At 43.6% G+C, this 288,358-nt stretch overlaps 2 protein-coding genes and 1 pseudogene across 4 annotated transcripts in view; 2 read left to right on the top strand and 1 right to left on the bottom strand.

Moving 5' to 3' along the window:
• ACMSD (aminocarboxymuconate semialdehyde decarboxylase) overlaps nucleotides 1–61,714 on the bottom strand; it is a 66,286-nt gene extending 4,572 nt beyond the window's left edge. The window contains exons 1-9 of one of the 3 annotated variants that reach the window (XM_056533238.1): nucleotides 61,689–61,714; nucleotides 28,043–28,087; nucleotides 9,644–9,740; nucleotides 6,845–6,894; nucleotides 4,003–4,239; nucleotides 2,459–2,552; nucleotides 1,666–1,761; nucleotides 228–400; nucleotides 1–66 (exon numbers count right to left, since the gene is read on the bottom strand). The exon at nucleotides 1–66 is cut by the window's left edge and continues 33 nt beyond it. In XM_056533238.1, coding sequence (XP_056389213.1) covers nucleotides 1–66; nucleotides 228–400; nucleotides 1,666–1,761; nucleotides 2,459–2,552; nucleotides 4,003–4,239; nucleotides 6,845–6,894; nucleotides 9,644–9,740; nucleotides 28,043–28,060 — 831 coding nt within the window. In that variant the 5' untranslated portion in view covers nucleotides 28,061–28,087; nucleotides 61,689–61,714. Of the gene's footprint in view, nucleotides 67–227; nucleotides 401–1,665; nucleotides 1,762–2,458; nucleotides 2,553–4,002; nucleotides 4,240–6,844; nucleotides 6,895–9,643; nucleotides 9,741–28,042; nucleotides 28,088–37,413; nucleotides 37,519–61,587 lie in introns of those variants that run through there. The other 2 variants (XM_056533237.1, XM_056533236.1) reach the window with 2 other exon arrangements.
• Nucleotides 61,715–86,521: 24,807 nt separating this feature from the next.
• Nucleotides 86,522–261,518, top strand: TMEM163 (transmembrane protein 163). Its single transcript, XM_056533239.1, has 8 exons — nucleotides 86,522–87,037; nucleotides 116,843–116,962; nucleotides 175,468–175,511; nucleotides 178,070–178,161; nucleotides 219,507–219,603; nucleotides 253,944–254,055; nucleotides 258,612–258,753; nucleotides 260,372–261,518. Exons 1-8 carry the CDS (start codon nucleotides 86,851–86,853, stop codon nucleotides 260,430–260,432), a joined length of 855 nt encoding a protein of 284 aa, XP_056389214.1. The 5' UTR covers nucleotides 86,522–86,850; the 3' UTR covers nucleotides 260,433–261,518.
• LOC130290069 (U2 spliceosomal RNA) lies at nucleotides 191,979–192,149 on the top strand (annotated as a pseudogene).
• Nucleotides 261,519–288,358: the final 26,840 nt, after the last annotated feature.

Genomic DNA, 288,358 nt, shown 5'->3' with positions numbered 1-288,358 from the left:
AATCAGAAGTCCGGGTTTGTGTTCTCCCAGGGGGAAAGGATAGTCCGAACCCAGCAGCACCTTATCCTGAAAGAGGGAAGTAATAGAAATACATAGGAGATAGGATAGGGATCGGGTATAAGATGTCTAGTACCCCTTTAAGTGGAAACCTAGGGTGAGTTCCCACACTTTTTATCCCCGGACTTGACCCCTGGCTGAAGATGACCTCCGGTTCCCAAGCAGTTTACCTCTCCTATTACGTCTACAAGGAGTTCTAAGGCCCGAGGATCATGTACCAAAGAGTCTGTGTAGAAACCCCCAAGGTACTTCCGAGGAGGCACTTTATTGTGGATGGCGCAGAGATCAGGGCGCACATTGAAGCCGTGGTCAATGCGACCAACTGTGAACGGGAAGGCGCCACCTGCAAAACACAAAGATGAGTTAAAGGGGTCCTCCAGTGCAATACGAATTATTTCAAATCAACTGGTGCCAGAAAATTATACAAATTTGTACATGATTTCTGTTTAAAAATCTTAATCCTTCCAGTACTTATCAGCTGCTGTATACTCCAGAGGATCAAAGTATATTAATTTAATTTTCTCCTTAAAGGGGTAGAAAGGGGGTGGAAAAACATTTTTTTTTTTTTAATCAACTGGTGCACAAAAGTTAAATAGATTTGTAAATTACTTCTATTTAAAAATCTCAATACTTTTAGTATTTTTCAGCTGCTGTATGTTCCGCAGGAAGTTATTTTCTTTTTGAATTTCTTTACTGCCTGACCACAGTGCTCTCTGCTGACACCTCTGTCCATGTCAGGAACTGTCCAGAGCAGGAGCAAATCCTCATAGCAAACCTATCCTGCTCTGGACAGTTCCTAAAATGGACAGAGGTGTCATCAGAGAGCACTGTGGTCAGACTGGAAAGAACTACACAACTTTGTGTGGAGCATACAGCCGCTGATAAGTACTGGAAGGGTTATATAGAAGTAATTTACAAAACTGCATAACTTTCTGCCACCAGTTGATTTTTTCACCCCTTAAAGCCTTTGTCTATCTGCGGGCACACACTTCCTTCCTATGAAATCTGACAAAACTACTGGTGGTGGCGGCTCTGATGGAAGTGTGAATAGAGCCTTACCTGCATGGTGTTTCACTGCCAGCCTCTTAAAGGGGTACTCCGGTGGAAAACTTGTGCCAGAAAGTTAAACAGATTTGTAAATAAATCCTATAAAAAAATCTTAATCCTTCCAGTACTTATTACCTGCTGAATACTACAGAGGAAATTCTTTTTGGAAAACAGTGCTCTCTGCTGACATCATGACCACAGTGCTCTCTGCTGACACCTCTGTCCATTTTAAGAACTGTCCAGAGTAGGAGAAAATCCCCATAGAAAACATATGCTGCTCTGGAAAGTCCCTAAAATGCACAGAGATGTCAGCAGAGAGCACTGTGCTCGTGATGTCAGCAGAGAGCACTGTGTTCCAAAAAGAAAACCATTTCCTCTGTAGTATTCAGCAGCTAATAAGTACTGGAAGGATTAAGATTTTTTAATAGAAGGAATATACAAATCTGTTTAACTTTCTGGTACCAGTTGATAAAAAAAAAAAAAAGTTTTCCACCGGAGTACCCCTTTAATATATTGTTAGACTAATATAGAGAAAACATTTCGTATAACCATGTGACTTACCACCATGAGCAAAGCAGACTTTAAGTTTTGGAAACCTCTCGAATATCCCGCCCATAATCATACGGCAGACGGCGGTCGTGGTCTCCGCTGGCATTCCTAGCACAAATCAGCACAGAGCTCAGTTATTATATTAAAGGGGTATTCCAGGAGAATTTTTATATATATATATATATATATATATATATATATATATATATATATCAACTGGCTCCAGAAAGTTAAACAGATTTGTAAATTACTTCTATTAAAAAATCTTAATCCTTTCAGTACTTATGAGCTTCTGAAGTTAAGGTTGTTCTTTTCTGTCTAAGTGCTCTCTGAGGACGCGTGTCTCGGGAACCGCCCAGTTTAGAAGAGGTTTACTATGGGGATTTGCTTCTGAACTGGGCGGTTCCTGGGACAGGTGTCATCAGAGAGCACTTAGACAGAAAAGAACAACCTTAACTTCAGAAGCTCATAAGTATTGAAAGGATTAAGATTTTTTAATAGAAATCATTTACAAATCTGTTTAACTTTCTGGAGCCAGTTGATATATATATATAAAAAAAAAGTTTTCCCCTGGATAACCCCTTTAAGGGGCTTGTCCAGGATTAACAAAATAATGCAGTTTTCTTCTATAAACAGCGCCACCTCTGTCCACAGGTTGTATGCGGTTATACAGCCGAGCACTATATTCACTTCAATACATCCAAGCTGCAATTCCAAATGCTAACCATGGACAGGTGCTGTTTCCGATAGATGTAAAACAATTATGAACAACCCCTTTTAACCCCCAGTAGCTACAAATACTAACCCACCAGCCATGGAAGCCAGTATTGCGACATCCTCCCATCCATCTGCATGTCCCACGGGTGAACAAAAAGTGAACAATTTAACACTTCTGCGGCCTGAAACAGAACAAATGAGAAATATTTGTCGGAATGATCACCATTAGTCATTGCTGGTAATCTTGGTAATTGTAAGTAGCATTTTTTTTTAGCCACTAGATGTCACTGTTGCTATGTGGAGAAAGATACAGTCTTTGCAGAAAATCTTTAGCAAGTGTGACACCTGGAGGTAGAATGGAGGTACTGCAATGGGGTAGACAGAGTTACAGGATAAAAATTGATCAATCAGATTTTCTTAGGATCAGCTTTATGTGGTTCTTTATGTGCATAGGGGAAACAGCAGTGTAGGACCATTGCTGTAATCCGTACTATAGTAGTAAAAACCCAAACTGTTACTGTACTAGGGCAGTGTTTTCCAATCTGTGGTTCTCCAGGTGTTGCAAAAACTACAACTCCCAGCATGCCCTGACAGCCTGCGGCTGTCAGGGCATGCTGGGAGCTGTAGTTTTGCAGTAGGTTGGGAAACGCTGATCTAGGTATATTAACAATTTAATCCGCAAAGAGGAATTTTCTATGAGAATTTAATAAGCATCTGACTTATTAAGACCACTGGGGCCAAAGGTCATTTTTTTTCTCTTTAAAGGAGTAGTCCAGTGGTGAAAAACTTATCCCCTATCCTAAGGATAGGGGATAAGTTTGAGATTGCGGGGGGTCCGACCGATGGGGCCCCCTGCGATCTCCTGTACGGAGCCCCGACAGCTCGCAGGAAGGGGGTGTGTCGACCTCCGCACGAAGCGGCAGCCGACACGCCCCCTCAATACAACTCTATGGCAGAGCCGAAGCGCTGCCTTCGGCAATCTCCGGCTCTGCCATAGAGATGTATTGAGGGGGCGTGTTGGCCGCAGCTTTGTGCGGAGGTCGACACTCGCTATCTGGACGGAGAGCCTGGCCCCCGTACAGAGAGATCGCAGGGGGCCCCAGCGGTCGGACCCCCCCCCGCGATCTCAAACTTATCCCCTATCCTTAGGATAGGGGATACATTTTTCCCCACTGGACTACCCCTTTAAGGGTCTATTCACACGTACAGTATTCTGCGCAGATTTGATGTGCAGGATTTCAAGCTGTGTTCAGTCATTCAGTTTACATTGAAATCTGCAGCAGAAAATCCTGCGCAGAATACTGTACGTGTGAATAGACCCCGGAGTAGACACCAGAGTAATATTCCCAGAATGCAAAGCAACAGGAAGAATAGCATCAGTGGAGGTCAACTACATTACTATGGGTGTGTCTGTCCACAAAACTGTTGACTGATCACAGCTGATCACTGAGGGTCCGGCAGCTGTGTACCCCACTCTTAGCAAAGCTGCTTACTGTTTCTAATAGGAACCAACAGCTGATCACTGAGGGTCCGGCAGCTGTGTACCCCACTCTTAGCAAAGCTATTTACTGTTTCTAATAGGAACCAACAAAAGTCTCATACTCATGACTCCTAGGTATGAGGCCCACTTACTGCATATACTGGGTACAGTTCTGTTGAGTCAAGTTCCCACTGATTTATATGGGAGCCGATCTGAATCCCTGGGAACCCCAGTTCTTTCACACATCGGTGCATTTCTTGCACTGCCAGCTCCGGACTCTGCATCGGTAACGTTCCGAGCCCGACAAATCTCTTCGGATGTTTCTTGACCACAGCTGCCAAATCATCATTGAGGAAACGGGACAGGTCTAAGGTGTCTTGTGGTTTGGCCTGAAAAAGAGAGATCTTAAAGGGGTACTCTGGTGGAAAACAAATGTTTTCAAATCAACTGGCTGCAGTAAGTTATACAGATGGGTCCTTCCAGTACTTATCAGCTGCTGTATGCTCCAGAGGAAATTGTGTAGTTCTTTCTAAGGCTCTATTAACACTTCCATCAGAGCCACCACCAGTAGTTTTGTCAGATTTCATAGGAAATAAATGTGTGCCCGCAGCTAGACATAGGCTCTAAAGGGGTATTCTGGTGGCAGAAAGTTATATAAATTACTTCTATATAAAAATCTTAATCTTTCCAGTACTCTGCTGTATGCTCCAGGGGAAGTTCTTTTCTTTTTGAATTTCTTTTCTGTCTGACCACAGTGCTCTCTGCTGACACCTCTGTCCTTGTCAGGAACTGTCCAGAGTAGGAGCAAATCCCCATAGCAAACCTCTCCTGCTCTGGACAGTTCCTGACATGGACAGAAGTGCCAGCAGAGAGCACTGTGGTCAGACTGGAAAGAACTACACAACTTCCTGTGGAGCATGCAGCAGCTGATAAGTACTGGAAGGATTAAGATTTTTATATAGAAGTAATTTACAAATCTGCATAACTTTCTGGCACCAGTTGATTTGAAAACATTTGTTTTCCATCAAGTACCCCTTTAACCGGTTGCCGACTAAGGACGAGCCGGCTTGTCCTGAGATGGCAAGCGGAGTATGACGCGGGCTCCCATCATCCCGGCCGGTCCCCAGCTGATTCCTGTAAGTGGGGGCCGGCGTTAATAGCCGACATGCGGCGATTGCCGCGGGCGGCTATTAACCCTTTAGATCACCGCTGTCAAAGTTGACAACGGTGTCTAAAGGGACATTTAAACCATACCTGTTGGTCCAGTGGGGTGGATCGCCCCCCGCAGCACAATCCTTTGTGGAGGTAGCTGGAGGGCTTACCTCTCCTTCTGTACTGCCTGCTGGGCTGTGAATGATAAAGCCTGGCAGGACCAGGCTTTATCAATCGAGCGCAGAGCACACAGATCAATGTGGTTCTATGGAACCACATCGATCTGTATGAGGAATCTAATGATTCCTCCTAAAAGTCCCCTAAGGGGACTAAAAGTGTAAAAAAAAAAAGTTGAAAAAAAGTTTCCCCTCCCTTATTAAAAGTTTAAATCACCCCCCTTTTCCCAAATTCCATATAAAAAATATGTAACCATAATAAAAATAAACATATGTGGTATCGCCGCGTGTGTAAATGTCCGAATTATAAAAATATAATGTTAATTAAACTGCACGGTCATTGGCGTACACGTAAAAAAAAATTCTAAAGTCCAAAATTGCATATTTTTGGTCACTTTGTATACCCTAAAAATTTTTATAAAAAGCGATCAAAAAGTCCCATCAAAACAAAAATGGTACCAATAAAAACTTTAGATCACGGCGCAAAAACTGAGCCCTCATAACACCCCGTATGCCAAAAAATAAAAAAGTCATAGGGGTCAGAATTTTACACATACTAATTTTGGTGCATGGAGTTATAATTTTTTTAAAGTAGTAAAATAAAATAAAACCTATATAAATTAGGTATCCATGTAACCATATGGACCTACAGAATAAAGATAAGGTGTCATTGTTACCAAAAAGTGCACTGCATAGAATCGGAAGCCCCCAAAATTTACAAAATGGTGTTTTTTTTTTTTTTTTCAATTTTGCCCCACAAATATTTTTTTCTGGTTTTGCCGTCAATTTCGTGGTGAAATGATTGATGTCATTATAAAGTACAATTGGTGGTGCAAAAAAAAAAAAGCCCTCATATGGGTCTGTAGGTCCAAAATTGAAAGCGTTATGATTTTTTGAAGGTGATGAGGAAAAAACGAAAATGCAAAAACGGAAAAACCCTGTGTCCTTAAAGGGGTATTCCAGGCCAAAACATTTTTTTTTAGATATATCAACTGGCTCCGGAAAGTTAAACAGATTTGTAAATTACTTCGATTAAAAAATCTTAATCCTTCCAATAGTTATTAGCTTCTGAAGTTGAGTTGTTGTTTTCTGTCTAACTGCTCTCTGATGACTCACGTCCCGGGAGCTGTGCAGTTCCTATGGGGATATTTTCCCATCATGCACAGCTCCCGGGACGTGACATCATCAATGAGCAGTTAGACAGAAAACTTCAGAAGCTAATAACTATCGGAAGGATTAAGATTTTTTAATAGAAGTAATTTACAAATCTGTTTAACTTTCCGGAGCCAGTTGATATATATATATATATAAAAAAAAGTTTTTGCCTGGAATACCCCTTTAAGGGGTTTAATAGTGTCCTCAACTCTCTATTAGCTGCTGTGGAAGCTGCTTTGACACAAAGGTCTCTCTAGCTGTGGTCTCCAAAACTGCGGACCTCCAGATGTGGCAAAACTACAACTCCCAGCATGCCCGGACAGCCAACGGCTGTCCGGGCATGCTGGGAGTTGTAGTTTTGGCACATCTGGAGGGCTGCAGTTTGAAGTCCACTGCTTAAGGCCATGAATGAGCTTTATTTTTTGAATCTGATCTTATACAGTTACTTTACTGACGGGCGCTAACCATGGTCCTGTAGTATTTTACTGTGAAGAGCACTGGACAGACTTACCCAATAGCTGAACATTACGGGGACAGTGGACAGGGCTTGTACAGTCACCCCTGTGCGAGAAAAAGAAAATATGTTTATCCCCAATATATGAATAAAGCTTCAAGAGAGGTGTATTGCTACTATATATCCTGATCCCATAGAGATAGCAGCAGTACACAGATAGAGCTGGAGGGGAGGTGTATAACTTTCTATATATCCTGATTCCATAGAGATAACAGCAGCAGTATACAGATAGAGCTGGAGGCGAGGTGTATAACTACTATTTAACCTGATCTCATAAAGATAGAAGCAGCAGTATACAGATGGAAATGGAGGGGAGGGGTATAACTACTATGTATCGTGATTCCATAGAGATAACAGCAGCAGTATACAGATAGAGCTTGAGGGGAGGTGTATAACTACTATATAACCTGATCTCATAGAGATAGAAGCAGCAGTATACAGATAGAGCTGGAGGGGAGGTGTATAACTTTCTATATATCCTGATTCCATAGAGATAACAGCAGCAGTATACAGATAGAGCTGGAGGGGAGGTGTATAACTACTATGTATCGTGATTTCATAGAGATAACAGCAGCAGCAGCAGCAGCAGCAGTGTACAGGTAGAGCTTGATGGAGAAGCGTATGACTACTATTTATGTATCCATATCCTATAGAGATAGCAGCAGCAGTATACAGATAGAGCTGGAGGGGAGGTGTATAACTTTCTATATATCCTGATTCCATAGAGATAACAGCAGCAGTATACAGAAAGAGCTGGAGGTGAGGTGTATAACTACTATATAACCTGATCTCATAAAGATAGAAGCAGCAGTATACAGATAGAAATGGAGGGGAGGTGTATAACTACTATGTATCGTGATTCCATAGAGATAACAGCAGCAGTATACAGATAGAGCTTGAGGCGAGGTGTATAACTACTATATAACCTGATCTCATAGAGATAGAAGCAGCAGTATACAGATAGAGCTGGAGGGGAGGTGTATAACTTTCTATATATCCTGATTCCATAGAGATAACAGCAGCAGTATACAGATAGAGCTGGAGGGGAGGTGTATAACTACTATGTATCATGATTTCATAGAGATGACAGCAGCAGCAGCAGTGTACAGGTAGAGCTTGGTGGAGAAGCGTATGACTACTATTTATATATCCATATCCTATAGAGATAGCAGCAGCAGTATACAGATAGAGCTGGAGGGGAGGTGTATAACTTTCTATATATCCTGATTCCATAGAGATAACAGCAGAAGTATACAGAAAGAGCTGGAGGCGAGGTGTATAACTACTATATAACCTGATCTCATAAAGATAGAAGCAGCAGTATACAGATAGAAATGGAGGGGAGGTGTATAACTACTATGTATCGTGATTCCATAGAGATAACAGCAGCAGTATACAGATAGAGCTTGAGGGGAGGTGTATAACTACTATATCTTGATCTCATAGAGATAGAAGCAGCAGTATGCAGATAGAGCTGGAGGGGAGGTGTATAACTTTCTATATATCCTGATTCCATAGAGATAACAGCAGCAGTATACAGATAGAGCTGGAGGGGAGGTGTATAACTACTATGTATCGTGATTTCATAGAGATAACAGCAGCAGCAGCAGCAGTGTACAGGTAGAGCTTGGTGGAGAAGCGTATAACTACTATTTATATATCCATATCCTATAGAGATAGCAGCAGCAGTATACAGGTAGAGCTTGGTGGAGAAGCGTATACTGTAACTACTATATATCCTTATCCTATAGAGATAGCTGAGCAGTATACAGATAGAGCTGGGAGGGGAGGTGTATGCCATATATCCTGATTCCATAGAGATAGCAGTAGCAGTATACAGACATAAATGGAGAGGAGGTATATGACATCTATATATCCTTATCCTATAGAGATAGCAGCAGCAGTATACAGATAAAGCTGGGAGGGGAGGTGTATACTATATATCCTGATCCCATAGAGATAGCAGCAGCAGCAGCAGTACACAGATAGAGCTAAAGGGGGAGGTGTACTCTTTCTGATCACTGTAAGAGCAATATTATTAATTATATAGAAAATTTACTTCTATAAGGCCTAACTTTTAATAATTCGCTTGTCTGTATTTGAATTGGCAATATGGAAACAATTGTGTGACTATTCATATAAAAATGATATCTTGATATTTCCAGCTTTCATTATGGCCACTAGAGGGCGCAAAGTAGTCTCCCATTTACTGTCTCCTTCAGCTTTGCTGTGTTCACTGGTGTTTGTTCAGCAGAGTCATCTCCTAATCATTAACAGGTAGGTCGTGATGTCACACCACACCCCCTCAATGCAAGTCTATGGGAGGGGGCATGGCGTGACATTACAGGGGGCCATGGCTGTGACATCACAACCCTCGCAGCTCGCACCCAGCGTTCGGAACAAAATATTCCAAACACTTGGGCAGCAGAATACCCCTTTAAAGGGGTATTCCGGTGAAAACATTTTTTTTTTCATATCAACTGGCTCCAGAAAGTTAAACAGATTTGTAAATTACTTCTATGAAAAAAAATCTTAATCCTACCAGTACTTATTAGCTGCTGAAGTTGTGTAGTTCTTCTCTGTCTGACAACAGTGCTCTCTGCTGACACCTCTCCTACACCGAAAAGTTCCTGAGACAGACAGGTGTCAGCAGAGAGCACTGTTGTCAGACAGAAAAGAACAACTCAACTTCAGCAGCTGATAAGTACTGGCAGTAATTTACAAATCGGTTTAACTTTCTGGAACCCCTTTAACCTCCATTTAGGATACAGGAGAATACAGGAGGCGTTCGCTCACCGGACTGATCCATCTCTCTTATCCGCACCTCTGGGTCCCAACAGTTGGACTGAACCACCCTGAAAAGTTTTCCATCTTTCATCATTTTTGCTTCATCCTGGAAAAAGAAGTAAAGAAAATTTATGGGGGAAAGTGAAATTTTTGTTATATAGAATTGTGGCGAGCCACAGGGGTGCGATGTGAGGTGTATGGGGCAGATGTTATTAACCCTAAATGTTCGTGACACCAGGGCGTGGTTTACCTATGTGACCACCCGAAGGTAGCTCAACTCCGTTCTAGATAGGCAGGGCAAATAAGAGTCCAAGGCCAGGTTAGGGTTAACGGTAGCTTTACTGAGGTAGACAGGTGGTACAGTCTTTACAGTTCGGCCAGGATCCCAGAGAGGTGACCAGTAACACAGGGGACCTCGCAGCTTGCTGGGACTTGCAGTGACTTTGACAGACTTTAGGACAGTCACGCTGACTATAATAGACTTGACTTGACTGTAGGTAGTGACAGCAGACAGAGATGACTTACTGACTTGTGGCTGTAATTTAGGCCTGAGGCCTCCAGATGTGCTGGACACTGGCTCTGAGACGTCTGGACTGGACTTCACCTCAGGATCTAAGAGAGGTGCAAGAGCAAAAGGGGCAGATTGCAGCTCCTCCCTTCCTTATAAAGGGGGGCTGTGCAAGGAGCCCATAGGTCAAGCTACAGGTCACCTGGTTAGCTGGTGCTCTCTGGGTAACAAAGCATGTGACAACAGTATCATGTGATTAACTCAAAGGTCCTTTATACATAATACATATAACACTATGTGGGAGACGCTGCAGGAGAGCCCCTAGGACACAGAGGGACTTAACCTGACAGGGCCTAAGTACTGTACGGGACTATATCCCATACTGGGACATCACAGACTATAACACAGAATATTGATGCTAAATTGTACATCAAAAAGTTGAGTCATGTTGTGAATACACAGAGGACCTATCTTGTACTGATCCGGAGTCTAAAAGAAGAAAACGCTTCCGCTCGCCATATGCCGTATGTAGGTAGAACTGCAGAACGGCGCAAAGAAGAAAATCACATTGGCAGAAGCTAAACAGATTTCAACCCAAAAAAAACTTGTAGTTCCAGCTCTTGTGATGGTAAATATACATAAAACTACTGATTTTTATTTTACATTATTAAAAAAATAACCCATAAAAATGCAGATCTTTTGGGGAACTAGCCAACAGGTTTTATGCCTCATATAGTGAAGAGTAAGGACCCGTATGTGAGGCATGAAACATGTCGTCTAGAACCCCAGAGATCTGCCTAGGTATGCCTTATTTATTAAGTACTAGCTGAGTACCCGGCGTTGCCTGATTTTTCCTTCCTCATCCTTGTTGGGGAGGAAAATCAACAAAGGAGGAAGCTTTTGACTTCAAATCCCATCCTCATATATTGTTGTCATATCCCGTCCCCATATCCCGACCTCCTATCCCGTCCTCCTATCTCGACCTCCTATCCCGTCCTCCTATCTCCACTTCCTCTGCCGACCTCCTATCCCGACCTCCTATCCCGTCCTCCTATCTCAACCCCCTATCCCGTCCTCCTATCTCCACTTCCTATGCTGATCTCCTATCCCGACCTCCTATCCCGTCCGCCTATCTCCACTTCCTATGCCGACCTCCTATCCCATCCTCCTATCTCAACCCCCTATCCCGTCCTCCTATCTCCACTTCCTATGCCGACCTCCTATCTCGACCTCCTATCCCGTCCTCCTATCTCCACTTCCTATGCCGACCTCCTATCCCATCCTCCTATCTCAACCCCCTATCCCGTCCTCCTATCTCCACTTCTTATGCCGACCTCCTATCCCGACCTCCTATCCCGTCCTCCTATCTCAACCCCCTATCCCGTCCTCCTATCTCCACTTCCTATGCCGACCTCCTATCTCGACCTCCTATCCCGTCCTCCTATCTCCACTTCCTATGCCGACCTCCTATCCCATCCTCCTATCTCAACCCCCTATCCCGTCCTCCTATCTCCACTTCTTATGCCGACCTCCTATCCCGACCTCCTATCCCGTCCTCCTATCTCAACCCCCTATCCCGTCCTCCTATCTCCACTTCCTATGCCGACCTCCTATCTCGACCTCCTATCCCGTCCTCCTATCTCCACTTCCTATGCCGACCTCCTATCCCGTCCTCCTATCTCAACCCCCTATCCCGTCCTCCTATCTCCACTTCCTATGCCGACCTCCTATCCCGACCTCCTATCCCGTCCGCCTATCTCAACCCCCTATCCTGTCCTCCTATCTCCACTTCCTATGCCGACATTTTTTTTTAATCAACTGGTTAAACAGATTTGTAAATCACTTCTATTTAAGAATCTTAATCCTTCTAGTACTTATCAGCTACTGTATGCTCCACAGGAAGTTCTTTTCTTTTTTAATTTCCATCCTACCTGACCACAGTGGAGATATTTCAATAATACTTGGTCACATGTTACTTATATGTCCACTTAAAATAGAGGATTGGTAATTTAACCCTTAAAGGGGTACTCCAGTGCTTAGACATCTTATCCCCTATCCAAAGGATAGGGGATAAGATGCCTGATCGCGGGAGTCCTGCCGCTGGGGACCCCTTAGGATCTTGCACGCGGCACCCCATTTGTAATCAGTTCCCAGAGCGTGTTTGCTTCGGGGACTGATTACAAATGGGGTGCCGCGTGCATGATCACGGGGGTCCCCAGCAGCAGGACTCCCACAATCAGGCATCTTATCCCCTATCCTTTGGATAGGGGATAAGATGTCTAAGCACCGGAGAACCCCTTTAACTACCCCCTGTCACGATGCCGGCTGGCAGGTAGTGGACCCTCTGTGCCAGAGAGGGATTGGCGTGGACCGTGCTAGTGGACCGGTTCTAAGCCACTACTGGTTTTCACCAGAGCCCGCCGCAAAGCGGGATGGTCTTGCTGCGGCGGTAGTGACCAGGTCGTATCCACTAGCAACGGCTCACCTCTCTGGCTGCTGAAGATAGGCGCGGTACAAGGGAGTAGGCAGAAGCAAGGTCGGACGTAGCAGAAGGTCGGGGCAGGCAGCAAGGATCGTAGTCAGGGGCAACGGCAGAAGGTCTGGAAACACAGGCAAGGAACACACAAGGAACGCTTTCACTGGCACTAAGGCAACAAGATCCGGCAAGGGAGTGCAAGGGAAGTGAGGTAATATAGGGAAGTGCACAGGTGAAAACCCTAATTGGAACCACTGCGCCAATCAGCGGCGCAGTGGCCCTTTAAATCGCAGAGACCCGGCGCGCGCGCGCCCTAGGGAGCGGGGCCGCGCGCGCCGGGACAGAACAGACGGGGAGCGAGTCAGGTAGGGGAGCCGGGGTGCGCATCGCGAGCGGGCGCTACCCGCATCGCGAATCGCATCCCGGCTGGCAGCAGGATCGCAGCGCCCCGGGTCAGAGGACGTGACCGGAGCGCTGCAGCGGAGGGAGTGAAGCGAGCGCTCCGGGGAGGAGCGGGGACCCGGAGCGCTCGGCGTAACAGTACCCCCCCCCTTGGGTCTCCCCCTCTTCTTGGAGCCTGAGAACCTGAGGAGCAGACTTTTGTCAAGGATGTTGTCCTCAGGTTCCCAGGATCTCTCTTCAGGACCACAACCCTCCCAGTCTACTAAAAAAAAATTTTTCCCTCTGACCTTTTTGGCAGCCAAAATTTCCTTGACCGAGAAGACGTCCGAGGAGCCGGAAACAGGAGTGGGAGGAACAGATTTGGGAGAAAAACGGTTGAGGATGAGTGGTTTGAGAAGAGAGACGTGAAAGGCATTAGGGATACGAAGAGAAGGAGGAAGAAGAAGTTTATAAGAGACAGGATTAATTTGACACAAAATTTTGAAAGGACCAAGATAGCGTGGTCCCAACTTGTAGCTAGGGACACGGAAGCGGACATATTTAGCGGAGAGCCATACCTTGTCTCCAGGGGAAAAAACGGGGGGAGCTCTTCTTTTCTTATCCGCGAACCTCTTCATGCGTGAAGAAGCCTGTAAGAGAGAATTTTGGGTCTCTCTCCATATAATGGAAAGGTCACGAGAAATTTCATCCACAGCGGGCAGACCAGAGGGCAAGGGGGTAGGGAGGGGGGGAAGAGGGTGACGGCCGTACACCACGAAAAATGGGGATTTGGAGGAAGATTCAGAGACCCTGAAGTTATACGAAAATTCGGCCCATGGAAGGAGATCTGCCCAGTCATCCTGGCGGGAGGAAACAAAATGTCGCAAATAATCACCCAGGATCTGGTTAATTCTTTCTACTTGTCCATTGGACTGGGGATGATATGCAGAGGAAAAATTTAATTTAATCTTGAGTTGTTTACAGAGAGCCCTCCAGAATTTAGACACGAATTGGACCCCTCTATCCGAGACAATCTGCGTAGGCAACCCGTGAAGACGAAAAATGTGTACAAAAAATTGTTTAGCCAACTGAGGCGCAGAAGGAAGACCAGGAAGAGGGATGAAATGTGCCATTTTGGAGAATCGATCAACGACCACCCAAATAACGGTGTTGCCACGGGAAGGGGGTAAATCAGTAATAAAATCCATACCAATCAGAGACCAAGGCTGTTCGGGGACAGGCAGAGGATGAAGAAAACCAGCGGGCTTCTGGCGAGGAGTCTTATCCCGGGCACAGATAGTGCAGGCTCGCACAAAGTCCCCAACATCCGTCTCCAAAGTCGGCCACCAATAGAAGCGGGAGATGAGTTGCACAGATTTCTTGATGCCCGCATGACCTGCGAGATGGGAGGAGTGACCCCATTTGAGGATTCCGAGGCGTTGGCGTGGAGAAACAAAGGTCTTTCCTGGAGGAGTCTGCCTGATGGAGGCAGGAGAAGTGGAGATCAGGCAGTCAGGTGGAATGATGTGTTGCGGAGGGAGATCAACTTCTGAGGCATCCGAGGAACGAGAGAGAGCATCGGCCCTAATGTTCTTATCGGCAGGACGAAAGTGAATCTCAAAATTAAATCGGGCAAAGAACAGAGACCACCGGGCCTGGCGAGGATTCAGCCGTTGGGCCGACTGGAGGTAGGAGAGGTTCTTGTGGTCGGTGTAGATAATAACAGGAAATCTTGATCCCTCCAGCAGATGCCTCCATTCCTCAAGTGCTAATTTAATGGCTAGAAGCTCTCGATCCCCGATGGAGTAGTTCCTCTCCGCTGGAGAGAAGGTCCTAGAGAAAAAACCACAAGTGACAGCATGCCCGGAAGGATTTTTTTGTAGAAGAACAGCTCCAGCTCCTACTGAGGAGGCATCAACCTCCAATAGGAAGGGTTTGGAAGGGTCAGGTCTGGAGAGCACGGGAGCCGAAGAAAAGGCAGACTTGAGTCGTTTAAAGGAGTCTTCTGCTTGAGGAGGCCAGGACTTGGGATCAGCATTTTTCTTGGTTAAAGCCACGATAGGAGCCACAATGGTAGAAAAATGTGGAATAAATTGCCTGTAATAATTGGCGAACCCCAAAAAGCGTTGGATAGCACGGAGTCCGGAGGGGCGTGGCCAATTTAAGACGGCAGAGAGTTTGTCTGGATCCATCTGTAGTCCCTGGCCAGAGACCAAATATCCTAGAAAAGGAAGAGATTGGCATTCAAACAGACATTTCTCAATTTTGGCATAGAGTTGGTTGTCACGAAGTCTCTGAAGAACCATACGGACATGCTGGCGGTGTTCTTCTAGATTGGCAGAAAAAATTAGGATATCGTCCAGATATACCACAACACAAGAGTATAACAGATCACGAAAAATTTCATTGACAAAGTCTTGGAAGACGGCAGGGGCATTGCACAGTCCAAAGGGCATGACCAGATACTCAAAGTGTCCATCTCTGGTGTTAAATGCCGTTTTCCACTCGTCCCCCTCTCTGATGCGGATGAGGTTATAGGCGCCTCTTAAGTCCAATTTAGTGAAGATGTGGGCACCTTGGAGGCGATCAAAGAGTTCAGAGATGAGGGGTAAGGGGTAGCGGTTCTTAACCGTGATTTTATTAAGACCGCGGTAGTCAATGCAAGGACGTAGGGAGCCATCTTTTTTGGACACAAAGAAAAATCCGGCTCCGGCAGGAGAGGAGGATTTACGGATAAAGCCCTTTTTTAGATTCTCCTGGACGTATTCGGACATGGCAAGAGTCTCTGGGGCAGAGAGAGGATAAATTCTGCCCCGGGGTGGAGTAGTACCCGGGAGGAGGTCGATAGGGCAATCATAAGGCCTGTGAGGAGGTAGAGTCTCAGCTTGTTTTTTGCAGAAAACATCCGCGAAGTCCATATAGGCCTTAGGGAGACCGGTTACTGGAGGAACCACAGAGTTACGGGAAGGGTTACTGGGAACCGGTTTTAGACAGTTCTTGGAACAAGAGGACCCCCAACTCTTGATCTCCCCAGTGGACCAATCCAGGGTTGGGGAATGAAGTTGAAGCCAGGGAAGTCCAAGGAGAATCTCCGAGGTGCAATTGGGGAGGACCAAAAGTTCAATCCTCTCATGATGAGACCCGATGCTCATAAGAAGGGGCTCCGTGCGGAAACGTATGGTACAGTCCAATCTTTCATTATTTACACAATTGATGTAGAGGGGTCTGGCGAGACTGGTCACTGGGATGTTGAACCTGTTGACGAGAGAGGCCAAAATAAAATTTCCTGCAGATCCAGAGTCCAAGAAGGCCACTGTAGAGAAGGAGAAGGCAGAGGCAGACATCCGCACAGGCACAGTAAGACGTGGAGAAGCAGAGTAGACATCAAGGACTGTCTCACCTTTGTGCGGAGTCAGCGTACGTCTTTCCAGGCGGGGAGGACGGATAGGACAATCCCTCAGGAAGTGTTCGGTACTAGCACAGTACAGGCAGAGGTTCTCCATACGGCGTCGTGTCCTCTCTTGAGGTGTCAGGCGAGACCGGTCGACCTGCATAGCCTCCACGGCGGGAGGCACAGGAACAGATTGCAGGGGACCAGAGGAGAGAGGAGCCGAGGAGACGAAACGCCTCGTGCGAACAGAGTCCATATCTTGGCGGAGTTCCTGACGCCTTTCAGAAAAACGCATGTCAATGCGAGTGGCTAGGTGAATAAGTTCATGTAGATTAGCAGGAATTTCTCGTGCGGCCAGAACATCTTTAATGTTGCTGGATAGGCCTTTTTTGAAGGTCGCGCAGAGGGCCTCATTATTCCAGGACAATTCTGAAGCAAGTGTACGGAATTGTACGGCATACTCGCCAACGGAAGAATTACCCTGGACCAGGTTCAACAGGGCAGTCTCAGCAGAAGAGGCTCGGGCAGGTTCCTCAAAGACACTTCGGATTTCCGAGAAGAAGGAGTGTACAGAGGCAGTGACGGGGTCATTGCGGTCCCAGAGCGGTGTGGCCCATGACAGGGCTTTTCCGGACAGAAGACTGACTACGAAAGCCACCTTAGACCTTTCAGTGGGAAACAGGTCCGACATCATCTCCAGATGCAGGGAACATTGGGAAAGAAAGCCACGGCAAAACTTAGAGTCCCCATCAAATTTATCCGGCAAGGATAAGCGTAACCCAGGAGCGGCCACTCGCTGCGGAGGAGGTGCAGGAGCTGGCGGAGGAGATGACTGCTGAAGCTGTGGTAGCAACTGTTGTAGCATAACGGTCAGTTGAGACAGCTGTTGGCCTTGTTGCGCTATCTGTTGTGACTGCTGGGCGACCACCGTGGTGAGGTCAGCGACAACTGGCAGAGGAACTTCAGCGGGATCCATGGCCGGATCTACTGTCACGATGCCGGCTGGCAGGTAGTGGACCCTCTGTGCCAGAGAGGGATTGGCGTGGACCGTGCTAGTGGACCGGTTCTAAGCCACTACTGGTTTTCACCAGAGCCCGCCGCAAAGCGGGATGGTCTTGCTGCGGCGGTAGTGACCAGGTCGTATCCACTAGCAACGGCTCACCTCTCTGGCTGCTGAAGATAGGCGCGGTACAAGGGAGTAGGCAGAAGCAAGGTCGGACGTAGCAGAAGGTCGGGGCAGGCAGCAAGGATCGTAGTCAGGGGCAACGGCAGAAGGTCTGGAAACACAGGCAAGGAACACACAAGGAACGCTTTCACTGGCACTAAGGCAACAAGATCCGGCAAGGGAGTGCAAGGGAAGTGAGGTAATATAGGGAAGTGCACAGGTGAAAACCCTAATTGGAACCACTGCGCCAATCAGCGGCGCAGTGGCCCTTTAAATCGCAGAGACCCGGCGCGCGCGCGCCCTAGGGAGCGGGGCCGCGCGCGCCGGGACAGAACAGACGGGGAGCGAGTCAGGTAGGGGAGCCGGGGTGCGCATCGCGAGCGGGCGCTACCCGCATCGCGAATCGCATCCCGGCTGGCAGCAGGATCGCAGCGCCCCGGGTCAGAGGACGTGACCGGAGCGCTGCAGCGGAGGGAGTGAAGCGAGCGCTCCGGGGAGGAGCGGGGACCCGGAGCGCTCGGCGTAACACCCCCATTTGTGAGGGTCGGGGTTTTTGTGGAAATGTATGTTCCCACATAACTTCCGTAGGGCTGGAGATATTTCAATAATACCTGGTACACATATTACTTTTATGTCAAATAAAAATATATGATAGTTAAATTAACCCTTACATACACCTTATATAAAAGATGGATTTTTGTTTCATGTCTCATGCAAGTATATGGGACTTCCAGTACCTTACTCCACAAGCTCCGCTCTGCATCTCCTGGTGAATGTGTCAATCCGGCTTGCAAGCCACACCCCATCTCACAAAGACATGCCCACATTTCAAGCCCCACCCCTTTTATTATCTACCCTTTTTGTGCATCGGTCTGGCCTGCAAATCATGCCCAGTCCCACAAAGCCATGTCCCCTTCTATTTTAAGCTTACAATATCTTCATCACAGATCAGTCCCACCTGAGGACAGGAAACAAGGATGGGACATAAGGACAGGATATTAGGACGGGATACGAGGACGGGATACGAGGTCAGGATATGAGGACTGGATATGAGGTCGGGATATGAGGACGGGAAATGAGGTTGAGATAGGAGGTCGGGATATGAGGTTGGGATATGAGGACGGGAAATGAGGTTGAGATAGGAGGTCGGGATAGGAGGTCGGGATAGGAGGTCGGGATAGGAGGTCGGGATAGAAGGTCGGGATAGGAGGTCGGGATAGGAGGTCGGGATAGGAGGTCGAGATAGGAGGTCGGGATAGGAGGATGGGATAGGAGGACGGGATATGAGGTCGGAATATGAGGACGGGATAGAAGGTCGGGATAGAAGGTCAGGATAGGAGGCCAGGATAGGAGGTCGGGATAGGAGGATGGGATATGAGGTTGGAATATGAGGACGGAATATGAGGACGGGATAGAAGGTCGGGATAGGAGGCCAGGATAGCAGGACGGGATATGAGGTCAGAATATGAGGACGGAATATGAGGACGGGATAGAAGGTCGGGATAGGAGGCCAGGATAGGAGGTCGGGATAGGAGGACGGGATATGAGGTCAGAATATGAGGACGGGATAGAAGGTCGGGATAGGAGGCAAGGATAGGAGGTCGGGATAGGTGGTCAGGATAGGAGGATGGGATATGAGGTCGAGATATGAGGACGGTATATGCGGTTGGGATATGACAACACTAAATGAGGACGGGATATGAAGTCAAAAGCTTCCTCCTTTGTTGATTTTCCTCCCCAAAAAGGATTAGGAAGGAAAAACCGGGTATTCAGCTAGTATATATATATATATATAGTGTATGTACAAGGCAAATGTTTCTAGTTATGTAGAGTTATTGGATTGGGAGATATTTTATAACATAGCCCCGATACAGATTTTGAATAAAGAGCTTCCTGCTCCTCTGTGGGGGTCTCGGTGTTTCTTCAGCAGTAATTCTGCCCCTAAGATGAGACTCATTCTTCTTTACCTTCACTCGCACACTGGGTCCTATAATATGATTTATAAGGAGCTGACAAAGCTGCAGGTATAATACAATATTCCGTTCTCCACCGACTAAATGTCCATCGCTGATGTTTTTATAATGCTGACTGATGACAGTCCTCGGCTGCAAAATCTCAAACCTTAAAGGAGAACTCCAGATTTTAATAGTATGACGCTTCATTTTCTATACCAGTGGTCTCCAAACGGTGGCCCTCCAGCTGTTGCCAAACTACAACTCCCAGCATGCCCGGACAGCCAACGGCTGTCCGGGCATGCTGGGAGTTGTAGTTTCGCAACAGCTGGAGGCCGGCAACTTGGAAACCACTGTTCTAAACAGACCAAAAGCTACATTTTAAATTCTACTGGTGGTGAATTGTGTGTATTCACCGTTGCAAAAAATCTCAGCTTAAAGGGGTACTCTGGAATAAAAAATATGTTTTTAAATGAACTGGTGCCAGAAAGTTATACAGATTTGTAAGTTACGTCTATTTAAGAATCTTAATCCTTCCAGTACCTATCAGCTGCTGCATGCTCCAGAGGAAGTTGTGTAGTTCCTTCCAGTCTGACAACAGTGCTCCCTGCTGACACCTCTGTCCGTGTCAGGAACTGTCCAGAGCAGAAGCAAACCTCTCCTGCTCTGGACAGTTCCTGACATGAACAGAGGTGGCAGCAAGAGAGCACTGTGGTCAGACTGGGAAGAACTACACAACTTCCTCTGGAGCATACAGCAGCTGATAAGTACTGGAAGGATTAAGATTTTTAAATAGAAATAGTTTACAAATCTGTATCATTTTCTGCCACTAGTTGATTTGAAAATATATTTTTTACTCCGGAGTATCCCTTAAAGTCACAAGAATTTATTTCTTTTTAATTAAAGAAAGGATTTATAGAGTTACACAAAAAGATGTGTTGTACATTATAACAGGGAAAGGTTGTTCTAGAGTCGTTTTTCATCCTTTTCCATAAGATTTCATCATGTTAAGAGTCTTTTGGTTGCGTTTCGAGACGTTTTCATTAGGTCAAGAGGCTGAATTTCTGGAAACAAGGCCGGAGTGCTGGTATTTGAGAGGAACACAATCAAAGCGAAATCAAAGGCCTATTTTTAGCGCACCCTCTGACCTACTTTTACTGCAATCCACACTTAAGGACGAGAAGACCATGATACACGTCTATGAGAGATGAAAATATATCAAATGCAATTGTTTTATAAAGCTCGGCCCTCACTTTAATACTCGGAAGGAAAAAGTTTATTTTTCACTTTTAGTTATATCAAGTGAAGTTGGTTGAGATGTATATGAAGTCTGTGCGAGCAGAGAACAAGAGATAAAAGGAAGAAGCCGCCATAGGAAAGAGCGATTTATACGACTATTGTTATTATCATCAATAAACCACAACATTTTCATAAATCAATCATTAAAAAAGAAATGCGGTGTGATCCCTAAATTAATATATCACTCAAATAATAACTCAGGATATGACACATATATATTGTCATGGGAAGAACTTTCACTGCCGGGTTATTGTCATTCAGAACACGTTCAGCAAATTATCCACAATACTGTCCCCTATATACAAGAATATACTGTAACTACTATATTACTGCCCCTATATACAAGAATATAACTACTATAATACTGCTCCTATATGCAAGAATATAACTACTATAATACTGCTCCTATATACAAGAATATAACTACTATAATACTGCTCCTATATACAAGAATATAACTACTATAATACTGCCTCCTATATACAAGAATATAACTACTATAATACTGCTCCTATATACAAGAATATAACTACTATAACACTGCTCCTATATACAAGAATATAACTGCTATAATACTGCCTCCTATATACAAGAATATAACTACTATAATACTGCTCCTATATACAAGAATATAACTACTATAATACTGCCTCCTATACACAAGAATATAACTACTATAATACTGCTCCTATATACAAGAATATAACTACTATAATACTGCTCTATATACAAGAATATAACTACTATAATACTGCTCCTATAAACAAGAATATAACTACTATAATACTGCCTCCTATATACAAGAATAGAACTACTATAATACTGCTCATATGTACAAGAATATAACTACTATAATACTGCTCCTATATACAAGAATATAACTACTATAATACTGCCTCCTATATAAAAGAATATAACTACTATAATACTGCTCCTATATACAAGACTATCACTACTATAATATTGCTCCTATGTACAAGAATATAACTACTATAATACTGCCTCCTATATACAAGAATATAACTACTATAATACTGCCTCCTATGTACAAGAATATAACTACTATAATACTGCCTCCTATATACAAGAATATAACTACTATAATACTACCTCCTATATACAAGAATATAACTACTATAATACTGCTCCTATATACAAGAAAATAACTACTATAATTATGTCTTCTATGTACAACAATATAACTACAATAATACTGTCTCCAATATACAAGAATATAACTACTATAATACTGCCTCCTATGTACAAGAATATAACTACTATAATACTGCCTCCTATATACAAGGAAATAACTACTATAATACTGCCTCCTATATACAAGAATATAACTACTATTATACTGTCTCCTATAAACAAGAATATATCTACTATAATACTGCTCCTATATACAAGAATATAACTACTATAACACTGCTCCCATATACAAGAATATAACTATTATAATACTGCTTGTCAGGATTCGGCAGGCTGGATGTGGATCCTCTGTGTCAGAGAGGGATTGGCGTGGACCGCGTCGGTGGACCGGTTCTAAGTTGCTACTGGTATTCACCAGCGGTAATGCGGGATGGTCTTGCTGCGGCGGTAGCAACCAGGTCGTATCCACCGGTAACGGATCAACCTCTCTGACTGCTGAGATAGGCGCGGTACAAAAGGACAAGGCAAGAGCAAGGTCGGACGTAGCAGAAGGTCAGGGCAGGCAGCAAGGGTCGTAGTCAGGGGCAACAGCAGAAGGTCTGGAACACAGGCTTGGGACATACACAAAACGCTTTCTCTGGCACAAGGCAACAAGATCCGGCAAAGCAGTGAAGGGGAAGTGAGGTTATATAGGCGTGGAGCAGGTGGGAGCTAATTACAGATTGATTGGGCCAGGCACCAATCATTGGTGCACTGGCCCTTTAAATCTTAGAGAGCTGGCGCGCGCACGCCCTAGAGAGCGGAGCTGTGCGCGCCAGAACGTGACAGCCGGGGACCGGGACAGGCAAATAGCTTGGGATGCAATTCGCGAGCGGGCGCGTCCCGCTATGCGAATCGCATCCCCGTCGGCAGTGTCAGTGCAGCGATCCCGGTCAGCGGGTCTGACCGGGGCCCTGCAGAGAGGAGAACGCCGCGAGCGCTCCGGGGAGGAGCAGGGACCCGGAGCGCTCGGCGTAACACTGCTCCTATATACAAGAATATAACTACTATAATACTGCTCCTGTATACAAGAATATAACTACTATAATACTGCTCTTATATACAAGAATATAACTACTATAATACTGCTCCTATATACAAAAATATAACTACTATAATACTGCTCCTATATACAAGAATATAACTACTATAATACTGCTCCTATATACAAGAATATAACTACTATAATACTGCTCCTATATACAAGAATATAACTACTATAATACTGCTCCTATATACAAGAATATAACTACTATAATACTGCTCCTATATACAAGAATATAACTACTATAATACTGCTCCTATATACAAGAATATAACTACTATAATACTGCTCCTATATACAAGAATATAACTACTATATTACTGCCTCCTATATACAATATTATAACTACTATAATACTGCCTCCTATATACAAGAATATAACTACTATAATACTGCTCCTATATACAAGAATATAACTACTATAATACTGCCTCCTATATACAAGAATATAACTACTATAATACTGCCTCCTATATACAAGAATATAACTACTATATTACTGCCTCCTATATACAATATTATAACTACTATAATACTGCCTCCTATATACAAGAATATAACTACTATAATACTGCTCCTATATACAAGAATATAACTACTGTAATACTGCTCCTATATACAAGAATATAACTACTATAATACTGCTCCTATATACAAGAATATAACTACTATAATACTGCCCCCTATATACAAGAATATATCTACTATCTACAAGAATATAACTTCTATAATACTGCTCCTATAACACCAGTATTAGGCAGGTACACCCTTATTACCGGCTCCTATTAATACCGCTACACTGTGTAAGGGTGTGAGGTCTCATCAGTGTCTTAGCAGTTATATAATGTGTAAGTATTGACTGGTGAGAGAAGTGTCCTCCTTAGGATATGTATATATACAGGAAAACATGACATGGTTACCATGACAACCCTGCCCTTTAATATCTCATCATGGGATCCTGATTGATGTGGCCCCTTGTAGTACGGCCCCTATACATCAGCTCCAGATATATGGAAATCCCCACAATGTCATCTTGGCACGATAACCCTTCTGCATTGGAACGTAGGAGTTTGCAATAACACTTGGTGAATAATAAACGGGTGCTGCTTCCCTCCCCCCAAAATATATGAATATAAAGCCTATAATGTTACAGTCGTGGGTATACGATGACTTGTGTCTTGTGATTCTCCATAGAAAAGCTACGCGGACATTTTCTGAGGTCCTGTATTTTTAACACATCATATTAAAGTTAATTTGACAAACAACTTTTTTATTCTAGGGAAGCAAAGAATTGCTCAACTTTTTGTGTCTAAGAAAAGAGCACCCACTACGACAGACTTTGCTAAAAGTGGGTTGATGCCAGTATGGCGGGTGGGGTAGGGGTTCGGTGGCCTTGTTTGGTGGTATCTTCATTTGGCAGCTGCTACAAGGAGGATCTCTGTCTCTGGATGGCCCAGCCCATCCCTTAAAGGGGTACTCCACTGGAAAACATTTTAAATCAACTGGTACCAGAAAGTTAAACAGATTTATAAATTTCTTCTATTAAAAAAAAATCTTAGTCCTTCCAGAACTTATCAGCAGCTGTATACTACAGAGAAAGTTCTTTTCTTTTTGAATTTCTTCTCTGTCTGACCACAGTGCTCTCCGCTGACACCTCTGTCCATGTCAGGAACTGTCCAGAGTAAGAGAGGTTTGCTATGGTGACTTGCAACAGTTCCTGACATGGACAGAGGTGTTAGCAGAGAGCACTGTGAAGTAATTTACAAATCTGTTTAACTATCTGGCACCAGTTGATTTAAAAAAAAAAAAAAATGTTTTCCACTGGAGTACCCCTTTAATGGACAAAAAAACTGTCAATAGACTAACATAGTAAACAGGAAGTATACAGCCTCCTCCCCCAGAGACCAAGGAGCGACAGAGGAGCTGCATACATCTACCTGCCTTTAAGGTGGGCCTCCAGCGGTACAACAGAGCCATCATCCTTCAATCACTACCTGCTAATGATTAGGAGATGACTCTGCTGAACCAACACCAGTGAACACAGCAAAGCTGAAGACCGGAAAAGGGAGACTACTTTAAAGGGGTACTCCACTGCCCCAGCGCTCGAAACATTTTGTTCTAAGCGCTGGGTGCGGGCTTCGGGGGTCGTTATGTCACGGCCATGCCCCACGCCCACTCCCATAGACTTTCATTGAGGGGGGCGTGGCATGACATCACAACCCCCAAAGCCCGCACCCAGCGTTCGGAACAAAATGTTCCGTACACTGGGGCAGTGGAGTACCCCTTTAACAGCTGAGTGAGTTTAATGAACTCTATGTAATGCCTTTATTCTCCTCTGGTGGCACTGTAGGGAAATTAAACCAGACAACCTAGTAGCCAAAATGGCACATAAGAATGAATCCAGCGCCCACATATCCCATTTTAGATCTACTCTCAAGAGGGATCATTCAATTCACCATTCAGCATGCCTTCAGCATGCCTTTATACAAGGGTCCGTTGTGCATTGTGGCCATCTTATCGCTGCCCTGCGGACCTCCCTAGACACTTCCTCAGATGATTCCTTCCATCACATAATAATCTGAACAATCGTACAATTGTATGATACATGAGGAATAATCACCCAGACACTTATTACTCATTTTATTTACATGCTGAGAATGTGTATAGTACTGTAGAATATACTGCATATGTGTACGTCATCATCTACTACCCAGAATCCTCTCTACTTCAATATGTAGTATTATCTACTCTGACCCGTCCATATGCAAAGAATGAAAGAATTCACATGGAGATTCAACAAGTCCCTTCTCTCAGTTTCTTTGTGTCTCTCTGATATAAAAATCTTTCTCCCTTCCTCAGTAGGATATGAGGAAGGGATAGGAGGACGGGATATGAGGTCAATTGTCAGAACCCATTAGGTTAATCTGTACTGAGAGTCTTTTGTTTGTCTGGTTGCTGTGGCTATGCCTGGCTTTTTGAGCTGGTCAGCTGACCCTGTTGAGTTTACCTGTGTAGCTGACTATATAAACCTGCAGTATGCTCTCAGACCTCGCCTGTGAAAGAGGTTTTCTCCAGTAGCTAGCATTTATACCCTGTTATTCCTGATTTCCTGGAATTCGTGACTTTTGGCTTGGCTTCTGTCAGATCCTATGGGGTTAAAAGGTTCTGACAGCTTCTTTGTTGTTTCTTGTTGCAGGGTTACACTCGGCCGTCTGGGCTGATCAGCTGACTTTGATTGGAGCACCTGTTCTGGCTCCATATAAGCTGGCAGTCTACTCCTAATCCTTTCCTGCTATAGAGCTCTGTGTACTCCTGGCTAGCATTTATATTGTATCTGTTATATCTGGCATTTTGGCCCTTTGGCTCCGCTCTCTCACTCTTCTCCTGGCTTTGTGAATTGGCTTATCTGTCACCTCTTGGTATCGACTCGGACTGTGGACAGCAATTTATTGTGTGTATGTTTAGTTATTTTTCTGTTAGTCTGAGTGATTCCATTCAGTGTCCTGACCTCCGTCTGCATTATAGTTTATTATTTTGACTGGACTGCCCTCACTTATTGTAAGTAGGGACAGTCACCTATGTTACGGACCCGCTACCTAGGGTGGGTATGTAAGAAGGCAGGGATAGGGGGAGTGAGCTAGAATAGTGTGCTCTCCTTCCCTGCCCAGATGTGACAGCTTCCTGACTCTTCTCTTGTATTAGTGAATTTGTACCTTCCTGTTACTGACTTGACTAGTGGACTCTGACTTATTGTGTTTGTTTAGTATAATTTCTGTTAGTTTGTGTGCCTCCTGACTGTTTCCTGACCTGAGTCTGTTTTTATAGTTCATTTTGTTGACAGTGACTCCCACCATTTAGGAAAGGATCGGCACCGTGGTTCTTGATCCGCTGTTTAGAGCGGATAGGCAAGGAGGCAGGGTCAGAGGGAGTGGGTGAGATCAGTGCTGCACTCCTTCCCTGCCCAGACATGACATCGAGATACGAGGACAGGGTGGAAGGACAGGATATGAGGATGAGATATGAAGACAGGATTTGAGGACGGGATATGAGGACAGGATGTGAAGAAGAGATATGAGGACAGGATGGAAGGATGGGATATGAGGAGGGGATATGACGATGGGATGTGAAGAAGAAATATGAAGACGAGATATGAGGCAGGATATGAGGATGGGATATAAGGTCAGGATATGAGGATGGGCGAGTCATTGTTGCTTTTCCTCTCCCACAGATTTTAGGTAGGAAGACCAGGCAACGGCGGGTACTCTGGTAGTAATAGTGTATTGTGGAAAGAGGGAATATATCTTGAGGACCTAGTACATCTGATAGACCCAATAGTTTTTCCCCTTTTGCATCAAAACTTTTGCATTTTTTAAAAATCTTTTATACTTAGAAGTACATCTACCCTTGGACTTAACCAGCATATACAAGCTTAAATTCATGCTTCCTGAATAACACCCCCTCAGTCTTATATTCTCACCCCTTGATTCATGCCTCATATTCACACCCCACACCTTTTTCACCTCCCCCCCCCCCCAGCTCCATATTCCATCCCCTGAGCATTATCCATGCCCCTTTTTGAAATGAAGCTCCAGCCCACATGACTGTTTAGGGAAAAGTGCAGATAGTCAACCAAATAGTGATATGTCTAAAGTCCAAAAACAGGGGGGGGAGGGGAGGGAACGGGGGCTACTGTTCGTTCACACACTGTATTTTGAGCTATAAACATCTTTAAAAAAAAAAGACTAGATGCAAAGAAGGCTAAAAAAAAACCTCAAAACTCAATCTTTTAATTCCTAAATGCAGAATGGCCTGTTTAAATGTTATTTTCATGCTATATGCAATAGCATCATTGAGATTTATTGTCCATGACTATGGCCTGCTACGGCAGACACTTTCTACATACCCTTTGTGCCTTCTTTTTAAAAAAGTAAGAATAAAAGAACAAAAAGAAAAATAAGAATAATAATAAAACAATGATTTAAAAATAAAGAACACCAAACCTTGCATGAATGTTCCATCTGGACCCATCCTCCATAGCCGTATTTCTGGAGGAAGAAGAAATAAACCACTGATAAGTTTTAGTGGAATTTTTTTTAATGTACTTTATATGACTTCAAATAATAAAAATTGCTTAAAGGGGTACTCCACCCCTAGACATCTTATCCCTTGATCGCGGGGGTACTGCTGCTGGGGACCACCTGCGATCTCCCTGCTGCACCCGGCATTCGTTTAGAGCGTCAGGTGCAGTAGCGGAGGCTCGTGACGTCACGGCCACGCCTACTCAATGTAAGTTTATGGGAGTGGTCATGACATCACGGCTATGCCCCCTCAATGTAAGTCTATGGGAGGGAGTGTGACATCACGGCCACGCCCCCTCAATGTAAGTCTATGGGAGGGAGTGTGACATCACGGCCATGCCCCCTCAATGTAAGTCTATGGGAGGGGGCGTGACATCACGGCCATGCCCCCTCAATGTAAGTTTATGGGAGGGGTCATGACATCACGGCCATGCCCCCTCAATGTAAGTCTATGGGAGGGGGCGTGACATCACGGCCATGCCCCCTCAATGCAAGTCTATGGGAGGGGGCGTGACATCACGGCCATGCCCCCTCAATGCAAGTCTATGGGAGGGGGCGTGACATCACGGCCATGCCCCCTTCAATGTAAGTCTATGGGAGGGGGCATGACATCACGGCCATGCCCCCTCAATGCAAGTCTATGGGAGGGGGCGTGACATCACGGCCATGCCCCCTCAATGCAAGTCTATGGGAGGGGGCGTGACGGCCGTCACGCCCCCTCCCATAGACTTGCATTGAGGACGCAAGGCTGTGATGTCACGAGCGGGCGCAACCACTACGTCACGAGCCTCCGCCCCGCATCGCCAGTCATTCGGCACGGAGTGAAGACTGCTCCATACACCGGATGTCTGGGGATCCCCGCAATCAGACATCTTATCCCCTATCCTTTGAATAGGGGATAAGATGTCTAGGGGCGGAGTACCCCTTTAAGTATGATGGTTACTAATGCAGCCAATTCCAATAAACCAGAATGTGTTTGTTTGCCTAAATTGCATTAAGATCTATAGTTTTCTGGGAGGGCTTTACCTATATATTTCATTCTATGTAATTCTTCATGTATAAGCCATTTACGCTTCTTACTTTTTTTTGGTGACACTTTATCAGCTGTGGCAATAACAATAAGTCACAGAGTCACTCAGGCTTCACAGAAATGCATAGCCCCTGTATGGCAGTATGATATGGGAACTGTATGGCAGTATTAGTTTGATGTTGCCTATATTTTAGGGACTATATTATTACTATATTATATTACTATATTTCAGGAAAAAACTTTTCATTTTTTTTTTTTTTTTATATATATACATACTGGCTCCAGAAAGTTAAAAAGATTTGTAAATTACTTCTATTAAAAAATCTTAATCCTATCAATAATTATCAGCTGCTGAAGTTGAATTGTTTTCTGACTGACAACAGTGCTCTCTGCTGACATCTCTACTTGTCTCGGGAACTGCACAGAGTAGTAGAGGTTTGCTATGGGAATTTGCTTCTAAACTGGGCGGTTCCCGAGACACGTGTCATCAGAGAGCACTTAGACAGAAAAGAACAACTCAACTTCAGCAGCTCATAAGTACTGAAAGGATTGAGATTTTTTAATAGAAGTAATTTACAAATCTGTTTAATTTTCTGGAGCCAGTTGATATATATATATAAAAAGTTTTTTTCCTGGATAACCCCTTTAAGTGACCTGCATGTAGAATGTTCTGTGGGTTCACCCCATAACAATCTCAGTTATGAACGGGGCTCATATTATAGGCACGGTAGATCGTTATGGCGCCATGTACGCAAATCGTTCTCTAAGTGTCACTTTGTCAATAACTAAACGTCCATATTGATTACCCATATGCGCTGCTGCTTATAATTCACGGATCTAAATTGGCCATTGATCCGGGCGACTAATTCAATTGTATCATGAGGCATCTCTCATAAATCAAGTTTACGGGAGTTTAATTTTTACCAAAATATATCAAATTTTATGACAAATATCACAGAAGTATTTGTACTATACCCCAAACCAAGTTCCTTGTTTTATATAAAATCATTTTTTGGGGTTAAAAAAAATATTTCCAGGTGCATAAAGAAAGACTAAAATGACATTTTCCCCCCATTTTGACCACTTAAAAAATAGAAAACATTTTTTTTTTGCATCATTTCATGTGATTTTTTATGTGTTTTATTAATTTTTTTGGGATTACTCATGCATTTTACTTTTTGTTTTAATAAAACACATCACAATGTGTGGCCACAATAGCATGAATTCATCAGAACATTAGAGTTTTGCTAAAGGGGTACTCCGATGGAAAACTATTTTTTTGAATCAACTGGTGGCAGAAAGTTAAACAGATTTGTAAATTACTTCTATTTAAAAGTCTTAATCCTTCCAGTACTTATAAGCTGCTTTTGCCTATTGTGGCTCGTTTTGTTATCTTATAGGACTTAATGTCCTGCTTTGATTCCCATTCCTCTTTTCCAGTCGTGACAGCCATCTACAGCCACCGACAAAGGGATGTTTTACAAGGAGAGTCAGCGCCAAACATATCATTCGCCTTTTTTTCCCCATAAAGATGCTGTAAAATGCATTCATCCGAAGTGGCCATCTGGTTAATGATTCCTATAGGTGAGCGTTTTTCCAAACAGGGTGTCTCCAGCTGTTGCAAAACTACAACTCCCAGCATACCCGGACAGACATTCCTATAGGTTAGTGTTTTCCAACCAGGGTGTCTCAAGCTGTTGCAAAACTACAACTCCCAGCATGCCCGGATAACCATTCCTATAGGTTAGTGTTTTCCAACCATGGTGTCTCCAGCTGTTGCAAAACTACAACTCCCAGCATGTCCGGACATCCATTCCTATAGGTTAGTGTTTTCCAACCAGGGTGTCTCCAGCTGTTACAAAACTACAACTCCCAGCATGCCCGAACAGCCATTCCTATAGATTATTGTTTTCCAACCAGGGTGTCTCTAGCTATTGCAAAACTACAACTCCCAGCATGCCCGGACAGCCATTCCTATAGGTTAGTGTTTTCCAACCAGGGTGAATCCAGCTGTTGCAAAACTACAACTCCCAGCATGCCCGGATAGCCATTCCTATAAGTTAGTGTTTTCCAACCAGGGTGTCTCCAGCTGTTGCAAAACTACAACTCCCAGCATGCCCGAACAGCCATTCCTATAGGCAGTGGCGTACCAAGGGGGGGGGGGGGGCAGTCTCAAGGGGGGTGCCAGGGGCGGACTGACCCGCCGCCGCCGCTGCTGAGGTCCGGGACACCCGTCCCAGATCCCCAGCTGACAGCGGTGCCTTCTCCTGTATGCGCGACACACGCACATACAGGAGAAGGTGTCCCCCCTGTGTGAGCCGCATCTGCAGCTACACAGAGGAGACGTGACCTCCGCCCCCACGCAGCACGCAGTACAGGCGCCGGTGACGTCACTCATCGGCGCCTGTACTGTGGAGGGGAGAAGATGCCGGCCCTGCAGCTGAGGAGATCGCTGCGTGGGACGTCAGGTGAGCATCCTTTTTTTTTCTTTGCATAAACCTACAGGGAAGGGAGGGGGGGGGGGTGCTCTGCATTTACCTATAGGGAAGGGGGGGGGGGGAGAGGGGGGGGTGCTCTGCATTTACCTATAGGGAAGGGGGGAGAGGGGGGGGGGGCTCTGCATTTACCTATAGGGAAGGGGGGAGAGGGGGGGTGCTCTGTATTTACCTATAGGGAAGGGGGGGAGAGGGGGGGTGCTCTGCATTTACCTATAGGGAAGGGGGGGGGGAGGGGGGTGCTCTGCATTTACCTATAGGGGAGGGGGGTGCTCTGCATTTACCTATAGGGGAGGGGGGGTGCTCTGCATTTACGTAAAGGGAAGGGGGGGAGAGGGGGGGGTGCTCTCCATTTACCTAGAGGGACGGGGGGGGGATGCTCTGCATTTACCTATAGGGAAGGGGGGGTGCTCTGCATATACCTATAGGGAGGGGGGTGCTCTGCATTTACCTATAGGGAAGGGGGGGAGAGGGGGGGGGTGCTCTGCATTTACCTAAAGGGAAGGGGGGGAGAGGGGGGTGCTCTCCATTTACCTATAGGGGAGAGGGGGGGGTGCTGTGCATTTACCTATATGGAAGGGGGGAGGGGGTGCTCTGCATATACCTATAGGGAAGGGGGGAGAGGGGGGGGTGCTCTGCATTTACCTATAGGGAAGGGGGGTGCTCTGCATATACCTATAGGGAAGGGGGGAGAGGGGGGTGCTCTGCATATACCTAGGGCTGGGCGGTATGACCATATATGTGTATCACAGTATTTTTTTTTAACTTACGGCGGTTCCACGGTATATAACGGTATTCCCCCCCCCAAAAAAATCATGTGACCCGCCAGCGCTATTCTGCTCCCCCCAATTAATGATCAGCCCAGCGGGGTACTACTCACATATGTCAAGCACTGCCCTCCTCCTCTTTGTTGGGGGCCTCCGGCGATGGAACTCACTGTACGCCAGTGGTCTCCAACCTGCGGACCTCCAGTTGTTGCAAAACTACAACTCCCAGCATGGCTGTCCGGGCATGCTGGGAGTTGTAGTTTTTCAACAGCTGGAGGTCCGCAGGTTTGAGACCACTGCTGTACGCTGTATACCTATGCCCGGGCTGCAAAAGATACAGAAAATAAATTTAACTCACCCACGTCGGCCGCACGCTGGGGATGGGAACGCCGGACAGCCGTCAGCCTATCACCGGCCAGAGCGATGCCCCGACCCTGCCAGTGATAGGCTGAGCCCACTGTCATGTAAGAAGCCGGCTTCATACATGACAGTGGGCTCAGCCTATCGCTGGCCAAGGCGTGGCATCGCTCTGGCCGGTGATAGGCTGACGGCTGTCCGGCGTTCCCATCCCCAGCGTGCGGCCGACGTGGGTGAGTTAAGTTTATTTTCTGTATCTTTTGCAGCCCGGGCATAGGTATACAGCGTACAGCAGTGGTCTCAAACCTGCGGACCTCCAGCTGTTGCAAAACTACAACTCCCAGCATGCCCGGACAGCCGTTGGCTGTCCGGGCATGCTGGGAGTTGTAGTTTTGCAACAACTGGAGGTCCGCAGGTTGGAGACCACTGGCGTACAGAGAGTTCCATCGCCGGCTGTCCGGGAATGCTGGGAGTTGTAGTTTTACAACATCTGGAGGTCTGCAGGTTGGAGACCACTGGCGTACAGTATAGAGTTCCGGCGCCCGGCGGCCCCCAACAAAGAGGAGGAGGGCAGTGCTTGACATATGTGAGTAGTACCCCGCTGGGCTGATCATTAATTGGGGGGAGCAGAACAGTGCTGGCGGGTAACATAGGATTAGTTCCCCGATGTGGGGACAGCGCTGTGCTAGGCTGATAATACATTCCCGAGGGGGAGGGGCCCAACCGGTATTGCGGTATGGGGGAAAATCCATATCGTGCAGCCCAAAAAATTTGGTATTCGGTATGAACCGGTATACCTCCCAGCCCTAAATATACCTATGGGAAAGGGGGGGGGGGGTGTAGCTCTGCATATACCTATGGGAAAGAGGGGGGGTGTAGCTCTGCATATACCTATGGGAAAGAGGGGGGTGTAACTCTGCATATACCTATGGGAAAGAGGGGGGGGGGTGTAACTCTGCATATACCTATGGGAAAGAGGGGGTTACCTGGCTACCTACCTACCTGCCCTTTTACTGTGCAGGACACCAAGGAGGGCATTATTACAGTTTGTGGGCCTATAGATGGGAAGATTGTGTAGAGGAGGGCACTGAATATATGCAGAGTCTGACATGTTTTTCCTGCAGATGTTAAGAGATCCACATGGCGGTCTTATCCGGACAGAGAAGAAAAGGTAAGAGGACGCCGCTGATCAGAAAAGATGTAATTGTGAGTCCCAAAATGTAACTGTAATCACTTATATGGTATACACATCCTGTGTACAGCTGATATCTACCGCCATATGGTCCTGTATATAATCACTTATATTGTATACAGATTCTTTATAGTATACTGGTCTGTGTATAGTGGTTTTATTCAGTACAGTATGGCGGTATTATCCAGTTATTGTGTGGTGGTATATATTTGCTCCTTGTATACCAGTATTATTGGTCATGGAAATTTACCTACGTTAAAGTGTTTCTTATATATATAAATTTTAGTTTATTGTGTGTGGGATTTGGGTGGAATAGGAGCGTGGCAGAAGATTGACGAGCTGCAGAGCCTAGCAGGGGCCCTTGCCTTTTTTTGGTCCGGGGGCCCCGAGTGTTGTCAGTCCGCTCCTGGGGGGAGGGGAGGGGAGGGGGTGTAATTAAGGGGGGGGGGGGGTGCGTGTGTGTCCGCCCCGGGTGCCAAATGCTCTAGGTACGCCCCTGCCTATAGGTTAGTGTTTTCCAACCAGGGTGTCTCCAGCTGTTGCAAAACTACAACTCCTAGCTTGCCCAGATAGCCATTCCTATAGGTTAGTGTTTTCCAACCAGGGTGTCTCCAGCTGTTGCAAAACTACAACTTCCAGCATGCCCGGATAGCTCTTCCTATAGGTTAGTGTTTTCCAACCAGGGTGTCTCCAGCTGTTGCAAAACTAAAACTCCCAGCATGCCCGAACAGCCATTCCTATAGGTTAGTGTTTTCCAACCAGGGTGTCTCCAGCTGATGCAAAACTACAACTCCCAGCATGCCCGGACAGCCAACGGCTGTCCGGGAATGCTGGGAGTTGTAGTTTTGCAACAGCTGCAGGCCCCCTGATTGGGAAACACTCACTTATGGTAATATAGGCAACAAAGACATTACAAATATATACAAATTAGAGTGATTGGGGGTTGTAGTTTTGCAACAGCTGGAGGCACCTAGGTTGGGAAATACTGCTGTAGGTGATAGTGTAGGGATCCTGCTGTTGCCAGTGCCTGTCTCTGCGGCACTGAAGGTCACCTTCTCCTCTTCATTAATATTTGAAGAGCAAAGAAAGTCAGAGGCGGTGTACGTCTCACTGCAGATGACCGGCCCCCAGTGCAATGTATTGATTTGTTAACAAGGCGCACTGATCCGTTAGCCCCCCAGGGGGATGGAAACATGACTTACGATAACCCCATTACCTTTATTGACTGATAATCGGAATAAAGGCGACTAAAACTGATGTGTCAGTACTACAGCTTTGTATCATTGTACAGGGTGTGTATACTTTTGCATTTGGTTTGCTACGTTGTTCCTGCTGATTTTGGTGGGACTGGTCGACCGGCTAATGCAGTGTTTCCCAACCAGGGTGCCTCCAGCTGTTGCAAAACTACCGTGCCCGGGCATGCTTGGAGTTGTAGTTTTGCAACAGCTGGAGGCACCCTGGTTGAAACAGCACTGGACTAATGCAATGTTTACAAACCAAAGGCTGTCCAGGCATGCTGGGAGTTGTAGTTTTGCAACAGCTGGAGGCACCCTGGTTGGGAAAACACTCCACTAATGCAATATTTACCAACCATAGGCTGTCCAGGCATGCTGGGTGTTGTAGTTGTGCAACAGCTGGAGGCACCCTGGTTGAAACAACACTGGACTAATGCAACGTATTCCAACCAAAGGCTGTCCGAGCATGCTGGGATTTGTAGTTTTGCAACAGCTGGAGGCACCCTGGTTGAAACAGCACTGGACTAATGCAATGTTTACCAACCAAAGGCTGTCCGGGCATGCTTGGATTTGTAGTTTTGCAACAGCTGGAGGCACCCTGGTTGGGTAACACTGGACTAATGCAATGTTTTCCAACCAGTGTGCCTCCAGCTGTTGCAAAGCTACAACTCCCAGCATGCCAGGACAGCCAACGGTGCCCTCTAATGATATGAGCTCTGCCACTGTGCAGCACATCATCCAGGTGATAAGGTTTTAACAGCACTTCCAGTCAATGACAACAAGCAGAGATCTAGAATAAAGTCTTAGTAAAACCTTTTGTTATTATAGAATTGCGATTTTAGAGGGGATAACCCCTTCATGCCCAATAATGTGCCCAATAATGACCAGTTCTGCGCACGGTTTGTTGGTGCGTTCTGTGTTTGCTTGAACTTTGCTGAGTCATTGATATAATTCACAAGTGAAAGTTTTCCTGATTTCCTAGTGAAACATTAACCATCTCTGGGGAAAACATAAAGCTTCTGTACAGATTAGGTAAGGCCCGAAAATGCCCATGTTTGCTTATTCACCAATCTAAATAATAGTTGCCCAATTTGGGCTTTAAAGTGTACCTGTCATTTCAGGCGACTATTCAGGATAAGCGGTTCTGTATGTGTACATGAGGAGCAGCACTATTTCTGCTCATTATATAATTTGTATATGATGTTTCTCAGCAGATTTCTGCTCTGCAGGCTTCATCTATAATTTGCAGTTCTCCCAGAGCTGCTGGGCGAAGTGGCTATAGCCTAGCAGCTATGATGTCTGCCATACACTGCACATATAGAAGAGAGGATTGTGCTTCCCTACCATTCTGTAGCATACCCTGAAAAGTAGCAGCATGAAAGACATAATATGGCAGTAGTGAGCAGTGTAAACAGTGGATCAAGCACTGTGAAAAGATATAACACTCGCTGCAAGCTGCTGTAGCCACTCTTTGCTTCTGTCTCTCTAAAAAGCAGCAGCATGGAGGACATTATAGAGCAGTTGTAAGCAGTGTAAGCTGTTGCCTTTGGCACTGGGGTAGGATCTGATACTCACTATAACTTCTTTACAGAGTAGATAGTGAGTCTGGGAGGGAGTAGGTGTCCCAGGTAAGAAGCCTGATGAGGAAAGAAAGAGAGTCTTTCAGCAGCACTGGGGACATTATAAAGCAGTACTAAGAAGAGTAAGATGTGAATCCAGCACTAGAGGTGAAATATAACACCACAACCTGCTGGATCCTCTCTATTTTACTTTCTCCTTCCAGCCACTCCTCCTTTATCTTTCCTCCCTCCCTACACCATAGCCTTCTATGGACAGCAAGTAACTGATCCCTCAGTGATTTGCTAGCGCTTCCCCTTTCTCAATAAGGTTTTGAAAAGTTTTTTTTTTTAGAGTAAATATTTAGCTGTGTGTGTGTTTGGGGTCTGCAAAGGAGCCCAATAAGAAGAGAAAGGGGCTTTTTTCTCTTATAAGATACATTACAAAGTGTCCTATTTGCTTGTGTTACAGATTTATGCTAAATTTGTTGCAACGACAAGAAAATGAGCCACATTACAGAGTCAGCTCTTCTACATCTATGGGTCTAAATTACAATTAAATGCTCCTGGTTAGACTTTTTGTATAGGAATGAATAGGCGATGGTTTGTTACATACCTTAGGGTTACTATATGTACGGTACGTTGTCTTTATTGCATTTACCTGTTTGAGGTCAGGCCATTCCTTGGGCAGGATATGACTGTGAATATCTATCTTCATTGTGTGATGATTGCAGATCCTGTATCCAGTATATGATGTGATGTGAGGATTTACTGTACTCTGATACTTTGTAGCGAAATCTCCTCCACTCCCCCCCGGCCTAGAACCAATCAGGACGCGAGGCCGAGGAAGTGCAAAGTGCAGAATGTTACTGACTCCAGGGCTACAATCCACTTGTCATATAGAGCAATACCGCCTGCCCTGTAAGGCTGCTCTCACACTATATAATCTCTCCGTTTTAAAGGGGTACTCCACTGGAAAACATTTAAATTTTTTTAAATCAACTGGTGCCAGAAAGTTAAACAAATTTGTAAATTACTTCTATTAAAAAATCTTAAAAAATTAAGAAATCTTCCAGTACTTATCAGCTGCTGTTATGATCCACAGGAAGTTCTTTTCTTTTTGAGTTTACTTTATGTCTGACCACAGTGCTCTCTGCTGACACCTCTGTCCATTTTAGGTACTGTCCAAAACAGGAGAGGTTTTCTATGGGGATTTGCTCCTACTCTGGACAGTTCCAAAAATGGACAGAGGTGTCAGCAGAGAGCACTGTGGTCAGGCAGAAAGGAAATTAAAAAAGAAAAGAACTTCCTGTGGATCATAACAGCAGCTGATAAGTACTGAAAGGATTAAGATTTTTTTTTTTTTAATAGAAGTCATTTACAAATCTTTTTAACTTTCCGGCACCAGTTGAATAAATAAAAAATAAAAAATGTTTTCCAGTGGAGTAACCCTTTAAAGACCCGTTATAATGTTCTGTTAAGGAAACCCTTAAAACAGTCCGTTACAAAATCCCAGCCAAGTCTATGTGACTTTGTGATTAGCCGTTATGACCCGTTAATGCCATTATGAACAACGGACGTTATTTTGTGACGGTAAAAAACCGGTACATGCACAAATTTTCTCCCGTCACAAAATAACGTCCGTTATTCATAATGGCATTAACGGGTCATAACGGCTAATCACAAAGTCCCATCGACTTGACTTTGTTTTTCTACTTGAGGATTGGGGGGGGGGGGGCTGTCCTCAGTGTAGAGATCCCCCCCCCCTTGTCCTCAGTGTACAGAGCCCCGCTTGTCCTCAGTGTAGAGATCCCCCCCCTTGTCCTCAGTGTACAGATCCCCGCTTGTCCTCAGTGTACAGAGCCCCGCTTGTCCTCAGTGTACATAGCCCCGCTTGTCCTCAGTGTACAGAGCCCTGTTTGTCCTCGTGTGTACAGAGCCCCGCTTGTCCTCAGTGTACAGAGCCCCGCTTGTCCTCGGTGTACAGAGCCCTGCTTGTCCTCAGTGTACAGATCCCCGCTTGTCCTCAGTGCACAGAGCCCCGCTTGTCCTCAGTGTACAGAGCCCTGCTTGTCCTCAGTATACAGAGCCCTGCTTGTCCTCAGTGTACAGAGCCCTGCTTGTCCTCAGTGACTGCACCTAATTTGGGGAACTATACTGCAGCTAATGTGGGGGAACTGTAAAGCACCTAATGTGGGGGGGAACTGTACTGCACCTAATGTGGGGGGGAACTGTACTGCACCTAATGTGGGGGGGAACTGTACTGCACCTAATGTGGGGGGGAACTGTACTGCACCTAATGTGGGGGGGAACTGTACTGCAACTAATGTGGGGGGAACTATACTGCACCTAATGTGGGGGCGAACTGTACTGCACCTAATGTGGGGGGAACTATACTGCACCTAATGTGGGGGGGAACTATACTGCACCTAATGTGGGGGGAACTGTACTGAACCTAAAGTGGGGGAAACCATACTGCACCTAATGTGGGGGGAACTATACTGCAGCTAATGTGGGGGAACTATACTGCACCTAATGTGGGGGAACTGTACTGCACCTAATGTGGGGGGAACTATACTGCACCTAATGTGGGGGAACTATAATGCACCTAATGTGGGGGGAACTATACTGCCAACCTAATGTGGGGGGAACTATACTGCCAACCGAATGTGGGGGGAACTCTACTGCACCTAATGTGGGGGGAACTATACTGTACCTAATGTGGGGGACTATACTGCACCTAATGTGGGGGAAACTAATATGCTTTATAATGCATGATTTAACCTTTTATGAACAAGAAAATGACGACGTGCTGGTATAATGACGCAACACTGGGGCTGATATGTAATTTTTTCCAGGGCTGCTTTTCACACCCAGTCCGGCCCTGGATAAGATGCCTGATCGCGGGGGTCCCACCACTGGGGACCCCGTGATCTTGCACGCTGCACCCCATTAAAATCAGTCCCCCAGAGCGTGTTTGCTCCGGGTCTGATTGCTGTCGATCATGGGGCCGGAGCAATGTGACGTCACGGGGCCGGAGCAATGTGACGTCACGGCTCCACCCCCGTGTGACGTCACACTCCGCCCCCCCTCAAAGAAAACCTATGGGAGGGGGCGTGGCAGCTGTCATGCCCCCTCCCATAGACTTGCATTGAGGGGCGGGCGTGACGTCACACGGGGGTGGAGTAATGACGTCACGGCCTCACGTCACCATGGTTGGGAGCCGAAGCCTCCAGCGTTTCCGGAAGCCGCAACAGGTGGGTCCTGCAGCCGAGATCCCAGGGGGCCCCAGCGGCGGGACCCCCGCGATCTGACATCTTATCCCCTATCCTTTGGATAGGGGATAAGATGTCTAGGGGCGGAGTTCCCCTTTAAGGGTTTCCTTAACGGAACATTATGACGGGTGTTTAAAACTGAGAAATTATATAGTGTGAAAGCAGCCTTACATACCACGTGCTGCTGCAAAACTACAACTACCAGCATGCCCGGACAGCCATCGGGTGTAAACCTCTCCCTGAGCTCCTTGGCGATGGTCTTGTAGCCCATTGCAGCCTTGTGTAGGTCTACAATCCTATCCCTGACATTCTTGGACGGCTCTTTGGTCTTGGCCATGGTGGAGAATTTGGAATCTGATTCTATGGACAGGAGCCTTTTATACAGGTAACAAACAGAGATTAGGAGTGTACCCTTTAAAGGAGTACTCTGCTGGTCAGCGTTCAGGAAAAAATGTTCCAAAATCCAGAAAAATACATTTCATATAAGTTATAAATTGATTTACATTTTACTAAGTGATATATATATTTGATCCCCTATCAGTCAGCAAGATTAGGAGCACTCTCTTAAAGGGGTACTCCGCTGCTCAAAGTTCAGAACAAAATGTTCCAAACGCTTAGAGCTGGCGCCAGGGAATTGTGACGTCCCGCCCGGCCCCCTCAATGAAAGTCTGTGGGAGGGACATGACTGCATCACGCCCCCTCCCATAGACTTGCATTGAGGGGGTGGGGTTATGATGTCACAATTCGCCAGCTCTAAGCGTTTGGAACATTTTGTTCTGAACTTTGAGCAGCGGAGTACCCCTTTAAGAGAGTGCTCCTAATCTCAGCTCGTCACTTGTATTAAAAGTCACCTGGGAGACAGAAATCTTGCTGATTGATAAGGGATCAAATACTTATATCACTTAGTAAAATGTAAATCAATTTATAACTTATATGAAATGTATTTTTCTGGATTTTGTTGTTGTTCTGTCTCTCACTGTTCAAATAAACCGATCATTTAAATTATAAAATACATTATTTTTTTCCCTTTATGCACGGCTTATATAGCGTCTTATTCCTTTAGAAGGTTTGGGGAAAATAACTTCATAGAAAACTCATGAAAGTGGAAACAAAGCCGTAAGAATGAGAAATGCGCGGGATTGTTGTAAACTAATCATAAGGAAACGAGTTTGGGTGAAAATGCGATTTTCTTCTGACTTTTACAACTCCACAGAAGCTGAAGATCTCATATACTCACAGGAAATAGAATCCTCCAAATCCCCAGTAGTGTTGCTCGCGAATATTTGCAATTCGAATTTTAATAGCAAATATTGCATATTTGCGAATTCGCGGATATTGCGAATATAGCACTATATATTCGCAATTCCGAATATTCGCATTTTTTTTTTGTTCACAGTACACATGACAGTGATCACTGCATCCCTCTCTGCTCTTCGCATATGCTGGAAGGATTAAGATTTACAAATCTACAGAAAAAGAAGCGTGGAGAGGCTCTAAAGTGCTCTGGACAGCGATTAAGACCTGGGCTACCCAACAGACACCTATACCTCAGGTGTCACAAAATATCTAGACAATAAAATATAAAAAATGGGGCTCAAGGTCATGGATATATGGAGCAATGATTATTGAATAGAATAAATGGTATAAAATTTGTCAAATAATAATTGATGCCTGACTACCCATATCTGCAAGGGCCCTGTGGGTAGTCAGGCATCAATTATTATTTGAATTTTATTCCATTTATTCTAGTAAATAATCATTACTCCATATATCCATGACCTTGAGCCCCATTTTTTATATTTTATTGTCTGATTTACAAATCTGTTTAAAAATAAATAAATAAATAAAAAAGAATTTCCACAAGAGTATCCCTTTAAGGACTGGCCAGAATACAGTATAAGAGGGGGTCTCTGTCTTGTTACACCGGCGGTGCTGGCATGACTGTATCTATCTTGCATCCAGATTTGTAAATTACTTCTATTTAATTATCTTAATCCTTCCAGTACTTATCAGCTGCTGTATGCTCCACAGGAAGTTGTGTAGTTCTTTCCAGTCTGACCACAGTGCTCTCTGCTGACACCTCTGTCCGTGTCAGGAACTGTCCACAGTAGAAGCAAATCCCCATAGCAATCCTATCCTGCTCTGGACAGTTCCTGACACGGACAGAGGTGGCAACAGAGAGCACTGTGGTCAGGCTGAAAAGAACTACACAACTTCCTCTGTGAAAGAAACAACCGGTGTATGGTGTCAAAAAGTATAATATAGCAACTTACTAATATAATGTTATTAGCCATTGTACACAGATCTTCCATACACATCACAGGCTCTGTAGAGAGCTCCCGTCCTTCCCCCCCCTCCCCTCCGGTCTGCTCAGGATGAGACCAGTGATTTGAAGAAGGGAGCTCATATTACTGCTCATTAGGTTGATGACTCATTAGATAAGGCAGCAGGAAGCCTTCCACAGTCACAGTAGTATGTCACAGCGTACAAGTCAAACAGCACAGCGGATATAGATATATCTTTGCACTGTGGCTAATAACATATATTAGTAAATTGCTTTATTACTTTTTGACACCACATACAAGTTGTTTCTTTTGCTGGACAACCCCTTTAAAGTGTTTCTGTTGTTTCATGTGATGTTTTAGGATAAGCTGTCTTGCGTGTGTAATTGAGGAGTAGCATTATTTCTGGCCATTATATAACTTGTATATGACATTTTTCACCAGTTTTCCCCTCTGCAGGTTCCATCTTTAATTTTCAGTTGTTCCTTAGCCAGTGAGTATAGATTAGTTACCATGATAACTCCCATTCGCTGCACATACAGAAGATGGGATCCTACTCCATTATACTTCTATAGCACACTCTCAGCAGCCACATGGAGGACGTTATAGAGCAGTACTGAGCAGTATAGTGAGATATAACACTTACTGCAAGCTGCTGCAGCCACTCTCTGCTTCTGTCTCTCTCCAGCTACACTCGCTCCCCACTCCACAGGCTTCTGTGCGCATGTTACCTAATACCTCAATGAACATATCCACCTTAAAGGGGTACTCCAGTGGAAAACATTTTTTTTAAATCAACTGGTGCCAGAAGTTAAACAGATTTGTAAATGACTTCTATTAAAAAATGTTAATCCTTCCAGTATTTATCAGCTGCTGTATGCTACAGAGGAAGTTCTTTTCTTTTGAATTTCCTTTCTATCTGACCACAAGTGCTCTCTGCTGACACCTCTGTCCATGTCAGGTACTGTCCAGAGCAAGAGAGGTTTGCTGTGGGGAATTGCTTCTACTCTGGACAGTTCCTGATGTGGTAGTGGGGTGTGATGAGGGCAGATGTTGTTACCCTAGGGGCAGATGGCATTAAAGGGGTACTCCCGTGGAAAACTTTTCTTTTTAAATCAACTGGTGCCAGAAAGTTAAACAGATCTGTATTTTACTTATATTAAAAAATCTTAATCCTTCCAGTACTTATTAGCTGCTGAATACTACAGAGGAAATGGTTTTCATTTTGGAACACAGAGCTCTCTGCTGACATCCTGACCACAGTGCTCTCTGCTGACATCTCTGTCCGTTTTAAGAACTACCCAGAGTAGGAGAAAATCCCCCTAGAAAACATATGCTGGACAGTTCCTGAAATGGACAGAGATGTCAGCAGAGAGCACTGTGGTCATGATGTCAGCAGAGAGTACTGTATTCCAAAAAGTAAAAAAATTTCCTCTGTAGTATTCAGCAGCTAATAAGTACTGGAAGGATTAAGATTTTTTTTTTATAGAAGTAATTTACAAATCTGTTTAACTTTCTGGCACCAGTTGATTAGAAAAATAAATAAAAAAGTTTTCCATGGGAGTACCCCTTTAACCCCTTATATTCGTGACGCCAGGGGGTGGTTTAGCCTATAACCACCTGAAGGTATACCGCTGGATCCTGGCATAGGCACGGGGGCAATAATGACTCCGAGGCCAAGTTAGGGACAACGGTAGCTTTACTGAGGTTAGACAGATAGTAAAGTCTATACAGTTCAGCCAGGGCCCACGGAGGTGATCAGTGACGCAGAGACCTTAAGGGCTTGCTGGGACTTGTAGTAGGACTGGACAATTGAATGCAGACCACGCTGACTTGACAGATGACATGGACTGACTTGACTTGACTCATAAAGCTGTGACTTTATCTTACTTGACTTGATGGCGGCTGCAGGACTGGACTTTGAGGTCTCCATCACTCTGGACACACAGACTAGACAAGACTGCACTGGACCTCAGCAGAAGAGAGAGAAGCTCCACCCAGGGCTTATATGGGGGAGACTAGCAGGGAGCCCATAGGTCACCCCTGGGATCACTCTTAAAGATACAACACATTGTATAATACAATACACTGCAGAACATATGTACAGGGGGGGGGGGGGGACAGGTACAAGGGACCCTGGGGACACTGAAGGAAGCTGCCTGACAGGACAACATCTCCCGTACTGGGCCACCACACTGACATGGACAGAAAGAGAGCACTGTGGTCAGGCAGAAAGGAAATTCAAAAAGAAAATAACTTCCTCTGTAGTATACAGCAGCTGATAAGCACTGGAAGGATTAAGATTCTTAATAGAAGTAATTTACAAATTTGTTTAACTTTCTAGCACCAGTTGATTTAAAAAAAACTTTTTTCCAGTGGAGTACCCCTTTAAGACAGACTTGTGCTGTTTTGAAGAGTGAATGATGAGATTGTGGGCTGGGAGGCTTCCCAACCAGAGTGCTTCCAGCTGTTGAAAAACTACAACTCCCAGCATGCCCGGACAGCCAAAGGCTGTCCGGGCATGCTGGAAGTTGTAGTTTTTCAACAGCTGGAGGCACCCTGTTTGAGAAACACTGATATAGAGAGTTAACATGCAGTTCACCTAGCAGGCACCGACTCTGCATTCTTTATAAGCATTAGAAGCGAAGTATGAAAAAGAAAAATGCAATACAAATAAAAGTGACTTTTCTGCCGCCTGCGATGCAGCGTCTTATATCAATGGCAGACGGAGCTCCGACAGAGACTCTAGATGACTGTGCTGAGGTTTATGGGCTTCATACTAAGGTTCTGCGGTAATTATATCTATAAATCCTCCCACAGACGAGTGTTTAGTGCTCGCGATTTATACAGAAATATATTAAACTGCGTTACAGTGTACAAGCTGCGGCAAGGATGAACTGAGGACACACGAGTACATAAAAGAGAGACGGTGTCTGCCAGCCCTGCAGGAATATGACGGTCCATATAAACATTATCTATATATCTATCTCATATCTATCTATCTCATATCTAACTTATATCTAACTCATATCTATGTATCTCATATCAATCCCAGAGTTGCCCAAGGCTTTCTATCTCCTGTTATTCTCTACTTTACTAATGGGGTCCGTGGGCTCGCTTGACTCTTCTCCCCACTGCAGATTTGCTTCTGACTTGTTGGATGACCTGATGGCGGGATCCTGTGAAGGGTGCTGTAGCTCTGGAACAATTTAGATCAGTCCTGTCCTCATGTGGTGAGGTACAGGTCCACAGCAGAGGTCTAGAGGTGACCTCTCCTTCTCATCACACGATTAACTACCTCTTCTCAGTCTATCAGACTTAAAGGGGTTATCCGGGAAAAAACTTTTTTTTATATATATATATCAACTGGCTGCAGAAAGTTAAACAGATTTGTAAATTACGTCTATTAAAAAAATCTTAATCCTTTCAGTACTTATGAGCTGCTGAAGTTGAGTTGTTCTTTTCTGTCTAAGTGCTCTCTGATGACACCTGTCTTGGGAGCTGTCCAGAGTAGAAGCAAATCCCCATAGCAAACCGATTCTGCTCTTTAAGAAAATTCTAGAATCTTTAAGAAAATTCTAGAATCTGAGCAGTAGACTAAACAAACACTTTGTAAACATTTTAGACCGATCAGCAAATTAAAAAAAATAATAATAATCTACGAGAACTTTCGGCGACTCTGCAGAGCTGCACTGATGGTCTCCTCCCGGAGTAAATGGCAAATATCTTCCTGCATTATTTAATAAGTCTCCAGTTTAATCAGAAATCGGAATCCACAAAGGTCAGTACATTAGTTTAATTCTACATCAAGCCTTTTTTCCAGGGAGAAACCATTTAGGTCCGGGGGAGGTAAAAAGTAAAAAAAAAAAAAAAAAATATTTAAAATAAAATTGCCCCTAGAAATTTAATTAACCTTTTCAGAGGTTTAATGAGGCTCTGGGTAGTGGAGAAATCCTCAGCTCCTCCGACTTTGCATCCGAAAAATGATTAATTAAACATCGGCGGCGGCGGCGCTCCGATCCCACGACTCGCTGTTTCTTAATTAAATGAAAATGAACTTTAGAATGGAACTAAAAGTTTTATCTCAGCAGAGATCATGTTTAAATATCTTTCAAATCTGTGTTCATTTTATTAGACAAATCAACATCCCATAGAAGAAGTCTAGATGTGGGAGGGGCTTATTTTATGGAGGTGGGGCAGTAATGATGCAGTGTCCCACTGCGTGAGTTTCCAGTGCTATACTAATTGGTTATGAGACAGATCTATGTCTATGTATGTACTTTGCCGCCACCTAGTGGCCATTCAAAGGGGTAGAAAGGTGGCCGGTCCCTGCTTAGTCAACCATTCCCTTCATGTGAAGCTGGGAATTAGTCATGTGGGAGGGGCTTATTTTATGGAGGTGGGGCAGTAATGATGCAGTGTCCCACTGCGTGAGTTTCCAGTGCTATACTAATTGGTTATGAGACAGATCTATGTCTATGTATGTACTTTGCCGCCACCTAGTGGCCATTCAAATGGGTAGAAAGGTGGCCGGTCCCTGCTTAGTCAACCATTCCCTTCATGTGAAGCTGGGAATTAGTCATGTGGGAGGGGCTTATTTTATGGAGGTGGGGCAGTAATGACGCAGTGTCCCACTGCGTGAGTTTCCAGTACTATAGTAATTGGTTATGAGACAGATCTATGTCTATGTATGTACTTTGCCGCCACCTAGTGGCCATTCAAATGGGTAGAAAGGTGGCAGGTCCCTGCTTAGTCAACCATTCCCTTCATGTGAAGCTGGGAATTAGTCAGTCTAAAGCTGTGTTTCCCAACCTGTGTGCCTCCAGCTGTTGCAAAACTACAACTTCCAGCATGCCTTTGGCTGTCCGGGAATGCTGGGAGCGACCTGATACAATGGAGTCTGCAGAACGTAGTGATCCTGGGGTTTCAGATAAAATGTAAAGACCACAAGACCCCATGCCAGATATATTAGGGGGGTCGGATACAATGCAGAATTAGATCTGATTCCGATTATCGATACAAAACAATGCAGAATTAGATCTGATTTTGATTATTGATACAATGTTGCGATCACACATCCTGTACAGTATGTAACTATATTATGGGTTGTATAGTAGACAGCAGGTCATAGAGCAGTGTTTCCCAACCAGGGTGCCTCCAGCTGTTGCAAAACTACAACTCCCAGCATGCCCGGACAGCCAACGGCTGTCCGGGCATGCTGGGAGTTGTAGTTTTGCAACAGCTGGAGGCACCCTGGTTGCAAAACACTGCTCTAGAGTGTAATGTCAGAATTAGGGTATGTTCACACGACAGATAATGAACGGAATCTCCGCTCGCAGAATTCCGCGAGCGGAGGTTCCATTCTGGTAGGACCCCGCCATTGACTACTATGCAGTGTTCGCGGACTTCCGTGCAAAGAATGAACATGTTCTTTCTTTGCGCCGAACAATTTCAGCGGCGGAATTGTCCGCCGCGGAAATTCCGCAGTGTGAACGGGTCCCGCGGAAACCCATTCACACTGATGTTTATGCTCACAGCACGTAATTCCGTTTGCGGCATTCCGCTCACGGAATTCCGCCGGAATTACGTAGTGTGAACATACCCTTAGTGTAGAGTTCAGTTTGTGTACCAGAGCTCACCCTGGCGAATACTGCTAGTAACCTAGCGGTACTGTTCAGTCCTAAGGGGTATACATACAGAAAGTGTGCAGGTGATCAAGAGGACCGTATAATTATGCAGAGTCAGCAAGGAGTAATGGAACATTGTTCCTTTCTGCATTCCAGGACCTGTCGGGCTTTAGGCCGGGTCTGGTCAACAAGGTGGCTTAAAGGGGTACTTAGGTGAAAAAAATTTTTTTTGTTGTTGTTCAAATCAATTGGCTCCTGAAAGTTAAACAGATTTGTAAATCGTAATCCTTCCAGTACTTATCAGCTGCTGTATGCTCCAGTTGTGTAGTTCTTTTTAGTTTGACCACAGTGCTCTCTGCTGACACCTCTGTCCATGTCAGGAACTGTCCGGAGCAGGAGCAAATCCCCATAGCATACCTCTCCTGCTCTGGACAGTTCCTGACACCGACAGAGGTGTCAGCAGAGAGCACTGTGGTCAGACAGAAAAGAACAACTCAACTTCCTCTGTAGTATACAGCAGCTGATAAGTACTGGAAGTGTTAAGATTTTTTATATAAAAATAATTAAAAAAATCTTTTTAATTTTCTGGCATCAGTTGATTTAAAAACAAAATTGTTTTTCCAACGGAATACCCCTTTAATTATTAAAGTCGCCTTATGTTGGAGAACCCCCTTTAACCCCTTTAGGACCAGGCCATTTTACACCTTAGGACCAGAGCGTTTTTTTTGCACATCTGACCACTGTCACTTTAAACATTAATAACTCTGGAATGCTTTTAGTTATCATTCTGATTCCGAGATTGTTTTTTCGTGACATATTCTACTTTAACACAGTGGTAACATTTTGTGGTAACTTGCATCCTTTCTTGGTGAAAAATCCCAAAATTTGATGAAAAATTAGAAAATTTAGCATTTTTCTAACTTTGAAGCTTTCTGCTTGTATCCATTTGTAAAAAATGGATATTCAAAATATATTTTTTTTATTCACATTTCCAATATGTCCACTTTATGTTTGCATCATAAAATTGACGTGTTTTTACTTTTGGAAGACACCAGAGGGCTTCAAAGTTCAGCAGCACTTTTCCAATTTTTCACAAAATTTTGAATCAAGCTTTTTTTCAGAGACCAGTTCAGGTTTGAAGTGGATTTGAAGGGTCTTCCCATTAGAAATACCCCACAAATGACCCCATTATAAAAACTACACCCCCCAAAGTATTCAAAATGACTATCAGTAAGTGTTTTAACCCTTTAGGTGTTTCACAGGAATAGCAGCAAAGTGAAGGAGAAAATTCACAATCTTTATTTTTTACACTTGCATGTTCTTGTAAACCCAATTTTTTAATTTTTACAAGGAGTAAAAGGAGAAAATGTATACTTCTATTTGTAGCCCAATTTCTTTCGAGTAAGCACATACCTCATATGTCTATGTAAAGTGGTCGGCGGGCGCAGTAGAGGGCTCAGAGGCGAAGGAGCAACAAGGGGATTTTGGAGAGTACGTTTTTCAGAAATGGTTTTTGGGGGGCATGTTGCATTTAGGAAGCCCCTATGGTGCCAGAACAGCAAAAATAACCCACATGGCATACCATTTTGGAAACTAGACCCCTTGGGGAACGTAACAAGGAATAAAGTGAGCCTTAATACCCCACAGGTGTTTCACGACTTTTGCATATGTAAAAAAAAAATTCTTTTTTTCACTAAAATGTGTGTTTCCCCCCCAAAATTTCACATTTTTTCAAGGGTTAATAGCAGAAAATACCCCCCAAAATTTTTAACCCCATCTCTTCTAAGTATGGCGGTACCCCATAAGTTGGCATGAAGTGCATTACGGGCGAACTACAATGCTCAGAAGAGAAGGAGTGATATTTGACTTTTTGAGAGCAAATTTTGCTCGGGGGGCATGTCGCATTTAGGAAGCCCCTATGGTGCCAGAACAGCAAAAAAAAAAAAAAAAACACATGGCATACCATTTTGGAAACTAGACCCCTTGAGGAACGTAACAAGGAATAAAGTGAGCCTTAATATCCCACACGGGTTTCATGACTTTTGCATATCTAAAAAAATATTTATATTTTTTTCACTAAAATGTGTGTTTCCCCCCAAATTTCACATTTTTGCAAGGGTTAATAGCAGAAAATACCCCCCAAAATTTGTAACCCCATCTCTTCTGAGTATGGAGGTACCCCATAAGTGGACCTGAAGTGCACTACGGGCGAACTACAATGCTCAGAAGAGGAGGAGCACCATTGAGCTTTTGGAAAGAGAATTCGTTTGGAATGGTAGTCAGGGGCCATGTGCATTTACAAAGCCCCCCGTAGTGCCAGAACAGTGGACCCCCCCCCCCACATGTGACCCCATTTTGGAAACTACACCCCTCACAGAATATAATAAGGGGTACAGTGAGCATTTACACCCCACTGGCGTTTGACAGATCTTTGGAACAGTGGGCTGTGCAAATGGAAAATTAAATTTTTCATTTTCACTGATCACTGTGCCAAAAATCTGTCAGACACCTGTGGGGCGTAAATGCTCACTGTACCCCTTATTACATTACATGAGGGGTGTAGTTTCCAAAATGGGGTCACATGTGGGTATATATTTTTTGTGGTTTATGTCAGAACCGCTGTAAAATCAGCCACCCCTGTGCAAATCACCAATTTAGGCCTCAAATGTACATGGTGCGCTCTCACTCCTGAGCCTTGTTGTGCGTCCGCAGAGCATTTTACGCCCACATATGGGGCATTTCCGTACTCAGGAGAAATTGGGTTACAATTTTTGGGGTCATTTTTTCCTTTTACCTCCTGTGAAAATAAAAAGTAAAGGACAACACCAGCATGTTAATGTAAAAAAAAATTTTTTTTACACTAACAGGCTGGTGTAGACCCCAACTTTTCTTTTTCATAAGGGGTAAAAGGAAAAAAAGCCCCCAAAATTAGTAGTGCAATTTCTCCCGAGTACGGAGATACCCCATATGTGGCACTAAACTGTTTCCTTGAAATCCGACAGGGCTCTGAAGTGAGAGAGCGCCATGCGCATTTGAGGACTAAATTAGGTATTGCACAGGGGTGGACATAGGGGTATTCTACGCCAGTGATTCCCAAACAGGGTGCCTCCAGCTGTTGCTAAACTCCCAGCATGCCTGGACAGTTAGTGGCTGTCCGGAAATGCTGGGAGTTGTTGTTTTGCAACAGCTGGAGGCTCTATTTTGGAAACACTGCCGTACAATACGTTTTTTATTTTTATTGGGGGGACAGTGTAAGGGGGTGTATATGTTGTGTTTTACTCTTTATTATGTGTAGTGTAGTGTTTTTAGGGTACGTTCACACTGGCGGGTTTACAGTGAATTTACCGCTAGGAGTTTGCGCTGCGGTGAAAAATTTGCCGCAGCTCATACTTGAAGCACAAAACTTACTGTAAGCTTGCCAGTGTGAATGTACCCTGTACGTTCACATGGGGGTGCAAACCTCCAGCTGTTTCAAAACTACAACTCCCAGCATGTACTGACAGACCGTGCATGCTGGGAGTTGTACTTTTGCAACAGCTGGAGGCACACTGGTTGGAAAACCTTCAGTTAGGTTCTGTTACCTAACTCAGTATTTTCCAACCAGTGTGCCTCCAGCTGTTGCAAAACTTCAACTCCCAGCATGTACTGATCGCCGAAAGGCATGCTGGGAGATGTAGTTATGCAACAGCTGGAGGTACGCAACTACAACTCCCAGCATGCAGAGACAGCTGTTTGCTGTTTAGGCATGCTGGGAGTTGCAGTTTTGCAACATCTGGAGAGCTATAGTTTAGAGACCACTGCACAGTGGTCTCCAAACTGTGGACCTCCAGATGTTGCAAAACTACAACTCCCAGCATGCCCAGACAGCAAACTGCTGTCTGGGCATGCTGGGAGTTGTAGTTTTGCAAGATCTGGAGGTGCACAGTATAGAGATCACTTTGCAGTGGTCTCAAACTGTAGACCTCCAGCTGTTGCAAAACTGCAACTCCCAGCAAGCCTAATCAGCTCTCTGGGCATGCTGGGAGTTGTAGTTTTACAACATCTGGAGGGTTACAGATTAGAGACCACTATAGTGGTCTCAGACTGTAGCCCTCCAGATGTTGCTAAGTAACTCACCAGCTTCCGTTGGATCCAGGAAGCTGCGTTCCTCTTCTTACGCCGATCGTCGCCCGCTGCCGTCGCCGATGGGTAAGTGGATCTTCGGTTTCCCCGTCCTGCCCCGAAAGTAAACCCCTCCGCCCCCGATCTGCTATTGGTGGTCGCGTCCAGACCACCAATAGCAGAGATAGGAGGGGTGGCAACTCTGCCACCTCACTCCTATCGCTACAGGGGGATCGTGGGTGTCTAGGACACCCGCGATCCCCCTTCTATTCCGGGTCAACGGGTCACCATAGACCCGTAATGACCTGGAATCGGTGCAAATCGCAAGTGTGAATTCACTTGCGATTTGCGCCGATCGCCGACATGGGGGGGTCTAATGACCCCCCAGGGCATTTGCGCGGGGTGCCTGCTGATCGATATCAGCAGTCACCCTGGCCCGATCCCCGCCCGGCGCGCGGCGGGGACCGAAATTCCCACGGGCGTACAGGTACGCCCTTGGTCCTTAAGTACCAGGGAGCAAAGGCGTACCTGTACGCCCTGGGTCCTTAAGGGTTTAACCCCTTAAGGACTCAGCCCATTTTGGCCTTAAGGACTCAGACAATTTAATTTTTACGTTTTCATTTTTTCCTCCTCGCCTTCTAAAAATCATAACTCTTTTATATTTTCATCCACAGACTAGTATGAGGGCTTGTTTTTTGCGCGATCAGTTGTCCTTTGTAATGACATAACTCATTATATCATAAAATGTATGGCGCAACCAAAAAACACTATTTTTGTGGGGAAATTAAAACGAAAAACGCAATTTTGCTAATTTTGGAAGGTTTTGTTTTCACGCCGTACAATTTATGGTAAAAGTGACGTGTGTTCTTTATTCTGAGGGTCAATACAATTAAAATGATACCCATTATTATATACTTTTATATTATTGTTGCGCTTAAAAAAAATCACAAACTTTTTAACCAAATTAGTACGTTTATAATCCCTTTGATGACCTCTAACTTTTTTATTTTTCCGTATAAGCGGCGGTATGGGGGCTCATTTTTTGCGCCATGATCTGTACTTTTTTTTGGTACCACATTTGCATATAAAAAACTTTTAATACATTTTTTATAATTTTTTTAAAAATAAAATGTATTAAAAAAGTAGGAATTTTGGACTTTTTTTTATTTTTTTTCGTTCACGCCGTTCACCGTACGGGATCATTAACATTTTATTTTAATAGTTCGGACATTTACGCACGCGGCGATACCAAATATGTCTATAAAAAATGTTTTTTACGCTTTTTGGGGGTAAAATAGGAAAAAACGGACGTTTTACTTTTTTATTGGGGGAGGGTATTTTTCACTTTTTTTTTACTTTTACTTTTACATTTTTTTACATTTTTTTTTACACTTGAATAGTCCCCATAGGGGACTATTCATAGCAATACCATGATTGCTAATACTGATCTGTTCTATGTATAGGACATAGAACAGATCAGTATTATCGGTCATCTTCTGCTCTGGTCTGCTCGATCACAGACCAGAGCAGGAGACACCGGGAGCCGCACGGAGGAAGGTGAGGGGACCTCCGTGCGGCGTTAGGAATGATCGGATCCCCGCAGCAGCGCTGCGGGCGATCCGATCGTTCATTTAAATCGCGAACCGCCGCAGATGCCGGGATCTGTATTGATCCCGGCACCTGAGGGGTTAATGGCGGATGCCCGCGACATCGCGGGCGTCGGCCATTGCCGGCGGGTCCCTGGCTGCGATCAGCAGCCGGGATCAGCCACGCATGACACGGGCATCGCTCCGATGCCCGCGGTTATGCTTAGGACGTAAATGTACGTCCTGGTGCGTTAAGTACCACCTCACCAGGACGTACATTTACGTCCTGCGTCCTTAACCCCTTAAGGACTCAGGGTTTTTCCGTTTTTGCACTTTCGTTTTTTCCTCCTTACCTTTAAAAAATCATAACCCTTTCAATTTTCCACCTAAAAATCCATATTATGGCTTATTTTTTGCGTCGCCAATTCTACTTTGCAGTGACATTAGTCATTTTACCCAAAAAGGCACGGCGAAACGGAAAAAAAAATCATTGTGCAACAAAATCGAAAAAAAACGCCATTTTGTAACTTTTGGGGGCTTCCGTTTCTACGCAGTGCATATTTCGGTAAAAATTACACCTTATCATTATTCTGTAGGTCCATACGGTTAAAATGATACCCTACTTATATAGGTTTGATTTTGTCGCACTTCTGGAAAAAATCATAACTACATGCAGGAAAATTTATACGTTTAATAATGTCATCTTCTGACCCCTATAACTTTTTTATTTTTCCACGTATGGGGCAGTATAAGGACTCATTTTTTGCGCCGTGATCTGAAGTTTTTATTGGTATGATTTTTGTTTTGATCTGACTTTTTGATCACTTTTTATTCATTTTTTAATGTTATAAAAAGTTACCAAAATACGCTCTTTTGGACTTTGGAATTTTTTTGCGCGTACGCCATTGACCGTACGGCTTAATTAATGATATATTTTTATAGTTCGGACATTTACGCACGCGGCGATACCACATATGTTTATTTTTATTTTTTTTTACACTGTTTTATTTTTCTTATGGGAAAAGGGGGGTGATTCAAACTTTTATTAGGGAAGGGGTTAAATGACCTTTATTAACACTTTTTTTTTACTTTTTTTTTGCAGTGTTATAGGTCCCATAGGGACCTATAACACTGCACACACTGATCTTTCATCCTGATCACAGGCGTGTATTAACACGCCTGTGATCAGCATTATCGACGCTTGACTGCTCCTGCCTGGATCTCAGGCACGGAGCAGTCATTCGTCGATCGGACACCGAGGAGGCAGGTAAGAGCCCTCCCGGTGTCCGATCAGCTGTTCGGGATGCCGCGATTTCACCGCGGCGGTCCCGAACAGCCCGACTGAGCAGCCGGGATACTTTCAGTTTCACTTTAGAAGCGGCGGTCAGCTTTGACCGCCGCTTCTAAAGGGTTAATACCGCACATCGCCGCGATCGGCGATGTGTGGTATTAGCCTCGGGTCCCGGCCGTTGATTAGCGCCGGGACCCACGCGATATGATGCGGGATCGCGGCGCGATCCCGCTTCATATCGCGGGAGCCGGCGCAGGACATAAATATACGTCCTGCGTCGTTAAGGGGTTAAGGGGTTAAAGGAGCACTCCGGTGAAAAACTTTTTTTTTTTTTTTTTAAATCAACTGGTGCCAGAAAGTTAAACCGATTTGTAAATTACTTCTATTAAAAAATCTTAATCCTTCCTGTACTTATTAGCTGCTGAATACTACAGCGGGAATTCTTTTCTTTTTGAAACACAGAATCCATTTTATGAACTGTCCAGAGCAGCATATGTTTTCTATGGGGATTTTCTCCTAGTACTGGACAGTACCTAAAATGGACAGAGATGTCAGCAGAGAGCACTGTGCTCATGATATCAGCAGACAGTTCTGTGTTTAAAGAAGAAAATAATTCCCGCTGTAGTATTCAGCAGCTAATAAGTACAGGAAGGATTAAGATTTTTTAATAGAAGTAATTTACAAATCTGTTTAACTTTCTAACACCAGTTGATTAAAAAAAATAAAAAAATAAAAAAGTACCCCTTTAAGGAGATAAACATTGATCTTGTGTAACCCTCTAACCACCTTGTTGACTTCCATTCTCTTCTATTCTAAGGGACAGGTAAGGTCACGGAAATGTCAGTTGACCGCGGAGTAATCTCCCTGACATTTTCTCTGCGATCCCGATGGCGTTCAGGGCCTTTCGTGACAGTTGCAGAATGTATTTTCGCTTGCGACCTCACTCTTCAGATTATGTCCCTTGACCCTGTGTTTTCAAATCACATGGCGACAGAAAGTTATACAGGTTTGTAAATTATTTCTATATAAAAATCTTAATCCTCCCAGTACTTATCAGCTGCTGTATTCTCCAGAGGAAGTTGTCTAGTTTTTTTTTCCAGTCTGACCATATTGCTCTCTGCTGACACCTCTGTCCATGTCAGTAATTGTCCAGTGCAAGAGAGGTTTGCTATGGGGATTTGCTCCTGCTCTGGACAGTTCCTGACATGGACAGAGGTGGCAACAGAGAGCACTGTGGTCAGACTGGAAAGAACTACACAACTTCCACTGGAGCATACAGCAGCTGTATACAGTAATAGAAAAGCTTGTAAACATGGGTATCGTTTTAATAGTATTGACCCACAGAATAAAGTAAACATGTCATTTTTACTGTAAAGTGCACTGCGTAAAAAAAAAAAAAAAAAAAAAAAAATTTGCAAAATTGATGTTTATATTTCCAATAATATTGTTTGGTTGCTCCATATGTTTTATGGTAAAATGAAATTTGTCATTACAAATAACAATTGTTTGCGCAAAAAAAAAAAAAAAAAATAAACAAGATCTCAGATGGGTCTGTGGATGGAAAAATAAGAGTTATGGCTCTTTAAAGGTGAGGAGGAAAAAAACGAAAAGGGAAAAAATAAAATTGACGGTGTCCTCAACGGGTTAAGCATTTCAATCCCGGCTGGCTGTGTTCTCTGTGCAAAACTATAACTCCCAGCATGCCCGGACAGCCAACGGCTGTCCGAGCATGCTGGGAGTTGTAGTTTTGCAACATCTGTCTGAGCATGCTGGGAGTTGTAGTTTTGCAACATCTGTCTGAGCATGCTGGGAGTTATAGTTTTGCAACATCTGTCCGGGCATGCTGGGAGTTGTAGTTTTGCAACATCTGTCTGAGCATGCTGGGAGTTGTAGTTTTGCAACATCTGTCTGAGCATGCTGGGAGTTGTAGTTTTGCAACATCTGTCTGAGCATGCTGGGAGTTATAGTTTTGCAACATCTGTCCGGGCATGCTGGGAGTTGTAGTTTTGCAACATCTGTCTGAGCATGCTGGGAGTTGTAGTTTTGCAACATCTGTCCGGGCATGCTGGGAGTTGTAGTTTTGCAACATCTGTCTGGGCATGCTGGGAGTTATAGTTTTGCAACATCTGTCCGGGCATGCTGGGAGTTGTAGTTTTGCAACATCTGTCTGAGCATGCTGGGAGTTATAGTTTTGTAACATCTCTCCGGGCATGCTGGGAGTTGTAGTTTTGCAACATCTGTCTGGGAGTTATAGTTTTGCAACATCTGTCCAGGCATGCTGGGAGTTATAGTTTTGTAACATCTGTCCGGGCATGCTGGGAGTTATAGTTTTGTAATATCTGTCCGGGCATGCTGGGGGTTATAGTTTTGTAATATCTGTCCGGGCATGCTGGGAGTTATAGTTTTGTAATATCTGTCCGGGCATGCTGGGGGTTATAGTTTTGTAATATCTGTCTGAGCATGCTGGGAGTTATAGTTTTGTAACATCTGTCTGAGCATGCTGGGAGTTATAGTTTTGTAATATCTGTCCGGGCATGCTGGGAGTTATAGTTTTGTAATATCTGTCTGAGCATGCTGGGAGTTATAGTTTTGTAATATCTGTCTGAGCATGCTGGGAGTTATAGTTTTGTAATATCTGTCTGAGCATGCTGGGAGTTATAGTTTTGTAACATCTGTCTGAGCATGCTGGGAGTTATAGTTTTGTAATATCTGTCCGGGCATGCTGGGAGTTATAGTTTTGTAATATCTGTCCGGGCATGCTGGGGGTTATAGTTTTGTCATATCTGTCCGGGCATGCTGGGGGTTATAGTTTTGTAACATCTGTCCGGGCATGCTGGGGGTTATAGTTTTGTAACATCTGTCTGGGCATGCTGGGAGTTGTAGTTTTGCAACATCTGAAGGCACCCTGTACTAGACAATTTCTATTGTGTTGACTTTAGAAAGTGGCGAGTGGCTTCCGGATGGTTGATTTGATTTGTCACTTTAGACCGGGCTTGTCTGACTCTCAAAGATATCTTGGTTACGTGCCCCCGCTCCTGAGACCCCTGACCAAGCTTTGCTGTTAGCTGTAACAATGACTCCGGGCCTGGAATCATATGCTGCTACTCAGAAGATGCAGCCTAATTAGATGTCCAGCTGGAGTAATCAAACACCTAACCTTTTTCAATGCCTGCCACATCAGGAAAAAGAGGCAAGCACAGGGCCTACACGTGAACCTCTACATAATTCTCTAATAGCAGCCTATGCTGCACTATATAAGGAAAAATAAAATAAAAAAAATTCCTGAAGAGAGCTGCTTTTTTTTTTATTTATTTATTTATTTTTAATATTTTTTGGGTACACTTCATCTTTAAAAGAAAATCCATTCTCTACAATTTCAGATGATTCCTTGCAATCCTTTCTTGAAGTTCCTGAATGTGCAGTAAGGATAGAATTGTAATAGGGGTAACAGGGGCTCATCTTCACCTTTAGGCTAGGTATACACTAGAGATGAGCGAACTTACAATAAATTCGATTCGTCACGAACTTCTCGGCTCGGCAGTTGATGACTTTTCCGGCATAAATTAGTTCAGCTTTCAGGTGCTCCGGTGGGCTGGAAAAGGTGGATACAGTCCTAGAAGACTCTTTCCTAGGAATGTACCCACCTTTTCCAGCCCACCGGAGCACCTGAAAGCTGAACTCATTTATGCAGGATAAGTCATCAACTGCCGAGCCGAGAAGTTCGTGACGAATCGAATTTACTGTAAGTTCGCTCATCTCTAAATAGATCCTTATTCAGTATCCTGCCATGATACTTCTTATCTTGCTTTGAGCCATAGGATCCTGTACCGGCTGTTTACTGCAGCGTAAGCAAATTCTTTTAATAGGGGAAAGGTGTTTCGGAGCTGGGAGAAGTGAGATCCATAGAACGTTTTCATCTCCTCATTATGCATCGTGGGCAGCTGTGAACCAGGAAAATAATGTGCATTGTAATTAATCTGACAGCTCCAGCGCCATACAAAGCCTGAACCACATAGTTACTGCCCCCATATCAGTGCACTTGTTAAAGGGGTACTACAGTGGAAAAAAAAATGTATTTATTTATTTTTTTTTTTTTAAATCAACTGGTGCCAGAAAGTTAAACAGATTTGTAAATTACTTCTATTAAAAAATCTTAATCCTTCCAGTACTTATCAGCTGCTGAATACTACAGAGGAAGTTCTTTTCTTTTTTTAATCTCCTTTCTGTCTGACCACAGTGCTCTCTGCTGACACCTCTGTCCATGTCAGGAACTGTCCAGAACAGGAGAGGTTTGCTATGGGCATTTACTCCTACTCTGGACAGTTGCTGACATGGACAGAGGTGTCAGTAGAGAGCACTGTGGTCAGACTGAAAATAACAACTTAAAGGGGTACTCTAGTGGATAATTTTTTTTTTTTTCAAATCTACTTGTGCCAGAACGTTAAACAGATTTGTAAATTACTTCTATTAAAAAATCTTAATCCTTCCAGTACTTATCAGCTGCTGAATACTACAGAGGAAGTTCTTTTCTTTTTTAATCTCCTTTCAGTCTGACCACAGTGCTCTCTGCTGCCACCTCTGTCCATGTCAGGAACTGTCCAGAACAGGAGAGGTTTGCTATGGGGATTTTCTCCTACTCTGGACAGTTCCTGACATGGACAGAGGTGTCAGTAGAGAGCACTGTGGTCAGACTGAAAACAACAACTTAAAGGGGTACTATAGTGGATAATTATTTTTTTTTTTCAAATCTACTTGTGCCAGAACGTTAAACAGATTTGTAAATGACTTCTATTGAAAAATCTTAATCCTTCCAGTACTTATCAGCTGCTGTATGCTCCAGAGGAAGTTGTTTTATTTTATTTTATTTCTTTTCTGTCTGACCACAGTGCTCTCTGCTGACACCTCTGTCCATGTCAGGAACTATGCAGAGCAGGAGAGGTTTGCTATGGGGATTTGCTCTTGCTCTGGACAGATCCTAAAATGGACAGAGATGTCAGCAGAGAGCACTGTGGTCAGACAGAAAGGAAATTCAAAAAGAAAAGAACTTCCTGTGGATCATACCGGCACATTATGGAAGAACTTAGATCTGCATTTCTATTCCTGGATAACCCCTTTAAAAAAAGTAACTCCATCCATGGAGGGACACAGCATATGCTTGGTTGTCGGGTGTCTAAAACAACACGTGCCCCGCGGCGGGAGTTCAGTGCAAGAGCGGATTTCTAATTAATAGGAATAATTATTTGTGAATTTCTTTTCTGTCTGACCACAGTGCTCTCTGCTGACACCTCTGTCCGTGTCAGGAAGTGTCCAGAGCAGGAGAGGTTTGCTATGGGAATTTGCTCCTGCTCTGGACAGTTCCTGACACGGACAGAGGTGTCAGCAGAGAGCACTGTGCTCAGACTGGAAAGAACTACACAACTTCCTCTGGAGCATACAGCAGCTGTACACAGTAATAGAAAAGAGTGTAACCATGGGTATCGTTTTAATCGCATTGACCCACATAATAAAGAAAACATGTCATTTTTACCGTCAAGTGCACTACGTAAAAAAAGTAACCCCCCAAAAAATGGTACAAAAATTGCTGTTAATCTTTAAAATAATATTGTTTGGTTGCTCCATATGTTTTATGGTAAAATTAAAGGTGTCATTACAAATAACAATTGGTTACGCAAAAAAAAAACAAAAAAAAACAAGCCCTTATATGGGTCTATGGATGGAAAAATAAGAGTTATGGTTCTTTAAAAGTAAGGAGGAAAAAAACGAAAACGGAAAAAAGAAATTGACGGTGTCCTCAAGGGGTTAAGCACTTCACTCCCCGGCTTGCTGTGTTCTCTGTGCAAAACTACAACTCCCAGCATGCCCGGACAGCCAACGGCTGTCCGGGCATGCTGGGAGTTGTAGTTTTGCAACATCTGTCCGGGCACGCTGGGAGTTGTACTTTTGTAATATCTGTCCGGGCACACTGGGAGTTGTACTTTTGTAATATCTGTCCGGGCACGCTGGGAGTTGTACTTTTGTAATATCTGTCCGGGCACGCTGGGAGTTATACTTTTGTAATATTTGTCCGGGCACGCTGGGAGTTGTACTTTTGTAATATCTGTCTGGGCACGCTGGGAGTTATACTTTTGTAATATCTGTCCGGGCATGCTGGGAGTTGTAGTTTTGCAACATCTGTCCGGGCACGCTGGGAGTTGTACTTTTGTAATATCTGTCCGGGCACACTGGGAGTTGTACTTTTGTAATATCTGTCCGGGCACGCTGGGAGTTGTACTTTTGTAATATCTGTCCGGGCACGCTGGGAGTTATACTTTTGTAATATTTGTCCGGGCACGCTGGGAGTTGTACTTTTGTAATATCTGTCTGGGCACGCTGGGAGTTATACTTTTGTAATATCTGTCCGGGCATGCTGGGAGTTGTACTTTTGTAATATCTGTCCGGGCATGCTGGGAGTTGTACTTTTGTAATATCTGTCCGGGCATGCTGGGAGTTGTACTTTTGTAATATCTGTCCGGGCATGCTGGGAGTTGTAGTTTTGCAACATCTGGAGGCAACCTGTACTAGAGAATTTGCATCAGTGCATGGAGTGTTCAGGTTCTGGCACCGTACGGCGTGCGGCTGAAATGCTGTTCGCACTTTGCTGAGAGAAGGTGTCATGGCTGACTAAGTGACTCACACTTATGCGGCAGCTCCGTAATTTCTCTTTCACCATGATGTTAAATCACAAGACCTGGATCGGTGTGACCCCCGTGACTCCACAGTCACTGACCTTATTACCGTCAGGCCTGGTAGAGTCCAAGTCCGTCTGTCACACAGTTAGTCACAATGTAGGAGATTTATCAAAACATGTGCCCATAGCAACCAATCAGATTGCTTCTTTCCTTTTTCAAAGGGTTGGTTGCTATGGGCAACTGCACCCCTCTTCCCCTTCACAGGCTTTGATAAATCTCACCCTATATTCCCATTTACCAACATAATCTTCCAAGAGAGTGATCTGCAATGCTAAGGCCGGGTTCACACCACGTTTTTGCAATACGGTTCCCGTATCAGGTTTTTGATTCCTCAAAACCTGACTAAACTGTATCAAAATGTGTGTACAAATTTTAACCCGTATACAGTTAAAAACTGTATACGGTTTGAAAAGTGATGTCCGGTTGCATCCGTTTTTAAGAAAAAAACGTATACATTTTTAACTTTTCACTCCATTATGAATAAAGTTTCACTTGTTTGATTGAAATTCCAAGAAAAAAAAACTGTGCAAAGTCAAAAACCGTATGGTGAAAACCGTATGGAACCGTGCGCACATACAGTTCTGTACAATTACCATGTTGAAAAAAAACCATATATGATTTAATACAGTTTTTCACCTGGACCAAAAAACGTGGTAGACTACGGATTTGGATACGGGGAAAAAAAACGGACAAAACTGTGCAGGATGCAAAACGGATGCATCTTTTGGCATATGGATTTCAATGGAGAGTCAGTGCATACGGTTTTCAATACGGTTCCATACGGTTTTTACATTGAAAACGTAGAGGGGAACTGTATTGCACAAACGTGGTGTGAATGCAGCCTAAGACGTGATAAGAAGTGTATCTAAGCCTATTATGTGTGATACTCTCGGATAAGTCAGTGCATCTAAGCCTATCATCTGTTAGGATGGGTTCCCATTACGTTTTCCCCCCATACAGGAGCGCATACGGCAGGGGGGGAGCTAAAAACTTGCGCTCCTGTATGTAATTCATTTCAATGAGCCGACCGCAGTGAAACGTTCGGCTCATTTTTGCCCCGTATGGTTGACCACGGTTTTAGGTCTGGTTGTAAAAGCGCATACGGGGGAAAAAAGGAGCCGACCGGACCGAACGCTTCACTGCGGTCGAAATGAATTACATACGGGAGCGCATACGGGAGCGCAAGGTTTCAGCTCCCCCCTGCCATATGCGCTCCCGTATGGGGGGGGAACGTAATGGGAACCCAGCCTTAACTGCCTATCAAGCTGTTGTAAAGCGTTACTGTTAGTCATGCAAACAAGTTAAAAGTTCAGATCAGTCAGGGTCTCAGTGCTGACCCCCACCGATCGCACAGCACTGTGTCTACCCCCCGACCCCCATCTTTGGTGATGACGGGCTCCAAAGACTATAACGGAGACCATCTCCTGCAATGAACACCAGGTGAGTGAAGCGTAGTGCCGAGTGCTTCCCCCAGCTATTTCTAGTGATTGGTTGGGGTCTCAGCACTGAGACCCTGGATGATCGACATTTTTTACATGTATGCATGACATATGATACACTTCCCAACCATGTGTGTCTATTAAACTAACGTTTATCATGGGTGATGCTATGAGCCAGTGTACCGAAGCCTATTTGGTTAGATACCCTCTTCTGATCTTGTGTATCTAAGACTTTCATGTATAACACTGTGTCTGCTGATATCGAGGTCTGATCCAATGTATCTAAGTTTATCATGTGTAATGCTGGACTGGTATATCTAAGCCTACCCTGTGTAATAGAGGCTTCTAAACTAACATGTACTGTATGATACTGCAAAGCCAGTGTATCTAGTATCTAAATCTATCATGTGATACCTTCTACTGATCCAGTGTATCTAGTATCTAAATCTATCATGTGATATCTTCTACTGATCCAGTGTATCTAGTATCTAAATCTATCATATGATACCTTCTACTGATCCAATGTATCTAGTATCTAAATCTATCATGTGATACCTTCTACTGATCCAGTGTATCTAGTATCTAAATCTATCACGTGATACCTTCTACTGATCCAATGTATCTAGTATCTAAATCTATCATATGATACCTTCTACTGATCCAATGTATCTAGTATCTAAATCTATCACGTGATACCTTCTACTGATCCAATGTATCTAGTATCTAAATCTATCATATGATACCTTCTACTGATCCAATGTATCTAGTATCTAAATCTATCACGTGATACCTTCTACTGATCCAATGTATCTAGTATCTAAATCTATCATGTGATACCTTCTACTGATCCAGTGTATCTGGTATCTAAATCTATCATGTGATGACGTCTGCTGTGTCAGTGTCATTTAAACCTTTCATGCGTGATACCTTCTACTGATCCAGTGTATCTAAGCCTATCATGTATGACACTGTCTGCTGATCCAAAAGTATCCAAATCTACAATGTGTGACACTGTCTGCTGAGCCACTGTATCTAAGCATATCAAGAGTGATACCATCTTCTGATCTTGTAGATCTAAGCCTTTCATGTATAATACCTTCTGCTGATTTGAGTTTGGCAACAGCTGGAGGCACATTGGTTGGGAAACAGTATGGGGGGGGGGGGGGGGGGGTGTTGATATAGCCGATAACTTATACCAGAATATCGGTATAAGTTATCGGCTATCGGCCTGAAAGGTGACAGATTATCGGTATCGGCCCTAAAAAATCGATATCGGTCGATCCCTAGTATATATATATATATATATATATATATATATGCAAATGTAGCTGTAACTGGCACGGGAGGGGTTTTCAGGAGCTTAGTGGCACTGTGACGTCTTCGCCGTCCGCAGCGCCGCCCGCTTATGAATATTCATCCCCCCTTCGGCTCTCCCTCTCCCCGGCGATCCTCACTGGTCTTCAATGCTCATGTAGCACTTCCTGACAGTGAAAACCAGTTAGGATCGGCGGGGGGATGAATATTCATAAGTGGGCTGCGCTGACGTCACAGTGCCACTAGGCTCCTGAAAACCCCGCCCGTGCCAGTTACAGCCACATTTGCCTATACAGAAAAACTAAGATTGCGGGCGAACGGCAGGACGGATCCGGGCAAGGTAGGGATCATATGAATCAGCGTCCCCCGCACTATCCATCAGTACCTGTGCTTAGGGCTGGCATGAACATGTGACAGTTCTCCTTTAATCCCTTGTTAACCCCTATGGCAGTGTTTCCTCAACCAGGGTGCCTCCAGCTGTTTCAAAACTACAACTCCCAGCATACCTGGACAGCTGAAGGCACCCTGGTTGGGAAACACTGCCCTATGGGGTCATAAAGTGTCAAAGTTTTTTTTCGAAATGTGAATAAGCCCTCTTTAGAACAGTTTGTTCCAAACGCTGAGCAGCGGAGTACCCCTTTAAGTTGGTGAGCGACATATTAACTATATTACAAGTGAATACCCCATTTTGTGATAGATTGCTCCAGGCTATAATCCGTCAATGAAATGGCTTTATTACCGTTTTTGCACTAACTTAGACCTTTTTGACAGCATTTTCCAGCAATTTTCCTCTAATTTAGACCTTTTGCCATCATTTTCCTTATTATATCATAAGATCTGTACTATTACAGGACTATTTTGGGACATATTATTTACATTATATTACAGTTTTATTTTTTTTATCTTTTTTTTTTATTATTGTATTATTAGGGCCCTGTGACTGTTTTATGTGACCTACTTTTAATGTATTAATAAATTTCAATATTTACTAAAAATCCATTGTACATCCATTTTTGGTTGAGGTATTTGAGGACTGGGAATCTAGTTTTTTTATTCTGTTTTCTCGCACCTGAGGGTACAGGTGCACCCAGTTATTTATTCCCTTTAACTCTTGTCAGTTGTAGTGAGGCGGCCGGAGCATTCGCCACTGTCTCATACACACTCCACTTTCACAGACAGCAGAGAAAAGGTGCCTGCAATGCAGAGGACACACTCCGTCCTGGCGCCGCGCGCACTCTCACCGCCGTGCGAACAAACTCTGTTTACTAATGATTTTGACGGGGAGGAACGAAATTCTTGATCTCGTAAACTGAGTGAGAAGCTGCATCCAGGAATAATAAAAACCTAAAGAGTCCCAAAGTCAACTCTCATCATCCACAGAAAAACAGCAAAAAAGAATAAAAAATATAATAATAAATATCATCAAAACTACAACTCCCAGCAAGCCTGGACAGCCAAAGACCCCGAACCTGAAAAGGTTGGGGACAACACTGAAGAAATGCCCCTCTGCTCCAATGTAAAGTAGTGAGTGCACGGCCTGTATAACAGTGTTTAAAGGGGTTATCCAGGAAAAAACTTTTTTTTTATATATATCAACTGGCTCCAGAAAGTTAAACAGATTTGTAAATTACTTCTATTAAAAAATCTTAATTTCAGTACTTATGAGCTTCTGAAGTTAAGGTTGTTCTTTTCTGTCTAAATCCTCTCTGATGACACGTGTCTCAGGAAACGCCCAGTTTAGAAGGTTTGCTATGGGGATTTGCTTCTAAACTGGGCGATTCCCGAGACAGGTGTCATCAGAGAGCACTTAGACAGAAAAGAACAACTCAACTTCAGAAGCTCATAAGTACTGAAAGGATTAAGATTTTTTAATAGAAGTAATTTACAAATCTGTTTAACTTTCTGGAGCCAGTTGATATATTAAAAAAAAAAAAGTTTTTTCCTGGAATACCCCTTTAATGTTGTGTCCCCTCAAAATAACCCAACACACAGACATTAAAGAGTCACCAAATGAAACTTTTAATATAGTGTTTCCTTGTGTAATTAGCAGACACTTTCCCATTCACTTGCTTTTAAAATTATCAACATGAATATGTTTAAAATGTAATACAAAAAACGGCCACTAGGTGGCTCTGTTCTGTTCCCTGCCATAATTACTACAGTGAGTTTGGTCTCCACCCGGACCGGCAGGAGACCAAACTCAGGAAGTGCTTCTCTCCACGGAGCTTGATTGACAGCTGCACAGAGCCTCACTGAAAGCTGCAAAGAGCCTCACTAAAAGATGCACAGAGCTTGAGGTCCTCTATTGATCACAGCACTGCAACGATGTGAGGGAAGAAGTGGTCCCCCAGCAGGCTTCAGTGATGTCATGCCTGCTGGGAAATGGCCACTTTCTCATGCTGGGAGATTGCACTATGTGAGCAAGAATAAAGGTAAAATACACAGCTTTTTAAAGCATTAACTTCAATTTATTTTATAAATATAAAATAGACGGGAGCGCATAAAAAGAATGGCTTAACCCCTTAAGGACTCATGGTTTTTCAGTTTTTGCACTTTCGTTTTTTCCTCCTTACCTTTTAAAAATCATAACCCTTTCAATTTTCCACCTAAAAATCCATATTATCGCTTATTTTTTGCATCGCCAATTCTACTTTGCCGGGACATTATTCATTTTACCCAAAAATGCACGGCGAAACGGAAAAAAAAAATCATTGTGCGACAAAATCGAAGAAAAAACGCCATTTTGTAACTTTTGGGGGCTTCCGTTTCTACGCAGTGCATATTTCGGTAAAAATTACACCTTATCATTATTCTGTAGGTCCATACGGTTAAAATGATCCCCTACTTATATAGGTTTGATTTTGTCGCACTTCTGGAAAAAATCATAACTACATGCAGGAAAATTTATACGTTTAAAAATGTCATCTTCTGACCCCTATAACTTTTTTATTTTTCCACGTACAGGGCGGTATGAGAACTCATTTTGTGCGCCGTGATCTGAAGTTTTTATCGGTATGATTTTTGTTTTGATCGGACTTTTTGATCACTTTTTATTCTTTTTTTAATGGTTTAAAAAGTGACCAAAATACGTTTTTTTGGACTTTGGAATTTTTTTGCGCGTACGCCATTGACCGTGCGGTTTAATTAATGATATATTTTTATAATTAGGACATTTACGCACGCGGCGATACCACATATGTTTATTTTATTTTATTTTATTTTTTTACACTGTTTTATTTTTTTTCGGGAAAAGGGGGGTGATTCAAACTTTTATTAGGGAAGGGGTTAAATGACCTTTATTAACACTTTTTTTTTACATTTTTTTTTGCAATGTTATAGGTCCCATAGGGGCCTATAACACTGCACACACTGATCTCTTATACTGATCATTATTATCCCATAGGGACCTATAACACTGCACACACTGATCTCTTATACTGATCATTGTTATCCCATAGGGACCTATAACACTGCACACACTGATCTCTCATCCTGATCACAGGCGTGTATTAACACGCCTGTGATCAGTGTTATCGGCGCTTGACTGCTCCTGCCTGGATCTCAGGCACGGAGCAGTCATTCGCCGATCGGACACCGAGGAGGCAGGTAAGGGCCCTCCCGGTGTCCGGTCAGCTGTTTGGGACGCCGCGATTTCACCGCGGCGGTCCCGAACAGCCCGACTGATCAGCCGGGTCACTTTCACTTTCGCTTTAGAAGCGGCGGCTTCTAAAGGGTTAATACCGCACATTGCCGCGATCGGCGATGTGTGGTATTAGCCGCGGGTCCCGGCCGTTGATGAGCGCCGGGACCGACGCGATATGATGCTGGATCGCGGCGCGATCCCGCTTCATATCGCGCGAGCCGGCGCAGGACGTAAATATACGTCCTGCGTCGTTAAGGGGTTAAAGGGATACTCCGGTGAAACTCTTTTTTTTTTTTTTATGAACTGGTGCCAGAAAGTTAAACAGATTTGTAAATTACTTCTATAAAAAAAAAATCTTAATCCTTCCAGTACTTATTAGCAGCTATATGCTACCAAGGAAATTCTGTTCTTTTTGAATTTCTTTTTAATCTCGTCCACAGTGCTCTCTACTGACACCTCTGTACGTGTCAGGAACTGCCCAGAGCAGCATAGGTTTGCTATGGGGATTTTCTCCTGCTCTGGACAGTTCCTGATATGGACATCAGGTGTCAGCAGAGAGCACTGTGGACAAGACAAAAAGGAAATTCAAAAAGAACAGAATTTCCTCCGTAGCATACAGCTGCTAAAAAGTAAAGATTTTTTAATAGAAGTAATTTACAAATCTGTTTAACTTATTGGCACCAGTTCATTTAAAAAAATAAAAAAATAAAAAGTTTTTCACCGGAGTACCCCTTTAAGCCATTTTTTTGACGCGCTCCCGTCTATTTTATTTTTATAAAATAAATTGAAGTTAATGCATTTTGCTTCAGAGAAGAGAAGAGAAAAATCGAATAAAAAAGGCAACCTTCTCCACCGGAGATAGCAGGTACCTGCTGAGTTATGAGGTTGCTATGGAAACCCATTTTATTTCTGTCTCACTTTAGACCGGGGCCCAGGCAGCGGGGGGTCCCCTGGGCCCGACTGACCAACTAAAGAGTAAGAGTTTAGCATGACGGATTCTTTCAGAGCCGTCCCTCGGGAATCATAGCTGAGTCATCTCTACGGAGGGTAAGACTGGAGCCGAAAGTATGAAACTTTTAGGTTAATTAAAAGAAAAGATAACGAAAAGTTACTCTAATCCAGTGTCTCACCCAGGGTGCCTCTAGCTGTTGCAAAACTACAAATCCCAGCATGCCCGGACAGCCAAAGGCTGTCCGGGCATGCTGGGATTTGTAGTTTTGCGACAGCTGGAGGCACCCTGGTTGTGAAATACTGCCTTTGGCTGTCTGGACATGCTGGGAGTTGTAGTTTTACAACAGATGGAGGCAAACTGGTTAAGAAACGCTGCCTTTGGCTGTTTGGGCATGCTGGGAGTTGTAGTTTTGCAACAGCTGAAGGCACCCTAGATGGGAAACACAGCCTTTGGCTGTCTGGGCATGCTGAGAGTTGTAGTTTTGCGACAGCTGGAGGGACCCTGGTTGCAAAATACTGTCTTTGGCTGCTGGACATGCTGGGAGTTGTAGTTTTACAACAGCTGGAGGCAAACTGGTTAAGAAACTCTACCTTTGGCTGTTTGGGCATGCTGGGAGTTGTAGTTTTGCATCAGCTGAAAGCACCCTAGAAGGGAAACACAGCCTTTGGCTGTCTGGGCATGCTGGGGGATGTAGTTTTGCAACAGCTGAAGGCACCTTAGTTGGGATACACAGCCGTTGGCTGTCTGGGCATGCTAAGAGTTGTAGTTTTGCGACAGCTGGAGGCACCCTGGTTGCGAAATACTGCCTTTGGTTGTCCGGACATGCTGGGAGTTGTAGTCTTACAACAGCTGGAGGCAAACTGGTTAGGAAACTCTGCCTTTGGCTGTTTGGGCATGCTGTTTTGCAACAGCTGAAGGCACCTTAGTTGGGAAACACAGCCTTTGGCTGTCTGGGCATGCTGGAAGTTGTAGCTTTGCAACAGCTGGAGGAACAATGGCTGGGAAACACTGGAATAGGGGATACATTGTGGAGTACCCCTTTAAAGAGACTTTCCCACTTTAATGTAAATAAAAGTTAAATTTTTTTATAATCTAAAGTTTTACAACTTTCTAAAATACCTTGGGGCAGGGGCGTAGCTATAAGCGGTGCAGAGGTAGTAGTCGCACCGAGGCCCTGGTGCCTAAGAGGGCCCCAAAACACATCTGCCCCATAAGAAACCAGTATTATATTTGGCACACGGGGCCCTGTTGCAGATTTTGCATTTGGGCCCAGAAGCTACAAACTACACCTCTGCCTTGGGGGGGGGGGGGTTAATTTATCAAGATATTTTGTACGAGCGGTGAATGCCTTGTAGGACCGCAGTCGAACAACCTATGGCTGTCCGGGCATGCTGGGAGTTGTAGTTTTGCAAAAGCTGGAGGGCCACAGTTTGGAGACCACTGATGTAATAGATATATCTTTAATACAAATAATGGTACATGTGGCAGAGTGGGGTGAGGTCCGGTATTGCTGTGCGCCCCTACTATTTCATGCCTTGCGCTGTATGTATTATCCTTGTCTGGATATGAATGATGACTATCCATCTCACAGCTCTGATGTTATAGGGATCTGACTGGGATCAGGACATGATCCCGCATCTGCTCCCAGACCGCCTGCAGATCATTTCACAGAGCGAACAGAAGAAATTCTGCTGTAACCCGTGGAGACGACTAAAATATCAATGGAAGAAACAAACATGGCTGTAAATCCAGGGGATATGGCTGCTCAGGTCCTGGTACAATGGTCATTACTGTGAGCGATGGCCGAGACATTTATTCTATGGTTTGTGATGAACGTCTCGGTGGTGGCCCAGTACAAAAGTGACCCTTCTGTACAATCTATGGACCTTTTCTGGTGGGTTCAGTCCTAGTCCCCTGGCCCCACACTCCTCAGGACTCTGGTTATGTGATTGTTCCTACAAATGGTTAATGTATTTTATCTAGATGTATATGCCTTTAAGTACTATTAAGATATGTAACCAAGGAAGGTGCCAGTGACCAGGTGACTTGGAGGTGACCTATAGGAGGACTTTTGGAGGGGTCCTACATAAACCCAGGGAGGAGCTTGCTCTCATGAGTTCCAGTCTTTGCGGAGTACAGAACAGTCCTGAGAGTGTCCGGTGTCCTGAAGAGACCCAAGGCCTAACCACGCAGCCACTCTTCCACCAACCAAGTGCCCCACAGGTGAAAGTCAAAGCCTGGTAAGCTACCACAGGGGTGAAGTCAGTCATAGTCCAGTCAGTCAAATCTGCTAGTCAGTGTGGGTCTGCCTAATCTAGTCCAAGTCCACTGCAAGTCCCAGCGAGCCCTCAAGTCTCTGAAGTCACTGGTCATCTCCTTGGGCCTAACTGAGCTGTAAAGACTATAACACCTGTCTACCTTAGTAAAGCTGCCATTGTTCCGTAACTTGGCATCGCAGTCATTATTTGCCCCGCGCCTGGCCCAGGATCCAGCAGCCATACCTCGGGTGGTGCAGAAGTTAACCCCGCCCTGTCATCACGAATACAAGGGGTTAATGCCATCTGCCCCTAGGGTAATAACATCTGCCCTTATCACATCCTCACCACAACTTTTGGCGTCACGAACGGGATACGGGTGTGCACCTTATGCGAAAAGTGCAACAAAAATTGTGCCAGAAATTGTACGGGACTTTGTCAATGAAATCTGCTTATTGCAATTTGCCGGTGAAATAGATAAAAAATTTTCGACTTGTTATTGTGAACAGTAAAATGGTGCCTGCCATGTGTAAAATATGGACTGAAGTCATGCTGCGTAACCAAATGCTGGCTTTACCTGAAAGAGTTAAAGATGTGCCGGAGAAACGCATGAAAAAGTCCCACGCTGGTCAGCGTCCCGCCCCTGAGTATGGAATTCATGTTGCCGTTCTGAGTCCTAGGTGGAACCAGAAAAAGCTGCCCCTTGTTGCTGGGGGAGCGGAAGTCAGCGATGCACTGCTGATGTACTTCTGGCCGGCGGCCATATTGCCGAAGCCTACTATAAAGGAAACAGCACTGCTGGACCTTTTCAGTTTGCCGGAAGTCAGTGGAGAGAGTAATGTGGCGGAATCACAGCAGAGCACCAGATGCGAGAGTCCTAAGATGGCGCCCAGCGCCGGAAAAGCTGCAGCGACCGCGGCTCAAGTTTTCCAAGAATTGGTGGATCGGCTGCAGAGGATATCAATTGGGGCCAAAGATGCCTGCCTGAAAGTCCCGCTGCCAGACAAGGACAGGGAGCGGCCAGCGACCCCGGCGGGTGGAACGCCCACATGTCCCGAGAAGTGTTGCCGGTGAGGTTGTCTCCACACGACCGGGACTGGGGACACTGAGGAGTTGGATGTGAGTACCCCAGCTGAGGCTGCTTTTTCTACCCCCCCCCCCCCCCCCCATCCACTCCTAGCCCAGAATCTACACCCCAGGCCCAGAAGGCCACAGCACGCCCCCGGTCACCACTGCTGCCCCGGTGGATGTTTGGCGATGTGCCGCAACTCATCCAGTACATGAGGCAGTATCTCCTACCCCTGCCAGGGAAGACCCATCCCCCAGTTCCGACAGCACAGTCCGAGAGGGTTAAGCAAAGAGGCCCAGATGGCTGCCATAGTGGAGGAGAGAGTATGGCTCTAAGCAATTGCTGTATGAAGTGCGCCAAGCGCAACAAAGAGACACTAAAAGCCTTGAAACCCTGTACATCAGGATGTTGGAACACCGCAGAGAGGGAGAGCCACCCCTAGAGCGGCAGAGAGCCATTGTCATTAAATTTGATAAGGTACGTGGGTATGGCACCCTAATGGACTGCCGCCACAGAGGTACCATTCTTGTGAATCAGAGAGACTATCTCCCACCGCCACTACATTCTCTGGAGAAAGTAGAGATAGTGGAATATACTCCGGTCCGCAGTGTGAGAGGAGAGTGGGTGCCAGTGGTAACCCATCCAAAGAGCTCGACACAACTTCCTTTCGCCTATTTCCCGTCAGAAGGTTGGAATTCGGACACCTTTGGCTTGATGTCTCCTAAGGCTAAAAGTACCTATCAAGAAGAAGAGTTCCTGCTGAGGCGCCCGTCATGGCTCCCGTATACCAAGCTGGAACAAGTAAGAAGTCTGCAGACATGCCCAGGCCTATTCCTGGCGTGGAGGAGGTTTGGCCTGCTCCTCGGGCACCAACTAATGTGCCTCGGCCTACTGCTGCTGAGGAGGAGGTTTGGCCGCCCTAACAGGCACCAACACTTTGTCCCCAAGTTGCGCAAGCTGCTGCAATACTGATGGTAGTCATTGATGGTAGTCATTGTAACTCTACCTTGTCAGTCCTTTGGAGGGGGCACAGTCACGTGGTCCCCCTATATGTTCCAACCTCGAAATCAATCCGACAGGCGAGGCTGGGATGGTCAATTCCCAGGATAAAGCTCACCTGTGACCTGTGATAATGTTGTTTCTTTCTGCCATTAAGTCGTGAGACTGATTGTTGTTTGTGGAAGTACCACTGTTGTTTTACAGGTTCTACGTAACATTGAAGAAATGTGCCTGGTGGATAAGCTTATGTGCCCGGCTTACAGCTGTGATCCTTTACTGCAGACTCTTACGTACCAGAACTGTAGAGTGGTACTATACCTTACTTAAAAAAAGAGTACAGTGGTCCCTCAACAAACGATGGTAATTCGTTCCAAACAAGCCATCGTTTGTTGAATCCATCATATGTTGAGGGATTCGTGCAATGTAAAGTATAGGAAGCTGTACTCACCTGTCCCCGCCACTCGAGATGGTGTCCCCGCCGCTCCCGATGGTGACCCTGGGCCTCCGCTGGGCTCTCCTGGTCTTCTCCGGTCCTCCGCTGTCTTCTCCGGTCCTCTGCTGTCTTCTCCGGTCCTCTGCTGTCTTCACCGATCCTCCGCTGTCTTCTCCGGTCCTCCGCTGTCTTCTCCGGTCCTCCGCTGTCTTCACCGATCCTCCGCTGTCTTCTCCGGTCCTCCGCTGTCTTCTCTGGTCCTCCGCTGTCTTCTCCGGTCCTCTTCTGTCTTCTCCGGTCCTCCGCTGTCTTCTCTGGTCCTCCGCTGTCTTCTCCGGTCCTCTTCTGTCTTCTCCGGTCCTCCGCTGTCTTCTCCGGTCCTCTGCTGTCTTCTCCGGTCCTCTGCTGTCTTCTCCGGTCCTCTGCTGTCTTCCGCAAGGCCTCACCACACGGGGAACATTACGCTGCTATCCGGCAGCAGCTTAAGCATTTTGCGCTGCCAGATAGCACTTAATGCGATGTCCCCGACATAAAAAAGCATTGTATGTCGATGCTGACATCGACATGCGATGGCCTCTGAGAGGCCATCGCATGTTGAAATTATCGTATGTCGGGGCCATCATAGGTCGGGGGGGTCACTGTATTGTTTATTGTTTTGCACAAATATATTCAACCAAAAGTGCTGTTGTAAAAATCTATTATGTGGGACATCTTGTAATAAAGTGTATATAAAAATGTTTGCACAAAAATGTCTATAATGTCTAAATGTTCTTTTTATCCATGGCATTTGTACAGGAGGTATCCTGGGCCTGTCAGGAGAAGCGTATCCACTTACCTCATTGCCATGTAATAGTGTACAGATAACATGGCATACATAACGTATGTATATAGAAGTCAGTAGTCAGAAATATACTATTGTCTAGTCATTATAGAGTATCTAGTTCTTGTATAATTTCATGTACAAAAGTCAGTATAAATATACATTAGTCAGTAATGTACATAGTATATTTTGTGTACCTAAGCTAGTCACATGTTAAGACTGTAGCCTTAAAAGTCAATGTATAGTCAGTCCATATCAGTCATCAAATGTCTAATGTCTATTGTTTCCTGTCCACTGTGCACAGGGTTCTCTTGTGGCCAGAGAGATCTCCTGAAAGTCTTAAGAAGCACATATAAGAGTGGCAGAGCTATTGTGTATATATGTACTATTGTCATGTGTTGTAAAAAGGTAAAAACTGCTAATCAAATATTATGGGGAAAAGTAGCTTAAGCCAAAGGGCCCCATTAGCACAGGCATCAGGGTAGAGAGCCTCAGGCAGGCCGATCCGGGGAAAAAAAAAATCGCCAACAACCAAGCAGTTACAAGGTCAAAGAACACAAAGAATGTTCTTTATTGTATCCCAGTTTCAATACCCCATTGTTGAGCATGTATGGAAGTTGTGCAAAATGCCACATGGACCCTTCCCCAGTTCACCAGCCCTTTGCCGGACATTCTCTATAAATGCCCCAGGAACTGTCTACCATTGTTTGGGCCAGCGACCTAGTCTTTTACCCTCCATCAAGGACATGTTGCCAAGGGCGGCATTATTTAAGAGGGGGAGTTTGTGGCTGCCCAGTCCAGAACTGACCCTTCTGTACAATCTATGGTCCTTTTCAGGTGGACTCAGTCCTAGTCCCCTGGCCCCACACTCCTCAGGCCTCGGCTTCCGGTGCAATGCGCTGTTCAGTGTGTCTATGCACATGCCATATGTACACATGCGCATGGACATACTGAACGGTGTATGCTGCGCCCCTCTTCTAATTGATTTTTAACATGGGTTACCTTTTTATGGGATAATCTCCCAGCACTTGCACTTTATGTATATACATTATCGGAGATGATATCTTCTTTGCACTTTATGATGTATTTTGCACTAATTATGTTAATCACTTGACCAAATGTACACTTCCTGTATAACCTGTCAGTATCACTTGTTGCTAAGCTTGAAAAAGGCTGCAAGTGCGCAGCCGAAACGTCGCTTTGATGTCAGGTCAATAAAATTTCACTCCCGTTCCACCTATATTGGAGTGCTGCGGAATCTTTTTAGTTGGTGTGGATATCTGCTTGTGACACGTAACCTGGGACATTTATCTGCTGGCACCCGCTGATATCTCACTTGTGTGGTAGTGCTGCTCTACTCTACTCCTTTATCTATCTGTGGTGGTCTAGTACAGGCGTTGTACCCCTGTACCCTTGCTGCCCTGTTAGGCAGCCTCTCTTTAGTGTCCCCTGGGCCCCCCTTGCATGTACATACGTTTATTATGTAGTATTCTGTACAATGTGTAAGGAAAGCGTTGTCACTTTAATACTGTTAACATGTGAGTTGTCATGTGATTGTTACCCAGGAGATATCAGTGACCAGGTGACTTAAGGGTGACCAATGGGATCTCTCAGAGTCTCCCCCATAAAAGCCCTGGGTGGAGCCTCTGCTCTGTCTCTTGCTTCCTGATGAGGTCCAGTCAAGTCGAGCCACAAGCTACAAACCTGCAAGTAATCACAGTCACAGTCACAGTCTCCTCAGTCACAAGTCAGTCACAAGTCAGTCAAGTCAAAGTCATCTGTCTGGTCAACGTGGCCTGCACTAATGCCATCTGTCCCTAGGGTAATTCCATCTGGCCTTTGCATCACACCCCATACCACATATCTATCTATCTCATATCTATCTCATATCTTTCTATCTATCTATCTATCTATCAACAGGAGAATACAGCAGCACACTGCTAGCACAAAGATATAGATGAAACATGAGTATATAGATAGAACATGAAAAGCTATACAGCTGTAATGCAATAAATGAAGATATGAAACTTTGAAATTATGAGGTACTTAGCTTGCAAATTTGGCGCCAAATAGCGTGGACCGTCAAATTTGGCACCAAATTTGCAAGCTAAGTACCTCATAATTTCATAGTTTCATATCTTCATTTATTGCATTACAGCTGTATAGCTTTTCATGTTCTATCTATATACTCATTTTTTATCTATATACTCATGTTTCATCTATCTTTGTGCTAGCAGTGTGCTGCTGTATTCTCCTGTTGCTGTATATTTAGCCCAGCAGCCTGCACCTGCAAGCCAGGTTTTTACAATAGTTTGGATCAATAGTGCTGGCCAATTTATTCTTTGGTTGTATCTGTCTATCTATCTCTCTCATATCTATCTATCTCATATCCATCTCATCTATCTCATATCTATCTATCTATCTATCTATCTATCTCATATCTATCTATTATTTCTATCTAACTATTTATCTATCTATTTATCTATCTATCAATCTATCTATCTATCTCATATAGATAGATAGTCATGCAAGGGATCGGTTCTGTCAAACTAACCTGATCAGCTTTTATGAGGAGGTGAGCTCCAGACTGGACCAGGGGCAATCGCTGGATGTCGTATATCTGGATTTTTCCAAAGCATTTGATACGGTGCCTCAAAAGGTTGGTGCATAAAATGAGAAGGATCGGGCTGGGGGAGAATGTGTGTAAATGGGTAAATAACTGGCTCAGTGATAGGAAACAGAGGGTGGTTATTAATGTTACTTATTCTGATTGGGTGACTGTTACTAGTGGGGACCACAGGGGTCAGTCTTGGGTCCTGTTCTATTTAATATATTCATCAATGACCTTGTAGAGGGGTTGAATAGTAAAGTAGCAATCTTTGCAGATGATACTAAACTCTGTAAAGCGGTAAACACGATAGAGGACAGTGCACTCTGTATAGTAGATAACACTATAGAGGACAGTGCACTATTACAAATGGATCTAGATAGGTTGGAGGTTTGGGCTGAGAAGTGGCAGATGAAGTTCAACACTGATAAATGTAAGGTAATGCACATGGGGAAGAAAAATCCGGGCTGGGATTATATATTAAATGGGAGAACACTTGGCACGACTGACATGGAAAAGGACTTAGGAGTCTTAGTTAACAGTAAATTTAGCTGTTGTGACCAGTGTCAGGCAGCTGCTGCCAAGGCTAATAAAATCATGGGGTGCATCACTAGGGGCATAGATGCCCACGACAAGGAAATAATTCTACCGCTGTACAAATCACTAGTAATACCACACATAGAATACTGTGTACAGTACTGGTCAGACCACACATGGAATACTGTGTACAGTACTGGTCAGACCACACATAGAATACTGTGTACAGTACTGGTCAGACCACACATGGAATACTGTGTACAGTACTGGTCAGACCACACATGGAATACTGTGTACAGTACTGGTCAGACCACACATGGAATACTGTGTACAGTACTGGTCGGACCACACATGGAATACTGTGTACAGTACTGGTCAGACCACACATGGAATACTGTGTACAGTACTGGTCAGACCACACATGGAATACTGTGTACAGTACTGGGCACCAGAGTACAAGAAAGATATGGTGGAGCTGGAGAGGGTTCAAAGACGGGCAACCAGAGTAAAACAGGGAATGGGAGGACTACAGTGCATACACGTCATGTGTCCGCTCCCGATCTATAACGCGGGGCCTCTAACAACGTCCGGGACCCGTGGCTAATAGCGCGCGGCATTGATCGTGGTGCCGCGTGCTATTAACCCTTTAGACGCGGCGTTGAAAGTTGAACGCCGCGTCTAAAGTGAAAGTTAAAGTATGCCGGTTAGCTCAGTGGGCTGTTCAGGATAGCCGCGGCGAAATCGCGCCATCCCGAACAGCTCCCATGATCTATTTATACCCAGAACTGTATCTATAACAAGGGGGCACCCTCTACATCTAGAGGAAAGAAGGTTTCTACACCAGCACAGACGGGGGTTCTTTACTGTAAGAGCAGTGAGACTGTGGAATTCTCTCCCGGAGGAGGTGGTCATGGTGAACTCTGTAAAAGAGTTCAAAAGGGGTCTGGATGCATTTTTGGAGAAAAGTAACATCGCTGGTTATGTATATTAGATTTATAGGGACAGAACGTTGATCCAGGGATTTATTCTGAAGACATATTTGGAGTCGGGAAGGAATTTTTACCTCTACTATGAGGGTTTTTTGCCTCCTCTGGATCAACTCAGTAGGGACTCATTAGGGATATAGGTTGAACTTGGACTCTGGTCTTTCCCTACCTTATGAACTATGTTATATCTATCTCATATCTTTCTATCTATCTCATATCTATCTATCTCATATCTATCTCATATCTGTCTATCTATCTCATATCTATCTATCTCATATCTATCTATTATCTATCTAATATCTCTCATAACTATCTATCTCATATCTATCTATCTTTCTATCTATATATCTATCTCTAACTATCTATATCAAAACTATCTATCTATCTAGACAAAGACTGCTGCTGCATTCTTTTGTTGCTGTATATCTATCTATCTATCTATCTATCTATCTATCTATCTCATAGCTATCTATCTATCTATCTATCTATCTATCTATCTCTCGCTCTCATATCTATCTATCTCATATCTATCTATCTCATATCTATCTCATATCTATCTCATATCTATCTATATCTATCTATCTATCTATCTATCCTTATATTTGGAGTACAGTCCATGGGTCAGAGTGTAAGGAGTTAATCACTAGTTACTACTGCTGTCTGTACAGTACACAACGAGCATAGTGTATAGTGTATTGCTGTGTACTGCATAGAAGATGAATTTCTGTAATTTTTATGATGGGAGTCCCTGCTCTATATGTGGTTACCTGCTTAAATGCAGAAGATGCGACAGATTTTAAAAAGAGCTAATTTAAGAAGATATATGATCGCGGTGAACTGTTTGGCTGTGAACAAAGCAGGCTGGCAGCTCTGAGTGTTTAGGACTCCAGCATGAGTCAGAAATGCTTGCTGACAGGACTGATCAGGATAAATACAATAGAAAGAAGCGTATTTCTCATTAACATGCTATTGGAAAGTTATTCAACATTCATTAATCTAAAATATATCAAAAGTTTATTTGATGAGAGGTACCCTTTAACTCCTTAAGGACACATGACGTACTGGAACGTCATGTGTCCGCTCCCGATCTATAACGCGGGGCCTCTAACAACGTCCGGGACCCGTGGCTAATAGCGCGCGGCATTGATCGTGGTGCCGCGCGCTATTAACCCTTTAGACGCGGCGTTGAAAGTTGAACGCCGCGTCTAAAGTGAAAGTTAAAGTATGCCGGTTAGCTCAGTGGGCTGTTCAGGATAGCCGCGGCGAAATCGCGCCATCCCGAACAGCTTACAGGACAGCGGGAGGGTCCCTACCTGCCTCCTCGCTGTCCGATCGCCGAATGACTGCTCAGTGCCTTAGATCCAGGCATGAGCAGTCAAGCGGCAGAATCATCGATCAATGGTTTCCTATGAGAAACCAGTGATCAATGTGAAAGATCAGTGTGTGCAGTGTTATAGGTCCCTATGGGATAACAATGATCAGTATAAGAGATCAGTGTGTGCAGTGGTATAGGTCCCTACGGGCATGCTGGGAGTTGTAGTTTTGAAACAGCTGGGGCACCCTGCTTGGGAAACACTGGTCTATGTAGAGGACAGGAGCTTCTTCGGGGTCCTGTAAAGTATACAGTGTCCTAAAAAAGTAACATGGAGTCGCCCTCAGCTGGTGTCCATAGGAGCAGATAACCCTGGTACAGGTAAAGTATACAGAACATGTAATACCTCCCTGTACTGTAGGGGGTGGTACCAGACATCAGTCAGTGCATACGGTTCAGTAATACAGGTAAAGAGTACAGAACATGTAATACCTCCCTGTACTTTAGGGGGCGCTACCAGACACCAGTCAGTGCATACACTTCAGTAATACAGGTAAAGAGTAGTACAGAACATGTAATACCTCCCTGTACTGTAGGGGGCATTACCAGACACCAGTCAGTGCATACACTTCAGTAATACAGGTAAAGAGTAGTACAGAACATGTAATACCTCCCTGTACTGTAGGGGGCGCTACCAGACACCAGTCAGTGCATACGGTTCAGTAATACAGGGGTTTTACCAGTGAAATGTCCATTCTGATTGGTCAGTTCTTCCAGCTATTGACACATTTCACAGATCTGGGCTGTCTGTAGCAATGTATGTTGAGTCTGGTTTCAAGTTACAATGGTCTTTTCTGGACCATTGTATGTTGAAACTATTGTATGTTGCTGCCATTGTAAGTTGAGGGATCACTGTATATATATATATATATATATATATATATATATATATATATATATATATATAAAAAAATTGTATTTCTATTGTATGCATTTTGCATGTACTCTATATTGTATATAGATGGCTTTTCCGAATAATTTAGATCTTTGTGTACACAAAACACCATATAATCCAAGCCAGCAGTTTATTATTCCTGTTTGTCTGTCGGCTGCTTTGTATTTCTATAGATTTTGCTCCCTTTTGGTAATGTAGGTGAAATTGTCTTGGTTCCGGTGCGGACGTGTGTTGTGTTGCAGCACATAGTGATCCCGAGCGCAGCCGGACGGACGGACAGTGAGTTTATTCATCCGACTGCTCTTCCGGGAACATAAATCCTGCAGCCTGTTGTCTTGGTTCAAACACAATATTAGGACATAGTGCTGTATGTCTTGGGGATTATGTACAGGCTTAAGCCCTAACCCAGTTGTTGCTCTTTAGATTTAGGCCACAATGCCGACAGCTTAAAAATGTCAGATTTTTCTTTTTATTCTTAAGGACAATCTATTCCCTGATATTTCTGATACCTAGGAATGAAACCACCATCCAAGGGTCAAATAATACCGCCACATCGGGACTAGGGATCGACCGATTATCGGTTTGGCTGATATTATCGGCCGATATTCACGATTTTGGACGTTATCGGTATTGGAAATTACCTTGCAGATAATCCGATAATGTCCCGCACCACACCGCACCCCCCCACGCACCGCACCCCCCACCGCACCGCCCCGGTCAGAGACCGCCGCTGCAGTGTCCTGTGTTACGCTGTGTGCTGCCCAATGACAAGTGACGTCCTCAACGCGACGTCACCGTCAGTGCGCACAGTGACAGCTCAGGACGCCGCCGGAGCCAGAAGTAGCGCGGACCCCGGGAACAGGTAATTATAAAACCGAGAATGGGGGAGGCAATGGGGCAGCGGCGGTGGTTGGACTCAGGACCGGCAGGTGGTGAAGCGGGCGGCGGCGGTCTCTGGACAGAGGATAGGTGGGGGGGGGGGGGGGGGGGTGGTGTCAGCGGCGGTGGTAGGACTCAAAAGGACCCCAGGACAGGCAGGGGGAGAGAGGCGGGTGGCGGTGGTGATCTCTGGCACCGCAAAATCCGCTGCAGTTCATTGATTTAAAACGCCCACTGGGGGGGGGGGGGGACACTGGTTGGATAAATGCTGGTATCTACTGCTTTATGGTCACTAAATGAGACAATATTAGTCTGTATTAGGGATGTCAAATATTGGATCCACCCTGAGTGCCAAATAGCTACACCCCCGCGCCTGTGTATTCTTCTTCCCTTTTCCGTCTGAAATGTAGGGTATGGAGGATACAATGTTTTCCCAAGGGCCTTCATAGACCTCGACCCAGCCGTGGTCCTATTCCTCCAGGAGGTATATGTTTAGTAGCCATGACCAACTCTCTGAGGATACACAGTGTCCCGTCCTGTAAATGTCTCTCAGCAAAGTGTCTGAGATGACACAGTAAGAGCGGGGTTAGTGCCGGCCACATTTGGAGATACCATTAATCTGCTATGCTAAGTGGGAGCTAATATTGGTATTGGCAGGAGCCCCACAGAACAGTAAATATCAAGATGCTTTAGAAGGGGTCACTTCCAGGCCGGATTGTTTGCTCTTTCTTCAGGTTACATCATTTCTTGACATGCTCCATTTATGGAAGTTTTTTCTTCTTCTAGGACTTATAGGTAAAAAAACAAAAAGATCCCATTATTGCTCTAACTATAGGTGTACAGAAGAGTTATTCATGTCTAGGTCCTGATCTTTGGTGGTTTATAGGCTCCAAATACTGCATAAAAGACCAGTTACACAACCGCTATCTATCTATCTATCTATCTATATAAAAAAGAACTTCAATGCAGCACTTCCATATGGTGAAAAAAGGTGAAAAAATCTAAAACATCATAATGTTATCTATCTATCGATCTATCTCATATCTATCTATCTATCTATCTCATATCTATCTATCTATCTCATATCTATCTATCTATCTATCTATCTCATATCTATCTATCTATCTCATATCTATCTCATATCTATCTATCTATCTCATATCTATCTATCTATCTCATATCTATCTATCTATCTCATATCTATCTCATATCTGTCTATCTATCTATCTCATATCTATCTATCTATCTCATATCTATCTATCTATCTCATATCTATCTATCTATCTCATATCTATTTATCTCATATCTATCTATCTCATATCTATCTATCTTATATCTATCTATCTATCTCATATCTATCTCATATCTGTCTATCTCATATCTGTCTATCTCATATCTATCTATCTCATATCTATCTCATATCTATCTCATATCTATGTATATCTATCTCATATCTATCTATCTATCTATCTATCTATCTATCTCATATCTATCTATCTATCTTATATCTATCTATCTCATATCTATCTATCTATCTTATATCTATCTATCTCATATCTATCTATCTCATATCTATCTATCTATCTATCTATCTCATATCTATCTATCTATCTCATATCTATCTATCTCATATTCAGGGCTGGCCCTAAAATGGGTCCAGTTAGGTCCATTGGACCCTGGCGGCACTCTGAGAAGATTTTTAACCTCTTAAGGACCAAGGTCATACCTGCACGCCCTTGTCCCGCTTCCGAACTGTGAAGCGAGCTCAGCGGCATCATAGCCGGTTGGTCCTGACTGCTATCAGGCCAATGCCCGGCATTAACCCTTAAAGGAGATGTCTGGTGTGGACTTTTCCTATTCCATTCTGCCCGGGCTGCAAAAAAAGAGAAAACAAACTTTCACTTACCTTCCTACATTCCCCCGGAGCTTCGTAACAGCTGATCGGTCAGCCGGGCTGTCTGCTTCCTACTTCCCTTAGCCCGGAATGTCACATGGTGCTTCAGCCTATCACCAGCCGCAGCGATGTCCCGCCTCAGCCGATAATAGGCTGAAGCACCATGTGACGTACCAGGCTAAGGGAAGTAGGAAGCAGACAGCCCGGCTGACCGATCAGCTGTTATGAAGCTCTGGAGGAACGTAGGAAGGTAAGTGAAAGTTTATTTTCTCAATTTTTGCAGCCTGGGCAGAATGGAATAGGAAAAGTCCACAGCGGACATCTCCTTTAAGACACTTCGCTCCCATGGCAGCTTTACAGGAGCTATGCTCTCATACTGCCCCTGCACTGCCGCCTCTTTATAGAAGCAATAGGACATCCTCCTGTCTTTTATTCTGCTAGAACCCTTCATTCTTGGTCCTGACTGTACCCCTTATTTATGGATGGGGCATATACAGCTGAGCATTTATGGACTGTACATAGGGATGGCATTATCGGCAGACCCTAATCCTGAATTCTGTTTGTGCATATAATAATCCCCTAAACTGGATATTTTGGGGATCCCACCTCCCATTGCAGCATCTAGAACAGCAGTCTTCATACTGTGGACCTCCAGATTTTACAGAACTACAACTCCCAGAATGCCTGGAAGCCAACCCCATAAACTGGACATTTTGGGGGTCCCGCCATTAACTGCAGCATCTGAAGCAATGTTCTCCAAACTGTGGACCTCCAGATGTTGCCAAACTAAAATCCCAGAACACACTGAGAGTCAATCTCATATGCTGGATATTTTGGGGGTCCCACCTTCCATTGCAGCAACTGGAACAGTGGTCTCCAAACTGTGGACCTCCAGATGTTGCCAAACTAAAATCCCAGAACACACTGAGAGTCAATCTCATATGCTGGATATTTTGGGGGTCCCACCTTCCATTGCAGCAACTGGAACAGTGGTCTCCAAACTGTGGACCTCCAGATGTTGTAAAACTACAACTCCCAGCATGCCTAAACAGCCAGTTCTGTGTGTCCCACCATTAACTGCAGCATGTGGAGCACTGGCCTTCAAACTGTGGACCTCCAGATGTTGCTAAACTACAACTCCCACCATGCTCGGACAGCCAATCCCATTTGCTGGATATTTTGGGGGGTCCCACCTTCAATTGCGACATCTGGAGCAGTAGTCTTCAAACTGTGGACCTCCAGATGTTGCAAAACTACAACTCCCAGCATGCCTAAACACCCAGTTCTGTGTGTCCCACCATTAACTGCAGCATCTGGAGCCCTGGCCTTCAAACTGTGGACCTCCAGATGTTGCAAAACTACAACTCCCAGCATGCCCGGCAGGGCATGCTGGGAGTTGTAGTTTTGCAACATCTGGAGGTCCACAGTTTGGGAAACTGCTAATCTAGATGCTGCAACTGAAGGCGGGACTCACAAAATATCCATTTTAAGGGATTGACTGTCCAGGCATGCTGGGAGTTGTAGTTTTGCCACAGCTGGAGGTCCACAGTTTGGGAAACCGCTAATCTAGATGCTGCAACTGATCCAGTTTAAGGGATTGACTGTCCAGGCATGCTGTGAGTTGTAGTTTTGCAACATCTGGAGGCCCACAGTTTGTAAAACCGCTAATCTAGATGCTGCAACTGAAGGCGGGACACACAAAATCTCCAGTTTAAGGGATTGACTGTCCGGGCATGCTGGGAGTTGTAGTTTTGCCACAGCTGGAGGTCCACAGTTTGAGAAACCGCTAATCTAGATGCTGCAACTGATCCAGCTTAAAGGACAACTGCAGCAGCATTACACTTATCCCCTATCCACAGGATAGGGGATAAGTGTTAGATCACGGGGGTCCGACCGCTGGGACCCCCTGCGATCTCCCTATTGGGGCGCCGCCATAAGTGCTCATGGTGAGCGCTAAGGCGCGTAGCGTCGACCTAGAGGTCGACGGTAACGCCCCGTCTCCTCCCCGTCCCCATACAGTTCTATGGGGGAGGCACGAACGCTGCCTCCCCGCCTCTCCCATAGAGATGTATGGAGGAGGCGTGCCAGCCACAACGTCATGCTGCGGCTGGCACGCCCCCTGCACGGGAGACCCGCGGCCCCGTACAGGAGATTGCCGGGGGCCCCAGCGGTCGGACCCCCCGCGATCAAACACTTATCCCCTATCTTGAGGATAGGGGATAAGTGTTTGTAACGCTGCAGATGTCCTTTAAGGGATTGACTGTCCGGGCATGCTGGGAGTTGTAGTTTCGCAACATCTGGAGGTCCACAGTTTGGGAAACCGCTAATCTAGATGCTGCAACTGATCCAGCTTAAGGGACTGACTGCCCGGGCATGCTGGGAGTTGTAGTTTTGCCACAGCTGGAGGTCCACAGTTTGGGAAACCACTGATCTAGATGCTGCAACTGAAGGCGGGACTCACAAAATATCCAGCTTAAGGGACTGACTGCCCGGGCATGCTGGGAGTTGTAGTTTTGCCACAGCTGGAGGTCCACAGTTTGGGAAACCGCTGATCTAGATGCTTCCTCTCCTAAGCACATTGCTCTCTGTCAATAAGAGGCTTTGCAATATTTATGAAGGTTTGCTGCTCTGTCTGCAAAGCCCCTTCTATAGGATCTCACCACCTTAGGTATCTCAGGGTCCCAGATGTCATGCAGCATCTGTGACCCCTCCCTGCCTGAGCTATGGATGGGGTTTTATACATTGATAGGATTCAACCCTACTCCATCCCAAACTGGATATTAGAGAATCTCAGCCCCCTATAGTGCCCTTTGCATTTAGTCACTGGATACCATGCAATGTGCACAGGGCTGGTATTGGAAGCAGGACCCCCCATTCCAGCTGTGGCCCCCCTATGAGTGTGTGGGACAGTCACCTGCCTGTCTCCCCCCCTGCAGAGCTGAGTGATGCTGCAGCCTGAGCTCAGACTATAGGAGGCAGGATTCAGTGCTGTCCTCCTCTGCCAGGCTGCAGCCCTCTCCCTTACACTAGTAGTGATCCAGCAGCCTCCAGTGCACACACAGCACCCACCCTCTCCTCACACCTGGGTGCCACATTCCTCCTCTCCAGCCATCATGGACCCCTTTGACACAGAGCTCTGCTATCCCCCGGACCCCAGCGTTGTGCAGCCCAATTGTAACGGGCAACCACGTCCAGAGCAGCCCCCCAGCAAGACCCTGGAGGTCCCAGTCCAGATGGATAGAGATCAGCAGATGAAGATGAGTGAGAGCGGCCAGTTCAGTGACCTGGTGGAGAACAGAGGTGGGTGAGTCCCTGCAACTTGTCCCGGCCACATACAGGTGCAGGGGAGTATTTTTTTTGGGGGGGTCCCAACTTAAGCAACTTTAGTGCTGTCCAGTCCCAGCAGCTGCACAGGGGTTAATCAGGGTCAGAACTAGTGGACAGTCCAGGACTGGGACCCTCTATGACAGTGTTTTCCAACCAGGGTGCCTCCAGCTGTTGCAAAACTACAACTCCCAGCATGCCCGGACAGCCAACGGCTGTCCGGGCATGCTGGGAGTTGTAGTTTTGCAACAGCTGGAGGCACCCTGGTTGGGAAACACTGCTCTATGACCTGCTGTCTACTACACAACCCATGCAATGGTGACATACTGTACAGGGTGTGTGATTGCAACATTGTATCAATAATCGAAAATCAATTTGCATTGTATTGTATCGATAATCGGAATCAGATCTAATTCTGCATTGTATCCGACCCCCCTAATATATCTGGCATGGGGTCTTGTGGTCTTTACATTTTATCTGAAACCCCAGGATCACTACGTTCTGCAGACTCCATTGTATCAGGTCGCTCTGTCCGCCGATGGTTACATTGTATCAGGTCGCTCTGTCCGCCGATGGTTACATTGTATCAGGTCGCTGTGTCCGCCGATGGTTACATTGTATCAGGTCGCTGTGTCCGCCGATGGTTACATTGTATCAGGTCGCTCTGTCCGCCGATATAGTTGTTAGACAGTCTGTATACGACCTTGTGGGATTTTGGTACTACCGAGGCATAGGTATCACCAGATTATCTATCTATCTATCTATCTATCTCATATCTATCTATCTATCTATCTATCTATCTATCTCATATCTATCTATCTATCTCATATCTATCTATTTATCTATCTATTTATCTATCTCCTATCTATCTATCTATCTATCTATCTATTTATCTATCTCATATCTATCTATCTATCTCATATCTATCTATCTATCTCATATCTATCTATCTCATATCTATCTATTTATCTATCTCATATCTATCTAATTTCTATCTATCTCCTATCTATCTATCTATCTATCTCCTATCTATCTATCTCCTATCTATCTATCTATCTATCTATCTATCTCCTATCTATCTATCTATCTATCTATCTATCTATCTCCTATCTATCTATCTATCTATCTCATATCTATCTATCTATCTATCTATCAATCTCATATCTATCTATCTATCTATCTATCTATCTATCTCATATCTATCTAATTTCTATCTATCTATCTATCTCCTATCTATCTATCTATCTATCTATCTCCTATCTATCTCCTCTCTATCTATCTATCTATCTCATATCTATCTATTTATCTATCTCATATCTATCTAATTTCTATCTATCTATCTCATATCTATCTATCTATCTATCTCCTATCTATCTATCTATCTATCTATCTATCTATATATCTATCTATCTCCTATCTATCTATCTATCTCATATCTATATATCAATCTATCTATCTATCTCATATCTATCTATTTATCTATCTCATATCTATCTATCTTTCTATCTATGTATCTGTTTACTCTATCTTATGTATCTATCTCATATCCATCCATCCACCTTCTGTCCATGATCAGTGATCTCTACATTGTATCAGCTCCCTGATAAATGACATTTGAACCCTACATTGTTACATATATATGATACATATACACTGCTCAAAAAAATAAAGGGAACATCTAAACAACACAATGTAACTCCAAGTCAATGACACTTCTGTGAAATCACACTGTCCACTCAGGAAGAACACTGATTGACAATCAATTTCACATGCTGTTGTGCAAATGGAACAGACAACAGGTGGAAAATATAGGCAATTAGCAAGATACCCCCAATAAAGGAGTGGTTCTGCAGGTGGTGACCACAGACCACTTCTCAGTTCCTATGCTTCCTGGCTGATGTTTTGGTCACTTTTGAATGCTGTCGGTGCTTTCACACTAGTGGTACCATGAGACGGAGTCTACAACCCACACAAGTGGCTCAGGTAGTGCAGCTCATCCAGGATGGCACATCAATGCGAGCTGTGGCAAGAAGGTTTGCTGTGTCTGTCAGCGTAGTGTCCAGAGCATGGAGACGCTACCAGGAGACAGGACAGTACATCAGGAGACGTGGAAGAGGCCGTAGGAGGGAAACAACCCAGCAGCAGGACCGCTACCTCTGCCTTTGTGCAAGGAGGAGCAGGAAGAGCACTGCCAGAGCCCTGCAAAATGACCTCCAGCAGGCCACAAATGTGCATGTGTCCACTCAAATGGTCAGAAACAGACTCCATGAGGGTGGTATGAGGGCCTGATGTCTACAAGTGGGGGTTGTACTCACAGCCCAACATTGTGCATCTTGGCATTTGCCAGAGAACACCAAGATTGGCAAATTTGCCACTGGCACCCTCTGCTCTTCACAGATGAAAGCAGGTTCACACTGAGTACATGTGACTGGAGACGCCGTGGAGAACGTTCTGCTGCCTGCAACATCTTCCAGCATGACTAGTTTGGCAGTGGGTCAGAAATGGTGTGGGGTGGCATTTCTTTGGGCGGCCACACAGTCCTCCATGTGCCTGACAGAGGTAGCCTGATTGCCATTAGGTACCAAGATGAGATCCTCAGACCCCTTGTGGGACCATATGCTGGTGCGGTTGGCCCTGGGTTCCTCCTGATGCAAGACAATGCTAGACCTCATGTGGCTGGAGTGTGTCAGCAGTTCTTACAAGAGGAAGGCATTGATGCTATGGACTGGCCGACCGTTCCCCAGACCTGAATCCGATTGAGCACATCTGGGACATCATGTCTCGCTCCATCCACCACAGACTGTCCAGGAGTTGGCGGATGCTTTAGTCCAGGTCTGGGAGGACATCCCTCAGGAGACCATCCTCCACCTCATCAGGATCATGCCCAGGCGTTGTAGGGAGGTCATACGAGCACGTGGAGACCACACACATTACTGAGCCTCATTGTGACTTGTATTAAGGACATTACATAAAGTGGGATCAGCCTGTAGTGGGGTTTTCCACTGTGGTTTTGAGTGTGACTCCATATCCAGACCTCCATGGGTTGATACATTTGATTTCCATTGATAATTTTTGTGTGATTTTGTTGTCAGCGAATTCAACTATGTAAAAACGAAAGTATTTCATACGATTAGTTCATTCAGATCTAGGATGTGTTATCTTAGTGTTCCCTTCATTTTTTTTTGTTTTGAGCAGTGTATATGACATGGTACTTAGATTGAATCTGTACTATATAACATGTGATTCCTCCATTATATCCCATCCCTGCCCCTATATATCTGATCCTTCCATTATATCACATCCCTGCCCCTATATATCTGATCCCTCCGTTATATCCCATCCCTGCCCCTATATATCTGATCCCTCCGTTATATCCCATCCCTGCCCCTATATATCCGATCCCTCCATTATATCACATCCCTGCCCCTATATATCTGATCCCTCCATTATATCACATCCCTGCCCCTATATATCTGATCCCTCCATTATATCACATCCCTGCCCCTATATATCTGATCCTTCCATTATATCACATCCCTGCCCCAATATATCTGATCCCTCCGTTATATCCCATCCCTGCCCCTATATATCTGATCCCTCTATTCTATCACATCCCTGCCCCTATGTATCTGATCCCTCCATTATATCACACTCCTGCCCCTATATATCTGATCCTTCCATTATATCCCATCCCTGCCCCTATATATCTGATCCCTCCATTATATCACATCCCTGCCCCATTATATCTGATCCCTCCATTATATCACATCCCTGCCCCTATATATCTGATCCCTCCATTATATCACACCCCTGCCCCTATATATCTGATCCCTTCATTATATCACATCCCTGTCCCTATATATCTGATCCCTCCATTATATCACATCCCTGCGCCTATATATCTGATCCCTCCATTATATCCCATCCCCGCCCCTATATATCTGATCTCTACATTATATCCCATCCCTGCCCCATATATCTGATCCTTCCATTATATCACATCCCTGCCCCTATATATCTGATCCCTCCATTATATCACACCCCTGCCCCTATATATCTGATCCCTCCATTATATCACATCCCTGCCCTATATATCTGATCCCTCCATTATATCCCATCCCTGCCCCTATATATCTGATCCCTCCATTATATCACATCCCTGCCCCTATATATCTGATCCCTCCATTATATCTCATCCTTGCCCCTATATATCTGATCCCTCCATTATATCCCATCCCTGCCCCTATATATCTGATCCCTCCATTATATCACATCCCTGCCCCTATATATCTGATCCCTCCATTATATCCCATTCCTGCCCCTATATATCTGATCCCTCCATTATATCCCATCCCTGCCCCTATATATCTGATCCCTCCATTATATCACATCCCTGCCCCTATATATCTGATCCTTCCATTATATCCCATCCCTGCCCCTATATATCTGATCCCTCCGTTATATCCCATCCCTTCCCCTATATATCTGATCCCTCCATTATATCCCATCCCTGCCCCTATATATCTGATCCCTCTATTATATCACATCCCTGTCCCTATATATCTGATCCTTCCATTATATCACATCCCTGCCCCTATATATCTGATCCCTCCATTATATCACATCCCTACCTCTATATATCTGATCCCTCCATTATATCACATCCCTGCCCCTATATATCTGATCCCTCCATTATATCCCATCCCTGCCCCTATATATCTGATCCCTCCATTATATCACATCCCTGCCCCTATATATCTGATCCCTCCATTATATCCCATTCCTGCCCCTATATATCTGATCCCTCCATTATATCCCATTCCTGCCCCTATATATCTGATCCCTCCATTATATCACATCCCTGCCCCTATATATCTGATCCCTCCATTATATCCCATCCCTGCCCCTATATATCTGATCCCTCCATTATATCACACCTCTGCCCCTATATATCTGATCCCTCCATTATATCACATCCCTGCCCCTATATATCTGATCCCTCCATTATATCCCATCCCTGCCCCTATATATCTGATTCCTCCATTATATCACACCCTGCCCCTATATATCTAATCCTTCCATTATATCACATCCCTGCCCCTATATATCTGATCCCTCCATTATATCACATCCCTGCCCCTCTATATCTGATCCCTCCAATATATAACATCCCTGCCCCTATATATCTGATCCCTCCATTATATCACATCCCTGCCCCTATATATCTGATCCCTCCATTATATCCCATCCCTGCCCCTATATATCTGATCCCTCCATTATATCCCATCCCTGCCCCTATATATCTGATCCCTCTATTATATCCCATCCCTGTCCCTATATATCTGATCCCTCCATTATATCCCATCCCTGTCCCTATATATCTGATCCCTCCATTATATCCCATCCCTGCCCTATATATCTGATCCCTCCATTATATCACATCCCTGCCCCTATATATCTGATCCCTCCATTATATCACACCCCTGCCCCTATATATCTGATCCCTCCATTATATCCCATCCCTGCCCTATATATCTGATCCCTCCATTATATCACATCCCTGCCCCTATATATCTGATCCCTCCATTATATCACATCCCTGCCCCTATACATCTGATCCCTTCATTATATCCCATCCCTGCCCCTATATATCTGATCCCTCCATTATATCACATCCCTGCCCTATATATCTGATCCCTCCATTATATCACATCCCTGCCCCTATATATCTGATCCCTCCATTATATCACATCCCTGCCCCTATACATCTGATCCCTTCATTATATCCCATCCCTGTCCCTATATATCTGATCCCTCCATTATATCACATCCCTGCCCCTATATATCTGATCCCTCCATTATATCCCATCCCTGCCCCTATATATCTGATCCCTCTATTATATCCCATCCCTGTCCCTATATATCTGATCCCTCCATTATATCACATCCCTGCCCCTATATATCTGATCCCTCCATTATATCCCATCCCTGCCCCTATATATCTGATCCCTCCATTATATCCCATCCCTGCCCCTATATATCTGATCCCTCCATTATATCCCATCCCTGCCCCTATATATCTGATCCCTCCATTATATCCCATCCCTGCCCCTATATATCTGATCCCTCCATTATATCCCATTCCTGACCCTATATATCTGATCCCTCCATTATATCCCATCCCTGCCCCTATATATCTGATCCCTCCATTATATCACATCCCTGTCCCTATATATCTGATCCCTCTATTATATCCCATCCCTGCCCCTATATATCTGATCCCTCCATTATATCACATCCCTGCCCCTATATATCTGATCCCTCCATTATATCCCATTCCTGCCCCTTTATATCTGATCCCTCCATTATATCCCATTCCTGCCCCTATATATCTGATCCTTCCATTATATCCCATCCCTGCCCCTATATATCTTATCCCTCTATTATATCACACCCCTGCCCCTATATATCTGATCCCTCCATTATATCACATCCCTGCCCCTATATATCTGATCCCTCCATTATATCACATCCCTGCCCCTATATATCTGATCCCTCCATTATATCACATCCCTGCCCCTATATATCTGATCCCTCCATTATATCCCATCCCTGCCCCTATATATCTGATCCCTCCATTATATCACATCCCTGCCCCTATATATCTGATCCCTCCATTATATCCCATCCCTGCCCCTATATATCTGATCCCTCTATTATATCCCATCCCTGTCCCTATATATCTGATCCCTCCATTATACCACATCCCTGTCCCTATATATCTGATCCCTCCATTATATCACATCCCTGCCCCTATATATCTGATCCCTCCATTATATCCCATCCCTGCCCCTATATATCTGATTCCTCCATTATATCACACCCTGCCCCTATATATCTAATCCTTCCATTATATCACATCCCTGCCCCTATATATCTGATCCCTCCATTATATCACATCCCTGCCCCTCTATATCTGATCCCTCCAATATATAACATCCCTGCCCCTATATATCTGATCCCTCCATTATATCACATCCCTGCCCCTATATATCTGATCCCTCCATTTTATCCCATCCCTGCCCCTATATATCTGATCCCTCCATTATATCCCATCCCTGCCCCTATATATCTGATCCCTCTATTATATCCCATCCCTGTCCCTATATATCTGATCCCTCCATTATATCCCATCCCTGTCCCTATATATCTGATCCCTCCATTATATCCCATCCCTGCCCTATATATCTGATCCCTCCATTATATCACATCCCTGCCCCTATATATCTGATCCCTCCATTATATCACACCCCTGCCCCTATATATCTGATCCCTCCATTATATCCCATCCCTGCCCTATATATCTGATCCCTCCATTATATCACATCCCTGCCCCTATATATCTGATCCCTCCATTATATCACATCCCTGCCCCTATACATCTGATCCCTTCATTATATCCCATCCCTGCCCCTATATATCTGATCCCTCCATTATATCACATCCCTGCCCTATATATCTGATCCCTCCATTATATCACATCCCTGCCCCTATATATCTGATCCCTCCATTATATCACATCCCTGCCCCTATACATCTGATCCCTTCATTATATCCCATCCCTGTCCCTATATATCTGATCCCTCCATTATATCACATCCCTGCCCCTATATATCTGATCCCTCCATTATATCCCATCCCTGCCCCTATATATCTGATCCCTCTATTATATCCCATCCCTGTCCCTATATATCTGATCCCTCCATTATATCACATCCCTGCCCCTATATATCTGATCCCTCCATTATATCCCATCCCTGCCCCTATATATCTGATCCCTCCATTATATCCCATCCCTGCCCCTATATATCTGATCCCTCCATTATATCCCATCCCTGCCCCTATATATCTGATCCCTCCATTATATCCCATCCCTGCCCCTATATATCTGATCCCTCCATTATATCCCATTCCTGACCCTATATATCTGATCCCTCCATTATATCCCATCCCTGCCCCTATATATCTGATCCCTCCATTATATCACATCCCTGTCCCTATATATCTGATCCCTCTATTATATCCCATCCCTGCCCCTATATATCTGATCCCTCCATTATATCACATCCCTGCCCCTATATATCTGATCCCTCCATTATATCCCATTCCTGCCCCTTTATATCTGATCCCTCCATTATATCCCATTCCTGCCCCTATATATCTGATCCTTCCATTATATCCCATCCCTGCCCCTATATATCTGATCCCTCTATTATATCACACCCCTGCCCCTATATATCTGATCCCTCCATTATATCACATCCCTGCCCCTATATATCTGATCCCTCCATTATATCACATCCCTGCCCCTATATATCTGATCCCTCCATTATATCACATCCCTGCCCCTATATATCTGATCCCTCCATTATATCCCATCCCTGCCCCTATATATCTGATCCCTCCATTATATCACATCCCTGCCCCTATATATCTGATCCCTCCATTATATCCCATCCCTGCCCCTATATATCTGATCCCTCTATTATATCCCATCCCTGTCCCTATATATCTGATCCCTCCATTATACCACATCCCTGTCCCTATATATCTGATCCCTCCATTATATCACATCCCTGCCCCTATATATCTGATCCCTCTATTATATCCCATCCCTGTCCCTATATATCTGATCCCTCCATTATATCCCATCCCTGCCCCTATATATCTGATCCCTCCATTATATCCCATCCCTGACCCTATATATCTGATCCCTCCATTATATCCCATCCCTGCCCCTATATATCTGATCCCTCCATTATATCACATCCCTGCCCCTATATATCTGATCCCTCCATTATATCCCATCCCTGCCCCTATATATCTGATCCATCCATTATATCACATCCCTGCCCCTATATATCTGATCCCTCCATTATATCCCATTCCTGCCCCTATATATCTGATCCCTCCATTATATCCCATTCCTGCCCCTATATATCTGATCCTTCCATTATATCACATCCCTGCCCCTATATATCTGATCCCTCCATTATATCACACCTCTGCCCCTATATATCTGATCCCTCCATTATATCACATCCCTGCCCCTATATATCTGATCCTTCCATTATATCACATCCCTGCCCCTATATATCTGATCCCTCCATTATATCACATCCCTGCCCCTATATATCTGATCCCTCCAATATATAACATCCCTGCCCCTATATATCTGATCCCTCCATTATATCACATCCCTGCCCCTATATATCTGATCCCTCCATTATATCCCATCCCTGCCCCTATATATCTGATCCCTCCATTATATCCCATCCCTGCCCCTATATATCTGATCCCTCTATTATATCCCATCCCTGTCCCTATATATCTGATCCCTCCATTATATCCCATCCCTGTCCCTATATATCTGATCCCTCCATTATATCCCATTCCTGCCCCTTTATATCTGATCCCTCCATTATATCCCATTCCTGCCCCTATATATCTGATCCTTCCATTATATCCCATCCCTGCCCCTATATATCTGATCCCTCTATTATATCACACCCCTGCCCCTATATATCTGATCCCTCCATTATATCACATCCCTGCCCCTATATATCTGATCCCTCCATTATATCACATCCCTGCCCCTATATATCTGATCCCTCCATTATATCCCATTCCTGCCCCTATATATCTGATCCCTCCATTATATCACACCCTGCCCCTATATATCTGATCCTTCCATTATATCACATCCCTGCCCCTATATATCTGATCCCTCCATTATATCCCATCCCTGCCCCTATATATCTGATCCCTCTATTATATCCCATCCCTGTCCCTATATATCTGATCCCTCCATTATATCACATCCCTGCCCCTATATATCTGATCCCTCCATTATATCCCATCCCTGCCCCTATATATCTGATCCCTCTATTATATCACATCCCTGCCCCTATATATCTGATCCCGCCATTATATCCCATCCTGACCCTATATATCTGATCCCTCCATTATATCACATCCCTGCCCCTATATATCTGATCCCTCCATTATATCCCATCCCTGCCCCTATATATCTGATCCCTCTATTATATCACATCCCTGTCCCTATATATCTGATCCCTCCATTATATCCCATCCCTGCCCCTATATATCTGATCCCTCTATTATATCACATCCCTGCCCCTATATATCTGATCCCTCCATTATATCCCATCCCTGACCCTATATATCTGATCCCTCCATTATATCCCATCCCTGCCCCTATATATCTGATCCCTCCATTATATCCCATCCCTGCCCCTATATATCTGATCCCTCTATTATATCACATCCCTGCCCCTATATATCTGATCCCTCCATTATATCCCATCCCTGCCCTATATATCTGATCCCTCCATTATATCACATCTCTGCCCCTATATATCTGATCCCTCCATTATATCCCATCCCTGCCCCTATATATCTGATCCCTCCATTATATCACATCCCTGCCCCAATATATCTGATCCCTCCATTATATCACATCTCTGCCCCTATATATCTGATCCCTCCATTATATCACACCCCTGCCCCTATATATCTGATCCCTCTATTATATCACATCCCTGCCCCTATATATCTGACCCCTCCATTACATCCCATCCCTGCCCCTATATATCTGATCCCTCTATTATATCACATCCCTGCCCCTATATATCTGATCCCTACATTATATCACATCCCTGCCCTATATATCTGATCCCTCCATTATATCACATCCCTGCCCCTATATATCTGATCCCTCCATTATATCACATCCCTGCCCCTATATATCTGATCAATCCATTATATCACATCCCTGCCCCTATATATCTGATCCCTCCATTATATCACATCCCTGCCCTATATATCTGATCCCTCCATTATATCACATCCCTGCCCCTATATATCTGATCCCTCCATTATATCACATCCCTGCCCCTATATATCTGATCAATCCATTATATCACATCCCTGCCCCTATATATCTGATCCCTCCATTATATCACATCCCTGCCCCTATATATCTGATCCCTCCATTATATCACATCCCTGCCCTATATATCTGATCCCTCCATTATATCACATCCCTGCCCCTATATATCTGATCAATCCATTATATCACATCCCTGCCCCTATATATCTGATCCCTCCATTATATCACATCCCTGCCCTATATATCTGATCCCTCCATTATATCACATCCCTGCCCCTATATATCTGATCCCTCCATTATATCCCATCCCTGCCCCTATATATCTGATCCCTCCATTATATCACATCCCTGCCCCTATATACCTGATCCCTCCATTATATCACATCCCTGCCCCTATATATCTGATCCCTCCATTATATCACATCCCTGCCCCTATATATCTGATCCCTCCATTATATCCCATCCCTGCCCCTATATATCTGATCCCTCCATTATATCACATCCCTGCCCCTATATACCTGATCCCTCCATTATATCACATCCCTGCCCCTATATACCTGATCCCTCCATTATATCACATCCCTGCCCCTATATATCTGATCTCTACATTAGATCTGGATCATTGTCCTGTTTCCTTTCCACTGTAGGGATCACTATAGGACGTCCATTGGATTTAGCTAATCCTTATTTAATATATAATATTAATCTTTTGGTTAACCCTTAGTGATGTCAGATGTACAGTATTTCTGGATGTTATGGAGCAGTGAGGGGGCTGAAGACAGTGGGCAGGGAAGACCGTGCCCTATGTGCCCACGTTTGTAAGGGTAACTTCACATGTGACTGATTTGTTGCAGAAAATTTGGGGACATCTGAATGGATTGTGTCTGCAGGGACCACATGGATTTCTGCATCACCCAGTCAGATGAATGAAACAGTCTCATTCATTTCTGCAACAAATGTTGGTCATGGTAAACTACTCTGATGCTAGTTATTATGTGGCATTACTTTAAGAGCAGTGTTTCCCAACCAGTGTGCCTCCAGCTGTTGCTAAACTACAATTCCCAGCATGCCCGGACAGCCAACGGCTGTCCGGGCATGCTGGGAGTTGTAGTTTTGCAACAGCTGGAGGCACACTGGTTTGGAAGCACTGCTTTTAGGGGACCTTTGTGTTATTTAATAAATATCCTGGGGGGGGAATCTTCCTGGGGGGTGACATACCATGTGGGGGTGTGAGGTGCAGCGTACACAAGTCATATACATGGTCAGGAATAGTATTACAAGTGATTGTTCAAGTGCCTGGTCTGTGATATGTTACTGGCACCAGAGCATGGCATGTGGCAATCTCCAGTTATGGTAGCGGTACTAAATCTGTGTATGTTTGTACAGTATTTGTTGTGTTATTTATTTATTTACTTGGCCTGTGTGTGGTTGTATTTGTTGTGTTTGTGTTGTGTTATTCATTTGTTTATTTATTTATTTGGCCTGTGTGTGGTTGTATTTGTTGTGTTTGTGTTGTGTTATTCATTTATTTATTTGGCCTGTGTGTGTTTGTATTTGTTGTGTTTGTGTTATTTATTTATTTGGCCTGTGTGTGTTTGTAGTTGCTGTGTTTGTGTTGTGTTATCCAATTATTTATTTACCGTATTTGGCCTGTGTGTGTTTTGTATTTGTTGTGTTTGTGTTGTGTTATTTATTTATTTGGCCTGTGTGTGTTTGTAGTTGCTGTGTTTGTGTTGTGTTATTCAATTATTTATTTATTTGGCCTGTGTGTATGTTTGTATTTGTTGTGTTTATGTTGTGTTATTCATTTGTTTATTTATTTATTTATTTATTTATTTATTTGGCCTGTGTGTGTTTGTATTTGTTGTGTTTGTGTTGTGTTATTTATTTGGCCTGTGTGTGTTTGTAGTTGCTGTGTTTGTGTTGTGTTATTCAATTGTTTATTTATTTGGCCTGTGTGTATGTTTGTATTTGTTGTGTTTATGTTGTGTTATTCATTTGTTTATTTATTTATTTGGCCTGTGTGTGTGTTTGTATTTGTTGTGTTTGTGTTGTGTTATTCATGTATTTATTTACTTGGCCTGTATGTGTGTTTGTATTTGTTGTGCTTGTGCTCTTCTATTTATTTTATTTTTTTATTTATTTGGCCTGTGTGTGTTTGTATTTGTTGTGTTTGTGTTGTGTTATTCATTTATTTGGCCTGTGTGTGATTGTATTTGTTGTGTTTGTGTTGTACTGTGTCATTCATTTATTTATTTGGCCTGTGTGTGTTTGTATTTGTTGTGTTTGTGTTGTGTTATTCATTTATTTGGCCTGTGTGTGATTGTATTTGTTGTGTTTGTGTTGTACTGTGTCATTCATTTATTTATTTGGCCTGTGTGTGTTTGTATTTGTTGTGTTTGTGTTGTGTTATTCATGTATTTATTTATTTACTTGGCCTGTGTGTGTGTTTGTATTTGTTGTGTTTGTGTTGTGTTATTTATTTATTTGGCCGGAGTGTGTTTGTATTTGCTGTGTTTGTGTTGTGTTATTTATTTATTTGGCCTGTGTGTGTTTTGTATTTGTTGTGTTTGTGTTGTGTTATTTATTTATTTGGCTGGTGTGTGTTTGTATGTGCTGTGTTTGTGTTGTGTTATTTATTTATTTGGCCTGTGTGTGTTTGTATTTGTTGTGTTTGTGTTGTGTTATTCATTTATTTATTTATTTGGCCTGTGTGTGTTTGTATTTGTGGTGTTTATGTTGTGTTATTCATTTGGCCTGTGTGTGTTTTGTATTTGTTGTGTTTGTGTTGTGTTATTCATTTATTTATTTATTTGGCCTGTGTGTGTTTGATTAAATAGCTTGTGATGGTTATATGGCACATATGAAGTGTGTGTATATGATGTGTTTATCTTTTTTTTTTATTGTAAATGTGTGTTGTTTTAATGTGGCATCTTTTGTTTGCATGTATTTGTGTGAATGGCTTGAGATGTGTATATGGCATATGTGAAGTGTATGCGTCAGTTGTGCACATTGCATACAACGCCAATGCACATATGCACTTTTTTTTTGTAATGTAAATCTGTGTTGTTTTTATGTGGCATATATTGTTTGTGTGTATTTGTACATCTGATGTTGTGTGTATGGCATGTGGGTTATTTAATTTACTGTATATGTATGCATGTTGTATGTTTGTGTGTCTATGGTATTTGTCACGATCCCGGCTGGTAGGAGGTGGATTCTCTGTGCCAGAGAGGGATTGGCGAGGACCGTGCTAGTGGACCGGTTCTAAGTCACTACTGGTTTTCACCAGAGCCCGCCGCAAAGCGGGATGGTCTTGCTGCGGCGGTAGTGACCAGGTCGTATCCACTAGCAACGGCTCAACCTCTCTGGCTGCTGAAGATAGGCGCGGTACAAGGGAGTAGACAAAGGCAAGGTCGGACGTAGCAGAAGGTCGGGGCAGGCAGCAAGGATCGTAGTCAGGGGCAACGGCAGGAGGTCTGGAACACAGGCTAGGAACAAACAAGGGAACGCTTTCACTAGGCACAAGGGCAACAAGATCCGGCAAGGAAGTGCATGGGAGGAGGTCAGATAAAGGCAGGGAGCAGATGGAAGCCAATCAAGGTAATTGGGAAGATTGGACCAGGCACCATCATTGGTGCACTGGCCCTTTAAATCGCAGAGACCCGGCGCGCGCGCGCCCTAGGGAGCGGGGCCGCGCGCGCCGGGACAGGACCGACGGAGAGCGAGTCAGGTACGGGAGCCGGGGTGCGCATCGCGAGCGGGCGCCACCCGCATCGCGAATCGCATCCCGGCTGGAGGCGGTACCGCAGCGCACCCGGTCAGTGGATCTGACCGGGGCGCTGCAGCAACGAGGATGAGGCGAGCGCTCCGGGGAGGAACGGGGACCCGGAGCGCTCGGCGTAACAGTACCCCCCCCCTTGGGTCTCCCCCTCTTCTTGGGGCCAAAGAACCTGAGGACCAAAAACTCAATTTTTCCGTGATGAGGTCCGAGGCACATTAGGAGGGGTTCCGTGCGGTAACGCACGGCACAGTCCAATCTTTCATTGTTAACACAATTGATGTAGAGGGGTCTGGCGAGACTGGTCACAGGGACGTTGAACCTGTTGATAAGAGAGGCCAAAAAAAAATTTCCTGCAGATCCGGAATCCAAGAAGGCCATAGTAGAGAAGGAGAAGGTAGAGGCAGATATCCGCACAGGCACAGTAAGGCGTGGAGAAGCAGAGTTGACATCAAGAACTGTGTCACCTTTGTGCGGAGTCAGCGTACGTCTTTCCAGGCGGGGAGGACGGATAGGACAATCCTTCAGGAAGTGTTCGGTACCGGCATAGTACAGGCAAATATTCTCCATGCGGCGTCGTGTCCTCTCTTGAGGTGTCAAGCGAGACCGGTCAACTTGCATAGCCTCCACGGCGGGAGGCACAGGAACGGATTGCAGAGGACCAGAGGAGAGAGGAGCCGGGGAGAAAAAACGCCTCGTGCGAACAAAGTCCATATCCAGGCGGAGCTCCAGACGCCATCCGGAAAAACGCATGTCAATGCGAGTGGCAAGATGAATGAGTTCATGTAGGTTAGCAGGAGTTTCTCGTGCGGCCAGAACATCTTTAATGTTGCTGGATAGGCCTTTTTTAAAGGACGCGCAGAGAGCCTCACTATTCCAGGACAACTCGGAAGCAAGAGCACGGAACTGAATGGCGTATTCGCCAACGGAAGAAACACCCTGGGCCAGGTTCAGCAGGGCAGTCTCGGCAGAAGAAGCTCGGGCAGGCTCCTCGAAGACACCACGGACCTCAGCGAAGAAGGACTGGACTGTGGCTGTGGCAGGATCATTGCGGTCCCAGAGTGGTGTGGCCCCAGACAAGGCCTTTCCAGAAAGGAGACCACGGCAGAGTCTAGAGTCCTCATCAAATTTGTCCGGCAGGGACAAGCAGGGGTTAGGAGCGGCCGGTTGCTGCGGAGGAGTTGCAGGAGCCGGCGGAGGAGATGGTTGTTGCAGCTGCTGTGTCTGTGACTGAAGTTGCTGTATCTGCGGCAGCAGCTGCTGTATCTGTGACTGAAGTTGCAGTGTCACGGTGGTCAAGTATGCCAGCTGGTGATTTCGTTGGGCAATCTGTCGGGCTTGCTGGGCGACCAGTGTGGGGAGGTCGGCGACAAGTGGCAGAGGAACTTCAGCGGAATCCATGGCCGGATCTACTGTCACGATCCCGGCTGGTAGGAGGTGGATTCTCTGTGCCAGAGAGGGATTGGCGAGGACCGTGCTAGTGGACCGGTTCTAAGTCACTACTGGTTTTCACCAGAGCCCGCCGCAAAGCGGGATGGTCTTGCTGCGGCGGTAGTGACCAGGTCGTATCCACTAGCAACGGCTCAACCTCTCTGGCTGCTGAAGATAGGCGCGGTACAAGGGAGTAGACAAAGGCAAGGTCGGACGTAGCAGAAGGTCGGGGCAGGCAGCAAGGATCGTAGTCAGGGGCAACGGCAGGAGGTCTGGAACACAGGCTAGGAACAAACAAGGGAACGCTTTCACTAGGCACAAGGGCAACAAGATCCGGCAAGGAAGTGCATGGGAGGAGGTCAGATAAAGGCAGGGAGCAGATGGAAGCCAATCAAGGTAATTGGGAAGATTGGACCAGGCACCATCATTGGTGCACTGGCCCTTTAAATCGCAGAGACCCGGCGCGCACACGCCCTAGGGAGCGGGGCCGCGCGCGCCGGGACAGGACCGACGGAGAGCGAGTCAGGTACGGGAGCCGGGGTGCGCATCGCGAGCGGGCGCCACCCGCATCGCGAATCGCATCCCGGCTGGAGGCGGTACCGCAGCGCACCCGGTCAGTGGATCTGACCGGGGCGCTGCAGCAACGAGGATGAGGCGAGCGCTCCGGGGAGGAACGGGGACCCGGAGCGCTCGGCGTAACAGTATTGTTGATGTTCTGGTGTTGTGGGTTTGGCACATTGTTAGCTGTGTATGAAAACTCTGTGTAATTGTGTGTGTGTGTGTGGCATAGGTTTAATGTCTATACTAAATGTTGTTAATGTATTTGTTGTATAGGTGTGTGTATGGGTTATTTGATTTACTGTATATGTATGCATGTATGTGTGTCTATGGTATTGTTGATATTATTGTATTGGTGATGTTATAGTGTTGTGGGTTTGGCACATTGTCGGCTTTGTACGAAAACTGTGTGTAATTGTGTGTGTGTGTGTGGCATACATTTTTTGTGTATACTAAATGTGTTTAATGTATTAGTTGCATAGGTGTGTGTATGGGTTATTTGATTTACTGTATATGTATGCATGTATGTGTGTCTATGGTATTGTCGATATTAGTGAATTGTTGATGTTATGATGTTGTTGATATCATTGTATTGTTGATGTTATGATGTTGTTGATATTATTGTATTGTTGATGTTATAGTGTTGTTGATATTATTGTATTGTTGATGTTATGTTGTTGTTTATATTATGGTATTGTTGATATTATGATATTGTTGATATTATGGTATTGTTGTTGTTGATATTATGGTATTGTATTATTGATATTATTGTATTGTTGATGTTATGGTGTTGTGGGTTTGGCACATTTTTGGCTGTGTATGAGAACTGTGTGTAATTGTGTGTATGTGGCGCATGCGTTTTTTGTGTATATTAAATGGCCCTCATTTACTTAGAAAATCGGGTTCTAAGTCTATCTTTCTTTCTTACCCGACTTCTTTTTTCCCTTGGTATTTATTATTATGTCGCATCCTGTTTGTCGCACTGGGTTTTGTTGGTTTTGGTTTCCAACTCCTCTGAGTTGTCGGGAAAAAATCCACAACAATTCAACAAATTCAGGTTGGAAACCTTTATAAATACGTGGGAAAGCTCAGAAATGTCGGGTTACGCCCCTTTTTCGGGTTTGGGAGAATCCACATCGGGTCTGTCGGGAAAAAATGTTGCATCGTGTCGCTGACTGGCGCACGATGTCTGCGACATGTCACAGACAAAGATGCGACAAAAAACCCGACAAAACAAGTCGGGTTTAGAATAGTAAATGAGGGCCATGTGTTTTAGTCGTGTATTAGTTGTATAGGTGTGTGTGTATGGGTTATTTGATTTACTGTATATGTATGCATGTATGTGTGTCTATGGTATTGTTGATGTTATGTTGTTATTATTGTATTGTTGTTTATATTATGATATTGTTGATGTTATGTTGTTGTTGATATTATTGTGTTGTTGATATTATTGTATTGTTGATATTATTGTATTGTTGATGTTATGTTGTTGTTGATATTATTGTATTGTTGATATTATTGTATTGTTGTTTATATTATGATATTGTTGATGTTATGTTGTTGTTGATATTATTGTATTTTTGATATTATTGTATTGTTGTTTATATTATGATATTGTTGATGTTATGTTGTTGTTGATATTATTGTATTGTTGATATTATTGTATTGTTGATATTATTGTATTGTTGATGTTATGTTGTTGTTGATATTATGGTGTTGTTGATATTATTGTATTGTTGATATTATTGTATTGTTGATGTTATGGTGTTGTGGGTTTGGCACATTATTGGATGTATACAAGGACTGTGTGTGATTGTGTGATTCTTTTGCTCATCACAGGTCCTTTCATCTATACAGGTATTTCTGTATATGTTGTACCTGTGTAGGATGTATTGTGTGTCTTTGTATATGGCACTTGTGTGTCTTTGGATGGCGTGTGTTGTTGTGGTATATGTGTGTGTCATGTGCTCATTGTCGGTGCTCTCAGCTATTCAGATGCTTCAAGGATACAATGAATAATTTAAAACCGAGTCAGATGAGGAAAGCGTAAAATCAAAGCAGAGGCAGAAAACCATTGACATGAGGAGTTAACTGAGGAGGCGACAAATCACTGAGAGGCACAGATAGATAAAGAGATAGTGGGTGGATAGATAAATAGTATAAATATATATATAAAAGATAGAACATAGATAAATATGTAATTATGAGATAGAAACATATATAATTAACTAGGAATTAAATAGTATAATTTATGGATAGATTGATAGATATGAGATAGATGGGAGATAAATAGTTTATAGATAGATAAAAAGTATATAGCTAGATAGACGTAAGATAATTACATTTACAAATATGGAACAGAATTTTTTTTTTGACAGATAGATAAATAAATAGATCAGTGTTTCCCAACCAGGGTCCCTCCAGCTGTTGCAAAACTACAACTCCCAGAATGCCTGGACAGCCAAAGGCTGTCCAGGCATTCTGGGAGTTGTAGTTTTGCAACATCTGGAGGCACCCTGGTTGGGAAACACTGAAATTGATAGAGGAGATAAATAAACATAACAAAGCTAGAAAAATAGATAAATAGATTTATGAGAAAAATATGAGAAAGATATACAGATAGCTATGAGATAGATATGAGATAGATAGATTAGATTTGAGATAGATAGATATGAGATAGATATGAGATAGATAGATATGAGATAGATAGATATGAGAGAGATAGATATGAGAGAGATAGATATGAGATAGATATGAGATAGATATGAGATAGATATGAAATAGATAGAGATGAGATAAATAGATATGAGATAGAGATGAGATAGATAGATATGAGATAGATAGATATGAGATAGATAGATAGATATGAGATAGATAGATAGATAGATAGATAGATAGATAGATATGAGATAGATAGAGATGAGATAGATAGATATGAGATAGATAGATAGATAGGAGATAGATAGATATGAGATAGATAGATAGGAGATAGATAGATATGAGATAGATATTAGATAGATAGATATGAGATAGATAGATATGAGATAGATAGATATGAGATAGATAGATATGAGATAGATATTAGATAGATAGATAGATATGAGATAGATAGATATGGGATAGATAGATAGATATGAGATAGATAGATAAATAGATATGAGATAGATAGATTTGAGATAGATAGATATGAGATAGATAGATAAATATGAGATAGATAGATTGATAGATATGAGATAGATTTATAGATATGAGATAGATAGATATGAGATAGATAAATAGATTTGAGATAGATAGATATGAGAGAGATAGATATGATATAAATAGATAGATGAGAGAGATAGATATGAGATAGATAGATAGATAGATAGATATGAGATAGATAGATATGGGATAGATATGAGATAGATATGAGATAGATAGATATAAGATAGATATGAGATAGATAGATATAAGATAGATAGATAGATATGAGATAGATAGATATGAGATAGATATGAGATAGATAGATATAAGATAGATAGATAGATATGAGATAGATAGATATGAGATAGATAGATATGGGATAGATAAGAGATAGATAGATATGAGATAGATAGATATGAGATAGATATGAGATAGATATGAGATAGATAGATATGGGGTAGATATGAGATAGATAGATATGAGATAGATAGATATGAGATAGATAGATTGATAGATATTAGATAGATAGATATGAGATAGATAGATATTAGATAGATAGATATGAGATAGATATGAAATAGATATGAGATAGATAGATAGATATGAGATAGATAGATAGATAGATATGAGATAGATAGATAGATAGAGAGATATGAGATAGATATGATATAAATAGATAGATATGAGATAGATAAATAAACAAATACAGATGTATTACCAATATAACACTTGAGTCTATACAGTTGTCCATCTCTTCCATCTCATATCTGTAATATACAGTAAGCAGGATTGTTACAGTATAGAGATTACCGAAGATAAACCTTCACCCTTTCACCGCCAACTACATGGGGGTCCCAACAACATTTCCTGTGATTTTTTCCCCGCCATCGGATGACATGAAGGGTTAATGTCGTCACCAGCCCCTCCACTAAATATAGTTATTGATTGTCAGCGGATGATTCCAGCCGCACAAGGATTTATCAAATGCTTTACAAGGGATTAAAAAGGGAGAACAAAGGCGACTGACGACCATATGGCAGGACCCCGGCTCAGGGAACAGCTGGAGAATAGAGGGAAAGGAACTGGCACCACCTGTACAGTCCCTATGGGGACCAGCATGGGGAGGGGGGAGGGGAAGATTTTTGATATGCAGAGTTGAGATAGAAATAGGAAAGTGCAGGCACAGTAATAGAAAGCGACAGACATAGATACAGATGGGATGTGGAGGAGGAAGCAATCGCGGGCTATTTCGGGATTCATACTCTGCTCTATGCCTGATGGTGGAGTCGGATGCTTCTCCCTCTCTATAAGGAAAACGTCATCGCCAGGAAATCATTCGATCTGCTCAAGGTTTTATTTTCCAGAAACTAATTTTAGATTCCTAGAAATATATTTCCAGGTGTATACAGTGGTCCCTCAAGTTACAATATTAATTGTTTCCAGGACGACCATTGTATGTTGAGACCATTGTATGTTGAGACCATTACTCTATGGAAACCTGGTAATTGGTTCTGAAGCCAACAAAATGTCATCCAAAAATAGGAAAAAGTGAGGATTAAAGAAAAATAAGTAGATAACTAATATAGATAAAGCAAATCCTTACATATAAAAGTAAGAAAGGTCTGCTGGGAGCTGTAATCACTGTCTATGTCAGTGTTTCCCAACCAGGGTGCCTCCAGCTGTTGCAAAACTACAACTCCCAGCATGCCCGGACAGCCGTTGGCTGTCCGGGCATGCTGGGAGTTGTAGCTTTGCAACAGCTGGAGGCACCCTGTTGGGGGAACAATGGTTTTGGTAGAGAACAAGAGCTTCTTCAGGGTTCTATACATTACACACAATGTCCCAAATGGAGCCGCCCTTACTTGGTGTCCAAAGGAGCAGCTAACCCTGGCACAGGTAAGGAGTAGTACGAAACTTTTAGTTCCTCCCTGTATGGTAGGGGGCGCTACTAAACACCAGTCAGTGCATACACTTCAGTAATACAGGTAAAGAGTAGTACAGAACATGTAATACCTCCCTGTACTGTAGGGGGCGCTACCAGACACCAGTCAGTGCATGCACTTCAGTAATAGAGGTAAAGAGTACAGAACATGTAATACCTCCCTGTACTGTAGGGGGCGTTACCAGACAGCCAGTCAGTGCATACACTTCAGTAATACAGGTAAAGGGTACAGAACATGTAATACCACCCTGTACTCTAGGGGGCGCTACCAGACACCAGTCAGTGCATACACTTCAGTAATACAGGTAAAGAGTTATACAGGACATGTAATACCTCCCTGTACTGTAGGGGGCGCTACCAGACACCAGTCAGTGCATGCACTTCAGTAATACAGGTAAAGAGTACAGAACATGTAATACCTCCCTGTACTGTAGGGTGCGCTACCAGACACCAGTCAGTGCATGCACTTCAGTAATACAGGTAAAGAGTGCAGAACATGTAATACCTCCCTGTACAGTAGGGGGCGCTACCAGACAAACAGTCAGTGCATGCACTTCAGTAATACAGGTGATTTACCAGTAAAATGCCCATTCTGATTGGTCGGTTCTTCATGTTTCACAGATCTGGACCGTCTGTAGCATTGTATGTTGAGTCTGATTTAAAGTCACAATGGTCCAGAAAAAAACATTGTATGTTGAAACTATTGTATGTTGAGGCCATTGTAAGTTGAGCGATCACTGTAATGCCAGCTGTATACCAGCAATGAAACCCACTTTAGACTCTGCAGCCAATGATAATCCTGCTATGATGCTGTGTCAGGAACTGGGGGGACAATATTCAGTGTCGGACCAGAAGACAGTTTTACACTGCCCTAGGCCTGACTAAAATCATGCACCCTGTTATCTAAATTCATCTGCCCCTTTTTATCAAGACCACACCTTTTCTGTTCAAGACCCACCCCTTCCTCTGTAAACCCCACCCCTTCATCATTTGGCCCCACCTTTCCTCTTTATGCTCCTCCCTTTCCTCTTTAGGCTTCACCTTTTCCTCTTTGTGCGTTAAACATGGATACGGATTACCTGTTTGTATTTTATTTAATTTTTTTGTCTCATTTTAAATATTTTATCTATTATTTTAAGGGATAATGATATTTAAATAAAATAATAAAAAGTGAAAATCCAACCATTTTTGGCGAAGATCAGTCAAACATTTTGGGGTTAGTGATGAGATGGAGTCGGGTTGAATCTCCTCATTGACTCACTGCCTGGTTCCCAACCTTTTCCCCAACAGGGGCGGCCGATGGAGACAGAATTATCATTATTTATGGGTGGATTTATCAAACCTTGTGCAAAAGGAACAGTGGTGCAGTTGCCGTTAGCAACCAATCAGATTCCAGCTTTCATTTTTTTTTAAAGACCTCTGAAAAATAATGGCTAGAATCTAATTGGTTGCCATGGGCAACTGCTCCATTGTTCTCCTGCACACGGTTTGATGCTGCGCATCTTACAAATCATTCCTATGTGTGAAGGCCACATTCCTATTTCTCTATTCCTTCTCTATTTAACCCTTTCAGGGACATGGGCCATAAATGTACGGTGCTGTAGTGAGTAACGTTACACACAACACAGTACATTTATGGCGCAACTCTAAAGCCGATGATGGTGGCCTCAGTGATTACGCTGTTGTCCGCCATTAACTCTATAGATGCCGTGATCACTGCTGATCACGGCATCTATAGTGCAAATCGAGGTTCCGGTGGGTTTAGGTGGGCTCATTGGACCCCCCCATAATGCAGTCGCATAAGTTCGATGAATGCAATTGGCTGCTGTAGGTCTCTTACCTTCCTCCCGCTTACAGGAAGGTTTACCTTCTTCTGTGGCGTGCAGAGCCAGGCTGCACAAGAACAGTATATGGCAATCTAATAATTGCTATTAAAAGTCCCCTAAGTGTAAATTCCCCTTTTCCCATTAAAGATAAATACCTAAAAAAGGTAAAAAAAAAAAAAAAAAAAAGGTAAATAAAAATAAACCCCACTATATATTTGGTATTGCCACATGCATTAATGTCCGAACAATTAAAATATAATGTTTATTATGCCGCACAGTGTAAAAAAACAAATTCCAAACAACTAAATTGCTGATTTTCAGAGAAAAAAATTATAAAAAGTGATCAAAAAGTTTCATCAAAACAAATAATGGCACTGATGAAAACTACCAGATCATGGCGCAAAAAATTAGTCCTCTTACAGCCTCCTATTCGAGAGAAAAAAGAAAAGTTAGGGGCAAAAATAGGACAATTTTTTACATATTTATGTTGTCTGTTTTTAAAAGCAGTTCAGTAGGAGAAAAGCATGTAAACATTGGGATCCTTTTTGACCCACAGAAATAAGATAACATGTCAGTGTGACCGTGAAGTGCGCAGCAGAAAGTTGAAGGCCCCAAAAAGTTTCAAAATTGTTTTTTTTTTTTTTTCAATTTCCCTCTGACTAGAGCCTAGTGACAGTTCCTGGGGCAGTTCCAAAATGTCCTTCACAGGTCTGGTTATAGAACAAGGTGGAAACGAGTCGATGTAGCACTGTAAATGTCCATACATGCTCTTTGGTTTGGTAAACATGTGGGATTAATGAGCTTTGTAACTGCTCTAGGAACACATTTTAGACCATAGTACACACAAGTTTGCAGCTTGGGCTGCCGGAGGCTATCTACCCAATGCTTTGGCTGCTGGGGCCCCTTCGGGTCTTAATACTTATCCCCAGAACTCAACAAGTAGTGTGATACTATATACCGTATTTTTCGTCCTATAGGACGCACCGGCGTATAAGACGCACCCAATTTTTAGGGGCAAAATCTAAAAAAATAAAGATTTTGAACCCAATAGTGGTCTTCAACCTGCGGACCTCCAGATGTTGCAAAACTACAACTCCCAGCAACATCTGGAGGTCCGCAGGTTGAAGACCACTGCATAGGAGGTAATACTCACGTGTCCCCGCCGCTCCGGACCCGTCACCGCTGCCCTGGATGTCGCTCTATCGCTGTCGCCGTGTCCCCGTCGCTCCGGAACGTCTCTGCTGCCGGCCGGGTATCCTCGCTCTCCGTCGCCTCCATCACGACGACGCGACGACGTGATGATGAGGAAGGAGAGCGCCGGCCATACAGGGGATCCCTGAACGGAGAAGACACCGAGGAGGCAGGTAAGGTCCCCCCCGGTGTCCTGTAAGCACTAAACCGGCTATTCAGTCGGGCTGTTCGGGACCGCCACGGTGAAATCACGGCGGTCCCGAACAGCCCGACTGAACAGCCGGGTTAGTGTTACTTTCCCTTCAGACGCGGCGGTCAGCTTTGATCGCCGCGTCTGAAGGGTTAATACAGGGCATCACCGCGATCGGTGATGTCCTGTATTAGCCGCGGGTCCCGGCCGTTGATGGCCGCAGGGACCGCCGCGATAGGGGTGTATTCGCCGTATAAGACGCACCAACTTTTTCCCCCCAGTTTTGCATATACATTGGACATTTGTGGGCTGGGACAGTTACAGTCCTAACTTAAGTGTTTACATATGAACTGACTATGTGTGGTACATAACCTTGTACACTATATTGTGAGCTAATCTTTGTACCTTGCAGGAATTTGTTCTTGTTGAGGTAGTGGCTATGCTTTCCCTGACCGGGTCAGGATACCTCCTGTACATCTTGAAATTTTGTACAAACACATTGGCCCTCATTTACTATTGCAAAACCAACATGTTTTGTCGTGTTGTGCACCAGATTCTGGCGCATTGCGCCAGAAATTCTGTCTGCGCCAGACGTGGTCCCCGAAAAGGGGCGTGGTCCCGACATTTTCACAAAAAATTTACATATTTACTAAGGTTTCCACATAAAATGTGGTGGATTTCAGCTGAAGAAAACCCGACAGATCAGAACATGTGTAAAAAAAGCAAAATGTAGGGAAAGTGGAAAATGTAGGGAAACCTTAGTAAATACCGTGGAAAATAAATTGTAGGGAATTAAAACCCACAAAGAAACCTACACAACACTCTTAGTAAATAAGGGCCATTATATACATTCTATTACAATACTCAATAACCATTATAGTACACCAACATAAATATTTACTTGTGCAAAGAGAATAAGCAAAAATATATTACTCTAACGTTATATACATCTTTTCATTGTACCTCTCCACAGTTCTGGTACACTTTGGAAGTTCTTAGTAAGGAATCATGGCTAAAAGCCGGGCACATACACTTACTCAAATGGTTACAAAATAAACTTTGTGACAAGTTTGTCACGCACTTCTTCTTAAATGTTGCATAACCTGTGGAGAACAAAAGTACTTCACAAGGAATGTTAGTGATATACAGTAAAATTATCACAGGTAGACTCCTTTAACTTAGGAACTTGCCATCCCAGCCTCGCCGGTCGGACTGTTTCCGAGGCTGGGACATGTAACGGAGAAAGGTGGAGTCAATGTAGTCAGGCATCAGGCACTAGAGATACAGGCGGCCTCTAGTGCCCAGAGCCTTGCTGCGTTGTCACACTTTTTAAGTTGACCAAAGAAAAAAGTCTCATACAGATAAGATTTGACTTGTTTCAAGCTGTACATCTTAGGCTGGGTCCACACTACGTTTTGTTAAATACGGTTCCCGTATACGGCTGGGAGGAGGGGGCGGGGCTTAATCGCGGCGCCCGCACTCAGCCGTATTCGGGAACCGTATTTAATGTATGTCTATGAGCCGACCGGAGTGAACCGCAGCCTCCGGTCGGCTTCGTTTTCGGCCGTATGCGGTTTCCCTACCGCAGGCAAAAACGTGGTCGACCGCGTTTTTGCCTACAGTTGGGAAACCGCATACGGCCGAAAACGAAGCCGACCGGAGGCTGCGGTTCACTCCGGTCGGCTCATAGACATACATTAAATACGGTTCCCGAATACGGCTGAGTGTGGGCGCCACGATTAAGCCCCGCCCCCCTCCTCCCAGCCGTATACGGGAACCGTATTTAACAAAACGTGGTGTGAACCCAGCCTTAGTTATAAAACTTTTTGATGTTGGGACTGTGGTTAAAACCATGGACTGCCATCAGAAATTTTGGAGACCAATACAGCTGTAGGATGTAAATGTATGTCCTGGTGCGCTAAGATTTCTAAATTACTTCTATTAAAAAATCTTAATCCTACCAATACTTATCAGCTGCTGAAGTTGAGTTCTTCTTTTCTGTCTGACCACAGTGCTCTCTGCTGACACCTCTGTCTGTCTCAGGAACTGTACAGAGCAGGAGAGGTTTGCTATCGGGATTTGCTTCTGCTCTGGAAAGTTCCTAAGACAGACAGAGGTGTTCTATTTTTTTTTATAGAACAATTTACAAATCTGTTTAACTGTCTGGAGCCAGTTGATATGAAAAAAAATATTTTACCTTAATATTCCTTTAGGTGGTTAAAAGACAAGGGCAAAATAAAAAAATAAAAAATAGAAACACTGCAATTTTGCAACTTTATTTCTATGCAGTTCACTTTTCGGTAAAAAATTTCATGTTGTGGTTATTCTGTAGGTCCATACAATTACAATGATACCCAATTTATATAGGTTTTTGTTTTATTTGACTACTTTTAAAAAATAACCATGTAAGAAAATAACTATGCTTAAAGGGGTACTCCGGTGAAAACCTTTTTTCTTTTAAATTAACTGGTGGCAGAAAGTTAAACATATTTGTAAATTACTTCTATTAAAAAATCTTAATCCTTCCTGTACTTATTAGCTGCTGAATACTACAGAGGAAATTCTTTTCTTTTTGGAATGCTCTCTGATGACATCACGAGCACAGTTCTCTCTGCTGACGTTATAATAATAATAATAATAATAACGCTTTATTTATTGCTGTCCTTAGTGGGATTTGAACCCAAGTCCCCAGCACTGCAAGGCAGCAGTGCTAACCACTAAGCCACCATGCTTCCCTTAGCATATGTCTGCTATGCATGGTTGCTAAAATGGACAGAGATGTCAGCAGAGAGCACTGTGCTTGTGATGTCATCAGTGTTCCAAAAAGAAAGGAATTTCCTCTGTAGCATTCAGCAGCTAATAAGTACTGGAAGGATTAAGATTTTTTAATAGAAGTAATTTACAAATATGTTTAACTTTCTGCCACAAGTTGATTTAAAAGAAAAAAGGTTTTCCCCGAAGTACCCCTTTAACCCCTTCCGAATATAGGACGTATGCCTACATCCCATCTTGCGACAGGTTCAAGCAATAGTATGCATACGTCCAATTGATTGCCTGCTCTGTGCAGGAGATCGGCGGTGGGAACCCGGGATCCCATCGCAGCTGCCAAGACCAAGATCGCGCTTCTCTTGGCAGCATTAACCACATAGATGCCGTGTTCAGTACTTATCATATCGTAAAAATTGTACCAATAAAGAGTACAGCTTATCCTGCCAAAAAATAAGCCGTCACACAATTGCGTTGGACAAAAAATAAAAAAGTTATGACTGTCAGAACATGACAACACTAAAAAGAGGAAAATAAGTATTTTGTTGTGAAAAAAAAAAAAAAGCTATATAAATTGTGTATTGGCATTGTCCTACCGACCCAAAGAATAAAGTTAACATCATTCTTACTGCACAGTGAACGCCATAAAAAATTATGGAAAAAAAAAACACCAGAAATGTTCAATTTTTTTATAACATTTTTGAGTTTTTCGCAAAAAAAAAATGCTGCATTTATCAACAAAAATGTAAAATTTATATAAAGTACAATATGTCACGAACAAACATTCACAGAATCACTTCAGCAAAAGCTATTCAAAGTTATTATAATTTAAAGGGGTACTACTGTGCTGACAACTTATCCCCTATCTAAAGGATAGGGGATAAGTTGCCTGATCGCACGGGGTCCCCAGAGGCCTCTGGGGACCCCCGCAATCTCGCACGCAGCACCCCGCTCTCATCAGGCCCCGGAGAGAACCTCGCTCCGGGTCTGATGACTGCCGATCACTGGGCCGGAGTATCGTGACGTCACGGCTCCGCCCCCATGTGACATCACGCTCCGCCCCCTCAATGTAAGTCTCTGCCATAGACTTGCATTGAGGGGGCGGAGTGTGATGTCACACGGGGGCGGAGCTGTGGCGTCCCTATACTCCGGCCCCGTCATCAGACCCGGAGCGGATGTTGGCTCCGGGGCCTGATGAGAGCGGGGTGCTGCGTGCGAGATCAGGCAATGATCAGGCAACTTATCCCCTATCCTTTAGATAGGGGATAAGTTGTCAGCACGGTAGTACCCCTTTAAAGAGACACACACCAGATTTGTAAAATTGGGCTCGGTCGTTTAGCCGTCACGCCCCCTCTCATAGACTTACATTGAGGGGGCGGGGCATGACATCATGAGGGGGCGGGGCTATGACGTCACAAGCTCCCAGTGCCAGCTCCAGCGTTAGGAACAGTTTGCTCCAAACGCTGAGCAGCGGAGTACCACTTTAAAGGAGATATCTCATGTGGAAAAAAAATTTACGTAGAGACGGCTGACATCACTGGCAGTCACGTCTATCCCCTCCCATCATGCACTTTTTCTTAAAGTGGCGGATACCCAGTGTAATGAAGAAAACATTAGCCACATGTGTTTTCTTCATTACAATGGCGGGAGATTGTGTCTGCTGCAGTTCCTACGCCCATGGATACAATGTATAGCTATTGGGGGAGATTTATCAAAACTTGTGCAGATGAAAAGTTGCCCAGTTGCCCATAGCAACCAATCAGATCGCTTCTTTCATTTCTGAAAAGGTCTCTGGAAAATGAAAGTAGCTATCTGATTGGTTGCTATGGGCAACCGGTCAATTTTTCATCTGCACAAGCTTTGATAAATCCCCCGCAATGATTATGTATGTTACGGCTGTTCATATCATAACATTTGTACATCTGTTTTTCTTTTATTCAGGTTTATTAGAGAGCAGCACAAAACTTAAGCCACAGGAAGCCCAAAACTACAGGAAAAAAGCCTTATGGGTATCGTGGACGTCCATTGTTGTCACGTTGGTGTTGGCGATCGCGGCTTTTAGTGAGTATCTATGAGATTTTATCGTACGTTACCAAACATCAGGACCCGTTTCCGTCCACTAAAATGATTCCCTCATTGTTTCCCAGTGAAAAAGTAAATGCCCCCCCCTACCTAGCAAAGCAAACTACCTAACTTGTCTGCCATTGACTAACGCCCCTCATACTTCTACATCCCACCTCTTTTAGTTTTTTATCGGATATGTGGCTTTAAAAAAAAAAACTCAGATACCCAGATTCTCTGTTTAAAAAAATTAGACAGTCCCAAAAAAAGAGTGTTGTATTGTAAAACCTCACATAGGGGTGGATCGACCAGCTAGACCAGAGGTCCCCAACCCAGTCCTCAAGACCCTCCAACAATCCAGGATTTGAATTGTAAATGAAACTGGAAAAAGACCAGAATGTTGGTGGGCCTTAAAGGGATACTCCAGTGGAAAACTTTTTTCAAATCAACTGGTTCCAGAAAGTTAAACTGGTGCCAAAAAGTTATACAGATTTGTAAATTACCTCTATTAAAAAAAAATCTTACGGTAACCCTTCCAGTACTTATCATCTGCTGTATGATACAGAGGAAGTTCTTTTCTTTTCAATTTCTTTTCAGTCTGACCACAGTGGCTCTCTGCTGACACCTCTGTCCATGTCAGGAACTGTCCAGAGTAGGAGCAAATCCTCATAGCAAACCTATTCTGCTCTGGACAGTTCCTAAAATGGACAGAGGTGTCAGCAGAGAGCACTGTGGTCAGATTGGAAAGAATTACACAACTTTCTCTGGAGCATACAGCAGCAGATAACTACTGGAAGGATTAAGAGTTTTAAATAGAAGTCATTTACAAATCTGTTTAACTTTCTGGCACCAGGATTACCCCTTTAAGGACTGGGTTGGGGACCACTGCCTAGAGTATGAGGGGATTCTTTGGTGAACCCACAGGAATTGGCCCCAAATGTCTGCAACACAGCCCGGTGGAAGCCCAGATGGAACAAGTGAGGACTACCTAGGGGGAATGCTGAAGGTACTAGTCCTCTGTGGTCAAAGTCTGGGTCACAGTGACCATGGTGGTTGGAGTGCTTCCATAGAAACTCCTACACTCTTCCATTTTGGTAGGGTGGTATCAGTATGCTCATAGGGCACTCTCAGGGGGACTATCCTGCTTTGGGTGCCCATTGTGGTACTGTGCAGTAAGAGCCGGACACAACAGCAATGACTTACAGTTCTCCTTCCTGAAGATCAGCAGTAACATGTCCAAGATGGAGGTACGTCACTCTAATACAGACTCAGGCAGGCTTGGCTTTGACATCATAACCACGCCCCTCGTGACATCACACCCCCTCCATTCATGTCTATGGGCGAGGGTGTGATCTCACGAGGGGCGTGGTCATGGCATCACGATCACGGGCTCCGGCCTTGCCCCCTCCCACAGACATGATTGGAGGGGTGTGGTCGTGTCATCACAAGGGGCGTGGTCATGACATCACGATCACGGCCTCCGGCTCCGAGCGTTCTGAACAAAATGTTCAGAGCACTGGAGCACCCCTTTAAAGGGGTACTCCGCTGCTCAGCGTTTGGAACAAACTGTTCCGAACACTGGAGCCGCCACCGGGAGCATGTTGTGTCATAGCCCCGCCCCCTCATGACGTCGCACCCCGCCCCTCAATGCAAGTCTATGGGAGGGGGCGTGAAAGCCGTGACGCCCCCTCCCATAGACTTGCATTGAGGGGCGGGGTGTGACGTCATGAGGGGGCGGGGCTATGATGTCATGAGCTCCCGGTGCGGGCTCCAGTGTTCGGAACAGTTTGTTCCAAATGCTGAACAGCGGAGTACCCCTTTAAGAATGTAAAAGCCCATCTTGATCTGCTGTCCTGCCATATAGTAGCTGTGCTGCCGATAGTAATACGCGGTCATGTGATTGCGGCCTGAGATATGCGCTTCCCATGTCTCACATGACTGTACTATGCACTTATCTCATTGACGACATCAATTAGATTATGACTCCATTTACACAGTAACACAAGTAGCAGAATAGTTTATTGTTAGTTCCGTCCTCTGAGATCGGAGAAGCCGGGTAATGTTAAAATAGCAGCATAGCGATATTCCCAAAATACATTTCTACTGCTGAATAAATGAATCAGACGACTTTTAACCCTTTGATTTTCATTTTTGTATTTTTCTTTTTTCCTCCCTGTTCTTTATTAGCCTTAAAGAGTTACTCCGGTGGGAACAAATTTTTCTAATCAACTGGCTCCAGAAAGTTAAACAGATTTGTAAATTACTTCTATAAAAAAAAATCTTAGTTCTTGCAGTACTTATCAGCTGCTGTTTGCTCCACAGGAAGTTGTGTAGTTCTTTCCAGTCTGACCACAGTGCTCTCTGCTGACACCTCTGTTTGTGTCAGGAACTGAGCATGTTGGATACATTGTTTTTGCGGGATTACTTTTGCTGCCACAGAAGTCTGTACAAGAACTTTTCTGTCATACACTGATCTTAATGTGGGCCAAACGGTCCGGCCAGTGCCAGCCTGTCCTCCAGGTCATGGGGGGGGGGGGGACTTCCCATGATGCCCCTCACTGAATGTTGAATCATAGATTCCCACCAAGAGGGGGAGTAAAAGGGAGTCCTATATTGCACTTTGCATCTCCCCAACCCATCAATACACGAGTCCCACTAGTTTAAAGGGGCACTCTGTTGCCCCAGTGTTTGGAACATTTTGCTTCGAACGGGTGACGGGGGTCGTAACATCATGACCACACCCCTCGTGAAGTCACGCCATGCCCCCTCAATGCAGGTCTATGGGAGAGGGTTTGGCGGCCACCAAGCCCCCTCCCATAGACTTGCATTGAAGGGGCATGGTGTGATGTCATGAGGGGCGTGGTGTGATTTCATGTGATGTGCGTGGTGTGATGTCATGAGGGGCGTGGTCGTGACATCATGACCCCCGCTGACCACACTCAGTTTAAAAAAAAAACGCTGGGTGATGCACAGAGATTGCAGGGTTTGCAGTAGGGACCCCTGCGATCAGACATCTTATCCCCTATCTTTTGGATAGGGCAATAGATGTCTAGAGGCAGAGTACCCCTTTAAGTAATTTGCACTTGAGAACTTGAGAGCAAGAGAACCCTAACATCTGAACATACATTGGCAGTAGACATTTTCGTGTAGACACGCTAAGAGCACTCCGAATCTCAACTCAACTTCTATAAAAGCACTATTTCAAGGGACAGTGACCAAATCTACATTCTATCGACTCCTAAGTTGTATTATCTGAAGCTGTTTGGAAGAAACTTTCTTTTCACTGGAAATTGCAAAAGGTGGGCGGAGTCAGCTTGTGACTCCAGTCTAGTCATTTTTGGACCTTATCTGTCCAAAAATAAGCCGGCTGAGGTCATAAGCTGACTCAGTCTGGATGAATAGGGTTAGGCACGGGTCTGACAGGAATTCTCCCGTTGAGTCCGGTTGCCATACCCCGTAATTGTGATGTAAATGCAGCCTAAGATATAGTACCACCCCTACTTGTTTTCTAGTCTCTAGGGGGCCAGGTTAGCTTTTTATGGCCTTCTTACTGCCATTGCACTGTATTCACTTATGATGCCCTTATATTAAGGGACATTGATTTCCATTGATTTAAACCGGGAGTCTCCAAACTGTGGTCCTTCACTACAACTCTCGGAATGGAGGATAAAGCGTGTAAGTTTTTTGTCTCCGAGTCATCTTAGTCAGAGGGGATAAGGCTGAACAAGGGCCTCGCTTCATACACTAATATCTTTGTTGGCCTCTGGTTGGAATTAGTGCTTCTTGGCTGCCCAAAGGTTTATGCGTTAAAGGGGTACTCCATCCCTAGACATCTTATCCTCTATCCAAAGGATAGGGGATAAGATGTCTGATTGTGGGGGGACCCCTGCAATATAGCACGCAGTACCCACCTGTCACTGCTCCGGAAGCGCTGGAGGGTCTGGCTCCCGACCACAGGACGGAAGATTGTGACGTCACGACTCCGCCCCCGTGTGATGTCACGCCCTGCCCCCTCAATGGAAGTCTATGGGAGGGGGCGTGACAGCTGCGTGCTTTATTGCGGGGGTCCCCAGCAGCGGGACCCCCGCGATCAGACATCTTATCCCCTATCCTTTGGATAGGGGAAAAGATGTCTAGGGGTGGAGTACCCCTTTAAAGCCTATGTCCCCAATAAGTTGGCTGTTCAGGCATGGCGTGCCGGGATGACACTTTCCTTTTACTAATAAGTCGATACGTCTCCAGTCTGTCTCAACAGTGCGAAATATAAATTCACCAGCGCTCAATGTGCGACCTGAGGAGGTTGTGTCAGCCCCGAGAGGGATTATTGGACTTACCTACTCCCTCTCTGCAGAACTTAGCATATATTAAAGGAGGCAATTTATACGGAAAGAATGGCGGAGGCGCCGCGCAGGAACACATTACCATATAGCATAGAATGAGGCCGGGGAGCCGAGCTTACGCCACGTACTGGAGTGTGAATAGAGTTCTCCATCTCTCCGTGTTGAGAGTCAGAAGCGTTATCTCACGGCTGGTGAACATTCACTCCATTAAAATATGGAAATAAGACGCGGCAACTTACGCCAGTGAATAAAACAAGAGGGGAAACTTTAAGAAAGCGAAACGTCAATTGGAGATGCAATTATCCAAATATTTTAATGTGAATATTCAAGTGTAATATGGATAAGGTGCAGTAATGTCTGACAGTAATTCTAAGTACAGCGCCATTCATTGAGGATGCCCTCGGAGTTTGGAATGGAGATGAATCGGTCATACACCAGCACTACACTGCTCAAAAAAATAAAGGGAGCACTTAAACACCACAATGTAACTCCAAGTCAATGACACTTCTGTGAAATCCCACTGTCCACTCAGGAAGAACACTGATTGACAATCAATTTCACATTCTGTTGTGCAAATGGAACAGACAACAGGTGGAAAATAAAGGAGTGGTTCTGCAGGTGGTGACCACAGACCACTTTACAATTCCTATGCTTCCTGGCTGATGTTTTGGTCACTTTTGAATGCTGGCGGTGCTTTCACTCTAGTGGTAGCATGAGACGGAGTCTACAACCCACACAAGTGGCTCAGGTAGCACAGCTCATCCAGGATGGCACATCAATGCGAGCTGTGGTAAGAAGGTTTGCTGTGTCTGTCAGCGTAGTGTCCAGAGCATGGAGGCGCTACCAGGAGACAGGCCAGTACATCAGAAGACATGGAGGAGGCCGTAGGAGGGCAACAACCCAGCAGCAGGACCGCCACCTCCGCCTTTGTGCAAGGAGGAGCAGGAAGAGCACTGCCAGAGCCCTGCAAAATGACCTCCAGCAGGCCACAAATGTGCATGTGTCCACTCAAACGGTCAGAAACAGACTCCATGAGGGTGGTATGAAGGCCCAACATCTACAGGTGGGGGTTGTGCTTACAGCCGAACACCATGCAGGACGTTTGGCATCTGCCAGAGAACATCAAGATTGGCAAATTCACCACTGGTGCCCTGTGCTCTTCACAGATGAAAGCAGGTTCACACTGAGCACGTATGACAGACGTGACAGTTTGGAGACACCTGGAGAACGTTCTGCTGCCTGCAACATCCTTCAGCATGACCGGTTTGGCGGTGGGTCAGTAATGGTGTGGGGTGGCATTTCTTTGGGGGGCCACACAGCCCTCCATGTGCTTTCCAGAGGCAGCCTGACTGCCATTAGGTACCGAGATGAGATCCTCAGACCCCTTGTGAGACCATATGCTGGTGCGGTTGGCCCTGGGTTACTCCTAATGCAAGACAATGCTAGACCTCATGTGGTGGAGTGTGTCAGCAGTTCCTGCAAGAGGAAGGCATTGATGCTATGGACTGGCCGCCCATTCCCCAGACCTGAATCTGATTGAGCACATCTGGGACGTCTCGCTCCATCCACCACAGACTATCCAGGAGTTGGCGGATGCTTTAGTCCAGGTCTGGGAGGACATCCCTCAGGAGACCATCCACCACCTCATCAGGATCATGCCCAGGCGTTGTAGGGAGGTCATACGGGCACGTGGAGGCCACACACACTACTGAGCCTCATTGTGACTTGTATTAAGGACATTACATAAAGTTGGATCAGCCTGTTATATACTTGTATATAGGAGCAGTATTATAGTAGTTATATTCTTGTATATAGGAGCAGTATTATAGTAGTTATATTCTTGTATATAGGAGCAGTATTATAGTAGTCATATTCTTGTATATAGGAGCAGTATTATTGTAGTTATATTCTTGTATATAGGAGCAGTGTTATAGTAGTTATATTCTTGTATATAGGAGCAGTATTATAGTAGTTATATTCTTGTATATAGGAGCAGTATTATAGTAGTTATATTCTTGTATATAGGAGCAGTATTATAGTAGTTGTATTCTTGTATATAGGATGCAGTATTATAGTAGTTATATTCTTGTATATAGGAGCAGAATTATAGTAGTTATATTCTTGTATATAGGAAAAGTATTATAGTAGTTATATTCTTGTACATAGGAGCAGTATTATAGTAGTTATATTCTTGTATATAGGAGCAGTATTATAGTAGTTATATTCTTGTATATAGGAGCAGTATTATACTAGCTATATTCTTGTATATAGGAGCAGTATTATAGTAGTTATATTCTTGTACATAGGAGCAGTATTATAGTAGTTATATTCTTGTATATAGGAGCAGTATTATAGTAGTTATATTCTTGTATATAGGAGCAGTATTATAGTAGTTATATTCTTGTATATAGGAGCAGTATTATAGTAATTATATTCTTGTATATAGGAGCAGTATTATAATTGTTATATTCTTGTATATAGGAGGAAGTATTATAATAGTCCTCTACATAGGGAATTATTGTAACTTTATTCCTTTATATCATACAACATACCGTACTTCAGGGTTTCAAGTATCACACTCTATTAACCATGTGTAAGTGGTCTGTTCGGTTTGTCATAGATATATTGCAGCATTTTGGAGCTTGACTTACAGACTTGCCTGAGATCTGTCTTTGCTTCCAAGGATCAATATTATATTCTGGACATTTTTGCCTGGGAGAGACGTTTTTTTTACCGTAATCTGCAGTTACTTTATATTCTGTGGTGTTTCCCCCTCTAAATAATTTATAAGACCGCTGGATTTATTATATATTGGTTGAAAAAGACAAAAAATGGCTGCGGATCTCTTGATAATATGTGAATATTGTTCATTAAAATACGATATGTATCTGTGGTGGGTTATATAAAATCAATCTGATTATTATGACAGAACACGAGGTGTTAATGGATGTACAGTACAGGCCTAGATTTATTATGGATCTGTAATTTGTGATCGAAAAGTCAATATTCACCATTTTATCATCATATTTTGTTTTGGGGGGGGAATATCATTTTGATAAAAATTTGCGCCAGATTTGTTGAAAAAGTGGCGCAGCACACATTTAAAAATACAAAATGGTCAAAAAGGGGACGGGGCTTAACTTGCTCCATATTTGAAAAAAAAAAGAAAACCCAAACAAACAGTCTTTAACTAATACACCTCAGAGGGGATAAAAGTATTGCGCAATCTTAGACTATCTAGTCTTAGGCTAGGTTCACATTGCCGTTCGCATCCAATCGGACCCTAAAATGGGTCAGATGAAAACGGCTAGTGTCGCGTCCCAACGGACCCCATTCACTTGCATGGGGTTTGTTGGTGATCAGGTAATATTACAGGAATTAAGCGGAGAAAAAAATAGTGCTTGCACAATTTTTTTTTTTCTCCGCTAAACTCCCATCCTTCTGGCCGGATTGCCAACGGAACTCCAAATAGTGGAGTCTGATGGTCTTGCTTTAGTAAAACTAAAGTTTTTGAATATATATCCTATTGTGTTGTTTTTTAGTTTAAGGAATAAACAGTATGCAGTAAACTCTTGGGCTCCCTCTAGTGATGACAACAGGCAGACATAGTTTTATCATTTCACTCTCCTGAATATGCAGAGAATTTAGAGCTCTGTATCAAAAAGACCAAAACTCCGGCCACTATAAAGATATATTAGGAAATTCATTGGTGCGGAATTCGGAACCTTTTTAGATGAAGGGGTGATATGTGCCTTAACACCTCAAGGACACAGGTCATACATTTACTGAAAGTGCTAAAATACAGTTGTGGTTGGTTCAGGCTCACTGATTGGAACCTCGGCTGGATAATTGCGGGCTCCAGATCAGCTGAGAGGATGGCCGGTGGTCCCATGCCGTCCAATCAGTGCTCTGCTAATCTGGTCTGCTTCTGCTTGTTGGACAAGCGGAGCACCATTAACACTGATCTATGGCAGAGTATTTTACAATGTGTGCAATAAAATGATTACATGTAATAGTCCCCTATGGGAATAAACAATAGTGAATAAAATTATAGAAAAAAGTAATAAAAATAAATAAATGTAATAAAAAATAAAGTAATTAAATAAAGTAATTAAAAAAATGTAAATAAACCCCATCCCTAATAAAAAGTTTTAATTACCCCCTTTTCCTATTTTTTTTAAAGAAATGATTTAAACAAAAATAAACATATTTTGGTATTTCCGCGTGCGGAATTGTCCGAACTGTCAAGATATAATGTTAGAAAAAACGGATGGTGAACAGCGTTACAGAAAACAATTCCAAATGTCAGAATTGCTGATTTTTGGTCGCTTCCTATATCAGAAAAAAAAAAGTTCATAAAAAGTGATGAAAAAGTACCATCAAAATACTACTAATAAAAGCTACCAATCACAGCGCAAAAAATGAGCCCTATATACCCCGTGTATGGAAAAATAAAAGTGTTATAGGGTCAGAAGAGAACAATTTTAAGCACACTCATTTTCTTACAATAAGTTGCACATTTAAAATAAAATAAAACAAAATGTATAAAAATCAGGTATTATAATCATATGGACCTAATGAATAAAGAGAACGTAAAGTACACTGAGTAGAAACGGATTATTTTTTTGTTTGCCAATTTTGTGCGAATAATTAATTACAAGTAATTAATTAATTAATTGATAATTTAATTTTTTTTCGTGGTAAAATGAATGATGCCATTACAAAGTACAATTGATCGCACACAAAAAAAAAACAAGCCCTCGTAAGGTCTTTAGATGCCAAATTAAAAGAGGTGAGGAGAAAAAAAATAAGTGAAAAAATAAAAAATCTACATCCTTAAAAGGGTACTCCGGTGGAAAACGTATATTATTATTTATTTATTTTTTATCAACTGGTGCCAGAAAGTTAAACAGATTTGTAAATTACTTCTATTAAAAAATCTTAATCCTTCCAGTACTTATTAGCTGCTGAATACTTGAATACTACAGAGGATATCCTTTTTGGAACACAGAGCTCTCTGCTGACATCATGACCACAGTGCTCTCTGCTGACATCTCTGTCCATTTTAAGAACTGTCCAGAGTAGGAGAAAATCCCCATAGCAAACATATGCTGCTCTGGGCAGTTCCTAAAATGGTTAGAGATGTCAGCAGAGAGCACTGTGCTCGTGATGTCAGCAGAGAGCACTGTGTTTCAAAAAGAATTTCCTCTGTAGTATTCAGCCACTAATAAGTACTGGAAGGATTAAGATTTTTTAATAGAAGTAATTTACAAAACTGTTTAACTTTCTGGCACCAGTTCATTTAAAAAAAAAGTTTTCCACCGGAGTACCCCTTTAAGAGGTTAAGGTCACGGTTAATTTCTTTAATGAGTCCTAGTAATTAATTAGTCTTTGGGTATATGCGTTTGCTTAAGCAGTGGTCTCCAAACTGCAGCCCTCCAGATGTTGCAAAACTACAACTCTCAGAATAAAGTGTGCAAGTTCTTTGTCTCCAAGATGGAGTTATTCATCCTTGTCAGAGAGGATAAGGCTGGACAAGGGCCTCTGTTTAATTCACTAATCTCTTTCCTGGCCTGCGGTCGGAGTTAGTGCTGCTTGGCTGCCCAAAGGTTTATGCATTAAAGCCAAAATGTGGACCCCAAACTGTTGCAAAACTACAACTCCCAGCATGCTCGGACAGCCGTTGGCTGTCCGGGCATGCTGGGAGTTGTAGTTTTGCAACAACTGGAAGTCCAAAGTTTGGACACGACTGCTTTACAGTGTTTACTAGTTATACAATATGCATTGAGCATCGCTGCAGTTATTTTTCCAATAGGATCGGAATTGCGGTCTCTTCTAGCTATTACAGGATGGACAATACAATGTATTTTACAGTCTCCTGATATTTCTTTGAAGGCTAATAGAAGCAGGAGGGGTTTTATTTAATTTTTTTTATTATTTTTTTTATTTATTTTTTCCATTACTCAGTGTGTTTTTTGCTGAATAGGCTTCCAGGAAGATACAGTCTGGGACACTTGCCGTCTCTTAAGAAGCTTCTAAGATTGATCATGTTGTCCACTTCGCCTGTTTATGTAGCTGCTGTAATATCATAAGAGAACGCGGCTTCGTTAGGAATACAAGACAACGCGGCTTCACGTGGAGGAATGTAAAAAGCCAGGATAACAAGACCGCTGCTCGAGCTTCTATAGAGGAATCAGTCTTGTCTTGTCCCAATAGACTGATGACTGCAGTGTAGAGATAGGGGGCAGTATTATAGTAGTTATATTCTTGTATATAGGAGGCAGTATTATAGTAGTTATATTCTTGTATATAGGAGGCAGTATTATAGTAGATATATTCTTGTATATAGGGGGTAGTATTATAGTAGTTATATTCTTGTATATAGGGGCAGTATTATAGTAGTTATATTCTTGTATATAGGAGGCAGTATTATAGTAGTTATATTCTTGTATATAGGAGCAGTATTATAGTAGTTATATTCTTGTATATAGGAGGCAGTATTATAGTAGTTATATTCTTGTATATAGGAGCAGTATTATAGTAATTATATTCTTGTATATAGGGGGCAGTATTATAGTAGTTACATTCCTGTATATAGGAGCAGTATTATAGTAGTTATATTCTTGTATATAGGAGCAGTAATATAGTAGTTATATTCTTGTATATAGGGGGCAGTATTATAGTAGCTATATTCTCGTATATAGGAGCAGTATTATAGTAGTTATATTCTTGTATATAGGGGCAGTATTATAGTAGTTATATTCTTGTATATAGGAGGCAGTATTATAGTAGTTATATTCTTGTATATAGGGGCAGTATTATAGTAGTTATATTCTTGTATATAGGGGGCAGTATTATAGTAGTTATATTCTTGTATATAGGAGCAGTATTATAGTAGTTATATTCTTGTATATAGGGGCAGTATTATGGTAGTTATATTCTTGTATATAGGGGGCAGTATTATAGTAGTTATATTCTTGTATATAGGAGCAGTATTATAGTAGTTATATTCTTGTATATAGGAGGCAGTATTATAGTAGTTATATTTTTGTACGTAGGAGCAGTATTATAGTAGTTATATTCTTGTATATAAGAGGCAGTATTATAGTAGTTATATTCTTGTATATAGGAGCAGTATTATAGTAGTCATATTCTTGTACATAGGAGGCAGTATTCTAGTAGTTATATTTTTGTATATAGGAGCAGTATTATAGTAGTTATATTCTTGTATATAGGAGGCAGTATTATAATAGTTATATTCCTGTATATAGAGCAGTATTATAGTAGTTATATTCTTGTAAATAGGAGCAGTATTATAGTAGTTATATTCTTGTATATAGGAGCAGTATTATAGTAGTTATATTCTTGTATATAAGAGCAGTATTATAGTAGTTATATTCTTGTATATAGGAGAAGTATTATAATAGTTATATTCTTGTATATAGGAGCAGTATTATAGTAGTTATATTCTTGCATATAGGAGCAGTATTATAGTAGTTATATCCTTGTATATAGGAGCAGTATTATAGTAGTTATATCCTTGTATATAGGAGCAGTATTATAGTAGTTATATTCTTGTATATAGGAGGCAGTATTATAGTAGTTATATTCTTGTACATAGGGGGCAGTATTATAGTAGTTATATTCTTGTACATAGGGGGCAGTATTATAGTAGTTATACCTTTTAGCAGATATTTATGACTTTTATATGTAAGGTCTGTCTTTATCTGTATTACTCAGCCTTTATTTTTTTAATGTTATTTTTTTTGCCCCCCCCCCCCCCCCAAAATAAAAAAAAATTTAACATTTTGGTAAGTATGTATTGGTCTTGTGACACAATCTCCAATACTGGAACCAATTAGTATTGTAACCTGAGAGACCACAGTATATAACTCAGTGCCAAGGGCTGACTGGGCATGCTGGGAGTTGTAGTTTTGCAACAGCTGGAGGCACCCTGGTTAGGAAAACATTGGGTGTAAAGTGTGTACTTTCTTATTATGCAAACAAGTAAAAATAACCAGAGGACATATTGATTTCCTGGAGAACGCTCCCCCTCACCTTCCACAGAAATCAATGTTTCTTTCTGCTCCCGATCGGTGAGCGCCGCGTTCTTGTCTTATTTGTGACCAGATCAGCGATCGCAGTCATTAGGGCCATTGGAAGCTGCTTTATCATCCTTTATACTGTCCACTTTTCTGGTCATTCACACTCACGTGTTTTGCGAATCTCTGTGATTTATCTGCTTAACGTATATCATCCCATTATTTATTTACGGCTGTTCAATCAATGTTAATATTCATGGGGGGGGGGGGGGGGGTAACATTAACATGAGAGTCGCGGCTTTACACTGTATTGATCATTGTTGCATCTCCTTCATTATACGTAAGGGCTCGAGCCTCAATGTGAAGTGATGTTAATTTCTTCTTTATTTATTCTAGTATTAGGGATTATTACCTGGGCCTTGTGCACAACTACAGGGGGGCAAAAAAGTATTTAGTCAGCCACCAATTGTGCAAGTTCTCCCACTTATAAAGATGAGAGGCTGTAATATTCATCATAGGTTATAACCTCAACTATGAGAGACAGAATGAGAAAAAAAATCCATAAAATCACATTGTCTCATTTTTAAAGAATTTATTTGCAAATGATGGTGGAAAATAAGTATTTGGTAAAAAAATTGAATCTCAATACTTTGTTATTTCCCCTTTGTTGGCAATGACAGAGGTCAAACGTTTTCTGTAAGTCTTCACAAGGTTTTCTCACACTGTTGCTGGTATATTGGCCCATTCCTCCATGTAGATCTCCTCTAGAGCAGTGATGTTTTGGGGCTGTCGCTGGGCAACAAGGACTTTCAACTCCCTTCAAAGGTTTTCTATGAGGTTGAGATCTGGAGACTGGCTAGACCACTCCAGGACCTTGAAATGCTTCTTACGAAGCGGTGTGTTTGGGATTGGTGAGATTGGGATCATTGTCATGCTGAAAGACCTTGCCACGTTTCATCTTCAATGCCCTCGCTGATGGAAGGAGGTTTTAACTCAAAATCTCATGATACATGGCCCCATTCATTCTATCCTTTACACAGATCAGTTGTCCTGGTCAATTTGCAGAAAAACAGCCCCAAAGCATGATGTTTCCACCCCCATGCTTCACAGTAGGTATGGTGTCCTTTGGATGAAACTCTGAATTCTTTCTCCTCCAAACACGACGAGTTGAGTTTTTACCAAAAAGTTCTACTTTGGTTTCATCTGACCATATGACATTCTCCCAACACTCTTCTGGATCATCCAAATGATCTCTAGAAAACTTCAGACAGGCTCAGACATGTACTGGCTTAAGCAGAGGGTAATGTCTGGCACTGCATGATGTGTGTCCCTGGCAGCGTAGTGTGTTACTGATGGTAGCCTTTGTTACTTTGGCCCCAGCTCTCTGCAGGTCATTCACTAGGTCCCCCTGTGTGGTTCTGGGATTTTTGCTCACCGTTCATGTGATCATTTTGACACCTTGTGTGGAGCCCAAGATCGAGAGAGATTATCAGTGGTCTTGTATGTCTTCCATTTTCTAATAATTGCTCCCACAGTTGATTTCTTCACACCAAGCTGCTTGCCTATTGCAGATTCAGTCTTCCCAGCCTGGTGCAGGTCTATAATATTATTTCTGGTGTCCTTTGACAGCTCTTTGGTCTTGGCCATAGGAGTTTGGAGTGTGACTGTTTGAGGTTGTGGACAGGTGTGTTTTATACTGATAACAAGTTAAAACAGGAGCCATTAATACAGGTAACGAGTGGAGGACAGAGGAGACTCTTAAAGAAGTAGTTACAGGTCTGTGAGAGCCAGAAATCTTGCTTGTTTGTAGGTGACCAAATACTTATTTTCCACCATAATTTGCAAATAAATTCTTTAAAAATCAGACAATGTGTTTTTATGGATTTTTTTCTCATTATGTCTCTCATAGTTGAGGTTATAACCTATGATGAATATTACAGCCTCTCATCTTTATAAGTGGGAGAACTTGCACTATTGGTGGCTGACTAAATACTTTTCTGCCCCACTGTATATGTCTCTGAGATATACAATGGAGGAAAAAAGTATTTGATCCCCTGCTGTGCTGATTTTGTACTTTTGCCCACTGACAAAGAAATGATAAGTCTATAATTTTAATTGCAGGTTTATTTAAATAGTGAGAGACAGAATAACAACAAATAACTATATGACCCCTCCTCCTCCTCCTGTGTCACTACTGGTCATTACTGTCCCCTTATCTCCCCCTGTGTCACAGTCATTAGTGTAGCCTGATCTCCTCCTGTGTTACAGTCATTACTGTCCCCTCATCTCTTTCTGTGTCACAGTCATTACTGTCCCCTCATCGCCTCCTGTGTTACAGCCATCATTGTCCCCTCACTTCCTCCTTTGATACAGTCATTACTGTGCCCTCATCTCATCCTGTGTTACAGTCATTACTGTCCCCTCATCTCCTCCTGTGTCACAGTAAATACTGTCTCCTCATCTCCTCCTGTGTCACAGTAAATACTGTCTCCTCATCTTTCTATGTAACAGTCATTACTGTCCCCTTATTTCCCCCTGTGTCACAGTCATTACTGTCCCCTCATCTCTCTATGTTAGTCATTACTGTCCCCTTTCTCCCCCTGTGTTACAGTCATTACTGTCCCCTCATCTCCCCCTGTGTGTCACAGTCATTAGTGTAGCCTGATCTCCTCCTGGGTGCCACAGACATAAGTGTCCCCCCATCTTCTCCTGTGTGTCACAGTAATTAGTGTCCCCTCATCTTCCTGTTTTACAGTCATTAGTGTCCCCTCATCTCCACTCTGTGTGTCACAGTCATTAGTCTTCTCTTCTCCCCCTGTGTATCAATAATTACTGTCCCCTTACTGTCCCCTTTTTTAGGAAGAAGAGAAATTCCAGCATGGCAATTTTCCATAAAAACATAAATTTTATCCCAAAAACAACACACAATACAATATGACATGGCAGAGCAGGAAGTGACGCATTTCAGGTTCAACTAAACATTAGTCATACTTGGTACAACGAAGGGTGAGTTAGACCCAAAACGCATCACTTCCTGGTATGGGCTGGTGTAGATTTGTAACAAATTGAGGCCTTTGTTACAAATTGTACGACAGTTTAGAAAAATAAAAAAAAAGCATCTAAAATAATGTAACAATTACGTTTCAGAAGACATGAACACCAGTGGATATGGATCCACTGGACCTGTGTGGCAGATGACTCGGACCGTACCAGGGATTTGGATATGCTAATTTTGTCGTGATTTCACGGCCCGCCCCTTTCAATACAAGTCTATGGGAGGGGGCGTGGTGGTCGTCACGCCCTCTCCCATAGACTTGCATTAAGGGGACGGGCCGTGATGTCACGAGGGGCGGCGCCATGACGTCACGCTGCTCATGCCATGACGTCCCCCGTATTGCCCGTCATTACGCTCAGAGCGAACTCGCTCTGTGCTGTAATGATAGCGCGGTGCCGCAGCGGGGATCCCGGGGGTCCCCAGCAGCGGGACCGCGGCGATCTGACATCTTATCCCCTATCCTTTGGATAGGAGATAAGATGTCTAGGGGCGGAATACCCCTTTAAGTCAATGTTGCTGTATACCAGGCAAGATGGCCGACTCCATAATCATTAGAGGAAAATAGAATAAAAATTACACATAAAATAAGCACGGTCAGGGGCGTAGCTATAGAGGTAGCAGTCGCACTGGGGCCCTGGTGCCTAAAGTGGCCCTTAAGCACATCTGCCCCATAAGAGACCAGTATTACTATCTGCATTTGGGGCCCTGTTGCCAATCTTGCATTGAGTCTTGGGTTCAAATCCCACCAAGGACAACATCTGCAAAGAGTTTGTACGTTCTCTTCATGTTTGTGTGGGTGTTCTCTGGTTTCCTCTCACACTTCAAAACATACTGATATGGTTAGGCTGCATTAACAATATGGCCCTCATTTACTATTCTAAACCCGACTTGTTTTGTCGTTTTTTTTTGGGCGCATCTTTGTCTGCAACATGTCGCAGACATCGTGCGCCAGTCTGCGACACGATGCGAAATTTTTTCCCGACGGACCCGATGTGGATTCTCCCAAACCCAAAAAAGGGGCGTAACCCGACATTTCTGAGCTTTCCCACGTATTTATAAAGGTTTCCAACCCGAATTTGTGGAATTGTTGTGGATTTTTTCCCGACAACTCAGAGGAGTTGGAAACCAAAACCAACAAAACCCACGTGCGACAAACAGGATGCAACATAATAATAAATACCAGGGGAAAAAAGCAGTCGGGTAAGAAAGCAAGATAGACTTACAACCCGATTTTCTAAGTAAATGAGGGCCAATGTTTGCAGCCTACAGCTGCCGAGTCCGGCTGGGGAGGGGAAAACCGGGCACAGATGGACCGGCGCCAAAATCCATTCACTTTAATGAGCCGACTGGAGTCCAACAGTGACTCCGTTTGGCTCATTTTTGCCCCGTATCGTGGTATGCTGCGGTATTAGGTCCGGTGGGAAAACCAGATAAGGGGCAAAAATGTGCCAAATGGAATCCCCCTTTGACTCGGGTCGCCTCATTGAAATGAATTGGATACAGGCCCGGCTGGGATACGGGAGCGCCCGGTTTTTGCTCCGTATACAGTTCCCGTATAATTAAATCATAGTGTGATCCCACCCTTAGATTGTGAGCTCCAATGGGGACAGAGACCAATTTGAGTGTTCAGCGCTGCAGAATCTGTGTGAGCTATATAAATAAAAAGTTATTATCAAGAAGCCGGTGATATATCTGTGGTAGTGGGGTGTGATGAGGGCAGATGTTGTTACCCTAGGGGCAGATGGCATTATCCTCTTGTATTTGTGACGCCAGGGCGTGGTCTATCCTCGATACCACCCGAAGGTACACCGATGGATCCTGGGCTAGGCACGGGGGCAATAATGACTCCGACGCCAAGTTACGGACAACGGTAAAGTCTATACAGTTCAGCCAGGGCCCAAGGAGGTGACCAGTGACGCAGAGATCTTAAGGGATTGCTGGGACTTGTAGTAAGACTGAACAATTGAATGCAGACCACACTGACTTGACTTGACTCATAAAGCTGTGACTTTATCTTACATGACTTGATGGCGGCTGCAGGACTGGACTTTGAGGTCTCCAACACTCTGGACACACACACTAGGCGACTGCACTGGACCTCAGCCGAAAGAGAGAAGCTCCACCCAGGGCTTATATGGGGGAGACTAGCAGGGATCCCATAGGTCACTCTTGGGGTCACCTGGTCACTGGTACCTCCTGGGTAACAATCACATGACATATCACATGGTATAACTCTTAAAGCAACAAGACATTTTATAATACAATACACTGCAGAACATATGTACAGGGGGGAAACAAGTACAAGGGGCCCTGGGGACACTGAAGGGAGGCGGCTGGACAGGACAGCAAGGGTACGGGGCAACATCTCCCATACTGGGCCACCACGTATTTAACTTTCATTCCATATTTGTCTCTCTCATACGACATGCTGTAGTCTATAGATTCGCACACATTTTGCCCCCATGGGAGTCATGTGACTTAATGACATTTTGTACAATTATCGCCTGGTTTAATTCCTGCTCTTTCCTGGGTATTTCTGCTGATGAGGCCTCAGCAGATATTGTGTAATATATGAAATCATCACCAATGGGGATTTGTAGGAAAACGCAATTTTTATGTGCCTAGTGCAGTGTTTCCCAACCACTGTGCCTCCAGCTGTTGCATAACTACAACTCCCAGCATTGTCTGTGTCAGAAACTGTCCAGAACAGGAGCAAATCCCCATAGCAAACCTCTCCTGCTCTGGACAGTTCCTGACACGGACAGAGGTGTCAGCAGAGAGCACTGTGGTCAGACTGGAAAGCAGCTGATAAGTACTGGAAGGATTATGATTTTTAAATAGAAGTAATTTACAAATCTGTCTAACTTTCTGGAGCCAGTTTGATTTCTGGAGCCAGTACTGCTTAAAGTTATGCCTCTGGCTTCAATCCAAAATTATCCAAACCAGGTAAATGCCGGATTATAGAATCCCCTTGGCCCATTCACACTATGTATTTTCTAAACTGAATTGTTTTCACTTAGATTCTCAGAGACGCGTAGGATCTTTGAAGGCGAAACCAGTACATAGATCAGTGTTTTCCAACCAGGGTGCCTTCAGCATTTGCAAAACTACAACTCCCAGCATGCCCGGACAGCCAAAGGTTGTCCGGGCATGCTAGGAGTTGTAGTTTTGCAACAGCTGGAGGCACCCTGGTTGAGAAACACTAACACAATAATATAGCTTGTATAAAAATATATTTTTTGGGGTGAGTGCCGTGAAAATTCTTTCTTCCTATTTCATACAGTACTAGACAAACCAAAGTCACTTCTAATAGGAAGAGCCTCCCATCTGTAGACTGCTGTGTTGGGATTCTTGGGCTTTCTCAGTATAGTCAAAGGTCCTTGTTGGCTAGTGAGATGCCTTAAAGGGGTTATCCAGGAAAAAAACTTTTTGTATATATCAACTGGCTCCAGAAAGTTAAACAGATTTGTAAAATACTTCTATTAAAAAATCTTAATCCTTTCAGTACTTATGAGCTTCTGAAGTTAAGGTTGTTCTTTTCTGACTAAGTTCTCTCTGATGACACGTGTCTCGGGAACCGCCCGGTTTAGAAGCAAATCCCCATAGCAAACCTCTTCTAAACTGGGCGGTTCCCGAGAGACATGTCATAAGGGAGCACTTACACAGAAAAGAACAACTCAACTTCAGAAGCTCATAAGTACTGAAAGGATTAAGATTTTTTAATAGAAGTAATTTACAAATATGTTTAACTTTCTGGAGTCAGTTGATGTCAGTTTTGATCTCAAGAGCATGTGACAGCAAGACAAAATAACTATAGAAGTCTATAGGATTGTCGCAGTCATCAGCGCTTCTCTCCCTTCTCTTTCTAGCAATCGTTCTAGCGATCAGAACTTTTGACATGCTGCTCGTTGTAGTTTTGAAACAGCTGGAGGCACACTGGTTGGGAAACACTGCCGTAAAGTGTTAAAGGGGTATTCCATTGGAAAACATTTTTTTTAAATCAACTGGTGCCAGAAAGTTAAACATATTTGTAAATTACTTCTATTTAAAAATCTTAATCCTTCCAGTACTTATCGGCTGCTGTATACTACAGAAGAAGTTCTTTTCTTTTTTAATTTCCTTTCTGTCTGACCACAGTGCTCTCTGCTGACATCTCTGTCCATTTTAGGTACTGTCCAGGGAAGGAGCAAATCCCCATAGCAAACCTATCCTGCTCTGAACAGTTCCTAAAATGGACAAAGGTGGCAGCAGAGAGCACTGTGGTCAGACAAAAAGGAAATTAAAAAAGAAAAGAACTTCCTGTGTAGCATTCAGAAGCTGATAAAGGGTTAAGATTTTTAAATAGAAGTCATATTCAAATCTGTTTAACTTTCTGGCACCAGTTGATTAAAAAAAATTTTTTCCAGTGGAGTTCCCCTTTAGTTTATTTTAAGTTATTATGCAGAGTTTCCCTTTGGTGGAGTCAAAGGGTGATTCCGGTTGGCACATTTTTGTCCCGTATCTGGTTTTCCCACTGGACCTAAAACCGCAGCATACCACGATACGGGGCAAAAAAAAATTCTTTGGGGGAATTTTTTTTTTTAATCAACTGGTGCCAACAAGTTAGACAAATTTGTAAATTACTTCTATATAATAATCTTAATCCTTCAATTACTTATCAGCTGCTGTATGCTCCAGAGGAAGTTGTGTAGTTCTCTCCAGTCTGACTACAGTGCTCTCTGCTGCCACCTCTGTCTGTGTCAGGAACTGTCCGGAGCAGGACAGGTTTGGTCCTACTCTGGACAGTTCCTTACATGGACAGAGGTGTCAGCAGAGAGCACTGTGGTCAGTTTGGAAAGAACTACACAACTTCCTCTGGAGCATACAGCAGCTGATAGGTACAGGAAGGATTACGATTTTTAAATAGAAGTAATTTACAAATCTAAAGATAAAGAAGTATGGAAACACAATCGGCACTTACCGGTTTTCTCCAACAAGGTAAATCCTTAATGCAAAATACTCACATAGACAATAGACAATGGGGGAGAGGTGCAGGGTGGGGGTGGGGGGTGGGGGGTAAAAACCTCCGTCTGTCTCAGGAACTGTCCAGAGCAGGAGAGGTTTGCTATGGGGATTTGCTCCTGCTTTGTACAGTTCCTGAGACAGACAGATGTGTCAGCAGAGAGCACTGTGGTCAGACAGAAAAGAAATTAAAAAAGAAAATAAATTCCCGTGGAGCATACAGCAGCTGATAAGTACTGGAAGGGTTAAGATTTTTAAATAGAAGTAATTTACAAATCTATTTAACTTTCTGGCACCAGTTGATTAAAAAATAGATATTTTTTACCAGAGTACCCCTTTAAAGAAAAGGATGATGGAGAAAAAAAAATCATTGGTGGAGACAGTGCATGATGGTTGTATAAGTAAGTAGTCAGGGGCAGAATAGAGGGATAAACCAGTCTTAGGGAACATGATGGAAAGAATAAGCCATGGGTAGAGAGGATAATGGGGGATAAGTCACCGACAAGTGGGGGTGGAGGCCTAAGTCATAGATCTAGTGCAAGATGAAGGGAAAGGACTGGTGGAGTGGATGATACTGAGTCACTGGAGAAGTGGATGACGGGGAATAAGCAATCGATTAGGTGGAGAATAAAGGGATAAATCATTAATTCGGTTCAGAATGAAAGGAATTCGTCACTGGCAGAAAAGAAGGTCAAGGGCTTAGTCATTAGAAGTGTAGACAAGAAACATCACTGCTGGTTGAAAAAAGTCAACAGTAAGTGATTGGTGGGGGAAATAATGATACTATGCATAGGGCTGTGATATCCAACCTGTGGCTTACTACCTGTCGCATGCCCTGCCAGCTGCTGGAACTATTAGTCTCTCGAAAGCTGAAGAGTTGCAAGTTGAGGTTCACTGCATTATGGGCTGCTGCCCCCCAGTAGACATGGCTACTTCTTGGCTCAGGTCAGGGCTGCATTAGGCATCATGGGATGTAAAGCTCAGTCAGCACCACCAGATTACCACCGAATTGTAGCCCCTCCTCGACCCTCCTTAACCCCTTAAGGACCCAGCCCAAATATACCTTAAGGACCCGGCCATTTTTTGAACATCTGACCACTGTCACTTTAAGCATTAATAACTCTGGGATGCTTTTACCTTTCATTCTGATTCCGAGAAAGTTTTTTCGTGACATATTCTACTTTATGTTAGTGGTAAAATTTTGTCAATACTTGCATAATTTCTTGGTGAAAAATTCCAAAATTTGATGAAAAAATGTAAAATTTAAAAATTTTTTTTACTTTGAAGCTCTCTGCGTATAAGGAAAATAGACATTCCAAATAAATTATACATTGATCCACATACACAATATGTCTACTTCATGTTTGCATCATAAAATTGCTGAGTTTTTACTTTTGGAAGACACCAGAGAGCTTCAAAGTTCAGCAGCAATTTTTCAATTTTTCACAAAATTTTAAAAATTGGAATTTTTCAGGGACCAGATCAGTTTTGAAGTGGATTTAAAGGGCCTTCATATTAGAAATACCCCACAAATGACCCAATTATAAAAACTGCACTCCTCAAAGTATCCAAAATGACATTCAGTAAGCGTGTTAACCCTTTAGGTGTTTCACAGGAATAGCAGCAAAGTGAAGGAGAAAATTCAAAATCTTCATTTTTTACATTCGCATGTTCTTGGAAAGTCAGTCTTTGAATTTTTACAAGGGGTAAAAGGAGAGAAATCTTCCTAAAATGTGTAACCCAATTTCTCTCGAGTAAGGAAATACCTCATATGTGTATGTCAAGTGTTCGGCGGGCGCAGTAGAGGGCTCAGAAAGGAAGGAGCGACAATGGGATTTTGAAGAGTGAGTTTTTCTGAAATGGTTTTTGGGGGGCATGTCACATTTAAGAAGCCCCTATGGTGCCAGAACAGCAAAAAAAAAAAAAAAAAAAAAAAAAACACATGGCATACTATTTTGGAAACTACGCCCCTCAAGGAACGTAACAAGGGGTACAGTGAGCCTTCACACCCCACAGGTGTTTCACGGCTTTATGTCAAATTTGGATGTGTTATTAAATTATAATTTTTTCACTAAAATGCTAGTTTTCCCCCAAATTTAAAATTTTTACAAGGAGTAATAGGAGAAAATGCCCCCCAAAATGTGTAACCCCATCTCTTCTGAGTATGGTAATACCCCATGTGTGGACGTCAAGTGCACTGCGGGCGCACTACAATGCTCAGAAGAGAAGGAGTCACATTTGGTTTTTGGAAAGCACATTTTGCTGAAATGGTTTTTCTAGGGCATGTCGCATTTAGGAAGCCCCTATGGTGCCAGAACAGTTAAAAATAAACCACATGGCATACTATTTTGGAAACTACACCCCTCAAGGAACGTAACAAGGAGTACAGTGAGCCTTAACACCCCACAGGTGTTTGACGACTTTTCGTTAAAATTGGATGTGTAAATGAAAAAAAAAAATTTTTTCACTAAAATGCTAGTTTTCCCCCAAATTTTACATTTTTACAAGGGGTAATAGGAGAAAATGCCCCCCAAAATTTGTAACCCCATCTCTTCTGAATATGGTAATACCCCATGTGTGGACCTCAAGTGCACTGCGGGTGCACTACAATGCTCAGAAGAGAAGGAGTCACATTTGGCTTTTGGAAAGCACATTTTGCAGAAATGGTTTTTGGGGGGCATGTCGCATTTAGGAAGCCCCTATGGTGCCAGAACAGCAAAAAAGAAAAACACATGGCATACTATTTTGGAAACTACACCCCTCAAGGAACGTAACAAGGGGTCCAATGAGCCTTACCACCCCACAGGTGTTTGACTACTTTGGATGTGTAAATTATTATTATTATTATTTTTTTTTTTACTAAAATGCAGTTTTTTCCCCAAATTTTTGATTTTTAGAAGGGGTAATAGGAGAAACTGCCCCCCAAAATCTGTAACCCCATCTCTTTTGAGTATGTTCATACCCCATGTGTGGACGTCAAGTGCACTGCGGGCGCACTACAATGCTCAGAAGAGAAGGAGTCACATTTGCAAATTTTTCTGAAATGGGGGGGCATGTCGCATTTAGTGCCAGAACAGCAAAAAAATTTTTTTATTTGTAAATACATTTCTTTGGAATAAGGACATACCTCATATCTGAAGCTGAGATCGCGCTGTTGCAGAAAAGGTTCAAGGATACTGGTAGAAGTCTTAATTTCTTTTATTCTATTCACACAACGCGTTTCTGGATATTAATAATCCTTTCTTCAGGCGTGATACAAGACACAGAATGCAGGAGATATATATAAGGGAAGTGACGTATTGCACCTGTCACAGCTGGACTGGATCTTTTCTTTCATATACTGAGTCAGTGTACTGTGTCTTGTATCACGCCTGAAGAAAGGATTATTAATATCCAGAAACGCGTTGTGTGAATAGAATAAAAGAAATTAAGACTTCTACCAGTATCCTTGAACCTTTTCTGCAACAGCGCGATCTCAGCTTCCGATTTCCTCCTCCTTCACTGTCTCTCACACGCCGGTGGATCCAGCGTGGGAAGCCGCAGCAGTTGTTACATTAAGCCCACATCAACGTTATGCCTGGTATATGCACAACCCGACCAGGTGAGTGCGTTCCTCACTCACCCACATAATCCTACTTGGTCTGGAAGATCGCACACAGAAGCGCTCTGTTGTCTTTTGTCTTATACCTCATATCTGGACCAGTCACAGAAGAACAGGAGTGCAGTCAGGGGCCTTGAGCTTCGAAATCGCTGCCTGTGGAGCCAGAGCAATGGGCCACTGGGCCACTTTCATGGGGGGTGCGTGGCCTCGCCTGGCGGCATCTCCGCCGCTGTGCAGGGGGCTCATCATCACTGCTAGATGATGAGGAGGATGATGAAGAACACAGGAATGTTGGATCTTCATCGTCCTCACTGACCGATTCGGAGGCAAGAAAAGAAAAACAGAGAGGAGGGGGTTACAGAGCTGCCTGCACTCCACTGCTGTTCTGAAAGTACCTGGTCCCCTACTTGTTCTGTGTCTCAATGCCCTCTCAGCCAATCATTGGTCACAATGGTGACCAACCTCAGACCTACAGACAACCCCATTATGATAAAAACTATTTTTATCACTTCCATTTTTTGTCAGCCATAGTTGTACATTTTAAGTACTATTATCAACTAAACTGTACCTGTCATATCACAGTAAAAAAAATTGGCATTACATGTCTTTTATGTGCATCTAGCTTCTGTATTTAGCTCACAAATCTCTCTGTTCTGCTTTTCACTCATTCTGACATCCACTGCTCAGGAAGGGGCGTGTCCGAGGAAAACACTGAACCCACCCTCACTCACCATGCAATCATGTCCTCCCTCCCTGAATCTACTGTGCCGTGCTGTGTCTCTTCATCCAATCACTGCAGGCTGCTCTGTAACCCCTTCCTCTCTGTTTTCATGCTGCAGTCTGATAGGACAGGAGTGAGCACAGATGACAGCTAGTCCCGCCCTCACTTCCTGGACTTTGTCTCAGCCTGCGCTTCAGCCTGGACAAAGATGATGCTGCCGCCGGACAGGATTATGTTCGGGATGATATGGGGACCCCTAGTGGTCATTTTTTAGTAAAGCAATGGTTTCAATAAAAAGGAGATAACATTTTCTTATGAAGTATATTGGAAAGGTAAATTTTTTGCCAAGATGGAAAACTATAAAAAGTTTTTGATTATGACAGTGCCCATTTAAGCTAAGTTCAGCCTCTAGACCGGCGATATGTCAGTCAAAATGCAATATTGACGTATAGCCTATGAGCCCAAGGAGACCTAGACCAAAGTTTCCCTACAAGTGCGCCTCCAGCTGTTGCAAAACTACAACTCCCAGCATGCCCAGACAGCCGTTGGCTGTCCGGGCGTAATGGGAGTTGTTGTTTTGCAACAGCTGGAGGCACATTGGTTAGGAAACACTGACCTAGACATCATGAGACATAAAGAGGAAATAAGAATAGAGCTATGGCTACAATGTCTGGCTTCTTCTTGGAGTGGAAAGAATTCAATTCTCCATGTACAATATGTCTGACCTAGAACGCTGTAACCAATGGGCTGCACAGTCATCTTGTCGTCAGAGCAAACAAGCAAGACCTATAAAAGTCCCCAAGTTCATGCATGATCCTGGTGATCAGTGACCATATGTATAACCGTCCAGGAAAAAGGGTCTCAAAGACGCCTCTTATAAGGCGAGTGATTGAATAAAGTTCAGCGTGATGCTGTTGCCGACACTTATCTAAGCGCATGTGAATCTTGTTAGAGACTCGGCCATGGATGGTGATTCTCAGCTGATTTTGTGCAAAATTAGATCTGCCATCACAGCTCGCAGTTCGCGGTTAGATACGGCGCCACGTCACATCGACGCGTATTCACAGCTCCTTCTAGCTTCACCATCGTTCTTCCTGTGGAGCCCATCCAATTTACACCTTGTTTAATCAACACAACAGTCTCCAAATATATTTGCAAACTCAGAGGCATCAGATTGGAAAACTTTCAGCTGTTTATGCATCGTTATACAAGAATATAACTACTATAATACTGTCTCCTGTATACAAGAATATAACTACTATAATACTGCCTCCTGTATACAAGAATATAACTACTATAATACTGCTCCTATATACAAGAATATAACTACTATAATACTGCTCCTATATACAAGAATATAACTACTATAATACTGCCTCCTGTATACCAGAATATAACTACTATAATACTGCTCCCTATATACAAGAATATAACTACTATAATACTGCTCCTATATACAAGAATATAACTACTATAATACTGCCTCCTATATACAAGAATATAACTACTATAATACTGCCTCCTATATACAAGAATATAACTACTATAATACTGCCTCCTATATACAAGAATATAACTACTATAATACTGCTCCTATATACAAGAATATAACTACTATAATACTGCTCCTATATACAAGAATATAACTACTATAATACTGCCTCCTGTATACCAGAATATAACTACTATAATACTGCTCCCTATATACAAGAATATAACTACTATAATACTGCTCCTATATACAAGAATATAACTACTATAATACTGCTCCTATATACAAGAATATAACTACTATAATACTGCCCCTATATACAAGAATATAACTACTATAATACTGCCTCCTGTATACAAGAATATAACTACTATAATACTGCTCCTATATACAAGAATATAACTACTATAATAATGCCTCCTGTATACAAGAATATAACTACTATAATACTGCTCGTATATACAAGAATATAACTACAGTAATACTGCTCCTATACACAAGAATATAACTACTATAATACTGCCTCCTGTATACAAGAATATAACTACTATAATACTGCTCCTATATACAAGAATATAACTACAGTAATACTGCTCCTATATACAAGAATATAACTACTATAATACTGCCTCCTGTATACAAGAATATAACTACTATAATACTGCTCCTATATACAAGAATATAACTACTATAATACTGCTCCTATATACAAGAATATAACTACTATAATACTGCCTCCTGTATACAAGAATATAACTAGTATAATACTGCTCCTATATACAAGAATATAACTACTATAATACTGCTCCTATATACAAGAATATAACTAGTATAATACTGCTCCTATATACAAGAATATAACTACTATAATACTGCTCCTATATACAAGAATATAACTACTATAATACTGCCTCCCATATACAAGAATATAACTAATATAATATTGCCTCCTATGTACAAGAATATAACTACTATAATATTGCCTCCTATGTACAAGAATATAACTACTATAATACTGCTCCTATATACAAGAATATAACTACTATAATACTGCTCCTATACTATAATACTGCCCCTATATACAAGAATATAACTACTATAATACTGCTCCTATATACAAGAATATAACTACTATAATACTGCCTCTATATACAAGAATATAACTACTATAATACTGCTCCTATATACAAGAATATAACTACTATAATACTGCTCCTATATACAAGAATATAACTACTATAATACTGCTCCTATATACAAGAATATAACTACTATAATACTGCTCCTATATACAAGAATATAACTACTATAATACTGCTCCTATATACAAGAATATAACTACTATAATACTGCCTCTATATACAAGAATATAACTACTATAATACTGCCCCTATATACAAGAATATAACTACTATAATACTGCTCCTATATACAAGAATATAACTACTATAATACTGCCTCCTATATACAAGAATATAACTACTATAATACTGCCCCTATATACAAGAATATAACTAATATAATACTGCTCCTATGTATATTTTTTAATTACATTTTTTCTACCCCGATATCATGTGATGATACGTAAAATCATAACATTTACCATAATCCTGGATGAGTCGGTTTTGTTTCTTCCTCGATGATCTCTCCCATGTTCTAGTATTAAATACAGTTTATTCTTTTATAGAGAGATTCTATCATGTTATATTTACAATTCATAGAGGACGTGCTCCGTATATTAAGTATGTTCCCCTTATTCGGTGACAGAGGGACGTGATGCCTTTCTGCTTACTGGAGATTTATCACTCTGTACGGTATATATTGCTGTCTGTGCCAGGGGCTATAATAAGTAATATAGTGAGGCTGGACTGTGTGCTGTGTATGGGTTGCAGAAAGTGGCGCTATACTTTAGAGCGGGTGTTGGGGGGGGGCGATCAGTGCAGCTATTTATATCTATATATAATGTATTTGTGTGTATATATAAACTTGCGTTAAAAAACAACTGTAACAAACTAATTGGGTTAAAGGGGTTATCCAGGAAAAAACTTTTTTTTATATATAAACTGGCTCCAGAAAGTTAAACAGATTTGTAAATTGCTTCTATTAAAAAATCTTAATCCTTTCAGTACTTATGAGCTTCTGAAGTTGAGTTGTTCTTTTCTGTCTAAGTGCTCTCTGATGACACGTGTCTCGGGAACCGCCCAGTTTAGAAGAGGTTTACTATGGGGATTTGCTTCTAAACTGGGCGGTTCCCGAGACACGTGTCATCAGAGAGCACTTAGACAGAAAAAATCAACCTTCACTTCAGAAGCTCATAAGTACTGAAAGGATTAAGATGTTTTAATAGAAGTAATTTACAGATCTGTTTAACTTTCTGGGAACAGTTGATATATATAAAAAAAAAGTTTTTTTCCTGGATAACCCCTTTAATTCTTTTATGTTCACAGAAATTTACTTCTTCTCCACATATAGTTTGATGCCAGTTTTCTTAAAGGGGTACCCCGCCTATAGGTCACCTCTCCATACATCCCTTCACACGGCTATATGCCGTTTTCTATGCTTTTTTCCTCCGCAGCAATCCGATCTGATGAAGGTCCAGTGTGGACCGAAACGTTATTAAATCTTGTTTGGGATTAGAAATAAAGCTACCTTGATTCAATATAACAGTGGTGTGCAAAGTTTTATCTACATAATTACCCCCTTGTATTCGTGACGCCAGGGCGTGGTTTATCCTCAATACCACCCGAAGGTATACCACTGGATCCTGGGCTAAGCACGGGGGCAATAATGACTCCGACACCAAGTGACGGACTCTGGTAGCTTTACTGAGTGACAGATGGTAAAGTCTATACAGTGTAGCCGGGCCCACGGACGTGGCCAGTTACTTGAGAGACCTTAAAGGAGTAGTCCAGTAGTGAACAAGTGGTGAACAACTTATCCCCTATCCTAAGGATAGGGGATAAGATGCAGATCGCGGGGGGTCCGACCGCTGGGGCCCCCCGTGATCTCCTGTACGGGGCCCCAACAGCCCGCGCGAAGGGGGCGTGTCGACCCCCGCACGAAGCGGCGGCCGACACGCCCCCTCAATACAACTCTATGGCAGAGCCGGAGTGCTGCCTTCGGCAATCTCCGGCTCTGCCATAGCGATGTATTGAGGGGGTGTGTCAGCCGCCGCTTCGTGCGGGGGTCGACACCCGCTATCTGGCCGGAGAGCCTGGCCCCCGTACAGAGAGATCGCAGGGGGCCCCAGCGGTTGGACCCCTGCGATCTCAAACTTATCCCCTATCCTTAGGATAGGGGATAAGTTTTTCACCACTGGACTACCCCTTTAAGGGCTTGCTGGGACTTGCAGGGATCACAGTGACTGACTTGACTGGAGACAGACTAAGCTGTGACTTTATCTTACTTGCAGACTTGTATCTTGTGGCTGCAGACTTGACTTGAGGATCCTATGACTCCAGACTCTTAGGCTCGACTGCACCTCAGCAAAGACTCAAGAACTAAGAGAGAGAAGAGACTCCTCCCAGGGCTTTTATTGGGGAGACTCCGGTGGGGTCCCATTGGTCACCCTTAAGTCACCTGGTCACTGATACCTTCTGGGTAACAATCACATGACAACTCACATGACAACTGGTGATCACATGTTAACCTTTCTTAAGGATACAACATTCTTATATACATAACATAGGAGATAATATACAATTACAGTAGAACAGATGCAGGGGGGGCAGGGAACACTGCAGGGAGAAGGGCAGCAAGGGTATGGGGTAACAACTCCTGTACTGGGCCACCACAAGGATAACAGCAAACAATTAATAATATTCATTCTTGATAAAGTGCAAAACACATTCAATATGACAAGAAGTCTTTCAGTGGGTCCAACACCTGTGCTGCAGGTCTGCCCCAGCAGTCCGAACACTGGGACACCACACAAAGAGCCGCTTCCAGTCCTGTGTTACTTCACACAGGTCCACACTAGTTTCACGCCTCTGTCATTCTTCTACCTCTCTTTTAAACCCTCCTACCAGAGGCGCTTTCCTCAACACGGCCCCCTACCAAGTTATCACTGTATCCCACTCTCTGCAGCTCTAGGCCTCAGCCCTGTGAGGGTGGTAGTTTAAATTCTCTGGACCTCTCTCTCTCTAGGATCCCATTTCACTACCTTTCCCACTATCCACCAAGCTCAGCTTTAAGGAGTACTCCACTGGCCAGTGTTCGGAAGTAAATGTTCCGAGCACTGTTTTCACGCTGTGGGGGTCAGCCACGCCCCTCGTGACATAATGTTCATGCCCCCTCAATGCAATTTAATGGGAGGGGGCGTGACCATGATGTCAGGAGGGGCGTGGCCGACCCCTGCAGCGCAAAAACAGTGTTCAGAACATTTACTTCCGAACGCTGGCCAGTGGAGAACCTCTTTAAAGCTTTTAGGACTGTCCCAACCAGGTCCTTCTCCAGACTGCACTCTCTCTCTCACATCTTAGCTATCCAGACTGCTCAACAGGCCTACTGGGCAACCAGATATCTCCGTAACTATCTATTGCATCATCAGGACTAGGATATTCCTCAGCCTCCCAACAAGACCTAACTACAGACTCCCCCAGATTACCTCACCACATTCTCCCTACTGGTGCCCACCAGGGTGAATTTCCTCCATAGCCCCAGAGGACTGTCCAGAACCATCCACCCTCAGGCCAACAGTACACTCAGCAAAGGCCTATACAGAACATTGTAAACCATTCTTGGTCAGACTGGCCTAACCCCGGAATAATACCAGTCGTCCTGTTAACATACCATCTGCTCCATGACAATTTGTAGGCCATGCTTGGTCAAGCAGCTAAACTGTTTTCCCGCGGGGACTCGAGTGCATTCAATATGTTATCCTGTGGGGTCGTGTTACGTCTCCCGCCTCCGGCCCACCACAGTTTCCATTGAGCGAGCCATCTTTAGGCTTCACTAGTTCATTAGGGCTTCAACCTTTTTCAGTCCCCATCCTCTCCTGCAGAAGGGCAGGCATCTACCATCTACACACACATATATATATATTCTTTTTTGCTACTGTTTTGGTAGTACAAAACCCTACCGAAGGGGTCCGTGAGTCACATATGTTATTGTACATATGTTGACGTTTGCTGTAGTCACGTTGTCTCCCCGACCGGGTGCCATGGGACTTCTGATCTTCAACATCTCTTGTTTCCATAGCAATGAAGTGTGTGGCGGGCACCAGCATCCAGTGAGACCTAAAAGTGTGATACCAGATCGGCTTAACATAGTTGTTCACATTAATATTCACATTGTAGTCCTTGTTTATTCCACGCATCTTGTATCAAAGCTATGTTTATTCTTTGTCAGGGATTTTTTAAGTAGGAAAGTAGATATTCTTATTTTGATTTCAACCCCATATTGGTAATGAATGGTTATTACTACGTTGTAATATATATAAGAATGTGAAAACCCTTTGATGAACTATACACATACACACCCTGTCGGTCTAGTAGAAAGAAGAGGTAGATATAGTCATTATAATTCCCAGTACAGTTTAAACTAGATAGAGGGTCCTCTCATAGACCTGCATTGAGGGGGTGTGGAGTGGCGTCACGAGGGCACATTGCCGTGACATCACAACCCCCGCAGCCCGCACCCAGTGTTCAGAAGTAAATGTTCCTTAAAGGGGTATTCCGGGCAAAAACATTTTATCCCCTATCCAAAGGAGAGGGGATAAGATGTCTGATTGCGGGGGCCCGCTGCATAGACCCCCCGCGATCTCCCTGCAGAACCCGCATTCAATGCGGGTGCTGAATCTCCAGTTTGGGAAACCTCTGGGACTGGGGACATGACGTCACGTCACGCCCCCTCCATTCATGTCTATGGGAGGGGCGTGGCTACATGAATGGAGGGGGCGTGGCTTGACATCACGTCCCCAGTCCCGGAAACCCGGAGGTTACCTGTCACGCCGCCTCCCCGCGATCTCCCTGCAGCACCCGCATTCTATGGGGTTGCTGAATCTCCAGTTTCGGAAACCACCGGGTTTCTGGGACTGGGGACGTGACGTCACGCCACGCCCCCTCCATTCATGTCTATGGGAGGGGGCGTGACTAAATGAATGGAGGGGGCGTGGCTTGACATCATGTCCCCAGTCCCGGAAACCCGGAGGTTACCTGTCACGCCGCCTCCCCGCGATCTCCCTGCATCACCCGCATTCTATGCGGGTGCTGAATCTCCAGTTTGGGAAACCTCCGGGTCTCTGGGGACGTGACGTCACGCAATGCCCCCTCCATTCATGTCTATGGGAGGGGGCGTGACGGCAGTCACGCCCCCTCCCATAGACATGAATGGAGGGGGTGAGGCGTGACGTCACGTCCCCAGTCCCGGAAATACGGAGGTTTTGAACTGGAGATTCAGCACCCGCATAGAATGCGGGTGCTGCAGGGAGATCGCGGGGGGGCTCAGCAGCTGGCCCCCTGCGATCAGACTTCTTATCCCCTATCCTTTGGATAGGGGATAACATTTTTTTCCCAGAATACCCCTTTAAGGAAGAAGGATCTTTCTGGGAATGTCCCCATTCTATTCTGAAAGATTGTTAGTGGATGAAAGATCTTCCCTGAGTAAAATATCTTTTATTTGAGTAATATTGGGAAATATTACCAAACAATCAGAGGCGTAGCTTGTAGCTTTGGGGCCCCATATGTCAATTATTGTACGGCTCTCTTATGGGGCAGATGTGCTTTGGGGCTCTGTTAGGCACGAGGGCCCCAGTGTGACTGCTACCTCTATAGCTACGCCCCTGCAAACAATCATTTCGGTTGATATTGTTTGTTTTTATCACTTTTGATGTAATGTGTATAGGAACATTAGAAGAGTTTTATAACTTCTGATGGTGCAATTAATTAAAAGGGTATAATAAAATGTAACACAATGCAATTGTAGGGCAGGAAGTGGTGTAGGCTACTATATGTTACCTTCTAATGGTGATGTTGGGGATGTCTCCGTTAAAGACTCTGGATTCCTGTTAGACTTAACATTAAAGGGGTTGTCCTGCAAAATAAGCAACCTGAGTATGGTGTCAAATAGTAAAGCAACTTACTAATAAGGATAAGACCATTAATGTGAAGAGGGGAAGCTCATAATACTGCTCATTAGATTTGAAGGTAGCAGGAAGCTAGCTCTTCTCAGATAAGACAGCATTGAGCCTGTTCTGACTGAAACTATTGTGACTGACAAAGTTTTCTTGCTGCCTTAAAATCCAATGAGCAGTAATAGGAGCTTCCCCTCTTCACATCAATAGTCTTGTCATCCAAACAGAAGGAGGGGGAGCATGGACGGAAGCTAGCTAACATAAGGGAAAGAGCAAAGCTGGAGAGATCTGTGCACTATGGCTAATAACATTATATTAGTAAGTTGTTCAATTAAACATTTTAACCCCTTATAGACCCGTATTTTGCGCGACCATTTATATTTCATAATGACACCTTTCATTTTAACATAAAATGTGCCGCAAAACAAAAAAATGTATTATTTTTGGCCGAAAATGTATAAGAAAACTGCAATTTTGCAACTTTGTTTTTTCTGCAGTACACTTTATGGTAATAATAATCCATTATCTTTATGCTGTAGGTCAAAATTACAAACTTTATTTAACAAAATTGGCATGCATAAAATTTTTATTTTCTGTCCTCCTATAACTTTTGTATTTTTCCATGTACAGGGATGTATGATGGTACTTTTTGATTGCATTTTATTACTTATATGATGTGATTAAAAATCTGTATTTTTGGTGTTTGGTATTTTCTTATGTTTAGGCCCTTTACCGTGCTGAATCATAAATATTATATTTTAATACTTTGGTAACGCAGTGATACCATATATGTAAATTTTTTTGGTAAAATGGGAAAATATCATGTTGTGGGGGTTTATTAAGCTCCTCTGAGCTACCGCAGATGTTTACTTTCACTTTAGACGCTGTGATCGTCATTGATCATGGCTTCTAAAGGGTTAAATGATGGGTAGTGGCGGGGGTTAACACCATACACAGGGGTTTTTTTTTTTTGTTTGTTTTTTTGCTGGACACCCCCTTTTCAGATAATTTTTTTCTTTTTTTTAATCGTCCCTTTAGATTTTTGAGCCTATTTTGGGATAAGAGAATGTCAGCCGATTTTACGCGCAGTGGATATTACCATTTCCCGCAGATGAGATATAAAACAGAACATATATCATTTTACAGCCTCATAAAATTCCGTTCTTGGACTTTAATTACATTTAATTTTTTTTTTCTTGCTAATTAAAAGGAATTACAGAACACCCTGCAGTCTGATTGATTTCACTAGAGAGCAGATGAACGCAGGATTGATAAGCGATCAGCTGCACGCAGATGAGCCTTATTTTACATCCATTTACTTGTAGATTTTATTTTAAGACTATTTTAAGACCAAATTTTTGAGGGAAGTTGTTGTTTCCCTATTTTAGAAATATACACTTAAGGTCCTGTCTTTTAGCAATATGACGGTAGTAATAGAGTATTTTAACAACAGCACATTTTAGCATGTTGGTCATGGAGAGGGTACAGGCTGGATCAAGATCTATGAGGCAAAGGGTTCAGTAACCTCCTTCTGAACCCTTTCACAGAAAAAAAAAAGTCCAAAAAAATTGTGCCAATACAGTGCTTAAATAATGCTGCAATATAGTGCTCAAATAATACAACATTTCAGTTCTCATAAAACAATAATGTTGTCGATCTGGACAGGGATAAGTGTGGTCCTGAATTGACTTGTTCCCTCTTTCCCTGCCTTTTGAGGTACTTACCTCCTTAATGGGGTTGCCCCAATCACGGTGCTGGTCCCTACGAACCAGAGACAAGGGAAAGATCCTTTAACACAGCCAAGAAAAGGGAGACAGAGTGCAGTATAAATAGGCCAGCTCAGGAGGGTGTGGACACTAAGGCCGTACTCGATTGGCCAGTCGTCCAAGCATCCTGATTGGCCTGGGTGTCATCACAGGAGGAGCTGGAGCTGTTGCTAGAGCCAGAAACAGACTCACCTGTTACATATAGTGCAAAACTCACCATTCTATAGTATGTAAAAATAACGGGGGGGACCGGTGTGTCACATGCACATCCGCCATTGTAGGATCACCTCTTGATAAATCCAGGCGCATCTGAGTTAGTCTCAAAAATGTCCCCCAGCTTGGAGCTGGCATAGATTTCAACTACAAGTTATGCCTTCTATGCCGGGGTTTGTGCAAAAATTTGTGACTTTTTTGCTGATCTGCACCAGGCACAGACTTTAATATGTTCCCCCCAATATTCTTATAAAGTGTTGCCATACAGTGACCACATTAAAGGGGTTATCCAGGGAAAAACTTTTTTTTTTAAATCAACTGGCTCCAGAAAGTTAAACAGATTTGTAAATGACTTCTGTTAAAAAATCTTAATCCTTTCAGTACTTATGAGCTTCTAAAGTTGAGTTGTTCTTTTCTGTCTAAGTGCTCTCTGATGACACGTGTCTTGGGAACCGCCCAGTTTAGCAGAGGTTTGCTATGTGGATTTGCTTCTAAACTGGGCGGTTCCCGAGACACGTGTCATCAGAGAGCACATAGACAGGAAAGAACAACTCAACTTCAGAAGCTCATAAGTACTGAAAGGATTAAGATTTTTGAACAGAAGTCATTGACAAATCTGTTTAACTTTCTGGAGCCAGTTGATATTAAAAAAAAAAAAGGTTTTTCCTGGATAACCCCTTTAAACCTTATGTCACTGCTCAAATAATACTGCCATAAACTGCCCACTAAATTGGTTTATTGGGTGCTCGTGCTCAAACAATGCTGCTATGCAGCCACAAAGCTATAGAACCATAAATAGTGCTGCCACTGAGTGCATCAATCTTTTAGCAAAAATTAGGAAGTAACGGAATGCAAAAAAAAAACGTATATGCAGGGTCAAACAAGCCAAGTCGGTTACAGAGAGCGGTGCTGTACAGAATCAGAAAGCAATAGAGTAGTCAGGAAAACAAGCCAATACTATACACAAATATACAGAAATAAGAAAGAAAGGGAATGCTCAGCTTCAGAAGCTTACACAAACTCTTGCCGAGTGATAGGAAGTGTATATTTGTCCTCTTGTTTTGGGAATTTATTTCCCTTTAAATTAACCGAATAGTAAAAAAACAAAAAAAAAAAAAAAAAAAAAGCTAATATGACAAATCACACAGTTCAGATTGTAAATTAAATATCACAGCCTGTTATGGAAGCTTTTATTTGGAGAAGAGCCAGGCAAACTCTCCGTGGTAATGCAAAAATTATACTGCTTACTTTTGCATGCTGACAACCAAACCTGTCTGACTGTGAGGCTTATGTAGATTTAGCTGCTCGTTCACCGCATCAAGATGCGAGGACAAGATTCAAGGACAAAGAAGAGAACATCAGAGGAGCATTACAATTATAAGACACTCACAATATCCAGTTATGGTCAATATAATGGTACAACAATGAGACTGCAGCCCCAAGGTGAAGACTTTTTTTTTTTTTTTATTATGGTCTAAAACATTGGCTGATTTATAGTGAAAATATATAGCAGATAGAGCTGTATGCAACAGACACTTGAGCTCCCCCTAGGGGTGGCTGCGGGCAACTGATATTTCATCATTTAGCTAGGTTTACACAGTTCTGCAAACTGTGGACCTCCAGATGTTGCAAAACTACAACTCCCACCATGCCCGGACAGCCGTTGGCTGTCCGGGCATGCTGGGAGTTGTAATTTTGCAACAGCTTGGGGTTCCCATTTTGGTGACTTAAGTTCTAAGGGATAAACCTTTGAACAGGAAAACTTTCATGGCGTGACAGGCAAGCAGCACTACCTCTGACCTTAAGCCAGCGAAGAGATTAGTGTATTGAAGAGAGGCCCTTGTCCAGCCTTATCCTCTCTGACAAAGATGAATAACTCCTTATTGGAGACAAAGAACATGCACACTTTATCCTAACAGCAGGGGCAGGAATGGGAAAAGTGACTGGCTTCTGAAGCAAAGCAGATAGACTGCCTCTGGGTTGGGGTTTATATTAGTTTTGGGGGTCTGGTTAAGGTTTGTAGTTGTATATGCCAATGGCTGTCCTGGCATCCAGGGAGTTGTAGTTTTACAACAGCTTGGGGTCAACATTTTGGAGGCCTAGGCTCTAAAGGATAAACCTTTGGGCAGGAAAACTTTCATGGCATGACAGCTAAGCAGCACTAACTCCGATTGGAGGCCTACGAAGAGATTATTGTATTGAAGAGAGGTCCTTGTTCAGCCTTATCCTCTCTGATGAAGACGAATAACTCCTTCCTAAACACAAAAAACTTCACCAGTCTGACCTCAATGCTCTCTGCTGTCAGGAACTGTCCAGAGTAGGAGCAAATCCCCTTAGCAAACCTATCCTGCTCTGGGCAGTTCCTGACACGGACAGAGGTGTCAGCAGAGAGCACTCGGTCAGACTGGAAAGAACTACGCAACTTCCTGTGGAGCATACAGCAGCTGATAAGTACTGGATTAAGATTTTTATATAGAAATAATTTTCAAATCTGTAAAACTTTCTGGCACCAGTTAATATGAAAACATTTTGTTTCCACCGGAGTACCCCTTTAATGTATAAATAGGGCTCCCAGGTTTTGATGAACAGTTTTGACATTCTGCCGTTTCCACAAAGGAATCTATTTTGCGTCACCATCAAGCGCTGGTAGAGGCGGAGGCCGCACCCTGACGGGGGGAGTTGTCAGATCTATGGGTCTGTTGTGACAATGTTGTTCGGCGCTTGTCATGTTTTGCCTCACCATTATGCAGCATATGTTCCCGCATATCAATTTGCTAATGTGTGAAGATTAAGTGTGGGAGGACATTCTTCTTGTAGGATTGTAGCTGGCAGAGATAAGGCTTTCCTGAGATGTGATCAGCAGGAAGATGTGGTGGATGAGATCTAACAGGGTCCATCAATCCGCAGACCCCAGAAGTCCTGTCCTGGACAGAATACTGAGAAGTTGTCTTGTTCCTAAACAATTGTCCGGGATTATAACTGCGTCTACTGTAGGACAATAGAGCCAAGGGTATATCTTATAGGTTATCAGAAAGAGAGAAAGAGGTTGGTAGATAGAAAGATATAAGATAGATAGAAATTAGATAGATAGATAGATATGAGATAGATAGATATGAGATGGATAGATATGAGATGGATATATATATATGAGACATATAGATAGATAGATAGATATGAGATAGATAGATAGATAGATAGATATGAGATAGATAGAGAGAGAAGATATCTAGATATGAGAAAGATAGATAGATAGATATGAGATTGATAGATAGATAGATAGAAAGGAGATAGATAGATGGATAGATATGAGATAGATAGATATGAGATAGATGATAGATATGAGATAGATAGATATGAGATAGATAGATATGAGATAGATAGATATGAGATAGATGATAGATAGATATGAGAGATAGATAGATAGAGAGAGAGAGAGAGAGATAAGATATCTAGATATGAGAAAGATAGATAGATAGATATGAGATAGATAGATAGGAGATAGATATGAGATAGATAGAAAGATATGAGATAGATAGATAGATATGATATAGATAGATAGATAGAAAGGAGATAGATAGATATGAGATAGATATATATGAGATAGATAGATAGATAGAGAGATAGATAGAAAGGAGATAGATAGATAGATAGATATGAGATAGATAGATAGATAGATATTAGATAGATAGATAGATAGATATGAAATAGATAGATAGATAGATACAAAGGAGATAGATAGATATGAGATAGATAAATAGATAGATGATAGATAGATAGATAGATAGATAGAAAGGAGATAGATAGATAGATAGATAGAAAGATATGAGATAGATAGATACAAAGGAGATAGATAGATAGATATATAGATAGAAAGGAGATAGATATGAGATAGATAGATAGAAAGGAGATAGATAGATAGATATGATATAGATAGATAGATAGATATGATATAGATAGATAGATATGAGAGAGATAGATATGATATAGATAGATAGATAGATAGATAGATAGATATGAGATAGATAGATAGATATGAGATAAATAGATAGATATGAGATAGATAGATATGAGATAGATAGATAGATATTAGATAGATAGATAGACATGAGATAGATAGATAGATAGATAGATATGAGATAGATAGATATGAGATAGATAGATGATGTTGGTGTACAGGACTGTGATTATTATGCATAGATGTCTATTTGACACGTACTCCCAGGGGAGCGGCCCCCATCTGCAGTGTGTGACATCTCGGCGCTTGTTGTGCCTCTGCGGTGACATTTATACATAGGTATGGCGAGGTGAGCGAACGCTTATGCTGACAGGTGAAGAATGGCGTCTTCTCTCCAGAGCCTCAGAAGTTATCATCTTCCCAGGAAAGGTCACACACAATACAGATGTCAGACGCCTTATTCCTTCGCTCCAAGTAAAACAGAAGATCTCAATCGGGATGATGAAATAAGCCCCAGGTCTGGTCTTTATTATACACCTGCAAATAACCGAGGGATCATCTTATACCGCCAAAGATCAGGATTCAATGTTATGTGCCGTCCGTGAGTGATATGACTCTGAGAAGAAGTTCTTGGGGATTTGTTTTCTTGTTCTATCCATTTCTGGGAAAGTTGGGTGAGAACTAAAATATGACACATTACACATAGGATCCAGTTGGACCGGTTCTAAGAGGCCACTGGTTTTCACCAGAGCCCGCCGCAAAGCGGGATGGTCTTGCTGCGGCAGTAGCAACCAGGTCGTATCCACTAGCAACGGCTCAACCTCGCTGACTGCTGAGAAGGCGTGGGACAGAAGGACTAGGCAGAGGCAAGGTCAGACGTAGCAGAAGGTCGGGGGCAGGCGGCAAGGTTCGTAGTCAGGATGGATAGCAGAAGTTCAGGTACACAGGCTTTGGACACACTAAACGCTTTCACTGGCACAAGGCAACAAGATCCGGCAGGGGAGTGCAGGGGCAGTGAGCAGATATAGCCAGGGAGCAGGTGGAAGCCAATTAAGCTAATTGGGCCAGGCACCAATCATTGGTGCACTGGCCCTTTAAGTCTCAGAGAGCTGGCGCGCGCGCGCCCTAGAGAGCGGAGCCGCGCGCGCCAGCACATGACAGCAGGGGACCGGGACGGGTAAGTGACCTGGGATGCGATTCGCGAGCGGGCGCGTCCCGCTGTGCGAATCGCATCCCCAACGGCCATGACAGTGCAGCGCTCCCGGTCAGCGGGACAGACCGGGGCGCTGCAGGGAGAAAGACGCCGTGAGCGCTCCGGGGAGGAGCGGGGACCCGGAGCGCTAGGCGTAACAGTACCCCCCCCCTTAGGTCTCCCCTTTTTTTTGTCCGGTAACTGCCTCCCCTGGGATGAGGACACCGGGAAAGAATGGAGAGTTTCCTCAACGGCAAGTAGTACAGCAGGAGTTGGAATGGGGAGGGAGGGCAGAGGGTGAAGCTTGGCACGGGGCAGGGAGACACAAGGACGGGAGCCATGAGGAGGCACAGAGGCTTGCCTGACGGGACTGGGAGGGGGGGGAGAGGCACTTCCTGTGGCAGGCAGAGTCCCAGTTCTTGATCTCCCCGGTGGTCCAATCAAGGGTGGGAGAATGAAGCCGGAGCCATGGCAGACCGAGGAGGACCTCAGAGGTACAGTTGGGGAGAACGAAGAGCTCAATCCTTTCGTGGTGGGGTCCAATAGACATCAGGAGGGGTTCTGTGCGGTAACGCACGGTGCAATCCAATCTGACTCCGTTGACCGCGGAAATGTAGAGCGGCTTGACGAGACGGGTCACTGGGATGCTGAATTTATTCACAAAGGACTCCAAAATAAAATTCCCAGAGGCACCAGAGTCCAAGCAGGCCACGGCTGAGAGGGAGGAGTTGGCTGAAGAAGAAATCCGCACGGGCACCGTGAGACGTGGAGAAGCAGACTTAGAACCAAGAGACGCCACACCCACGTGAGCTGGGTGCGTGCGTGCGTTTCCCAGACGTGGAGGACGGATAGGGCAATCCACCAAGAAATGCTCGGTACTGGCACAGTAAAGACAGAGATTTTCTTCCCTACGGCGATTCCTCTCTTCCTGGGTCAGGCGAGACCGATCCACTTGCATGGCCTCCTCGGCGGGAGGCCCAGGCGTAGATTGCAACGGATACTGTGGGAGAGGTGCCCAGAGATCTAAGTCTTTTTCCTGGCGGAGCTCTTGGTGTCGCTCAGAAAAACGCATGTCAATGCGGGTAGCCAAATGGATGAGTTCTTGGAGGTTGGCAGGAATCTCTCGTGCGGCCAGCACATCCTTGATGCGACTGGATAGGCCTTTTTTAAAGGTCGCGCAGAGAGCCTCGTTATTCCATGATAACTCGGAAGCAAGAGTACGAAATTGGATGGCGTACTCGCCCACTGAAGAATTACCCTGGACCAGGTTCAACAGGGCAGTCTCGGCAGAAGAAGCTCGGGCTGGCTCCTCGAAGACACTCCGGACTTCAGCGAAGAAGGACTGGACTGTGGCTGTGGCAGGATCATTGCGGTCCCAGAGCGGTGTGGCCCAAGACAAGGCCTTTCCTGAAAGAAGGCTTACTACGAACGCCACCTTAGACCGTTCTGTAGGAAACAAGTCCGACAACATCTCCATATGCAGGGAACACTGAGACAAAAATCCACGGCAGAGTTTAGAGTCCCCATCAAATTTGTCCGGCAGAGACAAGCGGAGGCTAGGAGCGGCCACTCGCTGCGGAGGAGGTGCAGGAGCTGGCGGAGGAGATGGTTGCTGCTGTAGCAGAGGCAGAAGTTGCTGTAACATGGCGGTCAACTGCGACAGCTGCTGTCCTTGTTGGGCAATCTGCTGCGATTGCTGAGCGACCACCGTGGGAAGGTCAGCGAGACTTGGCAGCGGCACCTCAGCGGGATCCATGGCCGGATCTACTGTCACGATTCGGCTTACAGGTTGTGGATCCACTGTGTCAGCGAGGGCTTGGCGTGGACCGTGCTAATGGACCGGTTCTAAGAGGCTACTGGTTTTCACCAGAGCCCGCCGCAAAGCGGGATGGTCTTGCTGCGGCAGTAGCAACCAGGTCGTATCCACTAGCAACGGCTCAACCTCGCTGACTGCTGAGAAGGCGTGGGACAGAAGGACTAGGCAGAGGCAAGGTCAGACGTAGCAGAAGGTCGGGGGCAGGCGGCAAGGTTCGTAGTCAGGATGGATAGCAGAAGTTCAGGTACACAGGCTTTGGACACACTAAACGCTTTCACTGGCACAAGGCAACAAGATCCGGCAAGGGAGTGCAAGGGAGGAGATCAGATATAGCCAGGGAGCAGGTGGAAACCAATTAAGCTAATTGGGCCAGGCACCAATCATTGGTGCACTGGCCCTTTAAGTCTCAGAGAGCTGGCACGCGCGCGCCCTAGAGAGCGGAGCCGTGCGCGCCAGCACATGACAGCAGGGGACCGGGACGGGTAAGTGACCTGGGATGCGATTCGCGAGCGGGCGCGTCCCGCTGTGCGAATCGCATCCCCAACGGCCATGACAGTGCAGCGCTCCCGGTCAGCGGGACTGACCGGGGCGCTGCAGGGAGAAAGACGCCGTGAGCGCTCCGGGGAGGAGCGGGGACCCGGAGCGCTAGGCGTAACACTGGCCCTTCATCATCCTATATGTTCAACACAATTGGCCGTCATGTTCGACATTAAATGGGCGCTGTCATTAAAACTAATTTTCGCTATTGCACTCCTTATGGAAAATAAAAAATCTTTCTAATATACTTTGTTTAAAAAAAATGAAGTTTTCTATGTTTTATTTGTGTTTAAAATAAGCTGCCACTAGGTGTCTCCCCACATGTCCAGAGCACATTTCCCCCCATCTCTTGCACAGACTTTGGACTCCTGCTGGCCTGGCAGAAGTCCAAAATCAGGAAATGCAGTCTGGAGTGCTGAGGGGTGTGTGTGCAGCCTTAACCAATCATAGCTCATCTCACACTGAACTGCTCTGGGCTGTGTGTAGCAGAGTGAGGGAGGAAGTTCTTCCCTATATGGCTTCAGATGATGTCACGCCTGCTGGGGAACACCTCTTCCCAGTCTGTGAATCTGACTGAGCAGAAAATACAGAGCAATATCAAGGTAGAAAACTAACAAATAATAAAAATAAAGGCAGGGGGTGGTTTATCAGGAAGAGGGGGGGGGGGGGGGGGAGTGAACTGGGAGGATTATAAAATTTAACAAGATCATGATAGCTACTCTTTAAATAAGCCATCAGGGATGTCAGGGTCAATAACCCCCCCTGACGCTTGTCCTGACCCTCATCAGACACGGTCCTGAAGAAGAACTTGGCATAAAGATATGAGAAAAAGAAGATCCAGCACCTGGAAATAGTCAAATGTCTCTTTATAGCAGTGATCTCAAACTGTGGCCCTCCAGATGTTTGCAAAACTTCAACTCCCAGCATGCCCGGACAGCCGTGGGCTGTCCGGGCATGCTGGGAGTTGAAGTTTTGGGAACATCTGGAGGGCCACAGTTTGAAACCACTGCTTTATATCATACAAAGTCTATAAAATCCATACAGATCCTAAAAAATAAAATAAAAAAAACACAAAAAAAACACAAAAAAACGACTGACGCATTTTGGATAGTCTATGACTAAGAACACACTGTTCAAAACACGTCAGTCAGATTTTTAGGATCTATATGGATTTTTTACCTTTGTATGCTATAAATAAAATAATTCAGGAGGCGCTCACCAGGGAGTGTGTGAAAAATGTCTCTTTATTGTTGGTGCAAAAAAAATCCGATATTGCGGGAAACAATGAGGACGGCAAGCAAACGCGCAGGTGAGGTTACGGCTGTTTCACGCTTAGCACAGTGACTGTGCCTTAGATTAAAAAAAACAAAAAACATTGGACTATTACCACCTGAGCCGGAACTTCTTTTATTTTTTTTTGCATTCGTTCAATTGACGTTGCGAGCTGAGAGGTGGGGTTACAGATGAATGCAGGTGAGGTGGCCTGAAGCGCTTCTCCCTTTAGATGTCAGGACCGCAGCACAGTATGACATGTATACGGATCTATGCACTGTATGGCAACACTTTTTAGGCATGCTATGGTGGTAGTAATGAGGTACCATACAGCACTGTTTGTCTAGGTTCAGCGTGCCACTTTTATTTCCACATGCGATGATTTATTGAGCGCGAATATTCTAATAGCAAATTTATTCCGTAAATATCGGCACTTCACGATTTTGCGAATATTTAGAATATCGCGAATTATATTCCTTTTCTTTTTTTCACAATGATGTGTACTGTGTAAATAAAAAGTGATCATCCCTCCCTGCTTCCAGCTTGTGGTCCAATGAAGGCGAATATGCAAATGCAAATTTTATGCGAAAAATATGCAAATATCGGCACTTCCAGAGAACACTGATCCCTCCCTTCTTTAAAGGAGTACTCCAGAATAGGAAAATTGTCCTCCATACTGCCAGCAGTAAAAAAATAAAGAGGTACATACCTTCCTTCGCTCCCCCGGTGCCTCCGGTAACCCACTCCGGTCTCCGCCGCGATCCTCTTCCTGGTTGCCAGTGGTCCGCGAGTCATACCGCACTCAGCCAATCACCAGCCGCAGCGAAGCCCCGACTCGGCCGGCGATTGGCTGAGCGGCAGTGTGACGTTTTCCTCCCCGGCACCTGCTGCCGGGGCCGAAAACGGAACCGGAGTGGGTTACTGGAGGCACTGGGGGAGCGAAGGAAGGTATGTACCTCTTTATTTTTTTTCAGGTTAGCAACATACCTAGCAACCAATAGGAAAGTAGTTAGTTGAAAGATAAAATCGCGCATGCGCATGTTGCAAATTTTATTACCAATTTTACATGGAAAAAAAAAGTGAACGAATATGCGAAATTCACCAATATAGGACGCATATTCGTCCAAATATTCACGAAATATCGCGATTTCAAATATGGCCCATGCGGTTCATCACTATTCATTATATAGCACTGCTATCTTGGTTCTGCATGGCAATATAAAGTCATGTTCACGCGGCAGAATGGCCACCCAGAACATTTCTTGCGGATATTCCGCAAACACCGGACCCCCACCAAACATGCCGGCACTAGGACCGTTCAGAGATGCGCCGTCTCCATAGATGGCAATGCATTTCCATGCAGATTCAGCAGTAAGAATTCTTTCTGTGAAGGCCGGAATCTGGATTTTTGCAGCAGATGTTTCCACTGCGGGAAATTTCACTGCGTGCAGCAAAATTCCATTGAAAACAAGGGGATTCTGCTGCAACGCAATTTCTGCCATTTGAACATGGCCTCATTTGGGTGTGCTAGGGTCATAGTATTTGGATTCTGTATAACCTGTATAATGGTTGCTGAGTTGCCCATAGCAACCAATCAGATCGCTTCTTTCATTTTTAAAGGCCTTTTCAAAAATGAAAGAAGCGATCTGATTGGTTGCTATGGGCAACATAGATACTTTTCCTTCGGACAGGTTTTAATAAATCTCCATACATATATATGTTATTTGTGCTCTGTATGACATTGTTATTTAAACAAATGATGTTGCTGTGATAGCCTGGGGGAGTTGGGTGTAGGGAGTGTAGCTGTGCGGTTACTAAAGGATGTCTGGTTAACCCTTTCTATTTGTGACGCCAGGGTGAGGGGCTCCTCTGTAATGCTTGTCCTACCACCACCCTTCCCAAGAGCGATAGGGAGGTATAGAATAATTAAATGTCCACAACCGGAGAGTTTGCTGAAAACAGTTGGCACTTTTACTGAAGATTTTATGCAAGCTTCATAACAGGAACAGTCTCTGTACATGCAAATTCTCTTGGAAATTGACAGTGGTTGGGACCTTAAAGGAGTAGTCCAGTGGTGACTCAGTGGTTTACAACTTATCCCCTATTTTAAGGATAGGGGATAAGTTGCAGATCGCGGGGGGTCCGACCCCTGGGGCCCCCCACGATCTCCTGTACGGAGCCCCGACAGCCCGCGGGAAGGGGGCGTGTCGACCTCCGCACGAAGCGGCGGCCGACACGCCCCCTCCATACAACTCTATGGCAGAGCCGAAGCGCTGCCTTCGGCAATCTCCGGCTCTGCCATTGAGATGTATTGAGGGGGCGTGTCGGCCGCCGCCTCGTGCAGGGGTCGACACGTGCTATCTCGGCGGAGAGCCGGGGCCCCGTACAGAGAGATCGCGGGGGGTCCCAGCGGTCGGACCCCTCGCGATCTCAAACTTATCCCCTATCCTTAGGATAGGGGATAAATTTTTCACCACTGGACTACCCCTTTAAGCAATTTAGAGTCCTTAGACTGATATGCGCTGTTCCACTGGATTTAGGGGATTTAGTTTCGGTCCAGTAGTCACGCTAGCTTTAGCAGGGATTAGTTTAGAACTCACGGTTTAGTTTAGGCTGAGGCCGGTAGGTTTTCTGGCCTAGCGTGTCTTTGAAAGTTGCGCAGATCCGTCCTGCTAGTCCGGCATTCACGAGAGCAGCAACCCAAGAGAGCGATAATTGGCTACAGCTCCCTTATATGGGCAGGGGCTGGGCTAGAGCTAATTGGTCAAATACTTCTGTCAATCACCTTCACATAGCATTATGGGTAAACATGTGACCCAAGGACCTCCAAAGGTCCTCTAACATACCATAGACCGAAGGTCCTGCGATGCTAACAAGGTGAGCATACTATACATTATACTAAATACACATTATTATTAAATATGTACATATAAACATCACAGAATTAGAATAGAGGAGAGGCGACTAGGGGCTGTCCCACCTGAGGGACCCTACCTGAGCGCAGTTACTCGTTGGGGACCACCATACAAGGTACGGTAAGCAATACAGTACCGGGACACCACATTGCCATTATTTAAGCACTGTATACCCTGGTATTAATACTCTGCCTGCCACCTGTTTTATGATGCCAAACTGCATGTACCAGGACCCCTCTTGCTGCACCTTTTTGATCTAGTCCAGTGTTTCCCAACCAGCGTGCCTCCAGCTGTTGCAAAACTACAACTCCCAGCATGCCCGGACAGCCTTTGGCTGTCCGGGCATGCTGGGAGTTGTAGTTTTGCAACAGCTGGAGGCATACTGGTTGGGAAACACAGATCAAGTCCACGATCTGCCATGGTAGGTCGCTTAAAGGGGTACTCCGCTGTTTTTAATCAACTGGTGCTAGAAAATTAAACAGATTTGTAAATTACTTCTATTAAAAAAATTCTTAATCCTTCCAGTACTTACAAGCTGCTGAATACTACAGAGGAAATTCTTTTCTTTTTGGAACACAGAGCTCTCTGCTGACATCACAAGCACAGTGCTCTCTGCCGACACCTCTGTCCATTTTTTAGGAACTCTCCAGAGCAGCATATGTTTGCTATGGGGATTTTCTCCTACTCTGGACAATTCTTAAAATGGACAGAGATGTCAGCAGAGAGCACTGGGCTCGTGATGTCAGCAGAGAGCTCTGTGTTCCAAAAAGAAAAGAATTTCCTCTGTAGTATTCAGCAGCTTATAAGTACTGGAAGGATTAAGATTTTTTTTTTTATAGAAGTAAATTTACAAATCTGTTTAACTTTCTGGCACCAGTTGATTTAAAAAACAAAAAATAATAATAATTTTCCACCGGAGTACCCCTTTAACCACCTCCGACCATGCAGAACACCAAGTATACGGTTATCATCCAGTGTCACGTATCAGATGTAGAACAGAATATTTTTTCTATAACAAAGTTCAGGATTTTCCCTAAGGGGTTAATAGGAAATTTTTTTTTGGGGGGGGGATAAAAGGCTCCGAGCTCTTAGATATAAGATTGGCGCTGTATAAAATAAAAGCGTCTTGCAAGACTGGAGCGGCCATTCCTTTTATATTCCCTCCTTTTATATTCCTTACAATAAGCGCGGGAAAGGTTACGCGATCTCTCGGCGGCGTCTCTGCGGGCGCGGTTTATTTGTTCTGGCCCAGCGCGGTGGTTGAACATCGGCTGTCATAATTACGTGGGGCTGCAGGGCTCTGTTCAGACACATCAAAGAAATCCTGCAATTAGACATTTACAGCCCGTCCTGTCTTGGAGATGTGGAAGTGGTTTATAGGAACGCATTTCTCCGGAGAGAGCGACGCAGCGGGGGCGGGCGAACATGTTTCCTACCATTTTAATGGCTTTGGCTTTTTTTTATTTTATTATCAGAACTAAAAATAACTTCTTTATCTGACATTTCCTCTGTGTTTCTATGGATCTCTTGGTATTGTACATGGGCAATGCTCAGTTCTTGGATCATGTACCTTATTAGGAGAAATTCCTAATCCTCTAGAACAGTGGTTCTTAACCGGGGATCGATCGAACCCCAGGGGTTCAGTGAGTCAGTCCCGGGGGTTCGGCGGGGGAGGTCGCAACAGGACAGGCAAACCAGGCAATTGCTTGGGGCCCCGAGCAGAGCCGGTGTTTCCCATCACTATTAACTCCCTGCGGCCCCGCGTTAAGTTTAAAAACGCAGGGCCGCCGGGACATAGCGCACGTTGGGGCGTCACTGACACTGACGTCCCGTGCGTGCGCCCACGAGAAGGAGGAAGACGTGCGCTGGCCAGCTTGGTAAGTAACCAGCGGCACGCCATCTTCGGTTCTGCGACCACCGGTCCCGGGACCTACTGCTATAGCTGGAGCGGTGGTCGGAGCACTGAAGTGGGCAGTACACAGGCATACAACCTCCAGCAATACACTGTATATAGCTGGAGGTTGTATGTCTGTTGGGGAACACTGCCTACATCAGTGGTCTTCAACCTGTGGACCTCCAGATGTTGCAAAACTACAACTCCCAGCATGCTGGGAGTTGTAGTTTTGCAACATCTTGAGGTCCGCAGGTTGAAGACCACTGGCCTACATAATGTGGGGGAACACTGCCTTCCTAATGTGGGGGAACACTGCCTGCTTATGTGGGGGAACACTGTATGCATCCAGCTGGCCTTCAACTGTGTGTGTGTGTGGGGGGGGGGGGGGGGTATGGGGTGGAATTATACCGTATAATGTATAACAAAGAGTTAGCCTGTACTGTTATTTAGTCTGGGTGAACTCTATTAAGGATACATAGTGTAAGCATTTTCCGCTGTCAATAATGGCTAGTGGTTGATGTGGTAACTCTAGGAAGTGTTTTTCATAACCAGGGTGCCTCCAGCTGTTGCAAAACTACAACTCTCAGCATGCCTGGACTGCCTTTGGCTGATGGGAGTTGGAATTTTTACAACAGCTGGAGGCACACTGGTTGGGAAACACTGCTCTAGATGTAGCGTTATGTAAAGAAGTCATAAAGGCTCAGCGCAGGGAAGGAAATGTCATGTTTGCCATATAATCTTATTATTAATGTCACAGTTCACTCTCAATAGGGCACAGACTCAACCGTCACATTAAGATGTTTATAATTAATCGCTATCCATCATGTTGTCATCATGTGATCCGTCTATTAGAATAGGGCATTACATGGATATAGTACATTAAGCCAGTGTATCCCAACCAGGGTGCCTCCAGCTGTTGCAAAACTACAACTCCCGGCATGCCCGGACAGCCTTTGGCTGTCCGGGCATGCAGGGAGTTGTAGTTTTGCAACAGCTGGAGGCACCCTGGTTGGGAAACACTGCAGTGTTTCATAACCAGGGTGCCTCCAGCTACTGCAAAACTCCCAGCATACAGCCGTTGCTGTCACTAAGGCACCTCGCTTTCAGTCCTGCTGTAAAGATTGGTGTCAAATGCTGAAGGGCCTAAAATTATTATGTTGCTTTTAAGGGGGGGGGGGGGGGGGGTGGAATATGGAATAATTGTGTTATCTGTTTTATCCTTTCCATTCAAGATTATTATTTATTTAATAAATAAATATTTAATTTATTTATTTATTTTATTTTTTGTCTATTATTATTATGGGGGCAGCCATCAACCCTGAGCTGTTTGTTTTTTTAACAGCATTTAGTGATATGCTTTACAGCAGGACGCCTGGATATAGACAGCAATGGACAAGAGCTGTCCCATTCACATGAACTGGAAATCTAAGATGGATACCAGAACATGTCCACAAAACTCCTCCTTCTCCAGCTTTAGTCACTGCTCAGTTAATTCGCTTGCGCAGTCTGCCATCTACAGGACACTTCATATAATTGCAGGATAACACACAACAATAATCCCAAGGGGTTACCCGCTGGTGTCATCTTCGACTTTAATCATGTATGTGATGATAAGGAGGAGACTGCTGGGAAGTGATCTCTGCAGAACAAGAAGTCTCAGATTAGTTTTAGACCTAGTGGCCAGAATGGAAACGATTTCTCATGCACCCCATAAATCTAAAGTGTCAAAATGTCAGTGGATAAAATAGGGTGAAAAAATGGCACGTACATGGGATAAGAAGAGTCCGAAAACTGGAATCTTTATCTGAGGCACCCCAAGATTTAACTCTTCATAGACAACAAGAACCAGAGAAAAATAAAAAATATTGTAATATTTTACAAAAGTGACATCCTATTGTCGTTCTGTAGACATGTGATCTCCGACTTGTGGCTCTGTGGCCAATTGTGGTTATCAGGACATCCCGGGAGTAGTAGTTACAAGAGAGCTGTAGGTTGGAAACCAGCACTTTGGACTGGTGTTTCCCAACCAGTGTTCCCCCAGCTGTTACAAAACTACAACTTCCAGCATTCCTGCTGGGAGTTGTAGTTTTGAAACAGCTTGGGGTCCACATTTTGGAGACTAATGCCTAATCCTTTGGGCATGGAAACTTTTATGGAGTGACAGCCAAGCAGTACTAACTCCAATGAAGAGATTGGTATATTGAAAAGAGGCCCTTGTTCAGCCTTATCCTTTCTGACGAAGATGAACAATTCCTTCTTGGAGACAAAGAACATGCACACTTTATCCTCACAGCAAGGATAGAAAGAGGAAAAGTAAAATTTTCTCCCCCCCCCCCCTTATTTTAGGTTATCAGGACATTCTTGGAGTAGTATTTTCAAGAAAGCTGTAGGTTGGACGTCATCACTATAGACTAGTGTTTCCCAACAAGTGTTCCTTCAGCTCTTACAAAACATTGACTAGGTCAATAATCCATCAACGCACGTCATCGATATATCCTATGTGTGTTATAGGCCGTGTATATTAACAACACAGCATATATATATATATATATATATATATATATATATATATAAATGTTATATATATATATATATAAATTATTTATATATATATATATATATATATATATATATATATACATATATATATATATATATATATATACATGAGCTGTTTTTCAGGACACACTACCTGTGAAGGTGATGTGGTGAGCTAATTTAAATATTTATATATATACATATATATATATATATATATATATATATATATAGTAGTTAGGAGTAGCCGTATTAGTCCAGTGATGCAAAAAGTAAAATCATCTGTAGTTGCAGTATCTTGTAATACCTTTTTTATTGGACTAACAAGATTTTGTAGAGAAGCTTTCGGGATTCCTCCCTTTATCAAGTCATAAGCATTTCTGAGCTCACAAGGAGAAAACACGCGTTCTATCTCACAAAATATGCAGGGGTTAAAACAACATATGTGGAGAATGTACATTAAGTTGGGCCATAAATTGTATAGCTATAGGACGATAGATACAGATAAGGATGAGGGGGGGGGGCTGGAGAGCAGAGGTGAGAACGGTGACGATAGATACAGATAAGGATGAGGGGGTGGGGGGGTCTGGAGAGCAGAGGTGAGAATGGGGATTATGCTGGACAGAGGAGAAAGGATGATTTTACCACAGAGCCATAGACTGAAGATAAGACTTAGACAGGGGAGGGGGAGCAGGGGTGTAATGGTGTTAGAGCAGGGAGAGGGAAGACAGTTTAGCAAAGGTTATAGGAAATTTTGATAATGGGATAAGAAGCTTAAGTCCACATTAAGTCCTCTGTTCTTGGAGTCATAAAAAACTATCATTTTGGCTTCAAATGTCTTTCTTTCCTGGGTGTTCTTGAAGTTTCGTTTCAGGATCTTGATTTTGAGGTCCTGTAGGGAGGGACCTGTTTGGGTGAAATGGTGTCCAACTGGGGTGCAATAGTCCTTTTCTCTACGGTTGTTGATGGACGATCTGTGGAGATTCATCCTTTTATTGAGTGGCTGACTGGTCTCCCCAATGTAACATCCCAGGTGACACTTGGTGCATTGTATCATGTAGACTACATTCTCTGTGGTGCAGGAGTATTGTCCCTTGGTGTTGTATGTCTTGTTGTTGTGGGAGGCCTCAGAATTTGTGCAGATGTGTTGACAGAGTTTACAGCGCGGTTTGGCGCAGGGTTTGGTCCCATTGTCTGTATCTGATGTGTCTGTGGGTAGTTTCCTATTGACCAGCTTTTGTTTTAAGTTGGGTGGTTGTCTGAAGTCCAAGATGGGGGGTTCAGGAAAGATTTGCTTTAACACCTCATCTTCTGCTAGTACAGTGATCCCTCAACTTACAATGGCCTCAACATACAATAGTTTCAACATACAATGGTCTTTTCTGGACCATTGTAAGTTGAAACCAGACTCAACATACAATACTACAGACAGTCCCGATCTCTGAAACGTGTCAATGGCCGGAAGAACTGACCAATCAGAATGGGCATTTCACTGGTAAAACCCCTGTATTACTGAAGCGTATGCACTGACTGGTGTCTGGTAGCGCCCCCTACAGTACAGGGAGGTATTACATGTTCTGTACTCTTTACCTGTTCCAGGGTTACCTGCTCCTCTGGACACCAGGTGAGGGCGACTCCATGTTACTTTCTTAGGACATTGCATGTACTGTACAGGACCCCGGAGAAGCTCCTGTCCTCTACATAGACCAGTGTTTCCAGAGCAGGGTGCCCCCAGCTGTTGTAAAACTTCAACTCCAAGCATGCCCGGACAGCCAACGGCTGTCCGAGCATGCTAGGAGTTGTAGTTTTGCAACAACTGGATGCTCCATGCTTGGGAAATACTGAAATAGACAGTGATTACAGCTCCCAGCAGATCTTTATTACTTTTATATATAAGAATTTGCTTTATCTATATTAGTTATCTACTTATTTTTCGTTAATTCTCACTTTTTCCTATTTTTGGATGACATTTTGTTGCCTTTAGAACCAATTACCAGGTTTCCATATAGTTATGGTCTCAACATACAATGGTTTCAACATACAATGCTCGTCCTGGAACCAATTAATATTGTAACTTGAGGGACCACTGTATTGGCTGCAGGTCCTTGATGATTTTGCGTATTTCCTCAAGGGTGGGATTGTATGTGGTTACCAGTGGTATGCGTGATGAGGTTTGTTTCTCTCTGTATTGCAGCAGGTGTTCACGTGGTGTTTGAAGAGCAGAGTGGATTTTCTTATGGATGGTCCTTGGTTTGTAACCTTTTTGTTTAAATTTCTCAGCTAGCGTTTGTAGATGTCTCTGTCATCAGGGTTGGAGCAGATGCGGTGGTACCTGATGGCTTGGCTGTATATGATGCCTTTCTTGGTGTGGGACGGATGGGAACTTGAATTGTGCAGATAGCTGGATCGGTCTGTGGGTTTTCTGTATACAGATGTCTGTATTGTGTCCTTGTTTATAGTTACAGTGGTGTCCAGAAAGTTTACACTTTCTGTAGAGAAGTCCATTTTGGGTTTGATGGATGGATTAAATGTGTTGAAGGCATCATGAAATTGTTTGAGTTTATCCTCTCCTTCAGTCCAAACAATGAAAATATCATCAATGTATCTGTAGGGTTTGTGAATTTGGGTATTCAGGAATCGCTCTTCAAGGTCAGCCATGAACAGATTGGCATATTGTGGTGCCATCCTGGTCCCCATAGCAGTTCCCATCATGTGTAGGTATATTTCACTGTTGAAGCTGAAGTAGTTGTGTGTGAGAATGAATTCTATAAGTTTTGTGATGATCTGAGGGCTGTATTTCTGGTTGTTGGTCTGGGAGGAGAGGAACAGTGAGCAGGCCTCAATTCCATCTCTGTGTGGGATGTTACTATACAGAGATTCTACATCCATTGTTACCAATATGGAGTTGGCAGGCAAGTTCGTAATCTGACTCAGTTTGTTAAGAAAGTCAGTGGTGTCCTGTATGAAGCTGCTGGTGCGTGTAACAAAGGGTTTTAGTGTGTTTTCTACCAAACCAGATATCTGTTCAGTTAGTGTGTCCATACCTGTTATTATTGGTCTGCCAGGGTTTCCAGATTTGTGGATTTTTGGGAGCATGTACAATGTCCCTGTTTTGGGATCGGTGGGTATAAGTGTCTCTAATCCTTTTTGTGAGTCCTTTGGGAAGGATTGAATCAATTTTCTTAGTTCCATGGTGTATTCTTTGGTGGGGTCTTCTGTCAGTTTCTTGTAGTGTCTGACAATTGTCGGTTTCCCTCTTTGATGTAGTCCTGGGTGTTCATGATCACTACTGCTCCTCCCTTGTCTGCTGGTTTGATTGTGATGGTTTGATTATTTCTTAAGTTTTTGATGGCCTCTCTTTCCAATACTGAGAGGTTGTAGTAGGTTTTATGGTGGTGTTTAGTGACTAAGGATGCTGTTCTTAGTCTGAAGCTTGCAATGTAGCTGTCCAGTTTGCTGTTGCGTCCTGGTGCTGGGGTGAAGTAGGAATTATTTTTCTTGATGTTGTAATCCAAGGTGGTAGTGGTTGTGTCCCCTTTGTCATGAAAGAATTTTTCCCAAAGGACTCACAAAAAGGATTAGAGACACTTATACCCACCGATCCCAAAACAGGGACATTGTACATGCTCCCAAAAATCCACAAATCTGGAAACCCTGGCAGACCAATAATAACAGGTATGGGCACACTAACTGAACAGATATCTGGTTTGGTAGAAAACACACTAAAACCCTTTGTTACACGCACCAGCAGCTTCATACAGGACACCACTGACTTTCTTAACAAACTGAGTCAGATTACGAACTTGCCTGCCAACTCCATATTGGTAACAATGGATGTAGAATCTCTGTATAGTAACATCCCACACAGAGATGGAATTGAGGCCTGCTCACTGTTCCTCTCCTCCCAGACCAACAACCAGAAATACAGCCCTCAGATCATCACAAAACTTATAGAATTCATTCTCACACACAACTACTTCAGCTTCAACAGTGAAATATACCTACACATGATGGGAACTGCTATGGGGACCAGGATGGCACCACAATATGCCAACCTATTCATGGCTGACCTTGAAGAGCGATTCCTGAATACCCAAATTCACAAACCCTACAGATACTACAGATACATTGATGATATTTTCATTGTTTGGACTGAAGGAGAGGATAAACTCAAACAATTTCATGATGCCTTCAACACATTTAATCCATCCATCAAACTCAAAATGGACTTCTCTACAGAAAGTGTAAACTTTCTGGACACCACTGTAACTATAAACAAGGACACAATACAGACATCTGTATACAGAAAACCCACAGACCGATCCAGCTATCTGCACAATTCAAGTTCCCATCCGTCCCACACCAAGAAAGGCATCATATACAGCCAAGCCATCAGGTACCACCGCATCTGCTCCAACCCTGATGACAGAGACATCTACAAACGCTAGCTGAGAAATGTAATCAAAAAGGTTACAAACCAAGGACCATCCATAAGAAAATCCACTCTGCTCTTCAAACACCACGTGAACACCTGCTGCAATACAGAGAGAAACAAACCTCATCACGCATACCACTGGTAACCACATACAATCCCACCCTTGAGGAAATACACAAAATCATCAAGGACCTGCAGCCAATACTAGCAGAAGATGAGCTGTTAAAGCAAATCTTTCCTGAACCACCCATCTTGGCCTTCAGACAACCACCCAACTTAAAACAAAAGCTGGTCAATAGGAAACTACCCACAGACACATCAGATACAGACAATGGGACCAAACCCTGCGCCAAACCGCGCTGTAAACTCTGTCAACACATCTGCACAAATTCTGAGGCCTCCCACAACAACAAGACATACAACATGAAGGGACAATACTCCTGCACCACAGAGAATGTAGTCTACATGACACAATGCACCAAGTGTCACCTGGGATGTTACATTGGTGAGACCAGTCAGCCACTCAATAAAAGGATGAATCTCCACAGATCGTCCATCAACAACCATAGAGAAAAGGACTATTGCACCCCAGTTGGACACCACTTCACCCAAACAGGTCACTCCCTACAGGACCTCAAAATCAAGATCCTGAAACGAAACTTCAAGAACACCCAGGAAAGAAAGACATTTGAAGCCAAAATGATAGTTTTTTTATGACTCCAAGAACAGAGGACTTAATGTGGATTTAACCCCTTAAGGACTCAGGGTTTTTCAGTTTTTGCACTTTCGTTTTTTCCTCCATACCTTTTAAAAATCATAACCCTTTCAATTTTACACCTAAAAATCCATATTATGGCTTATTTTTTGCGTCACCAATTCTACTTTGCAGTGACATCAGTAATTTTACCCAAAAATGCACGGCGAAACGGAAAAAGAAATCATTGTGCGACAAAATCGAAGAAAAAACACCATTTTGTAAATTTTGGGGGCTTCCGTTTCTACGCAGTGCATATTTCGGTAAAATATCATTATTCTGTAGGTCCATACGGTTAAAATGATACCCTACTGATATAGGTTTGATTTTGTCGTACTTCTGGAAAAAATCATAACTACATGCAGGAAAATTTATATGTTTAAAAATGTCATATTCTGACCCCTATAACATTTTTATTTTTCCACGTACGGGGCGGTATGAGGACTCATTTTTGTGCCGTGATCTGAAGTTTTCTTTGGTATGATTTTTGTTTTGATCGGACTTTTTGATCACTTTTTATTCATTTTTTAATGGTATAAAAAGTGACCAAAAATGCGCTTTTTTTGACTTTGGAATTTTTTTGCGCATACGCCATTGATGGTGCGGTTTAATTAATGATATATTTTTATAGTTCGGACATTTACGCACGCGACGATACCACATATGTATTTTTTTTTTTTTTACACTGTTTTATTTTTTTTATGGGAAAAGGGGGGTGATTCAAACTTTTATTAGGGAAGGGGTTAAATGACCTTTATTAACACTTTTTTTTAACTTTTTTTTGCAGTGTTATAGGTCCCATAGGGACCTATAACACTGCACACACTGATCTTTTACACAGATCACAGGCGTGTACTAACACGCCTGTGATCAGTGTTATCGGCGCTTAACTGCTCCTGCCTGGATCTCAGGCACGGAGCAGTCATTTGCCGATCGGACACCGAGGAGGCAGGTAAGGGCCCTCCCGGTGTCCTGCAAGCTGTTCAGGACGCCGCGATTTCACCGCGGCGGTCCCGAACAGCCCGACTGAGCAGCCGGGTCACTTTCTCTATCACTTTAGAAGCGGCGGTCAGCTTTGATCGCCGCTTCTAAAGGGTAAATACCGCACATCGCCGTGATCGGCGATGTGTGGTATTAGCCGCGGGTCCCGGCCGTTGATGAGCGCCGGGACCGATGCGATATGATGCGGGATCGCGGCGCGATCCCGCTTCATATCGCGGGAGCCGACGCAGGACGTAAATATACGTCCTGCGTCGTTAAGGGGTTAAGCTTCTTATCCCATTATCAACATTTCCTATAACCTTTGCTAAACTGTCTTCCCTCTCCCTGCTCTAACACCATTACACCCCTGCTCCCCCTCCCCTGTCTAAGTCTTATCTTCAGTCTATGGCTCTGTGGTAAAATCATCCTTTCTCCTCTGTCCAGCATAATCCCCATTCTCACCTCTGCTCTCCAGACCCCCCCACCCCCTCATCCTTATCTGTATCTATCGTCACCGTTCTCACCTCTGCTCTCCAGCCCCCCCCCCCCCCCCCCTCTTCCTTATCTGTATCTATCGTCCTATAGCTATACAATTTATGGCCCAACTTAATGTACATTCTCCACATATGTTGTTTTAACCCCTGCATATTTTGTGAGATAGAACGCGTGTTTTCTCCTTGTGAGCTCAGAAATACTTATGACTTGATAAAGGGAGGAATCCCGAAAGCTTCTCTACAAAATCTTGTTAGTCCAATAAAAAAGGTATTACAAGATACTGCAACTACAGATGATTTTTCTTTATATATATCTTTCTTTTTTCTTGTATATATATATATATATATATATATATATATATATATTAAAATTTATTAGTTCATACATGAAGACTAATACATATACCTTCTCTTTCCAGCTGTCTCTGTGATGCGGTCCAGTGCGTCATCCTTTGGCTTTGCAGTAAGTCATTTTTTCTTTGTATTATTCAACATTCACAGCTTATTATGCACTACTAGTTTTTCTTCTTGTTCAGGAGAAACATCAAAAAGAATATAAGATGCAAAGTTTTCTTGCCCAAAGGCGTATGCATTAGAGCCTAGTTCTCCAAAATATGGACCCCCCCCCCCCCAAGCTGTTGCAAAACTACAACTCCCAGCATGCCCGGACAGCCGTTGGCTATCCGGGCATGCAGGGAGTTGTAGTTTTGCAACATCTGGAGGTCCACGGTTTGCAAAAGTATCAGCACCCTCCAATAAATTGCAACAGTGGTGACTACTGATATTGCAACTGCCAAGTAATTCTGAGAATTTCGGAATTTTTCTATGTTTCTTTAAAGGGTACCTCTCATCCAAAAAACTTTTGATATAGTATAGATTAATGTATGCAGAATAACTTTACAATTGCATGTTATTAAAAAATATGTTTCTTTCTATTTAATTTTCCACTTTGAAGAAATGACCACTAGGGGTCTCCCTACCAGTCCTGGCAGCAAGCATTTCAGACTCATGCTGGAGTCCTAAACACTACGAGCTGCCAGTCTGCTTTGTTCACAAAGGAGAACACTCAGAGCTGCCAGCCTGCTTTGTTCACAGCCTGTTTGGCTGTGAACAAAGCAGGCTGGCAGCTCTGAGTGTTTAGGACTCCAGCATGAGTCAGAAATGCTTGCTGACAGGACTGATCGGGAAAAATACAATAGAAAGAAGCATATTTTTCATTAACATGCTATTGGAAAGTTATTCAACATTCATTAATCTAAAATATATCAAAAGTTTATTTGATGAGAGGTACCCTTTAAATTATTCATAACTTTTGTTTCCGATTCCGGCATCAATAAATAATCTCATGTGTAATTTACGGCGCCGTTTGGGCCCCAGCCAAGTAGAATAGTCACCGATTTGACTGAGAAATTGTGATTGTTGGTTTTAGCTACCACAATAGGCGCGTTCCAAAAATACCCGCCCTCGTTCGTATCATCTGAAATGTCTAATTGTCTTCTTTTGTTTCGGAGGACGCGTAATGATGGTTCCTTCTTCTATGTCGGTATTTAGAGAGAGGCAAAATGTACGGCAAATATCTGTGCGCTACTATAAACTGCATAAGATGCTGATAGAGAGAGAGAGAAATGCGTGCTTAGCGCGTTCTCTCACGGCTTTGCGTCACGTGACCAGGACAGCCTCGTAATGTAAGTCTATGGGGCCGGCATCCAGGACTGACCTTGCGCTAGGAGGAAAGCGTGGTTTAGCCTGCGATTAATATTGAAATGTTTCTTTTTTTTCTTTATTTGTACCCTCAAAAATTGTGCTGTGGAGTATGTTGACGCTATATGAATAAATATTATTATACTAATTATTATTATAATTATTATTATTTAAAAATGTTATTATTAATAATGAATATTAAATATTATTGTCATAATAATTATTATTTGTAATTATTAATGATTATAATAACAATCATATTTAATATGAATAATGTATTATTATTATTCACAATACTAATAATAATAATAATAATATTAGTATTATTATCTTTTAAATTGTTATTGATATAAATAATAATAATAATAACAACAATACTTAATAATTATTATTTGTAATTATTAATGATTATAAAGTATTGTTGTTATTATTATTATTTATACAAAATAATTATTATTGCCATAATAATTATTATTTGTAATTATTAATGATTATAATAACAATAATATATAATATTAATAATGTATTATTATTCTTATTGACAATACTACTACTAATAATAATATTATTATTATTATCTTTTCAATTTTTATTGATATAAATAATAATAACAACAATACTTAATAGTTATTATTTGTAATGATTAATGATTATAAAGTATTGTTATTATTATTATTTATACCAATAAAAATAGAAATAATAATAATAATATTATTAGTAGTAGTAGTATTGTCAATAAGGATAACAATAATAATACATTATTATTATTAAATATTATTGTTATTATAATTTTTTTAAATAATAATACCTATAAAATAATAATAATGCAAAAAAGAATAAATATTATTATTATCAATAATAATAAAAATAATAATACTTATTATTATTAATAATAATAATAATAATAACAATAAATATAATAAGAATATTCATAATTTATTATTATTAAATATTATTGTTATTTTAATTATTCTTAATAATAATGTAAAATAATAATACTAAAAATAATAAATATTATTATTGATAATAATAACAATAATAATACTTATTATTATTATTAATAACAATACCAATACATATAATAATAATAACAACAATAATAATATTCATAATTTTTTTATTATTATTATTAGCAATAATAATATTAATAGTAATAATAACAGCAATAATAATCATAATAATAATTATTATAAATATTATCATTATTATCTGTCTGAAGCAGCATTTTGCACCAAGGTCCCAGTAAAAATGAATTCTTGTAGGTCAATAAACTTTTTTCTTGTTGTGGTCATACTCTGTCCTTATACTTTGTCTTTTCAGTTTGACGCGGTTCTGGACGTCTTCTCCTCAGCCATCGTCTTATGGCGCTACAGCAACGCAGCTGCCGTACACTCGGCGCACAGGGAATACTTGTGAGTACATTGACGTGTTACAATCAAATAATACTGAACTGATCTGCATAAAATATAAAGGTTTGTAATGTGAGAATTGTACAGTTTTCTAGGACACACAAGAAGACCCTATATGTGAAAAACGCTTTTTGATATACCGTATTTTTCGCCATATAAGACGCTCCGGCATATAAGACGCACCCAATTTTAAAGGAGGAAAATCTAGAAAAAAAAAGATTCTGAACCAAATACAATGTAAAGTATAGGACAGTGATCTTCAACCTGCGGACCTCCAGATGTTGCAAAACTACAACTCCCAGCATGCCCGGACAGCCGTTGGCTGTCCGGGCATGCCAGGAGTTGTAGTTTTGCAACATCTGGAGGTCCGCAGGTTGAAGACCACTGGTATTGGAGGTTATACTCACGTGTCCCCGCCGCTCCGGACTCGTCACCGCTGCCCTGGATGTCGCTCCATCACTGTCGCCGCGTCCCCGGGGTGTCCCTGTCGCTCCGGAACGTCTCTGCTGCACGGTATCCTCGCTCTCCTTTGCCGCCATCACGTCGCTACGACGTGATGACGTAGAAGGAGAGCGCCGCCATGCAGGGGATCCCGGCACGGAGCAGACACAGAGGAGGCAGGTAAGGTCCCTCCCGGTGTCCTGTAAGCTGTTCGGGACGCTGCGATTTCACCGTGGCGGTCCCGAACAGCCCGACTGAGCAGCCGGGTTAGTGTCACTTTCGCTTCAGACATGGCGGTCAGCTTTGATCGCCGCGTCTGAATGGTTAATACAGGGCATCACCTGTATTAGCCGCGGGTACCGGCCGTTGATGGCCGCAGGTACCTCCGCGATAGGACAGGGTTTTAATGTGTGCCGTATAAGACTCACCAACTCCCCCCCCCCCCCCCACTTTTGGGGAAGAAAAAGTGCGTCTTATACGGCGAAAAATACGGCTTCTATACTTAGATAAGATCCTTTTAGATGGGCATTCCCATCAGTGTGTTATACCCTATCATATGAATAGGGGATAATAAGTTGATCGGTGACACCCCGACTGCTAGATCCCGAGAACGGGGACATGATTGTCCCTGGAATGAATCGAGCACACCGCGCATGCGCAGCCACCCCTCCATTCATTGTCTATGAGGCTGATGAAAGTTTCTGAGGTTAGTGCTTTCCCATATCATATGGATAGAGGATAACAATTGATAAGTGACAGTCCGACTGCTGGATCCCGGGAACGTGGATATAATTGTACCTGGAATGCGCATGCGCAGCCATCCCTTCATTCATTGTCTATGGGGCTGATGAAAATTTCTAAGGTTAGTGCTCAGAACTGATAAGCGGCCCCTTAGAGTAGTGTTTTCCAACTAGTGTGCCTCCAGCTGTTGCAAAACTACAACTCCCAGCATGCCCATACAGTTTTTCAACAGATGGAGGCACCTTGTTTGGGAAACACTGCCTTAGAGAATGAATGGAGTGGTGTCTGTACTGACCCCCAATGAACAGCTTGTTAGGCGATAACAAAAATGGTAATAGCCCTCTGCCGGAATGCAGTTTCTCCCTGCGCTCGGGCTAGTTTACATGTGATGTATATCTGCCATACTATTTCCAGCAGGGTGTAAATTACTACAGTGTTGCGGAAGTGTTCAGTCTTGTATCAGCTGACTGGCAGTTCCAGAGCTCCACAACTCCTTCAGCTGATTAGTTGGGGGGCCAGGTGTCGGACCCTGAATGATTGAGGATCAGCCATACATTTTTAAAGCCTGGATAACCCCTGACCGGCTCGGTTCATCTAATCATCCCTCCTGGCAGGTCCACAGCTCCACAACTCCTTTGGTCAGCTGATTGGTGGGGGGTGCCAGGAGTCAGACCCTCAATCATCTGATGCTGATGTTTTATCCTTAGGATAGGCCATCAATTTTAAAGGGGTATTCCGGGCAAATTTTTTTTATCCCCTATCCAAAGCATAGGGGATAAGATGTCTGATCGCGGGGGGGCCCGCCGCTGGTACCCCCCGCGATCTTCCTGCAGCACTCACATTCAATGCGGGTGCTGCGTCTCCAGTTTCGGAAACCTCCGGGTTTCTGGTACTGGGGACGTGATGACACACCACGCCCCCTCCATTCATGTCTATGGGAGGGGGCATGACGGCCGTCACGCCCCCTCCCATAGACATGAATGGAGGGGGCGTGGCATAACATCACGTCCCCAGTCCCGGAAACCTGGAGGTTACCCGTCACGCCCCCTCCCATAGACATGGATGGAGGGGACGTGGCGTGACGTTACGTCCCCAGTCCCGGAAACCCGGAGGTTTCCGAAACTGAACACGCAGCCCCGCATAGAATGCAGGTGCTGCAGGAAGATAGCGCGGGGGGGGGGAGGGGGGGGGCGGCAGCAGTGAGCCCCCCGTGATCAGACATCTTATCCCCTATCCTTTGGACCTTTGGATAGGGGATAAAATGTTTTTGCCCGGAATACCCCTTTAAAGTCTGGATAACCTCATTAACTTATTGACTGGCTCCACCTTGGTTCATCTAATCATCACCTCACTGGACCCTTCCTGGCAGCTCCAGAGCTCCACATCTCCTTGGATCAACTGATTGTTGGGGGTACCAGGAGTCAGACCCTCAATGATCTAATGCTAATGACCTAATTTGAGGATAGGCCATCCATTTTTTTAAAGCCTGGATAATCCCATTTATTTCCATCGGACCCCATCTAGGTTCAGCTGATATAGCCTATCTCTCAACCCTCCATTCGTGGTGGGATTGTCAAGCAGAACGTTCCTCAAAGGAGGTGGGTCTCAAATGTGAACATTTTTGTGGCCGTTCTTGGGCAGATCAGGGATGGCAAATAAAACTATTCCATGAATGGGGGAAGCAAATATAGAGCTTGGCATACAGCCAGACCAGTGGGGGGAGGCTCCTGCTGCAGACAGTTGCCTTACAGACAGACACAGATCTGATTTGAGGTTGAAGATAAAAAGGAAGGAGAAAAACACTGGTTTCCAGGGAAACATACAAGATTTTCTTTCCTCTTCTTTCATATATTATCATTTTCACATCCTAATACTCCTGGAAGATCTATTGAAGCCGCACGATGCGCCGTCCCCAAGATTTGTTAAAGTCGTATTTATATCTGTGAAAATTCTAATTAGTGATTCAGTGTTCACAGGCCGGGTGAGAATAACCTGAGAATAATGATATTCACCGTCAGTCAGATCTGTGATCCTCATTATTTCACTGCTAATGTGAACACGTCAGTAACTTGAGATAATGAACAGAGCGACGATTCTAGTGAACGCCTAATGAGTCGCCTTCGGTTGCTAAGGAAAGTGTTATATCTGTGAAAGGGACTAAGCTGCACGGCGCCAACGCTTCCTAGAATCTTCAGGTAATCTTCTGGCAACATCAAGGATTCTTACGGCATCATTCATTATCTGCAATATATAAGAAATACAAGACGTCTCATATACCGCGGTCCACGTATGGCGCCATGTAGCTGATCTTCATTACCTTGAGGGGCTTAGAGTTTGGGACATGGCCGTTTCTAAGCACCTAGCAATTATAAAACGTGCCTTTCAATTTCCTTGGCTTAATATTGCTGCAAATGACAAGATGTTAGAGAAGCACTTCAGGAATATTACATTTTTTTTACATATTAAATGTAGTGCAGTATAGGCTATTAATATAGAATAATGTTAGTATGTCTTGTGTTTACCTGTTATAGCTGATTTGGCAGGCATGGGGTTTTCAGCAATTTCTGATTGCAGTTCCAACATTACATAGTCACATAGCTACACAGTTAGTATGTAAGACATACGTCCATCAAGTCCAACCAGGGAATTGAAGTGAAGGGTGTAAGGGGATAAGGGAAAGGGATGTAGTTTTATAATTCTTCATAAGCATTTATGTTATTTTGTTCCAGGAATGTATCTAACTGTTTTAAAGCTGTTAATTGTTCCTGCTGTGACCAGTTCCTGAGGTAGACCGTTCCATAAGTTCACAGTTCTCATGGTAAAGAAGGCGTGTCGCCCCTTTAGACTAAACCTTTTCTTCTCCAGACCGAGGGAGTGCCCCCTCGTCCTTTGGGGGGGGGGGTTTAACCTGGAACAGTTTTTCTCCATATTTTTTGTATGGGCCATTAATATACTTATATACGTTTATCATATCCCCCCTTAAACGTCTCTTCTCAAGACTAAACAATTGTAACTCCTTTAATCGCTCCTCATAGCTAAGATGTTCCATGCCCCATATTAGTTTAGTCGCGCGTCTCTGCACCCTTTCCAGCTCCACAGTGTCCCTTTTATGAACAGGCGACCAAAACTGAACAGCATATTCCAGGTGAGGCCGTACCAATGCTTTATAAAGGGGGAGTATTATGTCCCTGTCCCTTGAGTCCATGCCTCTTTTGATACATGACAATATCCTGCCGGCTTTGGAAGCAGCAGCCTCACATTGCATGCTATTCTGTAGTCTGTGATCTACAAGTACACCCAGATCCTTCTCTACCAGTGACTCTGCCAGTTTAATCCCCCCTAAGACATACGATGCATGCAGGTTATTAGTACCCAGATGCATAACTTTACATTTATCCACATTGAACCTCATTTGCCAAGTGGATGCCCAGACACTTAGTCTATCCAAGTCATCTTGTAACTTATGCACATCCTCTATAGACTGTACCATGCTACAAAGCTTGGTGTCATCTGCAAAGATAGAAACAGAGCTGTTATACCATCCTCTATATATATACACAGCCCCCCTCTATATACACAGCCCCCCCTCTATATACACATCCTCTATAGACTGTACCGTGCTACAAAGCTTGGTGTCATCTGCAAAGATAGAAACAGAGCTGTTAATACCATCCTCTATATCATTGATAAATAAATTAAACAGCAGCGGGCCCAGTACTGAACCTTGGGGTACACCACTAATAACCGGGGACCAATCAGAGTACGAATCATTGACCACCACTCTCTGGGTACGATCCATGAGCCAGTGTTCAATCTGTTACAAACTAAAATTTCCAAACCCAAAGACCTTAACTTACCTGTCAGACGTCTATGAGGGACAGTATCAAATGCTTTAGCAAAATCCAGAAACACTATATCCACAGCCATTCCTCTATATACACAGCCCCCCTCTATATACACAGCCCCCCTCTATATACACAGCCCCCCTTTATATACACAGCCCCCTCTATATCCACAGCCATTCCTCTATATACACAGCCCCCCTCTATATACAGAGCCCCCCTCTATATACACAGCCCCCTCTATATACACAGCCATTCCTCTGTCAAGGCTTCTACTCACCTCTTCATAAAAGCAAATTAGATTGGTTTGACAACTTCTATCCTTAGTAAACCCATGCTGGCTATCACTTATAATACAATTATCCCCTATGTATTCCTGTATGTAATCCCTTATAAGTCCTTCAAACAATTTACCCACAATGCACGTTAGACTTACCGGTCTATAATTGCCTGGCGAAGACCTAGAGCCCTTTTTGAAGATTGGCACCACATTCGCCTTGCGCCAGTCCCTTGGCACAATACCAGACACCAGAGAATCTCTAAATATCATGAACAGGGGTACAGATATTACTGAACTTACCTCTCTAAGAACTCTTGGGTGTAGTCCATCCGGCCCTGGAGATTTGCTTACATTTATATCACTTAACTTACCTTGTACCATCTCTACATTAAGCCAGTTCAGTACATTACATGATGTGTTACCAGCACTGACCTGTACATGATGTGTTACCAGCACTGACCTGGCCAATGTCAGCTCCTTCTTCCATAGTGTATACAGAACTAAAGAACCCATTCAGTAGCTCCGCCTTCTCTTGATCGCCTGTGACAACCTCCCCATTATCATTATTAAGGGGTCCTACATGCTCTGTCCTTGTTTTTTTTTGTATTTATATATCTAAAAAAATATTTAGGATTAGTTTTGCTTTCTTTGGCCACCTGTCTCTCATTTTGAATTTTTGCTGTTTTTATTATTTTATTTATTGAAATTACCTGATAATGCAGCCTACATTTCCCATGGATCCTCGGGCTTTGAGTGGGGAGTTTGATCACTGCACCTGATCATCTAATCAGGCTGCTAGTGTTGGAGATCACCCAGGTAAACTCATTAGACTTATGTGAGTTGGTATCAGTTCACACTACATGCAGTTTTTATGTGTTTTCTTATTTAAAGTGTGTTTCTTGGCATCAGGCGAAAGTGATTTGACCTATAATCACAACTGAGGTGTTTTATGAAGATTTGACGTCTTTAGGCCTTGTTCACATGTAACATTTATGCTGAATTTTGGCATTTTAACTGTAATTTTAAACAATCGCTGTAAAAAGGACTAATTTATACCAAGATTTGAACAACTGGTAAAATAGCACCTTTTTCGGTGATTTTCTGTGTGGCAAAACAAAAAGACTGCTGCAAGAAACACGAAGTGTGAACACAGCCTCAGGAGATGAATATAACTACTATACCTCCTGATCCCATAGAGATAACAGCAGTATACAGATAGAGCTGTGAGGGAGGTGTATAACTACTATACATCCTGATCTCCTAGAGATTGCAGAAACAGTAGCAGTATATGGATAGAGCTGTGAGGGAGGTGTTTAATGGGGTACTCATTGGAAAAAAAAAATTTTAAACAACTGGTTCCAGAAAGTTAAACAGATTTGTAAATTACTCCTATAAAAAAAATCATCATCCTTCCAGTACTTATTAGCTGCTGTATACTACAGAGGAAGTTGAGTTATTCTTTTCTGTCTGACCACAGTGCTCTCTGCTGACACCTCTGTTCATGTCAGGAACTGTCCAGAGCAGGCGCAAATCCCCATAGCAAACCTCTCCTGCTCTGGACAGTTCCTGACATGTACAGAGGTGGCAGCATAGAGCACTGTGGTCAGACAGAAAGGAACAACTCAACTACCTCTGTAGCATACAGCAGCTGATAAGTACTGGAAGGATGAAGATTTTTGAATAGAAGTAATTTACAAATCTGTATAACTTTCTGGAGCCAGTTGATATGAAAACATTTTTTTCCGCCGGAGTACCCCTTTAACTATTATACATCCTGATCCCATAGAGATATCAGCAGCAGTATACAGATGGCGCTGGGAGGGTAGGGGTATGACTACTATATATCCTTATCCCAAAGAGATAGCAGCAGCAGTATACAGATAGAACTAGTGGGGTGGGAAGGGATCTCAGAGTTAGCAGAAGAGATTTGATAGGTGATGAGGTAAAAACCCGGAGTGCCTCTTTAAAGGGGTTATCCAGGAAAAAACTTTTTTTTTTTTTTTTTACATCAACTGGCTCCAGAAAGTTAAACAGATTTGTGATTTACTTCTATTAAAAAAATCTTAATCCTTTCAATAATTATCAGCTGCTGAAGTTGAGTTGTTGTTTTCTGTCTGGCAACAGTGCTCTCTGCTGACACCTCTGCTTGTCTCAGGAACTGCACAGTAGAAGAGATTTGCTATGTAGAGTAGAAGAGATTTGCTATGGGGATTTGCTTCTAAACTGGGCGGTTCCCGAGACAGGTGTCATCAGAGAGCACTTGGACAGAAAAGAACAACTCAACTTCAGCAGCTCATAAGTACTGTAAGGATTAAGATTTTTAAATAGAAGTAATTTACAAATCTGTTTAACTTTCTGGAGCCAGTTGATATATATATATATATATATATATATATATATATATATATATATATAAAGTTTTTTCCTGGATAACCCCTTTAACTATAGAAGCAGGGAGGGGCCTGTGGTAGAAAAACTTCAATAAATGGTCAGTTATCGGGGGCATAATTATTTATATATGAAATCTTCAAAGCAGCCATGGCAGTAATGTTCCAAGTATTATTTTTGGAGATTTCCAATGGACAGATTTGATATCAGTCTGAACAGAATTTCTTATTATTGTACAAGATAAAATAAGCAAAAAGAAAGAAAATAACTAAGATCATTACTAAGTGGAAGAAATATTCTTGGATTTTGGAGCGGTGTAATCTCCAAGGTAATTGACTGATCACCACAAATCAGACAGACAGGACTTTCTCGGGGCTCAGCTTGTTTTCCCCTCAGAGGGAGAGTCCGTACACCGCACACAATCTGTTCACCCAATCTGTCTTCTCCTCCGTCTATAGAAGTGCAGATATGTGGAAAACCACTGCAAAATAACACCGAGACGCTGCATTCTACCGTACCTGTGTACTGCTTCAATGTCCATATAAACGTTAGGACTCATTTATTGGGGGCCATCATGATGCACTCATGGGGGGGGGGGGGACATCAGTCTAAGGACACAGATAGGGATGAGTGAATCAAATCTGATGAATCCGAATTCGTTATGAATTTCAGGAAAAATTTGCTTAGCAACAAATCCAAATATTGCCACGATTGGATAGCACAAATCGCTTCATTAAACTCCATTTAGTGTGATCCAGACGCCAGGGCATCAATGGGGCAAGGAACGCTGGGAAGTCGGGAACACGGGTAGGTGGAATGACCCTGAATCACATGCAGGATGCAGCCTATCAGCAGACAGCCACCCCTGTGATGTCACAGCCCTATATAATCGGCAGCCATCTTGCGGCCAGTCACTTCAGCGTTCTATTACAGAGAGAGAGGGACAGAGAGCAGTGTGTTGCACAGAAAAGCATTTTTACAGCAGCGATTCACCTCAAGCCCAAATCCAGCCTAGAAGCACTGATAGGGAAGGCAGAGAGATTGAGAGAGAAAGTGCAATTTTGGGTGTATTACATCAGCGATTCACCTCAAGCCCAAATCTAGCCTAGAAGTACTGATAGGGGAGGGAGAGAGATTGTGAGAGAGAGAGTAATTTTGGGTGTAGTACATAGCGACTGTGTGCTGCAGCACTGGTGTGTACAACAACTGAAAAGCTCATAATAACCAGCCAGTTAGGGTGAGCAGAGCACTAAAAGCCATAATCACCTGCTATTAGTGCCTAATACAGGTTGCGTAGCTGACCGGATTGTCCTCTATTAAGTGTAACCTATGCGTACATAGGTGGTGTACCGTTTTGTTCCTGTTGAAGTCTTAAAGGCCTAGTTACTGGGAAAGGCCAGCCAAAAGTACACATCTACTGCTGTTCTAGACAAATACTGTTCTAAGCGTAGTGGAGCGTATTGTACTCCGTTTATAAGTTCATACCACGTACGTACATCTATGTGGTGTACCATTTTCTTCCTGTTATAGTCCTAAGGGCCTAGTTACTGTGAAAGGCCAGCCAAAAGTACACACCTGCTGCTGTTCTAAACAAATACTGTTTTAAGCGTAGTGGAGCGTATTGTACTCCCCTCATAAGTGCATACCACGTCCGTGCATCTACGTGGTGTACCATTTTGTTCCTGTTATAGTCTTAAGGGCCTAGTTACTGTGAAAGGCCAGCCAAAAGTACACACCTGCTGCTGTTCTAGACAAATACTGTTTTAAGCATAGTGAAGCGTATTGTACTCCCCTCATAAGTGCATTCCACGTACATACATCTGAGGGGTGTACCATTTTGTTCCTGTTATAGTCCTAAGGGCCTAATTATTGTGAAAGGCCAGCCAAAAGTACACACCTGCTGCTGTTCTAGACAAATACTGTTTTAAGCATAGTGGAGCGTATTGTACTCCCCTCATAAGTGCATACCACGTACGTACATCTATGGGGGGTACCATTTTGTTCCTGTTATAGTCCTAAGGGCCTAATTATTGTGAAAGGCCAACCAAAAGTACACACCTGCTGGCGTTGTAGACAAATACTGTTTTAAGTGTAGTGAAGCGTATTGTACTCCCCTCATGTACGCACTAAGTATGTCAGGCAGAGAAGGGCCAGGACGTGCACAGAGGAGTGGCAGAGGCCTAAATTCATCAGGTGCAGGCAGAGGTCGCAGCAGACTAGGGGCGAGTGGCAGCAGGAGTCACAGCGAGAGGTATCCTGGTATCATCTAGCAGTTGTGTCTCAACATCAATCATCAATTGGTTAACACGGTCATCCACTTCATCACAAGTGACATCTGACACTCCCAGTCAACAGTTGATGGGTTCCTCAGACACAACCATCAGTTGACATGGCCTGGGAGCAGTCCCTGTCCTCCAATTGCCTCTGTCCTATGCTGTTCCCTCCCCATAGAAGTATCCTATGCTGTGGGTTCCGCTCCACTTTTTAGTCAGGATGATCTACTAGAGGACAGTCAGCAGCTACTGCCCAGCCAAGAAGTGGAGGAGACATCCCCCGCTTCCTTCGATAGGCGGGCAAGTAGTGATGAGTAGAGTGGCGTGGTAGGTGGTGTTGGGAACATTAAGGCTCCTGAAGCACACACTGTTGAGGAACCTGAGGAGGACATCAGTGACGTGCAGGCACTTGTTGATGATGATGAAGCCGATTGCAAGTGGGAGCCGGGTGCAGAAGGGGCTTCATCATCTTCAGGAGAAAAGGGTGGCAAGTTGCCTGCGAGGCAGCAGTTAAACCAGCAAGGTGGTAGCATGGTTGTGAGCCAGCATGGTAGCAGCAGTGGGAAGTCTGGAGCCAAACATGCCCGGGGTATACCACCTGTTTCATGGCAGCCTACCTGCCCGGGAGCTAGTGGAACAGAGGTCCCTGGAGTCGGCGGCAGTAGCAGTCAGTCAGTGCAGACTGTTGGGGGGGGGGGATCAGCTACTCTGCGGTGTGGCAGTTCTTCATCAAGTATCAGGAGGATGTTAACATAGCCACATGCAATTTAAAAAAATATGTTTCATCTTTTCAATTGTGAGGCCCTTTGGTCTGGTCAGGCTGCCGCCACCTCCAGACTGTGTCATTCTGTCACCATATGGTCTCCTCTTGCTGCTGCCACCTCCAGTCTTGGTCATCCTGCCACATTTTGGTCTCCTCATGCTGGCACATTACATTTTATGTTAATCTATTTAAAATCTTCAATTAAAATGTTAAAATATATCTTTAATCTTTTCAATTGTGAATCCCTATGGTTTCGTCAGGCTGTTGCCACCTCTAGGCTGGGTCATTCTGCCACTATATGGTCTCCTCTTGCTCTCGACAATTCCAGGCTGTGTGATTCTGCCACATTATGGTCTCCTCATGCTGCTGCCACCTCCAGGCTGTGTCATTGTGTCACCATATGGTCTTCTCATGCTATTGGAACCTTACATTAAACTTTAAAATTTTAATCTATCTAAAATCTTCAATTTACATTTTACTAAATATTTTTTCTATTGTGAGGCCCTATGGTCTTGTCGGGCTGCTGCCACCTCTAGGCTCTGTCATTGTGCTGCCTTGTGACTTCTTGTTATATTGGGTTTTGTGGTCAAATAGTATTAGTTCAAAGTTAACGCTTCGAGCACCCGGGACATTAAACTTGTGAATCTAATCAAAATCTTAAATTTAAAAAAATCAATGTAATCTTTTCAAGACTGAGGCCTTATGGTCGTCGACGTCATATATTACCTGTGGAATTACCACAAGAATCCGATTAAACAGGTTGGAGCGGTAAGAATGAACCATAACTTATTAAATTAAGCATTCACACTTTCACGCCGAGAGGCAGGGGCTGGAACAGGTGGTAGCTCGCCTGGCGGTAGACCACCAGCTTGATTTTAAGATACAAGTACAAACTTTTTCACCCCAGCCACTTCTAGCTTTATGCGCTCACTTATCCAATGGCACAGAAGCTGAATGTGTTCCTGTCCAAGTTGCTTGTACTGCAGTCCCTCCCTTTTATGGTGGACACTCAGAGCTTGGGGATTAGCTGAAAGGCAGAGGCTTTGACAGGTGGTAGCTCGATTTTAAGATACAAGTACAAGCTTTTTCACTACAGAAAATTATACACTGCAGAAATTATACACTATTGGAGCTGGAATTACTGTCTGCTAGCACCAGACTTGCCCTCCAATAGGTCCTCAATAGAGATGAGCAAATCAAACTGGCCGAATCAAATTTTTTAAAAATTCACTCCTCTCTAGTCGTCGTCATATATTGCCTCTGGAATTACCACAAGACTCCAATGAAGCAGGTTGGAGCAATAACACTGAACCATAACTGATTGAATTAAACATTTTCAGTTCCACACAGAGTAAGACAGTTGGGGGGGGGGGCTGCTGAGAGGCAGGGGCTGGAACAGACGGTAGCTCGCCTTGCGGTGGACCGCCAGCTCGATGCTCACTAGAATGGGTCCTCAAAAAGGGATTATAAAAAATTTTGATAAATTCAAATAAAATTAAATTTTAATTACATACAATATCTCTTTAATCTCTTCAATTGTGACGCCCTATGGTCTCCCAACCCTGCTGCCACATCCAGACGCTCTGTGGCAGGGATTCTAACAGTGATGCCTGTAATCTGCATGTTATACTGAATAACAGTATTATTTCACTAAATGAGCACACTCTCTATGCGTGTTATGACAAGGCAAAATGTTCTACACCCCTATTGAGCCTCTCTGTAGGCCAGAAATGGCCATTTTAATAGAGATTTGCCGCGAATAAATTCGGACTGAAACAATTTTTGGGGGGAAATTCGGTGAATCGGCCGAATCGAATTTTTCAAAATTTGCTCATAGTTGAATATTATGGTGAAAAAGTGTCAACACAGGCCAACACCACACAGTGCCTGCACAATGAGGCCCATGTCCTGAAGTACTTTGCTCCTCACTGGAGTTAGGTTAGTATTGAAGTATTGGGGTTAGGTTAGTATTGAAAGTGCCATATCAATGCTTAGAGCCAGTAAGGGTGTGCTGTTAATGTGAACAGTGCACTAAAGGGGCACATTTTCGGTGAGTGGAGCACTATTTCTTTGAGGAGCACTAAGGAGCGCTATTACTGTTAGGAGGGCACTAACTAGCCATTGTTACTATATGTAGACACAAGGGAGGGCACTATTAATGTGGCTGGAAGATGTCTTCATGGTGGTCTGGACTGGAAAGTAAAGACTATGAAAAGTGGATGACTACAATATTTGGGTAAATCCTAAATGCCACCACCAGGGGAAGTTTAGGAGGGTACAGGGTGTATGACAATAATCTTCACAAAATATTAAGGAATGTGAAAAAAAGCATAAAGATGTAATGAGTAGATCTCTCCTTTGGAGGACGTTTAGGACTGATGCACCATCTAATTGGAGTGCAAGCCTGAAACTAGTGCAGTGTTACTATATTTCTGAAAATAGCCCAAGTGTTTTGAAAAATAGGGAGCATGATCACCAATTTTGACTGAATTATTTTGGGGCCCTGCGCCCATCTGTACAGTCAGCCTCATCTCTCTACACATGTAAACAGAGAATGCACACGTTCTATTTGAGGTCTTCATTACAATATTGAGTAAACATTTGGCATCTGGGGTGACGCTTCATTTGCATGTTTTAAGATTAATTCGTTTACAGCTCATACGACTTCAGGAGTCATGTCTAGAGCGCCGGCTCGATTCCTTATTCCTGCACCTTGTTGTGACAGATCCTGAAAGTGAGACAGGTCCTTGTGTCGTGCGGCGCCATAATTACATATGTATAGAATAATTTATGACACATCCCATCGGATGCACCGGGACAGATCTGCACTTATAGCACCTTCAGAATGTAAATGCCACGAGCCGCACCGGGTATACATCATGTTACAATGGAGAGGACAAAAAGGAACTTATAGTGAGCCATATGTGGGGAAATATGTTCTTTAGGTTATGTTGTCTCCACATGTAGCTGAGGAACACATTTTGCATTATCTGTCTTAGAATATGCAGCTACAATGGCTCGAATAGGTTGTCTAAGAACCAACCAAGTGGCATCAAGGTGACTGCTATGTGCTTAGGTTATAGGGTAATGTGAGCGCTTCTCGGCCTTTTGGCTAAGATCAAGTGTAGTATCTGTTCTTATCAGTGGTTTAGTCTCTGGCCATTGATGTAGGATGGATGCTGCATGGAGGGGGCAGGTGTACCGGGGCGTTCCGGGGCTGGTTCTGAGGAATCAGCTCGACGGCTGCCCTGATGTAACCTGTTTCCTCCGGGTCTCACCATGAGGTAGAGGGGGTGTAGAGCCGAGGTACTTCTGTGGCTCGGGGAGTGGTGACCCTGAGGTGCCGAAACTCACTGGGTGTTATAACTCACTGAGTGAAAGCACTGCACCATTACTCTTCACCTTTGGCACTCACCCTTGGTATCTCAGCCTCCTGGCTAGGATCAGGGCAATTTTAATAGATCCGGCCGGATGACCGGGCAGTATATCTGCACTCGTCCACTTATTTATTATTTTTTTGTTTGTCACTGTGCCAAGTTTGTGTCTTTATTTGTACACAGGATTGTCAGGATGCGGTAGCCCTTTTGGGTGTCCCTCCTGGTGGTCTAGGGGAGGTGTGTGTGGCCATTAGGTTCCTCACCTCCCTGCAACCCCTGGGCATCTTGGCTTTGGTCAAGATGCCACCAGTATACGGCTCCTCGGCTGATACCCTGGCTAATGCCTAGGTTGAAGCCAGGAGCATTTTCGGGCTCTTAGAAGCTTCGGCAAAAAGCGGCATCGAACCTGTATCCTTGCAGGCGCCTTTTGGCCTGAAGGTGAAGGGTAGGTTTGTTGGGGGGCCTCTCTCCTGTCGGAGAAGGGCTTAGTGATAGACCGCATCCTTTGGGCACGTTTTTTTAGTGTGACACGTTTGCACTTTTTCTTGCCCTTTGGGTGATAGAGAGCACTTGCCTCGGCTCTTAAAAAAAAAAATAGGTTAATGTGAACATTTGCACATAGAGGGATCACTGATAGAATTTTAAACAGCCTTTTCACTTTTTTTTCTCTACTCTGCCTCTAGATGGAGGGGTAGATTGGTCACAGGTGCTTAAATCTTAGTTTGGGACTCAGTTCTGAGCATGCTCTGTCTGTGTTCCTTTGGAAGAGAGGCAGCTGAAAGAGAGTTGAAAAACAGGAGAAATCTGCTGTGTGGAGTGAATTTGGGGAGTTGGAGTGACTTGTGTGAGTACTTACATTTGCACATAGAGGGATCACTGATAGAATTTTAAACAGCCTTTTCACTTTTTTTCTCTACTCTGCCTCTAGGGGGAGGGGTAGATTGGTCACTGGTGCGTAAATCTTAGTTTTGGACTCAGTTCTGAGCGTGCTCTGTCTGAATGTTGCTATGGAAGAGAGGCAGCTGAAAGAGAGTTGAAAAACAGGAATTTGAAAGCAGGAGTTTGAAATCGCTGAGAGTGTTACTTTTCTTACACTGTAGGGACTTTAAACTCACAAGGTCTACTGAGAATTTAATTGTAATATTTACTGTCTGTTTTTGGCTGTTAATCTGTTAAATCCCCATAACTAGATGGCCTCCATGTTGGAAAATGTAGTCCAGTTTACATCTTGCGTGATGTATGCAATCCTTAAACAGCATTTTGAGGGTGCATACTGCTGCGTGAGTTGTGTGTGAGTTGTTCATTTGGAAACCCAGATCCTGGACCTAGAGGAGCAACTGGCAACACTGAGATGCATTGACAACTTGGAGAGGAGTCTCCTGCACACTGAGCAAGTACTCTCTTGGGTAGAGGTGGGAGAGCATAGTGGGACGGAGGTGCAGGACAGTCAGGCAGCTAGTTGGGTTACAGTTAGAAAATGGGGTAGAGGGAAAAGTGTCAGGGAGGCTAGTTCTGAACTGGCACACCCCAACAAGTTTGCCTGGTTAACAGATGAGGAGGATGCCATTTCAGAGCTTTAAGTACTGCAGTAAGATACTGCTTCTGACCACCAGGGGGAAGGCTGCTCCAGTAAGGAGGGAAGGAGGAGTGCAGGGCAGGCCAGACAGGTACTGGTAGTGGGGGACTCAAATGATATTTAACTATATTAATAGCAAATAGGTCAAAAATGAAAGTATTGGCACTTTAAAAAATGATGAGGAAGAAATTATAGACGGGGATTAGTAAAAAGCAAATACATTAAACAAATTCTTCTCCACTGTATTCACTGAGGACAATGAAATGCCAGGTGAACTACAGCGAGATAAGGTAAACTCCCCAGTACAGGTCACCTGTCTAACCCAGGAAGAAGTACAGGTCACCTGTCTGACCCAGGAAGAAGTACAATGCCGCCTACAAAAAATCAAAATAGACAAATCTGCAGGTCCAGATGGCATTCACCCCCATGTTCTAAAGGAATTAATGTTTTCTGTCTAACTGCTCAATGATGATGTCACATCCCGGGAGCTGTGCAGTTCCTATGGGGATATTCTCCCATCATGCACAGCTCCCGGGACGTCACATCATCATTGAGCAGTTAGACAGAAAACTTCAGAAGCTAATAACTATTGGAAGGATTAAGATTTTTTAATAGAAGTAATTTACAAATCTGTAGAAAGAAAAAGGTACCAAAAAGCCTCTAAACTAATAACATAAATGGTACATGATGGTTAAATTACAGAAAAATAAAGTCGGACTGTGCTTCACTTTAAATGATGAAAAATAATTTATTATAAAATAATTATATATAAATAAAACATTAATCTAAATCATAAATCCAAAACATAAATTAATACCTCCTTACACAGGGCCCTTGTGGGGAGGTAATATGAGATAATATACAACAGTAAAATGATTAAAATCCACTTATATAGTGAAATCTTCCGCTAATCCAGCATTGTATAAACCGGCATAGTTCACTTTTTATAAAGTGCACTCCGTAATCATATATATTGTAGAATTTAAAGATAACCAGATAGCTCATGTAGTTGTTTAGTGACCAACTCCCATAGATGGAAGGAAGTTCTTGGTGTAATCGTATGGCTGGACGTCCAAGAGGCAGATGGCATATGCTGTGGAGGCTGTGTCCAGCGCTGGCATGCGCTTGCGGTCGCCGGCGTGGGCCCGGTTGCCACAGGCCTAGGAGAAGTTGCCGGTCACGGAGGTAGATGGATTACTCCGGAGATGGAAGCAAGCTCGGAGGCAGATGGATCTACTCCTGGGACAAAGCAAAGCCTCAGGGGACAAAGCAAAGCCTCGTGGAAGGCCTCTCGGACGTCCAGCCATACGATTACACCAAGAACTTCCTTCCATCTATGGGAGTTGGTAACTATACAACTACATGAGCTATCTTTTAAAAATATTGAAATTCTACAATATATATGATTATGGAGTGTACTTTATAAAAAGTGAACTATGCCGGTTTATACAATGCTGGATTAGCGGAAGATTTCACTATATAAGCGGATTTTAATCATTTTACTGTTGTATATTATCTCATATTACCTCCCCACAAGGGCCCTGTGTAAGGAGGTATTATTTATGTTTTGGATTTATAATTAATATTAATGTATTATTTATATATCATTATTTTATAATAAATTATTTTTCATCATTTAAAGTGAAGCACAGTCCGACTTTATTTTTCTGTAATTTAACCATCATGTGCCATTTATGGTATTAGTCTAGAGGCTTTTTGGTACCTTTTTCTTTCTACAAATTATTCTATATTTGTACTTTTTTGGTGTAAGTACATTCCATATAGCCTCGACTAATTTATTTTGTGAGCTGTACATACCCCAATTTTTCTATTTTAATTTACAAATCTGTTTAACTTTCCGGAGCCAGTTGATATATAAAAAAAGTTTTTGCCTGGAATACCCCTTTAAGTAATGTAATAGACAGACCCCCTATTTTTAATATTCAAGGACTCTATAGTGACAGGGAAGGATCCCCAGGACTGACGCATAGCAAATGTGGTGCCAATATTTAAATAGGGGTCAAAAGATGTTAGAATTACAGACCTGTTAGTTTAACCTTCGTTGTATGTAAATTGTTTGAGGGTTTTATGGGAGATGCTATTTTTGGAGTAACTTGATAAAAATAAATGTATGACTCCATATCTGCATGAGGGATCGGTCCTGTCAAACTAACCTGATTAGCTTTTATGAGGAGGTGAGCTCCAGACTGTACCAAGGGCAATCGCTGGATGTCGTATATCTGGATTTTTCCAAAGCATTTGATACGGTGCCACATAAAAGGTTGTGCATAAAATGAGAAGGATCGGGCTGGGGGAGAATGTGTGTAAGTGGGTAAGTAACTGGCTCAGTGATAGGAAACAGAGGATGGTTATTAATGGTACTTATTCTGATTGGGTTACTGTTACTAGTGGGGACCACAGGGGTCAGTCTTGGGTCCTATTCTATTTAATATATTAATTAATGACCTTGTATAGGGGTTGAATAGTAAAGTAGCAATCTTTGCAGATGATACTAAACTCTGTAAAGCGGTAAACACGATAGAGGACAGGGCACTGTTACAAATGGATCTGGATAGGTTGGAGGTTTGGGCTGAGAAGTGGCAGATGTGGTTCAACACTGATAAATGTAAGGTTGTGCACATGGAGAAGAAAAATCCGGGCTGGGTTTATGCATTAAATGGGAGAACACTTGGGACGACTGACGTGGAAAAGGACTTCGGAGTCTAAGTTAATAGTTAAAATGACCAGTGTCGGGCAGCTGCTGCCAAGGCAAATAAAATCATGGGGTGCATCAATAGGAGCATAGATGCCCACGACAAGGAAATAATTCTACCGCTGTACAAATCACTAGTCAGACCACACACAGAATACTGTGTACAGTACTGGTCAGAACACACATGGAATACTGTGTACAGTACTGGTCACCAGTGTACAAGAAAGATATAGTGGAGCTGGAGAGGGTTCAAAGGCGGGCAACCAGGGTAATACGGGTAATAGGAGGACTACAGTACCCAGAAAGATTATCAGAATTAGGGTTATTTAGTTTAGAAAAAATAAGGCTTAGGGGCGACCTAATAACTATGTATAAATATATCAGGGGACCGTACAGAGATCTCTCCCATGATCTATTTATACCCAGGACTGTATCTATAACAAGGGGGCATCCTCTACATCTAGAGGAAAGAAGGTTTCTACACCAGCACAGACAGGGGTTCTTTACTGTAAGAGCAGTGAGACTGTGGAATTCTCTACCAGAGGAGGTGGTCATGGTGAACTCTGTAAAAGAGTTCAAAAGGGGTCTGGATGCATTTTTGGAGAAAAATAACATTACTGGTTATGTATACTAGATTTATAGGGACAGAACGTTGATCCAGGGATTTATTTTTTTTGCCTTCCTCTGGATCAACTCAGTAGGGACTTATTAGGAATATAAGTTGATCTTGATGGACTCTGGTCTTTTTCAACCTTATGAACTATGTTACTATGCTCCTATGTAGGAGGTCACTGTCTAACGCGGGGCAGTATGTTGCCTATTGAATGAAGTAGACACATGTAGTTAATGATGTGGCCACATATAACACTGCTTCCTTGTTGCCATATAAATGAGGTGGCCACAGATAGTACTGCTCCCTTGTCTTTGTCTGTACATGATTTGGGCACAGATAAAGCTGCGTACTTATCTCTGCCTATTAATGATGTAGGCACAGATAGAACTGCTTCCTTGTCTCTGCCTGTAATTGATGCAAGCATAGATAGCAATGCCTCCCTGATTATCCTGCAATTGGTCTAGGAGGGACTGCATAGTGGAGGAGTTCCCCTTTGTAGTACATGTTGTGGTAACAATTTCTTTTTCATTATGTTTCTTGAAGAGATGCACATATGCTTGGCACTCACATAACAGCAAACAGTCTACTGTATAGTGAACTCGGTCCATAAGAATGAATACTCAGGGCGCTTTAACCGTTGCTGCTTCAGTGTACTTTTATTGAAGATCCAAATCCAATATCAATGATGCGAGACAGACATAAGCTTTAGCAGGGGTGTTTCTCCAGGCACAGTGCTCTCTGCTGCCACCTCTGTCCATGTCGGGAACAGTCCAGAGCAGGAGAGGTTTGCTGTGGGGATTTACTTCTGCTCTGGACAGTTCCTGACAGGGACAGAGGTGTCAGCAGAGAGCACTGTGGTCAGACTAGAAAGAACTACACAACTTCCTGTGGAGCATACAGCAGCTGATAAATACTGGAACGGTTAATATTTTTAATTAGAAGTAATTTACAAATCTGTTTAACTTTCTGGAACCACCTTATATGAAAAAATTGTTTTACATCGGAGTACCGGAGTATTAAAGCATTACCGTCACTTAAATTGATTAGATCATTTGGGGGTCCCAGACCCAGACCAGGAGACCCTCTCCGATCATTAGCTTAGCGAAGCACATGATAGCTCACTTCACTCCCGGGCTCGATGCTCCATACAGGGGACCGGCACCATACACAATATTGGAAACCATGTCTAATGTGTTTAAAAGTTAATATATTCTTTGGCACTGTGAAATGTTCCTTGAAAGTGATGTGTAAGATACTGGAAGCCATACATTATGTGTCTCATTCTGTAGTAGTTCTCTATATAATTCTCGTTAGAACAGAACGGTCCCCTCCAGGCAGAACACAATTACTGTACAATCAATGCAGATTCTATGCAGCACCAATAAACTGCATTGGAAATTGCAGGATTAACAAAATCCATAACAATTCATGAATAATTTACAGCAATTGTTATTTCCATGCAATGTGCCCCTCCCCCCTCCTTGTATGCAGTATGTGATGTATACATTGTATTATTATACCAGCAGAACTATTATTTACCATTATTTATATAGCTCTACATGTCCCGCTGAACTTGAGTTGAGATATAGTCATGCATATCTTTCCCTGCACCCTGCAGAGTGCTTCATCTAGTTTCCCTAACCGCATGCACATTAAGGAGAAGGTTCACTTATATATCTGCCTATAGCTCGTCCAGGACTCTCAGAAATGAAACAAAGAGCAGCTGACAATATTATAGGAAAAACAAACAAACAAACAACTAAGACTTATCTATTAATATCCCTGTGACAACAATACCAGTGACCGCCACTAGAGAAGTGTGGTGCTGTTTCAAGAGAAAAAAAAGCAGACGCTGCCCCCTATATCTCTATAGTACACCCTCAGAAGAGAGGATCCTGCTCCTCTGTATCTCTATAGTACACCCTCAGAAGAGAGGATCCTGCTCCCCTATATCTCTATAGTACACCCTCAGAAGAGAGGATCCTGCTCCCCTATATCTCTATAGTACACCCTCAGAAGAGAGGATCCTGCTCCTCTATATCTCTATAGTACACCCTCAGAAGAGAGGATCCTGCTCCTCTATATCTCTATAGTACACCCTCAGAAGAGAGGATCCTGCTCCTCTATATCTCTATATTACACCCTCAGAAGAGAGGATCCTGCTCCTCTATATCTCTATAGTACACCCTCAGAAGAGAGGATCCTGCTCCGCTATATCTCTATAGTACACCCCCAGAAGAGAGGATCCTGCTCCTCTATATCTCTATAGTACACCCCCAGAAGAGAGGATCCTGCTCCTTTATATCTCTATAGTACACCCACGGAAGAGAGGATCCTGCTCCTCTATATCTCTATAGTACACCCTCAGAAGAGAGGATCCTGATCCTCTGTATCTCTATAGTACACCCTCAGAAGAGAGATCCTGCTCCCCTATATCTCTATAGTACACCCTCAGAAGAGAGGATCCTGCTCCCCTATATCTCTATAGTACACCCTCAGAAGAGAGGATCCTGCTCCTCTATATCTCTATAGTACACCCTCAGAAGAGAGGATCCTGCTCCTCTATATCTCTATAGTACACCCTCAGAAGAGAGGATCCTGCTCCTCTATATCTCTATATTACACCCTCAGAAGAGAGGATCCTGCTCCTCTATATCTCTATAGTACACCCTCAGAAGAGAGGATCCTGCTCCGCTATATCTCTATAGTACACCCCCAGAAGAGAGGATCCTGCTCCTCTATATCTCTATAGTACACCCCCAGAAGAGAGGATCCTGCTCCTTTATATCTCTATAGTACACCCACAGAAGAGAGGATCCTGCTCCTCTATATCTCTATAGTACACCCTCAGAAGAGAGGATCCTGCTCCACTATATCTCTATAGTACACCCCCAGAAGAGAGGATCCTGCTCCTCTATATCTCTATAGTACACCCCCAGAAGAGAGGATCCTGCTCCCCTATATCTCTATAGTACACCCTCAGAAGAGAGGATCCTGCTCCTCTATATCTCTATAGTACACCCTCAGAAGAGAGGATCCTGCTCCTCTATATCTCTATAGTACACCCTCAGAAGAGAGGATCCTGCCCCTCTATATCTCTATAGTACACCCTCAGAAGAGAGGATCCTGCTCCTCTATATCTCAATAGTACAACTCAGAAGAGAGGATCCTGCTCCTCTATATCTCTATAGTACACCCTCAGAAGATAGGATCCTGCTCCTCTGTATCTCTATAGTACACCCTCAGAAGAGAGGATCCTGATCCTCTATATCTCCATATTACACCCTCAGAAGAGAGGATCCTGCTCCTCTATATCTCTTTAGTACAGCCTCAGAAGAGAGGATCCTGCTCCCCTATATCTCTATAGTACACCCTCAGAAGAGAGGATCCTTGTTACGCCTAGCGCTCCGGGTCCCCGCTCCTCCCCGGAGCGCTCACGGCGTCTTTCTCCCTGCAGCGCCCCGGTCAGTCCCGCTGACCGGGAGCGCTGCACTGTCATGGCCGTTGGGGATGCGATTCGCACAGCGGGACGCGCCCGCTCGCGAATCGCATCCCAGGTCACTTACCCGTCCCGGTCCCCTGCTGTCATGTGCTGGCGCGCGCGGCTCCACTCTCTAGGGCGCGCGCGCGCCAGCTCTCTGAGACTTAAAGGGCCAGTGCACCAATGATTGGTGCCTGGCCCAATTAGCTTAATTGGCTTCCACCTGCTCCCTGCCTTTATCTGACCTCCTCCCATGCACTCCCTTGCCGGATCTTGTTGCCTTGTGCCAGTGAAAGCGTTTAGTGTGTCCAAAGCCTGTGTACCTGAACTTCTGCTACCCATCCTGACTACGAACCTTGCCGCCTGCCCCCGACCTTCTGCTACGTCTGACCTTGCCTCTGCCTAGTCCTTCTGTCCCACGCCTTCTCAGCAGTCAGCGAGGTAGAGCCGTTGCTAGTGGATACGACCTGGTTGCTACTGCCGCAGCAAGACCATCCCGCTTTGCGGCGGGCTCTGGTGAAAACCAGTAGCCTCTTAGAACCGGTCCACTAGCACGGTCCACGCCAATCCCTCGCTGACACAGAGGATCCACTACCTGGAAGCCGAATCGTGACAGTAGATCCGGCCATGGATCCCGCTGAGGTGCCGCTGCCAAGTCTCGCTGATCTTCCCACGGTGGTCGCTCAGCAATCGCAGCAGATTGCCCAACAAGGACAGCAGCTGTCGCAGTTGACCGCCATGTTACAGCAACTTCTGCCTCTGCTACAGCAGCAACCATCTCCTCCGCCAGCTCCTGCACCTCCTCCGCAGCGAGTGGCCGCTCCTAACCTCCGCTTGTCCCTGCCGGACAAATTTGATGGGGACTCTAAACTCTGCCGTGGATTTTTGTCTCAGTGTTCCCTGCATATGGAGATGTTGTCGGACTTGTTTCCTTCAGAACGGTCTAAGGTGGCGTTCGTAGTAAGCCTTCTTTCAGGAAAGGCCTTGTCTTGGGCCACACCGCTCTGGGACCGCAATGATCCTGCCACAGCCACAGTCCAGCCCTTCTTCGCTGAACTCCGGAGTGTCTTTGAGGAGCCAGCCCGAGCTTCTTCTGCCGAGACTGCCCTGTTGAACCTGGTCCAGGGTAATTCTTCCGTTGGCGAGTACGCCATACAATTCCGTACTTTTGCTTCTGAACTATCCTGGAATAATGAGGCTCTCTGCGCGACCTTTAAAAAAGGCCTATCCAGTCGCATCAAGGATGTGCTGGCCGCACGAGAGATTCCTGCCAACCTCCAAGAACTCATCCATTTGGCTACCCGCATTGACATGCGTTTTTCTGAGCGACACCAAGAGCTCCGCCAGGAAAAAGACTTAGATCTCTGGGCACCTCTCCCACAGCATCCTTTGCAGTCTTCACCTGGGCCTCCCGCCGAGGAGGCCATGCAAGTGGATCGGTCTCGCCTGACCCAGGAAGAGAGGAATCGCCGTAGAGAAGAAAATCTCTGTCTTTACTGTGCCAGTACCGAGCATTTCTTGGTGGATTGCCCTATCCGTCCTCCACGCCTGGGAAACGCACGCACGCACCCAGCTCACGTGGGTGTGGCGTCTCTTGGTTCCAAGTCTGCTCCTCCACGTCTCACGGTACCCGTGCGGATTTCTTCTTCAGCCAACTCCGCCCTCTCAGCCGTGGCCTGCTTGGACTCCGGTGCCTCTGGAAATTTTATTTTGGAGTCGTTTGTTAATAAATTCAGCATCCCGGTGACCCGTCTCGTCAAGCCGCTCTACATTTCCGCGGTCAACGGAGCCAGATTGGACTGCACCGTGCGTTACCGCACAGAGCCCCTCCTCATGTCTATTGGACCCCACCTTGAGAGGATTGAGTTCTTCATTCTCCCCAACTGTACCTCTGAGGTCCTCCTCGGTCTGCCTTGGCTCCGGCTTCATTCCCCCACCATTGATTGGACCACCGGGGAGATCAGGAACTGGGACTCTGCCTGCCACAGGAAGTGCCTCTCCCCCCCTCCCAGTCCCGTCAGGCAAGCCTCTGTGCCTCCCCATGGCCCCCGTCCTGGTGTCACACTGCCCCGTGCCAGGCCTCGCCCTCTGCCCTCCCTCCCCATCCCCACTCCTGCTGTACTGCCTGCCGTTGAGGAAACCCTCCATTCTTTCCCGGTGTCCTCATCCCAGGGGAGGCAGTTACCGGACAAAGAGAAGGGGAGACCTAAGGGGGGGGTACTGTTACGCCTAGCGCTCCGGGTCCCCGCTCCTCCCCGGAGCGCTCACGGCGTCTTTCTCCCTGCAGCGCCCCGGTCAGTCCCGCTGACCGGGAGCGCTGCACTGTCATGGCCGTTGGGGATGCGATTCGCACAGCGGGACGCGCCCGCTCGCGAATCGCATCCCAGGTCACTTACCCGTCCAGGTCCCCTGCTGTCATGTGCTGGCGCGCGCGGCTCCGCTCTCTAGGGCGCGCGCGCGCCAGCTCTCTGAGACTTAAAGGGCCAGTGCACCAATGATTGGTGCCTGGCCCAATTAGCTTAATTGGCTTCCACCTGCTCCCTGCCTTTATCTGACCTCCTCCCATGCACTCCCTTGCCGGATCTTGTTGCCTTGTGCCAGTGAAAGCATTTAGTGTGTCCAAAGCCTGTGTACCTGAACTTCTGCTACCCATCCTGACTACGAACCTTGCCGCCTGCCCCCGACCTTCTGCTACGTCTGACCTTGCCTCTGCCTAGTCCTTCTGTCCCACGCCTTCTCAGCAGTCAGCGAGGTAGAGCCGTTGCTAGTGGATACGACCTGGTTGCTACTGCCGCAGCAAGACCATCCCGCTTTGCGGCGGGCTCTGGTGAAAACCAGTAGCCTCTTAGAACCGGTCCACTAGCACGGTCCACGCCAATCCCTCGCTGACACAGAGGATCCACTACCTGGAAGCCGAATCGTGACAATCCTGCTCCCCTATATCTCTATAGTACACCCTCAGAAGAGAAGATCCTGCTCCTCTATATCTCTATAGTACACCCTCAGAAGAGAGGATCCTTGTTACGCCTAGCGCTCCGGGTCCCCGCTCCTCCCTGGAGCGCTCACGGCGTCTCTCTCCCCGCAGCGCCCCGGTCAGTCCCGCTGACCGGGAGCGCTGCACTGTCATGGCCGTCGGGGATGCGATTCGCACAGCGGGACGCGCCCGCTCGCGAATCGCATCCCGGGTCACTTACCCGTCCCGGTCCCCTGCTGTCATGTGCTGGCGCGCGCGGCTCCGCTCTCTAGGGCGCGCGCGCGCCAGCTCTCTGAGACTTAAAGGGTCAGTGCACCAATGATTGGTGCCTGGCCCAATTAGCTTAATTGGCGCCCACCTGCTCCCAGACTATATCTGCTCACTGCCCCTGCACTCCCTTGCCGGATCTTGTTGCCTTGTGCCAGTGAAAGCGTTTAGTGTGTCCAAAGCCTGTGTTACCTGAACTTCTGCTATCCATCTTGACTAAGAACCTTGCCGCCTGCCCCGACCTTCTGCTACGTCTGACCTTGCCTCTGCCTAGTCCTTCTGTCCCACGCCTTCTCAGCAGTCAGCGAGGTTGAGCCGTTGCTAGTGGATACGACCTGGTTGCTACTGCCGCAGCAAGACCATCCCGCTTTGCGGCGGGCTCTGGTGAACACCAGTAGCCTCTTAGAACCGGTCCACTAGCACGGTCCACGCCAATCCCTCGCTGACACAGAGGATCCACTACCTGGAAGCCGAATCGTGACAGTAGATCCGGCCATGGATCCCGCTGAGGTGCCGCTGCCAAGTCTCGCTGACCTTACCACGGTGGTCGCTCAGCAATCGCAGCAAATTGCCCAACAAGGACAGCAGCTGTCGCAGTTGACCGCCACGTTACAGCAACTTCTGCCTCTGCTACAGCAGCAACCATCTCCTCCGCCAGCTCCTGCACCTCCTCCGCAGCGCGTGGCCGCTCCTAGCCTCCGCTTGTCCCTGCCGGACAAATTTGATGGGGACTCCAGACTCTGCCGTGGATTTTTGTCTCAGTGTTCCCTGCATATGGAGATGTTGTCGGACTTGTTTCCTACAGAACGGTCTAAGGTGGCGTTCGTAGTGAGCCTTCTTTCAGGAAAGGCCTTGTCTTGGGCCACACCGCTCTGGGACCGCAATGATCCTGCCACAGCCACAGTCCAGTCCTTCTTCGCTGAAGTCCGGAGTGTCTTCGAGGAACCAGCCCGAGCTTCTTCTGCCGAGACTGCCCTGCTGAACCTGGTCCAGGGTAATTCTTCAGTGGGCGAGTACGCCATCCAATTTCGTACTCTTGCTTCTGAATTATCATGGAATAATGAGGCTCTCTGCGCGACCTTTAAAAAAGGCCTATCCAGTCGCATCAAGGATGTGCTGGCCGCACGAGAGATTCCTGCCAACCTGCAAGAACTTATCCATTTGGCCACCCGCATTGACATGCGTTTTTCTGAGAGACATCAGGAGCTCCGCCAGGAAAAAGACTTAGATCTCTGGGCACCTCTCCCACAGCATCCTTTGCAGTCTACGCCTGGGCCTCCCGCCGAGGAGGCCATGCAAGTGGATCGGTCTCGCCTGACCCAGGAAGAGAGGAATCGCCGTAGGGAAGAAAATCTCTGTCTGTACTGTGCCAGTACCGAGCATTTCTTGGTGGATTGCCCTATCCGTCCTCCACGTCTGGGAAACGCACGCACGCACCCAGCTCACGTGGGTGTGGCGTCTCTTGGTTCTAAGTCTGCTTCTCCACGTCTCACGGTGCCCGTGCGGATTTCTCCTTCAGCCAACTCCTCCCTCTCAGCCGTGGCCTGCTTGGACTCTGGTGCCTCTGGGAATTTTATTTTGGAGTCGTTTGTGAATAAATTCCGCATCCCGGTGACCCGTCTCGTCAAGCCGCTCTACATTTCCGCGGTCAATGGAGTCAGACTGGATTGCACCGTGCGTTACCGCACAGAACCCCTCCTGATGTGTATTGGACCCCACCACGAAAGGATTGAGCTATTCGTTCTTCCCAACTGTACCTCTGAGGTCCTCCTCGGTCTGCCATGGCTCCGGCTTCATTCTCCCACCCTTGATTGGACCACCGGGGAGATCAAGAACTGGGACTCTGCCTGCCATAGGAAGTGCCTCTCCCCCCCTCCCAGTCCCGTCAGGCAAGCCCCAGTGCCTCCTCATGGCCCCCGTCCTGGTGTCACACTGCCCCGTGCCAGGCTTCGCCCTCTGCCCTCCCTCCCCATTCCCACTTCTGCTGTACTGCCTGCCGTTGAGGAAACCCTCCATTCTTTCCCGGTGTCCTCATCCCAGGGGAGGCAGGGTCCCCGCTCCTCCCTGGAGCGCTCACGGCGTCTCTCTCCCCGCAGCGCCCCGGTCAGTCCCGCTGACCGGGAGCGCTGCACTGTCATGGCCGTCGGGGATGCGATTCGCACATCGGGACGCGCCCGCTCGCGAATCGCATCCCAGGTCACTTACCCGTCCCGGTCCCCTGCTGTCATGTGCTGGCGCGCGCGGCTCCGCTCTCTAGGGCGCGCGCGCGCCAGCTCTCTGAGACTTAAAGGGCCAGTGCACCAATGATTGGTGCCTGGCCCAATTAGCTTAATTGGCTCCCACCTGCTCCCAGACTATATCTGCTCACTGCCCCTGCACTCCCTTGCCGGATCTTGTTGCCTTGTGCCAGTGAAAGCGTTTAGTGTGTCCAAAGCCTGTGTTACCTGAACTTCTGCTATCCATCTTGACTACGAACCTTGCCGCCTGCCCCGACCTTCTGCTACGTCTGACCTTGCCTCTGCCTAGTCCTTCTGTCCCACGCCTTCTCAGCAGTCAGCGAGGTTGAGCCGTTGCTAGTGGATACGACCTGGTTGCTACTGCCGCAGCAAGACCATCCCGCTTTGCGGCGGGCTCTGGTGAACACCAGTAGCCTCTTAGAACCGGTCCACTAGCACGGTCCACGCCAATCCCTCGCTGACACAGAGGATCCACTACCTGGAAGCCGAATCGTGACAATCCTGCTCCCCTATATCTCTATAGTACACCCTCAGAAGAGAGGATCCTGCTCCTCTATATCTCTATAGTACACCCTCAGAAGAGAGGATCCTGCTCCTATATATCTCTATAGTACACCCTCAGAAGAGAGGATACTGCTCCACTATATCTATATAGTATACCCTCTGAAGAGAGGATCCTGCTCCTCTATATCTCTATAGTGCACCCTCAGAAGAGAGGATCCTGCTCCCCTATATCTCTATAGTACACCCTCAGAAGAGAGGATCCTGCTCCTCTGTATATCTATAGTACACCCTCAGAAGAGAGGATCTGCTCTTCTATATCTCTATAGTATACCCCCAGAAGAGAGGATCTGCTCCTCTATATCTCTATAGTACACCCTCAGAAGAGAGGACACTGCTCCTCTATATCTCTATAGTACACCCTTAGAAGAGAGGATCATAGTCCTCTATATCTCTATAGTACACCCTCAGAAGAGGGGATCCTGCTCCTCTATATCTCTATAGTACACCGTCAGAAGAGAGGATCCTGCCCCTCTATATCTCTATAGTACACCCTCAGAAGAGAGGATCCTGCCCCTCTATATCTCTATAGTATACCCTCAGAAGAGAGGATCCCGCTCCTCTATATCTCTATAGTACACCCTCAGAAAAAAGGATCCTGCTCCTCTGTATCTCTATAGTACACCCTCAGAAAAGAGGATCCTGCTCCTCTATATCTCTATAGTACACCCTCAGAAGAGAGGATCCTGCTCCCCTATATTTCTATAGTACACCCTCAGAAGAAAGGATCCTGCTCCTCTATATCTCTATAGTACACCCTCAGAAGAGGATCCTGCTCCTCTATATCTCTATAGTACACCCTCAGAAGAGAGGATCCTGCTCCCCTATATCTCTATAGTATACCCTCAGAAGAAAGGATCCTGCTCCTCTATATCTCTATAGTACACCCACAGAAGAGAGGACCCTGCTCCTCTATATCTCTATAGTACACCCTCAGAAGAGAGGATCCTGCTCCCCTATATCTCTAAAGTACACCCTCAGAAGAGAGGATCCTGCTCCTCTATATCTCTATAGTACACCCTCAGAAGAGAGGATCCTGCTCCTCTATATCTCTATAGTACAACCTCAGAAGAGAGGATCCTGCTCCCCTATATCTCTATAGTACACCCTCAGAAGAGAGGATCCTGCTCCCCTATATCTCTATAGTACACCCTCAGAAGAGAGGATCCTGCTCCCCTATATCTCTAAAGTACACCCTCAGAAGAGAGGATCCTGCTCCTCTATATCTCTATAGTACACCCTCAGAAGAGAGGATCCTGCTCCTCTATATCTCTATAGTACAACCTCAGAAGAGAGGATCCTGCTCCCCTATATCTCTATAGTACACCCTCAGAAGAGAGGATCCTGCTCCCCTATATCTCTATAGTACACCCTCAGAAGAGAGGATCCTGCTCCCCTATATCTCTATAGTATACCCTCAGAAGAGAAGATCCTGCTCCCCTATATCTCTATAGTACACCCTCAGAAGAGAGGATCCTGCTCCTCTATATCTCTATAGTACACCCTCAGAAGAGAGGATCCTGCTCCTCTATATCTCTATAGTACACCCTCAGAAGAGAGTATCCTGCTCCTCTATATCTCTATAGTACACCATCAGAAGAGAGGATCCTGCTCCCCTATATCTCTATAGTACACCCTCAGAAGAGAGGATCCTGCTCCCCTATATCTCTATAGTACACCCTCAGAAGAGAGGATCCTGCTCCTCTATATCTCTATAGTACACCCTCAGAAGAGAGGATCCTGCTCCTCTATATCTCTATAGTATACCCTCAGAAGAGAGGATCCTGCTCCCCTTTATCTCTATAGTACACCCTCAGAAGAGAGGATCCTGCTCCCCTATATCTCTATAGTACACCCTCAGAAGAGAGGATCCTGCTCCTATATATCTCTATAGTATACCCTCAGAAGAGAGGATCCTGCTTCTCTATATCTCTATAGTACACCCTCAGAAGAGAGGATCCTGCTCCTCTATATCTCTATAGTACACCCTCAGAAGAGAGGATCCTGCTCCCCTATATCTCTATAGTACACCCTCAGAAGAGAGGATCCTGCTCCTCTATATCTCTATAGTACACCCTCAGAAGAGAGGATCCTGCTCCCCTATATTTCTATAGTACACCCTCAGAAGAGAGGATCCTGCTCCTCTATATCTCTATAGTATACCCTCAGAAGAGAGGATTCTGCTCCCCTATATCTCTATAGTACACCCTCAGAAGAGAGGATCCTGCTCCTCTATATCTCTACTGTACACCCTCAGAAGAAAGGATCCTGCTCCTCTATATCTCTATAGTACACCCTCAGAAGAGAGGATCCTGCTCCTCTATATCTCTATAGTACACCCTCAGAAGAGAGGATCCTGATCCCTATATCTCTATAGTACACCCTCAGAAGAAAGGATCCTGCTCCTCTATATCTCTATAGTACACCCACAGAAGAGAGGACCCTGCTCCTCTATATCTCTATAGTACACCCTCAGAAGAGAGGATCCTGCTCTCCTATATCTCTAAAGTACACCCTCAGAAGAGAGGATCCTGCTCCCCTATATCTCTATAGTACACCCTCAGAAGAGAGGATCCTGCTCCTCTATATCTCTATAGTACACCCTCAGAAGAGAGGATCCTGCTCCCCTATATCTCTAAAGTACACCCTCAGAAGAGAGGATCCTGCTTCCCTATATCTCTATAGTACACCCTCAGAAGAGAGGATCCTGCTCCTCTATATCTCTATAGTACACCCTCAGAAGAGAGGATCCTGCTCCTCTATATCTCTACTGTACACCCTCAGAAGAGAGGATCCTGCACCCCTATATCTCTATAGTACACCCTCAGAAGAGAGGATCCTGCTCCTCTATATCTCTATAGTACACCCTCAGAAGAGAGGATCCTGCTCCTCTATATCTCTATAGTACACCCTCAGAAGAGAGGATCCTGCTCCTCTATATCTCTATAGTACACCATCAGAAGAGAGGATCCTGCTCCCCTATATCTCTATAGTACACCCTTTAGAAGAGAGGATCCTGCTCCTCTATATCTCTACTGTACACCCTCAGAAGAGAGGATTCTGCTCCTCTATATCTCTATAGTACACCCTCAGAAGAGAGGATCCTGCTCCCCTATATCTCCATAGTACACCCTCAGAAGAGAGGATCCTGCTCCTCTATATCTCTATAGTACACCCTCAGAAGAGATGATCCTGCTCCTCTATATCTCTATAGTACACCTTCAGAAGAGAGGATCCTGCTCCCCTATATCTCTATAGTACACCCTCAGAAGAGAGGATCCTGCTCCCCTATATCTCTATAGTACACCCTCAGAAGAGAGGATCCTGCTCCTCTATATCTCTATAGTACACCCTCAGAAGAGAGGATTCTGCTCCTCTATATCTCTATAGTATACCATCAGAAGAGAGGATCCTGCTCCCCTATATCTCTATAGTACACCCTCAGAAGAGAGGATCCTGCTCCCCTATATCTCTATAGTACACCCTCAGAAGAGAGGATCCTGCTTCTCTATATCTCTATAGTACACCCTCAGAAGAGAGGCTCCTGCTCCTCTATATCTCTATAGTACACCCTCAGAAGAGAGGATCCTGCTTCTCTATATCTCTATAGTACACCCTCAGAAGAGAGTATCCTGCTCCCCTATATTTCTATAGTACACCCTCAGAAGAGAGGATCCTGCTCCTCTATATCTCTATAGTACACCCTCAGAAGAGAGGATCCTGCTCCTCTATATCTCTACTGTACACCCTCAGAAGAAAGGATCCTGCTCCTCTATATCTCTATAGTACACCCTCAGAAGAAAGGATCCTGCTCCTCTATATCTCTATAGTACACCCACAGAAGAGAGGACCCTGCTCCTCTATATCTCTATAGTACACCCTCAGAAGAGAGGATCCTGCTCCCCTATATCTCTAAAGTACACCCTCAGAAGAGAGGATCCTGCTCCCCTATATCTCTATAGTACACCCTCAGAAGAGAGGATCCTGCTCCTCTATATCTCTATAGTACAACCTCAGAAGAGAGGATCCTGCTCCCCTATATCTCTATAGTACACCCTCAGAAGAGAGGATCCTGCTTCCCTATATCTCTATAGTACACCCTCAGAAGAGAGGATCCTGCTCCTCTATATCTCTATAGTACACCCTCAGAAGAGAGGATCCTGCTCCTCTATATCTCTACTGTACACCCTCAGAAGAGAGGATCCTGCACCCCTATATCTCTATAGTACACCCTCAGAAGAGAGGATCCTGCTCCTCTATATCTCTATAGTACACCCTCAGAAGAGAGGATCCTGCTCCTCTATATCTCTATAGTACACCCTCAGAAGAGAGGATCCTGCTCCTCTATATCTCTATAGTACACCATCAGAAGAGAGGATCCTGCTCCCCTATATCTCTATAGTACACCCTTTAGAAGAGAGGATCCTGCTCCTCTATATCTCTACTGTACACCCTCAGAAGAGAGGATTCTGCTCCTCTATATCTCTATAGTACACCCTCAGAAGAGAGGATCCTGCTCCCCTATATCTCCATAGTACACCCTCAGAAGAGAGGATCCTGCTCCTCTATATCTCTATAGTACACCCTCAGAAGAGATGATCCTGCTCCTCTATATCTCTATAGTACACCTTCAGAAGAGAGGATCCTGCTCCCCTATATCTCTATAGTACACCCTCAGAAGAGAGGATCCTGCTCCCCTATATCTCTATAGTACACCCTCAGAAGAGAGGATCCTGCTCCTCTATATCTCTATAGTACACCCTCAGAAGAGAGGATTCTGCTCCTCTATATCTCTATAGTATACCATCAGAAGAGAGGATCCTGCTCCCCTATATCTCTATAGTACACCCTCAGAAGAGAGGATCCTGCTCCCCTATATCTCTATAGTACACCCTCAGAAGAGAGGATCCTGCTTCTCTATATCTCTATAGTACACCCTCAGAAGAGAGGCTCCTGCTCCTCTATATCTCTATAGTACACCCTCAGAAGAGAGGATCCTGCTTCTCTATATCTCTATAGTACACCCTCAGAAGAGAGTATCCTGCTCCCCTATATTTCTATAGTACACCCTCAGAAGAGAGGATCCTGCTCCTCTATATCTCTATAGTACACCCTCAGAAGAGAGGATCCTGCTCCTCTATATCTCTACTGTACACCCTCAGAAGAAAGGATCCTGCTCCTCTATATCTCTATAGTACACCCTCAGAAGAAAGGATCCTGCTCCTCTATATCTCTATAGTACACCCACAGAAGAGAGGACCCTGCTCCTCTATATCTCTATAGTACACCCTCAGAAGAGAGGATCCTGCTCCCCTATATCTCTAAAGTACACCCTCAGAAGAGAGGATCCTGCTCCCCTATATCTCTATAGTACACCCTCAGAAGAGAGGATCCTGCTCCTCTATATCTCTATAGTACAACCTCAGAAGAGAGGATCCTGCTCCCCTATATCTCTAAAGTACACCCTCAGAAGAGAGGATCCTGCTCCTCTATATCTCTATAGTACACCCCCAGAAGAGAGGATCCTGCTCCTCTATATCTCTATAGTACACCCTCAGTAGAGAGGATCCTGCTCCTCTATATCCCTATAGTGCACCCTCAGAAGAGAGGATCCTGCTCCCCTATATCTCTATAGTACACCCTCAGAAGAGAGGATCCTGCTCCTCTATATCTCTACTGTACACCCTCAGAAGAGAGGATCCTGCTCCTCTATATCTCTATAGTATACCCTCAGAAGAGAGGATCTTGCTCCTCTATATCTCTATAGTACACCCTCAGAAGAGAGGATCCTGCTCCTCTATATCTCTACTGAACACCCTCAGAAGAGAGGATCCTGCACCCCTATATCTCTATAGTACACCCTCAGAAGAGAGGATCCTGCTCCTCTATATCTCTATAGTACACCCTCAGAAGAGAGGATCCTGGTCCTCTATATCTCTATAGTACACCCTCAGAAGAGAGGATCCTGCTCCTCTATATCTCTATAGTACACCATCAGAAGAGAGGATCCTGCTCCCCTATATCTCTATAGTACACCCTCAGAAGAGAGGATCCTGCTCCCCTATATCTCTATAGTACACCCTCAGAAGAGAGGATCCTGCTCCCCTATATCTCTATAGTACACCCTCAGAAGAGAGGATCCTGCTCCTCTATATCTCTATAGTACACCCTCAGAAGAGAGGATCCTGCTCCTCTATATCTCTATAGTATACCCTCAGAAGAGAGGATCCTGCTCCCCTATATCTCTATAGTACACCCTCAGAAGAGAGAATCCTGCTCCTCTATAACTCTATAGTACACCCTAAGAAGAGAGGATCCTGCCCCTCTATAATTCTATAGTACACCCTATGAAGAGAGGATCCTGCCCCTCTATATCTCTATAGTGCATCCTCAGAAGAGAGGATCCTGCTCCTCTATATCTCTATAGTACACCCTCAGAAGAGGGAATCCAGCTCCCCTATATCTCTATAGTATACCCTCAGAAGAGAGGATCCTGCTCCTCTATATCTCTATAGTATACCTTCAGAAGAGAGGATCTTGCTCCTCTATATCTCTATAGTACACCCTCAGAAGAGAGGATCCTGCTCCCCTATATCTCTATAGTATACCCTCAGAAGAGAGGATCCTGCTCCCCTATATCTCTATAGTATACCCTCAGAAGAGAGGATCCTGCACCTCTATTTTTCTTTAGTACACCCTCAGAAGAGAGGATCCTGCTCCTCTATATCCCCCCAAAGCATGGTGGACATTATAGAGCAATACCGAGCAGTGTCAGCTGTGAATCCAACTAAGATATAATGCTACAGCTTTCAGTATTGTGACAATGTTCACATCATTGCTAATTGTCAGGCTCTTTCTGGGCCATCCCTGCAGCCCACTGGTGGCACTAGTGCATAGCAGAGTCTACAGAGACTTAGATAAAATCATAATTCATTGTAAGCATGGAGCATGAAATTCCTGAACGGTTCCCCCTAAGGTTCAGGTTTTCCTGTGGCACATACTGATGCAGTAGTTCTCTTCTCCACTGTGTATTAACAATAGCCAAGTTCATTTACTAAGTGCATTGTTAAAGGACAACTGTAGTGGTACAGTTTTATATATGCCGAGGCCTCAAAAATAAACAACATAAACTCATACATACCTTCCTACGAGCCCCCGTTGGTCCGGCACAGGCCTCACAGTCCGGCAGTGCTGACGTCATTCCACTTCCTGGGGACGGGGACGCCGCAGAGCCGTCTGCGTATCACCGGCCGTAGCGATGTCCCGACCCGGCTGGTGATAGGCTGAGCCGACTGTCATGTAAGAAGCCGGCCAGAGCTCCTTACAGGACAGTGGGCTCAGCCTATCACCAGCCGGGGCTGAACATCGCTACGGCCGGTGATACGCAGACGGCTCTGCGGCGTCCCCGTCCCCAGGAAGTGGAATGACGTCAGCACTGCCGTACTGTGAGGCCTGCGCCGGACCAACGGGGGCTCGTAGGAAGGTATGTATGAGTTTATTTTGTTAATTTTTGAGGCCCGGGCATATATAAAACTGTACCACTACAGTTGTCCTTTAAATGTCCAGAATTTATTGTGTAAATGACCCGGAATCCGCGGCCATTTAAGGAAACATTCCCGATAAGCGTTTTTTCATGGACTTTCTATTGTATAACAAGTCTAAATCAGGAGACAAGGGGGATTATTTTGGCTCCCAGAATGTGCAAATACATTTCCTTTGGACAACACGGTTCTGCATTGCAGCTTGGAGAGAATGACATTTCGCACATCCGCCATCCCCAGTGGTCTTACCGCGCTTCGGGTGTCATATTTCTCAGTATAATTCATAGTCAGGGCTGCTTGTATTGCAGCTTTCAGCGTTGGAATAAAACAACACGGCCAAATTCTTTACTGCAGAGTCCAAAGTGGGCACCTTCTGCACGTCTTGGCAATGGCTGACATCAGCTATTCCATATAAAAAACAACCCGCGCTGCTCCTCAGCTGCACTTTAATATTGCACAGATCAGCTCTGGCTAATAAGATGTCGCCTTATAGCAGCGTGCAGCCGTGGTAGTTATTGCCAGTCTCCGAAAAAATATGAAAAAAGCCGTCACCGCAAACAAGTCCTACACATGCAAATATAAAAAGCTGCTTGTTTTTTCCTTTTTATTTTATTCGATTTTTTTTTATTGCTTGTGACAGGATTGAATTATTCCCAAGGACATCGTCAGCGTTGTCAGAATGCGGTGCTGCGCCTGGCCAAGGAGATACAGGGAAAGTCTCCATAGCAACAGCTGGGACTGTACGAAAAATGTTCTGCAACTCTTCAGCGGGGGTCCCCAAAATCAACAATCGGGGTAGAAATTATACACAGTGTATGTTAAAGGGGTATTGTAGCTTTTAATACACAGGATGGTGATAGGTTTCTGATTAAAGGGGATCCTACCTGTGGGACCCTCTGCAATCTCCATAATGGGGCCCAACTCTTCCTGCTGAGTGCTCCAGTGCTGTCCCTCCGGGCTGTCACTGCCATGATGAGTACGATGATGAGGTGGTGGCCGGAGTGCTCAGTGGAAAGAGTTGGGCCCTGTTGTGGAGATTGCAGGGGTTCCTAGAGGTTGGACCCACCCGTGATCAGATACTTTTCCCTATTCTGTTAAAGAGTACCTGTCACCAAACTATCTATCCTAAACTAACTCAGATTATATTCCCTAACTACTCCTAACACTCTTCCTGCCTTAAAAACAAAAATATCCGAGCTTTAAAAAGCTGTGTATCATACCTTCCCCCTTTGCTCACATTGTGTGATCTACCGGCAGGAAAAAGTGGCCGTTCCCCAGCAGGCGTGACATCCCTGAAGCCTGTGAGAGCTGTGTCCCGCCATGTCCCGCCATGTCCCGCACGCACTTCCTGAGTTTGGTCTCCTGCCAGGCTGGGAGGAGACCAAACTAACTAACTTGCGAAGAGAACAGAACAGAGCCACCTAGTGGCCATTTTTTTCAATCACATTAAAAACATATAAAGGTTTAGAATCGCAACAGCAAGTAAATAGCAAAGTGTCTTGTAATTACATAAATTATAATAAGTTTTGTTGGTGACAGGTACTCCTTAAAAAGCTGGAATACCCCTTTAATATACACTGTGTGAAATTTCTGTGCCATGTCGATGATTTTGGCGACCCCTGCTGTAGAGGTGTGGGACATGTTTTTGCTTTGGAGGCTTTTCCTTTCTGTATCTTCTAGGCCGGTGTAGCACCACATTCTGACAATGCTGAAGATGTTCTCTGCAATAAATTATTCATCATGTAGATAGAGCACATGTTTTTCAAAGCTAGAATACCTCTTTAAAGGACATTTCCTCTATGAAGACAATGACAATGACAGAAATGATTTCCCCAAGGTACTTGTCATACATATCTGCCAGGTTTTAGGAAGCGGATATCTTATCCAGGGAAAGCTTGGTGAGTTATGGAAAATCAATCATAGTGTGAAATCCCTAGCAAATCATAGCTGCTGAGAAACTTTTGGTAAACTCCCTTTCTGGCCAGTCTAGGTTTTCAGTGTTTGTTCCAAAATCAGCACAGGTGCTGAAGACAGCTGGTTACTGGGCTTTCAAGCAAGGTCTTACTCAGTCTGCAGGCTGGAATGAATCCGAACCTCTGATGGAAGTTGGAGACCTAAAACACATTTTACTTGTATGAATAGCACATTTTGATAAGTATTTTGTTGGGTGACTGGTAGTAAGCCACCTGTATAGATAAGGAAGGTCTATGTGAGTTAGTACTTTGAAAATAATTATTTACTTTATATCTTCAGCCTGAATGTTAAAGCTTTATTTGTTGACAATCTGAAAAGACCAGGTAATAATTCATATAAAGGGGTTGTACAAATGTTTTAAAAGAACTAAAAAAAAAACCTCAGGGACAATTAGGGACCACCGGAGCATTAGCAATTGAGCTGCTATAACTCCCGGGGTTGTCCAGTCTTTTATTTTCTACAAATTTATACCAACATCCCATTAAACTATAGAACCCTTTATGTACTGCCATGCAACATATAGGTGAGGAATAGTACATAACACTGGTGATGAAAGGTTTTTGAAACACATCGCCATGGAAACAAAGGGAGTTCCTGCCATTGAGGTAGATCTAGGATCACATCAGCTCCATGGAGATGATACATCTGGAGATATCATGGACAATTCAATTAAAATACATCATGGTGTATTATAAACTAATACAGACAAGAGACCAGGCCTCATAAACTAATACAGAGCACAAAATAGACTCCCGTAAACTAATACAGAGCACAGAATAGACTCCCGTAAACTAATACAGAGCACAGAATAGACTCCCGTAAACTAATACAGAGCACAGAATAGACTCCCGTAAACTAATACAGAGCACATACCAAACCCTCAAAGCAAACACAGACCATACTCCATATATAAACATAAATCATAGACCAAACACCATGTAGGTAAAAACTCTGAACAAATACAAACCCCCAGAAATCCTAAACTAATAAATCCTAATAAAGACCCCAGATCAGACTCCCTAAATAAACAGACCCCAGACCAGGCCCTCTAGAAAATATAGACTTCAAATCCTCCCTAATCTAGACTCCATACTAATTTCCCCTTAATAGGAAACCCTTTACCGGACCCCCTTAATACACCAAACTGACTAAACCACATTAATAAAGACGCAAAAACCAGACTCCCTTAAATCCAGAACTCTCTTATTACCGACCCTGGACCAGATCAGATGCTCTACACTTCTTTAATCCAGACCCCAGACCAGAACCCCTTTAATTCACATGACCTTTATAATGATGTCTAGACAAAATCTGCTTTCTACAGACCCCAGAGCAGACTACTCTTTCTACAGACCCCAGATCAGACCTCCCCTGGCCATATATGTAGATTGTGACCTCACAGAGAAGTGCGGGAACCGGGAGAGGTGAGTATATTATCCTCTTAAGGACCAGACCAATTTTATTTTAGCATTTTCGTTTTTTCCTCCTCGCCTTCTAAAACCATAACTCTCTTATATTTCCATCCACAGACCCATATGAGGGCTTGTTTTTTGCATCACCAATTTTACTTTGTAATGACATCACTTATTTTACCATAAAATGTACGGCGCAACCAAACAAATATTATTTATGTGGGAAAATTGAAAAGAAAACCGCAATTTAGCAAATTTTGGAAGGTTTTGTTTTCATGGTGTACACTTTACGGTAAAAATGACATGTTTTCTTTATTCTGTGGGTCAATACGATTAAAATGATTTCCGTGATATACCGTATTTTTCATCCTATAGGACGCACCGGCGTATAAGACGCACCCTATTTTTAGGTGCAAAATCTAAAAAATTTAAGATTTTTAACCCAATAGTGGTCTTCAACCTGCGGACCTCCAGATGTTGCAAAATTACAACTCCCAGCATGCCCGGACAGCCGTTGGCTGTCCGGGCATGCTGGGAGTTGTAGTTTTGCAACATCTGGAGGTCCGCAGATTGAAGACCACTGCAGGAGGAGGTAATACTCACGTGTCCCCACTGCTCCGGACCCATCACCGCTGCCCTGGATGTCCCCGACTCTCCGGAACGTTTCTGCTGCCGGCCGGGTATCCTTGCTCTCCGTCGCCGCCATCACGTTGTTACGCACGCCGACGTGATGACGAGGAAGGAGAGCGCCGGCCATACAGGGGATCCCTGAACGGAGAAGACACCGAGGAGGCAGGTAAGGTGCCTCCCGGTGTCCTGTAAGCACTAACCCGGCTATTCAGTCGGGCTGTTCGGGACCGCCACGGTGAAATCGCGGCGGTCCCGAACAGCCCGACTGAACAGCCGGGTTAGTGTCACTTTCCCTTCAGACGCGGCGGTCAGCTTTGATCGCCGCGTCTGAAGGGTTAATACAGGGCATCACCGCAATCGGTGATGTCCTGTATTAGCCGCGGGTCCCGGCCGTTGATGGCCGCAGGGACCGCCGCGATAGGGGGTGTATTCGCTGTATAAGACGCACCGACTTTTTCCCCCCAGTTTTGGGGAAGAAAAAGTGCGTCTTATACGGCGAAAAATACGGTATGTTTTCTGTAATTGTACCTCTTCAAAAAAATCTCAAACCATTTTAACAAAGTTAGTATGTTTGAAATTGCCCTATTTTTACCACCTATAACTTCCTAATTTTTCCGTATATGGTGCGGTATGAGGGCTCATTTTTTTGCGTTGTTATCTTTAGTTTTTATTGGTACCACTTTTGTTTAGGTTTTACTTTTTATTATTATTATTTTAATAGTCCATAGGGGACTATTTATAGCAATCATTTGATTGCTAATACTGATCAGTGCTATGTATAGGACATAGCACTGATCAGTATTATCGATCATCTTCTGCTCTGGTCTGCTCCATCTCAGACCAGAGCAGAAGACCCCGGGAGACGTCCGGAGGCAGGTGAGGGGACCTCCGTCCTCCATTATGGATGGACAGCGCTGCAGGCGATCCGATCATCCAGTCTTGACGGAGCGTAAATGTACATCATGGTGTGTTAAGTACCACGGCACCATGACGTACATTTACGTTCATTGTCGTTAAGGGGTTATAAAAGACGCGGTTGAAGATTACGTACTTATATATTTAGATGCTTTCTTTTGTCTTGTTTAGCGCTGCCCTGCTGTCAGACATGTGACCTAAAAGCAACATTTTGCCCAACCTGTATATTGTTGTGTATTGTGCAAATTTTGGAGTTTCCCTTTAAAACAGATCTTGATGTAATGAGGGCACTCCACAGTATTTACAATATGATGACCAATAACTTAGTGTTGTCTCCACTTCTCCTCAGAGCCTGCGTGATCCTGGGTGTGATATTCCTGCTGTCAGCGCTCTGCATCGTGGTAAAAGCCATCCATGACCTTTCTATCCGAGTGCTCCCAGAAGTTGTAAGTATCGGAAAAGAACCTCCCACATCTTGTCTTTTGGCACTGCCGTCGACTTGAAACTTGAAAAACAAAAGATCACCTATCACCTAAAACTGTGGTCTCCAAACTATGGCCCATCAGTTGTTGCAAAATTACAACTCCCGGCCTGTCCGGACAGCCAAGCCGGGGAGGAGGTGTAGATGTATAACTATTATGTATCCTGATCCTATAGAGATAGCAGCAGTATACAGATAGAGCTGGGAACGGAGGGATATAACTACTATATATCCTGATCCCATAGAGCTAGCAGCAGCAATATACAGGTGGAGCTGGAGGAGAGGTGTATAACTACTATATATCCTGATCCCATAGAGATAGCAGCAGTATACAGATAGAGCTGGAGGGGAGGTGTATAACGAATATATATGCTGATCCCATAGAGATAGCAGTAGTATACAGATAGAGCTGGAGGTGAGGTGTATAACTACTATATATACTGATCCCAGAGATACAGCATCACTATACAGATAGAGCTGGAGGGGAGGTGTATATCTACTATATATACTGATCACATAGAGATAGCAGCAGTATACAGATAGAGCTGGAGGGGAGGTGTATAACTACTATATATACTGACCCCAGAGATACAGCAGCACTATACAGATAGAGCTGGAGGGGAGGTGTATAACTACTATATATACTGATCCCATAGCGATAGCAGTAGTATACAGATAGAGCTGGAGGGGAGGTGTATAACTACTATATATACTGATCTCAGAGATACAGCAGCACTATACAGATAGAGCTGGAGGGGAGGTGTATAACTACTATATGTACTGATCCCATAGCGATAGCAGAAGTATACAGATAGAGCTGGAGCTGAGGTGTAGAACTACTATATATATACTGATCCCATAGCGATAGCAGCAGTATACAGATAGAGCTGGAGGGGAGGTGTATAACTACTATATGTCCTGATTTCATAGAGGTAGCAGCAGTTTACAGATAGAGCTGGAGGGGAGGTGTATAACTACTGTATATCCTGATCTCATAGAGATAGGAGCAGCAGTATACAGATAGAGCTGGGAGGGAGGGTGTCTGAAAGCTAGCAGGAGCGACCTGAAAGGTTATGATGTCATCCAGTAGTTAATAAGGAAGTCATCTGACCGAGGACTCACCCCTCCCTCCGATACATTAAACATTGGGATTTTCTGTGGGTCAGGCTGGTGATCACATGGCTAATTTACAGTAATGAGATGGTGGAATGCTGCTGTGCTGGAATGAAACAGATGGCCCTGTAGGACTTGTGATGTTGAGTGTGAATGATATGAGCAAAATGATCAAAAAACTTGGAGTGGTTCTGTAGGTAAATGTGCAAAGTCACAAAGAATTGTGTCTACTGCTGTGTAGCGCCATTTGTGGAAGAAACTAACCATCTGTTTCCAGTTGTTGAAAAACTACAGTTTCCAGCATGCACAGACAGCCAAATGCTTTATTGTTTCCCTTTGTTTTATAACGTGTACAGGAATGTTAGTATAGCATGTGGTATGATGTATAGTGTAGGACAGAGTTTCCCATCCAGTGTGCCTTCACCTATTGCAAAACTACAACTCCCAGCATGCACAGACAGCCAAATGCTTTATTGTTTCCCTTTGTTTTATAATGTGTACAGGAATGTTAGTGTAGCATGTGGTGCGATGTATAGTGTAGGGCAGAGTTTCCCATCCAGTGCGCCTTCACCTATTGCAAGACTACAACTCCCAGCATGCACAGACAGCCAAATGCTTTATTGTTTCCCTTTGTTTTATAATGTGTACAGGAATGTTAGTGTAGCATGTGGTATGATGTATAGTGTAGGACAGAGTTTCCCATCCAGTGTGCTTTCACCTATTGCAAAACTACAACTCCCAGCATGCACAAACAGCCAAATGCTTTATTGTTTCCCTTTGTTTTATAATGTGTACAGGAATGTTGGTGTAGCATGTGGTATGATGTATAGTGTAGGGCAGAGTTTCCCATCCAGTGTGCTTTCACCTATTGCAAAACTACAACTCCCAGCATGCACAAACAGCCAAATGCTTTATTGTTTCCCTTTGTTTTATAATGTGTACAGGAATGTTAGTGTAGCATGTGGTATGATGTATAGTGTAGGGCAGAGTTTCCCATCTAGTGTGCCTTGACCTATTGCAAAACTACAACTCCCAGAATGCCCGGACAGCCTTTGGCTGTCCGGGCATGCTGGGAGTTGTAGTTTTGCAGCAGCTGGAGGCACACTGGTTGGGAAACACTGATGCGGAGCATGGTGACTGCATTAGTCCTATAGATACTGATGGTCATCATCCGGACATAGAATGTATGTGTTTCATCATCGGCGCCCCTCACTTTCGCCGCATCCTCCGCTCCGTCACTGTCATCTGACTGCGCCGAGATGATTACATTACGGCTAATTGGGAAAATTATGGCGATATGAAGGGAACATTAAGGAGGAGGCAGGATATATGATGTCAATTTAGGGAAATGAGGTTAATCGCATTTCTGGGGCTCGGAGGCAGAGGAGGATATTAGGGCTTTAATCTGAAACAGACATAAATGCGGACGGAGGTGTTCAGAAGAAATCCCACAGAAATGTCCTCATCTGGTACAGCAGTGTTATCCCAACCAGGGTCCCTCCATCTGTTGTAAAACCACAACTCCCAGCATGCACTCTGTAGTTCTCTTGCTGCGGAGGTATTCTGTGTAATGCTTCATCTTTCCTGTGGTGGCGCTGTAGGGAAATGAAAAAAACTACAGATAATCATCAGGGTCCCAGCAGAAGGACAATGAGGGACATTTATAAATCCTGTCCAGAGGAAAAGTTGCTGAGTTGCCCATAGCAACCAATCAGATCACTACTTTCATTTCTGAACAGGTCTCTGAAAAATGAAAGAAGCGATCTGATTGGTTGCTATGGGCAACTCAGCAACTTTTCCTCGGGACAGGATTTATAAATCTCCCCCAATGTCTACAGATTATTGTCAAGGGAACCTGGAGCACGTAGGGATTGTGCAAAGAGGAGGACTCCTATTACCTAGAAATGATAGATGATAGATAGATAGATAGATAGATAGATAGATAGATAGATAGATAGATATGAGAGATAGAGAGTGAGAGAGATAACATATCTAGATATGAGAAAGATAGATAGATAGATATGAGATAGATAGATATGAGATAGATAGATATGAGATAGATAGATAGATATGAGATAGATATGAGATAGATAGATATGAGATAGATAGATAGATATGAGATAGATAGATATGAGATAGATAGATAGATAGATAGATATAGATAGATATGAGATAGATAGATATGAGATAGATAGATAGATATGAGATAGATAGATATGAGATAGATAGATAGATATGAGATAGATAGATAGATAGATAGATAGATAGATAGATAGATATGAGATAGATAGATATGAGATAGATAGATAGATAGATATGAGACAGATAGATATGAGATAGATAGATAGGAGATAGATATGAGATAGATAGAAAGATATGAGATAGATAGATAGATAGATAGATATGAGAGATAGAGAGTGAGAGAGATAACATATCTAGATATGAGAAAGATAGATAGATAGATATGAGATAGATAGATATGAGATAGATAGATATGAGATAGATAGATAGATATGAGATAGATAGATATGAGATAGATAGATAGATAGACATGAGATAGATAGATATGAGATAGATAGATATGAGATAGATAGATAGATATGAGATAGATAGATATGAGATAGATAGATAGATAGATAGATATAGATAGATATGAGATAGATAGATATGAGATAGATAGATAGATATGAGATAGATAGATATGAGATAGATAGATAGATATGAGATAGATAGATAGATAGATAGATATAGATAGATATGAGATAGATAGATATGAGATAGATAGATAGATAGATAGATATGAGACAGATAGATATGAGATAGATAGATAGGAGATAGATATGAGATAGATAGAAAGATATGAGATAGATAGATAGATAGATAGATAGATAGATAGATAGATAGATAGATAGATATGAGATAGATAGATAGATAGATATGAGATAGATATGATATAGATAGATAGATATGAGATAGATAGATATAAGATAGATATGAGAGAGAGAGAGATAGATATGAGAGAGAGATAGATATGAGACAGATAGATAGAAAGATATGAGATAGATAGATAGATAGATATGAGATAGATAGATAGATAGATAGATATGAGAGATAGATAGATATGAGATAGATAGATATGAGATAGATAGATAGATATGAGATAGATAGATATGAGATAGATAGATAGATAGATAGATAGATAGATAGACATGAGATAGATAGATATGAGATAGATAGATATGAGATAGATAGATAGATATGAGACAGATAGATAGATATGAGATAGATAGATATGAGAGATAGATAGATATGAGATAGGTAGATAGATAGATATGAGATAGATAGATATGAGAGATAGATAGATATGAGATAGATAGATATGAGATAGATAGATAGATAGATAGATATGAGATAGATAGATAGATAGATAGATAGATATACATGAGATGGATAGATATGAGATAGATAGATATGAGATAGATAGATAGATATGAGACAGATAGATATGAGACAGATAGATTTGAGATAATCCTTGAGATATTGATACATATCTGAATTACATTTCTAAAACAAGATCTCAGTCTATGTAGGGGTAAATACAATAAAGAACCCCCCCCCCCCTCCCCCCTCATATTCTTGTATATTTCTCGGCCTCACATTGCTGACTCTGCCGCCTTCCGTCTCCCAAGGGACTTTATTCCCATTCATTTCCAATCATTTGTGAGCCTAATGTGATGTTTCTGCAGTGCCCCCTGCTGGTGAGCAGACAGTAGTGCCTCTGCCACTCTTCCTGGCTTTGTCTTGGTGCAGGGAGGATATAGTTAACACCTTTGCCCCTGTATTATTTTAGCCTGTAGCTCCCCTGGGACATGAAGCTCTTTAGCAGTGCGGCCTCCTCAGGTGTCCTCAGTGGGTGATTGTTTATATGGAGGAGCCCCGCACTGATAATACGGAGGCCACAAGGCCATGTGATGGGGCCTATGATACCGGGAGAGAAGGTCACAGTCAATGACAGTGTAACATTGATCATGGACCAATATTAGGTCAGTCTGGGAAATTTCCACTGAATTAGGAAAACACAGGATTCCACGGAGTCACAGCGTTATATCTAAAGAGTCCTATAAATAATAATAAAAAGAATTTATATATTTCAAAGCAGTGTGCGATAATTAATCCGTGTCCTGATATAAACTCTGCCCCGATGTTTGACATCCTTTATGTCAGTGGTCTCCAAACTGTGAACCTCCAGATGCTGCAAAACCTCAACTCCCAGCATGCCCGGACAGCAGTTGGTTCCATACAAAATTGGAAAAAAAAAAACATGCCATTTTGTAACTTTTGGAAACTTCCCTTCCTACGCAGTGCACCTTTCAGTAAAAAATTACACATTATTTTTTTTCTATAGGTCCATATGGTTATGACGATATTCAATTTATACAGGTTTTATTTTGTTTTTCTACTATTAAAAAAAAGGATAACTTTTTATACAAAAATGAATATGCTTAACACTGTCCTTTCCAGTGATTTCCAGCATTAGCAGCCAGGACCAATAGTCTATGAAGAGCCAGCAGTGGTTGAATTGCAAAGAATCAGCTTTCTTTGTGTTCAAGCAGTCTCCAGCTGTCTCCAGCTGTTGCAAAACTACAACTCCCAGCATTCCCGGACATCCAATTGCCTAATTGTTTGACTTTGTTTCGTAATGTGTACAGGAATGTTAGTGTAGCATGTGGTATTATGTGTAGCGTAGGGCAGTGTTTCCCAACCAGTGTGCCTCTGCTGTTGCAACACTACAACTCCCAGAATGCCCAGACAGTCAAATGCTTTGTTTGACTTTGTTTCATAATGTGTACAGGAATGTTAGTGTAGCATGTGGTATGATGTATAGTTTTGACAGGATTCCCCAACCAGTGTGCCTCTGCTGTTGCAACACTACAACTCCCAGAATGCCCAGACAGTCAAATGCTTTGTTTGACTTTGTTTCATAATGTGTGCAGGAATTATAGTGTAGCATGTGGTATGATGTATAGTGTTGACAGGATTTCCCAACCAGCGTGTCCCTAGCATGCAAGCCAGCATGCTGGGAGTAGTAGTTTTGCAAAAGCTGGTGACCCACCATTTGAAAAACACTGTGTTAAAGTATTAATTAGATGTTTAAATGGGTACTCTCATTACATTTTTTTTGCTATTGCACTCCTTATAGTAAGTCTTTCTAATGTACTTTGTTTAAAAAAAATGACGTTTTCTATGTTTTATTTGTGTTTAAACAAGCTGCCACTAGGTGTCTCCCTACTTGTCCAGAGCACACTTTCCCCCATCTTTTGCACAGACTTTGGACTCCTGCTGACCTGGCAGGAGTCCAAACACAGGAAATGCAGACTGGACTGCTGAGGGGGAGGGGCTGTCCTGCCTTATCCAATCATAGCTCATCTCACACTTAACTGCCATTTGCTGTAGGTTGCAGAGTAAGGGAGGAAGTTCTCCCCTGTATGGCTTCAGATGATGTCACGCCTGCTGGGGAACGCCCCTTCCCAGTCTGTGAATATGACTGAGACTGAGCAGAAAATACAGAGCAATATCAAGGTAGAAAACTGAAAAATAATAAAAATAAAGGCCGGGGGTGGTTTATCATGATGGGGGCAGTGAACTGGGAGGATTATGACATTTATCAAGTTAATGAGAGGTACACTTTAACCCTTTGTGTAAAGTCACAAGCTGCTGCTGCATAGCATGAAAACCCACTCACGCTCCTGTTGCGATCCTAACAAAAGACGATTCTGGTTTAATCTTATTAAAAACGAGGAAATTACATTTAATTTTCTTCCTTAATTTTCAATAACAGATTGTGTCAGAAAGTCTTTAGGGATTATAACAGATTAGAATGTGCCCCCCTTCCTCACCGCCATTACAACATATACATGCTCACATGTCATCTCCGCAGCCACACTCAATGAAGCGTGTCTGTAAATTAGCCATCTGGCTATAATAACGTTATATATATCTGCCGGCTGGATGACAAACCTAATAAATCAGCGAGTCCATGACGCCCCTGTATTAATAGGGGAAACACATGTATTGTGAGCCGTCTTTTCTGCCATTGGCCTCCAGTATTACTCTATAGTTCTAGCAGAGGAGATTAAGTACCCAGATCACATTGCCAGGGAGGGCGCTGTGCCAACGTGCGGGCCGCTGACTGAGCCAGAATGGAGAGTGGATGAAATGCCAGGTGGGCGTTCCGATGAATCCCACTAAAAACCTGGCAGCCATTAATAATGGGATAGGAAGACTTGTGTCAGGGGCCCGACGGGTGTTTCAGGATTGATGATGCGGTGGAATTTAATCAAGGATCTGTTGGTGTTTCTCATTACGGGTGAATTATGTCTCTTCATGTTAGGTGTGGACAAATCTGTAAGGAAGCCGCGGAATAAAGCCATCATTTATTAGGCGTTTATTAGGCGTTATGGAGACGTCAGGGTGTACGGCCCAAAATCATTTGGTTCACTGCTGTGTCTTATCCTCTAAGAACATTAGTCATAAATGTACGTCCTATGTGGTGAGGGTGTGATGAGGGCAGATGGAATTACCCTAGGGGCAGATGGCATTAACCCCTTGTGTTCGTGATGCCAGGGCATGGTTTATCCTCTACACCACCCGAAGGTATACTGCTGGATCCTGGGCTAGGCACGGGGGCTAATAATGACTCCAACGCCAAGTTACGGAACAACGGCAGCTTTACTGAGATAGACAGGTGTAACAGTCTATACAGCTTGGCTAGGCCCAAGGAGGTGACCAGTGACTTCAGAGACCACAGGGCTTGCTAGGACTTATAGTGGACTTGGACAATTTGATGCAGGACCACGCTGACTTGAATACTTGACTGACTTGACTGAGACTGACTATGACTATGACTGACTTCACCCCATTTGTAGCTTACCAGGTTTCGACTTGGACCTGGGGGGTAGTGGACTTGTGGATCCGTGGCTGTGTGGTAGACTTTAGGCCTCTTTAGGACACCAGACACTCTCTCCAGACTTCACCTCACTGCAACTCAGCACTAAAATGACTGAGGAAGCTCCACCCAGGGCTTATATGGGGGAGACTCAGGAGGGGTCCCATAGGTCACCCTGTAGGTCACATGGTCACTGGTACCTTCCCTGGTTACAATCACATGACAACAACACTGGTACTGGTACTTTTTTATGTGACTATGCTACAGGGGCTGTAAAGTTAGTGTAATTCATAATATAGTGTCTGTACCTGTGTTTGATGGTCTCACAATTCTTATGTGATCTTTGCCCTGGATGTTCATTTTTAGCAGCATACAAAATGAGTGCTGTCTCGGGCCAAGTTTCAGTGCAGCTGAGACATTACATCACTAGTAAGGTGTTGAAAGGCAGCGTGTCTGTGCTTTAACCCCTTCCTGACCTATGACATACCTGTACATCACGAGTGGCAAGGTGTTCCCGACCCATGACGTACCAGGTACGTCAGGTACTGCCCCCCCCCCCCCCCCCAGCGATCGCTGCTATCAGCTGGTCAAATCTGACTAGCTGATAGCAGCGTTTCGCTATCAGAATACTTAGCAGCGCGGTGTGTGAGTCCCGATCACGGGGATCGGGACACACACCGCTCTGCTAAGTGTCCCTTACCCGTCCCCCGGCGTCACTTACCCAGCCATGCGGTTTCCTGAGCGGTCCCGGTGCGAGCGGCGTCCTCCAGGCGGTCCCGGAGGTGGTACGTCCCGGCGAGTTTGCAGCAGCAGGGCGGCATCTTCATTGGCAGCAGTGAGATCGCCGTAAAGCGATCTCACTGCTGCCTCTGGGAGTTTCAAAACTGCAACTCCCAGCATGCCCAGACAGCCTTTGGCTTTCTGTGCATGCTGGGAGTTGCAGTTTTGCAACATCTGGAGGTCCACAGTTTAGAGACCACTGTATAATGGTCTCCAATCTGGGCTCTTCCAGATGTTGCAAAACTACAAATCTCAGCATTAGAGATGAGCGAACTTACAGTAAATTTGATTCGTCACAAACTTTTCCTGAATAAATTAGTTCAGCCTTCAGGTGCTCCGGTGGGCTGGAAAAGGTGGATACAGTCCTAGGAAAGAGTCTCCTAGGACTGTATCCACCTTTTCCAGCCCACGGGAGCAGCTGAAAGCTGAACTAATTTATGCAGGAAAAGTCATCAACTGCCGAGCCGAGAAGTTCGTGACGAATCAAATTTACTGTAAGTTCGCTCATCTCTACTCAGCATGCTCAGTCTGTCCAGGCATGCTGGGAGTTGTAGTTCTGTAACATCTGGAAGAGCACAGATTGGAGAACATTATACAGTGGTCTCCAAACTGTGGACCTCCAGATGTTGCAAAACTACAACTCCCAGCATACCAGACTGCCCAAGCATGCTGGAAGTTGTAGTTTGGCAACATCTGATCCTTCAGATATAGCCTAACTACAACTTCCAGCATGCCTGGGCAGTCTGGGCATGCTGGGAGTTGTAGTTTTGCAACAACTGGAGGCACACTGGTTTGGAAACACTAAGTTAAGTAATAAACTCTAAGTTAAGTAATAAAAGTGTTTTGCAACCAGTGTGCCTTCAGCTGTTAGATAGCTACAACCCCCAGCATGCACGGACAGCCAAAAGGCATGCTGGGAGTTGTAGCAGTATGCTTCTAGCTGTTGCATAACTACAAGTCCCAGCATGCCCCTCTGCTGTAACTGCATGCTGAGATTTGTAGTTTTTGCAACAGCTGAAGGCACACTGGTTGCGAAACACCAGTTTGCTATCTAACTCCGTGTTTCGCAACCAGTGTGCCTCCAGCTGTTGCAAAACTACAGCTCCCAGCATGCACGGACAGCCAAAGGGCATGCTCGGAGTTGTAGTTTTGCAACAGCTGGATGTTTGCCCCCCCCCAATGCTCAAACTCCCAGCGGCACTACACTTACACTAACCTAAAATAAAAAGTAAAAAACACTACATATACACATACCCCTACACAGCCCCCCTCCCCTCCCCAATAAAAATGAAAAACGTCTGGTACGCTACTGTTTCCAAAACTGAGCCTCCAGCTGAGCTGGAGGCACCCTGTTTGGGAATCACTGGAGTAGAATACCCCTATGTCCACCCCTATGCAAATCCCTAATTTAGGCCTCAAATGCGCATGGCGCTCTCTCACTTTGGAGCCCTGTCGTATTTCAAGGCAACAGTTAAGGGTCACATATGGGGTATCTCCGTACTCGAGGGAAATTGCCTTACAAATTTTGGGGGGCTTTTTCTTCTTTTACCCCTATGAAAAGGTGAAGTTGGGGTCCACACCAGCATGTTAGTGTATAAAAATAAAAATTTTTACACTGACATGCTGGTGTTGCCCTATACTTTTCATTTTGACAAGAGGTAAAAGGGAAAAAAGACCCTCAAAATTTGTAATGCAATTTCTCCCGACTACGGAGATACCCCATATGTGGGCGCAAAGTGCTCTGGGGGCGCACAACAAGGCCCAGAAGGGAGAGTGCACCATGTACATTTGAGGTGATTTGCACAGGGGTGGCTGATTGTTACAGCAGTTCTGACATAAACGCAAAACAATAAATATCCATATGTGACCCCATTTTGGAAACTACACCCCTCATGGAATTTAATAAGGGGTGCAGTGAGAATTTACACCCCACTGGTGTATAACAGATTTTTGGAACAGTGGTCTGTGAAAATGAAAAATAAAATTTTTCATTTGCACAGTCCACTGTTTCAAATATCTGTCAAACGCCAGTGGGGTGTAAATGCTCACTGCACCCCTTATTAAATTCCATGAGGGGTGTAGTTTCCAAAATGGGGTCACGTGGGGGGGTCCACTGTTCTGGCACCATAGGGGCTTCCTAAATGGGACATGCCCCCCAAAAACCCTTTCAGAAAAACTCACTCTCCAAAATCCCATTGTCGCTCCTTCCCTTCTGAGCCCTCTACTGCGCCCGCCGAACACTTTACATAGACATATGAGGTGTTTACTTACTCGAGAGAAATTGGGTTACAAATTTTAGGGTGATTTCTCTCCTTTTACCCCTTGTAAAAATCCAAAATTGGGCCTACAAGAACATGCGAGTGTAAAAAATGAAGATTTTGAATTTTCTCCTTCACTTTGCTGCTATTCCTGTGAAACACCTAAAGGATTAAAACACTTACTGAATGTCATTTTGAATACTTTGGGGGGTGCAGTTTTTATAATGGGGTCATTTGTGGGGTATTTCTAGTATGAAGACCCTTAAAATCCACTTCCAACCTGAACTGGTCCCTGAAAAAGTACGATTTTGAAAATCTTGAGAAAAATTGGAAAATTGCTGCTGAACTTTGAAGCCCTCTGGTGTCTTCCAAAAGTAAAAACATGTAAATTTTTTGATGCAAACATAAAGTAGACATATTGGAAATGTGAATCAATATGTAATTTATTTGGAATATCCATTTTCCTTACAAGCAGAGAGTTTCAAAGTTAGAAAAATGCAAAATTTTCAAAATTTTCATGACATTTTTTGATTTTTTACCAAGAAAGGATACAAATATCAGTGGAATTTTACCAATAACATAAAGTAGAATATGTCACGACAAAACTGTCTCGGAATCAGAATGATAAGTAAAAGCATTCCAGAGTTATTAATGTTTAAAGTGACAGTGGTCAGATGTTCAAAAAATGCCCAGGTCCTGAAGGTGAAAATGGGCTGGGTCATGAAGGGGTTAATGGGTGGCGATAGATCATTCTCCACAGGGCTGCAGAGAATTGTAGTTTTAAGCACAGCATTCATAGTAGGGAGCCTAGCTGTGTTGCAATGGGTGGGGTGACTGATGCGTGGGAGGAAGATAAGTCACCTCCCACCTAGAAACAAGGGATCCTGGGGACTGTAGTTGGAGGGAGGGAGTGCCATTTACCACCAACACAAGCACAAATCCTTGGTTCTCCTTCATTACTGTCTGACAGGTAATTAGTAAAGTCACCTTATGTTGGAGAACCCCTTTAATAACATTGGCCATAAATGTACTGGTGCCCTGGTACTTAACATACTAGGACGCACATTAATGTCCTGAGCTGTCTATGAAGCAGGCAAAAATGTGTAGTAACAGTCAATGATGGTTATCAGTGATCCTGCTGGTTTCCACCATTAATCACAAGACTAAAGAACCTGAATGTAGAATTTGATATGGTGCCACGTGGTTGGTACATATAATGAGACAGCTTGGGTTGGGGAAAATGTGTAAGTAGGTATGTAACTGGCTCTGGGATAGTAAACAGAGGATGGTTATTAATGGTACAGTACATTCTCTAATTGAATGACTGACTGTTACCAGTGTCGACCACAGGGGGGGGGGGGCAGTATTGGATGGGGTAGTAGTGGAGTACTCCAGGGGTCAGTACTAGGCTTTATTTTTTTAAATACATTCATCAATAATCTTTTAGAGAGATTGTATAGTAAAGTATTAATCTATGCAGAGTGGTTAACACAAAAGAGTGTGTATAGTAGATAACACAATAGTGGACAGAGCACTGTGTATAGTAGATAACACTATAGATGACAGTGCACTGTTTATAGCAAACAACACAATAGAGGTTAGTGCACTGTAAATAGTTGCTAACACAACAGAGGACAGTGCAAAGTGTATAGTAGGTAACACAAGTCAGGAGGCATCACTGCACATCGGACTTCCAGCCACAGACCGGAACGCTAAGCATAGCATATATTCTTGCTCCACAGGGAACTGGATTAGAACAGTGCATAGCACCTAGTTTTTTCTCTGTTATAGAGTACTGTACACATTTGGAGACAACAATATGTTTCAAGCAGTGTACAGCACCCCGACTGTCTTTGCCCTTCTTCTTTTTCACTATTCGCATCTAACTATTCTGCATTTAAAAGCGATACTCTGTATTTCCTTTGACAGAAATCTATTTACAAAAATTGGATCCATTTGCAGGCAATAAGGAAATGAATGATCATAACCGGCCATTACTGTTACATTTGTTGCAACAATTGATCATCTATCCCAACAGTGGTGATTTCTATTACAGTCAAATAGACACTGACTATCCTTTCAAGACTTTATATGGAATAGCAGGCATTTATTCATTTCTTTTATGATTTATCTCTCATTGATGGTCTATTAGATACATATATATATATATATATATATATATATATATGTATGTAATGTATTTATTTTTGGTTAACAAACCACCAATTTGAACAGTCATTTATCTATAAATAAAATTGTCATTATTATTATAATTCCATTAAAGGGGAATGCCAGTGGAGAACTTTTTTTTTTTTTAAATCAACTGGTGCCAGAAAGTTAAACAGATTTGTAAATTACTTCTATAAAAAAAATCTTAATCCTTCCAGTACTTATTAGCTGCTGAATACTACAGAGGAAATTCTTTTCTTTTTGGAACACAGTGCTCTCTGCTGACATCACGAGCACAGTGCTCTCTGCCATTGGCTGTCTGGGCATGCTGGGAGTTGTAGTTTTGCAACAGCAGGGGAACCGCAGATTGGAAATCACTGGTATAGGGAATGAACGAGTCCCGGAGTATATGACACAATGGATTCCCTGTTACTAATACCGCTGTACTGTTACATGAATGGGCACAGCCTGCCGGTATCTACCGTGCCAAAGCATTTGCTGGTTGCCGTCCAAGGTATTAGTGGGAAAGGCGGCATATGCCATTGAGGAGCGCTCATCCTCTCCTGGACCCTGTTCATGTATGGAAAAGGATTTTAGCGTCTTAGAAGATGATACAAATGCAGAGAAAGGAACATTTCTCAAATTTCTTTTTTTTTTATTGGACATAAATAAAACAGAAGATTATCCACAGTTATAATAGCAATATATTCTCCATGCTGCATTCATTCTACATTGGCAGCCTGGGAATTATCCAGGATGTCCCAAATATTGAAGAGATTCCGAGGCAATAACATTGTTGCTGATCGATGTGTTAAAGGGGACCTCTCATCAAATAAACTTTTGATATATTTTAGATTAATGAATGTTGAATAACTTTCCAATAGCATGTTAATGAAAAATATGCTTCTTTCTATTGTATTTTTCCCGATCAGTCCTGTCAGCAAGCATTTCTGATTCATGCTGGAGTCCTAAACACTCAGAGCTGCCAGCCTGCTTTGTTCACAGCCAAACAGGCTGTGAACAAAGCAGGCTGGCAGCTCTGAGTGTTCTCCTTTGTGAACAAAGCAGACTGGCAGCTCGTAGTGTTTAGGACTCCAGCGTGAGTCTGAAATGCTTGCTGCATGGACTGGTAGGGAGACCCCTAGTGGTCATTTCTTCAAAGTGGAAAATTAAATAGAAAGAAGCATATTTTTTTAATAACATGCAATTGTAAAGTTATTCTGCATACATTAATCTATAATATATCAAAAGTTTTTTTAATGAGAGGTACCCTCTAAACAGAATTTTTTTTTTACAAATATCACCGCACGGCGGAAACAATCCATGCACGTAGGGCTGACGTCCAAATGGTTATTAAGTCCAGTGGCATCGCCAATAAGATACAGGGCACGTGCCCCAGATATAAGGATCAGTGCCCCAAATCTTCTGCCTAGCGCTTCACTAACCAAATTCTCAAGATGCCGCTGAGCGCCAAGGAGTTCTGGGGATGACTCTGTGTGACCGGGCAGGGTTCATACCCCCAGCTCTGACAGGGAAGGGTAGCTAGTTACCCCTCCCCACCATTAGTGGCCCACCATCGCTCTCTCTGTTCTGTGCAGCAGAGTAGAGGCACGTGGTCTTAAAGGGAACAGGAAGTCTGGAGGCCTGCAGCTGGTAAAAATGTATAGTGGCTACTGGGGGCAACTGGCTACTTAAAGGGGTACTCCGGTGAAAACCTTTTTTCTTTCAACTGGTGGCAGAAAGTTAAACATATTTGTAAATTACTTCTATTAAAAAATCTTAATCCTTCCAGTACTTAATAGCTGCTGAATGCTACAGAGGAAATTCCTTTCTCTTTGGAACACTTATGACATCACGAGCACAGTGCTCTCTGCTGACATCTCTGTCCATTTTAGCAACCGTGCATAGCAGATGTATGCTAAGGGCAGCATGGTGGCTCAGTGGTTAGCACTGCTGCCTTGCAGAGCTGGGGACTTGGGTTCAAATCCCACTAAGGACAACAATAAATAAAGCATTGTTATTATTATTATAATAACGTCAGCAGAGAGAACTGTGCTCGTGATGTCATCAGAGAGCATTCCAAAAAGAAAAGAATTTCCTCTGTAGTATTCAGCAGCTAATAAGTACAGGAAGGATTAAGATTTTTTAATAGAACTAATTTACAAATATGTTTAACTTTTTGCCACCAGTTGCTTTAAAAGAAAAAAGGTTTTCACCGGAGTACCCCTTTATAGAAGGAAAGTAACTACTAGAGGACCTGACACTGAGAAATTGGAGTTGAATTGAAGAGGAATATTTTGGGTCAGGAAAGCCTTAATTTTGAACAGGAGACTACCATAAACCTTAGAAGATCATTCAGTGCTGCCAAAATTGGTAGGTTTGGCCATGTGAACATGGCCTTAGGTAGCAAGGCCCCCAGTAGTTACTTTTCCCCTTTAGGTACCCAGGTTCCCTCTGTAGTTTCCCCAGTACTGACTTCCCCCTTTACATAGCTAGGTCCCCCAGTAGTTACTTTTCCCCTTTATGTAGCCAGGTCCCCCAGTAGTTACTTTTTCCCTTTATGTAGCCAGGTCCCCCAGTAGTTACTTTTTCCCTTTATGTAGCCAAGTCCCCCAGTAGTTACTTTTTCCTTTTATGTAGCCAGGTCCCCCAGTAGTTACTTTTCCCTTTATGTAGCCAGGTCCCCCAGTAGTTACTTTTTCCCTTTATGTAGCCAGGTCCCCCAGTAGTTACTTTTTCCCTTTATGTAGCCAAGTCCCCCAGTAGTTACTTTTTCCTTTTATGTAGCCAGGTCCCCCAGTAGTTACTTTTTCCTTTATGTAGCCAGGTCCCCCAGTAGTTACTTTTCCCCTTTGTGTAGCCAGGTCCCCCAGTAGTTACTTTTCCCCTTTATGTAGCCAGGTCCCCCAGTAGTTACTTTTTCCTTTTATGTAGCCAGGTCCCCCAGTAGTTACTTTTTCCTTTATGTAGCCAGGTCCCCCAGTAGTTACTTTTTCCCTTTATGTAGCCAGGTCCCCCAGTAGTTACTTTTTCCCTTTATGTAGCCAGGTCCCCCAGTAGTTACTTTTTCCTTTTATGTAGCCAGGTCCCCCAGTAGTTACTTTTCCCCTTTATGTAGCCAGGTCCCCCAGTAGTTACTTTTTATTTTATGCAGCCAGGTCCCCCAGTAGTTACTTTTTCCCTTTATGTAGCCAGGTACCCAGTAGTTACGTTTTCCCTTTATGTAGCCTGGTCCCCCAGTAGTTACTTTTCCCCTTTATGTAGCCAGGTCCCCCAGTAGTTACTTTGTCTTTTATGTAGCCAGGTCCCCCAGTAGTTACTTTTCCCCTTTATGTAGCCAGGTCCCCCAGTAGTTACTTTTACACTTCATGTAGCCAAGTCCCCCAGTAGTTACTTTTCCCTTTATGTAGCCAAGTCCCCCAGTAGTTACTTTGTCTTTTATGTAGCCAGGTCCCCCAGTAGTTACTTTTCCCCTTTATGTAGCCAGGTCCCCCAGTAGTTACTTTTACACTTCATGTAGCCAGGTCCCCCAGTAGTTACTTTTTCCCTTTATGTAGCTAGGTCCCCCAGTAGTTACTTTTCCCCTTTATGTAGCCAAGTCCCCCAGTAGTTACTTTTTCTTTTATGTAGCCAGGTCCCCCAGTAGTTACTTTTTCCCTTCATGTAGCCAGGTCCCCCAGTAGTTACTTTTTCCCTTTATGTAGCCAGGTCCTCCAGTAGTTACTTTTCCCCTTTATGTAGCCAGGTCCCCCAGTAGTTACTTTTCCCCTTTATTTAGCTAGGTCCCCCAGTAGTTACTTTTCCCCTTTATGTAGCCAGGTCCCCCAGTAGTTACTTTTCCCCTTTATTTAGCTAGATCCCCCAGTAGTTACTTTTTCTTTTATGTAGCCAGGTCCCCCAGTAGTTACTTTTTCCTTTATGTAGCCAGGTCCCCCAGTAGTTACTTTTTCCCTTTATGTAGCCAGGTCCCCCAATAGTTACTTTTCCCCTTTATGTAGCCAGGTCCCCCAGTAGTTACTTTTTCTTTTATGTAGCCAGGTCCCCCAGTAGTCACTTTTCCCCTTTATTTAGCCAGGTCCCCAAGTAGTTACTTTTCCCCTTTATGTAGCTAGGTCCCCCAGTAGTTACTTTTACACTTTATGTAGCCAGGTCCCCCAGTAGTTACTTTTACACTTTATGTAGCCAGGTCCCCCAGTAGTTACTTTTCCCCTTTATGTAGCCAGGTCCCCCAGTAGTTACTTTTCCCCTTTATTTAGCCAGGTCCTCCAGTAGTTACTTTTCCCCTTTATGTAGCCAGGTCCCCCAGTAGTTACTTTTTACCTTTATGTAGCCAGGTCCCCCAGTAGTTACTTTTCCCCTTTATGTAGCCAGGTCCCCCAGTAGTTACTTTTTACCTTTATGTAGCCAGGTCCCCCAGTAGTTACTTTGTCTTCTATGTAGCCAGGTCCCCCAGTAGTTACTTTTGCACTTTGCGTAGCCAGGTCCCCCAGTAGTTTCCCCTTAGGAAGCCATGTCCCCTAGTAGTGACTTTCCCCCCTTTACATAGCCAGGTCCCCTCACTTGTTTTCCCCCTTTATGTAGTCAGGTCTTCTCAGTGTGGAATTTATATATGCAATTGGCACGAATTCTGCATGAATTTCACGTGAAACTCATTCAGCCAGGAAAAAGAAAAATTTGGTTGCCTTCAATGGGATTTAAGCCACAGATTCCCCCTGAAGATTTAACATGTTCAATCCTGAGGCGGAATAGAATTCAGCAGCAGAATTGTGAAAGCAGAAATTCCTTGTGTAAACAAGGCAGCGGAAAGTCCAATAAATTGGAGCAGAATAATTGAGCGGAATTACACGAGTAAATTCCACTCCAATTCCTCATTGTGAACATATCCAATGGGAGAAAGTAACTACTGGGGGGACCTGGCTACCAAAAGGCGGAAACTGAGGGGACCTGGCTACCTAAAGGGGGGAACTACTGAGGGGACCTGGCTACCTAAAGGGGGGAACTACTGAGGGGACCTGGCTACCTAAAGGGGGGAACTACTGAGGGGACCTGGCTACCTAAAGGGGGGAACTACTAAGGGGACCTGGATACCTAAAGGGGGGAACTACTAAGTGGACCTGGATACCTAAAGGGGGGAACTACTGAGGGGACCTGGATACCTAAAGGGGGAACTACTAAGTGGACCTGGCTACCTAAAGGGGGAAACTACTGAGGGGACCTGGATACCTAAAGGGGGAAACTACTGAGGGATCTGGTTACCTAAAGGGGGAAACTACTGAGGGACCTGGTTACCTAAAGGGGGAAACTACTGATGGACCTGGTTACCTAAAGGGCGAAACTACTGAGGGACCTGGTTACCTAAAGGGGGAAACTACTGAGGGACCTGGCTACGTAAAGGAAAAAGTGACTACTAGGAGGCCTGGAAACTACTAAAGGGACCTGGCTACATAAGGGGAAACTACTGAGGGGCCTGGCCACATAAGGCTATGTTCGCACTGCCAAACCTGTGCCAGGGGTTGTTGTTGAAGTGGCTCTGCTGTTACTTGTAGTTCTAATATATCACTGGGAAATTATTCTTCAATAAGAACACCCCTTTCCCCATGAGACTTCTCACTAATAGGGTGTATTGATAAAGATGCCCTTGGAGAGAAAAATTATGCTATATATGTGAAGTTAAGGAACATCCAATAAGGCAGTGATACAAAAATAATATATAACTTTTATTCTGATTCTGTATCTAAAATACGAAAATTGTAAAAGTCCATAACTGGCAGTATAATTGGTCAACACAGGACCGTGCTCAAAAGATGGGTATAGGGTAACAGGTGAATACCTATATCTAAATAGTCCTACCTCATCCTAGGACTATCCCTCACTACGTTTAGTGTGGGTGGGGGTGGGGTTTAGTGATTTCCACTCGCAGGTGGTTGGCTAATTATTCTCTCATACTCCTGTCCAACGCGTTTCTCCCACTTGTTTTAGGGGTTCATCAGGGAACCGAGGAGGAGATACTAGGCTACCAGTATATAATCATATCACACCAGGGTACATAGAAATAGGTATATATGGACTAAGTTCAAATCAGTAGATAGTCAAGATCAATAGATGGTCTAATACCGACCAGATAAGTATTAGATAGTTTTTTGCTAGTTGTCATGCATAACTCACTTCTTGTTACTCACCCCAGCAAATGATAATGCCCTGGTGGATGTACTGTCAGTACATCCACCAGGGCATTATCATTTGCTGGGGTGAGTAACAAGAAGTGAGTTATGCATGACAACTAGCAAAAAACTATATAATGTAAATGGAATATGATGCTTGTTTTAGATCACATGGTCCAGAGTATAAACAATAAACACCGCCAGTCTACATAGGAGAATTAACCACCCAAGCCCTCATACATGGTTATTCAAAACCAAGGTATGAATTTATTTATAGTTTGATTTATTTATTCTATTTTTTGTCTACATCATCTCATCATAGTATTTCTTATACAAACATATTTCTGTCTAATTATGTTTTCACAGTTCATCTACATATGCATAGAACCTGAGTGGCACTATATTTTTGTGTGGAAGTAACAACCACTCTATGTCATTGCCAATATTGGAACCTACATGGATGTGATGACACATATATGGCTGTGGTGTTACATATAAATAATCTTTATGTTTTACTGAATTTAAAATTATGACATGGTGGCTTGTGGTTATTAGACTGACTTTGGACTCTTTGACGGTGTATACAGCACTCCGAATGACTGTTTCGGACTGCAAACTTACCAATCTGGACATCAACTGTGGTTCCAACTTGCCAGTGACTGACTGACACATCTATCTCTTCTATCTAATACTTATCTGGTCGGTATTAGACCATCTATTGATCTTGACTATCTACTGATTTGAACTTAGTCCATATATACCTATTTCTATGTACCCTGGTGTGATATGATTATATACTGGTAGCCTAGTATCTCCTCCTCGGTTCCCTGATGAACCCCTAAAACAAGTGGGAGAAACGCGTTGGACAGGAGTATGAGAGAATAATTAGCCAACCACCTGCGAGTGGAAATCACTAAACCCCACCCCCACCCACACTAAACGTAGTGAGGGATAGTCCTAGGATGAGGTAGGACTATTTAGATATAGGTATTCACCTGTTACCCTATACCCATCTTTTGAGCACGGTCCTGTGTTGACCAATTATACTGCCAGTTATGGACTTTTACAATTTTCGTATTTTAGATACAGAATCAGAATAAAAGTTATATATTATTTTTGTATCACTGCCTTATTGGATGTTCCTTAACTTCACATATATAACTTGTAGTTCTACAATTATTATGTGGCTTGAGTGGTTACACAGTCCCACAGTTACCACAGAGGTGGTCCATTGTATACTGTGTGAACCCCACACCACTAACTTCTTAAGGTCAACACTGAGTTGGATCCTCAATGACTTTAGATACTCATAAAGGGACTAATACCAAAAAAAACACATAGTCAAACACGCACCTTTCTAGCTCCTGACAGGCACTCGACACTGTTTAGTATCTGACACCTTCTCCAATCTTGCCTTTAATACTATCACTATCTCTACATGTACAGATGCTTATAGATAGTACAGTACCAGCAATATACTAACACACAGGGCTCCAGTGCTAGAGCTGTGTTTGGATATTAAAAGAATATTAGGGAATTGCTGTTAATGCTGTCTATGCTGAGTCTTGTTGTGTTATTATAAAATGATTTGATACAAGTCCCCGGCTGTGATTACAGCTTATTATAATGGCGACTTCTGGGATTCTGGCCACATGCTGATATGCTCTCCTTATATTGGCTGTCTTGGACTCTGTGTGCAGAAACTTTATTAAACATTTGGGCGCCGACCAACGTTGGATTCTAAAAATAAATGTTCAATCCCCACAGAATGGAATTAGTGTAGAATTTAATTCAGCAACGTAATTACTGCGGCGCACAAGAAGGGACCGTAATCCTCCGCCATATGATGAATGGACTTGGGAAACCTGGAGCCTGAGAACTGAGATTTGTAATATCAGCTCCTGAAATGTTACTATGGGAATTCGGCAAAAGTAAAATCCAAATTAGATCCTAAGAACGGTATATTATATATATTTTATTGTGAATTTCTCTCCGATCATGTGTCAGGATACAAATTAAGTGTTATATTCACTTGTGCTCAGGGTCTCCCCCTGTTAACTGGTGCACTTTTGTAAGATCTACCAAGAGTAAAGAAAGGAAACTTCTATAATAATGCCTTCTATGTACAAGAATATAACTACTATAATACTGTCTATGTACAAGAATATAACTACTATAATACTGTCTATGTACAAGAATATAACTACTATAATACTGCCTTCTATGTACAAGAATATAACTACTATAATACTGTCTATGTACAAGAATATAACTACTATAATACTGCTCCTATATACAAGAATATAACTACTATAATACTGCCTTCTATGTACAAGAATATAACTACTATAATACTGTCTATGTACAAGAATATAACTACTATAATGGCATACAAGGAGATTTACACCAGGCACTGCCTACTCGCTAGTTATTGCTGCTCCGGACTGTCTGAATGATGAACTGCTCTAGTGTGTACACCTCGCGGGGAGCGTCTACGTCTGACAGGCAAACAGTTCCATATGATATTCATCAAAGAGAAAAAGAATAGACGGACGACTCACCCAGATGCAGTAAAAAATTCTTCTTTATTTTCATGAAGTGTTCATATATCCACGGCAGAGCAGTACAAGGGGATTATCGGAGGGATGCAGGGTATGCGGGTGTGCAACAATTGTATCGCTCGTTCACTGAGCTTCTTCTGGGAAGCCAGAAGAAGCTCAGTGAACGAGCGATACAATTGTTGCACACCCGCATACCCTGCATCCCTCCGATAATCCCCTTGTACTGCTCTGCCGTGGATATATGAACACTTCATGAAAATAAAGAAGAATTTTTTACTGCACCTGGGTGAGTCGTCCGTCTATTCTTTTTCTCTTTGATGAATAACTACTATAATACTGCCTCCTATATACAAGAATATAACTACTATAATACTGCCTCCTATATACAAGAATATAACTACTATAATACTGCCTCCTATATACAAGAATATAACTACTATAATACTGCTCCTATATACAAGAATATAACTACTATAATACTGCTCCTATATACAAGAATATAACTACTATAATACTGCCTTCTATGTACAAGAATATAACTACTATAATACTGCTCCTATATACAAGAATATAACTACTATAACACTGCCTCCAATTTACAAGAATATAACCACTATAATACTGCCTCTATATACAAGAATATAACTACTATAATACTTCCTCCTATATACAAGAATATAACTACTATAATACTGCCTCCTATATACAAGAATATAACTAGTATAATACTGTACCCTATATACAAGAATATAACTAATATAATACTGCCTCCTATATACAAGAATATAACTACTGTAATACTGCTCCTATGTACAAGAATATAACTACTATAATACTGCTCCTATATACAAGAATATAACTACTATAACACTGCCTCCAATTTACAAGAATATAACCACTATAATACTGCTCCTATATACAAGAATATAACTACTATAATACTGCCTTCTATATATAAGAATATAACTACTATAATACTGCTCCTATATACAAGAATATAACTACTATAATACTGCCTTCTATGTACAAGAATATAACTACTATAATACTGCTCCTATATACAAGAATATAACTACTATAACACTGCCTCCAATTTACAAGAATATAACCACTATAATACTGCCTCTATATACAAGAATATAACTACTATAATACTGCCTCCTATATACAAGAATATAACTACTATAATACTGCCTCCTATATACAAGAATATAACTACTATAATACTGTACCCTATATACAAGAATATAACTACTGTAATACTGCTCCTATGTACAAGAATATAACTACTATAATACTGCTCCTATATACAAGAATATAACTACTATAACACTGCCTCCAATTTACAAGAATATAACCACTATAATACTGCCTCTATATACAAGAATATAACTACTATAATACTGCCTCCTATATACAAGAATATAACTACTATAATACTGCCTCCTATATACAAGAATATAACTACTATAATACTGCCTCCAATTTACAAGAATATAACCACTATAATACTGCCTCTATATACAAGAATATAACTACTATAATACTTCCTCCTATATACAAGAATATAACTACTATAATACTGCCTCCTATATACAAGAATATAACTACTATAATACTGTACCCTATATACAAGAATATAACTAATATAATACTGCCTCCTATATACAAGAATATAACTACTGTAATACTGCTCCTATGTACAAGAATATAACTACTATAATACTGCTCCTATATACAAGAATATAACTACTATAACACTGCCTCCAATTTACAAGAATATAACCACTATAATACTGCTCCTATATACAAGAATATAACTACTATAATACTGCCTTCTATATACAAGAATATAACTACTATAATACTGCTCCTATATACAAGAATATAACTACTATAATACTGCCTTCTATGTACAAGAATATAACTACTATAATACTGCTCCTATATACAAGAATATAACTACTATAACACTGCCTCCAATTTACAAGAATATAACCACTATAATACTGCCTCTATATACAACAATATAACTACTATAATACTGCCTCCTATATACAAGAATATAACTACTATAATACTGCCTCCTATATACAAGAATATAACTACTATAATACTGTACCCTATATACAAGAATATAACTACTGTAATACTGCTCCTATGTACAAGAATATAACTACTATAATACTGCTCCTATATACAAGAATATAACTACTATAACACTGCCTCCAATTTACAAGAATATAACCACTATAATACTGCCTCTATATACAAGAATATAACTACTATAATACTGCCTCCTATATACAAGAATATAACTACTATAATACTGCCTCCTATATACAAGAATATAACTACTATAATACTGTACCCTATATACAAGAATATAACTAATATAATACTGCCTCCTATATACAAGAATATAACTACTGTAATACTGCTCCTATATACAAGAATATAACTACTATAATACTGCTCCTATATACAAGAATATAACTACTATAATACTGCCTCCTATATACAAGAATATAACTACTATAATACTGTACCCTATATACAAGAATATAACTACTATAATACTATACCCTATATACAAGAATATAACTAATATAATACTGCTCCTATATACAAGAATATAACTACTATAATACTGCTCCTATATATAAGAATATAACTACTATAATACTGCTCCTATATACAAGAATATAACTACTATAATACTGCTCCTATATACAAGAATATAACTACTATAATACTGCTCCTATATACAAGAATATAACTAATATAATACTGCTCCTATATACAAGAATATAACTACTATAATACTGCTCCTATATATAAGAATATAACTACTATAATACTGCTCCTATGTACAAGAATATAACTACTATAATACTGCTCCTATATACAAGAATATAACTACTATAATACTGCTCCTATATATAAGAATATAACTACTATAATACTGCTCCTATATACAAGAATATAACTACTATAATACTGCTCCTATATACAAGAATATAACTACTATAATACTGCCTCCTAGCTGAGAGGTTGTGTGTGTGTTGCTCTCCTGATGTCTGGAGAAAGCCCGGGGCGGGGCGGGGCCACCCTGGGTGGGGAAGCTCCCCAAGCAAGGCCCAGGCTTCTCGGCCTATTCTGGGAATTAATCCCCAGACACCACAATCCATGGATGAAAATCCTAAAGTTTCTCTGGATGTGAGAAATGTTCAGAATGTTGTCAGTTCTGGTGCAGCAAGAAGCACAGATGAGAAGAAAGCTGTGGAAGTGAGGAAAGAAACTTCATCAAGTCAGGTAATGGCTGCAGGTGTGCAATCCACCCCTCCTGCAGTCAGACAGAGGAGAACATCCCTGGAGAAGCAGACCATGCAGGAGAATCTGCAGCAGCCTGTACTGATACGTTCTGACCGCACACGATACGGGAGCGGGAGCAGCGCAAAAGTTACAAGCACGCCAGAGGGGACCAGAGGGAGTACAGCAGGAAGGCTTCAGGGGGCCACAAGTGCGGTCACTGAGAAGAACCAGGGGCCCAGTCCCCAGTCTGGAGATTGTGACCCCGCAGCAGTGACCACAGCAACACCGAGACAGATCCCACTTCAGAAGCAGAGTCCTGTGAGTACCCCACCAGCACGGCCCCCCAATACTCAGCGGGCACCTGAACTATGTCTGGCCGAGCAGATCCCAGCTCTGGTAAAGAGACTTGAGACTTTAAAAAAGACAAAGTTACAGCTGCAGAAACAGATAGAATGTATATACAAGCTAAAGGCAGCAAACCCCAATAACCAGGCTGTACATGACAAGAAGCTGAGCTCCCTCGCTGTGCAGCTCGCTGACACTGTGCAGGACATGGAGGACGTATTGGACCAGATGGGACCAGTCGCTGAGACCTTCAGAAATCAGCAGCGATTTGAGGGATATAAGGAAAGACCAGCGCCAAAGTCATCTCCATCTACTGCTGCACCCAAGTCTTCAGCCTCACCAGGGGACACCCAGCAGTCCTGTACAAGACAAGAGGACATCCAGCAGTCCTGTGCAAGACCACTCCTCAGACCAGCCAGCTTCCCTTTTGAGAAAGGAAATTTGTACAGACAAGCAGAAGCAAGCGTCCAGCAACATCAGAGACCTGCAGAGACTCCTCCAGAGGTACCACAAGTCCCAGCAGTCAGCACGGTGAAGCAGGACTATGGACTCCTACCAGAAGGTAACTCTGTAACCGTTGTGCAGTCACCACAAGCCCCTGGGGGCAGTAGAGAGCAGCAGGACTGTGGACTCTTACCTGAAGGCAGCAGTGCAGCAGAGAGTTCACAGGACATGGCTCTGCAGGGCTTGCTGGGCTCTGTAGTGCAAGATCATTCTGCCAGTGACTGCAATGATATGAATGTATGTGATATTACTGATAATGTGTCTGCAGAGGGGGGCGCTTCACAGTCTGTGTGGAATCTGGGGTCATCTCTGGGGTCAGGTCCACCATTAGTTCAGCCTCCAGAGGCTTGTGACCCCCAGAGTATAGAGGTTGATGGTGGAGAGGGGGCTGTACAGTCTGATGCACAACACTTCCCCCCTTTAGTCACACAAGTATCAGACCCCCATAGTACAGCTGGTCAGCAGCCACCACAGCGCCCCCAAGTACAGCAGGAGGGTAGAAGTAGTGGCGCCTCCTCTGGTAATGCCTGGAGCCGCGGGTCACCATTTATGTCCAATGTAAACTACACGGGTCAGGCTTTCAAGAGGAGGAACGTGGTCAGGTTCAGACATAGAGGGGCCAAGGAGGAGCTGCCTGACAGGAGGTTTGTGGTCCGTGAACTTCTGTGCCACCAAATGGGCTTCCTGCCATCTAACATCCTGGCAGTGATAAACCTTCCTGACAGGCAGGGCTATGACGTCAGCTTCAAACTCATGTCTGACCTGGACCGCTTCTGGGCCCATGTCACCCGGGTGAGAGATGCTGATGGCTGGAATAAGTTCAGCTTTGTCCCCATCTCCAGACCAGACACAGCGAATGTCACCATTATATTCTGGAACGAGTCTGTCCCCCCCCAGGATATTGTTGTGTGGTTAAAGAGACACTGTGACCTAATGTCAGACCTGACTAAGACCAGGGATGAGGACGGCATATGGACGGGAGGGTGGAAGGTCCTGGTGAAGTTACGGCAGATAAACAACATAACCCAACATCTGCCCAATTCTTTCTTCATTGGTCGGGAGAAAGGGGTTTGCTTCTATGCAGGTCAGCCCAGAAAATGCTTCAAGTGTGGGAAGACCGGTCATATCGCGAGTGTGTGCACCCTAGTGAAGTGTAATTTATGTGGGGAGATCGGCCATGTCAGCGCCACCTGCCAGAATATCCGCTGCAACCTCTGTGGTAAGACCGGTCACTCCCACAGGGACTGTCCTGACGCCTGGCATAACATCTGTAAGGACTTCCCTGATGAGGACCTGCTGGAGGGGGCAGAGGACCTGGAGGAGGAGACGTTGGTGTCAGGGTCAGCAGTGACACAACCTGAGCCTCAGCATAACATGGGTGACACTAGAGGTGACGATATGGGTGACAATATTGGTGACACTAGCGGTGACAATATGGGTGACAATATTGGTGACACAGTGCCCGACCAGTCCCAGCCAGGAGCCACTGAGGGGAACAGGGAGGTCACTGAGCAGGTTGTGGCCATGTCTTCTTCTGCCCCAGCATCAATAAATCCGCAGAAGAGACGGAAGAAAGACAAAACCAGCCGTAAGCCTGAGGAGGGATGGACCACTGTCCAAAAACCTTCCAAAAAGAAAGTAGACCCCGGGTCAGGTGTCATGACCATCACAAATAGGTACAGTGTCCTATCAGAGTCAGACGTTGAGGAAGAGATGGAGAGGGAGCTAAAGAGAGTGATAGATGAATTTAATGAAGACCAAGAGGGTGATCCCCCCACAAAAAAGAGACCCCCACGAGTAAAACGTCTGTCCGAATCGGACATGGAAACAGGTGGTCAGCAGGAGGGCTCAGACTCAGATCTGTGATGATGGGGGTGACATCTCTGCACTTTCTTCTTTCCTTTGTTATGATGGCCGACTTTACCCTTAAAGTGTTCTCCAGTAATGTGAACAGTGTCAGAGTGAGGAGGACCAGACATGTCGTATATGACTATCTAAAGTCTATTGATGCTGACATCATCTTCTTACAGGAGACACGTTTAAATACTCTAGGACTGTTACGTGAGGCAGAGCGTGAATGGCGGTCTGGTCCATCCTTTTGGTCACTGGCTGTGGAACCAAGTGCCGGGGTCTCTATCCTGTTTACCACCAATGATGTAACTGTACATAGGCTGACAGAGGTATTGATGGGAAGGTGCCTAATGCTAGAAGTTACTATTCGGGGTAGAAGGTTCCGACTTATTAATATCTATGGTTCACAGACAGTGACTGAAAGGATTAACCTTTATAATGAAGTGAAGCCATATCTCTTCACGTCTGTCCCTGTCATCTTGGCCGGAGATTTTAATGCCTCCAGAACAACTAGTGACAGATCCTCTAATAGACCTCTGACACGAGACTCCAAGGTCTTAAACAACATCATTCTACAGGCCGGGTTGTCAGATGTGTTTGTGCAGGGTGGTCGGAAACCAAAATTTTACCTATTTCTGTGGTGGAAGAAGTAGTCGTATAGATTTAGCTCTGGTTAGTCCCACAGAGACCATTGGTGAGAAGGATGAGAAGATCGTCCCTTATTCTGACCATCTGGCCTTATATTTTTGTCTGGGTGTCACACAGGGTCCTGAGACAGGTAGAGGGTTGTGGAGACTGAATTCCAGTCTATTAGAGGATCCTTCTGTGCAGAGACAGGTTCACTCTCTTATACAGAGTCAGCTAGAGAGAGTGGACTTCTATGATGATATGGCCGCCTGGTGGGAGGATGTCAAGGATGAGATCAGAACCCTCTTAAAGAGACTGTCAGTTATAAAGGGGAAGAGTAAGTATGGCCAGTATCTCAAGCTGCGGAAAGAATTGGAGTCACTATTTTCGGCGGGTGGGGACCAACAAAGGATAGACCGGCTGAAATCTGAGATAAGGCAGTATCAGTACAGCAGGTATACCTCCCTGGTTCTTGAAAGGGATTATGGGTCCTTAGGGTCTCCTGATCCCTTTGAGAATTGCCGGGAGCGGGTGGCAAATAAATCTGTCACCGGTCTCACTGACTCCCAGGGTGTTTTGCAGGAATCTCGGGAGGGCATCCTGGGGGTGGTGAGATCGTACTATGCTGACTTGTTTCAGAGGAAGGTTTTGGATAGAGACAAGATGACCCAATTCTTGGAGACAACTCCGCTCCCTGATACTAATGATTTGGACTTTTCTCCTTTGACAGCAGAATTGACGGTGGCAGAGGTCAAAGAGGCCATTGATAAGTTACATCTGAAGAAGGCACCAGGTCCAGATGGGATAACAGCAGAATTCTATAAGACATTCAGAGACCTCTTGGCCCCAATCCTCGTGGATGTTTATACAAATTGTCTAGAAAGTCACCTGATGCCTCCATCCATGAGAGTGTCCTCGCTGATTCTGCTGTCTAAAGGTAAAGAGCCGAGTGACATCAAGAACTGGAGGCCAATTGCCCTCTTGAATGTTGACAGGAAGATTCTGGCAAAAATCCTGTTTTCTAGGTTAGTTTGTCTGTCCCCGGCACTGTTGGCAGGCTGTCAGTATGGCACAGTAAAAGGGCGGAACATCTCTGGGGCAGTGATCTCCATAAGGGAGATGTTTGAGAGATGTAAAGCCCTGAGGTGTGGGAGATATGTTGTGAGTCTTGACCAGGCTAAAGCCTTTGACAGAGTAGATCATGAGTATCTATGGGCCACTTTGTCAAAGTACGGTATTCCGGGACAATTCATTGATTGGCTGAAGACTTTGTATTGTGAGGCCGAGAGCTTTCCTCTGATCAATGGTTGGCAGGGTGACACCTTCAGGGTAGAGGCGGGGGTGAGACAAGGTTGCCCACTGAGTCCGCTGCTGTATGTGTTTGCCTTAGACCCGTTTCTGAGGTCACTGCAGGAGTGTGGTTTTCAGGGGGTGCCGGTCCCCCACTGCCTACCCCTGAGTGTTGTTGCCTACGCGGATGATGTGACTGTAGTGATATCTGAGCCTCGTGAGGTGGAGATGTTGTCTGCGGCCATCAAAAGTTACTCGGAGGCCTCAGGGTCTCTGGTCAACCTTGAGAAGAGTCAAGCTCTCTGGGTATCAGATACTGATCCAGATTTTGATCTGACCCAATTTGTGAGAGCCTCCTCCTATATTAAAATCCTAGGGGTCAAATTCGGGAGGGACGATAATGCCAAACTAAATTGGGAAGAGAAGTTGGAAGCCGGAAATGCAAAGGTTCAGCGATGGAAGAACTGGAGGCTGACCTATAGAGAAAGGGTTAAAATGTTGAAGACTTACCTGGTCCCCGTCTTTTTGTATGTCTCTGTTGTTTTTCCTTTGCCAGAATCTTTCTCTGCTCGGCTCTTTAGCCTGTTCTTCCAAATATTCTGGGGGAACAGGTTGAACCTGATAAAAAGAGGGGTCACCTACCTACAGAGGAGAGAGGGTGGGTTGGATATGCTGAATCCAAGGGTGTTCTTTGACTCCATGTTTCTAAAAGTTAATTTTGGTTGCATGGACTCAAACAACAGCTCCCTGTGGGCGAATAGTATCAGGGACTGGATATTGCCTTTTGCAGAGTCTTGGGTGCGAGGCGGCAGTCTCAAGAGGGGGAGATGGACGCGTGACTACCTCCCCCCGTACCTGGAATACGGGCTCAGATGTCTGAAGAGATGGCGCATTGAGAAGTCCTATATAGAGAGTAAGCCAAGGAAGGATCTATACGTAAGGGTTTGTAGGGCTTTCTTTTGTTCTCCACTTGCCTTGAGGGACTGTGTGACCAGCACTTTACAGGAAAGTCTAAAGTTCCTCAATGAGAAACGACTCCCCGCAAAATTCTTTGACATAGCTTGGCTGTCGCTCCATGGGAGGCTCTTTGTCAGGGGTAATCTAAAGTATCTAAGCGTTTCTGATAGGAACTGTCCTCTGGGTTGTCAGCAGGAGGAGACGATGGAGCATTTCATATCTGACTGCAGGGCCGGGAGGAGGATATGGGAAGAAGTGTCCAGTAAGCTGAACATCCCATTACTGCAGAACCTGACGTATCCTGACATCGTATATGCTGTACCATCCAGTAACAGGACTGTAGACAGGGGGACAATGTACATAATTATAACAATCATTAAATATTACCATTGGCACATGAGAACTAGAGTGTCCATACACAACGAGCCATTCCACCACATCACAGCAGTAAGCCAGATAATGTCTGAGCTCCAGTGGGTAAAGTCATTAGAGATACGGAGGAACCAAAATAATGGGAAATTATGGAGGAATGTCTCTTTGGTTTAACACGGATGATTTATAAATTTTTTTTGTGTTTTTCCTTTTCCAGCAAATGTGGACTTTCTAAGTTTAATATTACTCTGTGCATACTCTAGTTGAGTAGTCATTGTGTGTACAATGCTTGTTATTTTTGTTTTGCATTGTAAGAATTTATGTTACTTGTAATTTTGTTTGTTTTCACAATAAAAATTGCCTCCTATATACAAGAATATAATTACTATAATACTGCTCCTATATACAAGAATATAACTTCTATAATACTGCCTCCTATATACAAGAATATAACTACTATAATACTGTCTCCTATATACAAGAATATAACTACTATAATACTGCCTCCTATAAACAAGAATAGAACTACTATAATACTGCCCCTATATACAAGAATATAACTACTATAATACTTCTCCTATATACAAGAATATAACTACTATAATACTGCTCCTATATACAAGAATATAAGTACTATAATACTGCTCCTATATACAAGAATATAACTACTATAATACTGCTCCTATATACAAGAATATAACTACTATAATACTGCTCCCTATATACAAGAATATAACTACTATAATACTGCTCCTATATACAAGAATATAAGTACAATAATACTGCTCCTATGTACAAGTATCTAGCATTTACACTACTGAACAGTTATTAGACATATTATACGTGATTGGACTTAATATAAGAAGTTGTACTGTGCACTACCACAACATGAACAGGTGTAGATCCTGGAGAGAAACTAATTTTACGTCTCCCGGGAACAGCAATGTGGAAATTAAGAACAGGGTATTGGATGTAGCAAGTGACAGAGCCGTATTTCTATAATAAATTGTATATTCCACTCAATGGGTTTGATAAATTAGTGTAAATTGGCGCCGTATCCCTCGTGCATGCTAAGAAGTCTCCTCTTAATGGAGCGTCACTAACAATCAGGGCTGGTACAGGGGAGATGGCGGTTCAGGGATAACACGCTTTACACTGCCGCCTTATGCGGATCTGTGGAGCGAATAAATTGAGAGGCAGATCTGTGAGGGGAATAGTAATCAGGGGTGAACTGTAAACCCCCCGTCCCTGGGGAGCCATGAACAGATGAAGGGGAAGATGGAGAAGACAAAAAGCTGCCTTCTCCTCAATGCAGAAGAAAAAAACAAATAAACATATAAAAAGTATCCTAGAACGCTAAAAGCCCAGCCCGTCACGTCTTCTATTGTGGGCGTAACAGTAATAAAAACAAATAAACAGAGGTTTCTACTCATTTTAACAAAAAAAAATTTATTATTTTTTTGTACTTGCATGTTCTCATGTACAGAGTTGTATGAGGGCTTTTTTTTGGCAATGTGAGCTTTTTAATTTGTACCATTGTAGGATGGTTGCGACCTTTTATAATTTTTTTCGTTCATGTTTTTTTTTTTTTTTCAAGGGAGGTGACGAAAAAACAGCAATTCTGTTCTCAATTTTTTTCTCTTATATTTGAAGAATTCGGATATTTCCATATTCATAGATACCGACAAAATTCCGGCTATTTGAAGAATAGGAAAAATGGGGCAATTAGAAATTTTTATGGTGCATATATATTTTTTTTTTATGGCGCAGATAATTTTTTTTTTATTTACCTTTTTAGTGGCTTTAGGAAATTTGAAGGGTATTCTGGCCAAACGATAAGGGAAAAGATGTCTGATGGCGGCGATCTCCGTGCAGTACTCGGCATTCTCTGCCGGGCTGCTGCACCAATCTCGTAAACCTATGTGTTTTGAGGACTGAAGACATGACGTCACGCCACGCCCCCTCGTGACGTCACACCACGCCCTCAAACAGAGGTTTCCGAGACTGGAGCAGCAGCCGGCAGAGAATGCCGAGCGCTGCACAGAGATCCCCGGTGGTCCCAGCGGGAAGGATAACTCCAGTTACTTGGATAACATGGAAACAACTAGAAAACTACTTGAAAACTTTGTGGAATCTTCAGTGTGAATCTAAATAAAATGCAGTCTTATCTATCAGCACATTTATTCTTGTACTTTATACTCACTGATTTTTCGAAACGATACTCTGTGTGCAGGGCGTACGCAGCAACTTTTGAGATGTGTTGAGCAGCACAGCACTAACGCCAACCATAGGATATTTAAGAGATTAGTGTATGCAGAGGGGTCCTTGTTCATCTTTCTCCTCCTCTGGCTAAAACAATACTCCTTCCTTAAAGAAATACTCCGTCCCTAGGTGTAAGTATGCTCAGCAGGCGCAAAAATAGGAGATGTTCACACTTTGCAGGCCTGAGCTGGACTGGGAGTAACTGGTTTGGGCCCACCCCTCTGGGAAGAGGAGGCTGGACTTGGGACCCTTCCCACAGCCTTCTAGAAGTTTCTGTATAGAAACTGGCTGGGAAGCATCATGTGACCAAGGCATCACTCATCAAATGCAAGGCAAATGCAGATCTTTAACCCTTACACTCTTGTTACACACCAGTGTATGCTACTAATGGAATGTTAGGTACAAGACAGTTTTGTAAATTAACTCACAGTACCCCCCCCCCCCCCACCCCCCAAATTGATCTATACAATTTTAAGAAAGTTTTTTAACAGCAAAAATCATGGATTGCTGCTGAAACACAGGTACTGGGACACTACAGTAATCTACACCGGATGCAATTGTAACAAACCCCCATATGTGATAAGAAACTTTAAGGGAGAGAAGAAACTTGATAAGATGAGAAAGAAGGAATTTTTTTCTGATAAGATATATTCCAAGGCTTGTTATAATCGCTTGTACTATTGTGCTCTGAAAAGTTTGTGCCTATTTAAGGTACAATAAGACTTTTCATACATTGTGATATCTTATACTTTTAATGTCAGGAGATTCTAATGATCTTCTGTCTTATCTTGCAGGATAGTTTTATATTCAGTGTCTCCATTTTAAGTGGAATCCTCTGTACTCTATTGGCTGTCGCAAAATTTATGTTAGGAAGAATCCTGACGAGTCGAGCGCTGATCACTGATGGTAAGTAGTGGGGTAATGGAGACTATCCATGGAGTGGAGGTGTATAGACTAATATATATATATATATATATATATATATATATATATATGTACTGATCACTTAGAGATAGCAGCAGTATACACATAGAGCTGAAGGGGAGGTGTACAACTACTATATTTCCTGATCCCATAGAGATAGAGCTGGAAAGGAGGTGTATAACTACTATATATCCTGATCCCATAGAGATAGCAGCAGCAGTATACAGATAGACCTGGAGGGGAGGTGTACAACTCCTATATATCCTGATCCCATAGAGATAGCAGCAGTATACAGATAGAGCTGGAAAGGAGGTGTATAACTACTATATATATATATCTCGATCCCATAGAGATAGCAGCAGCAGTATACAGATAGAGCTGGAGGGGAGGTGTACAACTACTATATATCCTGATCCCATAGAGATAGCAGCAGTATACACATAGAGCCGGAAAGGAGGTGTATAACTACTATATATCCTGATTCCATATAGACAGAGCTGGAGAGAAAGTTTATAACTACTGTATACCCTGATACCATAGAGATAACAGCAGCAGTAAACAGATAGAGCTGGAGGAGAGGTGTATAACTTCTGTATATCCTGATCTTATAAAGATAACAGCAGCAGTATACAGACAGAGCTGAGAGGGGAGGTATATAACTACTATATATCCAAAGTCAGAAGAGATAGCAGCAGCAGTATACAGATAGAGCATGGTAACTTTCTGTGGGTTATCACACAACCAAATTTGAGGAAAGAAATGAACAGATGGAATTAAACAATTTAAGCTGTATGATAAGTGTAGTGATGGTGAGTGCGGGAAAAATCCAGAGTGCTTCTTTAATCTTTTTATGGTGGGCCACCCATGTAATTGGGAGCAGCACTCAATAGAGCCACTTATTCAGCCGATCGATGGGGTCCCACCAAATTTTGAGGGATAGATTCTAAGGATAAGATATTACAATTAAGTATGCAGGAAACCTTTAACCCTTTAGTAGAACATTCCTACAATATATACTAGCTCTTAGGTTTTACCTATATTCTGAGGCTATTGAAGAACTGGACAGATGAGATGCAGATTATTTGGCTGCAGAACCATCCGCCTCCATACAGATAGCATTACAGGACCTGCTCCCTCTGAAGCAGCAGATGCTCCATCACAACTAATGTAATTGATACAGAGCCACCGCAACGAGCCTGCGCTCTTATAATGGATGGGGTACAAGCCCAAACCACAGAGGAATAGCTGCAGCTATTAAGTAAATCCAGGCAGAAGTTATTCCCAGAAGCCTGTGTGCTGTGCACAACCCCTATTCTGAACACTATGTAACACATCATACATCTTCAGCCTGAACATATTCAGGCAACGGGAGAGAAATCAAACATCTCAACCATTGTAATAGTGATGGTAACATGTCTGTAGTCTACACTGTGAATATTATACTTCAGTCACAAGTGATACTAACAGCCATGATATTGTAAACTAAGATAATATATCCGCTATAACTAATACTGTCCCTACATACAAGAATATAACTTCTATAATACTGTCTTCTATATACAAGAATATAACTACTATAATACTGCCTCCTATATACAAGAATATAACTACTATAATACTGCTCCTATATACAAGAATATACCTACTATAATACTGCCCCTATATACAACAATATAACTACTATAATACTGCTCCTATATACACGAATATAACTACTATAATACTGCTCCTATATACAAGAATATAACTACTATAATACTGCTCCTATATAAAAGAATATAACTAATATAATACTGCCTCCAATATACAATAATATAACTACTATAATACTGCTCCTATATACAAGAATATAACTACTATAATACTGCTCCTATATACAAGAATATATCTACTATAATACTGCCCCTATATACAAGAATATATCTACTATAATACTGCCCCTATATACAAGAATATATCTACTATAATACTGCCCCTATATACAAGAATATAACTACTATAAAACTGCTCCTATATACAAGAATATAACTACTATAATACTGCTCCTATATACAAGAATATAACTACTATAATACTGCTCCTATATACAAGAATTTAACTACTATAATACTGCCCCTATATACAAGAATATAACTACTATAATACTGCTCCTATATACAAGAATATAACTACTATAATACTGCCCCTATATACAAGAATATAACTACTATAATACTGCTCCTATATACAAGAATATAACTACTATAATACTGCTCCTATATCCAAGAATATAACTACTATAATACTGCTCCTATATACAAGAATATAACTACTATAATACTGCTCCTATATACAAGAATATAACTACTATAATACTGCTCTTATATACAAGAATATAACTACTATAATACTGCTCCTATATACAAGAATATAACTACTATAATACTGTTCCTATATACATGAATATAACTACTATAATACTGTTCCTATATACAAGAATATAACTACTATAATACTGTCTCCTATATACAAGAATATAACTACTATAATACTGCCCCTATATACAAGAATATAACTACTATAATACTGCTCCTATATACAAGAATATAACTACTATAATACTGCTCCTATATACAAGAATATAACTACTATAATACTGCTCCTATATACAAGAATATAACTACTATAATACTGCTCCTATATACAAGAATATAATTACTATAATACTGCTCCTATATACAAGAATATAACTACTATAATACTGCTCCTATATACAAGAATATAACTACTATAATACTGTTCCTATATACATGAATATAACTACTATAATACTGTTCCTATATACAAGAATATAACTACTATAATACTGTCTCCTATATACAAGAATATAACTACTATAATACTGCTCCTATATACAAGAATATAACTTCTATAATACTGCTCCTATATACAATAATATAACTACTATAATACTGCTCCTATATACAAGAATATAACTACTATAATACTGCCTCCTATATACAAGAATATAACTACTATAATACTGCCCCTATATACAAGAATATAACTACTAATACTGCGCCTATATACAAGAATATAACTACTATAATACTGCCCCTATATACAATAATATAACTACTATAATACTGTCTCTATTGGAGAAAAATATAATTCCTATTATAGTTTCCTATATTCTTGGCTAGTGAAACAAAGACTGAGCAATCACAGTAAATATTGTCACTCAGCAGTAATTCAGGACGCGGGTGCCCTTTAAGACTTGTTCTGTTAGACACTCCTAGTGCCGTAGGGCACATTAATATATTCATGGCGGGGAGGAATCCTTCACTGGGATTTTGGAAATGACAATTGCTAACTTTAATCAAATATTGATATGTAATAAAGAATATGAAGGCAGCACAGAATACTGATATACATAGAGCCTGGATTTTATACGTCACTGCCAGATGTCCAGAAAGGATTTATATCTCATATACAGAACAACAGAAGCGTCACACCAGGCAGACACCGGCGCATTCATGGGGCATTAGATTGCGCAGTGTTGGACTTGAATCCCCTTTCATTGCTGGATGAGTTGTGCAAGTTTTTAATATGACTGTGTAGTTGGAACATAAATAATAAAGCAGAAAGTAAACTTTATATAAATAAAATGACATGAAATTTTGTCTATGTTTTGAGTTTAGCTGGAATGGAGGACAACCTCCTATGTACAAAATTATTACTATAATACTGCTCCTATATACAAGTATATAACTACTATAATACTGCCCCTATATACATGAATATAACTATTATAATACTGATCCTATATACAAGAATATAACTACTATAATACTGCTCCTATATACAAGAATATAACTACTATAATACTGCTCTTATATACAAGAATATAACTACTGTAATACTACTCCTATATATAAGAATATACCTACTATAATACTGCCTCCTATATACAAGAATATAACTACTATAATACTGCTCCTATATACAAGAATATAACTACTATAATACTGCTCCAATATACAAGAATATAACTACTATAATACTGCTCCTATATACAAGAATATAACCACTATAATACTGCTCCCTATATACAAGAATATACCTTCTATAATACTGCTCCTATATACAAGAATATAACTACTATAATACTGCTCCTATATACAAGAATATAACTTCTATAATACTGCTCCTATATACAAGAATATAACTACTATAATACTGCCCATATATACAAGAATATAACTACTATAATACTGCTCCTATATACAAGAATATAACTACTATAATACTGCTCCTATATACAAGAATATAACTACTATAACACTGCCTCCTATGTACAAGAATATAACTACTATAATACTGCTCCTATATACAAGAATATAACTACTATAATACTGCTCCTATATACAAGAATATAACTACTATAATACTGCTCCTATATACAAAAATATAACTACTATAATACTGCTCCCTATGTACAGAAAGTGCAGGCTGTCCATATATATTTATTAATACATGCTCTCCTGATTTTTTTGCAGGATTTAACTCTTTGGTGGGCGGCGTCATGGGATTCTCCATTCTCATAAGCGCTGAGGTGTACAAGCAGCACTCCTCTGTCTGGTACCTGGACGGATCGGTCGGAATCATGATCGGACTAATAATCATGACCTACGGGATTAAGTAAGAACATTGGGAATGGCCTCAAGCTGATGCAAAACATCCAACTCCCAGCATGCCCGGGCAGCCAAAGGGAGTTATAGTTTTGCAACAGCCAAGACCTATAGAGTCAAAGCATGGCCGTCTATCATACAGCTTTAATGTACAGACCCGCCCACGAAGAGCTGACGGCATTGTAAACAGTGGGGACAACACAGAAGTATAGTGAGACCTCTTGAGAAGAGCGCCCCCTCCCCCAGACAGATTTCCTCTGAGAGATATTTGGTTTTGCTATATATTATGCATACTAACCCACTTTTTTTTGAGAAGCCCATGCCTTTTACAAGGCCACTTTGGGACCTTACTTGGGCACTTAAAGGGGTACTCTTTAAAACTAAACTAATTTCCTATCCACAGATAGAAGATAATTGTCTGATTGTGGGGGTCCAATTGCTTGCACTATTCTCCCCCCCCCCCCCTCCCAATCTCCTGTATGGGGCCTTTCAACTGAGCCATTCTCTGCGCACTTGGGCTCCTACTTTCCCAAACGAGCACAATTAACAGCCCAGTCACCCAATCACCAGCCACAAGTGATGTCCCGCCTTAGCTGGTGATTGGTTGAGTGAGCCGTCACTTGTGTTCATCTCCAAGGGTGGGTATCAGAGCACGCAGAGGATGGGTTGGTATTTAGGCCTTGTACAAGAGATCACCAGGGAACCCCCGCGCGATCAGACACTTGTCCCCTGTCCTGTAAACAGGGGATAAGTTCAGCTCCCTGGAGTACCTTTTAAGCCATGCAAAAATCCACTTAAAGGGGTACTCCGCTGCTCAACGTTTGGAACAAACTGTTCCGAACAGTGGAACCGGGAGCTCATGACGTCATAGCCCCACCCCCTCAATGCAAGTCTATGGGAGGGGGCGTGACGCCCCCTCCCATAGACTTGCATTGAGGGGGCAGGGCATGACATCATGAGGGGTGGGGCTATGACATCACGAGCTCCCGGCTCCAGCGTTCGGAACAGTTTGTTCCGAACGCTGAGCAGCTGAGTACCCCTTTAAGCCTTTGCCCTTTAAAGGGATATTCCAGCCCTTAACGTTCCTGATATCAAGGGGTGTGACCATTGGGACCCCTACAATCTCCCGTACTGGGCCCATCAACTTATTCGGCCTTAGCAAGCTTGGGCCTCCACCATATGAGTCGAGTCCAAGTGACAACCCAATCACTAATCCCCAGTGATGTCCGGCCTCAGACGGTAAGTGACTGAGCGGGCTGTCACTTGCGTTCGTCTCCGATGGTCGAGGCAATTTTCAAGTGGTCTATGGGAGCGTCAAGCAATGTATTTGAATGTCTCCGGCGCTCCTGTAGTGCTGGAATACCCCTTTAAAGGACAATCTCTCACAATACATGAAATGACCCCGGTCCCTGACAATAACTCTTTTTGCCCTCAGATAGAATACAATAGCAGCAAGTAAACAGAGAGAGAGAAGGACCTCGGCAGAACAAGAGCTGTCAATCACCCAACCCCGCCCACAAGGAGCTGCTTGGCATTGTAAACTGTGGGGGGCAGCACAGAAGTGTCTGTATAGTATTATATTTCTGTATTTACTATGTTTTTCTCATTTTTATCTCTTCTCCTGACAGATTATTAACAGATATGGTTCCCCGTGTGAGACAGACTCGCCACTACGAGATGTTTGAATGAAGGGACCGAGGGGGGGAACCTGTTTACTCCCTAAAAACTTTCCATCACAAATGACAGCAGCCAGTCTCCTAACAGAGCGCACCCCACTTATATTGTTGGGGGTGTGCAAAAATTCAAAACCATACACCGACCCGTCTACGCAAAACGTAACAAATATCAGACCGGTACGTGAGGGGCGAATCTCATGAGGGACACGTCCTGAAAAAAAAGTGGCGCACAAACCTCTGTGAAACGGACTTATTATATTTTTACCTATAGTCGTTCTCTACGTATCTACAGAATAGAAACCCCGACCCCGGAACATGGACGACCCATGGACGCAACGGCTGAATGACGCTGCAAAGACAGAATTACAGAATATTTTTTTATATACGTATATATATATATATATATATATATATTCTATGTGTGCGGAGCGGCCTCGTGTATGTGTTTTAACTCCACAAGCACAGAATGAACCCAAAAGATCTACAGCACAAACCGTAGAACATTCCATGTCCTCATAGAGAATCTCCCATCAGAACATTCTACTACTTCATCATATCTATTATATTCTTGTCCATAGGGGGCAGCATTGTAGTAGTTAGTGCCGGTTCAGTGAAGATATTCCGCTTAGTTTTTTAGGACGGTGGGTGAATTTTTCCTGGTAACAACCTGTTTAGTTACAACCTCTCTCTTCAAATCATACGAAATGCAATAGCCAGCAGGGGGCAGAAGTGTGCACAAGAGAAAGCTCCTCCCATAAATCTGTGCTACCTCCTGAGGCATGATGGGAGGCACATTATAATGTCTTTGTTACTTCACTTAAAAGTTACCTGAGTTTTTAGAAAAAAAAATATTTTCATTGGTCGGGGTCTGGGTGTTCAAACCCCAACCGATCGAAATTTTTTAAATAAAAAAATTCTGTGCAGATTATTTTATTTTATTTTTTTCATATTTTTTATAAGGTTTTATTTTAGCCATTGAAGATTGTCCTCTGATACAGAGCTCCAAATCCACTGCAGAAAAACAAAAGCAAATAGTAAAATTTCGGGCTACTAGCAGCCTCCACTAGGGGGAGCTTTAAAGCTTGTTGCATACTGTAGATACATGATGGGAGTTGACGTTTTGCAACCTCTGTAGAGCCACATGTGGTTGGGCAGACTATTTTGGAGTTTTGCAATACATGAACAGACCTGTGACCCTATGACCCTATGACCCCCTCCCCCCCCCCCCCCATAAAGATCTATTGAATTAGTATTGAATTTTGCCCCTAAAAAAACATAAAAGCAAAATTAAAGGCGGGGCTTCTCTAAGAGCACTCAGAGTAATGTTGTAGCAATACTAATGGACACATTCTGGCCTAGTAATTTATACTTGCCAATAATTCTGTAATTTGCTGTTCTGCAGACTGGACCTTCGGGTGGGTTGGGTTTGTATTAATTTTTATTAAAAGGGGGCATACCAGCCAGATTGGGGGCTCCCGAGTCGCATATTGGTAAGTATGTTATGTGGGAGTCTGTCTCTGGGCAGGAATATGAAAACTAAGCTGATTTTTTTTTTTTTTTTACAAAAAACAGCGCCACCCCTGTTCTCAGGTTGTGTGTTGTATTACAGCTCAGCTCCATTCACTTTAAACAGTGAATGGAGCATATTCCACACACAAAAAAAAAAAAAGTAATATGTTACTCTATACCTAATCCTGAAGATATATTTTTGTGTGTCTAGCACCTTTACTTCTCTCACAAATACCCTTTTTCTGTTGCTCACTTGGTTTGTCCTCTCTCTGCATGACACCTCTTCCCACTGAGTCTTCTGTGCTGTGCTGGGTCTCTTCATCCAATCACTGCAGGCTGCTCTGTAACCCCCTCTTCTCTGTTTTCATATTTCAGTCTGATAGGACAGGAGTGAGCACAGAAGAGGGCTAGTCCTGCCCTCACTTCCTGGACTTTCAGGATTATGTTCTGGATGGTATGGGGACCCCTAGTGGTCTTTTTTTATAAGCCATGATTTCTATAAAAATAAAATAACATTTTCTTATGAAGTGTATTAGAAAAGTTTATGTTTTACCAAGATGTACAACATATAAAAAGTTTTAAAATCTGACAGTGCCCATTTAATGGAACTGAGCTGCTATACCACACACAACCTGAGGACAGGAGTGGCGCTGTTTTTTATTTTATTTATTTTTTTAAAGAAATCAGTTTTACTAATTCGGTACAATCTTTTCTTTAGAAGCAGCAAACACAGGGGATATTTTTCTTAAATTTTATGTATTGTGTGTATTGAACCCAAAACCAACGTCAAAAATACCGGGTGGCGCAGCTTATCTTGGCGGCATAAAAGGTTTGTTATATTTTTATAAACACACGTGGGCAATAAGTAGGAGAGGGACCCAATGGGAATCCTATTGAGAGGCTTCCCCTGGTGACGCCTGGAGTTGGGAGAAACAGGACGGGCTTCATTTTTTCTTTTTTTTTGTACTTTGTGGCTGTCAGTAGAGGTTGGTCATGATGTGTCTTGTGGTGTTTTATATGAGATATTACACAGGGTCCTACAATGCAAAACTTTAGTTCAAAGCAATACAGGTAGCGTTGACGGAGACGTAGTGTGTACGGCACATGTGATGTTAATGAAGCACAATGAAGATTTTTTTTTTTTTTTTTTTATTAAATCAAATTTACTAAATAATAAAAACAAAAAAAAATTAAATAGGAAAACCAATTATTGAGCCATTTCCACTCTCTGACCATATGAATGTGTAGAACCTTCCTGCAACTTTATCTTTTGGTGTACGATTTTATCTTTAAAGGGGTACTCCGCACACAGAAAGACAGCCCCCCCTCGTCACATCACGCTGTGCCCCCTCCATTCATGTCTATGGGAGGGGGCGTGACTGCCGTCACGCCCCCTCCCATAGACATGAATGGAGGGGGCGTGGCGTCACGTCATGTTTCCCGCCACGTGAACCAGCATTCTAAACATAATGTGCCGGGTGCTGCACGGAGATCGCGGTGGTCCCAGCGGACGGACCCCCACGATCAGACATCTAGGGGATAAGATGCCTGTGGGCGGAGTAACGATTTAAAGGGAAACTGTCACAATTCGGAGATCTCCTTTCCCTGTTGCTCCCACATAGGGGACAACTGCTCTCCTTTTGGAAAATCCACCTAAGGCCGAATTCACACCGGCTTTGAGCTCCGATGAGTCCATTTAAAGTACAGGACGTGAGCGGAGAAATAAATACCGCAAGCAGTCATTTTTTTTCTCCGCTCAACTCCTGCGAAACAATGGACACCTGACAGAAACCCGACAGACCCCATTCACAGTCAATGGGACCCCGATGGTAAAAGCCTAGCAGACCCCGAGCGGGTCAGAGCACAACGCTGATGTGAACTTTAAAGGGGTACTCTGGTGAAAAACTTTTTTTTTTTAAATCAACTGGTGCCAGAAAGTTAAACAGATTTGTAAATTACTTCTATTAAAAAATCTTAATCCTTCCAGTACTTATTAACTGCTGAATACTACAGTAGAAATTATTTTCTTTTTGAAACACAGAGCTCTCTGCTGACATCACGAGCACAGTGCTCTCTGCTGACATCTCTGTCCATTTTAGGAACTGTCCAGAGCAGCATATGTTTGCTATGGGGATTTCCTTTTACTCTGGACAGTTCCTAAAATGGACAGAGATGTCAGCAGAGAGCACTGTGCTCATGAGGTCAGCAGAGAGCTCTGTGTTTCAAACGGAAAAGAATTTCCACTGTAGTATTCATCGGCTAATAAGTACAGGAAGGATTAAGATTTTTTAATAGAAGTAATTTACAAATCTGTTTAACTTTCTTGCACCAGTTGATTTAAAAAAAAAAAAAGAGTTTTTCCCCGGAGTACCCCTTTAATAAGTACAAACATTTTTATTGCTGTGGTAAAGTAGCATTCCAAAAACATCTGATAAAAAAAAAGACTTCCTACCATTACCTGTATACAGCACCTGTGCTGACTCGTGTCTCTAGGAGACAGACTACAGAGAAACCCTGTGCGTAGTCTGACTCCGCCTTCTTTTTCTTGATAAACTAGAAACAGCAGAAGAAAAGAGACACAAAAGGCTGCACAGAAATCGGTAATAGAAATAAAAACTAGATATTTTTTTCTTTATTTTTGAGATCTAAAAACCCATAACCAATAATGTCATAGGCGGCACCAGACGGTGTAGTGTAGTTCCGTCCTATTGTAAAAGTGAAATAAATAAATTAAAAAAATGGCTTTTTTATGAATTAAATCGTCAAATGCACAAAAGAATAAAAATAAATAAAATAAATGTAAATGGTTCCTATCGACTTGTTTACTACGTGGGATTTATTTTTGTAGCTATTTTACATCTGTGTAGATTTTGCACATTTATGTTACATGATAAATAGTCACATTCCATATGAGGATTAGACATATGGCGGTTCTATTGACTTTCCATAGTGTTGCGGTAAAATGGTTGGACCTGGTGAGCAGAATCGTTCTTGACTGTTGTCTTTAGGTACAAAAAAAAATTGGTTCTGTATCCAAGTTTTCTGGAAATCCGAACACCTTGTGAGTAATTTATTCGAATCGTATTGTAATTCAAATTGACGGTGTATTCCCTGAATGTAATGTATATTTTAACGTCTTCCTTAAAGAAGGTGCAATGGGCTCGTTTCTGTAAAAGGGGGGCCTCCGGCATCAAAAGACTGTGATGTGTTACGGCGCCCCCTGGTGACAATGGAATAAGTTACAGTCTTTCAACAATAAATATTTATTCAAATACAAACGTGTTCGTCTCCTTTAATTTTCAGTGTATTGTCGTGTGATGTTCTGTACAAGGTTGAAGGGGTCTTGTTAAATTTTGCATGGATGGCCTGTGCTTTAGTTGTAGTTCCGGCCTTTAGCTGTGCATGCGGTGCCGCAGCTCCGGCAAGCACCAATCAGACCGCCAATCGCACGATTGGCGGTCTGATTGGTGCTTGCCGGCCCTGCGGCACCTGCATGCACAACACAAGGCTGGAAGCAGACAGCGCCATGTAATGTATAGTGGCCGAGCTGGGTTACTGCAGCTCAGCTCTCATTACTGCATCGTAGTAAACCCATTGCTGCTCCGAAGCATCTAAAACAAAAAAAGCTATTTTGCAATAATTCTGTTTTAAAAACTATCCCATCCAATGTGTACAGCTGCTACACAGACCTCTACAATTACAGGCTGCAGAGTCTCCATGGTTGCAAACTACAATCCCTGTGTGGTGCATATGAGGAAGATAGGTGGAGTAGTCCAAGTCAGCTGAGGGCATGAGCGCCTCTAGGAAAGTATAGGGTTGTGTAATGTGCAGCAGGGTGGTCTTGCTAACCTGGTGGATCCCCCTGTGAGCCTATGTAACTTCTAATAATGGGGGTTGGTTTACTATGTGGACAAACCTGGGGACTTTACTCACGGTTTTGTGGTGGCTAACTGGGGTGATGTGTCTGGAATAAGGTTTGTGACTCCAGGGCAGTGTTAACCTTCATGCTCCAAGGGTAGTGGTTTCCTGGGCTAATAACGACCACAGATGCAGGTGTTAAGGAAACTATAAAATTTTACTCAGAAACTTGCAAAATATACAGGAACAGTTCAACAGTAGTGCAATGTTTGCTGGAGTTTGCTGCAGGGATCACAGTTGCTTCAGGGCAATATGGGACTTGTAGTCCTCACTGACTGACTAGTTGCTTGCTTGCTGAATTAGGTTTAGACTGATCTGGATTTGACTGTATAGCTTGTACAGTGATCCCTCAACTTACTATGGTCTCAACATACAATAGTTTCAACATACAATGGTCTTTTCTGGTCCATTGTAACTTGAAACCAGACTCAACATACAATGCTAAGGACAGTCCAGATCTGTGATACCTGTCAATGGTTGGGAGAACTGACCAATCAAAATGGGCATTTTACTGGAATGTATGCACTGACTGGTGTCTGATAGCGCCCCCTACAGTACAGGGAGGTATTACATGTCCTGTACTACTCTTTACCTGTATTACTGAAGTGCATGCACTGACTGGTGTCCGGTAGCGCCCCCCTACAGTACAGGGAGGTATTACATGTTCTATACTACTCTTTACCTGTATTACTGAAGTGTATGCACTGACTGGTGTCTGGTAGTGCCCCCTACAGTACAGGGAGGTATTACTTGTTCTGTACTACTCTTTACCTGTATTACTGAAGTGTATGCACTGAATGGTGTCTGGTAGCACCCCCCTACAGTACAGGGAGGAGTTACATGTTCTGTACTACTCTCTACCTGTATTACTGAAGTGCATGCACTGACTGGTGTCTGGTAGCACCCCCTACAGTACAGGGAGGTATTACATGTTCTGTACTACTCTTTACCTGTATTACTGAAGTGTATGCACTGACTGGTGTCTGGTAGCGCCCCCCTACAGTAAAGGGAGGTATTACATGTTCTGTACTACTCTTTACCTGTATTACTGAAGTGTATGCACTGACTGGTGTCTGGTAGCGCCCCCTACATTCCAGGGAGGTATTACATGTTCTGTACTCTTTACCTGTATTACTGTAGTGCATGTACTGACTGGTGTCTGGTAGCGCCCCCTACAGTACAGGAAGGTATTACATGTTCTGTACTCTTTACCTGTATTACTGAAGTGCATGTACTGACTGGTGTCTGGTAGCGCTCCCTACAGTACAGGGAGGTATTACATGTTCTGTACTCTTTACCTGTATTACTGAAGTGTATGCACTAAATGGTGTCTGGTAGTGCTCCCTACAGTACAGGGAGGTATTATATGTTCTGTACTCTTTACCTGTATTACTGAAGTGTATGCACTGACTGGTGTCTGGTAGCGCCCCCTACATTCCAGGGAGGTATTACATGTTCTGTACTCTTTACCTGTATTACTGTAGTGCATGTACTGACTGGTGTCTGGTAGCGCCCCCTACAGTACAGGAAGGTATTACATGTTCTGTACTCTTTACCTGTATTACTGAAGTGCATGTACTGACTGGTGTCTGGTAGCGCTCCCTACAGTACAGGGAGGTATTACATATTCTGTACTCTTTACCTGTATTACTGAAGTGTATGCACTAAATGGTGTCTGGTAGTGCTCCCTACAGTACAGGGAGGTATTACATGTTCTTTACTACTCTTTACCTGTATTACTGAAGTGTATGCACTGACTGGTGTCTGGTAGCGCTCCCTACAGTACAGGGAGGTATTACATGTTCTGTACTACTCTTTACCGTATTACTGAAGTGTATGCACTGACTGGTGTCTGGTAGCGCCCCCTACAGTACAGGGAGGTATTACATGTTCTGTACTACTCTTTACCTGTATTACTGAAGTGTATGCACTGACTGGTGTCTGGTAGCGCCCCCTACAGTACAGGGAGGTATTACATGTTCTGTACTACTCTTTACCTGTATTACTGAAGTGTATGCACTGACTGGTGTCTGGTAGCGCCCCCTACAGTACAGAGAGGTATTAAGTGTTCTGTACTCTTGACCTGTATTACTGAAGTGTATGCACTGACTGGTGTCTGGTAGTGTCCCCTACAGTACAGGGAGGTGTTACATCTTCTGTACTCTTTACCTGTATTACTGAAGTGTAGCACTGACTGGTGTCTGGTAGCGCCCCCTACAGTACAGGGAGGTGTTACATGTTCTGTACTCTTTACCTGTATTACTGAAGTGTATGCACTGACTGGTGTCTGGTAGCGCCCTTTTGCACCTGGATGATGCATGTACGTACCTTGGCATCTTGAAATAAAAGAAAAAGGGAGTGCAGGAGTGTCAAAATGGCCCTATTATTATAGTGTAAAAATGGGGCCCATTTGGTACATGTGCATGAAACTACCCATAAAAAAAGTCCTCTGCTTCCACATCTCATATATGGGACCTGCAGATCCATGCGTCACTGTGTGAGGACATACGGGGACATTTATCACATTCAACACAGATGTAGAAAAGAAAGAATAAAACATGGCCGCACATCCTCCTGTTATATCTTCATCTATTGCTTCTCAGCACAGTTACAAAAACTAACATCGAGTACATAGTGTATATATATAAATCAGTCTGTATAAGCCCGTGTGTCACTTTATGGCCTCCAGATTTAAATACCCCCATACGGGTCCCACATCACCTATATTACCCACACAACAAGAACCGCCCTTCACAGTCTAAATAATAGAGAATAATGGAGATGTCCCTAGTGTCCTAGAGCAGTAAGAAAGTTATTGGTAGAGACCCTGGTGATCCAGATCATTAAAGGGGTACTCCGGTGGAAAACAATAGTTTTTTTCAAATCAACTGGTGCCAGAAAATTGTGCGTATTTGTCAATTGCTTCATATTAAAAAAAATTTACTTCCTGTGGAGAATACAGCAGCTTATAAGTATTGGAAGGATTGCGTAGTTCTTTTATGTCTGATCACAGTGCTCTCTGCTGACACCTCTGTCCATGTCAGGAACTATGCAGAGCAGCACAGGTTTGCTTTGGGGAGTTCCTGACATGGCCAGAGGTGTCAGCAGAGAGCAATGGGATCAGACTTGAAAAAACTACACAACTTCCTGTGGAGAATATAGCAGCTGATAAGTAATGGAAGGATTAAGATTTTTTTATAGAAGTAATTTACAAATCTGTTTAACTTTCTACAGCCAGTTCATTTTTAAAACAATTTTTCCACCGGAGAACCCCTTTAACCCCTTAAGGACGCAGGACGTAAATGTACGTCCTGGTGAGGTGGTACTTAACGCACCAGGACGTACATTTACGTCCTAAGCATAACCGCGGGCATCGGAGCGATGCCCGTGTCATGCGCGGCTGATCCCGGCTGCTGATCGCAGCCAGGGACCCGCCGGCAATGGCCGACGCCCGCGATCTCGCGGGCGTCCGCCATTAACCCCTCAGGTGCCGGGATCAATACAGATCCCGGCATCTGCGGGAGTTTGCGATTAAAATGAACGATCGGATCGCCCGCAGCGCTGCTGCGGGGATCCGATCATTCATAACGCCGCACGGAGGTCCCCTCACCTTCCTCCGTGCGGCTCCCGGCGTCTCCTGCTCTGGTCTGAGATCGAGCAGACCAGAGCAGGAGATGACCGATAATACTGATCTGTTCTATGTCCTATACATAGAACAGATCAGTATTAGCAATCATGGTATTGCTATGAATAGTCCCCTATGGGGACTATTCAAGTGTAAAAAAAAATGTAAAAAAATGTAAAAGTAAAAGTAAAAAAAAAGTGAAAAATCCCCTCCCCCAATAAAAAAGTAAAACGTCCGTTTTTTCCTATTTTACCCCCAAAAAGCGTAAAAAACATTTTTTATAGACATATTTGGTATCGCCGCGTGCGTAAATGTCCGAACTATTAAAATAAAATGTTAATGATCCCGTACGGTGAACGGCGTGAACGAAAAAAAATTAAAAAAGTCCAAAATTCCTACTTTTTTAATACATTTTATTAAAAAAAAAATTATAAAAAATGTATTAAAAGTTTTTTATATACAAATGTGGTATCAAAAAAAAGTACAGATCATGGCGCAAAAAATGAGCCCCCATACCGCCACTTATACGGAAAAATAAAAAAGTTATAGGTCATCAAAATAAAGGGATTATAAACGTACTAATTTGGTTAAAAAGTTTGTGATTTTTTTTAAGCGCAACAATAATATAAAAGTATATAATAATGGGTATCATTTTAATCGTATTGACCCTCAGAATAAAGAACACATGTCATTTTTACCAGAAATTGTACGGCGTGAAAACAAAACCTTCCAAAATTAGCAAAATTGCGTTTTTCGTTTTAATTTCCCCACAAAAATAGTGTTTTTTGGTTGCGCCATACATTTTATGATATAATGAGTGATGTCATTACAAAGGACAACTGGTCGCGCAAAAAACAAGCCCTCATACTAGTCTGTGGATGAAAATATAAAAGAGTTATGATTTTTAGAAGGCGAGGAGGAAAAAATGAAAACGTAAAAATTAAATTGTCTGAGTCCTTAAGGCCAAAATGGGCTGAGTCCTTAAGGGGTTAAAGGGGTACTCCGGTGAAAACCTTTTTTCTTTTAAATCAACTCGTGGCAGAAAGTTAAACATATTTGTAAATAACTTCTATTAAAAAATCTTAATCTTTCCTGTACTTATTAGCTGCTGAATACTACAGAGGAAATTCTTTTCTTTTTGGAATGCTGTCTGATGACATCACGAGCACAGTTCTCTCTGCTGACGTTATTATTATAATAATAACGCTTTATTTATTGTTGTCCTTAGTGGGAGTTGAACCCAAGTCCCCAGCACTACAAGGCAGCAGTGCTAACCACTGAGCCACCATGCTGCCCTTAGCATACATCTGCTATGCCTGGTTGCTAAAATGAACAGAGATGTCAGCAGAGAGCACTGTGCTCGTGATGTCATCAGTGTTCCAAAAAGAAAAGAATTTCCTCTGTAGCATTCAGCAGCTAATAAGTACTGGAAGGATTAAGATTTTTTTTTTAGAAGTAATTTACAAATATGTTTAACTTTCTGCCACCAGTTGATTTAAAAGAAAAAATGTTTTCACCGGAGTACTCCTTCTTTAAAGGCTACTCCTGGAGGTCCAGTCATTGGGGCCTTGGTAAATCCCCAGGTCATCCGGGTGTCTGGCCCGGTAACCAGTGCGCCCCCTAGGGCTTGTCATAGGTCAGAGGCAAATGCCCTGAGAACATTGGGAATGCAACCAGATCATCAGGTGGTTGAGATATATATATAAAAGGTAAAGAGGAGAGACAGCACCGATCCACTCAGCGTGTGTAAGTGATCATCCAGGAATGCCAACCCGGAAAGGCGTACAAGAGTCCAAAGTGGATACAGCACCAAACAGCTGAGGACTCAAGCTTGTAGATGGAACAAGACTTTATTTATATATCAGACAGGAGGCTCATATCTTATGCATTAATCTTTCTTTATTAATGCCCATAGCAGAATATTCACTATTCAATTAAATGTAAATGAACAGAAAAAACTTCAAAACTACATATCCCAGCAGTCCTTGGGGCACAATAGCCACTCCTATCCCTGTAGCCCCTATATAAGGACTGCCCCCACATATAACTTCCTCTTTCTTTCTGCTCATAGCAGCATACAGATAAGTGCTTGTTTTATTACTGGTATATTTTCTCTTTTCAGCGTAGGTAGTGACTAGTACGCTGTTATAATATATAGTATTTCTCATATTGCTCTTAATTTTCTTATTATCTCCTTCTATAGCTTGCTAGCTATTTCTCCCCTATTCTTCATACCGGTTGTTCCGGTTTCTATTCGCTTACACTCCGCTGGTTCTTCCCCCCCCCCCCCCCCTTTTTTTCTTCTCCCCCCCTTTTTCTGGGCGGTCGCCATTTTACCTGGCGCCGCCATTACTGCGCCTTTCCTTCATCGCATCTTCTTTCGTTCGCGGGCAAAGGGGGGGCGGGTCCTGCGGTGCGGGCCGCTCCGCTCTCCTCACGGCCGATGCTTGGAGAGGGGGCGTGCCTGATTCTCGTCAACAGTGGGCGCTCCTGCGCCCTCCAATCGGAGCCCTGAGAGACGTAGTCTCGTGAGACTTCGTCCCTGAGGGCTAGGGCTCCTGATCTCTCCTCACAGCGCAGCGCCAGTACAGCGCTAGCGGTGTGGAGGACAGAGCCTGTAACCTACAGTCTGTGTAATCTCTGCTTTCCCCCTGAAACAGAATTTATTCTGTTTCCTGACCATACAATTGTCTAATTATCCTTAGCTCTATTACCCTGATATCTGTATCATGGCTGAGGAACCTACATCTGCTCCCCCTAGAGGGGATAGTTTTTCTATGGAATCTGCACAGTTTATGACTGCAAACCAGATCCAAGACCTCATTAACAAATCGGTACAAGCGGCCCTAGCTTCTGCCATTATTCCTTCTGGGTCTCAGGCCTCTCACCCCATGATGTCAGCCCCGCCACCTCAGGGTGGCGAACCGCTGATCAAAAAAGGCAAAGCTTCCCAGAAAAGGAAGCATGTTCTGGCGGTATCCGACTCCCCGACAGGGGAAGACAATAATATGTTTCAGGCAGCTCCTACCCCGACCTGCCAACCCCAACATCCCCCAGACTCAAATCGACCCCTGGGCCTCGGGGAGTTAAAAGAGAAGAGGCAGAGGTCCGCTCGACGGTCCAAACCTAACTCATTTGTAGATTCCTCGGATGAGGATTCGTCCGCTCATTCCGATGAAGCTGACGGTGATGAGTCTGTAAATATAGATGAGGATGTTGGGGACACTGCGTTTGACACAGACGCAATCCCTGCTACGCAGGACGAAATCATCCTAGACGCCCTAGGCGAACCGTTCTTTCACCCTGACCCGATCTCCCACCCCTGGTGACTGGACCCCACTCCCTCACGTATCACAATGTTTAAACTAGGGACTTGGGGGGAGGGAACCTACAGCAAAGAGGGGGAAGATAGTGTAGATAGAGAGGTGGGAATTATAAATGTACCTGGGGGTGGAGCGGAGGGAGGGGTTAGAATAGTTAATAGGAATAGGCTTCATAGGAAAATAAAACTTACACCCTTGAATCCCATTAACCCCAATAACATAAAGGATGGAAATGTAAAGTGTATGTTCACAAATGCCAGAAGCCTAGCAAATAAAATGGGGGAGCTTGAGGCCTTGATACTGGAGGAACATATTGATATAGTTGGGGTCACTGAGACATGGCTGGTGATATAGTTGGGGTCACTGAGACATGGCTGGACTCCTCGCATGACTGGGCCGTTAATCTGCAGGGGTTTACATTGTTTCGCAAGGATAGAATGAACAGAAAAGGTGGTGGAGTCTGTCTGTATGTAAGAAGTGGTATGAAAGTCAGTGTGAATGATGCCATAGTGTGTGATGATTCTGAGGATGTGGAATCATTGTGGGTAGAATTACAAAAGGAGGGAAATACTGAAAAAATAATATTTGGGGTAATCTACAGACCCCCTAATATCACTGAAGAGATAGAAGTTCGGCTTCATAAACAAATAGAGAGGGCCGCCCGGGCAGGTACAGTGGTAATAATGGGAGATTTTAACTATCCAGATATAGATTGGGGTCCGGGGCTGGCTAAAACTACAAAGGGGAGAAAATTCCTAAATTTATTGCAGGATAATTTTATGGGCCAGTTTGTGGAGGACCCAACAAGAAGTGATGCCTTGTTGGATCTGATCATTTCCAACAATGCAGAGCTGGTTGGTAATGTAACTGTGCGGGAAAACCTTGGTAATAGCGACCACAATATAGTTACTTTTGACTTAAAATGTAGAAAACAAAGACAGACGGGGAAGGCAAAAACATATAACTTTAAAAAGGCAAATTTCCCTGGGCTGAGGGCTGCACTACAGGACATAGACTGGGGGGAGGTGTTGTCAAATACTGATACAGAAGGTAAATGGGACATCTTTAAATCAACTCTAAATAACTATACAGCTAAATATATACCAAAGAGGAACAAATATAAACGATTAAAACTAAATCCTACATGGCTGACACATGATGTTAAAAGAGCAATAAACAACAAAAAAATAGCCTTCAAAAAATACAAATCTGATGGGTCAGCTATAACATTTAAACAGTACAAGGAGCTTAATAAAATCTGTAAAAATGTAATAAAAACAGCAAAAATTCTAAATGAGAGACAGGTGGCCAAAGAAAGCAAAACTAATCCTAAATATTTTTTTAGATATATAAATGCAAAAAAAACCAAGGACAGAGCATGTAGGACCCCTTAATAATGATAATGGGGAGGTTGTCACGGGCAATCAAGAGAAGGCGGAGCTACTGAATGGGTTCTTTAGTTCTGTATACACTAGGGAAAAAGGAGCTGACATTGGCCAGGTCAGTGCTGGTAACACATCATGTACAGGTCAGTGCTGGTAACACATCATGTAATGTACTGAACTGGCTTAATGTAGAGATGGTACAAGGTAAGTTAAGTGATATAAATGTAAGCAAATCTCCAGGGCCGGATGGACTACACCCAAGAGTTCTTAGAGAGGTAAGTTCAGTAATATCTGTACCCCTGTTCATGATATTTAGAGATTCTCTGGTGTCTGGTATTGTGCCAAGTAGTGTTGAGCGGCATAGGCCATATTCGAATTCGCGAATATTTGCGAATATATGGACGAATATTCGTCATATATTCGCGCATATTCGCGCATATTCGCATATTCTCGTTTTATTTTCGCGCATGCGAAAATTCGCGTATGCGAAAATTAACATAAGTGAATATTGGCATATACAAAATTAACACACACGAAAATTCGCATATGCGAAAATTAGCATATGCTAATTTTTGTATATGCGAATTTCCGCACGCCAGTCTCACACAGTAGTATTAGAGCCTTCTTTACACCACACAAGCTGGAAGCAGAGAGGGGTGATCACTGTGATGTGTACTGTGAAGGAAAAAAAAAAAAAAACGAATATTCGTAATTACGAATATATAGCGCTATATTCGCGAAATTCGCGAATATGCGATATTCGCGAATAATATTCGAATTGCGAATATTCGCGAGCAACACTAGTGCCAAGGGACTGGCGCAAGGCGAATGTGGTGCCAATCTTCAAGAAGGGCTCTAGGTCTTCCCCAGGAAACTATAGACCGGTAAGTTTAACATGCATTGTGGGTAAATTGTTTGAAGGACTTATAAGGGATTACATACAGGAATACATAGGGGATAATAGTATTATAAGTGATAGCCAGCATGGGTTTACTAAGGATAGAAGTTGTCAAACCAATCTAATTTGCTTTTATGAAGAGGTGAGTAGAAGCCTTGACAGAGGAATGGCTGTGGATATAGAGGGGGGGGCTGTGTATATAGAGGGGGGGCTCTGTATATAGAGGAATGGCTGTGGATATAGTGTTTCTGGATTTTGCTAAAGCGTTTGATACTGTCCCTCACAGACGTCTGACAGGTAAGTTAAGGTCTTTGGGTTTGGAAATTTTAGTTTGTAACTGGATTGAACACTGGCTCATGGATCGTACCCAGAGAGTGGTGGTCAATGATTCGTACTCTGATTGGTCCCCGGTTATTAGTGGTGTACCCCAAGGTTCAGTACTGGGCCCGCTGCTGTTTAATTTATTTATCAATGATATAGAGGATGGTATTAACAGCTCTGTTTCTATCTTTGCAGATGACACCAAGCTTTGTAGCGCGGTACAGTCTATAGAGGATGTGTATAGGTTACAAGATGACTTGGATAGACTAAGTGTCTGGGCATCCACTTGGCAAATGAGGTTCAATGTGGATAAATGTAAAGTTATGCATCTGGGTACTAATAACCTGCATGCGTCGTATGTCTTAGGGGGGATTAAACTGGCAGAGTCACTGGTAGAGAAGGATCTGGGTGTACTTGTGGATCACAGACTACAGAATAGCATGCAATGTCAGGCTGCTGCTTCCAAAGCCGGCAGGATATTGTCATGTATAAAAAGAGGCATGGACTCAAGGGACAGGGACATAATACTCCCCCTTTATAAAGCATTGGTACGGCCTCACCTGGAATATGCTGTTCAGTTTTGGGCACCTGTCCATAAAAGGGACACTGCGGAGTTGGAAAGGGTGCAGAGACGCACGACTTAACTAATATGGGGCATGGAACATCTTAGCTATGAGGAGCGATTAAAGGAGTTACAATTGTTTAGTCTTGAGAAGAGACGTTTAAGGGGGGATATGATAAACGTATATAAGTATATTAATGGCCCATACAAAAAATATGGAGAAAAACTGTTCCAGGTTAAACCCCCCCAAAGGACAAGGGGGCACTCCCTCCGTCTGGAGAAGAAAAAGTTTAGTCTCAAGGGGCGACACGCCTTCTTTACCGTGAGGACTGTGAATTTATGGAACGGTCTACCTCAGGAACTGGTCACAGCAGGAACAATTAACAGCTTTAAAACAGGATTAGATACATTCCTGGAACAAAATAACATTAATGCTTATGCAGAATTATAAAACTACATCCCTTCCCCAATATCGCGCCACACCCCTACCCCTTAATTCCCTGGTTGAACTTGATGGACATATGTCTTTTTTCGACCGTACTAACTATGTAACAATACGTGGAATTTTGGGCACGTAAGTCTTTGGACAGAACGAGCCGTAATAAATTAAGGGCAGAGTGCCCCAGGCCCTTTATACCACATAAGGTGGTCAATACACCGGAAGTGGACCCGGTCCTTTCTAAAGATTTCCTGAAATCGGGCAAATCCCCCAAAAAGGGAATTGAACGCTCCTTTCGTGTTCTGGACTTGATTGGTTCCCTCACAAAGATTTTAAACCTCTCTGAGCAGGCGGCCGCGACGGATCAACCTGTTGATCTACGTCATCTCCGCGGATGGGCCCAGAGGGCTATTTGCCTGGCGGGCAGTGCCAACACTACCTGTTCGATTGAGAGGAGGCGCTCAATCCTTATGCGCCTCGACCAACAATTATCTCATTTAGCCGAGACCGAGCCTGGTTCATCGGCGGAGGGGATGCTGTTTGGCGATAGTCTAATAAAGGACATAAACAAATTTGTCGGGCTGTTCACTAGCTTAGATAAAGCCCAGACGTCCCTTAAAAAAGCAGGGACCAATAAAATTTTTACCAGGGCCGGCAGAGGTAAAGGCCGATCTGCCGGCCGTACTTCAACCTACAGGCCACAGAGCAGACAATCTGTTCAGTTCCAATATCATCAGGCTCCTCCCTCCTACACCATGTCGGTGGCTCAACCGGCACCATTTTTCTCACCCCGTGGCGCGGACGTGGTGGACGTGGATACCCCAGATCCAGACCCCATACCGGTGAGTACTCTCTATATTCCACAGTCTCCTGTTCCAATGGGGGGACGTCTGAGATATTTTACCCACGCCTGGTCTGCGATTACGGCAGACGCGTGGATCCTGAATACGATAACAGGGTTCGTCATAGAACTGCAATCCTTTCCGACCATGGGCATGATTCCAGCCCCTATCAGGTTCTCAAACCAGAATGTCGCTCTCATCGACAACGAGATAAGAGATCTCCTGGCCAAACACGCCATTCGAGAGGTAGACTGGTCCTCCCCAGGTTTTGTGAGCAATCTTTTCTTAGTAAAGAAAAAAGGGGGCGGTTACCGGCCAGTGATCAACCTTCGAGATCTCAACCAACATGTCACCTATCGACATTTCAAAATGGAAGGAATTCATTTCCTCCGGGATCTCCTACAGCCAGGAGATTGGCTTGTGAAGGTGGATTTGAAGGACGCCTATCTCACCGTCCCTATCCATCCCGAGTCCCAACCTTTTCTCCGTTTTCTCTGGAAAGACCGTATGTGGCAGTTTACTTGCCTTCCGTTCGGCCTATCGTCCGCCCCATGGTGTTTCACCAAACTTATGAAACCAGTGGTGGCGTCGTTGAGGAGCAGAGGGGTACGTCTGATCATTTATCTGGACGACCTCCTTATCATGGCCCGTTCCAAAACACTGGCCTCTCTTCACATGGAGTGGACATTGTCGCTATTGCAGGACCTGGGATTTTTTAGTCAACCGAGACAAGTCGGTTCTGATCCCGTCCCAGGAGATGGAGTTTCTGGGTTTTCTGGTGGACACCAATCGAGCCGTCCTCCGCCTTCCCAAATCAAAACTAGCCCTGATCCGCAAAGAAATCAGGGCGGTCCTGTGCAAAGGTTGCTTATCCTTGCGGGTCCTAGCAAGCCTAGTGGGTCTTTTGGCAGCCTCCATCCAGGCTATTTTTCCAGCCCCATTGCACTACAGGGCCCTGCAGAAACTCAACATCATGCACCTGCGACAAGGCCTCAGATATGCGGACGAAGTACCTCTCTGTCAGGCGGCCACCGAAGAGTTACACTGGTGGCTTCGTCATGCCGTCGAGTGGAACGGCAGAGCCATTTTCAACTCCAGTCCAGACATCATCATAGAGTCGGACGTGAGTCGTCGGTCGTCGGGGCTGGGGAGCTCGTTGCGGCACAGATTCCACAGGAGGGACGTGGTCCGTCACAGAAGCCTCCCTACATATCAATGCCTTGGAACTTCTAGTGGCATTCTTTGCCGTCAGGAGCTTTCTACCTCATACGTCCAATTGCTGTGTATTATTACGCATGGACAATGTGGCGGCGGTTCAGTACATCAACCGCCTAGGCGGCACCAAATCCAGAATCCTTGCGGATCTCGCGAAGGAATTTTGGCATTTCTGCCTAGCCTGCAACATCATTCCGATAGCGGAGTATATCCCGGGGGTTTCCAATTCAGTAGCCGATTGGAATTCCCGTTATCTCCTAGATTCCAGCGATTGGCGGTTGGATCGTTCCATTTTTCTTCAACTGAGGCAGCTTTGGGGTCCATTACACGTGGACCTCTTCGCTTCTCGCCTCAATCACCAGCTACCACAATTTTTCAGCTGGAGGCCGGATCCGGAAGTGTCTGCGGTAGACGCTCTTCGCCAAATTTGGCCGGAGGGAATACATTATGCGTTTCCCCCATTCCAGATGATCTCCCGGGTTCTCCTACTTACTGTGAACCTGAGGGCGACGGTTGTGCTGATCACACCCTGGTGGCCGACGCAACCATGGTTCCCTCTCCTCCTGGGGATGACCGTGGATTACCCCAGGCTGCTGCCACACTTCCCGCAGATCCTCACCAATCCGACCAAGGGGCTCCACCCGCTGGTAGTGGAGGGTCACCTACCTCTCCTGGCGTGGTTGGTTTCGGGGTCCCAGACGAGGATAGCGACCTTTCAAGATCGGCTAGGGATCTCCTCGCCTTGGCCTGGGCCCCTGGGACTAGATCGGCATATCGATCAGCCTGGAGACTCTGGGTTTGTTGGTGTGATCGACGGCAGGTTGATCCCGTATGTGCGCCTGTATCTATAGTGGTGAACTACTTGGCAGATTCTTTTGAGTCTGGCAAATCTTTTAGTTCCATCAATGTGTACCGGTCGGCTATTTCTGCTTATCATTGCCCAGTGGACTCTTTGCCGGTCGGCAAACATCCGCTAGTCTGTAGGCTTTTGCGTGGCATTGAATTTAAACGTCCCCCGCGGCCTAGATACCAGGCGACCTGGGATGTCTCCAGGTTGCTTACCATGTTTACTTCGTGGGAAGACAATAACGCCCTTCCCCTGAGACTGCTCTCTTATAAATTGACTGTCCTTTTATGCTTGGTTTCCATCAAGCGTGTCTCGGACGTGAGGGCATTGGACATCTCTCGGCGGCAATTCTCGCCTCAGGGGGTCAAGTTCTCGGTGGTCCGTAGGACGAAGACGGGTATCCAAACGGTTTTGTACCCGTTTTTCCCTGCGCATCCACAGATATGCGTTGTCCGTTGCCTGCAGGCATACGAATCGTGAACTGCCGATTTGCGCTCTAGGGATTTCTCCCAGCTTCTGGTTTCTTATATTAAACCACATTTCCCGGTTACTTCCGCTACTCTAGCGCGCTGGGTGCATTCTGCCATGGAGATGGCGGGCATTGACATATCCCTGTTTGGTGCTCATTCATCCAGGGGTGCTATGGCTACTAAGGTGGTCACCTCAGGGGGTTCCCTGTCTGATCTATTAATGGCGGCCGATTGGTCTTCCGAGACCACTTTTCGCCATTTCTACTTCAGACCAGAGGAGCATGTCTCCATGTCTGTATTAGGATAATTGTAGATTAGATTGTTGCATGTTACATTGCTAGATTATCAGCTTTGAACTTGCATAAGATATGAGCCTCCTGTCTGATATATAAATAGAGATTTTCCTAGCTTGTGAGGGAAAATATAAGTTATATGAAGACAGGAGGCGAGTATCTTCCCTCCCTGCCCACCCTATTACGTGTCTTTTGTTCTATTCTCAGGTCACTGAACGAAGGTGTTGGAGCCAGGTTGGCGGTTGACATGTTCGAACTAAGGTTCGGGTTTCTCGGTCCCTGTTGGGACGACATCTGTTTCCAGAGATTGGAGTTCTTCAGCTCCCGTTGGAGCGAAGTTGCGCCCTGTGAGCCGGAGGGCCGGTCGGAAGAGGAGTCCGGTTCCTGTGCGGCAGTCGGATCTGGTGGCCGATCGCTGTTGGTGTCCAGGGTCCGGTTGACCTGTTGGTCGAAGATGTTTTTCTTCCTAGGGTCCCCGTTGAGACGTGGTTGGAGTTGGCACGGTGGATTTCCGATTCCCAAGACATCGGGCCGGCTGGCTGCGGTGTCAGAAGATTGAGGTGCTAACCGGGGGACATCCCTAGTTCCGGTGCGGCGGTGTTGTCGCATGAAGAAAGAGGAAGTTATATGTGGGGGCAGTCCTTATATAGGGGCTGCTGGATTAGGAGTGGCTATTGTGCCCCAAGGACTGCTGGGATATGTAGTTTTGAAGTTTTTTCTGTTCATTTACATTTAATTGAATAGTGAATATTCTGCTATGGGCATTAATAAAGAAAGATTAATGCATAAGATACTCGCCTCCTGTCTTCATATAACTTATATTTTCCGTCACAAGCTAGGAAAATCTCTATTTACTATCCATGTGCAACGTTTCGGCAACAAACTGCCTTTTTCAAACTGTTTGGTGCTGTATCCACTTTGGACTTTATATATATATATATATATATATACACACTGCTCAAGGGAACACCTAAACAACACAATGTAATTCCAAGTCACTGACACTTGTGTGAAATCCCACTGTCCACTCAGGAAGAACACTGATTGACAATCAATTTCACATGGAACAGACAACAGGTGGAAATTATAGGCAATTAGCAAGACACCCCAAATAAAGGAGTGGTTCTGCAGGTGGTGACCACAGACCACTTCTCAGTTCCTATGCTTCCTGGCTAATGTTTTGGTCACTTTTGAATGCTGGCGGTGCTTTCACTCTAGTGGTAGCATGAGATGGAGTCCACAACCCACACAAGTGGCTCAGGTAGTGCAGCTCATCCAGGATGGCACATCAATGCGAGCTGTGGCAAGAAGGTTTGCTGTGTCTGTCAGCGTAGTGTCCAGAGCATGGAGGCGCTACCAGGAGACAGGCCAGTACATCAGGAGACATGGAGGAGGCCATAGGAGGGAAACAACCCAGCAGCAGGACCGCTACCTCCGCCTTTGTGCAAGGAGGAGCAGGAGGAGCACTGCCAGAGCCCTGCAAAATGACCTCCAGCAGACCACAAATGTGCATGTGTCCACTCAAACAGTCAGAAACAGACTCCATGAAGGTGGTATGAGGGCCTGATGTCTATAGGTGGGGGTTGTGCTTACAGCCCAACACCGTGCAGGACGTTTGGCATTTGCCAGAGAACACCAAGATTGGCAAATTCACCACTGGCGCCCTGTGCTCTTCACAGATGTAAGCAGGTTCACACTGAGCACGTGTTGGGCGCGAATATTATAATATATTCCCTATATATTCGAAATTACTTATATTCACTTTTTTCCGCATATGCGCATATTCCTTCTTTTCACTTGTGGGCCAATTAGAATGATGCAAATACACTTGTCAGAGGTTATCAACATCCCTAGCAACCAATAGTAAAGTTGCCCACCCCTAACTGTTTTCTTCCTCGATTACGCGAATACGCGAAATTCGTGAATATAAGACGAATATTCATCTACATATTCGCAAAATATTGCGAATTTGAATATGGGCAATGCCGCTCATCACTACTGAGCACATGTGACAGACGTGACGGAGTCTGGAGACGCCGTGGAGAACGTTCTTCTGTCTGCAACATTCTCCAGCATGACTGGTTTTGCGGTGGGTCAGTAATGGTGTGGGGTGGCATTTCTTTGGGGGGCCACACAGTCCTCCATGTGCTTGCCAGAGGTAGCCTGACTGCCATTAGGTACCGAGATGAGATCCTCAGACCCCTTGTGAGACCGTATGCTGGTGTGGTTGGCTCTGGGTTCCTCCTAATACAAGACAATGCTAGACCTCATGTGGTTGGAGTGTGTCAGCAGTTCCTACAAGAGGAAGGCATTGATTCTATGGACTGGCCGCCCGTTCCCCAGACCTGAATCGGATTGAGCACATCTGGGACGTCTCGCTCCATCCACCACAGACTGTCCAGGAGTTGGCGGATGCTTTAGTCCAGGTCTGGGAGGACATCCCTCAGGAGACCATCCTCCACCTCATCAGGATCATGCCCAGGCGTTGTAGGGAGGTCATACGGGCACGTGGAGGCCACACACACTACTGAGCCTCATTGTGACTTGTATTAAGGACATTACATAAAGTTGGATCAGCCTGTAGTGGGGTTTTCCACTATGATTTTGAGTGTGACTCCATATCCAGACCTCCAGGGGTTCATACATTTGATTTCCATTGATAATTTTTGTGTGATTTTGTTGTCAGCGAATTCAACTATGTAAAGACGAAAGTATTTAATACGATTAGTTCATTCAGATCTAGGATGTTATCTTAGTGCTCCCTTTATTTTTTTGAGCAGTATATATATATATATATATATATATATATATTTGCCCTGTCCTCTCTACCTCCTGCCCCAGCCCACCAGGCACTATTAACCCCTTCACTGCCTTAAACCACTAGAAATAATGCAAAATAATATAGGTTGCATATGGCAGCGCTTGGTTGACACCGTACAGTTGTTCACCGTATGGGAGTGTTATATAAAAACATGGCTGCCATTGTTCAAAAACAGCTCTTCCCTGTTCACAGGTTTTGCAGCTCAGCTATATTGTAGTCAATGTATTATTTTGTACTAAATTGCAATACCAGAAGTAACCTATGGCCAGGTGTGGTGCTGTTTCTGGAAGAAAGCCGCCTGGTTATTTATTTGGACATAGTATAGAGATAGTATGTGAACCACACGTGGCAGTAGTCGGATTTATGTGATCCAGTGTTCCGCAACCAGGGTGCCTACAGCTGTTGCAAAACTAGAACTCCCAGCATGTCCGGACAGCCAAAGGCTGTCCGGGCATGCTGGGAGTTCTAGTTTTGCAACAGCTGGAGGCACTCTGGCTGGGAAATACTGATCTATTAGTTCATTGTATTGGGGTACTATTTGGCATTGAATGGTGGTATCCAGGAACATATATATATGTATATATGTGTATTGTGGGAGAGAGTCTGTACATGCAACAGAAAATACAAGCAACATGTGTATAAAATAGCGCCTCCTTGGGACTATAGCCAATAATGTGCATTATGTAGTCAAAAAGAAAAAGAGAGCATTATTTATTTTATTTATTTATTTATTTATTTATTTTCCTTCTTAAAATAGGTTATATTTGTAACTTTTTGGCAATATTTCTTTGAAAAACAGTAACATATTTCAACAATCAATGGTGATGGAGCGCCATCTAGTGGAAATAAACCCGCTCTACAATGCACCTACACTAGAATTATCATGGTGATTGATCGCCATCTAGAGGAAATGAATGAGATTTATTATAACAGTGTTCCCCAAACTGCGTCTTTCAAGCTGTTGTTGAAAAACTACAACACTCAGCATGCCTGACAGCTGAAAGAAGAGGGAAGGAAAAAGAAGGATAATAATAATCATAAGAACAATATTAACCTCTTCAGGACATAGGGCGTATGGATACGCCCTGCATCCCGAGTCCTGAAGGACCGAGGGCGTATCCATACGCCCGTGGGAATTCCAGCCCCCACCACTAGCCGGTTGGGGACCGGAGCCGGATGCCTGCTGAAATCATTCAGCAGGCATCCCGGCATATCGCCCAGGGGGGTCATTATGACCCCCCATGTCGGCGATCGCCGCAGATCGCTGGACAATTCAGTCCAGCGATCTGCGGCGATTCTGGGTCAATCGGGTCTCCAGTGACTCGGTGACCCGGAATTACTGGCTGTTCGGGGCCGTCTCTGACTGCCCCGAACAGCCATAGCCTGCAGGGGTGAGGTGGCACTGGTGCCACCTCACGATCGCCCTGATTCGTCGGCCGGATTACCGGCCGACCAATCAGGGCGCCTGCTGCGGGTGTCACTCCCGCACCCGCTCCGCCCCTCTTCCGGAGGGCGTGAGCGGGTGCGGGACGTGCACCCTGGGTGCTGGGGACCCCGATCCCCGGCGTCAATGTTGGGATCGGGGCCCCAGGAGCAGCGGCGGCGGCGGTGACGATGAGGGACTGACTCTCCGGCGTGGATCGTTGGAGGTGAGTGACAGCCTCCTGCTGTTGCTTAGCAACAGCTCCCAGCATGCAAAAAGGGCATGCTGGGAGCTGTAGTTATGCAACAGCAGGAGGCAGACCACCACAACTCCCAGCATTCCCTTAAGGGCATGCTGGGACTTATGGTTTTGCAACAGCTGGAGGCACATTTTTTCTATGGAAAAGTGTACCTTCAGCTGTTGTATAACTACAACTCCCAGCTTGCACAAACAGCTAAAGTGCATGCTGGGAGTTGTAGTGGTGCATCTGCTGGTTGCATAACTACAACTCCCAGCATGCCCGTTGGCTGTCGGTGACTGCTGAGAGTTGTAGTTTTGCAACAGCTGAAGGCACACTGGTTGTGAAACTCAGAGTTTTTTTTTACCTAACTCAGTGTTTCACGACCGGTGTGCCTCCAGCTGTTGCAAACTACAACTCTCAGCAGTCACCGTACACCATGCACCGTACATGCTGGGAGTTGTAGTTTTGCAACAGCTGGAGGCACACTGGTTGTGAAACACTGAGTTAGGTCACAAACTCAGTGATACATAACCAGTGTGCCTACAGTTGTTGCAAAACTACAACTCTCAGCAGTCACCGACAGCCAACGGGCATGCTGGGAGTTGTAGTTATGCAACAGCTGGATGTTCCCCCCCCCAATGTGAACGTACAGGGTACACGCACATGGGCGGAGGTTTACAGTAAGTATCTGGCTGCAAGTTTGAGCTGCCGCAAACCTTCTGCTGCAGCTCAAACTGCCAGCGAGAAACTACTGTGAACCCCCGCCCGTGTGACTGTACCCTAAAAACACTACACTACACTAACACAAAAAACAAAATAAAAAGTAAAAAACACTACATATACACATTCCCCTACACAGCCCCCCTCCCCTCCCCAATAAAAATGAAAAACGTCTGGTACGCCACGGTTTCCAAAACGGAGCCTCCAGCTGTTGCAAAACAACTCCCAGTATTGTCAGACAGCCGTTGACTGTCCAGGCATGCTGGGAGTTTTGCAACAGCTGGAGGCACCCTGTTTGGGAATCACTGGCGTAGAATACCCCTATGTCCACCCCTATGCAAGTCCTTAATTTAGGCCTCAAATGCGCATGGCGCTCTCACTTTGGAGCCCTGTCGTATTTCAAGGCAACAGTTTAGGGCCACATATGGGGTATCGCCGTACTCGGGAGATATTGTGTTACAAATTCTGGGGGGCATTTTCTGCTTTTACCCTTTTTAAAAATGTAAAATTTTGGGGAAAACAAGCATTTTAGGTAAAAAAAAAAATTTTTTTTTTACATATGCAAAAGTCGTGAAACACCTGTGGGGTATAAAGGTTCACTTAACCCCTTGTTAGGTTCCCCGAGGGGTCTAGTTTCCAAAATGGTATGCCATGTGGTTTTTTTTTTTGCTGTACTGGCACGATAGGGGCTTCCTAAATGCGGCATGTAAGTGTAAAAAATGAAGATTGTGAATTTTCTCCTTCACTTTGCTGCTATTCGTGTGAAACACCTAAAGGGTTAAAACGCTGACTGAATGTCATTTTGAATACTTTGGGGGGTGTAGTTTTTATAATGGGGTCATTTATGGGGTATTTCTAATATGAAGACCCTTCAAATCCACTTCAAACCTGAACTGGTCCCTGAAAAATACTGAGTTTGAAAATTTTGTGAAAAATCGGAAAATTGCTGCTGACCGTTGAAGCCCTCTGGTGTCTTCCAAAAGTAAAAACTCATCAATTTTATGATGCAAACATAAAGTAGACATATTGTATATGTGAATCAAAAAAAAATGTATTCGTAATATCCATTTTCCTTACAAGCAGAGAGCTTCAAAGTTAGAAAAATGCAATATTTTCAAATTTTTCATCAAATTTACGGATTTTTCACCAAGAAAGGATGCAAGTATCGACAAAAATTTACCACTATGTTAAAGTAGAATATGTCACGAAAAAACAATCTCGGAATCAGAATGATAACTAAAAGCATTCCAGAGTTATTAATGTTTAAAATGACAGTGGTCAGATGTGCAAAAAACGCTCCGGTCCTTAAGGCCAAAATGGGCTCCATCCTGAAGGGGTTAAAGGAAATCTGTCATCAGAATCACCCGCACTAAACCTGTTACACGGGCTTGTAGTGCGGGTGATCCTGATCTAACTCCTTTTTCTAGGTCTGGCAGGGAGGGCCGCGCATGCGCCGCGTTCCGTACACCCAGAAGCAACGTTCTCCCCCCGGCTTTTCACTCATGCAGCCCGTCTTCTTACTTGTATTGGGCCGCAGCGCGAGTGAAGCCGGGGGGAGGACGCCGCTTCCAGGTGTAGGGAACGCAGCGCATGCGCGGCCCTCCCCACCAGACCTAGAAAAAGGAGTTAGACCAAGAGGATAAGTTCATGAATATTCATGAGCCGGGCGGCAGCTCCGCCCAGCTAGAATGACGTGTGGCCGAGTCCCAGATGATAACTAGTGTTGAGCGGCATAGGCCATATTCGAATTCAGTCATATATTCGCGAATATTCGCATATTCGTCATATTCCCGTTTTATTTTCGCATATGCGAATTTTCGCGCGCCAGTCTCACACAGTAGTATTAGAGCCTTCTTTACACCACACAAGCTGGAAGCAGAGAGGGGTGATCACTGTGATGTGTACTGTGAAAAAAAAACAAAAAAAAAACGAATATTCGTAATTACGAATATATAGCGCTATATTCGCGAAATTCGCGAATTCGCGAATATGCGATATTCGCGAATAATATTCGAATTGCGAATATTCGTGAGCAACACTAATGATAACCCCTCCCACTGAGTCCCAAGCCAGGGAATAACAGAAAACTAAAAATAAAGATATCTGAAGAAGAGCTGAACCATTTTTAACCAGGTAAGAAGCATTTTAATCAGGATCACCCGCACTACAAGCCTGTGTAATAGATTTAGTGCGGGTGATCCTGATGACAGATTTCCTTTAAGAAGAAGAAGGTAAACAAGAAAAAAAGGAGAAAAGGAGGAATAAGAAGGAAAATCATCATCCTCATAATGGAAGACAAAAAAAGATTAAGAAAAGAAGGTAAAAAAGATGCAAGGAAGTAAAGAAGTGGAACAATATTAATATTATTTTTATTATTATTATTATTATTGTTAATAATAATTAGGAAGAGGAGGAAGAAGAAGAAGAAGAAGAAGAAGAAGAAGAAGAGGAGGAGGAGGAGGAAAAGAAAGGAACGAAAGAGCAAAGAAGAGGAAGAGGAGGAAGAAGAAGAAGAGAAAGAGTGAAGAAGAGGAGGGAGAGGAGGAAAAGGAGGTGAAAGAGGAAGAATAGATGAAAGAAGAGGAAGAGGAAAAAGAAGATGAAGAAGAAAAGGTAAAGAAAGGAAAGAAAGAGCAAAGCAGAGGAAGAGAAAGAGGAGGATGAAGAGGAAGAGCGAAGAAGAAGAAGAAGAGGAGGAGGAAAAGAAAGGAAAGAAAAAGCAAAGAAGACAAAGGGGAGGGAAGGATGAAGAAGATGATGAAGATGAGGGAGAGGGAAAGGAGGAAGAAAGAAGAGGAGGAAGATGAGAAAGAAAATGAAGAACAGAAAGAGCTAAGAAAAGGAGAAAGAGGGAGAGAAGAAAAAGGAGAAATGTGCAACTTTTATACACCTAAAAAGCAGGTGTAGGAACTCATCCATTCCCCATTCTGGTTTTTGCTTCAAAGGTGCAGCCAAAATTATACTGTATAAGAGCAGAAAAATAATTAATAACAATGATAATAATAATGATAATAATAAAATACTAACAATGATAATAATAATAACAATGATAATAATACTAACAATGATAATTATAACAATGATTAT

This window comes from Hyla sarda, chromosome 8 (assembly GCF_029499605.1).
Source record: "Hyla sarda isolate aHylSar1 chromosome 8, aHylSar1.hap1, whole genome shotgun sequence".
In the NCBI taxonomy this organism is placed as follows: Eukaryota; Metazoa; Chordata; class Amphibia; order Anura; family Hylidae; genus Hyla; species Hyla sarda.
Note: the sequence above shows the minus strand (reverse complement) of the source record. Positions and strands in the feature narration are given on the sequence as shown.

Excerpts from the sequence above, each read along its gene's own strand:
- TMEM163 (XM_056533239.1), top strand. The coding sequence starts at position 86,851 with ATGGACCCCTTTGACACAGAGCTCTGCTATCCCCCGGACCCCAGCGTT. Across the intron at positions 178,162-219,506 it reads TCGGCGCACAGGGAATACTT|AGCCTGCGTGATCCTGGGTG; the intron begins GTGAGTACATTG and ends ACTTCTCCTCAG. Across the intron at positions 258,754-260,371 it reads ATCATGACCTACGGGATTAA|ATTATTAACAGATATGGTTC; the intron begins GTAAGAACATTG and ends TTCTCCTGACAG.